The sequence below is a fragment of the Xiphophorus couchianus genome, chromosome 5, assembly GCF_001444195.1.
Source record: "Xiphophorus couchianus chromosome 5, X_couchianus-1.0, whole genome shotgun sequence".
NCBI classification, from domain to species: domain Eukaryota; kingdom Metazoa; phylum Chordata; class Actinopteri; order Cyprinodontiformes; family Poeciliidae; genus Xiphophorus; species Xiphophorus couchianus.
The window spans coordinates 27,192,074-27,480,431 of NC_040232.1; the positions used below are offsets into that span (position 1 = coordinate 27,192,074).

Here is a 288,358-nt window from a genome sequence, read left to right on the forward strand (position 1 = left end):
GCATAATTTAATCCAATTTAGATTAAATCTCAAGTCAAAATATAAAACATTTATTTTAAATATAATATGTGCAAGCAGTGGGAGAAACTGGGTTTTGTGCCAAGTTACGGCAGTCACCAGTTTAAAACCCTGAAATGACTTTTATGAGAGATTACGTACTCAGACACTAAAAGCAGAAGTTCAAACCTCATTTAATTCATATGTCAATGAAGATTAACTGGTTTTACTCAAAATTTGTGTGTGAAAACTGTTAAAACACTGCGGTCTTCAACACGAGTGCAACAATCACTGCTGTTGCATAATTTAAAGTTGAAGAATATCAACTATAGAGAAGTTCAAACAACTTCAAGCTCCTTTTTTCTAAGACTGTCGGTTGTTAAAGATTTACAGCTTTTCAAGCAACCACTAAACCTTAGTCCAGCATTAACCAGACAGTGAGGACGACAAAATGCCAAAGTTGCTTCAGAAGAGGTGAGACCAGCTTTTCCCCCCCATATAACATTCCTCATGTGACTCTATCTTCAGCAGCCATTGGCTTATAGGTGGCGTCCAATCTGGACAGGTCATGAACCCACCACAGGGCAAAGTGGAGACCAGCAACATTACACACAGACACTGAAACATAAGCACGATTTAAAGAGACCAATAAACCTAACATATACAGAGAGAGGAATCCAGAGTACTTGGAGATGATGCAAACATGCAACCCTTATTTAAAAAATGTATTAAACTGATAGTACACTTCTGTTTGTTTCTCTAATAGCAGTCTTGATGTCAGGCCAGAACCAAAGATATTATTGTTATGCAGTTTACCATTTTCCTCTTTTGGACAAAATTTGTTATAATTTGGCTAACAAATCCAGACCCAGATTACCTCAGGGTTGGTAATCTAATCGCTCAGTGAGAATTTTAGATATTCTCAACATCCGTAAGAATTTCGTCATAATTTGCGGCATTTTATTTTTTCAGGAGGGAAACAATCCTGAAATTTTTTTTAAATCATTGAAAACAATTTCAATGATTTACAAATAGAAAATAATTAGTTGAATTATATCTTGGTTTATTGTGGATTTTCATCTACATAGAGGTATAACTATGAATTCTTACACAGCTGACGATAAAAAAAATAAATAAAAAAAAAAGATAATAGCAAGTTCATCACCTGTGTCTTTTCTGGACCAAATAACCAACAGCTCTGTCCGGGTGTCTTTCCATCGTTTTTTTGAAATTTCCTTTTATTTCCCAGTGATCTGGTGACTGCTAACAGTAGGACGCCGGGCTTCCTCTCCAGGCTTTGTTCTCGGTGACTCTCCTATGGTAGCTTTCATTTGACTCCCAGTGTGAGTCCCGTGTTAATTAGGTAAATGAATACATGTGTACAAACGGGGCCACCCTGCTCTAATAGCGACAGCGGCAGCCACAAAAAGGGCCCCACCAGCTCAGGGTAAGTTTGCGATTAAAGGGAAGGCCTGTATGGTGAGGTGTAGCAAACAGGCGTTCAGCATGCTTTGAAGCTTATTTATGGTGCTTTATCTAATCCCTGCCACCCGTTGCTATAAAGGAGGCATGGATGTATTATTCATGATAATGTATGGTGGTGGCTCTTTTATGCAGACTCATAACAAAGGCAAACTTTCTTTTTATGCCTCCAAAAGGCCAATTAATTAATTTCTTTTTAGATTGATGTGAAGCGGATAATGGCAACAAAAATAAAAGGGGGGGGGAGGGGGGTTGTAATGTTTTTGACATCAGGTTTTAGTGAGGCATCTCTGTCTCTATCTTTTGGGTTTCTAAACCCTCTGGCTCTGAGTTTCCTTGGCAAAACATCTGACTAAAATAGCAGTGTTATTCTCACGTTATAGCACTTGGAATTATATATATATATATACACACATATACATACACACATATATATATATATATAACTAGGAATCTTACATCTTTGCCATGTTTTAATTTAGGCAACAGGATTTAATTTTTCAGACATTACCAAAAATTACATACCTAGTAATTTGAACGTGAATTGAATAAAAAAAAAAAAAAAAAAAGAGAACAGCAATATGGTATGAAATCTCCTTTCAACTCCGCCTAATGACAGGATAGAGTGGAAGTGCTACAGGATGGATAACTCAAAGTCGAACAATCACGTTTGCAAAATAAAAGCCTGTCATTAATTCAAAAGCAGTTAATAATGGATGAGGGAAGAAACCTCTGAAAGCTATTTACAGTTTGAGGAGGCAGACATATGAATAGATGACCCTTCCCTCTCTCGCAGTGACAGTCGAGGTTTACTTTACAAAACTGTTGGCAGCAGAAGATCTTCCTGTAGCAGACAGACAGAGCTGCTGTCACTCAGCAAGGAGCTGTCACCCTGCGAGTGTGTATGTGTGTGTGTCAATATGACAGGTTTGAATTAATGAGAGGTATGTGTCAAGGGGAGAAAGAGACATTGAGGAATAAAGAGGGCAAAGATGGCGGCTGAGTGGTAGCAACTGCAGCGTGTGTGGGTGCGTGTGTATGTAGGAGCGGCACTTAAAATGATAATTTCACTGTTTCCTGCATGCTGATTTCAGGTGAAGTCCTAATCAGATGAATCTTTAAAGTTACCATCCCTGACAGTTTCATGTTAAAGCCAAACCTGAAAGTCTATACTGCTGATTGGAGCATGGCAGGAACTGGTATGTAGTCTATATCTCAGATTTGCTGTTGAAGTAGTCACTGTCTCGCACTTTCTGTCGGGAGCAAAACTTGAGTCATACGTAGTGTCACATATTCTTCAGCTTGGACTAAAGAGGAAACCACCTTGAACAATGTACTGAGGACCAAAGAGAGTCGAGTTGACAGCGAAGCAAGAAGCAATGGGAGACTGATGCCAAGTTCAACTTCAGCACCTCAACATGATCACAATGTCAAAGATTTCTTCTTGATGGAAGACATGGCTACAGAAAATAGATATGTCCATATTCTAATATAAAACAGAACTCTGCCATGTCCAAGTAACATGGGAAGACGGCCTGCTTGACTCTACTTCCGAGGAAGTCACCATCTGGTAGTGCTGCGCAAGGTAAGGTTGTACAACTTGATCAAATCGTACAATTGGACTTTGGATGATTTCTCTGGATTTTAACCAATTGTAGCTCAAAGTAGCAGGAAGCATGACAAAGGAATCCTAATGGGGAACGTTGGGATGCCGTACACAACTTTCATTTGATGATGATGAAGTCACTAGCTGCATTTCCAGTACAAATGTAAGCAAAGACTTCTTTGATCACATATGAAAAAGCTTGTTCACGCAATAAGTCGTTAAAAATCACGGAGCCGACATGTAAACATGCGAGTCTGCCGTCTTTTTCAGGCACTGAAAAGACAAACCTCTCATACTTGTTAGTGACTAGATATGCGGCATGTTGGGGAAATTGTAGTCACTGATTTTACAGAAGAGCTATGGATTTAACACTTAACTTTTGATGATGTAGTGAGACCTCTGGTTGAGCCAGTCCCTAAAAATAAGGACTTTCTTGCTGTATACAAACTGCCGTGACTTGTGCGATGTGGAAAAAATAAATAAGAAGTTTCCATCACAGTTTTGCGAAATACACCAATTTCAATAACCCTCCGCACCCGAGATTTTAACATTTGTGTGCTTCCATCAAGTGGATTCATTTTCGTAATTCCAAGCCACGCAATTTTATGATCAATGCAAACGTAGCCCACTGTTTTGGAAATTGTGAGGCACAGAGAAAATGGTGTCAATTACATCTGGCGCCAGACATTTACATACACTGAAGAAGAAGACATGCCTGTTTTTTCTCACCATCTGAAGTTAAATCTGATCAAACTTCTCCTGTTTTCATTCAGTTACAATTACTCAAATTATTTCTAATGGTACATGCTAGTTAAAAAAAAGAAAGAGGATCAATCAGTTTAGTGCAGAATCATCCTAAAATCATGATAAATGCGGAGCTTTAGATACGTCACCAAAAGGCTCTTTCCTTTGCTTTGCTGTCTCCATCACTAGCATTGTATTTTCAGCCAATCTTTCTGTTGGTATGTTACTGCAGACAAGCATTAAGTTAAAAATACCCGCCATCACCATTGTGGTGCTGTATGTTAATGCCTGGTGCTTTCTTTTCTAAAGCGTGTCAAATATCATACCTTGCTGCTGGATGGATGAGAAGCTCCACAGAAAAAAAAAAAAAAAAAAAGATGCATGCTGGCGATTCAGATGAGTAAACCTCAGGTTTGTGTATGTGCACGTGCATTTCTGTGTGCCAGTTTCCCCTCCTGACTGAAGGAGAAAAACAGCCAGGGAGAGTCTATCAGCGTGGCACCCTGCTCCAGAACATTCTTGATGAAGCAAAGGTTGTCTTCATTACGTGCATTAATATTCATGACGAATGGTAATTTTGACACAGAAAAGGTCTCAGTAACCTTTTCTCGTGCATTTTTTCCCTTCTCAAGGAAATTACAGTCCGGCAATGACTTAATTAATGCTTGGTTTCCTCGCCAAGTCGTTTGAGGGCCTGTCACTTTGAGGTTGGGGTATCTGTCTCACTCCGACAGCGATTGAGAGAGAGAGAGAGGGAAAGAGAGAGGCAGAAGTAGATGGAAAGGCGTGCAGGATTTCAAAGAGATAAAGGGACATCAGTTGCTTTTCCCCACATCTTTTTTATTTCCAACAGCAAACCTTAGTCACCAGTTTTCTTCATTTGCCCCATCTTTATCCTCTTTCTTTCTCTCTGTATCCACTTGTTCTACTCAGTGCGTTACGCTGTGTTGGTATATAGAGGATGTCACCCTCAAGGCTCCGCAGCTCTCACATTTCAGCCAGGAGATCATGAGATGTGACAAGGATGTGACTTTTCACTTTCCTCTCTTTATCATCCCGGGGACCGTCGTTGTACAGCAAGGCTTTAATGGCACAGTCTGGTGCCTTTGATGCCTCCGCGGAGCGGGAGTCGTCACGGGAACAAAAACCAATCGGAGTCAAAAATTTAGGCCACTGAAGAGTGCCTCTACAGGTGCAAAAAATACCGGGGTATTCTTTTAAGTTTTGCTACGCTACAGCCACAAACTGAAGCGTGTATAATTGGGATTTTATGTGGTGGCCAAACACAAAGTTAGGTGGGAGCAAAATGTCACTTGGTTTCTAAACGTAAAAGAAAAGGAAATCACAAAAGTGTGCAAGTGTACCATGCATTTGAATCTAGCTCCTATCATCTAAAACTATATATTTTTAAATGGCACAACTGCAAACTTACCAAGTCATGGCCATCCTCCTAATCTGACAGGCTGGGCAAGGAGGGCATTAATCGGATGAACTGCAGAGATGACCCAGCCCAGGTGAAAGAGCCTGTGAACATAACTGCTAATAGTCACGCTCTGCACAAAGGTTTGTTTTAGTAAACACTGGCCAGAAGAAAACCATTGCTGAAGATGGAGGTAGTTAAATGTAAAGTTTACCAGGAACCATAGAAGGGACACAACAAACTTCTCAGAAGGTGTTCAGGTTGGATCACTATCTGAAAACCTCATGTTTTTAGAAGACTAAAAATAGACATTAACCTGAACACACCAGCTCCACAGTGAAACAACGTGGAGGTAAAATCATGACGTGCGGGTGGTTTACTTCAAACAGACACGAGTTTGTTTTGGTTGCATTTACCTAGAATGACCTGCACTATAATCCCGTTTCCTGGTTTTAGAGTGGTCTCCAGTCCGCTTGCATCCCTATATTCATTTGAACCGCATTGCAGTTCACTTTAATCAAACCAAGACCTAGGTTTTTAGGTGGACCAGAGTTTTGTTTTTTTGCATAGCACCCAACCCAGTAAGTACATGCTAGCCCTCTGTTAAGGTGATACTTGTACTCTGGGCGGGGCCCTTTAACGGTAAAGTCTCACTAATAAACAATTAGTGGTAAAAAGTGGAAACCTATACTAACCAGTTTTCACCTTTTAATGCTTATTTATGATTTTTATTTATGGTGGTGCCTCCAATAAAGAAAAATAAGAGGCACTTTATTTTAAACTCACTAAAAATAATGTATTTCAACTTTTAAACCTTATTAACATCTATAGTAATAAAATTAAGAAACAACTCAAAGTTTAACATCAAAAGCAGAATTTAGAAAGTAAAATATATTAGGGCATAAAATTAAAAAATATTAGGGTGTGTTCCAACACAAGTGGAATATCAATGTGTATTAAACCAAATGCATAAAAATTAAAGAAAGCACACAATGTCAGTCTGTCTGACAAAATGGTTCCCCTTTAAACTCAGTTCAGAATTGGACTGAAGACTTCAGTCTTTTACTGAAATAAAAAAAAAAACATTTTAGGCCTGAGATGTAGTTTGTGTTCATTGTGACCCAAAAACACAAATTGCCTCTTCACTTGAAACCAAGCAGAAAACAAGTGCACGTGCTTTAGTTTACTCACCTTTACTACCGCCTGAGGCATAGATGGGGCTTCGTCCAGGACCAGGACCTGGACAACTGAGTTGGACGGTGCTTTACATCACCGGCAAGAAGGCAAAACTCAACATTCAATCCACAGCAGAAGAGGCTAGAACACAGGTGTCAAACTCCAGTCCTCAAGGGCCGCTGTCCTCCAGTTTTTAGATGTGCCACAGGTACAAAACACTGGAATGAAATGGCTTAATCACCTCCTCCTTGTGTAGATCAGTTCTCCAGAGCCTTAATGACCTAATTATTTTTATTCAGGTGGTGCAGCAGAGGCACATCTAAAAGTTGCAGGACATCGGCCCTTGAGGACTGGAGTTTGACACTCCTGGTCTAGAAGATTCCTTTCACTGTGAGATAAAAGTTTCCGTTTATCTTCATATATATGGATAAGGCTAACATACTCTACAGACAGTTATCAATAGCTTGCAGAAAATGCTAAATACTAACTCGCGATTAGCATTATGCACTTCCAGCATTTCATTTATGCATTTACATCAAGTACTCACTCATCCGAAGGTTAAACAATCCAAAAAACAGAAGAAAATACGTCGACTCTGCATCCTTAGGGTTTTTTTTTTTTTGTTGCTATTTCCCGTTAGCTTAGCTCTTTAAGCTCAGCATGGCAGGCTAATGTAACCTTTCACCTGTCTCACTTGGTGAACCATTGTCCAATCACACGAATGATTGGACAATGGTTTACATCAACAAATGAAAAAAAAGGAAATGCAAGATGGACAGCACAACATATTTTGTTGTGTAAAGAACAAATTTTTTTCGACAGATGTTTCAAACAAACTTGCAGTAAATAAACAGTATTTTTAACCTTTGGTGACTTAAAGTATTTTTCAAAACTACTTATGAACAACTATTAACTATTAATTTTATTTTGCTTAGTTACAGCACTTTTATTTGTTTCTGGTATGTGTATATATTTTTAAACACATTTACACTTACTAATTCTAGTAAAAGTATTTAAGTATATTTTAGCCTCATTAGTCTAAAATGAATATTTTAGACAGGGCTACATCTTGTGTGTATTAGAGTTCGATTGTGTATTCAAACCTCCCCAAACAAACTAGAGATTGATTACAGATTACAGGGCTGGTGTGAATGAGCCCTTAGAAAGGACAGTGAAATTGGACACGTTGCAAAGAAAAATAGGAACTTTTTCTGGCAGCTGGTAAAGACATATCCTAAAACACTTGCAGCTGTAATTCCATTGAAAGATGGTTCTATAAAGAATTCACTCAGTGGAGTAGGACACATATACGTACAAGAAAAAAAAAAAAGAAAACAATTATTGCTCATTTTCCTTCCACTTCACAATTATTTCCTACTTTGCGCTGGATTGTCACAAAAGAAAATCAGTAATAAAGTTAAGTTTCGCTGCTGTCACATGAAAAAGTTTAGCGGGTGTAAATGCAAGACACTGCACATACAAGATTACAAGAGCACATTTTAACTATATTTTTTTTTTTTTAAGTTTGATCTTTTGTTTCTATAGAATTAAAATAAAACTCTGAAGACAATAGAATAACATTTCTAAATATGATATTCGACCCCTCAAGTTTGTCCGAAACAAAGAAGTCATAAAAAATGATTATTTTTTACAACTTTTTTACGTTGCATATGACTACCATTAGCTTAGTGTTGTTGTTTTTTTTTTTTTTTCGTAAGCAACTACTACCCCGTGTCCCCATATTATGTGGGAGTGTATTGCATTTTAAATGCTTTATTGTGTTTTAACCATATAGGAGCCCATTTTTATGAGATTGTGGCCAATTGCTGTGCTATCCATCAGAGGTAACGCTATTGGTTCCCACACAGACATGAACACAAAGATCAAAACACATAGCAACCTCAAACACTCAATCCTTCCCATTTTCCCCCCGCGACGGTAACGTAAGGCCGCTTTTCCTTTATCATGTCCCATAAAAATAGTAATTTGCCGGAGCCCCTTGTAGCACAATATGGTAGGCAGCGTGTTTTCCTGATAATGTAGAGATGACAGATAGGTCCATACCGTGGGGTTTCACTTCACTCTACCACTGTAATAAATTGCAGAGAGACGGGAGGAGAGAGAAAGATGGAGCACGAAGAGAGAAAGATAGGGCAACAGATAAAGACTCCTCCGACATCTCTGTTCTCCAGCCAGTGGATGGCTGCACTGTGGGCAGTGATTATACGCTATGAAAATGTAGGATTAATTAGGCCGGCAAGGGAAGGCAACCCTGTCTCATTACTGGCACACTACCCCCCCCCAACTCCTCCAAGATATCACCGCTAACACGGCCGTCGCACCAATGCCAGCAGACAAAGTCCTCTCTTTTCTGCCCATCGTCCTTATTATCTTATTTAAGGCCACTTAAGAAGGGCCCCAAAGGTGGGCGATGTCGTGGATTCTCTTTCACCGTACGCCACCTTAATCAGGGTCTCTCCTTTGCACTAGCTTAAGATTATGTAAAAAGAAAAAAGTCTGTTTCAGAGAAGAACAAGTTATTTCTTTACAGTTTAATGCTACATGTGTGATTGGGTGGAGCGAGGACCACAAAGGCAACGTTTTCACTTTGTCACAGGAATAATTAGTCCATGGAGACTTTGCCCCTCATAGAGTCCGTCCTCGGATCTTCGTGCGCCATCCGTTTTCGTAGACGTGTCACGCTTCCGGATCCTCCTCCTCTCTGCAACAGCGGGGATTATCTGTCATGCAGGCATAATTTTTACTGTCTGTTGTTTACTCTTCTCAAAAAGAATCATCTGGATGGCAGTTGGCATCAAACTCATTCAGGTAAAGCAACATTTTACATTGAATGGCTTTTTTTGTAGCACAGGACCAACAGATTATAATACCTTGTTATAACTCGTCAAAGTGAAGTCTCTCCTGCACAGCTTAAATTGAGGTTGTCCTAAAGTTAATGCTAAAATCTTATTTGGTATCAATTTCATGAACCTAATATCGTGAGTTGTTGTTTGTACGTTCTTCCCACAAAAATGCGAGTTTTCCTCTGATTCTGCCATAATCCTGAAGCATGCACTTTTGGCTACGCAATCATTCTAAACTAGATTTACGCTATCATTGCTAAAACTCATCGATTATTAATTATCTATACCTTACCAATTCTACAATGGCAGCTCACACTTTCCCAACAGGTGACAGGAAGCAAGACTTCTATTGTTTTTTTGCTGGCAAAAAAGAAGGACTTCTGTGATTTGAAGACTTCACCTGTGATGAAGACGCAGGAGGGGTTGTTGAGGAGATATAGCTGCATGGGTCACTGCTGAGCTGGCCTAGCGAGAACGCGTGGAATGCAGTGCGCTGGAAGGCTGGTAGAGTTGTCAGGCTAGCATCCCTCAAAGCTGACCTGCAGGAAGCGACAACACAAGTTGGACATGTTGGAGACCGCTTTGGCTGAAATCAGGTGACATAGCACAAGTTTTCAGATAAATATCTTAAATATGTGGTGAGTATCTGATTTAAAACTCAACACATCAGTAAAAGTTGAGTCTACCACCATCTACTGGTAAGTAGAAAGGTTGGTTAGCTCGGAGACTGAACTGGTTAGCTGGGTCAGCAAGGTGCAGCTCAGAGGGCAGATTGCTCACCAAGGAGTTTCAAAGATTTCTCAAACAATCCCGCCTGCTCTGCTGTCTTGAAGAGATGTGACATGTTCTGAGATTTCCAAAATGGCCATAAAATACAGAAAATGTTAATTTCTTCAGGTTTTTACCCATAGAATACAAACAGGTGAACCTTGTTTAACCTTAACCTTAAATTTAAAAATGAAAGCAAATTTTACCATTTTTTGCCCATTTGTTTTCTTTGTCAACCTGTAAGCAATAGTTGGCCGATATTTCTTCTCCTTATCTTGAATTGGAATTCTATTAAAAACAAAAAAAAGGCCGCATTACAGAACAATGAAACCCTTTTAACGCGTGTCTCTTTGTTTCACAAGGCAATCGCAGGGCTTCAGAGCTAAAGAACAAAACACAACGAGGCTGGGGGCGGCCCGCTATACCGTAAGAGCCTCACTGCCGATTGTAACATGTTGCCACGCCGTACATAACGAAACCTAATTAGATTGTTGAGTCAATCAGCATCCCACAGGTGCATAACATGGCTGCAGAGAACAACAAACCTGTCTAATTGCCCTGAACATGATTACACCTCTCACCAGGACTGTGCTTGTTTTTGCCTTTGACAGCAAGGTGTTACATGTGCCAGCGGTGACACGCAAACCGTCTGGACCTGCAGCCGTTCACTGGAAGACTGTCTGTTCCCCTTCCGACAAAGAGAGCTGAGAAGCTGGGAAATAAAACAGCTTCTATGGCTGCACATTCATCTAAACGCTGTTGTTTGTGGCGGGTTCACCTTCTTCGAACGTAATTACACAGGGCGCGCCACGATAACGCCTACTGTCGCTCCTCATTTACAGAGCCTGCTGGAACTGCACTCAATTAAGTAATAAAACATCGCCTCGACTAATATGTTTTATCGCACACAATTTTCAGGAGGGCACATCCATCATTTACTTCAGCTGCTCTTTTAAATTGGCAAGAGAGTTGTTTGAGAATCATTATTTTTGCTGAAATCCAGATGTGTTGGTGTGGGATTATTCAGCGGAGCGCATGTTTTACTCCATTTTGGTGAGAAAGTTCCTTTATTGCCATAATGACTGACTTTCAAACAATAATCTTCTACATATTTTAACTGACTGTGGATGCTTCAAATGAGAGATCAGCAGGTTTTCAGTCAATTATTTTTTCTCAAGTAATAAAGAAACTACTATGACCAACAGACATACATGATAGTCAATGAAAGAAAAGGTATATGGTAGATATAGAGAGTAATGATGTGGACAAACAGTAGACTACCTTTGAAAAGTATTCACAACCTCCACCCAAGTCTTGAATGTTCTTCCAAGTATTGCCTTGTACTTAGATTCAACAATTTTCCTTTCAACTCTGAAAAATATCCTAGCTTCTGCTTCGAAAAACATCCCCACCAGGGCGTGTTGATGGTAATGTACACTGCTTCTGCCACAGATACCATGTAGGCCAAGATGTTTACTGTTTTCTCCTCTCGGATTACAACTCCAGGCTGCACGGTGGCTCAGCTGATGCCATTGATGCCTTGGAACAGGAAGGTCCTGGATTCTCAACCGGGGGTCTTCCTGCGTGGAGTTTGAAAGTTCTCTCCTTGAATACGTGAGTTCTCCCTGCGTACTTCACTTTCTTTCCAAAGTCCAACACATTGTGTCGCTAAATTGCCCCTTGGAGTGAGTGTGTTGCTGTTCATTCTATTGTCTGATTGTTGTCCTGTAGTAGATTACTGTCCTTTTTAGGGTGTTCCATGTTTCTTGCTACTTAGGAGATAAAGTTAGGGCATCGATTTTTTTTTTCACCTGTGTTTTGAATCTCTGCATTGCCTCCAAAACATGTCTTGTCCCTTCTTGTAAGTTTAGGTCTCGGACGTTTTGCAGTTGTTTCGTACTCATTCCACTTTCTGACGGTGGATTGAACAGCGCTCCATTAGTCGTTCAAATTTCTCCACCGTTTTATCCTTGACCTGTTTGCTGTGAGGAATAATAATAATACTTTTTGAGTAATATTAACAAATTATGTATTATTTATACTTAAATTGAGTTACACTCAGGTGGACTTTGTACAAAGCAGGTGATTTCAGAGGGTATTTGCTCAAAGTAAAGGAAGCATATCAGAGTAGGGGAACCTAAATACAGGTGCGCCCCTCACTTTTCAGATTTGTTTAAAACATATATTTTCCAACCACAGCAAAGTTATGCTCTACTTTCGTTTGGTGTATCACATAAAGTCTCACTAAATACACATAGTATTTGTAATATATGTTAAAAAGGGGTATTACTTTTTTTACACAATACTTTTGCAAAGCACTGTGTAACTCTTCACAATGTAGAGGAAGTTTCTACATCTTTGTTGTCTGACTGTCAGCAAACCGCCACATGTACTTGTTTTTTGTTTTTTTCAGAAATAAATATTGTGATCGATTGAAGGATTTATAGTCTGATGCAAATATTGCCTGATCTCCACATGCCAGCAGGAATGCTCAGTCCATTGTGTTTTCCCTACCAGAGTTAAAAAAGTAATGGCACCGTGATGGACGGTTGGAGCTGACCGGCAGTCAGAATATTGAAGTTGACCCTGAGGCGGTTAGCGAACTCCCTGACAGCCACCTCCAATGCAGAGGATGCTCTGTAGTTTCTCTGTAGCTCTGCTGTAAGTGCTCTGCTCACTGTTTTTCCACCAGGAGCTCTCCAGGGCCCTCACTCCCACCGTCCTCTTTTGCCTGAAGTGATGACTGAGGCCACCGTCGCAGATCGTTGCCACACCTAGCTGAGGCAAGAGGCTCTTCTACTGACTTGGGTAACATTTCAGGCGTATTGCCGTTAAGCAGCTGAGGGACCGAGTGCGAGCACAGCTTTTGAAGGCACAAAGCAGGCATGGGTCCTATAAAGAAGCGGTTTCAGTGTCAGCGTGCACAACCTGGGTTCTTGTATTCCTAATAGCATTAAACTATTGACCTGTAGAAGAAAAATGGTTTTCAAATGTTTTACAAATTAAACTGCAGAATTTTGTCTTTGGTAAAAGACGACAACCAATTTCTCTCGCTAGCGTTACACTCGTGTGTTTGTTTTGGTTGTGTTTACCCAGAATGCGCTGCAGCATAGTCCGGTTCTCTGATCCACTTGCATTCACATAAGTATTGGAAGTGGGCCAGAGTTCACTTCAACTGAACCAAGACCTAGGTTTTTAGGTGGACCATAGTGAACTTTATTTTGGTCTGAGTTCAATTATGCATTCACACCTCCCCAAACGAACTGGGCCTTTAAGCTGTAGTTTAATCAATCTGGACTAAACTGGGCTGATGTGAATGCAACCTGTATCTAAAAACTAATTTAATCTAACTGAGATAATAGCAGTGGCCTGATATACATTTGGGGTGAGTTTATCTGACTTGAATTGGAGTAAATTCAACAAACGGTGTATAACTAATTTTAATCTCAAAACTTGTTTATTGAGACTGGATTGGATTAATTAGGCCAGGTATACTTTTACTACTATTGGGCCATTTTCTTTTTGTTAAAAAAAAATCAACTTAATTTAACCAAACCACTGGATCACTGCCAACTGTGTGAGTTGAATGGCGTTAAAAGATCGTAAACTTTCTGCCTCCCGCTAAGTGGTGCTTTGTAAGCTGTTAGGACATGCAGGCAGCCACAGCACCATCAGGGAGACGTGTGATTGGAGCTAAATCGATCCGGGTGCATGACAGCAGGCTGCGACAGTCATACAGAGCTATCTTCAGCATCAAGAAGAACACAGAGTCCTGCAGCAGATGGCCTGGCCCCCACACATCTCAACTTCATCAGGACCATCTATATTTACATACGCAGGCAGGAGCAGCTGAAACCGCCTGAAGCCACTGAAGAAGCTTGGACCAACCCGTGTGATTGGTATTTTCAGAAACAAACGTTACCCATAAAGGATCATTACATGATATTTAGTCTGATTCTGACTTCTGTTGCCTCCATGACTTTAAAATAGATGACGCTTTCGTGCTGCAAAAGTGTGTTTTCTAATGTGTGCTGTCGAGACACGAGCATTCAAGAGCGATGTTTCTTCTGAATAAGTCCAACGCCTGCGACACAGAATTCAGTGAAATGCGTGATATGTGGAGGTGTTCGTTGGCTTGCTTTCAACCTGTGGGGCAAAAGAAGGAATGTATGTCAGAGATCACCCACAGCCTCCTGCTTTCATTCAATTAAAGGCCCAGTGTTGAGTCCTGAGAACACAACGACCACTTTTGTGCACCCAGAGTTTGTGTTTTTATTCCATTCAGCCGTCCATGAGAAATGTGACACATTTTAGACGTGACCATGCTGGTGTCAGCAGTGCATCGGCGTTGCACTTGTCAGTACGCAATCACTCCCGATAAAGAGAGCACATCACAAGAGTTTAGAGAAGTCTGAGAACAGAGGAGTCATGTTGAGGTTTTTTTTTTATATATAGGAAAGTATGTACAAAGTGACTCGGTTTTCTAGTAATGAGAAATTGATTTTAAATATTTTATTCTAAAATACTGGGTGAATAAAAAGACAACAGAAAACATGTCCTATTTTTGGCTTGCAGTTCTAAATTTTGCACACATCAATGTAAATGTTGAGCATCGCTTTTGTCACTCCAACACAAATTCACAAGTAGTACCTCCACAGAACTGGAACTGAATCTAAATTAGCGTTTATAAATCTTAATTTGACTTTGTCTTGTAGGTCCTTGCAAAATTGTTCATACGCATTGAAAGTTTTCAGTTTGTAACATCCTGTCCACTGCTCAGTTGTATTTCCTGCGACTACATTATATTATCAAACGTGAAGCAGGGTGGAACTGTAAATATGGAAGAAAAAGACAAAGGTTGTCAATGTTTTATACATACATTAATTTTCAAAATGTATTCATCTCTTTTGATGCACTTCTCTTTTAATGTATGCATTTGACATCACACATTTTTTTACCCAATCTTTTCTGCAAATTAGCTCAAGCTCAGTCAGATTGATTGGAAAAGCAATCTGACTGCGAACATTACTTTTTCAAGCCTTGCCACAGATTCTCAGCTAGATTCAAGTCCGTACTTTGACTACGCCATTCTACCACATAAACATGCTTTGATCTGAACCATTTCCCTGCCGCTCCGACTGGCAAGCCTCCACTCCAGTCTCAGGTCTCCTGCTGCCTCTAACAGGTTTTCTTCCAGGATTAAAAATCCGAAACGAGGGGACGGCGAGGTTCAAACGCCGTGAAAACTTTTCCAAGTAACCGAGTTCTGTCTCTCGACTCCTACATGTCCTTTTGTGCTTTTAGCCGCCGCGTTTCAACTAAATACATGGGTGCCAGTTCATTCCTCCGCGCGTCTGCGTGTTCCGGCAGCGACGGGATCTGTTCGCTGATTGCCGAGTGTGCGACCCCTGCCTTGGGGAGTGCACTCAAAGGGCCGGCTGAGCTATCATTGATGTCAGCGGCATTTGGTGTAGCGTTCAGGGCCTCTGTGTTGCTCCGTGCTGAGCTGCACCCTGGCGGCTGTGTGTTTGTGTTGGACGTCGCTCTGTGACGTCTGATGCCGAGCAGATCACAGACTAAGGCGAACACGGAGTAACGGCAGCGGCGGAAGACCCCGAGGTGAGCTCGGTAACAACATCCAGGGACCAGGAACTGGATCGCTCCCCCCGTGCTTCTCTGCATACTGTATTTATGTTCATTGATGTTACGCAGCAGTCCAATCGACATCAGAACGAACACGTGACACACACGCATATGACTGAACGTGTAAATATTATTACAAAAGAGCAATCAGGGATGTTTTGAAACAGTCAGTAAAATAACACTGGCTGGAATTTAGATTGAAATGTTTTTTATATTTATTCATTTATTTATTTTTTGGTCTCGGTCTTTTTCCATGCATCGTCTGTTTTATGTACAACCTGATATGACTCCATATTTTCAACAAACCCTCTATTATTGTTCTCATTTCATTGTTTGTTTTGCAAAGCTAGGACAAAGTAGAAATCCACCAGATCAGCTTTCATCATGGCAAAAATTGTCATATTTGCCGTTGCAGACTCTCTTTTACCCAGTCTGTACTACAGATTGTAGCCCAGCTTGTAAAAGAGATTCAACGACTATTTTTACTTTTGTTTGAGACCATAAAGAATCAGGAGAGTATTGTGCCACTGCCGTAAAACCACCATATTGCAACCTAAGAACTCCTTCAAGATGTGTCACAAAAACCCATTTCAAATCTGTGTATCTCTACAGTGACAGAAGTGATTGTATGTCTTTTGCTTTACGAGAATGCAGCAACTGCGATTAATCCTTAACTGACCTGATTGAACAAACTTATCATCTTAATCTTGAGTTTACAAGAAGCAAAGCTTTGAAGCTGCACAAATGACTGGGTTTGGATGTCTGATTGTATTCTGACCGCAGAAGCAACTCTTTGATCAGGAGATAATTGGATGAAATGACAGGAGTTGGGTATGAAATGAGGGAATGAACGGGTGCACTGACTGGGAACTTATTGTGATGGTCTAGAAATCTGTCCAAGGTGTGACCCACCCACTTCCTGTTTCAATGCAGGAAAAGATGCTAGCTCTTCATTGTTCTGAAAACGACTAGCAGAAACAGAAAACGTATGAGAGAATGAAGAACGTCCTTTTAAAAAAAATGAAATTCGGTTTATCTTGTAGTTTAGATCGAGTCTCCTCAATCTCCTCAGAACTGCAGACAACAAAATCCCAAAGTGTTTCCTGCTGTGTCTCATGAAGTTCTATCCACACGCCCTCTTATGGTGGAATAAGTCTAGACGTTTGAAACTTATTTTGAAACCAGAAAGGAAGCAGTTCTTCTATTGTCCTTTTGTGTTGACAGACTCATGAAGACAGCTCGGTGCACCGTCTTGACAAGTTAGAAAAAAGTCTATCAATGAAACTCATTGTGTCTTAATGTGATGAAGATTCTTGTGTTATTATGCTCAGTTGTCGTCGGAGGAAGTCGCTCCAGGCGTAGGAGAGCAGAAAGTTAAAAAAATAGAAAATAACAATGACAGAGTGACAGACAAGGCATGCCAGCGATTTGTTAGCATTGTAAGAACGTCACAACTGGTTAATGATTTGCTTTGTAGACTCTTATCAGACATAAACTAAAAAATGTTCTTTCCTACTTTTTCAGGGAATCTAGACTTAATGTTTCCATCTCTAGAGGTTTTTTTTTTACAGATCTGTTTGTGATAAGAATCCTGTAATACTGGAGAGAACAAACAGCACCTAATAAAAACCCAATCAAATAAAAAAACATAAAATCATTATCCTTGGTCGTGAAATGATCTACTGAAGTTTTATCAGGAAAGAAGAATGTCATCAGCATAACCAAATACTTTAGCCCAACTCTTTGCCTCCCTGTAGGTGCTACGCAGCAATTCAGATGCAACTCCATACAAACTTTAGCAGTCTGTCACAAAATGGAGCCTTCATGCAATCTGGTAATCAGTATACCATTTTTATTCATTACCACAACAGATCTGTAAAGATAATGAAGTTGCTTGTGGCTGCCATGATAACGAGCCCCTAATGACAGGAAGTATTAACAGATCCCATAGCTTCTTGACATGTTAAAGCTAGGTTAGGGGAACGACATACTGCTGGAAAAAACAAAAACTACACAGTTAGACACTATATACGGACAGATGTGGGAAGATGCTAAGGTGGAAGCAAGAAGAATAAGTCAGGAGGAGAAAAAAAAAGAAGATCTGAAGCCTTGGATGGAATAGTCATGGCGTGATAAGGCTCCCATTAAGTCTCATGTCAGCTCATAAACTAATTGAAGCATTAACATAGCTTATAGTATGACTGTGAGTCTTTGGAGATAATATATAATTTAGAAAATCTCAGGCCTTAAAAACGGTAATTCCAGTTTACACCGCTCTTGTTGATGAGAGCCCTCAGCAGATGTAGAATATCCTGGTATGCGTGTGTGCGTACACGTGCGTGTGGGCGTGTGTGTGTGTGTGAGTATTAACACAGCCTCTGTCACACAAACGCGTACACACACTTGCATCGGGAGGCTAATTACTGTAGCTCATGCGTTACTGATACCATCTCTTATTTTTCTCTGCTTCCATGTCTAATGGTTGTGACAGTAAATGAAGAATGCCTAAGGGGGGGCATTCTCATTGTGACACATTTAAGAGCTCCGGAGCAATGTGCGACTAGAGAGTTTGCATGTGTGTGTGCAGCTTTGCGTGCCCCTTTACAATTCTTCAAAGCTCTGTCACCGCGCGGGCTCACACACACACACACACACACACACACACACACACACACACACACACACACATACACACCATCCAGAATGATACGATCCGCTCAAAAACTCCATCAAAGAATCCCGTTTAATTGTCATCTGTCACAGCGGAGGTGGTGTGAGGACAGAGTCGGCTGCATTTCCATCAAGCCAGTTCTAGAAGAGTGGCTGATAGGCTCTGACGGCTCTGGGGCGCTGCCGGCGTCTCGGGGGCATCTCTCTGCCCGGAATCAAGCTTTCATTGTGGGGGCAAGTAGCTCTCAGGGCCTCCTTCTAATCTGACACCCATTCTCCTCCTTGTCTCACCTGCAGGAGGGAGCTCACACAGCTAAAGGCCTGTGCACAATCAGTGCACTGTTTCATCCGTTCCCCCTTTCACCCCCACCCTTTTAAGTCCAGTATCCATCCATCTACCCTGCCTCTCTCTCTCCTTGCAGGTGCTGTTCTCCATAGTCGTTCACAATTAGCAGGTTTCCCTTCTTTTTTTTTCTGGGGAAAAATGTAGCTCTATTGATGATTTGGCACAACGTGTTTTGTTTCGCATCATTCCTCTCTTCTATCGTCCGCACTCGCTCTTTTCCTTGCCCTCCTTACGCTCCCTACTCTCTCTATCTTACTGCTATACCTATCTATCTATAGTCCAGCAGATGCTGTCCCATTTGTACTCTCCCCCATGACATTCCTACGGGGGATTGCTTAAGGATTCAGGAGCCTCTGTGCTCATGGATCACACTGACACTTGGTCAGCATCAGCAGATTATGAACTATAGGCGCCTGACACCCCGCCATTGTTCCTCCATCTAAATATGAACAATAAGGCCCATCTGACGCCCACGCTGACAGCTTATTTGCTCTTATCACTCCCGTGGAGTCGCCCGGCATGATATGAGCGCATTCCCCGTCCTCCTCCACCCTCGCCTACCCTTGACCCTCCCCGGGTTCGCTGTGCTCAAGCCCCGTCTTGGCCTGGTCCAGGGACGGCACTGGCAGGAGGAGGGGAGTGGAGAAAAGGAGAAGTTGCGGTGCAAATTCTTGCAGAGATACCAAACACAAAGGTTTACGGAGTTTTAAAAAAAGCCTTCTCATGAACAATTTGAGTGATTCTTGTTGATGGAATCAAAAGTTTCGGGATGAGTGTCCTTTCCTTTAGGAAATAAAAGCAACTTCAGCCTCCTGATTGCCGGTTGACTAAGACACAGAACATAGGATAAATTAGTCACTTCTAACTAGTTTACCCACAGCTATTACCATTGTGTCCATCTGTGGCCACAAGCCAGCCATTTCCAGGATCAATGCTGACTATGTAGAAGTATTATATGTAGATGAGGCATTTGGAGGTTGGGATGTAGACTACAATATAGCTAATTAGCTTTGAGTCAATTAGCTCATTATCTAGACTACTTTCATTGTGTAAAACAAGCTTCAAGTCTTGGAGAGGCAAGTCCAAGTCAAGTCTAAAGTCTTTTGACCCAAATCAGAGTCAAGTCTGAATTCGCTAATGGCTGAAACGGTGTCTTTAAGTGAGCCAGCACTTTTAAATTTTATGTGTCAATGTGCCAGGACTTGCAGTGTGTGCCGGGACATTTGTGGTGTAACGTGAGTTTTCGTTTCCCCATCGATTTTTGTTCCCCCTACAACTTCCCACCGCATGTGACAAGAAAAGGTAAGTGCAGGAATTGCCTCAACTAATATGTGATGGAGGCACACATGAAGTGAGCACGTGGAAATCACTTCAGTAACCCAGTGCTTCCTCTGTTTCTCAAATTGAATCCTGTGTGGGTTAAAGAAACTTCCCTTCTTGTTTTGAAACTCATTAGCTTTATATTCATAATGATATGTCATAGTCATATGTTTGGATGCACAATATGAGCATACCCAAACATATTCCTGCAGAAAGCCAGAGGTGCTGGACGCCCTTCCACTTCCAGCCTACACCCTTCAGGATTTCACCTTGGCCTCGTACTGTGCCGAGCTAATATGGCGGAAATTCCCCAAGACTCCGAGCTAATTCCAGATGATATTTCAACCGAATATCAGGAGTTTGGTTAATGGACTGTTTCTCCAACCATGACACCGCCCTGCCACTGATCCCCACGTCTCTGTCACCATCACAGCCTCCACCAGCTCTTTAATGAGACTAACCAGGTTCCCTGTTGACAGCACACCTTCTACATATGGAAAAAGAGAGAGAGAGAGTGAGAGAGACAGGAGGATGAAGAAGAGAAAAAGAGTTACAGTATAAAAAAGGAAGAGGAAAAGAGAGCAGCAGAGGGTGGCGAGGCTCTCTGAGCAGAGCAGAAATTAACAGGGCCCCTGGGACGGCCAGATCAGAGCCTGCGTCCCCTGAGTGCACTTACCACAGGGGCCCCCCATGCTTGTTACTGCAAAAACAGGGGCCACCAGGGGACTCCCAGGGCTAGACTCCACAAATGTGGGGCTGAATTCACCATGCAAGATGGTCAGAAGCTGACGGTCAGGGAGCCTGGAAAGAAAGTTCACTGCAATTACGTCCTGTTTTGAAAGACACCGCTACAGGAGAGTTGGAGGAAAACTACGAGTTTGGGATGAACTTAGGGAAAGATCTGAGTCATTTCTGTTTTTGAGGAACAATATGTTCTCAAAAAAAAAGAGAGATGGTATTTAGTTTAAAAGGCTAAAATTCAAACTTAATCTCATTTTTTGTTAGTATTATGAGTGATGTGGAATAACAGACAAAAAAACTCATTGGAATAAAAAAAACGTTTTGTCAGAACTACTTTATTTGTACAATAAATATAATTATAATGAGGGGTTTTCCCACCCAAAGTCCATACCTATAGAAACTGGGTTATGGTCTCCAATTAAAATAGTGTAATATTTCACTGATTTGGCAAGAAATAGTACTGATAGCTTGAGAAATAGTACTTGTTGCTTTCACAAGTCCACAAAACATATACATCAAAATCAGTATTCTTACCTTTTGGGATTGTGAGTCCTCCAGACATCAATCATGTCAAATCTGCAGAAAGCAACTTTTAGAAACAAAAATGTTCTTTGTTTTTTTACATAAAATCAACATTATCTTGTGACAAGATTCAGTGGGCCTATTGTCATCTGCAGAAATGATTCGCTCCCGGCCAGAAACAACCAGCCAGACCGCAGGAGGAAGGTCTTAGCGCTGCCTATCATCCTGGTGTACATGCTGCTCATATCATATCAATACCAATGACAATAAACTGGAAGGTTATTCTATGCTATCAGGAGCTGACAACCTTATTTTTATGACCTGTAGTACTTTCTTACACAACTGCTACAAAGTGCAACAAAGATGAGAAGTTAACGGAAACTTATATCAACGACCTCTGACCTCTCCGAGATCATTAGGTGCATTATTCACTGGTATTTAGAGTGCAGCTACAGGCTCAATCTGTTTTCTGATTCTTTGAAATATTCACAGCTGAACTGAAAACGCTTCTTTTTTTGTTGTTGTTGTTGTTGCCAAGTTCGATTTTTGCTTTATCCTGACATATTTCTGGAATCAAGAAAAATCACATCATGGGTCTCCTCTCCTCGTCAGTCACGGTGTTTGTTTTGCTAAAGCGACTAAACCAACAGAATTAACCCCTTTGCGGCTGTGTTGATACGAAGCAGATGGCTGCATCAGCTCTGTGGAAAGGTGTTATCACAGACTGACAGTGAAGATCTGCTATCTAAACAGAGTAATGTGTTGGCGCCGCTCAGGATGTGGAATTCGCACGTGAATCAAACCATGTGCAGATCTCAAATGAACCTGATCGAGTTGACATGTTTCCGCTTTTGCCATTGTTTTTTTTTCTTAAACTAAAGCGAGTGACATGAAAAAAAGCATTTACCCACTTACATACATGTATTTCTTGGTTTTGAATTTTTGTTGCATTCAAATGTTTCATATCATGACACAGATTTTAATAGAAGCCAAAAATAACCAGAGTAAATACAAGTTAGAGGAAAACTAGAAGAATTAAATATTGGTTTATTTATGAGGTAACATCTATGCAACCATTAATCATAGAATAACCGATCAAACACATTTTTGATTCACTGTTCCTGGCCAAATTCAGGCCTGACAGCTGCTTGACCTTTATAAACAGAGCCTGTCTGACGACATGAATCGGTATAAAAGAGCTCAAAAAGTGTTAGATTACACCCCGATCTCAAGAAATCCCCAGACCCCATCTTTTATTTCTCAAAAATCCTCCTGATGATCCCAAGACCTTTAGGAATCTTGATCTTTCTGGAAGGTGTGTACTTTTGGCATTAAACTAGGGCAGCGTGCTAAATGAAGAACATCGCATCTACAAGCAGAGTGGTGGTTTTGTGATGGTTTGGAGTTGCTTTGCTGCTTCAGGACCTGGATGACTTGCCAGTCATGAAATGAATGCTTTTCTTTTTCAAGTCCAATTTCACCAGGACTTAATCACATTTTAAACTCCGATCCAATCCAGATGCTGTCGAGATGCTTGACCTTGCAACATCCGCTCACGCTTGAAAAACCTCCAATATGGCTGAATTAAAATAGTTTTGCAAAGAAGAGTTGGCCAAAAATCCCCCTTTCCCATCGTTACCACAAGCATCAAATGGTGGCTGCTGCTGCCAGGGGTGGATCAACCAGTTATTAGGTTCAGGAGGTGAATACTTTCTTGCAGCGTTGAATTGGGAAGTGAAATTGGAGCCTGCATGTCTTATGTGGCACCCCTGGTCCTGCAGCAGTGATGCTTTTGGAAAGGCGTAGCGGGGATTCGGCCTCCCACCGATCCGCTCTCTGGAGAGTAATTTTTTTTCTTTCTCTGTCCTTCACATTTTTTAAATTTGTATTTTTTTACGATTTGAAGTGTTATTTCTCAGTGTTGTGTGGCTAATTAAAGAGCACTTGCTGTAGTTTGCGGTTCAAGGCTGAAACATTGCTGTTTCCCCATAAGCGGCTAATCAGATCCCTTTTCAATCACTGCGCCTCTTTAATGAAGTGCTGCAGACTGTCAATGGGAACGCCTGCCTCCCAAGTGCTTTCTTTATTTTACTCCTTTATTGAGGCGGCTCACCGCGGGAACAAGGAACGCTCGCCGTTCCGGAGGCGGAGTCTCGGATGGAGTGGGTTGTCAATTTTCTGTCAAGCATGGAGGTGTGTGTGTGTGTGTGCGTTGGTGCGGGCGGGGGTGCGTGTGTGTGTGTGTGAGGCAGGGTGACTAGGCAGGGATTAACATGATCAAAGACACAAATGCAGAGGCGCACAGCGCACAAAAAGTAAGAGAAGGGGAGAAGATTCAAGCAGGGCCCACCCCTCAAATATCCCCCATATTTGTTTTACCATAACAACTCCCATGGAGGAGGCGAACCATCACTGAACCGTGGCTTCCCCGGCGCTCCACCGCAGCCTCTCTTTAACAGCTATCGGTTTATAGCCACAAAATCAAAAAAAGACACAAAAAACAAACGCTGGGGTTCTGAAACGCCACGACGCAGCGGCAGGCCCACTGTTAACACGCAGCGAGCGAGAGCCGAGCAGCGCAGGAAGAGCTGGAGACGGACAGGAAATAAACAAACAAGTCGGGTTTAATAGAATTGTACCTGAAACCCCGAGGACTCCGTCTGTCTCTCGCAGAGACACACACACACACACACACACACACACACACACACACACACACACACACACACACACACACACACACACACACACGCCCCCACACAAACAGAGCATGTTAATACTGCCACGGGGTAGCCAGAACTAATAGTGGGGACATTAGGAAAATGATCCTCGGGCAGATATGTTTTCCAGAGATGGCGACTAAACAGAATTGCCATATTTATCACGCTCATGAAAACGGAGAGAGAGAGAGAAAGAGAGAGAGAGAGAGACCTTTACGGGCACTTCTGTCGCCGTCTGATGTTCTCATAAGAAGGACGATAGTTCCCCTCAGGACGGAGTGCAAGTTGGGTTTTTCTTTTGTTAGGTTCCCTGCAAATAATAGTCTTACCCCCCTGTTGACAGCAACAAACTTCTATGTATTTTAGAAATCTTGTGTGATCAACGGTGAAGCGGAGGCAACAGGATAAGAATATCTTACAAGTAAAGTGAGGCATAAATATGTATCCGGTCTCATTGACTTAATTAGCACGTGGTCCAAACAGAACAGATTTTTTTCTCATTTAGATTATGACCTTAAAACCACAAATGTAAATATGAAACTAGAAAGTAGTGCAGAAATGTGAAGTGGATATGTGGAGTCTACTAAGCGTGTTTTTTTTTTTTACATATATGTTAAAACTGCCACCATGTCGTGACAGTATGATGAGGCAGCTAATCTGTAAAAAGAAAAAAAAAAAAAAAAAAAAGATCTCTGCATTTGTGTAGAAATGCATCGCTGCAAAGCAGAAGCAACCAATCGGAGCCAGCAGCAGGAGGGTATTAGCGCTGCCAAACATGCTTGTGTACACGCTGCTCAAAGGAGAGAAACTATTTACCGCTTCAGGAAACTTGTTTATTCGTCGTCGTCATCGTCGGTTAAGCTAACTAGCCTTAGCATTTATGGCACTTTCTGCTGTTGGGAATGAGCTGAAGCGTTGCAGAAAACAAGGGGAAGAGTGCGAGCAGGTGTACATAAGTGTAATTGACAGCACTAAGACCCTCCCCCTGGCTCTGATTGTTTTTTTTTTGGGTTTTTTTCCATTTTGTTCTCCGAAGAGTTTTTGCGGCGCTAGTGGCTCGTATTTTTTTGACAGTAGGCAGACAGGAAGGAGGGTGAGGAGAGGGGGGAAGACATGCGGCAAAGGTCGTCGGGACCGGGAGTTGAACTCCCGCGACGTCCGCGTCGAGGACTAAGGCCTCCAAACGTGGGGCGTGCTAACGCCCTGCGCCACCACAGCACGCCCCATGGTTGTTTTTGATGGCGTGGTGTTCTTCTGCCGATGGCAGTAGGAGCAGAGAGAGAAGGCAGAGGAGCTCCGTTTTGTTCACAGATTATCCGTCTCATACTATGCTGTCATGAAATAGTGACAGTTTTAATAAATATATTAAAAAAAATATGTTTTCTCCAAAAGTTGAATACTGCAGCTTTAAGGAAGAGTGGCAAGGGAAACAACATTTAAAAAAAAAAAGTTATTTTGTCTGTAGTAGACAGCAAACATGTGCAAGAAGACAACAAATTGTAACTTTTTGCCTTGAAGTAAAAACCATACTTTAATAAGCAGCTGGTGGTGGGAGCATCATGATGTGGGGACGCTTCCTTTCAGCAGGCACAGGGAAACTGCTCAGAGTTGTTGGGAGATGCAGGGACCTGTAAGGCAAATGTTTTGGCAATGGCTTAAGAAAACATTTTTAGACATTCCTGTTTAAAATCTAAAAATGTAAAAGTTTTTTCTTTCCACTAAACAAATATTCCACAACCAGTGTTGGTTTATCTCAGAGGCCGGCCACAAGTGGCTCTTCGGACGTTCCACAGCAGCTTAACAACTTAATAAGCTAAGAATGAGAAAGACTCGACTAATGTTTGTCTTTTTCTAAGGCGCCACTGAACTTAGCGAGGCAGCTGAAAGCTCTCCAGATATTCCTCAACCTCCTTTACAGTAAATATAAATCGAAAAGAGAAATACTGAAGAATATCAACATTCTGCTTCCCTTTTGACAGGATATGCACCCTAAACATTACATTTCACGCTTTGCTTTCTTCCTCACCTCACTTCTTTTTTTTTTCTCAACTCTGCATCCTACACCCTCCACCCCAACACACACACACACACACACACTGCCTCCTCCCCTACCTTCCTCCTGGCCTTTTCCGGCTCTCCAATTAAGCTCCGGCGGCAGGTTTCCATCAGCTGTCTGGTCGTCTGCAGCAGGATTCTTCAGAGCAGAGGCCTGTCAGGAAATGAACTCATCACTGGATGACAGCTGCTAATTTCTCCCTCTTCCATGTCACACGAGTGGCCTGCCGCAGTTAATAATGAGCCCATCCAGCCCTGATTACAGAGAAACACTGGGTGTGTGTGTGGGGGGGGCAGGCAGGGGAAGTGAACACGGTACAGTACATAATCCCTCTGACAAGATATGCAGAATTATGTACAAGCACAGGCCCAGACACACATTCCTATTGTGGGTCCAGTAGGAGAAACATTAATGCTTGTTATGGGAAAAACAACTCATATACTTTATAATCAATATAAGACCATGTACCTTCTATGCTTTGCCAACATATCCTCACATTTGTTCTCATTGCAATGAAAACATGCAGCACCAGAACCAGAACCAGAACCAAACATGAAGAAGCAGCATTGAGCTTCTGTGCACCAGAAATCTGGGACAAACTTCCAGAAAACTGCAAAACAGCCGAAACACTGAGTTCCTTTAAATCAAGGCTAAAACCCCACCTGTTAAGAGTTGCTTTCGAACTATAATAAATAATGGCTCTTGACAAAATGTAATGTTTACTGGTTTACTGTGTGGTGTCTATTATGTCTTTGTATTTTTGTGCTTTATGTGTTGGCTACAAACTCTCTCGCTGCTTTGGGGTCAGTTTTGAATTTCTGACGCTGTGAAATACTTTTCTTTTCTGGCTCGTCCAGAGTCGAGCCCGGACTAACCAGTGCAAGCTTGACTGTGCGTCATCATACAACATAGTTGTGCGCTGAATAGTGGCTGTTGCTCTTCTTGATGCTCACATGTCGAATGTGTCAATTTTAGCTGGACGGAAGAGAAGAAAAACTGGGTCCAACCTGAGGCTGTGCAGGTGTCACCTGAAATGACAGGTTCCTCTCTCCGCGAGATTCTGGATTTTGCTTCTCTTTCCCACCTCTCTGGCCTTTCCGCTGCAAGACCCGTTTCTCCTGCCCACTTCCCTCTGCCACTTTCCTGTGTGTATATGGGTGTTAAATGGATGACCTTTTGATGCCCTTTTTGTGTATCCGTGCTCACTCTCGCCTCCCTCCTCCCCTCAACCTGTAGCAACTGGCCGTTGTCTTTCTCTCCCACTCTAACCATTAGAAAGTTGGAGCCTAAATGAGTATCGACTCTCCCTCCAGTGCTAAATGCTGTGGGTGGGAAAAAAAAGGAAAAAGAAAGAGAGAAAGACGAGAAGAGTGAGTTGAACACCTAGAAGAGAATGGTGGTGGGGTGAGAGCACGACGATGTGGATGATGGTGTTCATGAGGGCGATAATGATAATGGTGAAGGTAATGACTGCTGGTGATCGGAAGACATGTTGGGAACCATCAGTCGAGGTGTGTGTGTGTGTGTGTGCATATGTTGCTGGTACAGTACTGTGTTTTATGTTATAGACCAACACAAAGTAGAGCATAATAGTGAAAGGGAAAGAAAAAAATTGTATGGATTTTATTTAGGGGTGTCAGAGTCAAGAAGATCATGGTTTTTATATTTGATTTCTCTTTTAAAAAAGAAAACAATCGGAAAGCCATGCTTTGTTTTTTTTTTCACATTACAAGCACAATTTTGTTATCCTACCTTTGAGTTTGTGGTCAATAACGGGAGAGATTTTTGAAAAATATACAAGCGTTGACTATAGAATCAATGTTGATGTCTGAAGTGTAATAGATCAAAAAAACAAAAACCATTGATTAAAAAATTAGACAGTCTTTATTGTCAAAAATTACAGCGAAGCAAAGCTTTTCTAAAAGCAAAGAGACTGAGATGGAGAACATGGAAAAAAAATGCAAAATCATCACCGCTGTTTTGTTTACGGTGATAAGGAACGAACTCGAGACAAAGAAAAATCAAATATTTGCCTCCATCCTTTAGACCCAAAACAAAACTCATGCTAACAATGAACCAAAATCTTAGGACAATGTAGTTACTCTAGTACGCAAAATTCATGTTAGGCGCTTTGAAAACATATTTCATAAGGAAGAATACTAAAACGTTTGCTTAAGTGGTATGGACGAAAATGAGTCGTTGGCGGCTGTCACCATTGTAAATTGACAGGAGTAGCACCAAAAAAAACTCCTTTGTTGCATAGCTCCAATCATCTGAGAAAATAGATATAATGTACACACTGAGTTATAAGAGGGAGACAATATTGAAGACACTCTTGAACAGAACTTGATACAGGGACTGTCATTGCTGTGCGCCTCAGCCTTCCAGGACGATGTTATGAGAAGCTCCGTCCAGGTAGACCACCATCTCCTCTCCTGCTTGCTGCTCCGCCTGCTGTGCCTCGCCGTCCCCGGCGGCTGCACCGCTGTACACCGCCTCCTCTACCTGCAGGGTGCAGTCCTCCAGCTCGGTCACAATGTAATGGGTTCCCTCGTCGTTGACGATGACCTGGGTAAGGCCTTCCTTCATCATCTGGGAGGCGGCGAGCTTCAGCACCTCCTGCATGTTTTCGTGGCCAGCCTCCTGGATGACCTGCACCTCCTCTTGCTCTTCTTGCTTCACGTCCACGGCGGCGTGGGCCTCCGTCGAGGCTTCGGGGGCCAACACTTCGTGAACGACGGTTGCCTCTCCTTGCATTTTCTCCTGATGGCCCATTTCGCTGACGGCGGTGAGCAGAGCGTCCAGAGCGGTGGACGACTCGGAAACGATGTGACTCTGACCCGCAGCCGCATGCAAGTCCTTCCTGGCGTCCCCGGACTCCACCACCACGTACTGGGTGCTGCCTCCAGCCAGGTGGGCGCCTGCAGAGGCCACCTCCCTGCCCGAGGCTATCACTTGTCCGTCTTCTGTGATGTGGAGCACCTCGGCCACTTGACCGGCCATGGCCAGCGTCTGCAGGGTGGCGGCGGCCGACTCCTCCAGGGCCTGGTCGATGGCCACGTCCTCCTCACCGTATCCCTGGATGATGATGACCTGCTGGACGGCCTCTTCGTGGCCGGATGCCTCCGACGAGCCTTTCCTGTCCTCGGGCGATTCCACAGACTCGGCCTCCACAAATGTTGCTCCTTGGCCTTTCAGACGGCACTCGAAGGACTTGGACACAATACCTAGTGAAAGACAAACGCATTCATGTTACATTTTTGAAGAGTCGTTCAGAGAAAACCAGAACAGAAATGAAGCAAGAGCTGGAAAGGCGTTGAGTGTGGTTTGAGTCAGAAACTCAAAAAATCGGATCCTTTTTCCAGTCCCTATTTTCTATGGAAGTTGTTACTACAGAAAAGCATTCATCATTAGCTATTTTCAGTGTCAGTGTTTCGCTTAAAGGTAAAGTCAGAGGAAGGACAGAAATGTAAGAAACTATTTAAAGGGGAAGCCTGTCTAGACCTGTCTGAGGGGCAGTGAAGCAGCAAGAGAGCGAGAGAGAGCAAGACTTCCTCTGGAAACAAGAAGGCAGACTGCTAGAAATGGATCAAGGGGAAAAAAAAACTATTGACTAGTGACCAGAGTTGGACTATTTTGATTTGTGATTGGCTCGTTGGATAGTGAAAAATCTCATCTTTTGTGCACCAGAGAACGAACCATATCCAAGAGCTAATATGTAACCCTGACAACAACACTTTTTAGTATGGAAGTTATTACTTTGACTCAAAAGTTATTTTCAGGATCTGTAAGATGTTCTTCGAAGACGTGAAAGAAGCTGTGTGAATGTCGGGAAGCCCCTTAGTTTGAGAACTAAGGGGCCAAACTTCTTAGTTCATCAGGAGATGAAAGGAAGGATAAATGGAGCAAAACAAGGTTGCTATGGTTAAACTTCCAAGTCCTTCGATTATGTTTTTCCGGACTTGGAAGTCTCAGAGCAAAAGTACAAATGTCTGTTCTCTGGAATAAGCACAGAGCCTGGTGTTTAGAGTTAGTCATGCTAACCGTGCTAATTCCTACATTAAGGTGCAAAATACAACTTAAAAAGATGATGTACGTTTGTCCTTTTTCGCAGAGGCACCCTATTTTACAACTCTGCTGCCTCACACACACACAGTGCAATGTGTGTGTGTTAAGATAAAAGAACAGGAATCAGATCACCTGATTTCACATATCAAGCACGCAACAAAATAGCTCATCCATGGAGCATTACCCATTGATTTTTTTTTTTTTTGCAGTTAGCCTGGAAAATGCATGAGGACTGCAATAGTTTCCTTTGGTATCTTTGTGCGCATAACATAAATAGTTTGAGCAATTCATTCTTTGCTAATGTCAAAGAGAAATCTGAATAAGCTAAAAGTGAAACTAGCAGGTAAAAATTGGACAAAAACTGGAGGTTGTTGAATTGTTGGTTCTGGTTAGTGAATATCTATTCGACTTGCTTCGTGTTTGCATGCATGCATCAACGTGAGAAGAAATACGATGGGAGGAAAGAGAAGAAAATAATCATGGGAGCCTAAAGTGACATTAAAGGCATAAGATGTAACACTTCACATATTTGTGTCACTTAGAGGCTTGAAAGCAGAGAGAATATGGAGATACTCTGCTGCTGCCGGAGGGCGGTGAGATACAGCTGCTGCTAATTGAGCCACACTGTGCCCTCTCACATCACAGGTTACCATGGCGTTTCCAAGGTGATAGGAACAGTGTTAGAAATGCCATTGTTTAAACAGCGCCTGGCTCAGACACTTGTAGGCTAATCTATGCAGGAAAAAAGGGGATTTGATTTGAGACATTTAAAAAAAAAGAAAAAAAAAAGGTGGGAGCCTCTGTTCACGACTAAGCTGCTGAAAGCTTTACTTATTTTACAACAGGTGAGAATAGGCACAAATTCCTGTCCGGGAGAGGAGCTTTCTAGGTTTATGATACCTTGTAAAGTCCCCCAAAAACTCTCACATCTTTGTAATACACCAAAACTTGTTTTTTTTGTGTGTTTTTTTTGCTTGGGAGGAGTTGACATTTAGAGATACAAGGTTTGCACCTGAGGGCAGCTATGGGATCACACAAACAGAACGGTACATACAGAACCAAACTCATCAATCACTGATGCTCCCGTCGTCCCCTGACATTTAATGTCCTCAACTCACAAGGTTGACGATGTGATTAGAAAGTCAGACTCGTGCTACAAAGTGGATCTGAGCCATCGCCCTCTTCTCCCTTGAGAATTTAGACTCAGACGTGGGAGCTCTAACTCCCAACTCCAAACACATGCAGTCGCCACTAATTCTTCGTCAGCAGTCTGACAGTTTGTTTGCCCTGCAGTTTCAAGAAATGAAATTTTCACAAAATCCTGAGTCTTCTGGACTTCTCTGAAATACTATCCACCAAAACCTCTTGTTGCGTTAGCCCATCACATAAAACTACAGATTTTTATTTCATAGGTCAGCTAAAGATGAGACATTCTGACTGCTCATCTTTCTCTCTGGTATAAAAACTCCTATTTCTTCTCTTGCGCATACACCGTGACACACACTGGGGATATTTTTGACTCTAAAGTACAGTTGCGTAAAGTGCTTCTGACGAGGCAGAAGCCCGGCTGTTTTAAGTAGACAGCGATGAAGTTGTACTCGTTTTGGAGAGGTGAGGATGAATTCTGACCTAAAGCTAATCGAACCGCTTTTAAGAAGAGACACAAAGGAGTGACGTTCCAAAAACATAAATATACAGTGCCTTTCAAAAAGTTTTCAAAGCCCAGGAACTCTTTTCACCTCACTGTACATTAAATGGACTTTATGTGCTATCCATCCACCCATCGTCTGTCCTGGCTTGTCCTTGTAGGGTCACTGGGGTGCTGGTGCCCATCTCCAGTGGTCATTGGACGAGAGGCAGGGTTCATCAATTTGCTAGTCCCTTGAGGACAACCACACACACCTCATGACCACTTTCGGCTAGCACCTAGCAGTGTGATTCAACTCATTTCGAGTTAACTCTCTACAGTTCAGGTGGTTTTCCATTACAATTGAGTAACAACTCCAGAGGATGGCGTCGTCACCAGAGTCCGACGTGATCTGACACAAACACAACCCAACAATGGAGGCCATGGGAGCTATGCCGTAGCTACGTCTGCTGTTTGTGGCTTTTTTTTTTTTTTTTTGTCAGACTCAAAACAAAAGAGAGATCCAGAAAAGGCGGAAGCCACCGAGACGAAACACTCTAGAGAAGAACAGCAGAGTGTGGCTCCACCGTTTAGTCAATCAGGGACTGCCAGTCTTCTGACATCTTGTCCAACTCCACACGCTTGGAACCCCGGTGAAGTATGCTTCGATAAAGGTGGTGGTGGCACACAGCCTTTACTCATGGAGAACCGAGGAGAGCTGAGACGAGCAGACGCTAGACGCTTGAACATACAGTCATTTTATTTACTGTATATTCAAGTGTCAAAAAACCCCTAATTTTTAACAACCCATGACTTCCTAAACATTAAATCACCACATTTCTAATGTTTCTCGACCACTTCTCTAAGGCCATGTTCAAAACCGGAGGAAAAGAAAACATTGCATTTCAAGTAAGACGTATATGTGTTGATCCCTATTATTCAGAATTAGTCAAAAGGTTTCAAACAACCAGGAATGCGACAAACAAGACTGGATGGGTAGCCAAGTTTATTTTGCTACACACAGTTGAGAAGGTAAAAATGTAGGAATATGCTACTGCAATAAAAACTGTATTTATTTTAAGGGTTTTATGACACTTTAAAAAAAAAAATTATTTGTTGTTGTGCATCTCCATCTCCTTCAACATAGTGAAAAGGTATTCTTAATTTCCTCATGACCAAATTCACCCCCCCCCCCCCCCAAAAAAAGACCTTGCAGTGAGGTTGCTGCACGCTGCCAGCATTGTGTGGTAAATATCAATTCAGACCCCTCCATTTGCACCTCTAGTGACAAGCCCTGTAGTTAGAGAGTGGAGGGAGTCAGCACTGTCACAGAGAGCCAGAACAGGTTGGCATTTTGAGAAGCGGAGGTTACCTATTTACACAGGAGCTACGGGGCCGATGCTAACTGCCTACGCCGAAATGCTGCGAGCTGAGAGGTCGGCTTGCAGGAGACAATAACTGTATAACTGTGCAGCTTCTTCCCGCATTACCATAAAAGCTGTTTGAAAGCGAGCAAATCTGAGAGAGCGGTGCCATTTCAGGTTGTTAAACGTCTAGATTCTCAGCTTTGAGGCCTGAATTTAGAGGTGTGTGTGTGTGTGTGTGTGTGTGTGTGTGTGTGTGTGTGTGTGTGTGTGTGCTGGAATGTGGGTGGTGTAAGAGTTCAGCCTTTATTGTTGCGTTGTCTGAACAGTGTGTGCTCCCGCACTGCATTCATCTCGGTACGTGCCTGCCTATGCGAGGGTTTCGGAGTGTGTGAGCCGCTCTGCGGCGGGGATGGCGGGGCTAGCGCGTGTCACATTAGCCACGGGGCGCTGTCGGCGGGCCACCGGCGGCGGGCCCCACTGAGGTTTATGGAGTGTCACTCAGTCGCCGCGGCCGTGAATCAAGTTAATGTTGCAGATCCCATCTCTTCAGTTGTCCTGCGCTCCCGGTGGAAGAACAACATTTGAACAGCGTGATTTGGCCCCGGCGAGAGGCTGATGCCTGTTTAATATGTGTTTTGAGTGCTCTGACTGACTGATTCCTTTAACAGGAAGTCGGAGGGGGAATGAGATCGACACAGAGAGGCAGGCTGCTTTATTGCCTGTGATCTGAAACAAGATGGAGGCTCCCTGAGAGGAATGAAACAACAGGAGGAAGACGGGGAAGCGGAGGCTGGAAGTGACTGATGCTGTTTGGATTGTAAAATGATGGAGGAGATATTTAGAGGATATCTCTGCTGCACAATCACCAATCCGTCTATCCACCCATTCATCCATTCACTTAATGATGTAATACCAGCTGTCCTGAAAACAGCCACACACGACGATGGTGCCACCACCATGCCAATGTGTCGTCATTGTGGCCTGGAGAAGACGTTTTCTGTATGAAGTGTGTTTTGCGTTATGTAGAGCAGCTTTGGGGGAAGGATGTTCTTTGGACAATCTTTGTTCAGCTGTATAAAAAGGTAAAACCTGGACTGGAGAAGAAATCTTTGCCTTTTTTTGTGAGTTTAGGGAGGAGAACATTCCGCAACTGAGCTCCAGAGTTTCCCTGAGCTGTTAATAGTGTGCATTTCTCCCGATTGCAAGTGGTAATAAATTGCATAGAATTTCTTGTTGTTTACTAAATCTCATAAGAAATCCCACAAAAATGTTGGTGTCACAAACGGGATTCAAACTGGCTGCTTTCTAAACACGGTATTCAGCTCCAGCGCTATTCTGATAAATGATCGTCCTGTCAAATAAATCTATTCTACAACAACCCAATATCATTTGCAGCAAAAGCCAAAGAAATATGGACGCAACACAACTATCCTCTCTGTAGAGAGTGAAGTAATCCCTCAGATGCGCTAAATGAATGCAGCAGAAGTAACCCTCGTTTTGCTTGGGACCCCGCTGGATCCCCTTCAAGGACCCTTAAATGATCGCTGGGCCTCAGTTTGACAGCCGTTTCCAAGGTGTGACTCTTAGTGTGGCACCAGGAGGTCAGTGCAGGAGCTTGCTTGTGGCGCGGATGCAATTATTGATCAGCGGATCAATAGACTGGCCTGTGTTGGGAGAGGTGCAGGGGGTCTCTAAGTGGCAATACTTCAGCTTGGAGAGGCCGCCGGGGGAGCGGTCAGACAGCACTTACCAGCAGTTAGAGAAATTAACCTTAACACGGAGACACCGGCGCACACACAATCAATTACACCCGCTGTAATACAGGTCAGCCTCGACGCAAATGTAAGCCCGCGAACACGCGTTGGCGTAATCAGGGGAGCCGCACGCCCGGCTACATCCTGAGGACAGAGCGGCTGTAATCCCTAAATTTAAAATCAGCCTCAACTGTAACCTCACTGTAAATGCTAATTGGTTCTCAGACGTACAGAGAGACACACACACACACACACACACACACACACACACCCACACACACACACACACACACACACCCCTGCATGCACGAAAATAAAAGACAAAGAAATCAACCTGAACAGACGCTACGGCAAGCAAAGTCAATTAAACTGTGTCAAAACTAGAGGCAGAATGAGATGCTCTCCAAATCAATTAGCGGGTCAATGGCAGCACCATGAAAAAGTCAGAGCTTATGATCAAGACGCCACAAAAAGACCTCTTTACAATCCCTTTACCAGACCATTCCCTTCAATTACAGATACAAAGCCACAACCTTTAAACGCAGACGCCTGATCGGGACACAAACATGGGGAGATGCTTTACAAACCAGGAGGATCCTCTGTGTGTGTGTGTGTGTGTGTGTGTGTGTGTTTGAAGGTGACACTGCTAAATAGATAAAGTGTCAGTTCTGGGTGTATCCAGGTCACCAGCAAAGGGGTGAATGACGGCGTGCTCAGGGAAAGTGTGTAAGCATGTATACAGGTGGGTGTTTTATTCTACGTCAGCAAATAAGATGTTATTTCATTAGTTTTATTGTCGGTAAATATTGTTTTATTTGTGTAGCAGCTTTACAAGAAGCAAATGAAGGTTTTGAGACGTGAAGAGTAATGACCAACTGTGGTCGTTTTCTGAATGTTTGATCATCTTTTCTGGTTGAGCCGCTCGACGACCTTCCCTTGCGTCCCTCTCATCCCCTGGACTCCCTCAAGCAAAGCCAAAAGTGCTACCTGTGCATGTGTGTGAAGGCGTGTGTGTGTGTGCAGGTCAGCTGAGGTCCAGTCAGTGACGGCTCTACTTTGTCTGCTTGGGACAGTCGCTACTGTCACCTTTACAAACGCCATGAATCAACGCCACCTAGGACAGGTCGGCCAACCAGAAAGCAACCAATTACACAGCGGCCAGATTGACATCCGGCGGACAGGGTGGAGAGACGGATGGAGAAACGCTGAAAACACACCAAGGACGAAGAACCAGGAGAGAACGAGGACACAGACAGATGGAAGGCCCTCAGGACCGGAGCACCAATGACTCTGAAGGCCAGAGCTAATCTGAGTGACTTTGGCTGATAGTCGAAGAAAATGCTGTAGATTAACATTTTACATAATCTGCTTTATTACAAATTAAAGTCTTAAACAGTTTCTCCTTTACCTGATATGGAAGGTTTTCTCCTGCCGGCATTTTTCGCAATTTACACATTTTACACAGCTTCACCTTCAAGCAAGACGACCCTAAACTTGCAGCTAGAAGCTCAACGTAATAGTTTAGATCAAAGTATAGTTTCACTAACTCAAATTTAAGGCTTTTAAAACCTTTGTTGAAGACTATCCTGAAAGAAATTTCACAACAAGAAGAAAATCGTATGTCTTGCGACGCTCTCCACAGCTTTAATTCCTGGAGTGCCAAGCTTTTTTTTTTAACAGAACGGGTTGCCTCGTACGGGTGGGCGACAGAATCGAGTCAACGGCGAAGACAAATGTTCATCCAACTGGCAATAGACTTACACGTAAACAAGGACAGATGCAAAAAAAAAAAAAAAAAACACCTGGCTACCTAAAGAGGGAATGTTAGCAGCTCATTAGTGGTAGCTTAAACCGTCTCAAGTCACAGAACGCAATGAAGATGTTTCAAACTTTTGAGAAAAAAAAGAAAGAAAAATGAGGTAGAATATACAAGATTAAATAGTCCTGCCACAGCAAAATTTAAGACCTGCGATTAACATATTTAAGGCCAACGTACATGATTTTTAAAAAAGAATTCATGACATTTTAAGGCCTTAGTTTTACACTCATAAATGTAGGTCTTTTTAAGGACGTGCAGGCACCCTGGTACGTGTGTTAGACCTAAATGAATTTACAATCTGTGGCAAGACAAAAAGAAGGTTCACATTAAATCTGATTAACATTAAACCATTTAGCAAAGGAAGCATATGCAAGGATTCCTCTGCAAAAGGGGGTACGACTGCGAATACCACGGGTCTGAATACTAACTTTCAATCTCATTTGTTAAAAGATCCATCTGTTTCCTTCCACTACTTTGCGTTCCAACAATCCAAGTCAAATACATTGCAGTTTGTGGTTGTAACCTGATAGAATGTGGGAAAAGTATTAAGTTAACATGGCAAGGCAGCGTAAAAACCCTCCACAGTTCAGCATCGTCTCAGATCGATGGAGGAGTTTGAGTTGGCTAGGAAAACACAACTCTGTCCCAAACACCTTTTTTTTATGTACAACAGAAGCGAGGAGGATGAATCATTGTTGCTTACAAACCTCCTATTGTGGGATCATTTTCAGCTTTAAACTCAAACCTTTACAAGTAGACTCTTAAATATTTCTCACCGCGCTGCCTGGAGAAACAAAACAAACAACAACAGCAAGAAAAAAATAAAATAAAATAAAAAACCCTCCAGAATACAAAACAATATTTGTTTGTTTTCTGGTATATTAAGGCTTCCTCCCACACACAGCTGAGCAAACTTTAGTCATATTTTCAGAAAACACACCAAATGTCAGCTGCTCGTAATCAAGAAGCTGCCGACTCTGTAATCCGGTAGCGCGAGGAGAGCGCCGTGTGTTTTAACTGACAGTAACCTGAGCAGCAGAAGGCAGGAAAGTTAGGCGAAATTTATTCTAACCAAAAGACTTTTGTGCAAAAAAAAAAAAAGGACGAGAAACAAATATTTACCTAGAGAAATGTGCCACGTGTTAATAAATTGAAACAAAATTCAGTATATGGCAGGATGAGACACAGCTGCAGTCAGAAGTGAACAAACACTTAACATGAAGCTTTTAATGATCTATCTATCTATCTATTACAATTATGTAATTTCCACCGCAATATGTTTAGAAGAAGGCCGCTCAGTAGCATTAGGGTTAGCAGAGCTGCTTTAGCATTGTTTCCGTGGTTTCAGGTTCAATTCCCAGCCTGTTTTCTTTTGGTATGAAGTTTGTACGCTCTCCCAGTGCATGTGTGGTTTCTCTTTGAGGTTAATTAGTCTCTCTAGTAGTAATGTTTGCAACTTCAATTACAGCAATGAAACCAAAAAAAGAGAATAAAAAAGCACTAACAGACTGATGAAAAGTTGTTTTTATATACATGCATGAATAAGTTCCTCACCAGAATATTTGCATCAAGCTGATCCAGACACCACCATGCTTGACAGTTGATACCGTTTTCTTTAGTTTAAACGCCTGAGATTGATATTTAAACATATCTTTAATCAACAGCTCAAACTTTTAGATTTTTATTTAGTTCCTTCAAGTCATTCTGTGCACTGGTCAGTCTGTGGACTGACCACAAACTGGTCGGTCCCAGTAGAAGATGCATTCTTTCCGGGTCTGAAAATCTACCGTTTCTGAAATTCAAGAGTTCGTAATCCAAAAAACCCCAAAACTTTCTGTCTGTCCGTGGTCGGTTCGCCGTGTGCAGCTCTGAGGACAGTCCTAATAAGTACTGTTCTTTATTTTCATGCCAACAAAGAGAAACTACCAGCAATAAGTCCTGATCACCAATCAATTCTTTATGTTGAAAATGATTGCAGTTGTAATTTTGGGCAAACCATTCCACCCTGGGAGAGTGGTTAAAAATAAATTAAGTAAAAGTAAAAAAAAAACAAAAAAAAACATCCATGTCCCTGACCATAACTGTGAAAACATTTTCTCATAAAGGGATCATTCAGACAGAATACTACAACAACAAATCCTCCCCTAAAACAATGAAATACTGTAGAGAGGGCTCAAGAGGTGAGTTAACACACACACACACACACACACACACACACACACACACACACACAGAGTGGAGTGGAACTGGTCGGAGGAAACGCAGGTCAGTGTCCTGCTCTCAGCTCTTTTTCTGCTGACAGAGGATGACCCGGAGTGAGAGTAATCTGGTCCACACTAACTCTATCTACCTCCAGTCCCCCAGGTCGGTGCCCCCGGAGAGACGGAGGGAAACACAAAGAGAATGAGACAGAGGGGAGGTGAAGAGGGAAAAAGGAGGTGAAGAGGAGACCGGAGGGAGGCGAAGAAGAAAAATATATATAATGAAGAAAACTGTCCTGGCGTTGATCTCTCAAGACGGCTTTCTCCTGCCATTGTTAGGAAAACTGTGGTGCGGTAAAAACAAAAACAAAACAAACAAAAAACATTTTAAAAAACCAAAACAGAAAACTCTATTTTCAGCTACTATATTACTGGAGATTGGAGTGTCATTTTTTACACACAAGTTTAGTTTGAAATTAGCATCATTTGCAAAAACTAGTACCCTGTATCACAGCTGCATTGCAGTGCAATATTAATTTAAAAAGTGAAACTGCTACATTTGTTATACGCAGAGTGATATATTTGAACTGCTTATTTCTATTTATTTGGATGATTATGGCGTGGAGCTAATAAAAACTTAAAATTGTGCTTCTCAGAAAAATGGAATATTATATAAAGGAAAAAAGAAGGATTTTTAAAAACAGAAATATAGTGTTGAGGCTTTCATGGAGCAGAATGCTGACTTGACAATTGTCCGGCAGACTGCACCTAAAAAACAAGCCACAAAGCAAGCACTGTATCCAGCTGCAATAATGGAAAGTTAAGTGGAAGGAATACCTACGGTAGAAAAAGATGAACAAGAAACAGATTGTTTGAGAATCAAGAGCTTGAAAAGATTCCCAGCAGCTGGCGTAAAGCTGGAGGTTGTTGCCAAAGCAACGGCGGCGTTCGTCACACCTTAGCAGAACCACATTGTGATCCCGTCCATGCCGTGCTGCACTGATGCAGTAATTCACACCGAATGAGAATCCACCGAGTTCTGAATGTGAAAACTTTACACACTTCTCAGTCGGCCTGCATTTACGCATTAAAACCCGTTTCGGTTTTGAGTTGCATTTAATGAGTTTTTAATGACATTAGCATTTACAGAGATGCGCCTTTATTTGATCTACATCTCCAGGAGCTTAAGTTTTTTTTTATTTGTTTAGAACATTTAAACAATTAAAACCAAATCATTTCTTGACTTATTTCTGCAGTCCAACTTCATGAGCCCAAAACACGAGCGCTAATCGTTTCCTGGAGGAGCACGAAGGCTTTACTAGACAGTTAGAGGTTTCTCCATGCATTCAGCAGCTTTTGCAGGAAAAAAAAAAAAAAAAGAAGATCTTGGTCTCGGAGCTCAACCCTTGCGGCCTTGAATCGCGAGGGCAAAGTTAGAAGAGACTCACCTCGCGCGATACGCGCAGGCTGCTGGAATTTTCCCTGGCTGACTCCCTGGCTGACTGTGGATCAAAAAGAGCAAACGTGTGGGAGGCTGATGCTGCCGCTAACAGAAAAAGGCCCATCTCCTCCCCGATCAAGCTCGGCGCGCCGGCCGCTGCCAGGCAGAGGGCGTCCGATGGCGAAAGGCCCGACACACCCGACGACTGCGGGGTCACGTCGCTGATTGGACGTCGTGGAAAAAAGCATCACCAGACGCATCGTTTCAGGTTTGAAAATGACTAACCAGACATGACTAATGTATTACTTTGGCTTGGAGAGCAGTTATTTCCCCTCATGCTGCAAATCAACAGCTATTTGCGACTCTCCAGATGAAGGTCAGGGATGATCCCGGCGTGATGGCCAGGATGCAGCAGGAAGAAATAAAGAAATAAACGTGTGCGTGAGCCTCAGCCTGGCGTCCAGGGAGGTTGACATATGGAAACAATAACAAAGATTATAACACCCTCCTTTTCTTCTCCAACTCTTCCCAGAAGACGTCCGTCCTCTTGTTTTCTGTCCCGTTCCCTTCTTCCTCCCTCCCGCTCGTCTTCCTCTCAAAAAGCTCTGGAGGTGGACCTTTGATTGCTTCTTTAATTAGCAACGTCAGGCAGCTCTGTGGATTTACTGGCGATGTCAAACTTCTGCAGATAATTGCATGCCTCTTCCCTTTCTCCCTCCCTCCATCATCCCTCCATCCTCCTTTCACATCCCTCCCTCACACACCCCCACCGCCTCCACTTCTTCTCCCGGCTCCCCATCTATCCCTCTCAATAACTCTCCCATGATTTAATGATTAATTATGGATGTGAGTTGGAGAATAAAAGCTTTTCGGCTAATCAAAATGAAATCCCCGCTCCCCCCACCACCTTTTTTTTTTGGGGGGGGGGGGCTAATTACAGTGTGAAGATAATGTTGCTGATGTCTTTTTGTTGCCGGGGCCCCGGACGGCGCGCTGATCCGAGGTCCGTCATGGTGGATGAAATGAAATGTCGAGACGCGACAAACAAAGAAGGCAAAGACGGGGTTCTTTGAAACGACGCAGCAGAAAAAGTCCCAACTGGGAAACAAACGGAGGAAACGACCAACCTGACGACGCTAAAAGGATGTTTGTCTTTGGAATGTTTCGGTTTAGATGTTTAAAGGTGAAACTTGCATTTTTTTTGTATTAGTTAATCAAAGCAACAATTTACCCGACATCATGCAAGGAAAACAATGGTTAAACCCGACTGTCACACTCAACTTTCATTTGATTTAAAAAGTAAATGTTTCTAATGAGTGCCTAACTGTAGGATAAGCACCTTGAAGCGCTTACCGTTCCTAAATGTTGCCTTTTTACGGCATTTTTACTGCATTTCAGGCAACTGCAAACAAATTATGGCAGAGAATTCATCATTGGTGAATCCGTTCCAGGTATAAAAGCATAGCTGTGTTAGAGGTAGAATCTTTTTCTTTTTAATCTGTGAGATTTTTCACTACAAACATTTCCATATGGGAGGTAATAACAAGTCTATATTCTTTGGCAAAAAAACAAAACCTCCAAAAAACATTTTTAAAACAATTTCTCAATTTTCAGTCACAAACTTCAACTTATTGGGATTCCATAATCCTTTGAGGCATTAGAGTGCAAAGATCGGACATAAAAGAACAAAAAGGAAACGGTTTTCAAAACGTTTCATTAACAGGATTCTGAAAAGTTTACCTGAATAAGACTTTATACAACCATTTGTTGCTGAAATTAAAGTTGCAGGGATTTTGGGGAACATTATAGACTGAAGCTGTTGCCTATTCTTCAACAAACACAGCATCTATGATCTGCTCTTTTCAAGTCTCGTCACAAAATCTCAGTTGATTTCAGGTCTGGACTTTGACTGGGCCATTCAAACACACAAATAGGCTTTTGATGTAAACTGTGGGGGTCGTGACTCGTCTTTGTGGGCCTGTTGCAAAGTGCAAAGAGGGTTTCTTTGAAAAACAAAAGCTTTCTTCTCGTCACTTGACTTGGATAACAGTTTCGCTGCCAACAGATTCTCACACCTGAACAATGGATCTCTCCGCATCGTCTTGACCGCTTTTCTGATTAACATTCTCCTTTCCTCCAGGCACTCGCGGTTCAGGTGGACAGCGCGTCTTAGTTGTTTCAGGTTGCGGATTGGAAATCTCTGCGAGATGTCGAAACATTTTCACTAAACCCCGAGTTTAAACTTCCCACCAACTTTCTTCCTGACCGGTCTGCTGTGTCTGATCTTCATGATGCTGTTTGTTCACTAATGTTCGCTGAGAAACCTCCGCAGGTTCTTATGTGTCTCATTTTCTTTTTATTTCGCTACTGTACACGACTTTGCACTTTCTACCACATCTCTGCATTTTATTGGTTTAATATTTTGTCATTTCTGCCGTTTTTATAGCCATGTGATGCTTTGTTTGTCTCTTTAGCAAATACTCTGGAGAAACACAAATCTCACCAAATACTGTCTGTCTCATTTCTATTGCAAATTGATTTATTCTTTTTCTTCCCATATCTGAAGTTATAATAAGGGACATAATAAGGAAAATAATCTTAAATCAAGCTCTCATATCTTGGTAAAAAGTTACTTATAAGTTAGTCTTGCCTTATTTCAAGTGTACTAACATATTTGCACTAGAAACCAGACCGAAAATACATGGTAAGATTTTGTGTTTTTGCAGTGTAAGGTGTTTTTTTTACCCCTTCTATCCTTTGTTTATTTTTCTTTTTTTTTGCCTGTGTAGACTTTGAAAAACTACATGTATGAATGGTGCTATGAAAACAAACATGCCTTGCCTTAATCTGTGTTGCTCCGTCTCACAAAAATCCCCACAAACTACATCAAAACTTGTGGACAAAATGAGGGGGAATTTTTTTTTTTTTTAAATCCTAGAATTCTGAAAACTTTTGAAATTTCTGTTCCAGTTCAAACACACAGCAGGAGAAAACATTCTTAATGTCGCAGAAACATGGCCGACTGAGCAGCATTAACCTTAAACGGGGAATATGAAGTAAAATCATATGTGAAGTAAAATCAACATTTCCTATTACAACACGACCAATCCCCGCTGCGTTGAAGCTGGCCTATAGCTCTATATAGAAAACGTACGACAAACACGTCCCTATTGTGTTTCGTTCCCTCCCCCCGCCGTGTGACTACACAAAACACACACCTGCGAACGCACCGGCGTGTTTAGCCGAGCCTCTCCCGATTCCTCTCTGCCGTATTTGCTGGGTGTTTACCTAAAAGAGGCATGCTGGAGATATTTATCGTCCTGATGGCTCTATATATAGGGCTGGAGGAGCTCGGTGAGAGGAGACGCAGGCACAGTGGGAGGCTGCTTCTCTAATCTCCATCTCCAAGGCTGACAGGCCTGAGAAGGCCCTAATGAATGGCTCTTTTCATCTGCACGCCTGTGTGTATGTGACAGTATAAATATTTAGCAATATTGGAGTCAGCTCGTGATTTTACACAGATGGAGTGATTGATGGCTCAACCTTGCCACCCAATCCTGACGCATGCCAAAGACCGCGGTGGAGATGTTATATAAACCAACACAGCCTCTCTCTCCGTCATCGTCTCCGTATCTTTTCACACTGCCTCCTCTGCTCTACGCCTCCTTCCCAGCTTGTCTTCTCGCTGTCGATCCGCCCTCTGTGGCTCTGCCAATTTGCCTCACTGTTGAGTTTCTATCATACGGTGCGCCGTCTCTGCGGATGTACGACAGGGCTAAATCAGACGAAAACAAGCTGACAGGGAGGAAGCTCCGAGAGGGGCGGCGATGGAATGATCTGCGAGGAACCGCTCTGGTATTACAAACTTATTAGGGAGAGTTTTTTTTTTCCTCATTAAGCTCTCAGAAACACCTTAAAAGTTGGTTTTTGTCGAGTTTCACGGCGTCGCGTGTCGCAGATGCATTCCAAAAAAAAAAAGTGAATATTAGCTACTTGTTATTCACCGCGTCAAAGAGAACTCATGAGTGAGAGCTGTTCTACATGTATGAAGCGGGGAAGTATACACACACACACAGAAATCCATGCACATAATGCTGTCATCTGTGTCAGAGAAAAGCCAGACCGAAGTCGTTTTGAGATACAACCACACACACACACACACACACACACACACACACACACACACACACACACACACACACACACACATACTTTCTGCTGCCAATATGTCACTGAAACTCTAAGCAGAAATGGTGGGAGGGGGTGTGTGCGTGTGTGTGAGCAGCGAGACTTTCGATGGTTCTCGACAGCCAACGTGGGGACATTTTGTGAGAAAAATCCAGAAAATTTCATCAGATTCCAAAGATTGATAAGAGCTACTGCATAAAAAAGTTTAGAGAAAAGGTCAGGATAACATGTGGGAGTTGATCTGATATATATGACATAGTAGTGAAGTTTTGTTTAGTGTGCATGTGTGTGTGTGTGCACCACATAGACTTTCTATCCAGCATCTCCTCAGCCAATTAAACTAAAACACAAGAAGAAAATCCCTGAACAAATATATGAGGGCTTCAAGTAGGGGTGTCGAAGATGTATTAACCTTGTAATTGCCTGTGTAAATTATGCTCCCCTTGGTAATGAAATTTCCTGCTTTAATTTGAAAAAATTGGGGAAATATCTCTGCTTTTTCTTCTTCTTCTTCCCCCCCCCCCACTCCCACCCCCTTGATGTGTTTTCCCATTTAATTGCTTTTAAAACTTCAATCTCGAACGCCCCCTCAGCTTGTACGCGGGGAAAGGCCCAGCGCCGGACCGCCACATCTATTAATCTAACTGTCCTACGTCGGAATTAGCATTCAAATGTGATCGGTTCCACTGCGCCTCACCCGCCGCTCGCAATTCCGACAGAATCCACTCCTGTGCAATAACTACAGCGCCCTCCAAGCCGCGCAGCGCCTTCGCTCTCCCCTCCCCTGCCTCCCTCCGCCCCCCTTTTTGCTTTGAGAGCTATTGATTTTTATTTGTTCTGTAATGAGAACAATTAGTCTTGTTCCTGCCCTCTTTCATCCATCGCCTCCGAGTTCCCGTGGCAGTGCCACCCATCCGGCCTCCGCCTTTAAACCCAGCTGGAGATTTGTTCACCGGGCAGAGGACAGGCGCCGTGCGCAGTCTGAGTCACAATCACGGCGAAGAGAGATAACAGAGGACCTTTCTTGCTCTTTTTCATCCGACTGTGGCCTAAATCTTTAATGCGCAGCTCCAGCCGGAGCCGTTTGAGGAACAACGCTCTCGGGTTCTGAGTGGGTAGAGGAAGACTAAACTAAATTTTGATGGACTGCGGCGCCTTGAAAAGTTACTCAAACTCAATTTATCCGTATATAGATGAGGCAGCCCAGCCTAGAAGGTATTTGTAAAGTGGAAAGAGCAGCAAGGTGCATTAGTACTATCTCACTTTTACTTTGACACTCCAAAATAAAATGATTTGGAACTTTCTGGTCAACACGCAGAACGGAAAAGTAACACCGAACACATAGTCTCCTTGGTGAAACACGGTGGTGACAGCATCATTCTGTGGTGATGCTTAATTTTCCCCAGTGGGAACAGGGAAAATGCATGGAGTTAAATACAGAATGACCCTTTAAGGGGCACGTGTTACCTGAGAGCGGTGGCAGAGGTTTAATTTTTAAAAATGAGCCTAAATAAGCAGATACACTGTCAAATTCAATTCAATTTAATTCAATTAAGTTTATCTAACTTAATTTAATAAGCTGGTTTAATTTGACAAATTTAAGTCACTCTTACTCAAATCATTTAGTTACTTCAGATAAAGAAGGGAACTAATAAAGAACCTGTTCCTTTAAAGATTATAGTGGTCTTTGTAAGAGAGCAGTCAGACAGGAAAGTAGGTCATGACAGAGAGGGAAGACATGCAGCTAAGGTCATCAGGCCGGGAATCGAACCTGTGATGGCTGCGTCGAGGACTAAGGTTGTGCTCTACCTCTGCACCACCACAGCACCCTGGTCGGGACAGGATCTGTCCCCGGTGAAGCTTGTGTCATGACGTGAGACGTCGGATACGAATGCGGCACTGAACTTGATTTTTTCCAAGTAAAGTCAGAGTAAAAAGTTCCTTTAAGTTAAAATGTCATCACTAAACCAAAGGAATTAAGTGAGATTAAGGTAAAAAAAACAAGTCAATAACATGAGCTACAGCCCAAATACACGTTTTAGAGTGTAGAACTACATCTGAGTATTATTAGAGGAAAGTAAATTAATATATTAGAATGGCCCAGTCAAAGTTCAGGCTTAAATCCAAGTCAGAATTTGTTCAGACTTAATCTTGCTGCTTCAGTCTGAATGAACTTAAGATATGGGCTAAAACTTCAGACTGATTCTCCTCCAATTTATATTTGTAGCATACCTTTATCACCGTGTATCCTATTTTCTTCCCCTTTTAAACTGTGCACTAAATTGTGTTGGAACACCACAGAAACCCTGATTTAAACACATTAAAGTTGGTGGCTGTAACAAGAGGAAATATGAAAAAGATCCAGTTTTATAAATACTTCAGGGGGAGGGGGGGCACTAGATCTCTTTAATATTTAAAGAAAGTTTTCAAGTGTTTTTTCCTCCTTCACCAAATTGATTTCCATTACAAAGTCTGGATTAAAACTCCCAAGCAGGACGTAATATAATAATGACAAAAAATATCTTATCTGAATAAACTCCTTATTAATCACGGCTGGAGTAAAACAGGAACGAATTGCCTCCTATCTATCATGCTGGATGTCTAATCTCTCATTTTATTAAAAGGCTGATGTCTCCTCCGTCTACCCGGCCGACTCTAATTGATGTGGTTAAAAGAAATTACTACACTCCAAGTCCGTCGTGGCTGGTGTTAACATGTATCATAAAATGTGAAAACATAATAAAACACTCAGATCTATCCATTAGGAATGCTTTAATTTCCGCAGAGGCAGGCGAGTGGCAGGCAGGGCTGACCGACTAGCAGCCATCAGCGAGGCTTTAGCCTCCATAAACTACCTGATTGACAGGGTGATTTGTGACTGACTGGATAAGCGACAGGCTGCTTTCAACCTGTACACAAGCAAGGCGCGCCGCCGCCGCCGCCGTGCTCGTGCGCCGAGTCGGGTCCAATTGCAGCCGAGGCTGGAGAGAAATGAAGCATCTGAGAGGGCCCATTTCTCTTGCCAAGCTGCCTGAGCCTTACTTACCCTAATGATGTATAATAGCCTGCAACTACACTTAACCTGAGTATTACTGTGGCAAAGACTGAGTGGAAGAGGCACAAACACACACCCTTAAACACACACGCTCACAAAGAAAGTGTGGTTTTTCTCAGGACTCTGGCAGACAACGACTCGGCACCAGGCCTGGTTACCGATACCAAAACCCGCAAATTAAAGATCTCTACGTTAGAAGCCGGAGAAAGTGGAATTCTGCTCTGACCGAAGCACAGAGTATTAGCACTGACCGTCTCCTCGCATGTTGCTTTGCACTGCCACTCAGCTGGCTGAAAGATAGCTCCGACACTTTTACTCGATTACCATAAGAATATCACAGCACGTTCTCAAAAGCTCTCTGCAAAACCAGTTCGACCTCAGTCAAACTGGGAGTATGGCGTCCATTTGTGTTTGCAGAACTACCTTTTTGTTGCATTTACAGCTCCAGGATTATGAGCTACGTTTCTACTGGCTTTGCGTATCAAGAACCTGAAATGTTTGTCTGATTGTTTTGTAATGATGTCTCGGCTTTAGTGGTCCTTATTGAACAAGAAATAGGGAAGAAAGAAAAAGGGATAAGCAAATGGCCTGAGAATGTGAATCCTACTCACAACAACCGTGTTGAGGACTATAGCCTCAACATGGTGAACGCGCTCTACCAACTGACCCACCCAGCACCCTGACATTGAAATATTTGACATTTCCTTTTGGCAAAGTTGCTCACGCTTGACTCAATTGAACGGAGAGAGTCTCTGAAGAACGGTTTTCAAGTCACTCTACTATAGTTGCTACCAGCCTATGGTAAATAGTATATTTGTGTAGCATCTCATCAACTCCAGAGAACCCCAAGGAGCTTCACACTGCCTTCAGCCATTCATCTATTCATGCACACATGCACACATTCACATTGGTATGTGAATGTGCTACTGGATAGCAGTCACAGCTGCCCTAGGCGTGGCCCTCTGACCAGCAGTAAGCAAGGCGGGTGAAGTGTTTTGCCCCAGGATACAACCACAGAGGCGTGGACTGGACATACTCCTTTCACCATTGCCTCAACACAAGTTGGGGAAAATAAAGACTGTTTTATGTCTGTCTAATAATGACATTTCAAATAAGAGAAATTAGAATGTCAATAGCAGGAGGCAAAGGGGCGATGGTGGCGACTATGGTAGGAGTTCTTCCCATAATCGGTCAACGCTCCTTCCATCTTCGTCGATGTGTTTTTGGGCAATACACTTCACCTGTATTGCCAGCTGGTGGTCAGAAGGCCCAATGGCACCGGTGCATGGCAGCCTCGCCTCTGTCAGGCTGCCCAGGGCAGCTCTGGCTAAAACCAAATATCTTCCAACCATCAGCGTGTGAATGCGTGAACGCCTGAATGTAGTGTGAAGCACTTTGGGTTTCTGTGGACTTCATAAAGTGCTACACAAGTCCAATCCAATTACCATTTACCAAGGTGCAGAAAAACTGATGCTTTTATTCAAGACTATCATGCTGTGACGATCTCACAGCAACCCATGAATTCCTGACACATTTGGGAATGAAAGACCCTCAAATCTCACTCCATCAAATCCCATCTAGATGAAGGACGACAGCTGTATCCCGGTTTTCTCTCTGATCCCTCACTCACACGTCACTCTGCTGCTGACTCACTCTGTGGCTGTAATCTAAGCGATACAGGCAGTTAGCATGCTGCATCTGTTGTCTCCTAATTAAACTAATTCTACAGGATGCCCAACTGTATTCATACACGTGATAGGGGGAGAGTCGGGTCCTTTAACCCCTTTTTGCGTTAATTAGTGTTGATGAAAATGTGCTCATCGCTTACACATGTACCTCTTAAGTGACTGAATGAGTCGGTGTGTGTGCGTGCGGGGGGGTGAGCGCGTGTGTGCAAGACAGTTTGGAGACAGTGGAGAGACAGTAAATGACAGAGTCACGTGAGGCGGCTACTGTATGAAACCTCAGATCTAATCAATAGGAGCGAGGAGGACGCCAGGCGCCAGCCAGAGGGTCACCACTCATCACTCAGGTCAGCTGTGAGCACACACACACACACGCAGGCAAACGGAGGGCACCGCACGGGGCGCATTACTAGACGGGACTATGAGGCAGCAGAAGATGGGTCAGAGAGAGGTTGGAGCGCATAGCAACGGAGAGGGAGCCGGATCGATGGCAGAGATTGAAGGAGGTCCGTAATACCGGAGGAGTCACGGATGTCCAGAGCGAAGTTAAGCAGGGCTGGGAGACGGGTCAAGGGGGTTAAAAAGGCCTCGCAATGGCAGGATGAGGCACTGACGGGCCGTAAAAAGAGGTGAGGGGATGGCGAGATTGACCGATTTTGACGCTCGGAGAGGAACTGTGGACGACAAAGAGTCCAGATGAGATGATTCCATGTTAGATCACGGTGCTGGTTCCCTCATATGACAAACACCGCAGGCCTTTGAAGGAGCGATTGCAACAGGAGGCAGACGAAAATGGGGCAGCAACAAAATCAGCACCCACATGTATGTGTATGTATGCGAGTGTATACGTGTGTGTGCCCTGTCGCTGCAGTAAAGAGACACCGGCGGAGAGATGGACAGGGCTCGGTGGCATTTAGCCCTGCTCTATAATGACACTGAAAGCTGGGGAAGGAGACACAGGCGCTGTTATTGAATTATTGAAGGTGCACAGAGAGGTATAAATCTGCCACGGCGACTCCATCCCCCGTTGTAACACACACAGAGGCCACATGCGGTGTGGGTGGCGTGACGATTGCAGACTTTGACTTGCTGACCTTGAGGTTGTTAAAACAAGCTCTCCGTCAGCTTTTCTGCAAAATATGTTTACCTCGTGAGAACGGAGAGAGAGAGAGAGAGAGAGAAGGGAAGAGAAAGGGAGACAGACAGAGGAAGAGAGCGGGGAAGGCGGAGAGTGAAGGAGTGAGAGCGCAGTGCTGACATCGCCGGAATAAACACAGCGACTCCATCAATTCTTTAGGATTGTGAGGAGAAATAAAAAAGCAAAGACAGTAGAAAAGGGGGTGAGGTGGGGGTGTAACAGAGAAGCTATTAACCAGAGTTAGGTAGGCTTTTTATATCACAACTATTGGGCTTAAATAGATCTGGATTGAACCCTCCACTGCCAGGAAACCGCAGCACAAACACACTGATGAAATTTATTTATATGAACTTGTAGGGAAGATGGCCTGAACATAAACTAACAATTATAAAAAACAAAACAAAAAAAAAAGACTACAAACATTGTACTGAAAAAGTACTCAGATCCTTTGAGCTTGGGATGTTATGGACCAACACCAAGTAGGAGGCAATTATGAAGCGTAAAAACAATACATGGTTTATTAGGATTTGTTTTTAACTGAAAGGTGTAAAGAGTATTAAGAAACACTTGAGAGGTCCATGGTGACTCTGGAGGAGAAGCAGAGATCCCCAGCTCAAGTGTAACAAACTGAGCAAATATTCATCAATCCTGATCAAAAGGTTCTTGTCCTGGAGTCCCCAAATCTTGGCTTTTTCAGAGGAGTGGCAAAAGTTAAAGATATTGTTGAAAAAGTGCTGCTTGCAGATTGCCATAAGCCACATGTGTCAACGTTAAATCCCGGGGGCCAAATCTGTCTCGCCATAACTTTTTACAATGCCCTCTAAACTTTAGACACACATAAATCGGACCTTCAAGATAACAGGTGCTTGCTGCAAATACACATTTATCAATTATATCAAATCAGTTTTTATCTGTCTTCTGCCAAATTACAGCAATAACAAAATGTTAAATACTGAATCCACCCAGAGCTCAGTAGAATAGATTAGAGGTGTCAAAACTTTTAGCCATGGGGGCCGAAATTGTCAAGTAGCTGTGGCCCACAAAAGTTACTCATTTCATTGTAATGTCATTTTTTTGTTGTTGTTTTTTACTTGTTCAACAATAAAATAAATGAAACAAAGAAAGTGGTCTGTGCGCAAAAAAGGACCAGTAAATCATTGCAGATTGGAAATTCCTAAAAATGGTCTCGCATGTTTATTCTCAGGAACAGTGTGTAAGGGTTGCTCTTTAAAATCTCTATTTTATTATTAGTCAGGTTTAATAGAAGAGTTAACCCCACTCTGCTTCTGAGTGGAAACCCGGTTATTTGTGGTTTTATTTAACATAAAACTCAACTAAAAGCAAAAAATGCGGTAAATAAAAGATGAGTAGTTTCTATTTTCCATTTTAGATACTGAATTTGTCAGTATCTTTTTTTAAAGGCCTGTCCTTGGTGAAAACTTCCCCCTTATTAGAAAAGAATGTAAATGTCTGTATCGACCACCTGGGCCGGCAAACTGAACCAGTTGGCTCCAACACTTGGCATCCCTGGTTTTAATCAAAAGATGTTCACGTGTAAGAATGGCCTAGTCAAAGTCAAATATCTAAACCTAATCAAAAGGCTGTGAAAACTTTTTAATACTAGTTCTAAATGCTAAATGTGCAAAGGAGGTGGAGACTGACTCCAACAGGGTTGGAGCTGGAAAACAATGTGGCTCGACATGGACTGGCTCAGGGAGGCTTATAAGGACAGCAATTCACTTTATTTTTTTAAAAGAATTGATTTTGGTGGCATCTTTTCTCAGCTGCTCTCCACATTGAATTAAGCCAAACCTCTTATTAAAGGAATACTACTTTACTCTCTGTGTGCGTAGACAAAGCCGGTGATTAGATAGTCTTGCAAAAGGTTTATATATAAGTGACTGCGTGTGCATCTTCTTGGAGGGGTGCGTGTGTGTGTGTGTGTGTGTGTGTGTGTGTGTGTGGGGGGGGGGGGGGGGGGGGGGGGTGATCACATGCATCCGACCTGAGCCGTGTAGCCGAAGGGGGGCACCTCTTCTTATTAGCATCATCAGTCTGCATCATTACCAGGCTGCCTGGGCTGGGCAGCAGGTGCTACGGGAGTGCCAGGGTTACAAACGACCACAGGATTCCTCTACGAACACGCAGACACACACACACACACACACACACACACACACACACACACACCGCACAGGTCTTTGAAACCCTCCTTTTTCAAATTCCCAAAAGGGATGCAGGGCGTCTGTGTCTATCCGTTATCCGGCGGGTTAGCGCACGTGTCGGACCAGGTTTTCACCGGAGGGGACGGACTCCATCCATTCTCGTGACAACGGGCCAGTGATGTGCAGCCGAGGCTGGGAGAAAACCCCGCTCAGAGCAGGGGAGGGCACGCGAAAACCAAACAAAAACACCACACATGCTTTGTGTAAGTCAGAGAGTACCTATGTAGAGCGTGTACACGACATATTCTGTAGGAAACTTGCAAGAAAAAAGAAGAAGAAGGAAAAAAAACAACTCGGGTGCAGGTGGGAGTAGATTAAGGGTAAAATGGATGTTGGGTTAATCTCAGAACTGCTGTGCTCGTAGCACAAAATCTGAACATTTAACATCGTAGTCGTAATATCAAAAATATATGACGTCTTGTGTTTACCCAGGGCCAATGGTTGCTTTGAACCAATTCTTTCAGTTAGATGAACCTAAAGCCCCATCCATAGCATATATAAACTTGAGTACAATGTATAAAACCCATAGCTTAATTTTTATTCTGCCTAAAAGACAAAAAGAGCAATAAAAGCACCAAGAGTCACCACTTATAAGAAGTAGAAGCATCGCAACTGTTATGATAAGGTTCATCTTCCTGCTGTTTGTTTCACACATCGTCACCCGTCTCAGTCAGGTCAATGCACCAGAGACAGCTGCTTTCAAAGTTGCCATTTATTGCTGACTCTATAAATGCTGTTTTAAAACTATTTATAAAGATTGTTAGGTCTGTTAAAATCACTGACTGCTTGAGACAGTGTGTATGAGTCAACTTCAACATAAACACTGATGAGAGTTTAGGAAGCCTCTATTGGCATCCATCCATCCATCCATCTTCTTCCGCTTATCCGAGGTCGGGTCGCGGGGGTAGCAGCTTCAGAAGGGAGGCCCAGACTTCCCTCTCCCCAGCCACTTCTTCCAGCTCTTCCAGGGGAATCCCGAGGCGTTCCCAGGCCAGCCGAGAGACATAGTCCGTCCAGCGTGTCCTGGGTCTTCCCCGGGGCCTCCTACCGGTGGGACGTGCCCGGAACACCTCACCAGGGAGGCGTCCAGGAGGCATCCTGACCAGATGCCCGAGCCACTCTATTGGCATTGTAGAGAAATTTATTAGAAATGTTCTACATGACGTAATGATGCGGCTGACGGTTTTCTCTTGCTCCAGATTAGGAGGAAGAGACCTAAAGATTTTTAATTGCCCTGGTGAATTACACAAGAACAGAGATCTTTTGGGGGGAAAAAATAAATAATTGCCATGATATGGTCTACTAACTTTTACCATATTTAGTTTGAAAAGTGTTGTGAACATTTGTATTCAACTGTCCTAACTGAAGACATTTTCTTGCCAGTCTTTTGGCATCAGACTTACCCCAGATTATCCACTGGATATAGTTCTGGATGTTGAACTATACATCCTGAACCATTTTTTTCTTGTTCTCCTCCCCTTCAGGAGGTCTTTTGTGGGCTCTAGTGTCCCTTATATGAAAGTAGGCTGACAGGAAAGGGGGAAGGTGAGAGGGGGAAGACATCAAACCCTCGACGACCGCGTCGAGGACTCAAGGCCTACAAATGTGGGTCACGCTATCCCCTACGCCACCACAGCACGCCCCTTCCTGAACCATTTTAACAAATATTCGTCTTCTACTACTGCTCTGTATTGAGCTCCTCCCACATTACCATGAACTCTGACCAATTTTCCTGTCCCTGCTGAATGAAAGCGTTCCCACCACCAAGATCCAGGGGCGGTATATGCAAGGTGACATCTACCACCAGGTTTCTTGTTTACTCAACAGGACTAATATTGGGTCCTAATTTAGGACACTGATCCACTGGAGGACATGAACCTCTGTGGATACAATTCTTCTGGGGCATCTAATGAAAACTCTAAATAGGGGTGCACCGATTTATCGGTGCCGATTTCCATGATTTTGGGAGATCGCTGATGGGCTGAAACTTACATGTGAAGGCGATCTTGTCCGCCGATTTTAGCTACCTCAACAAAGCTCTAAAAAACAAAAAAATCAACCTCTGTCCTCTTCTTCTCTCTCGTGAGTGAGGTTTCACTGACAGACTACCCCATTGGATCATGTCTGCACATTTACAGTTAACAACAGTCACCGCATTGTTACCAACTCAGTGACTTTTTTGTTATTGTAGGTAACAAAAATGGTATCGACCAAAATCGGAATCGGCAGCTCAAGCTTTTTAAAGAAAACTGCAATGGGTGCGCCCCTCGTTCTAAAGCCAGGTTCAGGTGAATAACAAACAACAACATCGGCCTAAATGTCAAGGCCTAACAATTTCCACCATCAAATTTCATTGCATCAACATGATTGACGTCATTCCCTTCAGCTGTCAGTGGTTTATATGTTGTGACTGATTGGCGTACCTGCTGGTATTTTAATCTATATTGTCTTACCAAAGATCCTCCACAGCGTTGGTCTCTGTATCGGGTTTTGGATCTTAATAGACTAACCGGCTGCTGGCCGTGCAAACAGCTGAGCGCACACAAGCAGTCCAGGCAAACAAACACACCACCATCGAATAAATATGAGCGCAGTCAGTAGTTTGAGTTTGCATATTGACAGATGGATATCTACACCGCTGAAGTTAATGCTGATAAAATGCTCTGCGTTATTATGGCATGTAACAAGAGAAAGGTAATAAAAGCTATATGAATGGGGGCCGGCCTGCTTCTCAGGCGCCTCTGTGGCACCACCCATGACACCAAAGATGTGTCAAAGACAACAGACACTCAATACAATACAAAGCCGTGCTGCTTCCGCCGCTCTCTGCCTACTGTTATGGATTCCGGAGCCAGCCCAAGATGAGCACATTGATCAAACCATTTCATATTTTGCTTGGGGTTTGCTCTTCAAGGCATTAAGGGCAATCAAACCCACTTAAGAGAGTACGAAAAAGCTGAACATTAAGTATAAGAAAAGAAGAAGAAAAAGAAGAAAAAAAGGGATTTTTAATAATTTACAAGAATTAAATATGGATTAAACTACCCAAGTGGGTAAAAAATTACATTTTTTTTGATTGCACAATTTAGTGAGAGAATCACTTAACTACTTATTCCTGATTCAGAGCACAGATAGGTGAGCCTCTTGAACAAATCTGCAATAGAGCAATATTGATTTGACTGCAATTGAATAAAAAAATGAAAACAATTGGAGCAAAACAGAATGACGAATAAATAGGAGATTCACAATGAGGCAAAAAAACAAAAAACAAAACAAGAACAATCTATTCCATTTTTTAATACAGAAGCTCCGGCAGAAATTAATGTCCCTGGTTAGTTAGCGCTGTTAATTGGGCGTGCAAAATTAAAATGTTAACGTCATCGCAAAGCTGGGACTGTGGACAAGGCTCCTGCAGCTGTATTGACCTAGCAGAGCGTGTTTCTTGTTTCTTCCCCTCTCTGCTTCAAGTGTCTCCAAAACTAATAACAATAATACAAAAAAAAAGGGAAAAAAAATACTCCTCCTCACAAATTCCCCCACGAAGCCCCCCAACGTGAACTGTCACATTAATAACACCGCGCTCGTATTCAAATTTTCTGTCGCAAAGCTAAAGAAAGATTGAATGCCCCGCCGTGGCGCGGCCAAAGATTGAAGACGTGTCTCATTGACATTGTTAAAAGTTTATGAAAATATATGAATTCTCAAACGTGTCAGGCCGCCGCGCAGCTCCACTCCCAACACTTCTGTTAGAGACCGAGGCTTTTAATCAAAATGATTGAATACCGCAAGTTTGGATTCAGGGATTCTAATAGAGGACGGATAAAGTGTCACGGTCCAGAACTTAAAAAAAAAATGGCAGAAAAAACCCCCACATGGGATCACACATGCATGCATAAAAACCTTTCCACATTTCTTCCCCCCAGCCCCATTTTTAAACCTTCATATCCCTTGTTGGTAAGTATCTTGTTTTCCTCTGCTTCCCATTGCTTTTGAGTCGCCTCTGCAGAGTTCACTGGGTGACCGCTCTATCTGGACCTGACGCGGAAGCTCAGATCTGGTAGAACCGACATATGGTACCATCGCATGCATATTTACACACTCATATGAAAGGACATATGCGCGAGGAGCACGAAGAATGCCGAGTGTATTGCAACGGCTGGCGCTAGCAGACTGACAGCAGTCTTTGTGCGTCGGCTCGTGAGTGTTGCAATGTGGCTTCGGCAACAAAATGAGTGAGCAATGACAGAAGCATGGCGGACGATAGCCATATTAATTTGATGAATAAATTTTCATTTTTACTCGCTTTATATTCTTACTGAAAAATACAAATAACTTTTTGTTTTGAGGGAATTTCTTTTTGTTTTTTGTTTTTTTACAATGGGGATCAGTATAGTGACTTCCCTAAAACTCAAAATGAAACAAAATCAACAAAATGTAACATACAATTACAAATTGGTAGGAAAATGACACATGGCTGTCTTTAGAGGAATGTCGGTAACAGCTTTGCAAGTTAAGAGATATAATTTTATGCCTGTTTTTGTTTATTTTTTTGCAAAACAGCTGATCATACGAGTCCCTTCTCCCACTTCTTGAGGACTGCACTGCTAATCCATCTGGTTTGCTTTTGCTGCTCCTCCTTTAAGCCGGGCAGAGAGTTGTTGGAGTGGGGGATACGATCCTTGCCCACTGGTGTAGATGGAAGAGTTACCTTTTATTCTCTGCTCTTTTAATCTCTTCTGAGGTCCGGGGTCATAGTTCAGGTATAACTCGAGCATTGGGGATGTCAGTAAACTGCTCCCCGTTGTAAAAAACAAAACAAAGCATAAAAACTGTAAAAAATTAAGTTACTGAGAGCAAAAACTCCAAAAGAATATGAAGAAAAAGTTCCCAAAACAACAAATCTGAAATCATTTGTTCTATTCAATGCTGCTAGCATGCCAGTTGTACATAATATGCATTTCTTTGTCTTTAACTTGAAATTCCTCTTACATACATTACATTTTGTTCAAGCAAATATATTAAAAATAAAACATTAATGTTATATAGATCCTTAAATCTAAAAAAAAAACATTCCTTATAAAAGAAGCACAAAGTAACTATTATTAATGTGTCGAATACCATTACAACTGATAATGCCCTCAGGTTCTGGGGCACTTCCATGAGGTTTTCTTATTTCTGCCCTTTTCCTTTTTCTACGCCGGTGCATTCACTTACTCACTCTGCCTACGTCGGTGTAAAGATAGCCAGAGACAGGTGGGAGTTGCTCTGTTTAGCAGGTGGCCACTGAGCACCTGCATAATCTGTCGCATTGCTTGAAGCACGGGGAAATTGAGTAACACGAGCATGCAGAGTAACAACCGGTAACGTATTACTTACTGTCACCAGCACATTTGCTTATCCTTATCAGCAGAGCTGCTGCTCTCTGCCTTTGTAGCTGCCCTATCATCTGTATACATGATCTACCATCAGAGATAGGCAGCAGAGGTAAAAAAAAAAGAAAAAAAAAGAAAAGGCTTTGGATTAGCTTGTTTGTTAAGCTCGGGATAATTAATGTTAATGAGCGCTGATTACACATCTTCTGTTGTATCCTGCTGAACGGTTTCTAATCACCATGTTTATTCGCAATTAAAGGTGGCAACTGTCATAAAAAAAACAACTAAATGACAAATAGGAATCATTTGTCAGACTGGATTCATATCATAGCCTCTTATTCATGATGATTTAGCAAAAAAAAGAGAAGAAGGATACACTACTAATACACACCTAATAGTAAGCTTTTACAGTGATCTGCTGTTAGGTTTCATATGACTGAGTACAATGCATGACCTGCTTTTTGAACTGGATTTGCATCTGATCAGAACCGTCAATTGTGTGTGTGTATGTGGGCGTGCGTGCGTGGGGGTGTGTGTTCTCAGTTCCACGTAGCAAGCAGGTGGTGTTTTTGTCTCACTCCAGGAGGCAGCTCAAACAAAGAGCTCTTAGTGGCAACTTATCAATCTCTGCTGTGACACGACTAACAGCTGGGTGAAGGCTGCGGCGTGCGCACGTTCACCTGCATGCATACGCGAGCCACGCACGTGTAATAAGGGGTTAAAGAATGGAAACAGCTGAAGTGAAAAGGGAGAGACGCACAGCTGAGCACATGCGTCCTTCCTTAGCTCTGACCTAAGAAGGGTTTACTTACCTTTTAGCTCGTTTTGCTACATCCTCTAGTGGTAGAGGAGTATATACGTAGAAGAAGGTGTTTCTACCCAGAACGTGTGTGGCTGTAAACTAAGAACGTCTATGAAGACACAGTCAACATGTAGGAGAATGGTCCAGTTAAAGTCCAAAGCTAAATCCAGGAGAGAACCTGTAGCAAGGCTTTAAAAATGATGTTCTGATTTAGTTTGTGCGTAACATTGGTGGTAGTGTAGTAAAAGAAAAAAAACTGCATTTATTGCAACTAGAGAATGTTCAAGACAGTATTGACTCTGGCTGGACGAATAGAACGTGAGCATGGATTTCTATGGGCTACCACAAACAGTAATCACAACAGCATCACTTATTGCTCAAAAACATGTAATATCTCTGTTGACTCACTGTCGATACACACAACACGGTCACTCCAAAGGGCTGCGAAAACAACCAGAGGAGTGGAGATCTGAAATAAACTTTATAAGCACATGTTCACCAACAAAAACACACTGCATGTAATGTCAGAAATTTGCTCAGGCTCACAGACCAAAAAAATAAAAAAAGAAAGAAAAAAAGCTTTGAGTCATAGCAGTTAAAGTCATCGCTATTGACTCAAACTGTCAGGCTTATTTTAGTCTCAAACATAATATACCACTTTTCCAGAGAAAGTTGTGCCCATCAGGAAGTGTAGTTCACAGCAACCTGTAGGATGCTGGGATGCACAGGTGTCCCTGGGAGCAATTATGGCGTTATGTGTGTGGTATAGTGGAGCACAGAGGGGAACTGTGTTGGCTCTGCACAGGGAGCAGGAGGAGGAAATGAGGTGGAAACCTGCTCTCTGACAGTGTGGATGTTTAAAAATATTTACAGTGCCTTGCTAAGATATTTGTAGCCGCTTGGCCTTTGCAGCCACATAGACTAATGTGTTTTAATTGGGGTTATTTACGATGTACCAATCAAACAAAGTACTGCGTAGAGTTGAAGCAAAAGGAAATCGATTGATTTCAATATTTTCTAAAAATACAAATCTAAAATTTGTCTTGGGCACCCCCTCCCCGACTCGATGCTTCTGCAGCAATCGTCTTGACACGTGCCTCTACAAGCTCTGCACATTTAGGGTGCATTCACACCAGCCATGTTTAGTCCGCTTTGATCAAACACTAGTCAGTTTGTCTAGAACGTCCGGTTTGCTTAGGAAGGTGTGAACGCGCAACTGAACTACTGATACGGACCAAAAGAAAAATCTAACTCTGCCCCACCTAAAAACCTACGCCTTGGTGTGGTTGAAGTGTACTCCGGCACAGTTCGAATGCATATGTGGACGCAAGCGGACCGGAGGCCGCTCCAAAAGCAGGAAACAAACTATAGGGCAGGACATTCTGGGTAAATACAACCAAAATAAACACGTAGGAGTCTAGCGCAAGAGGGAGAAATGGCTTGAGGTCTTCTAACAAAGTCAAAAAAGAAAATCCTACAACCGCTAAAATCTGACGCTGTTCTATTTTTGTTTACATTTCATGAAGGAAGGAAGTTGCGCTGAGTGTCTTCTCCAGAGGTTTCTGTGTCGCTTCCTTCAATAGTTCTCGGTGCAGCGCCGCCACAGGTGAGGAGGTGAACCGGTTGCTCAATGTGTTTGGTTTGTTTGACAGTGCAGTATGAAAGTGAACCGCAGCAGCTGAAACATGGAACAAATGTTGGATTGTTTGATAGTTCCTTTCTTGTTTTTAATGATGGCATTTGACAAAACGTAATCCCTATTGCTTGTTTCATGATCGGTGACTGTAGGATATGTCGGCGATGTAAAGAACTTTGAACTTTCTGGTTGCTGAGGTGTGCTACATGAATAAACCAGACTTGAAAAACATTTGTAAATATCCTTGCTTGACTTGCAAGGATATTTACTCAAATCTTTCCCAAGATCTTCACTTTGATTTACCTCCGGACTTTATCTGTAAAAAATAAAAATAAAAATAATGTTGAAAACAATCTTCTTTTCCCGCTTTACAAGAAGCAGTCCTAGATGACTCTTTAAAGGAATTCTTTAAGCGCAAAAACTGATTGCGGCCATCTGCTTCCATGCAGCATGGGTATTGTACCAACCCAAGACAATCATTAAGAGAAGGTTAAAGCTGATTAATGATTAGTGAGGTGAAGCTGTAAATCTAGCCAGTGACAAGCGGGGCAGAGATTGAAGCCCACCCAGTGAACGATGGCGAGAGGTCCGAGTCAAATCCATCTGCATGGAAGCTCCGGGCCTCGTCCTCTTTCCCCGGCTCGGGTCTCTAAAGAGGCTCTGGAGCCACAGCTATCACTCTCTACTTTAACCTCCAGCTCCCCCGCCTCCACCGGGTTCACCCCGCCTCTCCCCCAGCCAGTTTTCATTATCTCTATGGCAAGAAGGAAGAGAGAAAGGAAGGAAGGAAGGAAGGAAAGAAGGAAGGAAGGAGAGGGGAAGAAAAAGAAGAAAAAAAACAAGTGGAGAGGTCTGAAGAGCTTTTCAAATCCAGTGAAGCCTGTCACATTACAAAAACATGTCGCTTTAAACTAAATGTGAAATATCAGTAATTGAAGCCATAAATCCACTGTTGTGTTTCCCCCCTCACCTCCTCCCTGTCCTCTCCTCCCATCCCTCCCGTGCCCTCTCTTTCTCTTTCTTTCTTTTGTGAGTGCTTTTGATGAGCGGTAAATTGGAAATTATTTTGTGTTGTAATGCGCCCCTGAAACGTCTTCCCATTACCATGCGTCAGTCAGCGCTGACAGCGAAATTACTCAACTGTCAATCTGGCTATCAAAAGAGGTGGGCGGCGGTGGTGATGGGGGCAGCGGGGAGTTGTTCTCCGAGGTGGGCGGAGGAGGAAAAGAAGGAATGTGGAGGTGGTGGTGAGAGTTAAAGATTGATCAATAAAGAGAAGATGTGGGAGGAAAGCGGGGGGTCAGAATCGAGATGAAGGCGAGAGCGGGGAGGGGATTTGGTCCATCATCATACTTCTGTTGTGATTGAATAAATCAGAGCAGTGGTGGAATTAAGCCGTCACCATTACCCCATCCCCGCCTGAGCGTTCCTACCAACGCGTTCGTGCCAGCTGCGGGCGCCGCGCCGTCCTCCCAGGGCAACAGCCAATTAAGCGTGATTGCAACATAAGAAAACAATAAGAGGTGGAAACCTATAGAACGGGGTAAATTGTCTAATTCCCTTTTTTGCGTGGGTTTAATTTACGGTTGGACCGAGGCTCCTCACCCCGAGCTCGGATCCTCTCCTGCTGCGTCCCGAGATTGGATCAGCTTGGGCGGCGTCCCAGAGGGCGCAGCTGTGTTTGGGTTTTGTGTACGTCCTTACTGATATAGCAGGGGAAATAACAAGCTACATAAAGCATGGCTTCCACCCGGTGATCATTATGAAGCAATAGGGGCGTTTCTGTGCATCAACTTTGTGAGACAACACAACCTTGGGGGGTACTTAGGACGAGAGCTAAACAATATTTTTGGTAAAGTTTAAGAATCAAGATTTTTTTTTATTTTATATTTTTACATATTTTTACTCAAACTGTGTTAAAGAATTTTTAATTAGGGTGGAATAAATAAACCACAGGTTGACTAATCCATTTATTACATTTTTTATGTTAAAACTAAGCATCTAATGTTTCTAATACCAAAATGTTTGTGCTAAATAGAATTAAGAATTCTTAAATCTTAATCTTAAAATTAGGGAAAACATTCTCCTCCATTGGAATTACATGACTGGTAGAGGGGATGCAGTTTGTTTACGCAAACGTAAAAATGTCAAAGTCCAAAAATAGACAAGAACATTTGAAAAAGGCTTCTGTCATTTGGAAAGTTGGACATTTCTTACCAACGTGACTTTTGTGATAGTCTTTCACACTTACCATCACAAACTCCTCTATTAAATATGCTGCTATAGTGTTTAGAGGCAAAAAATGCAAAGAAATACAATTTTAACTTTCAGTATTAATAGCACAAAACTAGTCAATGAACGTATCATTTAGCAAATCCGACTAGTTTTCCAGATTTCCGCAAAAACACTCTTAAGCTGGATTTAACGTCATTCCCAGAAGAGAATAACCTCATAGGTAACTGGAAGACAATGTAAATACCCACCACCACTTGTTTTCAAAACACCACATATATTTTCTGAGTGGGTTCTGTGTCATAAACCACTAACTTAATGCTGTATTAGCTGTACTGTGACTTAGTCTGGTGATGTTTAGTGTGAGCAGAATGACAACAATAAGTTATAAAAGTACTTTTAAAGCTCCTCCATATTGTATTTTCTGTCAGTCACCATTTTGTTCTTCTACCCTGTAAATCAATTAAAGATGGTGGGATCTTCTTTAATGCTGTGCTGTGTCTCCAGACTCCGTCAGCGTAATTTAAGAATAATTTAAGAACTACTTCCTTTCTTCCATCAAAATAAAAGTCCCAAAAACAAAGACGCAACAGGGTGTCACGCTTGAAGGAGCCACCTTTATATCTGGGGTCCATAACAGCTCAAGACCTCCTTCATCAGATGAAGAAATGCTGACAAAGCAACTAAAAAGAGCTGAGTGGGACAGGCTTTGACAAGAAACACCATCGTGTTTTAATATTGCACGACCTGGTGGAACCGGATCTTGTTCCGACCCAATGAAATAAGTAACGTGTTTCTAATTCTGTCTTCTCACCTTTTTGTTGTAACCCATTTGCACTAAAGTGATCTAGTGATGGGTAATGCACAACGCACGAATCTGCAAATACTTTTGAAAGAAGGAAAATAGCAGTAGGAGGCACCGATCTCACCTGCATCTCTCAATTTAGTCCAGTAGCTCCTGAAATCTCCTACTATAACCTTTCTGCAGAGTGTGTGAGTGCATGCGTGTGCTGTTGTGATGTGTGTCCGTAATGACTGGTGTGTTGAGAGGTTCTGCGGTATATAGGGAAAGAGGCAGAGCGGAGAGTGAGAACTCCTTTATTACTCAATGCTAAATTAATTGCACCAATTATTCACGGAGAGAGTTGTCTAGTGGCGGCCTTTGGGGGGCGAGGCCCTGACCGCTCTCCCTCATTTTTAATTGGCTGTCCTGTTGAATAATTGATTGGAGCAAATGTGAAATGGATGGGAAGGTCCAAGTGTCTTTCATCACAACAGGCTGGCTGCTCTGACAGCTGGCCACAAACAAACTCTGCTGCTGTATGCAATAAACAAACCTTGTGCGGTTTTCAGCGTGGCCACTGCGGATGCGGGGGTTAGAACAGCAGACATGACTCCTGGGCAAACGGGTTCGCCCTCTGAAACACTGACAAGGTCCACGATGACAGAAAAACCGATACCGGCTGCACGGAGATCCCCACAGCGAAAGTATGGTGAAGAAATGCTCCGTGCAAAAATAGTGGCAGAGTGTAACACTGTAAGCAAATGGTTCTGAGACGACATCTTTTTCAAGGCAGCAGGGGGAAAAAAACTACACTGGAAGTGTTGTTTGAAGCTGGATTTGTTGCTGTGAAAATGTTTATGGAAAAAAAAGAAAATGTCCTTCCAAGATGAAGTTTTGACAGTATGTTCACCTTGTCAGGTCGTAGTTTTCTAAAACAAGATGACTGCTTTTGGGCATAATTTAGTTGGCACCATCCACGGTTCGTGTCGAAGTGGATCATAAACAACTGAGAAAAATAAAGGAAGCGCCTGCTGGTTTGGCAAGGTTTTGGTAGAACTTCACTTTTAAAAACATTTTTTCTTTTATTTGCATGTATGGACATTTTTTTATTCTTTTTAAAAAAATTATTTTTCAAATACTCTGCGCGTAGTCAAGAAGCCTTTACAGCTAAATTTGTTGTGCTCATTGGGAATAATCAGCAGAACGGGAAAAATCAGTACCTACTATAGCCTTTAGGCAGTGTAGCCTCGAGCCTGAACAGCAAGGCTGAGAAACAGCTTCTTCCCTGAAGCTATCAGGCTCATGTGTTGCTACCATCTGATTTTAGATTTAGATTTTTATACGCTCGATTTTTATTTTAAAGGAAGAGCAACCCCTTTTTGCTGACCCAGATTTTTTTGACATGATCAATTCAGTTTAATGAGCATAAACGATTAAAGGTGTAATGAGCTCTTGCTATATCAAAACACCAAATATATTTTCTGAGTGGGATTCTGTCTCATGAACCACTATCCTAATGCTGTGTTAGCTTACCCTGGTGAAGCCAAGTGTAAGCAGAATAACGACAATGAGATACAAAAGCATTAAAGAAGCCTCCACTATGCTTTAGTTAATCTGAGATTTTAGGGAGGAAGGAATGCTGGCAGCGCGACGGAGCCGATACAATTTGTAAGCACTGTGAGAATGTCAAAGCTAGCTAACCATTAGCCGCTAATAACGCTAAAGTAAACATGTGGCTTGCAGCTTCTTAGCAGAGCTAAACTAAAGGATTATTTTATAGTTTCATAATGAGTCTGGATTGCATTTGATCATTTTGAGGTCAAATGCTGAAATGCGTAAATCTGTGGTGTACAATGTCTGTCCTTAAGGGGAAGGTGCCCTGCATTTTTTTAGGTATTTCAATGGTTTAGCTAACCTGAACACAATGAATGTTTCATTAGCAGGTAATTTAGTACACAGTAAACTAAGATTCTTCATAAGGCAGTTAGTGATTTCTAAACCTTTACTTTAATTAGATCCATATTTGTATAGCTTGACTGTTAAGACAATGCTGACTAAAATGCTGCGTGACATCAAAACAATGCGTACTGTCGACTTACGCTCCCTACCGACATTCAACAGCAAGTCCACTAAAACCATCGAATCAAAATCAGATTTCTGCCTTAAGATTTATTTTTCACCTTTAACGTCTTGGTCTGATTTTCTACGCCCTCGATATCCTGTCAAACAAATGAACACCAACAGACATTTTCACATGTGCCTCATCCTCAGTCAGACTCCTGCACAAATACACACACACACACACACACACACACACCCACAAAGCCCTCAGTAATCAAAGGCTATTAACTGCCGGTGCTTTCGCAACAAAACAGATGTAAGATTCATGAGTCTCTGCCGGTGACTGTTGTCTTTGCCACAGGCTAGTAAAGAAACAATTAGTGCAGAGCTGGCCTCACTGTCCGCCACAATCAATAGTCCCTGATGGGCTTCTAAGCCTATTGACCGAAGCCTGTTCCTCTCCCTGACCCCCAATCTGTAGCAGCCAGCGGCAGCATCAGTCCACCAATCCGAACCTGGGGAACGGGTTACTGGGTTAAACAAGGTGTGCTTCTTGCAAACAAGCATGTCTTAATGCTGTCTGCATTGATATGCGGGAGGCGTAGTGGAGGGTTAGCCGCTTAAACTGGTGGCTACGACACGCTTAGCTTCACATACGACTCAAACTGTGAAAGCCACACACAGAAGCCTTCTGAAATGACAAAGTAGTATTTTTAAAGGGAGTGTATCATATTTTCTTTCTTAAAAACTGTCCTGTTCACTTGTGTACAGTCTTTTGGCTCATGGTGTTTATATTTATTTCCATGATCGTTATATGTAAAAATAAACCTTCAAGAAAAAGGGAACAAGAGGCAACTCAAATTCAAGTTCAAAATGTTAACTGATATGACAATTTATCCAGCCAGGATGAGAAGGTAAAGAAAAATGCCATTTGAGAGGAGCAGTGTGGAGACCTAATAAACCGACACCATAAGGTGGGATTTAAACATGCTCTGTTGTGAGTTCAATCCAATAATCTACCACAGAGTGTGATTACTGTTTGTGACATAACCTGTAATTCAAAACATTACAATTATGACTGCATTCAGATGGATTAATGATTTAACCCTTAAATACCAAAGTTTAAAATGTCCTCCTGGATAATTTTGCTTGTTTTAATTTTACACAGTTCTTTAAATGTCCTGTGAGTAAATATATTTGCCCATTTATCCATAACAACTGGAACTTTCGATATCTAGCAAGTTATTTTCGCAATTTACCGACTATTAAAGGTGCGCCCCTCAGATTAATTTCACTTCCTGCTAAAAATTTACCGAATAACCCGATAGTGGCTGGAAAGCGCAACGACTCCCCTTTCAGAAACCGTTGGAATTTTTCAGATAGCTCAGATAGTGTTGCCGAATTACGGTACAGCAAATTTGGCAGGATCGGTGCCGATCCGTTCGGCCTGGAACTGTTAATAAGTTCTCACCAGTATTATTACTCTGACAGGTTGACGGATGCCTGTCTTGCTTTTCTCCACATAGTCAGTCCAGGTTTTTGTTTTGGGAGTTCTCAAACACCACACCACCCATAGTTGTTCAAAAAAACCTACAGCAGCATGTTTTGTAGCCCTAAAGTGTGACTTCAAGCACTTTTGGTGAACCTAGGGGAAGTTACTAACAGTACTATACCATCAGACAGCAGTCATGTACAAAGTCTCTAATTTCCTGGCTCATACACAGAAGAAACAAAGTTCAAGCTGAAGTTAATTATTGCAGCTAAACGTGCAAAGGGCAGGTTCTTGATCACAAACAAAAGCTTTGGTCTGGCTGTCGACTTCCTGCTTGATCTAACTACATGTTGTTTCCTTCTCCCTCAGCTTTAAATAGCTCCTTGCAGTAAATCCAAGATTCTAAATGTTGCAGGAGAAATCCTGTGTATAGCAAAGAAACAGTTTGTCTTGGATGAAGAGAAGTCCATCCTCTTCACCTATTTATGTCCACTGATGATATCAATGTTTCTCGCATAGATGGTTGTTGTTGCAGAACTGCAAATCTGTCCTATTAGTAAGCAATCACACATCCACTCCACATATTTCTGATAAAAGGCTATTTAAAAAAAAAGTCAGTTTTCCAGACACTGCTGCATTGTCATCCATATATAAAGAAGTATTCACCTGTTGTAGAGGACTCAAAAAGTATTCTTGAACATACTTTACTGCTTTGTAAAATAGAAAATGCTGATTGTTATGTCTTTAAGTTTTGTGGTTTTACGATTTTCAGGCTCTAAAATACAATTTGGTGAATGGCTAAATATTGTATTTATTCCAACTGTAATCTGGATAAAGGTCTAAAAGACATCCATGTTATTGTTTCAATTTCTTGACTGGCTTCTGAAATGCAAAGTTTTACAAATAAAACACTAACTACTTTAAATACAGTTCGAATGTGATATTTTAAATTTAGTCAGTTGAAAAAAAACCCCTGAGTGCTACTCTCTAGGTCCATGTTCATGTGTAATTTTGAAGACTGTGTGTCGGAGCATGGCATATGGCAGCTGACTTACGAACCGCCGTCTTGTAAAAACCGTCTCCTTTAACAGCAGGCTCTGTGGCACAGAGGCAGCGTGTGGATGTTACCGTAACTCTCCGAGTTTGGGTTTGTATCCTGTCAGAAACCCTCCTCCTTCCTCGCCCGCAACAACATCTGGACCGGTCCCACTCAGCGCTCCCTGGCCTGCTGTGACGGGCCTCTTCCTGGCTCCGTCTGCTGGAGGGGAAGAGCGCGAGTTCGGCAGAGGCAAGAAGGGAGGGAAAAGGTTGAGGGAAAGGAAGTGAAACAGCTGTACGAATAAAAACGGCGGGCGAGCAGGTGTCACTCCCACTGTCAGGCTGCCACCCCAGGCCCCCTTTCCCTTATCCCGATTGCCTGTCCCACCTGCACGCCTGCGCAGGTAGACGAGGTGTAATGGCAGTTCGGAGAGCACCCGTCCCCTCAACCCCACGCCCACGCTCCTCCTCCTGCTCAGATGGCAGCGTGGCTTCGGCTAAACGTGTCCTCTGGGCCCGGAGAATGACAACACACGAGCGTGTGCTTGTTGGCAATCAGAAGGCCCGTACATATTCATGAGAGTGCCAACTCGAGGATGCACGGGCACAAGGAATCAAACAGCTAAAATATGTCCTTTTGAAGACGTCAGCAATCACACATCCAAACTTATTCAGCAATATATTCCAGGTTATTGATTAATATACGACAAGTTATCGTCTTCATGGGCGGATAACAGGGGCTGTCCCTCTTTAAATCAATCACTCAGCAAATCAACATACAAATCTCATTATGTATCCCCATGTTTGTCCGTTCATCCGTCCATGTCCAGCTTTCATCACCCTTTATGCTGATGGTGTGACAGGGCATTGTGGAAGGAGGGTTGAAGGGAGGTGCAGGTGTGTGTATAAAGCACCCCCCCACCACCACTTCTTCCGTTGCCGTGGCGAGGAGGGCAGTAATTACTCTGGTGTCAGCGTTGCCGGGTGCGACTCCTCCCCCGGCAAGGGGCGGCGGGCATCTATAACCCATCGTCCTGCCACGGGGTAAACGCCGGGCCATCCATCACGCACCCACTTGACAAATACCTTCCATAATAGAAGTTTATTTTTATGGGAGGCTGAATCAAGGACTTTCCCATGCATACAAAAACGTGTCAGAATTATTTATGGCTTGTCCTGAGACGCACAATATGTCATATCAAAGTCCCATCCCGCTTGCCGGCTCCGCTGGAAGCTGCCGGCGCTCGGCCTGTCGATATCTCCGCTCGCCATCAATAATGTGGAACACCGCCACGATAAGCCTCTGGATTCGGAGGTCACTTTTGACAAACACGGGCGTGAGCATCACTGCAGCCGACACACACACACACACACACACACCCCAACACGTGGGCATCACAAAAAAGAAAAACAGCGACAGACTCAAAGTGTGTTTTTATTTAAAACGAAGGGAAAAGAGCAAGATTCAGAATCTTGAGAAAGGATTCACATCTCTAACTTTTTCACATTTTCTCCCAGTAAACTTGAAATGCTTCTTATGGGATCAATGTGTAATTTCAGATTAGAATTTTTTGATTTAAACCATCTTTTAAATATCAGCACTGGCTGCATGTTTAAACCGAACCTAGACTGAATTGAGCTAAAGACACAGTGTTTAAACATTCCAGCAAGAAAACAAACTTAGAGGTGTAGCACACTCTTTCCATTTTCAGATGATGGATTATGGGTTGGCAACAGAAGCGAGATGAACTTTGTTCAGTCAACTGGCGGTAAGTTTACTCTTGATAGACGCAAAAAACCTATATTAGGTAAGGTACATTAACAGCTAGTTAGCGATAGCTACAACTGCCTCGAATCAATGACTGTTTGCCGGTGACTCAAACGTTCGCCTGACAGAAAAGTCCGACAAGAAAACAAGCATTGGTATTACGAGATTAAGTAGTCCTGCCATGACAACATTTAAGACCAGTGATTGATGTATTTAAGACCAACTTATTTTTTTCTTATGAATTTAACACATTTTAGGGCCTTCATTTTAAATATATGACTTTGAGACTTTTTAAGACTTTTCAAGGTTGCGTAGACAAATACAAATACAAACCCAGCACGTGCTGCACCTTTCAGATTTGTGAGAGTCATGCATAATTGTCCGGTCACTTCAAAATTATGCATTAGTTTGCGTTGGTGCGTCACACACAATCCTAATAAAATAAGCTAAGTTTGCGATTGCTTGTGATACTTTCATAAAGTCAAAAAAGCTCACATACACACGCATACACAGATGGGGAGGAAAATGTTAATGCACGCAGATCAGACGAGAACATAAGTACATACATATGCCTGTATTCCCAGATGTAATGTTCTTAAAGTCAAATATGCTTTTGCACGGCTGCATAAAAACACATCAGAGAAATACCTGCTTCTGCACAAATCAAAGGAGGCCTTTTTTTTTAACCCCAGTTTTTCCTCTCTGAAACAAAACAATTTAATCATGTCCACAAGGCTGAATCTTACCTGATGTGGATTGCCATCTGTCTGTCAAAATGACTGCCAAGGTCAGATGGACACAAAGCAGCGCAAAAAAAAAAAAGAAAAAGAAGAGGAGTGGGAACATGGGCTAGTCTGTCTGGTAAGTCTTTGTGTGTTCAGAGTGAAAGCACCTCCATGTATGATAAAATAATCCAATGACAGTGTGGAACCCAACAACTTAAAGGAAATCCCTCCACCGCCTGGAAATCTGAGAGCTGTCAGTCAGAGTGAGTGGCATCCCCCTCGCGCCCGCACAAATTGGGTTTCCTGATAAGGCCCCGGCATCACCGACGCTACATCGGACGGAGAGAAAATACATAAAAAAATAAGAGGAAAAGCAAAAGCAAAAAAAAAAAAAAGACGAGCTGCTTTTCCGTAGGCCACTTGAGTGCTGTCAGTCAGCGTGACTGGCAGGCTCACATCTCGCCAGTGGAAAGAGAAGTGGAGGGGAGGAAAAAAAATAGATTAACGTACAGAGGAGGCAGCGGCGAGGAATCGGGGGGTGGGAAGGCTGAGCGACGGCATTAAGTCTGGCTGGGGGAAAATGAATAAATATGATAAATATGATAATTGAAATTATGAGATTTTGGTACTTTCCTTGGTGGATTCCTCAATGTGCCCAAAGGGATTAGGCCTTCATTTGCTGTCATTTTCAGCCTCCCTGTCCTTTACAGACAGACACAAACGGTGCCCACGCAGATTGACGCAAAAAAAAAGAAAAAAGAAGGAGATTGAACAAAAACAGATCTAATTTGATCAGGTGGAATGTTGTGTGTGGGGAAAACTCGGAGGCAGTCTGCATAAACACACACGCACACAAGAACTGAGGGAAAAAACAGCAGCAGTAGCAGCAGGAGAACTTTGTCCTGCGAAGACAGAAGATGTATGGCTCAGGGGAGATAGTAGCAACAGTAAATGATTACCTTTTTACAAACTAGGCCTTTGTAATAAAATGTGTGGTGGGGGTTCAGCAGGGGTTTCTGGGGAGGGGGTATTATCAATTCAGCCACACCGGTAAAGATAGCATTTCTGAAGCCACATCAGGGCCGATCACTATCTTGAGAGGAGCCCGAATCTGTATTACTTGCCACGAGCTCTGGAAGGGAGAGAGGGGTCTGGGACCCGCTCGCGCACGTCATCCCACATGGGCTCGAGGGGGGTGAGGGCTCGGGTGAAGGGGAACGGAAGTGTGCGTTTTGCTGAGAGAGACATCCGTTAAGGCCTCTTATGCCCGCAGGCCCCAGCCGTGACAGAGCGGAGATCTATTTTTCTCATACCGGGTGTGTTTGCGCGCGCCCAAACGCGCACGCTGACTCTCACATACATGCAATCATACGCGCCCAAGTCCCCAGAGGAGGAGGGGGTTGGGGGCACAAGGAATATAAGATCGAGATGAAGTTGTGGGGTGAAATGGTGCGTGTCTGTGCGCGTGCCAGGCCGAGATTTACTCCTCGACGGCGGATTTTAGGAGGAAGACGCTGACAGATGACACGGCGTACGCTTGCTCTGCCAAACAGCACACTTGTCTGATAGCAGTCAAACGGAGCAGAGACAACACGGGGGAGACAACAAAACAGGCAAGATGGGCAAACAGACAGAGAGACGGATCGCTCGGCAGAGCTGAGCTGCCGGCCCCACGGTCACATCACTCACTCTCCGCTCGCGCGCACGAAACCAGGACAAGTTGAAATGGTAAAAAACAACAACATCACAGCGTGCAAGAAAAGCACAAAACACGAGGCAGAAAGGGGGTGGAAGATTGAGGGGGTCAAAAATGAGCAGATAGTAGTAAAGAGATACCGGCGTAGCCTGAGGTGGTTATTGCACACTGCTGAAATGTGGGATGTTTATATGAAACGGGGTGACTGATGATGTGACATCCATGTGTCGGCGTGTGCGTGTGTGTGTGGAGCTTGACTGTAAAGAAAAAAAAAACGACAACAATGCACTCCTGCTAATTTCAGGGTATTGAAAGTCACCAGAATTTAAAGAGCGAAATAAACACCTTCCCTCTTGTATTCTAGTTAAAGTAGGAGGATGTGCTACTGCAGAGATCTATAAATGATATTGCATTTGACTTCCTGATACAACATCAGATCATAACTAAAGAGAATAGCAGAATAACTACAGCTAGAGAAGAAGAATTAGCGGGAAACTACAAAATAAAGTTGTTCTGGACCTCACATTTTCCTGTGATTGACAGGAAATTCTGCCCAAACTGCTTATATTAACAAGTTTAGGGTGATTTTAAGTTCATTTTAGTGTAGCTCTACAGTTTAGAGATAAAACTGTAGAAATGTATGGATGGAATGCCTGCTGTACTTGAAACACACTTTGGGGTTTTCATGATTGAAAAATTTGCTTAAATTCAGCATAAGCGTGGAAAAATGTAAACCTTACTTCCCAAAAGATCTTTCCTAGGACCTTCGACCTTAAAAGCAGGACTTCACGGGACTTTACCACTTGGGAACTTGCAGAGAAGAAACCCGTAAATTCAAACTAATATCCTAAAGAGCTGCCTTCGTTTCTTCCCCATGTAGCGCTCGCCAGAACTTCTTTGCTCCAAGTAGAGTAAAAATGTGTACAGAGCCTTCAAAAAGCTCACTCCAATAAATTGAGAAAATTGCAGGCAAGATGCAGGCTGTAAATAAAACCCGATAAATTGTAGATATTGTTGTCATCTACAATTCCCCTGGCAAAAACGTTTACATATAACCAAACCAAACAAACTGTAGAGAATATTCATTGATTCAGTTCCCCAAACATGAGTTTTGGAAATGTTTTGACCTGAATCTAGATATGGGCAAATTTAAGTAATTTGGTATATACAGTATATATATTTTTTTTACAGCAGTTTCCTGACTTCTGACGATTGGCTCACATTTGCCTTAATTTACTTCCATGTTCTCTTGTCATTCCCATTTTAAGGAGTGGCTATGAGAAAGAGGACCTGTGTCACAAGTGTAGTGTATTAGGATTCATGAGTTGCTCTTTAAAAGTTCCTCGACACTTTGATTAAAAACTGAAGTATACGATAAATTGCTGGAGGTGAATTCAAGTCATTGGAATCGCTGTGGGAGCCACTGATTGTGACTCTGGTCATGGGAAAACAATTGCTTTTGAAATCTTGTTTTTGTACTTTACGTAAAGGCTTCATTTTTCTCAATTTATTGGAGTGAGCTTTTTGAAGGCTCTGTACACATTTTTACTCTACTTGGAGCAAAGAAGTTCTGGCGAGCGCTACATGGGGAAGAAACGAAGGCAGCTCTTTAGGATATTAGTTTGAATTTACGGGTTTCTTCTCTGCAAGTTCCCAAGTGGTAAAGTCCCGTGAAGTCCTGCTTTTAAGGTCGAAGGTCCTAGGAAAGATCTTTTGGGAAGTAAGGTTTACATTTTTCCACGCTTATGCTGAATTTAAGCAAATTTTTCAATCATGAAAACCCCAAAGTGTGTTTCAAGTACAGCAGATGCTGTCATCTACAATTCATAAGCTGTACACACCGCAATAAAACACCGACTGGAAAGTGAGTGTGCACATAAAGTACATGCCTAAAATTATAAGTCATCAGTTTAATTGTCTAGTATCCCACAGGAGAAGTGTTAACTCCACCCTCTGGCTTTGATGAGTAAATGTGAAGAAGAAAACACATTCATATGTAGGAGCACATATCTGTTTATGTTAATATTGAATAGATATGGTTTTATCTCAGTATTTGTTATTGATTTTGCTTAAATGCAGATATATCAGTTTTATTTTTGAAACTGTGGCACTTTTGGACCCCTTTTGGATTCTTAAAACCTCTTCATTAACATAAACAGTTTGAAATAAATGTAAAAAGCACCTCAAGAGAGCTGAAAGTTTTTATTTTTTTTTTAAATTTTGCATTTTTCCCCTCAAACATTGAAATTGCATAAACTGGAAAAGTAGTCTATAAAATATGAATGGAAAAAATAGCAGTAAAGCGCGAGTTATAACCTCCTTTGATAAAAACAAAAGAAAAATTATAATAAATGTTAAAAGAAAAACAATAGAAAGGTGCGAAAACAGAGCATAGAGAGACCAAGCTTATATTAGATTTAAGCAGATCTGAGTCAAATAAAATGGACTGTCAAGTGTAAACAGGCTAAAAGGGCCTTGAGTAAATAATATCGCCTCAAGCTCAGAGCTCCAGTGCCACGCTGCGCAGCAGCCCTTCTGTCTTAGAGCGCTGATTAAAAACAAGAGGGGTTAATACAAGCGAGGTCGGGACATTTCCGCTAGAAAGGAAAAACAAACTGAATAATTGAATATTCTTTTTTTTCTTTTTAGTTGTCTCTGTGTTAAATTTCCAATTTTAGTGTTCAATTTTAACATAATACGTCTTGTGATTATGTTTTTACAAAAGTAAATTTACAGTTTAGCCTTAACAGCCGAAGATCAAATTCAGTTCAACATCATAAGCACGCAGTTTTCATTACACAGGACTTTAAGGTTCGACACTGCTCATAGAAAAAAGAGCAAATAGTTTGGATTTGCTGTTCAGTCAACAAAAACACACCATCAAAACCCTCAAAATCTCATTACTTCTGTTTTTGTCACAAAGCGCAGCTCATTGGAACAAATTCGTAAGACCCAGTTGTACTGAATCACCAAAAAGGCATTTCTTATTACCATCCCCCTCATTCTGTTATTCTGTTCCCCTCTCTTACAGGTGTCAGAAGAGATTTCATGGCCTGTGCATATGTGTGCGTATGCCACACCCGTTTTGAGCACTAATTTACCCTTTTAGGTTTAATCTCCCTGTGAGTGGCTTTTCTCGCCTTTTTAATTAGGCTATGGGGAGTCGACACCAACACTAAACTCACAAAGAAACTGAGACGCGCTCGCAGCAGAACTCTTGCTACCTTAAACGCACCCATACACACACACACACTGGCACTGGGGGTACTGAGATGTCCCAGACATTGGTGAGACAGTCCTCATCAGGCCTCTGCGGGCCTCTTTCACACTCGGGCTCCTCTCGGCTGCACCAGTCACCAAGACAGGACAGGCAACCGGGAGAGCAAAGAAGAAGAAAGAGAGAAAAAAGAAGTTAAAGATTTTTCTCACACTTGTGAGAGGACAGAAAGGCGTGCCCTTGGTGAAGGCATTCATCTACAAACTTTTATAATTTGATGACAGGTTTTTTGGGGTTTTTTTAACTTTGAGGTGTGGTAGTTCTTTCCCGGCTAGTTTTAGCCATCGAGGAGCTTTAGGACGTTTATGCAGTGCCTTGTTTTGTTACAAAAACATGGAAAATGAAAACGTAATGATCTGAAATTACTGCCAATTTTTCAAACTCCCAAGTTTTTATAAAACTACCCCTGACAATTTGAGCCAATAATGATTTCTTTTTAAACTATAAGGGCATGAAAGACCAAAGTTCAGGAGGTTTTTAGCACCTGATGTTAGCATGACTAGCATCGCTAACAGAGCAGATTCTGAGTTATTTCCTAGATAACATAGATTCTTACCTCCTCTCTGAGGCACCCAACATGTCCAAATCAATCATTTTAAAAAACAAACTTTGTTGAATTTGGTTGAACCTTCTTATTATATGCTGGAAGTTATGAGCGCTCTTGCCGCCTGGATCAATCATGTCTACGTAAACAGAACCTTTCGAAAAGCTTCGTACTTCCACTTCTAACAATTTCATTTCAAGGAGACTAATAAAAGGTTAACACTGTTCACTTAACCACAGGATCCACACCGAAAGGTGTTATAATTCAGAGCTTAGGCTTTTCCATGCCATGACCCTTCAAACAGCATTAGCTTCTGGATACAGACCCCCTTTGCAAGCCCACAGAAGACGTTACAAAATGTGTAAAGAAACATAAACTTTTAGAATATTTCTTCTCACCTTTATTCTTCATTCAGCAATTATTTTATTCGTTTGGCATAAATGGTTCCTCATTCCTTTTGAGTTTAGTTGGCAATGCTATGCTAGCTTGAGGAGCATAGCAGCTACATAGATTTGGCAACCAATCAGAAAGATGATCATGTTATTACTCTACCATACACTTTATAATAATGATTGAAAAGTAGAATAAATTTAACAAAAAAAGATTACAATGTTCAGATTAAAATGATGTCTCTCCAGTTTTACGAGGCCATGCTAGTGCCCCCACTCACAACGGTGCGTTCACTGCTCTTTCAAAAAATAATCGATGCAATTTTTTTCTGCTTCCGGTGTCGGCATTGACCCATACTCACTCAGAAACATCTATACACCAATACACAGATTGTAGGCAGCTTTGGAGGTGAAGTGCCTTCCCCAGGGACACATCAACATGTGAAAGGAGGAAGCTGGAATCAAACCTACAACCTTCCAATTGCAAGATGACTACTGTGTCATTGAGCAACAGTCACAGGTAGAGCCCAGTCAAGCTGGAAATAGGTCAACAATAGTCACCAAATAATTTCTTGGAGCATCTCTATCAACCTGCACAACTACCGATTAGCTACATCGTAGAGTTAAATTATTACCTAAGACAAATTTAAATCTATGACCAACATTAAACTTTGTGAAAAGTCTTAAAGACTCTCAGGACTTTCTAAAGATGAGACCTCTTTCTCTCTGGCTTACTTTTTTTACACATCTTTTTTTTTCCTTTGTAAGTGTATCTGGTGAAACGCTTCTTGCATCGGCGAGAACTTGACATTAAAACTTCTTTATTCCACATTTTCCTTTCCTTCTCCAAACAAACCGCAGATTCTCCCCAAACAAACCTAAGAACTACAAGAGGCTATACAATAACAGCGGCAGTGATAGTGTCTTGTTATGGTGGAAATAAGAGGGCACTTAATTGGGGTCTGATAGCCTAATGGGCAACCCGTCTGATTACCAACTCTGCACATTGGCTTAAATTAGCCCACTGATGAGAAGCCAGGGGATTCAATTATGCTGGGGAAGAAATAAGGGGCCCTAATAGGCCACTGTATCAGGAAACATGGGACTGGGCAGGGCTAAAGTGTCGGTAATTGGTTGTTTAGTTGGGGAAAGTTGAGCCTGTAGCTAATTAGGGACGCTGACACATTTGGAGAGCCACCAAACAGGCGACACACGGAAGGGGTAGACAGGAAGGGGGACCGCAAGGGTCCCTGGCACGGCAGAGGGGGGGGCAAAGGTCGCGATGGAGCTCTCAGAAGTGCACTTCAGCCAATGAGAGTGGCGATCAGGGACAACATGTTGGTACTACGGAGTACTGTTGGCTCAGTAAAAGGTCAGGACGGGGCAGAGTGGGCTGCACTAATCGCTCAATAACAGTTTTATATTTTCTGCTTCCCCCCTTCTTTTTTTTAAGTCTTTTAACTCTATCAACACATTTTTTTAAATCAATACCGACTTGCATCTGTCTGTCTCTAGCATGTTAGCTGTTTGCTGCAACTGGATGGTTAGAAGAGAGGCAGAGGGATTGAGACTTTATAGCGACCGGCAGCTACGCCAACCTCCACAGAACAAGAAAAAAAACAAAAAACAAACAGGAAAAAGGAACTCAGATAAGCACTGGTAAATCCCTGGGGACTCTAAAAACCAGTAGTTTATATAAGTGATTATCCAATTCATGAGAGAGCCGGCGTAGTGCATCAAAACAAAACTGGTAGTACAGCTTTCAAGGAAAAGAAAGTATAAAAAGTTTCTCATTATCTACTGCTCCCAGTTCAGGGAATAAGGAAATATCATATTAAAGCTTTATTTTTTATTTTATTTTCATTTTCCTTAGCAAAAGCAGTAGAGCCACGGCTACTGCGTCACGCTACCTCGCCCAGTTTCCTACCCTCCAAATGTCATAATCGGGAATGTAGCGCCTGTTAAAAACAGATTCCTACAGTTTTCATTTCTCGTCCCGTTCGGCTGTGTCCTACATAAGCCATCTGCAACGCTTCAGAACACTGCAACATAAGCACAAAGCTAACCTAAGTGTGTCACCGGCAACACCGGGGAGCATATATCATGTGTCATCAATCTGCCTCGGATGTTCCGAATGTGACAGAACGTGTCCAGAGGCACCGGGTTTGACCCAGTCCGACAATGACAGCCGCTCCTCCGGTCATCATTTATCCCACGGAACTAATTTTGCTCAAGATAGCCAAAAGGTGACAAATATATATATCTATATATATATATATCTATATATATATATAAGATATACAAAATGTAGACATCGGTTTCGTAAGACCTGAACTGTCTGACTGAACACCACATGTCAGTCAGGACTCCTGATGGCGGCTAAGCAGCCGAGCAGAGGCTGTCGGATTGACGCCGGCAGGAAGAAGAGAAGAAGAAGAAAAAAAAGGTAGGGAGGGAAAAAGAATGAAACAAAAGAGAGTTTGTTGTGGCTGATGTGTGATGAATGCAGCCAGTTGGGAGAGCTTTCACGCTCATTGGAGCAGGTCATTACGCAGGAATTGCTGCCTGCTCGTCCCAGACCGGGCCCGGATTGGTTTTCTGAGATGCGTGCAACTGATGTGCTTTTATTCCCCCCCCACCTCCATAAAATGCTTAGCTAACCCCAAAAAGACTCACACATCCGTTGGCGTTCGTCTCCTTGGGGACCGGAGACAGAGCAGATGCTTCTCTGCTCTCATAACTCAAACAAGACAACACAGGAGGTGGTGGTGGCGGCGGATGTGGGAGAAGCAGGTATTGAATATTGATTAACAATCAAAAAGAGGGGCTTTTTTTTTCTTTTTTAAAGGTTGGGATAAACGGGTCAAAGTGAGTGGATCAGAAGAAGCTGTAAGGTTTATCCTTTATAGCTTCATTCTCTCTGCAGAGCTTCAATCGCTGCTTTAAGGCTTCTGTGTCCGTGGACGCTGAGGTCACTAACTGATGGTGGGAGAAATATTTTATAGTTGGTTCAAAACAATAAAAGTGAGTCATTTTCAGGTTGTAATATCTTGAAGTGAAGCAAACAGATGGTTTGAAAAAAATATATATATAATGTGTGCTTTGCTTTCTTTTTTTAATTCTTAGTAATTTGTGTGAATGCAAAAAGATGAAGTGAATTTCCATCCATCCATCCATCCATTGTCCGTTCACCCTTTGTCCCTAATGGGGTCGGGAGGGTTGCTGGTGCCTATCTCCAGCTACGTTCCGGGCGAGAGGCGGGGTACACCCTGGACAGGTCGCCAGTCTGTCGCAGATGAAGTGAATTTATGGCGCATATTTCTACAGATGGATGGAAGAATGCACTAGAAAGAATGGGGGAAAAAGGATGGATAGATGGATGGATGGATGAAAAAGGAAAGATTGGTAAAAAAGAATGGATGGAAAATGATAGATTGATGACAAAAGGATGGATGGATAAAACATCACAAAAACAACACAATATGCAATTTTGAGACTCTTTGCTTTTTTCCGTCTTCAACCAGAGCAGAAAAAGATCCAAACACAAACATTTCTAAACTTTTAAAGTCGGCAGTGGAACCGAACAGGATGAGAAAAGGTTTGAATCCCAGCGTTAGCTTCACCTCAGCATCACCAAGTTTCTTCTGCTGTTGCCGTGGCGTCAGCACAATTTCCCAACTCCGCTCCTCAGATTTTACATAATTCCAAACAGAACACCGTTTTTCATTAATGTCCATCAAGCCGACGCAAACATAAGGAAGGTGACACGGAGACACGGGTTTATCACCGAAGCTGACGACTTGAAGTCCTATCACCGTTTTCTTTTTTTCTCAAAACCTGTGTTGTGTTTTTGTCCCTGCCCGTACAAAAACTTGTCACATATAACACGGTGTTATTAGAAACAGATGTTGATTTTATCGCCGGTGTCTGCGGCTTCTTTCACAACGTCAACACGGTGTCGTATGCTCGGGAATACCTGGGGCATATTTGCATGACACACACACCTGTCCTCCAACAATCCAACGCGCCGCTGTAACACAATATGCAAGTAAAACTCATGAGAGTAATGTTTCATTACATGATGAACAGAAGGTGAAAGCGAGGAGGGGTAGCTGCGCGCCCACAGAGGTGCATTATTTAAGTAAAAGCCATCGAAACCCATATTTGTTTACAGATTTGCTTAATAAGGAATATAAAAAAAAAAAAGAGCAAACAAATGAATTTGCCCGTGGTTATAACTGTGTATTAAGATCATCACTTACAAGGCCAGCGCCTCCTCTGGCCCTCTGCCGTGGCAATCCATCATGGATTATTATGGAAAACATAATCTGCATAAAGCAGCAACAATGCCTCCAAGAAGTTTACTTATTTATTTGTTTCACCTTTTTTTTTTTTGTCAGGTGCCGAGCGTCGTGTCCTCAGACGCTCTCAGCTAATTACAAAGCATTTGATCTCTGAGCCCCGGAGGTGGGCGGTTATAACCTTGGCTGAAAATGTGGGAAAGTTTTTCAAAATGCAAAAAAATAAAAATAAAAAAAACAACCGGGGGCAACGGAGATGGTCTGACAAAGCTGACGGTGGTGTTTCGCCTGCGTTTTGGTGTGGGCTGTGAGTGGCGCGTCGGGCCGATTTAACACAAACCAACGTACCCGACCTCTCTGGAAGGACGGAGAGGGAATGGGTGGCGCGGCTGCACCACGTCTACCGGATGTTGAGGCGGAGTTTAGAGAGGTTAGTCAGTGTCTTGTTAAAGGATTCAAACCATTTTCCACATTTTTTTTAATAGTACAACTGAAAACTTCACTGTGTTTCACAGGATAGACTGATGTGAGAAACAGCAGGAAAAATCTGAAAGGTGTGGCGAACTTTTAAATTTGGCTTCTCTCAGCAAATGCTTTTTTTTTAATAATCAAAGTCACCACAATTAAACCTGCAAATAGGTTTTTAAACTTTCTACCAACTTAGCACATATTGGTCAAACTATTGTAGCATCTGAATATACTTTGATTCTTTCCATAGTAGCACTGAGTTTAAGTGCAGGGTTATTATTCCACTCTCATGTCCAACAGGTTTTCCTCCAGGATTTCACTTTATTTAGCTCCATCTATCTTCCCAGCATCTCTGATTAGCTTGCAGAAGGAAAGATGTCGCAGTTTGACCGTAGCACCTTCTTCCACATGTTTATTGTGTTTGTTGTTCATGGCTTGTGATAAACTGGAAGTGGGACATACTATGGCTTTCCTCTACAAAGGAAATATTTGCAAATCAACAGATTCAGTCACATGAGCTGTGGACCTCTACAACTCCACCAGATTCACTTAAGGTTTTTGTTGGTATCACAAACACAAATGTAAGATTTTTAAGGCCGTTTTAAGGCCATTATGAAGTTAACAAGACCTGCATCACGACAGAAGTGTACAATAGAAAATTGCACATTTTAAATAGTAGCACTGTCCAGCTTCTTAGGACAAAATAAATGCAGCGACATACAGAGTTGTCAACAGAAGCGAGCCAATGTCCAGCCAACAGGAGATAAATTTACACTTTCATGATGACAAAAGCGAAGAAGCCCTAGCAAAGAATATACCCTAGCTAACTAGCTAGGGTATATTAGAAGCTAGTTATAGTTAGCCACAAGTGCCTAGAGTCAAAAAACACAATGATTATGTTTGTGGGTGACTTAGAAAAAAACTACACAAATAATCCTGCTATGACAAAATGTAAGACATGTGATCGACATATTTAAGGCAAATATACATTTTCTAATGAGCTTAAGACATTTTAAGGCCTTGATTTTAGGTACATGAATTTAAGCCTTTTTAAGGATGCACGGGCACCATGTCACTAATGTTCGCCAACAACCTCTGAGGCCTCAGTAGAACAGCTGCATTTATGCCGAGTTAAATTCGACTCCGTTTTCTAAATGTGAGCTTTGTCAAAGCAGTGGATGTTATTTAGTAGTATTAGAGTAAGTGGGATTGAATATGCACACGACACTTTCAAAAGCTTTATAACATGCATCATAATTCTACACTACTGCGTGTTGGGCCTGCACCCATTCGGCTCTTTGGCTCCTCCACAATGATGCTTACAAAACCAAAAAAGAGATACTTTTGATCATGGATGCAGTAGGAAATGCACGTTTTAGAAGTTTCTCTCATAAGTTAGAATGGAAAATGTGATTTCAATATCCACAACAGGCTTTTAAAAGTAACTAGCTACCTATATTTCTTCTGTATTTATAGAAAAGGCTCATCTCATTCCACAAAGTTGCGTTTTTCTATAGTAATAGAGGATTCATCTTGATGTAAAATCTGAAAATAGAAATAAATGTTAGCTTAATCTTGCTGGCTTCCGTAATAAAACATTGTACAATGTACACATTTAGTAAATCGTGTTTTGCAGCTCTAGGCGAGTTTTGTTAGTGACTCTTTCAATGGAAAAAAGTTGCTGACCCCCGGTCTAACGCCTCAAATCCCAATAAAAAAAATCTGTATTATTTGAAGTTTCAACCTGACAAATTATGTAAATAAAAGGGGTATAAATGCTTTTTGCAGACTCTGTAGGTGTAGCGGAAGCTCTGCCGTGTTTCTGCTGTCGCCTCGTGATTCTGCCGCGGCGTCTCTCCTCACATGAAAGACAATTGTCATTACCGCTCTATCAAAATGACTCCTGTCAGCAACATTGTCCCCTCACGTATCTAACCTCCTTTTGTTTCTCCCTCTTCCTTCCCTCTGATGCCCTAATCACCATTCCCCTCCATCAGTTGCTGGATCTAATTCCCCTCTCTTCCTTCGTTTGCAAAGGACCTCTGCTTTCATCCTTGAGAGAGGCTTTAATTCGAAGTGCGACGATGAATAAAGAAGGAAAGAAAGGGAGAGAGAGAGGGAGGGGAGACGAGAAGAAGAGATATGGAAAGGCGAAGCGCGAGCCGAGACGTTCGGGTGTCAATCAATCCGGCACGAGGGGCTACAAGGGCCCGTGACTGGGGCTGCGTTTGATCTGTGTCTTTCAAAGGGGGAACAGCAGGAAGGGCCATCACAGCTGATTTGCCTCTCGCTGCTGGCCCCGGTGCCACTCTGACAGAGAGCAATCACAAGCAGGTTAATTCAACATCTACCTTCTTAATCTTTTTTCCCCCTGTCTCTTTCTTTTGGACTCGTTCTGTCTACTTAGATGAAGAACTCCTCTTCCCGCTGCCACCTCCACCTCCCCTTTCTGCTCCTTTTCAAAGAGGAGCGCTTCGCAAGTGGATATTCAATCTTTCACATCACCTGTTTCTTCTTTTTTGCTTTTGGGTTTTAACGACAAAATTTGTCCTTATTTACATGCCGATACTCCTGGAGGATAAAATATTAAAGGCAATTATTTTTCAGAGAAAAAGTTTACTTCTTTGGGTTGAAAGGGCCAGCTGCTGCATTTTGGGTTATTTCAACTGCTGTCATTCTTTGCTTCCTGCATGTGGTGAGCTGTGAGCTGAATATCTATTAGAGGCAAGATGACATCTTGAAAATACGCTGCTTAATTTGACTGAAGGAGGAGGATGTGCTTCCTTTGGATGGTGTGTTTTTCAGATGAGATCTGACCTTCACACAAAACACTGAGAAAAAAAAAAGTCTGTGATAACGTATGTAACCCATTGCAGTACTGGACAGAAAAAAAGTAGAGAACATTCGTTATAAATGATAATTCAACAGTGGCACAAATGTTGGTACAACAAGTCCTTTAAAATAATTAGCTATTTATTTATGCTATTTACTTATACTTAAAAAATTATAATAGTTTCCATGATTCTATGTTTCCCTAAGATATAGAAATAATATCCACGGGTCTCCACATTATTATAGACACGGACCTGGGTTTATCTTGCCAGATTCTGAGGTTTTGGGTTTTGGATGACACAATTGATCAAACGTGGCAAAGTATCTTATGCCAACTATAAAGTGTGGTATTGTGTCAGCCTTGGTAACCATGTTAGAGTGCATTGTATCATGAACAACTAAGATCAAAAGAGAAACGATTAGTCAGACACAAAAGCAACCTTCTCCCATACCCGTCTCAGTCCACAGAACTAAGTCTTGTGGAAAGCCCATAGGATGAGCTGAAGGGAAGAATCCCTCAAGGCTTCCACATACTGGGGTGTATTGTGCATATTTTGTCAGCCATGTGGAATCCCTGCACACTGTTCATGGACGGTTGAGACTTCATAGTCAAGAATACCAACTGGCTACATTTCTTGTGACAAATCCCTTCATTTCCCACAACCCGTATAGATCCTTTCAAGTTTGATGAGATAGTTGGGCACCTAGTCAAGTTCACACACCTGCCACTTTCAGCATGCACAGAAAGTGTCAGTCACATGTCATGTGTGTCCTTGTGACTGATTGTGTTGAGTCTCAGCCTCATTAGTTCAGACGCTGAGTATGCATACACGGCTGTAGAAACTGACCCTTGCACAGAAGTCTTCTTTGGGCCTACATTGGCACGCATGAGTCTCAGTAGAGTGAAGTACGCCCGGGTGTGTGGGATGCTTAAGCGAGGATTAAATGCTCTGACGGATCTAGTGAGATTGTGGAAGGATGGATTCTCAAAGCCTCTCTGTATGATCCAACCTTGTTGAAGCAGTAGACGAGGAAACTGAAAGGCAACACGCATGAATGGTGTCAGGCTTAATAATTGCCGCAAATACTTCACACCCCCTAACCCCACGGGCTAGGTATGGTCCTGTTCCAACCTGCTCTCTTCAAGTTCTGGTAAATCTATCCAAGGCTGGAGTCCAGTACCATGTAGTATATCGGCAGCCGTCAACCCAATGCAAATAATGTGTTGATGAGATGCACTTGGGTGCTCCCAATCAACATTTTCCTTAAGTCCTTTGCTTTCAGGTTAAAGAAAGTATTTACAGTAGGAGGTACAAATAATTGTCCGACCAGGAATTCTGTGAAAACAGTTATTCTTTTAACACGTTCAAATGCCGGTCTGGGGACTTTCTGCATGGAGTTTGCGTGTTCTTCTTGTGCATGCATGGATGTCGGGTACACCAGATTCCTTCCGAAGTCCCAAACCATGTTAGGTTAATTGGTTGCTCCAAATTGTTCCGAGGTACATGTATGTGTCAAAGATTGTTTATCCTGTCCGTCTCTGAGTTGCCCGGTGTTTGAGTGGCAATCTGTCCAGAGTATACCCAACCTCTTGATCAGTGACCAATGGAGATAGACACCAACTCCAGCGGATATAGACAATGGATGGATTGAAGGATTTACCACAATAAAGGTTGCAATTTTCAACATTAAATTACCATACTAAAATAAAAGGTAAATGTATTTTTAGCCTTGCACGTCTTCATCAGGGAAGCCAAAGAATAGGTTTCCGTCTGTATACCTAGTTCTTTTTTTTCGGTTCACAGGTGAAACTTGGGAGGCATAAAGTACAATCGCTTCAGAATCTGTTTTAACCAAAGGTCAGGACAAACAAAAACATAGGAAGCTGGACAAAACAAAGGTGAGAGCAATACTGAGGTGAGAAATAAAATCTAAACCTAAATGTGTGCTTTGGTTAAAGGTGAAAGCATACAGAGAATATGGAAGTACTACGGTAAAAAGGTTGAACGGGAAGGTTAGGAGGTGGAAGTAAAGAAGGTTAAGAAAGATCTCTAAATTTGACAAAAACATATAAAGAAAAAGAACGAGTCACTAATCTAGAACAACAAGCTTCAGGGTCCGAACAAGGACGCAACCCATATCAATTCGAGGAATATACGTATCAACAGAAAGCAGTGGTTTTCCAGTAATGTCCCTGCCTGGCCTCTTTTCCATGGTGCCCCCCTCTGGTTCCAATGCCTTTGTGTAAGGTCAGAGGGATAACAGGATAAACAGATAACAGAGGTGCAGTGATCTTCAGAGGTGCAGATCACTGCACCTCTGAAGGACAGCCACTCTACCGATTGGATTTGGAGGTCCTCAAGGACAAAGAGGAACACTGGAACACAAAGGAACCCAATCGAGGAAGGACGAGATTTCATCTGTCTCTGTGGCCTGAGTGATTGGCAGGGATGGCTACACCAGCAATCTCTGAGCTCCGCTTCTTTGTGGCTGGGCGCACCTCCATCAGAGCTTAATGACAAGACTTGGTCCACTGACAAAAATGCACTCTAAGAATGTCGACTAGCACACTTCAGAGAAGTAATGCAAGATCAAGGTTGAAAACCTCGAAAGAACAAAAGAAATAAGGTTTTGGAAGTAGAATAAATGTTCCCCACTAACATGAGATGTGGGGTAGAAGACATAAAAAGAAGAAAAAACAACAAAGTCAGTCTAATATTTGTATAGCACCATTATAAAGGAAGAGTGGGAGTGACATTAAAATGGAGAAAAAAGAAGTAGGCATGATCTCCATTACTATTATTATATTATAACAAACTGTCTCCTTCAACTTAAAATGTATCCTATGCATTTTTGGTAAGGGCTCATTTGCCGCCAACAGCGTGCCAAGTGACATTGTACCTGAATATTTCAGCTTCGCAAGCTGTATTTTATTTTAAATATTTTACATCAGCTCTATGAAAAAATCTGCAAATATTCTGGAGACACGTTCCTCAGAAAAATCTGCAAACTGAACCGTAGTTCAAGATTCCTTAGTAATTAAAATGAACTGATAACGAATGGACGGATGCTGTTAAACAATCTGATTCATTGAAGACATGAATTTAAAAAGCATAAGGGGGAGAAGGAACGATCCCTGTAGTATGCCACAAACTTCATAAAACCTTAAAGCAAAACTATTCAGTGTCATTGAAGAGGTTACATTTGAGAGGCAACCCACCACTATAAATGATCCCCCAAAATGAGTTATATATAGATATTTTGTGACTGCACTCTGCTTCCACAACAAAGTTGGCAAAACGAGGAAATAACTTGATGATTATCAGTAACACCGTCATATTTCTTTAGATATTCTCAGATTTGTAAGTTGATGCAGTGTATGCCTTGATTTTATTTTGTTTTTTAGCAAATATTTGAAGACTCTAACAGGCCGATAGCATCAGTGTGACACAACCTTTGTTGATATCTAAGAATACAGAGGTCCCCTTGGAGATAGCAAAGAAATGTGTTCAGAGGCAGAGCGGTGGCTCCTCTGACTACAGAACAGATCTTCAGCAGTAAGATTGGTGAAATGCCCCTTTAGCCTTTGGCCAATCCAGAGGAGTTGCTCAGTAACCAAGACAAACAAAGTCATCGAAGTAGTGAGGAACTTACAGAAAGAGTGACACTCATCTGACTTTTAGAAGAAATTAAAGAATTTATCTGTTGCATTGATAGAAATCTGAATAATTCAGGTATGCTCTGTTATGTCTGACCTAAGGCAAAGGTTTCATTGGACTATTACAGATAATGTCAGACAGTTAGTAAAGATCAAATGCCATATTCTATCGTGTATTGTTGAATCTGTTTCCAGAACTTAGTAGAATATGGAATTAGGTTGGTATTTGTGCAACCTTACCTGCATGAAGGTAGGCAAGGTCTGGGTTCTCGATGTCGAAGTGATTGTCCTTCAGGTGGTTACGGAACTCCATGGGGGAGTTGGTGGCGTAGGTACACTGGGGGCAGTTGTACATCTTCACTCCTTCATGTTTCCCCGTATGGAGAATGTGCTTCCGGATGTTCTCGGCACAGTTGGACCTGGGGAGGCAAACCGAGAAAAACAAACAATGAAACTCTTATCTTCCCGAGTAAAGAAAAATTATATTTAAAAAAACAAACAGCGAGCGCTCAAAAGATGTTTCAAGAGGGAGAATATAAGTGAAATATTTGCTATCGAGTCCAACATTTTATTGTTATGTGGACATGTACGAGACAAGAACCCCAGACACAGACTGGACGAGGGCTCCGAGCATAAAATTTATCCAGTTTTGACACAATAAAGTTATTTTGTGTTCCTTTTATCACACCTTTTTCTTTCATCTGAGCATGCTGGGAGCAGTATGTTAGGGCCGCTGGAGGATCCAGGCCCACTGAATGCATTGAACAGAGATGTCTGAGGACATCCTTTATGCAGTTATGTATCTTCAGCAGCTGTAAGAAAGGTAAAGGATGATGTTGTTGTGGTGTGTGTGTTGCGTGTGGGGGTGTGTATGTGTGTGCTGGTCAAACAGTCCAGGCCAAGAAGTGAGCTACTGCAGGGGGATAGGATGTAACAATGTCAGCTCGGAGAGTCAGACGCAACCCGCTGCTGATTAATGATGTTGCCTGATCTGCTCCCAGACTGTATCTAAACCTGCCCCCATACACACATAAACAAACAGGCTCATGTTAAAGGTACAGCCAGACTGGCGCGTACATATTTAGACTGAATACCAGCAAAATAAAAAGCGTGAGCTAAAGAAAAAATAAGAATAAAGACTCAAATGACAGCAGTGGTCTTCATATACAGACATGAATCAATGAACTCGCACGCAGACATGTGCTCACCCACAATACATCATACAAATACGCATGTGCGGGGCGGAATACTCCTTCACACACCGTCGTGCGTTGATGGATGAGGCACTTGTGCTCAGTTTGGACCTGACATTCTCGGACAGTATAATACGCAATTATTCTCCCTTATCACCTTGGCCGGGACAATAAAGCCCCACTGTGCCATAGCTCACGCCAGCCAAAGAGGGAATTTGTTTTCACTTTTGCAGAGACGCCTCTCTCCATCACAGGTCTGTGGTCCGGCCTGGCTTCACTGCAATCCAAAAATAAAAAATAAAAAAATAAAAAAACGGAGCCAGCTCTCACTGGGTGGTGCACAAGTAGAGAATAGATGTTCTATTGTTGAGGCATTCTCAACCCGAAGAAATAATACCTTTATGAGTCTTGAAAATTACCAACACACACGTATATATATAGATATCTATATCTATATACACAGATATAGATATCTATATATATCTATATATATAGATATCTATATCTATATACACAGATATAGATATCTATATATATCTATATATATAGACAGACAAACAGATAGATAGATAGATCTATCTACTGTATATAGATCTAGATATATATAACTTAACTTAGCATCCCTTTACTATATTTAGCATCCCATAGATAGATTTAGCTTAGCCAACTTTAATTTAGCTTTGCATAACTGACGTCGAGTATCCAGACCTTCCCTTATTGCATGCATGTAATGTTGCACAATGTTCACTAGGTCAAGGATTCTGCAGAGTTAAAAAAAATAAACAGTTCAACAAATGTAGGTATGCAGTGCAAGTGTATTTTAGCCTCCTTTACTGGTTTTAGTCAACAAATCTGGCATTTAGGGGTGAGTGGCTAAAAGAAAGTTGTTATTGGAACAAAGCTACAAGATGACCTGATAGGAATTTACCACGAGTCATGGGGCACAACAAACGTGGAAGAAAGTGACGTGGTCAAGCACCCTCCTGGAGAAGCTAAATGTTTTCAGATGTATTTTCATCAAAAGTTGGCCCACAGGTGGCTAAATACATATAAAAATGTAAAAAAAACATGTTATATTCTTCCTCCTACTTCATATCTATATAATAATCAGAATTAACTGTAATAATGACTGATAGAAGTTTGTCATTATAAGGTGACAAACTGAAAAAAAACACACACTTTTGTAAAGGACTTGTACACAGTGCGATTCATTTACTTTATAGAACTCAGTATTAAATAATATGAGTTTATCCATACAAATAACTATATTTTCTCTGTGATTACTGTTTTATCTACTGTGACTAACAAAGCAAAGCAGCTTCACAGGCAACTTGCAGCCATCTGTTGAATCCACTTCAGCCTGATGGAGAACAAAAAAAACAACAGAAAAACACACAAAAAAAAGAATTTTAAACTGTCACACTCAAATGAACACAAACGAAGCTGCTAAAAAGAAAGCATTTAATGCTGAAAAGCGAGCTGATCTGGTATTCTAGGACTGCGGCATAAATAGATAAAATTTGAAGCAGAGCTAAAAGGCTCTAAAGAGAGCGCGGGTGGATTCCTATGGGGGGCATGCTATCTCTCAGATATGGTAATGGCGTAATTGTCATATTAAAACAACACAATGTGCGTTTAGGAGTCAGCAGGTGTCACAGTTAGTGAAAGCCCACACTAACCCTCCTACTATACGCCGGATTAATTAGTCCAACGCCGTTTCGACAACCTCCCCCAACCTATGCGCCCGCCACGGGAGTCAGCCATACTGATAGCCGACGCACACGTCACCTCATCGCCGCCACTTTGCGGCTCCCTGCTTCATCTGAGCCACTTCCACATTCCTCCTCCCCAAGACTGTATACTAATGGGAGAGGTGTAATTGAAGAGGTGCTTTGTTAGGAAAGATTTAAATGTGTTCCTTGTGTGTGTTTGGAGTATTTTTTTTTTTTTTTTTTTTTGGAGGGGGTTGTAATGCGAATCATTTGTGCAATATTGTGCCGAATGGTTAATGGCTCCCTCTCCTCCGTTGATCGTTTCCGTCAGTTTACAAGGTTGCAGGTTTTGACCGCCGCCGACGGCACGCGTTTCATCGTCAAACGCGCCATCAGCCGGATTAAAACAAAAACGGTTAAGCATCCAATAAGTAATAGTCGGCACAGGCCCGCGAGAAGTCAGAGGCTATGGATTAATTAGACCATTTAAGAAACCACTATGACTTTAACGAGAGGCGGTTGGGGGGGGAACTTCTCATTGTGAACAATAGCAATCATTTCTAAACAGTGGAAGTAAAGCAGTTTAGCAGCTTGCATAAATAGCTGCGGAAAAGTGAGACAGACATCATTAATTGACAACCCCGGACTCCCAGCGCAATATCATTAGAATATTTTCACCACTATTTCCCAACTATAATTATCCCCCCTCCATTATCTGTGTCTGTCTGAATGGTGGATGAGTGGCATTTGATAGATCATTTACTCCCCGCTCATTTACATGCGTCTCAGAAGCAGCTTTGATGGGGATAGCATCGTATCAAGTGAGAACCGTGAACGACACCCGGAACATTTAACATGCAATACTGTAGCTGTGCGAATCACATCCCTGGAGCGGATTTTGTTTCCAACGAGCAGCGGCTGTCAGTCACAGAAGGCTGAACTATTTCCCTACGAAAGCGGCGTTTTTATTTCAGAAGCCCGAAATTCACTCAAAGGTCGAACCTATCCAGCAGCTCCTTATTACAACCAGGTGAGGGTGTAAAAGCAAGGCGCAGGTACGGCCCCTCACATTCACGTCCTGCCTTCATCTTCGTAAGCCAGCAGGGTGTTTCCACCGTCTACCTCCTCCCCCTCTGGATCCCCAGAACCCTTGGGGCTACCAAAATGTTAATTTGGCTTCTAATTTAGTGTTTCATTTGCTGCTATCAGTAACGATCATTATGTATCAGCCAGGGAACAATAGGGCCGAGAACATTTGGCTCGTTCTGCGGGAAAGTATCTTTCTTATAGTCGAGTTCAGCCTGGTGGTTTGAGACGAGGCCCAAATTTCACACAAAGGAGCATGTGGATCACTGATCCTCATAAAGTAGCACAAGTTTTTACAAACGATCTAGCTTTGAATGATTTTCAGTATGTTCAGCTTGAACAAAATTTACAAAATACTGACCATCATTCAACGTAAGATATATTTTTTTATATGACGGATGGTCTACAGAGCAAATACTCAACTTTTTTTTGGAAACTATTTCCAAAATAAATTTAAAACATGCCTATTAACAGTTACTAGGAGTTGAACCTAAATGTTCAGGAAATTTACATAAACTACTGCTACAACAATAAAGTCTTTATGTGACTAGCTGTGACAGGTTTTATTGAGAAAGAGCAGCCATTTCAAGATGCAGCTAATGATGCTATGCTAGCACCACATGAGGTTTTAATACATGAGGATCTGCTGCAAAGCTAACGACTGAATGAAATCGACTGCACACAGTCGATTTCGCCACATGCTCGTCCAGGTGGAGGGACTGCTGCAAAGTGAGTGAGACGCTTCAATCGGCTGGGTTTGAAAAAGACAACGAGATAAGAGATGATTTCTTTTTTTATGTAACAAGAAATTTTCGTTTTTTAAGCACATAAACTGAATGCTACGCGACAATCTACAGCTTTCTGTTCAGCATCGTCCTGTGTCCTGACTATTTTTGTTCCTTGTTTTCTACAGGTAAAAGTGGCTAAGTGAGTAAAACATTTGCATCACAGAGGACGAAATGCTTCAGTTTCTGTATATTTTTATAATGCTGGTATTTGAAGACAGGAAGACTTCAAATGCCAGCAAATATCTGTTAGAAATACTAGAGCTTATTATCGGTCATTAACAACACACTCTGAGTTTATCTGCAAGAAGCAACTGTGTGCGCCCAGGTTCATAAGAACAGTCCTCGTCGTCTCACAGAGTTAAAAACTGAATAAACTAATGAATATAAAGGAAGCAGAGACATCTGGATGTAAAGAAAAACCCTCCAAACATTCAAACATTGGTTCAATAGACGTAAAAGGGATATTTAAGAGTATCGACCAAGTTGAGTATAAACTATAGGGTGACCCAGAGGTTTCGTTTTTTTAAAACACAAAGCAATAATTTGAGAACAATTATAGCTTGTCAGCATTTATTTTTCCCCCTTCTATCTGTCATATGTATGTAGTCGCCTCGAAAACACAGATAAAGTTTGAGTCCGGTGCTTCATTTCAGCAAAGCAGGTGTAGCGAGCCGCTGAAATGATTTTGTCACAGAAGGTGGGGGAAAAAAAACAAATGAGTACATCTAAAACCGATGATGGGTTTGAGATCATTCCCTTTCACACTTTCCTGCCACGATCCGGGCTGAGAGAAAGGGGGAACGAGTGAAGGCGAGAGAGGAGCAGACAGGTAGAGAGAGAGACAGAGAGAGAGAGGGAGAGATGTGCAACGCCGGCCAAAACTTTTTCAATTTCACCGACAATTTCCTGTGTAATTACTGATGTGGTGTGATGGTGTTTTAATGACAGGGACCCGCCGGTGACAGTGACACGGTGTGTGAGGATGCGAGCAGGAACGTGGCTGTGGGTGTGCGTGTTGTGGAGATCTGGCTGGGCTTGTTGATGATGGCAGAGTGATGAGATGGAGCCATGCTGCGGAGATTAGACCTGTCGGCTCTCCACCGCTTTCAAGCACCGTACACACACACACACCATAAAACTCCATAAACACACACACACAAAGCTTTTACCGTTATCCCCAAACGCTCCCCCTTAAAATACCCGGCAAAGCCACCTGCTTTCTCGCCGTCAAATACACACACTTTTGCATTATCAGCCTCCTGATCATCGATGCCACCGGCGCCAACAGCCAAGTGTGGGTCAATGAGCCGGTACCTGTAGTCGCACCAGGGGCAGCGGTACGGTTTCTCTCCGGTGTGAACACGTTTGTGGCGCGACAAGTGGGACTGTGTGGTGGAGGCGAAGTTGCAGAGCTTACACTTGAAGGGTCTCTCTCCTGTTGGGGTTGAAAAAGACAGGAGGTAGACATTAGAGATGAGAAACAGATGACATGGGAAGACAAGCACAGAAACAAACACAATCACACGCCGGTAAAACACTGCAGCTGACATGAAGTAGGTAAATAACCCCCCCCAAAAAGGGAAAAAAAAACCTCTCAGAATTACAAACTTTGATGCATTTTATTGGAATAGTATGCAGAACACAAAATAACTCAAATAGTTTCATTTTAAAGATGGTGCATTCATTTGTATCCAGCTCTCATCCGCATTTCACAAGTCACCTAATTAGCAAAACACAGAAAGTGAGTGGACCAACAGCATCATGTAGACCAAGAAACACAATGCACAGATCAGGGATAAAGTAGTGGAGACGTTTGAAGAAGAGTCAAGGTTATGAAGCAAGAGTACGCCACTGGAAACCAACCAAAACATGGCCGCCCACCTACTGGATGGACAAGAAGACAGGTCTCACTTTCTCTATAGTAATACATGGTGATGGCAACATCACCCTGTTTTCTTCAGGGATGAAGATGTGAGTTAGATTCAATGGGAAGACGAACTGAGCTAAATTCAGAGCAATCCTGGAAGAAAGACTGTTGGAGAGAGAGACAAACTTTTGTTTTTGACTGTGGAGGAAGTTAACCTTCCAACATGAGAGCGAAGCTAAACATGCATCCGGAGATACAAATAAATGGCTTGGATCAAAAAAAATGCTCGCATGTTAGAATTGCCTAGTCAAAGTCTATAAATAAAATTCAACTGAGAATCCGTGAAAAGACTTGGATATTGAAGTACTGAAGTTCACGTCCTCTCGATCCAATTTGAGTAGGCTTGAGGTATTTTGCAAAGGATGAAAAAAAAAATCTGTCTTCTGTTTTGTGTGCGTGGAAGACGTGGAGGTTGAATACAAATAAAAACGGCATTTTTCAAATTTTACTTAATAATATAATGATATTGAAAAGCACCAATTCTCTTTCTTCCTTGTACTATTTTGTCTTGATTGCTGGCGCAAATAAATCCCAATAAAATTTATTAAATATTATTGCTGCAATGTTGCAAAAATGCCAAAAAGTGAAACGGATACTTCCACTATTTAATAGTTAACAATTAATTCTTAGTGCAGAGCCCTGTACATGACTTGACAAAGATAAAAGGAGCTTACATAACTTAAGTAAAACAAAAAATCCACTGGGGTCTGATCTGCTTCAACAGATCAGATAATGTGTAAAATTAGCAAAATCAAAGCAGTCTTCAGTCTTCTTTGAGCATTAAATACATTTGCATAAAAATAAAAGGTCAGTAGAAGTCTGTTTTTATTATTATTTTACTGAAGACTGGGGAAAACACTTCTTTTGCTAGAAATAAGCTGGCACCAGGAAGTGATATGTGAACTATCCTTTCAAAATAAGTGGCAACTGTTGTAACAGTGGGGTGCTGATATTGTTGTCTAACAACTCATTAGAGTAAATTCTGCCTTCATGTGTATTTGTCTTTGTGTTTTTCATAAAATCTCTCCGTTAGTTAGTTAATTGTATTGCTTTGCATCCTGCAACAACTGAGCCATTCATCGGGGGTTTCCAGAAAACGTCTTTTTTTCTTGCCCCCCTGTTTTTTGTTGGGGTTTTTTTTTTTTAGCAGGAAGGTATTTTATTCAAAATCTTCAAGAAAGTCTGCTTCTTTTCTCTTTACTCTTAACATGACCTTCACTGGACACAGTTTGCTACTGCCTCGGTGACATTTCCACATTGAGAGGAATGGCGATGGCCGCTTGCCTGTTCTGCGCTGTTGCTGCGTAAGAGCTACGAATTCATCAAAAATAATGGCACAATATGACCCTCGGGAGTTTGCGCAATAAAATGTTGGGCTTCCCAGTTGCCTCGGTTGTTACATTGTCAAATCTGTTGTCGTTCACCATGCGGGTAAATCAACCGACAAGCATCGGCACAGTATGGCTGGACAGAATTGGACGCTTTAGGTACAAAATCTAAGAATGAATATTTAGCAATGAATATTTATAAGAGCATTAATAATTGTTGGTAGTCTGCCAGTTGAGGGTTAGAAACGGTATTTGTTTCACTATCTCAATTTCTCCCCTTCTTGGGGAGAAAAAAAAAAAAAAACACTTGTTACTGGCAGCCCATCTGAAAAATGCAATTTCCCTAAGCGACAGAATGACATGGTGAAATGATAACTGAAATTAAAAATCTCAGATTCAGTCAGCCATACTCGTACACATGCCCATCAACGATGGCAGCGCGTCAAACCGAAGCGCCCGTGTGAGAGCGAGACGCAGCAAACGGGTCGCCTGGACTGCACCACAGTTCGCGTTTGAAGGCGTCAATCGACGACTGAGATTAAGAAAGTCCGCGAACACAAGAGTTAGTTTGTGCTCGGATCAGTTTACATCGCGAGATCGGAGTGTGTGTCTGGTGGTTTACCTGTGTGTTGGCGTCTGTGTTTGGTGAGGGCGTGTCTTGTGCCTCCTGCGAAGCCACACAGGTCACAGAGGTAGGACTTCTCTCCTGTAAATGCAGAGTAGAAGAAGGAACGTAGAGAAACACACTGAGGACACAAGGAAAGTTGTGAGGAAATTCTAATACCTTAATTTAGTGCTTGTTGATCAAAGGTGTAAAAGAACAGCCTGTTTAATTTCAACTACCTGAGAGAAGCCATCTAAAATAAATATGAAAACAAATACTAAACAGCAGAAGAGGCTACAGGTTTCGTCTTTCTAACACCTGCAGGACAGCCTTGACGTGTCTCAACAAGGGGTTATGATGGATTGTTAAGTGAACCAAACATCAAACAAGAAAGGGGCTTGTCTATTATTGACCTTAACGACCCTTTTAAGGTGTGTTCCCACCAGCTCTGTTTAGTCCACTTTAATCACAGTCTAGTCAGTTTGCCTAGAAAGTCCGGTTTGTTTGGGGAGGTGTGAATGCATAAGTTTCAAAAATGAAACTGATCCACCTTGGGCGAACTTTGATTAAAGAGAACTCTGGCGCAGTTCAAATTCATATGTGGATGCTTTTGTAGACTACTCCGAAAGCAGGAAGTGGACTTAGCGCAGGGCATTCTGGGTAAATACAACTAAAACTATCGCGACAATGGGAGAAATGCCCTGTTGTCTTTTACCAATGACAAAGAGAAATCCTACAACCACTAAAATATGGCGCTTCTACATCTTTGTTTGCATATTGTGAAGAAGGAAGTTGTGCATGTCTTCTTCTGAGGTTTTTGTAGTCCTTCTTGGTGCAGCACCACCAACGGCGAAGGGGGGACAGAGGGTAAAGGTGGTTTGGATTGTTTGGTACACTGCAGTGTGAAAGTGAACCGCACCAGTTGAAAATGTAGCAAATGTTGCAATTTTGATCCCCAATCGAATCGAGTCTAGCGGGCTAAGAGTGTGTGTAAACACTCTTAGTGTGACTTCTCTGCCTACGACTTATAAACATGATACTTTCAATGGATGGATGCAAAAGATCCCTTCCTGGAACGGAGCAAAGTTTATTGGTAAAGCTGGTTTCTCTCACACTGATCCCGTTTCAAGCTGTCGTGTATTTCACTCCGAGGCTGCGTCAACAACCGCAAAATAAAAATCAAATGGCACAAGTGCAATCGCACTTGCCATATGGCCCTGGATTAGACTGATGAGTCTTGATGCCTCAATGTGACATTCCTGTCACTGAGAGCAGCAGCTAAAGTGCCACTGAGAAAAGCTCGGCGTTCAACAAGACAAAGAGGACGGGCATGGTGAGAAAGGGGGAAACGTGTAAAGTCGGAGCGAAGCAAAAAGCGAGAAAAGAAAAGACAGATTGAGCAGATGAGCAGAGGGCCTAGTTGGCTAACAGATGAGCCAAGCAGAAGTCACAGATCACTAGTGTATATCCATCAGAGCTCTCATAGCTAACTAATTCCTCCAATCAGATGGATCCGTGTAAATATGTCAAATGGGGGACGGGAAATTGCCAGTGTGGTTTATTGACTGTGATAAAATCTGAAAAGCACCGCTGAACATAATTACATACTTGTCAGAGCCATAAAAATTAGCTTTATTATCAATGGGATGGTTTTGTACAACTTCATTTGGGGGCGATGCCTTCCAGATGGGGAGCGTGGAGAGCTTTTTTACACTCCTCCTCTCTTCCCTGCATCTGGCTCCGTCATTAACGGCATGATGGTCTCTCTTCCTACTTCTCTCTGTCTGCCACAACACACACATGCACCCCTCCGCCCCCTCCTCCACACACACACAAAGACTGCAACATTTGTGATTAGCCTCACTCAGGGAAACGAGTGCACACATTTACAGATTGGACGCAGATGTGTATGCAAATGTACGCAAACACACACAAGCTGCATGTGGTGAGCTACTGTACACGCACATATTGTTTCGTGCGTGCTTGTGTGCGTGTGTGTGTGGATACGCTGTAGGTGCCACACTTATGTTTAACATGCAGGTCGTATATGCATGTACTCTATGTGTGTGTTTTCTACGTGCAGCTGAGCTCCTCACACTTAAGTATTCATCCCAGTTGCCGACGGTGCAGCACGGCTCTCGCCACACACTGATAACACATGTGGGGTGACTCTTCCAGCTGGGCCTTGGCGCTGCTCGCTCCTCTTTGGCACAGATAGCAGCTTTCACCGGGTCCACAGAGACCCGGCAGCCTCAAGTTTCCTCTGTTCCGCCCATTTAAAGCCACTCGATTGTGAGAGGAGTTTTAATGCGGTGCCACTTAAAAAACAACCCTAAAAAGGGACATTTGTTAGCCGGACAATCCAAACCAGAATGTCGTTACAAAGAACAATCCTATAAGTTCCATTAAAAGCTTCTTTTATTATTATTATTATAATTGCATGCATCTGAAAAATAATCCTGGAAAATATGTTAGAAAGTTTTTTGTGTTTTCTCCCCCCCGCCCCCACATCAATTAAAGAATCCCTCTTCTCTGTGCTTATACAATAAAATCAGTCTTTGATGTGTTCAGAGAAAAAAAACTAAAATAAGAATAAAAAAAAAAACGTTCTACGTTCAAAAATAAAAATAAAATATTTTTTGTTTTTTAAATCTGTTGTGTGATGTGGATATTAAAAGTGACACAACTGTAAGTACAGTGGACTCTTGGTATTCACAAGGGTTAGAGATCACCACCACCCACAAATAGATCAAGTCTGTAATTACTTGACATTTCTTATAAAAATGCTTGAAACTACTTTATTTTAATAGTTTAGTTACCATACACAGCTTAATATGCATAAACACACACAATGGAAACTGTCTAATATCAACACTTTTCCATATTTCCATTCTTGGGTGTACAGCCAATCAGCAACAAGGAAAATGAATGGCATTTCCTGGTTTGGCTTTGCTGCAAATGCTAGCCAATAGTGTGTTAAATAGCATTGTGCTAAGATATTTCAACTTCCCAAGCTGAATTTTAATTAAACTATTTTAGATATTTTGAATCGGTGAATTTTTCCTAAGAAATTTGGAATTAAGTTCCACAGAAAAATACACAAATAGGTGAATCTGTGAATAATGAACCACAAGTAGGGGAGGCCAAATATATCATTGGAAAGCAGAATTTTGATGCACATGCCTTTGCAAATAAGAGACAGCACAAATTGATACTGCAGTGATGACTGCGATTAGGTAAATTGTGCAGCTGTAAAGTAGAGAAATGATAAAACATTAGGCACACCTCACATTAACAATGAGCAGTTATTCACAAAGAAATGCTCATCTGTGGGTGTTTATGAGGATTTTGGTTAAAGTTGTTTCTTAACATAAATGCTTTGCATCAATAGAACTGGAGGAATTTCAGATTTTTAACTGGATCTCTCAGACGTACACAGATGAAATCCTGAAAGCGAAAATGACAAGAACTACTGGTTGATTCTTCTGGCATAAAACAAAGAATTAACAGAAATTGTCTAACTTTGCTTCGTAAAATTACATTAAATGTAGTTGGCTGGTCCTCTGATGTAAACATGAGGGACTAGATTTATGTTTTAGTTGCCTTCCCGATAGACATATCGAGGAATCAACAGAAGGAAGGAAGACAGAATAACTTTGAAAATTGCTAAAACTACAACTAAGTTGGATTTTGGGAAACAAATCAAGAAAAAAACCAAAACATTTTTCCCTTGTTTCGTTGTTCTTGCCATAGCTAAATATTAATGGAAGAACTGATTTTTAAGGCATTTATTGAAATAAATGTAGAAATAATTGAAGAAAAAAAAAAAAAGAAAAACCAAAGTGAACAACACCTTTATGTGCAGGTCTGTAAACCCAATGAGTTACCAATCATCTGTTCAGGTTGTTTATGCCTCTTTGAAAAAAAAAAAAGTCACCCCTCCCTCTCCATCTCTCATTACGACCAATGCTACAAGACCCCACCACAAAAAAAAAAAGAAGAAATCTATAGCCATCGATCCCTTTGCCCCGCCATCGTCGGCACAATTATTCCTGAGGAGGAAACGTTGGCGATAAATTACATGTGTGCTTTTCATCTGCTGCTGTGCGGGGCCGAGCGCCATGGCGACAGGGGAGTTGGGGGGGGGGCGTGGGAACGCCGTGATCAAACTGGAGGATCAGCACAGCACTTCCAGGATCTCCACAACGTTCTCAGACCTCAGTGATCTTTGTCATGTTGTCACATGACAACAGTAAACGTCAATGTTTTCTTTAATGAGATTTTACATGACACAAATCCCTTTTTTATTTTCTTAAAAGTAAGGGAACAAACAAACAGAAAGTTTCTGAAACGTGTATGTCTATCACACGTCTAGACTGCTTTGAATGGAGAGCCTCTTCTAACATCAGATTTTAAGTTGACTTGCTAATTTTATTTGAACCTAAACTATTCCACTGGACCTCTGGCTGTATGTCTATCCAACATCAGAGCATTAAGCTGCCACCGCTGTGTACTACAGTCAGGATGGCACATATATGGTGTTTTCCTCTACTCTTTCCATGTAAGGGCAAACAATCAAATTTTGCTTTCATCTGCCAAGAGCTCGTCTTATGTGGCTCGAGGCAAACTGGACATTTGAAGCTATTTTCATCAGCAATTCAAGAATCTTCTATAACTCCTTTAATTGCATCAACTACTACAATGGTGTTTTCATAAGTCAAAAAAAAAAAAAAAAACTAAATCAGACAGATGTAGCTGATCCACAAGACCGCTGCTGGCTTTCTGACTAAAACCAGGAAGATAGATCACATCACCCAGTTCTAAAATCTTTCCATCGGCTCCCTGTAGCCCAGAGAACAGACTTTAAAATACTGTTGTTAGTTTATAAATCACTGAACAGCTTAGCACCAAAATACATTATAGATCTGCTGTTGTTCTATCAATCTTCCAGACCTCTCAGGTCTGCTGGTTCTGCTCTGCATCCTCAGAATCAGAACCAAACATGGAGAAACAGCGTTCAGCTTCTATAAGCCACAAATCTGGAACAAACTTCCTGAAAACTGCAAAACGGCAGAAAAACTGAGTTTCTTTATATCTATGGCCAGGGGCGCCACCAGGTATCTTGGGCCCCATGACAAAAATTAAATCGGGCCCCCCCACGCAGCTGCTGTTATAATTTTTTGAGTCTATCTGGCCCATCAAAAGTGTCACAATTTTAAAGGCTTGCAACTGCCTTGCTTTCTTTGGTCCAATACTGATAACTAGCACAATATTTACTGCTCATGAATTTTACATGCAACAGTCCACATACGGTATGCAAGTAGGTTGCTTAATTTTTTCTATTAGTTTTAGATTACTGAAATGTCTCTCCCCACGAGCTACAGTCATAGGCAAGATGCAAAATATACATGAAGCAATCCAGACTTATCAAAAAATGCTATGTAGTTGCATTTTATTCCAGCTGCAGTATATAACTTTAATAAAAAAAATGTTTACTCCATATTTGTTAAAGCTGTCACCATGTCAGATATGTGAAAACAATCAATCTCCTCCACCTGCTCCCTGAATTACTATTGCTAGCTAAAGTAATGCAACGTTCCGACCAAAACAACCAATCAGAACCAGGAGGAGGGTCTTAGCGCTGTCAATCAATCTCATTCACTCACTGCTAAATGTGCTAATGGTGGAAAAACAACTTATTATTACAGGAAAAATGTTTATTTGCTGTCATTGGTAGCTATACTAACTAGACTGAGCATTAACAACATCCTGCGCTAGCTGCAGCATAGGGGTGAGCAGCCACATGAGATTGTGAATGACAGCACTAAAACTCTCCTGTCTCTAACTAGTTGTTTCTAGAGAGCACTGGAAGAAGGCAGAGGAAATAGATTTTTCACAGATTATCTCTCATGCCTTACTGGTGATGTAAAGCACTTTGAGCTGTTGCTGCTGAAATGTGCTCTACAAATAAACTTGATTGATTGATTGATTGATTTGTTTACACATATTATGAGACCCGTTAGCCTAACAGTCATGTCTTTGGACGGTGGGAGGAAGCTGGGATACCTGGTGAAAACTCATGCATGCGCTGGGAGAACTCAGTCGAAGTTTGATTTCATGTCTGAAGTTCACAATCATTCAGACGAAGATTCAACAGCGTTTGTTTGGCAGATCGAGGTTCCAAAGAACATAAATCAGGTCAAAGGTCAAAAACCACTGGAAACACGCCAGCTAATGCATCTGCGCAGAGAGGAGAAACCTTTACGTTCGCTGTATCTTGATAAGAATTCTCCGCCTTTGTTCCCATGATGCACTCCAACCCTACCGCTCCTCCTTTGAATTAAACAGCAAGACAATAAAAGCACTTTAAAGTCAAACTGTACAACCTGTTCTTTGCATGTGTGTCTGTCTGTGTGTGTGTCTTTTAAATAACCCCGGAGGAGTCAGCATGCAGCTATAATTGCCTCCCTCATTAGTTATGTTTTAGCAGAAGCGGATGGGAGGGCAATTAATTTTACCGCTTAATTTTCGACACGGAATCCGCCGCTGTATTGATGTGCCCGCCATTTTGGGTCTCATTTTTCAGCAAAATTAATTGACAAAGTGCGAAGATTTATCAGCGGATCGCCAGATTAAGCGACAAACCGAAGCAATGAGGAAATCAATTGCCTCCCCTGCATTCCCGGCCCTCCCCGCCGCTCGTAACACCCAAGTGCCTGGGAAAAGCTGGGCGGGTCAGATACAGTGCTCTTCTTTATTTATTTGAGTCGCTCGTTCATCAGTTGTAACAAATGACCCTGGCAGCTGACGAACACTGAAGACCCCCCTCCCACCCGCCGGCCCCCCTTCGTCACTGGCCTTCTCCCTCTTCCTCAGACATGACTGCTGTGTGAGCGGGGAGCGATTAACATAAAAAACACACAAATCAAGAGAGGGACAATGAATCCTGTAGCAGGAAAGAAAACCGACGATAGAGGTGTAATTCCCCAGTACACTCCCTCCTACGACCACCACCCCTGTCGGTTAAAAAAATGGGGTTTTTTAAACTGAAAGATCTGAATATCCCAGAAGCTTTATTTACTCAATGACAGACAATATTTGAACAATGGCGCACGAAAAATTTGGTTTTAGTAGAGCAAAATGCATACCTATCTAGCTTGAATTGCTAACATTTCTAACAAACACTTTGACTTTAATGATGTTTTTTTCAAAAAGAGAATCACTGAAAGTCTGTGCTGACATAGGCATAAAGTGAAGGAGGTATGTAATTAATCATCATGAATGATGATGTATGTGAGAATGTGGCTATTCTTATTTATTAGTTCTTTTTTTTTTTTTTTTTTTTTTTCCCAGTTATTTGTTATTTCTTACATTGTGTGTGAATTGTGAGACAGTTATTTTTTGTTTTTAAGCAAATGCACTGACTGGTGGCACTTTTTAAATTTTGTTGTTCTTGTGACAATGACAATAAAGATTTATCTTAATTTCAGTTTTTAACCTTTAAGCTAATATGTTAACATTGCCAGCCAACAGTGTTGTAATTTCCATTTTCAACCTTCAGGCTAATAAGTTAGAGTTGCTAGCCAACAGCATAATTTCCATTCTCTACTTTTAGGCTAATAAGTAAGTGTGCTAGCCAAGAGCGTTATGAAGCTAACAGGTTAATTAAAAACACTTTTTATTCACATTTGAATCATTGTTTGGTGTATACAAATAAATGTCTACAACTTTTTATTCCACATTTAGATTCTTTTTTTTCTCATGTGCCCTTTGTTGCCCTATCACAGACTAGTCACCTGTCCAGGATGTACTCTTCCTCTCACCCAACGGCCGCTAGAGACCGGCACCAGCTCCCTCTGGCTACAGTGGGCCTTCAACTATTTGCGGTTCAAAAGTTGTGAATGCACCTAATTGCAGATTTTAAAGAAAATCACTCACAGAAAATGTGTGTATTTGCAGATTACTTTGTAGAACATATGCTACCTGACATGCTATTGGCTCTCATTTGCAAGGCATCCGATTGAGGGACTGCATTATTTTCCTTGCCGCTGATTGGCTGAAGAGTGGAGTTTTCCAGTCTTCTATTAAAATTGTAGAGTTTCTGGTCCAGCGGCTCCATAACTGGCCTCGTTTGAAGGAGTTTTATAACAGACGGAAACATCCTGTGCATTTTTACATAGTAGGAAACATGAGAGCCTTAAGAATCTTGCACTACTAACTTTTGGTTACATCACCTTTCTCATAAGGAACCATCTAGGTCATAACAAAATCTGGGCAGACATGATCAAGTTGGAAAACCGTTACCATTGTGCTGACTGAGCAGAGGGTTGAACCTGGATACAGAATGTATCGTGCTGTGTGGTCAGCATCCCCAGATTAACTACCACCGCCCTCAGTAATGCCAGTGTGTTTCTCTTGCAACATTCCCTGGATTGGTCTGGTCCCTTTCATGACTACAATCAGCTCAGAATGTGATAATATGATAAGTCAGAACAGGGACTCATTGCTTGCACGCCCATTGTAGATTATTCCTTCGGAGGGCCTCACTTTGTTTTACTGAGTGAATTCTAGTCTTCTATTTACGCACTGTAAACAACACGAAGCCTAGCTTTCCATTTCATCTCAGCGATGTGAGGAGAAGAAGTGTAAAATGTTGAGACAATTTATATTTCAGCTATATGATAATTTATCTCAGAGTTCCTCCATATTTTCAAGTCAAAATTACACACTTTTTCAGACTCCAATTTCCAGTTTATATTGTAATTTAAATTTAGTTTTGAATTCATGGCTGATCCTCTCAGAGTAGTCAAAATTCAGGATAGATGGATGGAAAAATTACAAAGTCTTACAGTCTTCTCAAAAACTTCAGTAGTCAGGCGGTTTCAGGATTACCTACCAAATAAGGTTTCTGGTGTTGCAATTCTCATCAAATTTCTAGTTAAAATTTACTGTTTACCACTACAGATGCAAAGAAAAAATTGGCTGGTGATCAATGATACATTGGGCTACAACACAAAGGGCTAATGGCTTGCATTGACTGAAGCAACACTCCTTAGTGTCGATGCTGTTATGGAGTTAAGAAGGATTAGGATTCAGTTAGTTATTTTTCCGGTATCAGGGATGTCGTTAAAAATTTTGAGCTTAAAGAACCATGGAAAGAAAAGAAGCTATCTAAAGAAGAAAGCTGTTTGGCAAAACATGTTAACAACATGTCCGTATTTTGTTCTAACTGCAAGAAAGTGAGAGAGAGCAGGGCTGTCAGAAGATAACAAAAAGTCGATCGGAGTGGCACCGATCATTTTGAACTTGAAGTCTGTTTTCTGTAAAATACACACATGTTGTTTCATGTACGCTAGTTGCGCAAACTGGGCTGATCAGTAAGATGATGTCAGAACTTGTGTTAAAATAATAGTAAAACTCATTTACAGCATCATATTAATTAGCTAGCGAATGACTCCTCTCGACAGGACAAAAAAAAGGGTTTGATGTTGTTCTTTTATCACCCATAGTACCGGAAAAGGAGTAAAAAATGGCTAAAATCAGAATTAGCAGGTCGAACCTTTAGAAACAAAACAAAAATATCTACTTACACTTACCACGCAGCAAGTTTTGCTTGTGTTCAACACAAGAACAATACAGACTCTACTCCTCTACGTTGCTCCCGCCTCTGGCATTAGGACCATAGCTCACATCCCCTCCGTTCCTGACAGCTCTGATCTCTGGACAGATCAGTTCAACTTCTCAATCTCTTTATTTTATTAGTATTGCATTGTTGCTCGGCAAAGGAGTCGATTTATAACCCCTAAACAGATCACAAACATGCAGATAATATTTCAGCGTGTCAGGTGGGCCCCCGGAATGTGATTGTGGCGACGGGAAGACTGCAGCTAACCGTCCAGCCCGGCACCAATTACCGACAAAGGAGTGTTGGAGGTCACGGCGGTGCAAATTGCGTTAGCGTTCCGAGTGTCGCTAATCAAGTCAGGCCTTGTCGCTCACTAGAAATGAGGTTGTTTCAGGTCTGTTCTTAATTCCCTCCGCTTTCATATTTGCTCACCCCCTGATCTTTCAAGTTCTCTTATTCAATAACTTTTTACCATCTCAATCACCCTCTTTCTCCCTCTCTTTCTCTCGAGCGCATTTCCCTCCTGCCGAACTCGCACAAAGACCCGAGCACGCACATACACACACACACACACACACACCCCTGCGGCACCTCGCACCTCCGCAGCTGACAGCTACGGTGACAGTGTGACGCCAGCCGCCTGATGAGGAGTGATGAGAGCTGGAAACTAATGAAAATAAAACGTCTAATTATGTCAGAGACGCCTTGACGCTACATCACTGCTAAAACACATTTGGAATAACATCCAGCAAACCTTGGACGCACGCGCGCGCGCACACACACACACACACACACGCGCGGGCCTGAGAGTCCGCGCGCACAGCGGGCGCCTGTGACGGATGGAGGGTTCTGCTGCAAGCGCTCAGTCAGCCTGTCAGGCCGGTGGCTGCTGCTGCTTCTGTCATTGACTTAAAAGGGCATCAAGGAGCCATGTGTGGGACATTACCGAGGCCGAGGGGAAACCGCTGGGCTGCAGCATAAAGACACTTTCAAAGAGGCTGACTTGGGCTCCTATCGAGGGGCTATTATTCAAGACAGTATCCTCCCACCGCCCACTGAACCATCTGTCGATCCAAAGTTTTTAGCAAGTACAAAAAAAAAAAAAAACACCATTCAGTACAGCACCACAGTGTGTTTTATCGGATCTGCAGAGACGAAAAGGAGCAGAGGAATTGGAAAGACAAGCCGCTGCACGGAATTAAGGTGGCATAATGAAAATGTGCACTAATCTGAAAACCCAAGATCCCCCCCCGTTTGATCTCGGCTCTGCTTAGAGATCCATCGCCTTTCTGGAGATTTCATTTCGGCTGCGATGAACAAGAAAGTTGGGTCTTTCCGCCGCATCAATTTGTTGATTTAAATTAAAGGAAACTACCTATACCAACTTTAATCCCGATGTTGCCCTATTAGCAGGAAGTTGCAGTGATATTACAGCATGTACAACATGTTTACATAAAAAAAAAAGATTTCTGCATTTTCTTTCAAAGTCTGACTCTTTTTTTTTTTTGCTTTTGCTTTTATACAAACATTCTTCTTCTGAGGATTATTTTTTCACTCGGATTTGCATCATTTTTAAAACATTTTTATTCCCCCTCTCAAAAGGCAACACAAACCGGTCCAGTGTGGAAAAAAATACTCTCAGGCATCAGATGGATTTGACCAAAACATGCTTAGTGACCAGCTGGATTCGAAGAAAACACACTCTGTGTCCAGATGGAGCCTTTTGGGTGGTTGTGGGGGGGCAGGGGGAGAACCACACAGCTTCCACCGTCCGATTTGGAAACGCACGCCACCTTACTAGCCCCTGCAATGTGACTCTTTCCAAGTGTTGAGGACGGCAGAAAACAAAAACAGAAGAATCCGAAGATTCCCCCGCACTGCTCATCTTCTCCCCTTTAAACTATTAATTGGCCGACGAGGCATCTCATAACAGTCACAGTTCTATCAGGATCAGGAGGTTGTGTTTAACCGTCCGACTGGCTGCCAAGTGTTGGCTCCACTTCGCCTGGATGTTCATAACGACTACAGATGGACGAGCGGCGGCTATTATTGGCCCAAACTTGTGAATGTTCCTTCCAGCCAAGGCTGAGAAGATTCATGGTAAATGTGAGATTTTCACAGTTCACATAAACTTCGATTTCGCTCAAGTCTGCAGCCATAAAGTGGATTTTAGCGGATCCAAGTACGGACAAACAGCTCTTTGTCCCAAACTTGTTGACTGCCCATAAATGTCAAATCTTATGGAATCCGCCCTTTAGAGTGCCACTCGTAATGCCTTGCAAACGCATTCCTGACCCGTGAACTTTTTTTTTTTTTTTGCATACATTTTGCCACGTTGCAACTAGAAAAGTTCACTGTGTTTTATTGGGATTTTGCACGAGGCCGAAACAAAGTAGCGCACAAATGTAAAGTAGAGGCGAAAAAGGCACGCGCTTTGCTAAACTTTCTTTACAAAGGCGAAGACGTTGCCCGTCCATCTTTGGAAATAAATTCACGCACAGTCAGACGGAGAAGGAGAACCTCTGTGAACGTCAATTTTCAAGTCTTGTCACAGATTCTCAATAAGATTTTGACGTGAGTATGCTTTAATCCAAATCGTTCGCTTGTAGCTTTAGCTGGATAATAATGACCGTCCAGCTGGAGGGTTAAACCTCTTCTCAGGTCTTTTTTAGTCTCTGCTGGCTGTTCCTCCAAGACTAATTAGTTTTCCTGTATCTGTCAAAGGAAACCATGCCCACAGCATGACACTCTCACTACTGTGTTACACAGCAAAGCTCCTCCCCACACAGAACGGGGCCCAGTCAGAGCAACTTCTTCCACACCTTTCCAGTAATTTCTTCTACAAATAGTAGATTTTCAGAATGTACGACTAATAGCTATTGTGTCATTATATTTTCCCACCTGAGCTGAGGATCTCTCAGTTTGATTACACATAACAAATGAACAAATTTTTTGTTTTTTTAATTGGCGCTCCATTCTCTCTTTTTCAGCAGAGAATTAAGTGACTGAAGACGATCAGCTGCGCTTGATCTTATTACAACGGGGGCGCATGAACAAAACTATTTACGTTGAAGTTCAAGGTCGCAATGTCAAGAAGTTCAAGGTGTAAACACGTGTTTTTGCACCTATTTTTTTTTTTTTTTTTGGGTGGAGGCGCGGCCGCTGAGAATCACCGTCTGTGTGTCTCACCGGTGTGCGTCCTGTAGTGGTCCTTCATGGCCGACAGGTTGAGGAAGGCGTAGTGGCAGGACGGCCAGATGCACTTGTACGGCTTCTCCCCGTTGTGCAGTTTCATGTGATTGTTCAAGGCCCACTTTTCGCTGAAGGAGCGGTCGCACAGGTCGCACTCGAACTTCCTGCGGGAGGGTAAGAGAGGCAAGAGGAGAGGGACCAGGAGGAGGGAGGAGGGGATAAAACAAGGAGTTATTTACTGATCCCAAAGCTGATGTTAAAAAAAAAAAAAAAACGGTAGAAAATCTACTGAGAAAAAGAGAAAGAGAGAGATGGGAAATGGGGGTTTGCTGGGCACTAGTACTTACACCCACAGAGCACGGGGGCTGTGTGATTGTGTTCTGTACATCCAAACACACACCCACACAACCCCACACACACAGAATGCAGTTGGTTGCTGGTGTGTCATGTCTGTATAAGCAGGCATTGATTTTTCTGTCCAGGCCTGCCACCTCCACCATTTATTCTCTGCTTTGCACCAGGGCCCAGAGGACTAGAGAAATTCTGTTACAGTCCACACACACACACACCCTGCAGGGCCAGTAGGGAGAATAGAGTTCACCTGTCCAGTGTCCCTGACCACTTAGCCAGGGCTAAATGAACAGTTAGCAACATTTTATCTCCTGCTATCCTCTTAAGGCTCTTGAACCGGAGCATCTCTGCCTATCAGAACCCGCTCTACAGCGCAACTGTTTGTTCTAAGATCACCAGCCATCATCAGCTTCAGATAGTCAGAATCAAGTCAATGAATGTAAGACATAATTCATTGTTTGGTGCATTTTTTAAATTTATTTATTTATTTCGTTTTTTGTTTTTGTTGGTTGATGCCTAAGGCGCTCAAAATATGGCGTGTGAATATGCACGCCATTCTGTCTTTGCTCTGGACATCTGTCTATTCTTCACGCCTACGATTGATAAAAAAGAAAGAAGAAGAAAAAGAATAAGATGATGAGAATAAAAAAAACACAGCTCTGGCTTTTTAATCAGTGTGTAGGAGGTTTGCACCTATATTCATCCGCCGCCTTGTTCGGCTTTGAGAAAAAGAAAAAACAAAAACGCAGAAGACAATAGCGAAAGCCGTCTGTGCTTGAATTAATCTTTACCCCCGTGCGACAATTTAGGCGCGGAATGACTAATGCGCGAGTCATAAACAAATGAAGTCAGCTTTTGGGGAGCATTCGTCTTGCAGCGAGGGGCCGTGTTATTTTAGGGAGGGCGGCTGTCTTTAAGTCCTGATTGTGTCGCTTAATCCCCGCGGTATCTGTTTCATAGCGAGCAGCGTGACACTCACCTGAACAAATAATGACTCCGAGCAGCATGTAGCATGTGTCTGAATCAATAATTCAAACTCATACATCTTTCTTACTGGAAAGGAAGAGGGAGAGGGTGGAGGTGTGGGGAAGGTTGGAGGGATGGAGGCTGGCTTTCGTATCAATCTATATGCTCCAAGGAGATGGATCTAAATGTGATGAAGATGTCGCCAAGCGACGGTTTACAGGGCGTTTTTTAGGCTCAATTGCGAGGAAGGATGAGGCGGCTTTAAAGTGATGGCAGATATTTAATGGCTTAGCACCAAAGCGCGTTCAAGGTCTGTTGTCGCGGGTCTTCTGGTTCTGGTTTGCTCTGCATCCTCAGAACCAGAGCCAAACATGGAAGAAAGCAGCGCTCACTTTCTATGCTCCCATAATCTGGAACAAACTTCCAGAAAACCTCCAAACAGCCGAAACGCCGAGTCCATTCAAATCAGGCGTGTCAAACTCATTTTAAGATGACGAATGTCGTAGAACGTATTAAGATAGAAACACGCATTAACAAATGGTTAAAATATGAATAAATAGCTGTCTCTGCATTTGCTGAGTACTTCTTAAAGTTAGGTAACTTTTTATCAGAATTGAAACAACTCTGGAAAAAATTAAGAGACCATTTAAAATGATCAGTTTCTCTGATTTTACTCTTTGTTGGTATATGTTTGAGTAAAATGAACATTGTTTTGTTTGTTTTTGGCTACTTTGCTTTATTAAAATATCTATTTAGTATATTATTGTAGAGATGAAAATTCTTCAGTTTTAATTTTGATTAAAAAAAAGTGGCCCTCGATTCCTCTGAGCTTGACATTTTTGGTCCCTGTGGCAAAATGTCAAAAAAGTACAATTCTATGAGAGAACAAATCAGAGCTGAGCTAACAGAGCTGCTCCAACAACAACTGTTTTATTGAACCAGTTTTAACATTTTTTCCCCAGCAATATTTTTATTGCATTTTTTTACAAACATTATTCTTTTATTCTAACTACGGGCAATATGTCTCCGAAATTCCAAACAAATTTTTTTTAATTTATTTACAGAAAACAGTCAAAATAACAAAAAATATGCAGTGCTGTCAGACCTCACACAATGCAAAGGCAACAAGTTTATATTCATTTAGAGACAACATTGCTACTGTTTTAACTCAGGAAAAGATCAGAGTCAATATTCGGTGGAAAAACCGTGACGTTTTCAATGAGGTTCAGTGAAGGGGTCTCTTCATTTTATTCCAGAGCTGTATAATGTGGCAGGACGCAGATAAAAACTGCTTTGATTCGATTGATAAAACAATAAAATAATATTACACAACCGTCATCTTGAAAGTTTTATTTATGTGCTCCTCTAGACTCCAGAGGGCCACATGAAAAGTTGTGGCGGGCCAGATTTGTCCCCGGGGCCTCGAGTTTGACACACGCGCTTTAAATCAAGGCTTAAAACTCCACCTGTGTAGAGTTGCCTTTGATTAGCAATAAGTCAAACATTGATCAACGAGTCTGATGTGTGTTTTCTTGATGATGACACTTCAACAAACTAATGTTTATTGCTCGACTCTGTGATGCTTTTATGATGTAAAGCACTTTGATCTGCCTTGTTGCTCTTATTTATACAGCATAATTTGCTGTATAAATAAACTTGACTTGCCACAAACGAAACTTGACTTAAAAATGCGAATCCTGGTTTCTAACTTTCATCTCCAGACTTTATTTGACCAGCAGCATCTGCGGCTCCTTCCACCTTCCTCGCTCTCCCTGTGGTATTTATAGAAACAGCTCGTCTGCCAGGCAGAAGTAAATAAGATGAGTGAAGAGATGCTATCTTTTATTGTAAGCATTATGCACAACACTCCTTTTGCTTTATGAGCTAAATGGGGGGCCATTGTTTATCACCGGGGCGTAATCGCCAAGTCGGCGCGGGCCTTGAAGGAAGCGAGTGCGCGCGCGGGAAGCGTGGTGGGACGGGTGGCGCGTGAACAGAAAGCCGGGAGGAAGAGGGAAGATGGAGGAGTCGAGGAGCTGGCAGAGTCGGTGGGGGTTTTGTAAGGATGAGAGGAAGGTTTGCTTCTGTTTTTACGGGATGAGATGGAGCGCTTTGATCTTGTCCCTGCATGTCAAATCCCGTCACGATCCACCGTCTCGCCCATACATATGCATAGTGCCTCTAAACCGCCAGGCACCGTGCTAAAAAATAAATAAATAAAAAAGATCGCACCCAAAGGTGGGAGGCAGAGGGGCAGACGGATGGAGAGCGGGAGAGAGCAGATGTGTGTGCTTGGAGGGGAGCGGGAGGAAGAAGAGAAAATTAGATTTTTGTCCATTTGAAATGTCTGAAAACTTATCGTGCTTCTGAGAATTAAACTCAAAGGTGTGGAAATATATTCGCAAAGTCCTCCCTATGAGGGGCCGCATGAAAATATAACACCCAGATAAAAAAAAATTGTAATAATAATAATCTAAATTACACAAGAAGGCATTCATATAGCATATACTTTAAAATGTCCTCCTTTAAAAGAGCTCCAATGATGTCTTCAGAAATAAATGTGGTGTGCTTTCATGTAGGGTGAAGTATTGCTTTGTTTTAGTAAAAGGAAGACCTGCATGTCTCTCTGCCTGATAATTGGCCTTTTTGATAAGAGTGAATTCAACCATATGCTAAATTCACTTCCAATTTTCTCAAGAGATAATCTTCAATTTTAAGTTTTAAAAAAAGGGGATAAAAAAAATCCAATATAACATAAAACATCTCAGTTGTATGGGTTTATGTTTTTTATAATTGTTATTGAAGTAGGGAAACACAGTGACAATCAAAAACCTTTAAATGATGAAACGGTTGTAGATTTAGTTATCGTAAGTAAGTTCAAATATTAGAACTGATGTGACCAAATGACAACATTGACATTTATGAAGTATAAAAGTGGACAAATTTGCAACTGTAGCTTGAATAAAAATGTTTTGTTTCCCCCTAGTGGATACATATATCAAGTATTCTTTAAAGTCTGACCTTCCAAAACGTTTCCCCCTTCTCAAGTTAACAACACGTAAAAGTTGATCAGCTGATTCTTTAGTAGAGGTCGTAGTTTTGAATAAAAATGAAGATTTCCCCATCAATGAATCAAAGCATGTCCCTAACCTTCCTCCGATGTTTTCCATAGATCAAAAATTGTGTGATATCTTTACTGATTGGGAGAAAATCTGAAATTTTAGTAACTGACTGACCAAACGCCGATCTGAACTGTCAGAATCAGATTTCTGGCCTATCAGTGCATCTCAAATAAAATCCCTCTAAATTTACCGACAGGAGGTGGGTTATCTTTCAATACCAACTGTGCAATGATTACAAAATCACAGTTGGATGATGATGATGGTATGGCATTTGCTAAAGCAATTGCAGAAAAAGTTTTTGTTTTTTTTAAATAACTGTTTACTCCAGATTATGTGCATTTGCGTTGATGACATCACACCAGGCAGGACGTTGACATGAAACAACTCCACATTTCCTCTCCCACTGACTGACGCTACAAATGATCTCTTCATGTCTTCAAGGATGAAATGTGCTCCTTCTGAGGAACTCCTTTTGCTTCTTTCTCGTCAACAAATCATCCAGAAATCCACGCAGTGTTTCACCTACGGCTCAGAAGTTTTGCTGCAGCCATTATGTACACAAGTCAACACGATTAAATAGGGCCGTATTGATACCGAAGTAATGAAAATATCCGATAAAGCCATTTTGTCAAAGGTACTGAGCAAAAAGAGCGTCGTTTTATAAATGAGCACATGCAGAATGTTTAGATGCGGAACTAAGTGTGCAGCGCACTGTTCTGCAGGGCAACTTTAAAATGTGACACCAAAACAGAAAAGAGAGGACTCCCAAGCTATTGCTCTGGAGTTTGGGATCATTAAGGTTTTTCATGCAGCTACAGCGGAGGAAAAAATGTGCACTGAAGGAAACAACGATGTCGAGCTGAATGGAGACAAACCTGAGAAAAATCTGAAGTCCAAATCCAGCTGCCTGCAGCATTCAACAATCCCAAAATGGCTGCACAGCACGAGAGACGGACAACACACTGGTGCTGTAATGAGGAATCAGTTCCAAAGTAAAAAAAAACTCTTCTACATTTTAAAATTTCTGTACAGCACTAATTTAAAAACATCCTAAACATTTATTATCAAGCGCTTTCATTGTTGTATCCTCCATTCATCCATCCAGATTCCATTGTTCTTGAGCAAACCAAAAACATTCCCAACGTTGACGTTAAACCGAAGTACCAAACTTTACTTTTTGTGTATCGTTACATCCCTACCATTAAATAATTCAAATCACTGAGAACAAGACAAACAAACGAAGTCAGAATTGCTCCAGATACCTCAGCCAGCCTGCTGTGACATCAGAAGACGAAGTCGAAGTGTTTTACTCCGACTAAATGGTTTACAGCAAAACAAAGACTAATGAAACCACTGACCATTGCATTTTTTATATATATAGGTGACAAACAATCTCTGTAATTAGTTTGGGTATGTTGTAGAGCTAAGTCTGGCAAGGTGCTTTAAAAATACTGGCAAAAGTGCAGAAATGCACTAGAATCTCAGACTCAGTAAATTACAACTATATGACACCTTATATATATATAAATATATACTTCCACACCATATGCTTACATCGCCGTGTTAGCACACAAATAAATGAGACGAAAATAAATCAGATATACATAAGAAAGCGAGGTGATAACTTTACGAAACGCTCATCTGTAATCACAGACAAGCTCCACTTTGATTCATATTTATCCTTTTCCCTCCTCCTGTGTCTCCTCTTGTGTCTCCTTCTCCTTCCCCCTCTGATGGCGAAGCAGAGTCACCTGATTGACGTCCTGTGCCGATTTATTCACAGACACAGGTGAGCGTCTCGAGTCGACATCCAGAGAGCGGCATGCTGCCGTATCCATACTGTCACTCGTTACCATATCTATACTGTGGTGTGATCCTGATTCAGTTCCGGCACGTGGGGCAACTGTCAGAACATCGCTGGCTTTAATTGTGACAGAGATCCCTCAGGAGGAGTTACTGCACCTCTAATAGGGGCTGGAGAGAGAAAAAAGGAAAAACGAAAAGGGGGTGGGGGGGAAATCTGGTTCATTACCACACACTCACTACCACCCCCAAGTGGCGAGGCTGTGTCTGTTTAGGAAAAACCTGCAAATAGTGTGTTTACTGGAAACTATGCTGTTTAATTTAATTAATTAAAAAAAAAAAATTTTTTTAAAAAGGGCAACTTTAACCCAGTCCATGAAAATTTCTGTCTTATAAAATGTATCTTAAAGCTCAGTCCACGTTGGCAACACGCCTCTACTTGTTTTCAAACCTTTCCCCCTAATTAATTTGATCAGTTCCGGTGATGTGGACCCGTTCGGACGCCCAAACCGCTTCCCGTCCCGCCTCTCTCCGCATTGTTCTGGCCGGCCATCGCAAAGAGGAAGCGATCCGCTACGCTCCCTCGCGCTGCAGCACAAAGACAGAAGAGGGAGAGGCCGACGCTCGCCCGAAGCCAAACTGACACAAACAGACAACTTCAAAGTGAAGACTGTTGTTTATTTTGCGAGGGGAGAGGAGCGGAGATGGGGGAAGAAGAAAAAAAAAAAAAAAAGAGGAAAATTTATCTGATATGCAACTGTCAGGAGAGCATTTTCACATGTAAAATAGCAAGAGAGTGAGAGAGATTACCTAGAGGGGGGAACATGACAGCATTCACTAGGGTCAGGATGGATCATCATCTTCAGCAGCCCCCCCCCCTCCTCTCCTCTACCCACTCCTCCTCCCTCGTCTCCTTTTTTTTCCTCCTTCCATCGCTCTAACTTCATCTCTCCCTGTTTTTCCCTTTCTCCTTCCTTCCGTTTTTCTCCCTCTCATCCTGTTTTCAGACTCCATCACTCTGCACTTCGACAACCCCGGCAGCTTAAATCCAGACTAAATTAGCTGAATGAAGATTAAATCATTTGGCCCTGAGCTCTCCGAGATATTGGGAGGAAGACTGAGTAAGCTCTAAATGGCGTCTGACTCGGTTCGGACCTATATAAGCGTCTTGAGGAGAGGCTCTTCCTTCAGTGGCAGTCAATTGAAACCTGATTAGAGGGTGGGGCGGGCGGTTCGTTGGGGAGAGGGGGAAAAAAATGGGTAAAAGATTACATTTCTGGGACAACTGTTTCCTAAGTAAAGTCACAGGCTTCGTTAGTTTTCGTCTGCGGGCTCAACGTTGACCGACGACAGGCTGGGTTTTCCCCCGGGAGGTAAGAGATTGAGGAGGGCAACATCATCACTCACAGTGCTAAGGAGAAGTGCTTTAGGAAGAGCTGTAGTCTTTGTGGTCTGTGGGTGCAAATCAGTTTTCGGCATAATGCTTAGTTCCACATTCAAACGAAGCTAATTCAATTAAGGTTGAGCCTGTATACGTTACGTTTTTACTGTCTGTTCAGACAGGTTGTTACGGCAAACAGCAGTACTTTGGTTTGTTGAGAGGCGAAGATTTGGACATGTGTATTACTATTGTTATTCCCTTTTTTTTCCAGAAAATGTTCTTTAGCTTATTTTTGTGGTCAAAGGTGCACTAAAGATTTCACAAACTTAGAAACATTACTTCAAAGAATCCAATCAGTCAAGCATATTTCAGTCCAGATTTTACAATGCTGTATTGTATTTGTATTTGCCTGATTTTAAAGTGTTTTTAATGTTGAAAAAGTGTTAAAATGGTTTCTTATGTGATTGACAAATAGAACTCTTTACAGCCGTCTCTACGTGTAGAAACAGCATCTGAACCAAATGCTAGCGTATTTGCTAGCGGCTAACGCTTAGCCAGTCTATGTATTCTCAAACAACTAGCTGACCTGCTTTTTCATTTCAAAATAGACATCTCAAACATAAATACAGGAAGTCAAACTTAAAGCACTCACATCTAAGGCTTAATGAAATATGTTTTCATGAGATTTGCTAGACCCGCTGGTTACCACAACGCCAGAGGAATATTTAGCCGTTTTACTGTTGTTGTTGTTTTTAACTGAAACCACATAATGACGCAGAGTGACCTAAGGAATAGATATGTAAAATGTCACCATCTTTTTTAAATCATATAAATCTTCCTTAGTTAGACAGGGTTTAGCTCTTACAGTATCTTTTTCAATTACCTCTTCCCAAGAAGCCCATAGAAGAAAGCAAGTTATCTTGCTAAGCAGCGGCCAGCTACCACCCTGCCATAGGGTTTTCCAGAATTACAGTTTAAACTTTGCTAAAAAAACTGAATTAGACAGATGCAACAGTTTAAAGCCGTTTTATTAAGAGGCCTGAAAAGAGTGTAGGAGGACTTAGTGTACTGGTTTATGGAGCAGGGCTGTGCTTCCCCGACCTGTTGCTAAGCATTGCTGATGGCTCCAACCGTTTTCTTTACTCACGGGAAATACAAATCTTGAATACTTAGAATACAATGTTATTTTAAAATTTTATGCTAATACTTTGAAACTACAATATATTTGAACAGTTAAAAAAAAAAGTCCACCACATGAATGCTGCAGATCTCACAATGATAGTTATAATATAATTACATAATCTCAAACTATCTGAAAAATATCCAGGCATTTCACTCATCTTGGAATGCTGAACATGAAACCTATGCCTTCACTTACTGTGTGAAGGTGTGTGTGTGTGTGTGTGTGGGGGGGGTGTGTGCGTGTGTGTGTGTGTGTGTGTGTGAAAGGGCGAATTACTGTGTGAAATGCTTTGTAGGCCTCTGGACTTTATAATGCACTTTACAAGTATAGGCCATTTATCATTTACCATCCACTTATGGTCATATTATTTGGTTGTTAATTATCAAGTATTTGATACAAAGAGCATTAAAATGCCATTCCAAGGTAGTCGGTATTACGTAAAACCTACAAACAACTAGACATGACATCATAGAAAAAAAACAACATACCCTGTCATGACACAGCAGAGCACTGTGAATTCAACCCCACAGATCTCCATAAACTATTAAGTACAGGAGCCTATCAAAGGTGACTAGCATACGTCAAAGACATGACGGAAATCCAAATGATTTCTTCACATTTCGACCAAAATAAATTGTGTTTTTCAAAGTCACAGCACAGATCAATAAACAGTATCTGTACGTCTGTAAGCTGTTCTGTCTTAAACAGGGGTTATATTTCATTAAGAGTGGACTTGCCCAAACTAAGATTAACAGCACCTGGTCGTAGGGTGTAATTAAAAGTCTTCAGGTACATTTTCTTTATTGTGCTGAAAAAGTGAGTTAATGCGGGGGGAGCCGTACAGAGCAGGCGCAACATAATGTTCCCGGTTTGATTCCAAGAGCCAGGCCACATCTTCCCCCTCTGTTCTCTGTCCTTTTTACTGTCCGGCTACTAATAAATAAAAGCCACAAAAAAGTTTTCTAAACAGAGTAAGTTAACATGTTACAACGAGTCTTGGTTTGTAGTAGTGCTTTCATTTTCACTTTATTACCATACTTCCTGAAAATACTTAAACTAAAACCGATGCTCCACGGCTTGAGTGGGAGTGATGTGTTTATGGGCAGGAAATGACAGGAAATGGGTTCAAACAAAAATCCATGGGTACCAAAAAAAAAAAAAGAAGCCTGAACTGACCCACAGCACAAAAACACTGAAGCAAACAAACAAAAAAAAGGAGACAAAATTACTAGAAGACAAGAAAAGAATACTGAAGTGAAAAATTCACAGAGTTACATCTTACTGAGGACTCCTAAAACTTCCAGGAGGAGGCCACATGCGTCTGCAGAGTGCAGTAGATGAACCTCCTGCGAGACGAGCGCTGCTGCATACGGCTGCAATATAAACAACGGCACTCAACAGAGATGCTGTTGCTGATTTGTGTTTACCTTCAATCCCGGGAGAAAGAATGAAAGAAAGAAAGAGAGAAATAAGAAAAAGAAGAAGAGGGGGGCGGAGGATTGACGAAGAAGAAGAAGAAGAAAAAAAAAGATAATGAAATAAATAATAAAAAGACCAAGCCCATCAGATAAGCTCCTGTTTATCCTGCTGTAGGGCAAATACAAATTGTCAATTTAATGAACACGGTGGACGTGATGAAAGCGGGGTGAAGGAGCCTACTGCCTGACAAACAATCAGGAAATGTTATCTTAATATTGTTGCGCGGTTATTCAGCTCATAACTTAGGGGGTGCAGAGGAGCGGAGCGGGGTGTGTGTGAGGGAGGGAACGAGGAAGGAGGGGAGGAGGCACAAAGGCCAGGTCCCTCTGTGGTGGCCCTGTTATTGCCTGTTTTTATTGGGAGCCATAGCTCAATGGTCCCAAACAGACAAACCTGGATATGACCCTCAGAAGTCCACGCAAACACGAATAAAGACACACACACACCCACCCTGCGGATACACCACAACACACACCAACCTCAATTAGAAAGAAGTCCTTTTGAGAAGTAAATGAACCCCTCAAAGGATTTCTTTTTGTGTTTATGATGTCTTGTTGCCTCTCTAGGTTCACCTTAAAAGTTTAAGAGGCCTTACAGATATTAGACAATTATTCAAAATGCTTCAACAAAATGGCCGCAAATCAAGAGCTTTGAAAAAAAGAAAGAGAAAAAAAAGGCCTCCTGCTAAAATTAGAGGAAATGTGATTTATGCGATGTGGCGGGGATCAAAGGCCAAGCCGAGATCAACACACGCGCACGCACACGGCTACATCGCTTAAACACTTTAAAAAGCGTCCACATGCTTCACATCTTGAAAGTTTGTTTTTTATATATATTGTAAAGTCTTGAATTTAAAGCATCGCAATCTGAGCAACAGCCACCGAAATTAACTATTATCTCCGTTTTTATATATTGCCGGTGCTAAATTGCGTCGGGAAGAATTACTATCAATATGAATATCTGCAACAATAACTCAGGCGCAGTGCTGAGGACAGGATGCTCTTTATCAGGCTTCTGATAGGCCTTAAATACAGCACAAGGTAGCCATATCAGAGCTTTTTCTCTCTAATATCAGGCCGCATTAGCACCTCGTAAATCAAATTACACTGCTAGAATTTCATTAGGCTCACCTGCCAGCGCGGCTGTGCTGCAGAAATATTTATGTTTTCATGCTGCAATTGTGTGCTCTCAGGTACACAAAAGAGAAGTAATGGGAGGTGGGGTGGGGGGAAAGAAAAAAAACTGGCGATAAACCTAATTATCTTTTAAGAATACAGAGAAAATGTGCCATAAATTGTGGCGATCCTGAGGAGAACCGGCGGGCTCCGGAGCCTTTGAGTTTGAACGGGGTAGAGGAGGAGTAGAGGAGAGCCGGCGCTGCCATTTACCATCTTTAACCGGGGCTAAACTGCCACAATCCAATTAGTGGCCTCCTCAAATTCGCTCTAAACAGAAATCAAACAGGGTGATGTATGACAGCGATCAGCGGGCCCTCGACGACGGGCTAATCCGATAAAGCGCCGAGCAAGAGCGCTAATAGTGAAAATACTCGCTCAAACAAACAAACAAAAAAACGCAGCCGAAATCTTATGACGGGAGTCTGTCTTTGTTATTTAATTACCTCAAGAGAATTTCGCATTTTCATTTGTTTGTCTGTTGTTGCTCGCTGCAAGTTGTAGCGACTTGCAACACGTAAGCCTCTGCTGGAGGTGGGAGGGAGCAGACGAGCAGGAAGGCCAACATTCCCACAGAGTTTGCTTTCCCTGCGCGGAGCAGCTGGGCTCTTGATGGCCGGAGCTGGTGCGGATATGGATTTTGATTAGACACAAAGGGAAATGACTGAGCCAGTGACCATAACGACAGGCACTTAATAAAAGGTGCAGTCTATACATCAAAGAGCATGTGGTTGTAAATCATTGGGCCCTGTAACGACCTGCATCCCTATCCCATTACGGAGTCCTCCCCCCGCCCCACCCCAAACAGGCCACTCATATTTACTCTCCGGGCGCCAATATCATTTTAGAATAATGAGCTTTGCTCTTGATCTAATTAACAGGACCCGGGTTCATTTGTTTGTTTTCTTTTTTTTCTTTTCTGTCACTAAAATTAGGGCCATGGCACGCTGCCTTAAACTCAGGAATATTAAGCAAAGCGGCTTCGTAGTCTTGAGAGGTAAAAGTTAAACTGTCGATGTCTTTCATCAGAAAGTTTAAGCACACAAGAAAGTAGAAATATTGGCAGGTTTCAAATACAAACCACTAAAGGTATTTACATTCAACCAAGCGTCATAATTTTCTATGCATTCTTAAAAACAAATAATGCCTAATAATGCCTTTACATGTTGGTTCAGTCTAATGTTATTCATTATCGTCACATCCAGCTAGTAAATAATAGTGAGGCTTATATAACTATATGGCTTATGTTATGAATTAATATATTCTTTTTGTAAAAGTTAAGAACTTTAATAAACTTTAAGCTTGAGAAAGTTTTTGTGTTGGTGTAAGATTTTAAGTGTACATTTAACTTGAACTGGTTTAGCAACAGTGCTAATGCTACAATCAAACTTGCTAGCTAGCTGAGCTGCTTAAGCCGGAGACAGACATCAAGAACATCAGCTGCACTATAACAATGGATGTTGGACGGCGTTACATATTTGTAATTAAATTGATTACAATTTTAATAAAGCATACGAGTTGAATAATGCTAACTTTTTCATTTTCTTCTGGTCTGAACATTTTAAAACTAGCTTATTGTGGCATGGCATAACAAAGAGTACAGTAAAACCATATATAGTGTATATATAGTGTATATACACTATATATATAGTATATATATATGAGTTGCATCAGAAAAAGATATATTAACCTGTAGGTAAGACTTGTAGTTGAGAAAGTTTCTGTGTTGGAACAAAAACTCTAGCAAGTTGCTAATGCTAATGTCAAAGTTGCCGGCCAACTTTGCTTCTTAACTCAGAGCCATTGCTCAAGAATTGCAAAAGTCTCTAAATTGAAAACTTTTTTGAGCAGATTTAAACGTTTTTACTACTGAAGTTATTTTTTTTTTCTTCAATGACAAACTAGTTTTGTTTATTTTTAACAGAGGAATTTAGGTGATTGTTAGTCATTTGTCTTTCCAAAGAGGAGCTAACAGAGGTGTCTGTTGGGACCGGAAGGATCCGCTGCATTGACAAAAATGTGCCGCAGCTGTTAAACTACGTCTTTAGTTTAAGATTTTCTAATTTAAAAGAAGTCTAGTTGATTATTAATCAATTTCAGTAAATAGGTTTGAAAAATTAATTTAGAAAGATGGCTCTGAATAAAGATGCTTGGAATAAAGGCTAATATTCTGTTCTGAATAAACTGTTTGTTGTACAACTATCTCGGGTTCCCATTTTATTAACAAAATATAACCCAAGAAACACTGGCTGTTGTCAAAACATTAAGTCAGTGTAAAAACGACAATGAGAACCTACTCTATTAAAGAAATTAAACTATTTGAATGGAATCACCACAGAAATGTGATTAAATCTAATTCATTTTGTCAAGTAAACGGAAAAATAAGTCAAAATCACCTCAACTGTTTAAGTTTCTGTTAAACGTATATATTTTTCTACTCAGAAATACTTACACAAATCTACATAAATTGTTAAACTGGTTTTATCCGTTAAATCTTATAGCTTCTTCTATCTGTGTACATGTGTGTATGGGGGGCGAAAGAGGGGAGGAGTTGTGCTCCACTGGGCAGAAGTAAACCAGGTCCATTCTCTCTCTTATTACTAGAATTGTAATTCAATGATCACCTTAGATCACACGCGTGCCATAAATCAGATAGGCTTGACAGAGGATGAAAAATTGTATTAATAATGTGAAACTTATTATACAGTCCCAAATGCTCCCTTGATAAATGACATTGTTTGGGCCTGACAATGATTGCATTTAAAACATTATTTCTTTCTGCGGGTGTGTATGCGTGTGTGGGCGTGCGTGTGTGTGTGTGTGTGTGTATGCGTGCGAATTTGCCGGACGAAGTGGCCGCGGTTTTCGCGGGGTGGGCAAGACGAGAGAGGTGGGGTTCCCAAGCCTCATAAAATATTCAAGATGTTTCCCACCGTTCCCTCTCGAGTCCAGTGGGCAGGCGATGGTTGTGTCGGCAGGGGTATAAAATAAAAATCAGTGTGTGTGTGTAGCCATCAAGAATCAAGCGGCTGGTGGCTCACCGCAGCATAAACACCCGAGCTCAGGAAAACCACAAAAAGGAGCTGCACACATATTCGAGTCATAAAGCGGCAGCGCTCGCACTATTATCATGACAGACTTCAGCCAGTTTGGAGAACTGCAGAAGTCAAATCGCTTGGTTTATTATTATATAAAAAAAAAGTTTTGTTGTTTTTTTTTACTCTTCAAACCCCAGATTTAAGAGAGTTTTTTTTTTCATATCTCAATTTAAATAAGAGCTCTAAAGTAAGTCTCGACTTACCTCGAGACTTACTGTTCTTAAAAGAAAAGCAAGAGAAGTGCAAAAGGCCACACACCGTTGCTGAAATGTTTGTTTTCTTCTTTGCTCCATCACATCGGAAGAAGCTAAAAAGGGAATCATTTCCTAGTAAGTCCATTCTGTATTTATCAACTTGAAGAAACTCATTGAGAGACAAACCAAAGAGCAAAATCAGCGGGGACATGTTTTTTTTGTTGTTGTTTTTTTCTTCATTTACACCTTGTTTACCATGCCTTTGGGACATATTGAGGCAACCAGCCTGTCTGGCTAATGCCTGTGAAGCAGGAAATACCAAATGAAGTATGATTTAAAACGTGGACATTGCGCAGGACATAAAGCATGTAGGGAACACATTGCCTCTAAAGATGGTGTCACAGATTCTTGCCTCACCACCGAAGTTGAACTATTTAGAGAATCTTTTGAACGGGCTTGAAAGCAAAGAAATGAAGCACGTTAAAAGACAATTTTTTGTCCTGTCACAGCTATGATGCACTACTGCGACTTTCTACATGTGTCTGTTATAGTTTAACGTATGAATAGTTGGATGAACGGTAAAAATCTCTCTGTTTTACTGCGTCACTTTGCTGTCAGTCGGAGCCACTCCAAGCATTTGGTGTGAAGGTGATCAATTCTTCATCAGAGCAGACAGAGTGAGTGGCACTTGTGTAAATGTGCCATATTTATGTGCTACCAGAGTTTTGGGGCTCATTGGAAAGTAGGCAGATGATAATGGAGTATTATTTACCAAGAGGTTGTGTACCTTGCCATCTAATTAACATAGGCTCTAGTGTGATGGGGTCTACTGAACATCTCTGCTTTGTAAGCTTTTCACTTTTAAAATCATAACTTATGCAAGTGTTTGCAGTATCTGACAGTATCAAGGCAGTCGCCTCAACCAGAGGCTGTCGAATCTGAACCACTTGGTGCTTAAATTGCCTCAGGAGGGAATTGAACCTACCAGGTTTGGATTTGGAGAAACTACTCTGAAGTTCTGAGTTTTGTGACCGCAGTCCAGCGACACGGAGAGACTCGACTTTATCTGTAACCAGCCATGTTCACATCCTCTACTGTACTGTGTGAGGCGCCGACCCCCTTCTTCCCTGCACTGATCTTATTACCCCTCCCCACTGCACCCTCCCTCTTCTCTTCTCCTCCTCATCTCCACAAATGACCATGATGGGAGGCCATTCATCTCACTCCTTCGGCCGCCACAATGAAATAAATCAAGAATTTTTCACCCCCCCCCACCAAAAAATATAACAATATTTGTATTTGGGGTGGGGCAGACGTAATTGATGACTGCGGCCATGCTAATTAAAAACGGCGGGGGTTTCATTAATCTTGGTCATTGAGGACAGGGAGGGGTTAGCGGAGTAGCCGCCACAGAGCTGGCTGGACAAGGGGACACGGGGGCCGCCGCCGTCGTCCTCATCGCTCAGGTGATTTGGGCCATTGTCGGAGTATATTACCAGAGCGAAGTTAATGTGAAGCGGCCATTAATAATCACGAGAAAATCACGCGGAGCTGGAGTTGGCCTCTCAAGTGTCTGACGGAGTACAGAGAAGAAACCCGACGAGACAATGAGGTGAACAATCACATGTGTTTACTGCCATGCTGTGGCTGGAGAAATTAATTGCTTTTCTGATTTGGTTTCACTTTTTCTTTAAAAAAACAAAAAAAACCCCGAAAAAAAGAAGTAAAACACACATCCGCACACGCACACAAAGGATGCTGGATACCGCTCTGGAGAATTAATTACTCAAACGGTTTTCTGTGCTTTCCATGTATTTACACAGCTATTAGGACTGGCTCGATCATAGTAGGCCGTGAAGGTTTGGAGGCCTGCAGGTTGACGCGCAACTTTGGCTTTTTCCCGTAACCGCTGAGCGAGAAGGAGAGCCGAAGAAAAAGAGAATTAAGCAGAGAGAGAGTGAAGGAGATGGGTGGGTTGGGTGGAAGCGGCAGCATATGGTGCCACAGTGCCATAAACAAGCTTTATGAAAAGAGCGGGGACATTTATTTAATCACAGAATACCTGAGGAATCGCAACGAGACACACCGTTTGTCCCATTATTGTTAAGCCATAAATTTAACTGCTTTACCTGAACGCAGAGGAAGGGGCCGACGCAGAAGCTGGAGACGACGCGGGGAAGCAGGTGATTTTATGTACGAGTGTGTTTGCGAAGTGAACTCGGCGTGTTATGGGTGTGTGTGTGTGTGTGGTGCTTCAGATGAATAGCCATAACAGTTATCCTCTGGTATCTGTGTATCTGCAAACATGGAGAGTAATAGACTCTGGGAAGCATCTGGGAGGGAACACGGAGATAAAAATGTTATTATTTTATTCTTTTAGAAGTCTCCCCGGTTATATTAACGTTTGAGTTTTGCACTTGTAAGTCAGACAAAGGGTTTTCATAAAACCGTTGGGTTAAAGGCCCTCCAGTTTTCATGCAATTTCATATTTGTTTCAACTTGAAAAACCTCCTCTGCACTGCAGAGGCATGACTTAATAGATATCTACTAACTACATAAACACGAGCATCACCGTTTGAAAGTACACCCTGCTTCGGTAGAAGAGTTTTACCGATTGGGACAGAAAAAAGAATGATTTGGTTTTAGGCAGATTGTAAATGTAGTCAAATCTCACCTGATGCAAAAACAAAAACACACCACATATTCCACACTTGCATTATTTATAACAAAGATGTGGAAAATAGAAAAAAATATAGATGAAAAATATGAGTAGGGCCGAAATGATCAATCGGATTAATCATAATGAATCCATAATTGAAATAATCAAATTATTGTTAACTGGAATATATAGAGTGAAAAAGGGTGTATTGCTGAAAGTAGGACACACTCAAATCAGCAATTAAGACAAAAATGTAAAAAAATATATATATACATTTTGCATTTATGATAAAGTAAAAATAAAATAAAATAAATTTAAATTCCAACCAAAACTTCTCAAGTGGCATAGTTTTATTCTAGAAAAATTCTAAAGAAAAAAAAAAAGCGTCTTTTGCTGTCCAATCATTATTTGGTGCATCCTTTGCTACAAATGTTAAAGTTATATTATTGCAATTTAGGCAATAAAATGCTCATTTTCTAATTAAAAAGAATGTTTATTTACATTTTTCAATGTATTTCCAATATTGTTCAAAATAAGGCGTAAGTGGTTAAATGAAAAATCTTGCCGTTGTTGCTAGTTTTATCCAATTAATAGATTAAACGTCAGAATAATCGATGGATTAATTGATATATTAAAATAATTAGTAGTTGCATCACTAAATATGAGGGATTTGGAACGATGACCTTTAGCCATCACATACAGTGCTGAAGGCAACATATCAGCATGGACAACTCAAACTAACTGTGAAGCGTGGAAGTGGAGGGCTTATGATTTGGCTTTGTTTTGCATCCACAAACTCTCTCATACCACAAGGCACTCCGGCTTTAAAAATGAGACCATCTGCCCAGTAGGTAGAACTTGACATAAATCAAGGTAATCAAAAGAACAACAATCCTGCAAAACACAGCAGATCTACAAGAGAATGCTTGAAAAAAGAAAATAAGCTGTTGGGATGGCCCAATCAAAGTCCGTAGCTCAACCTTATGATACTTCTTCGGAAATAAGTTCCTGCAAACCTGAATAAGCAATGAAGTTGAGAAGAGTCGGAGTGACTAATAGTCATTCGGAAAACAACTACTCGAAGTGTTAGCTACTGAAGATGGAAGGTATTGAGTCATGAAGATGTTCTCTCCATTTTGGCTCACAACCTTGAAAGAACCGGATAATTTTTACGGTGTATTGAAAGAGGATTCACTTTCCTTTTAGCTTAAGCTACAAGGACACAAGGAACGACTAAAAAAACATGAGCTAAGCTCCACTTCAAAGCCAACAGAGAACAAAAACCTTAGATACAATTAAACTGCAAGTGCAATTTTGTGTCTGCGAGCATATTTCCACACGCACAGAAACGCACGCCCACACACACACACACACACACGCTGTGCCAGGTCAGAGGGACAGCGGTAGCTCAGAGCCAGCTGTGACCTGCCGGTCCAGGTGCTCAGGAAAACCGCTGTTAACGGCCACGATTGATGATCTAATCAAACTGTCACCACGGCGACCTGCTGCAAGGGGAGGAGCAGCGGCTGTGGTGCGGTTTGTGAGTGTGTGTGTGTGTGCACAGAGAGAGAGGACGAGAGCAGGTGGGGTAGAGGGGAGGCGTTCAGGAGACCATGTGCATGCTTACCGTTAGTCCAAATTGAGAGTGACAGTCTCAATAGTGAAAAGGCCTCTTTTTTCTTTTTTTGCCCCCCTCCCCTTCTAAGTAATGGAGGACACAAGTCCAGCGTTCTTCCGGAGGATGTCACATAATCAAGGGAGACGCCCCTCTGAAACATGCCGCCTCGGCGACGTCTCCCCAAACAAAATGGCATGCCCGGCTCTGCCTTCTGTAATATTGCAGATCAGATTGAGAACGGCAGGCCTGGAGACGGCAGACAACGGCGGCGCAGGCGGACGTTTGAACTGCCAGCTTCATACATCTCCCATGAAGGACGTTCAGAATCACTGGGTTAAGGCAACCTCTGTCTTATTGGATTAGCGACATTAAAAGCCTTCCATGCTTTCTAAATCCCACACGAAATCTAAGAAACGTTCCCATATTTGTTGATTCCCTATAACCAAAAACTCACTATAAAAACAATGTTCTAAACCACAGAGGGCCACCTGCTGTGATTTACATGAACTAAGCTCACAGATGGATGAAGCAAACCCCTCAGATATCCAATGAGGAACAAGAATTCAAGTCAACTCAGGGGGAAATATGCAAAAGTAAAAGTCTTTGATCCCAAATGTTTTCACAGTGTATCGCTTTTCTATGTCATATTTTGCAATTCTTGTACAATAAATTTTATTTATTTTGCATTTTTAGTTACTTGTTTAGTAGCATCGACAACCAGAGATTCAGGAAATTAACCTGGTTATTATATATATTACAAACTTATTGGCACTTCTGTTAATTATGTGCAAAGGCACTTAAAATAAACTCATCTCTCTTACAGTAGCCTAACATCCAAACAAATGAACGCTAAAAAATCATTACATATTACTTTTCATTTTAGAAATGTTTTTCTTGTCGCATCAAAATTATTGTAAAATAAATGCAAGTGAACCACTTTTTAATTTGTATGTCACTTTTTTATTTGTTTTAGCTCAAAGTTTCTCTAAAAAAAATCAATAAAAAAAATCATTGTCCTGGTGTATAAATTATATGATTTGACAGCGAGGTCTATTTCTCTTAGGCTCCTGAAAATAGACAACAGAGGAGATCATTCCACTCATTTAAGTTTGTCTTCATAAGTAACAAAATGACGACAATAATTATAAATTAACTTGCTCATTTCTACAGTCGGTGCGATAAAGTTCAAAACAACTGAAACTGTGACGAAGGAGGCTGGACAAAGGCCCAAGTTCATCTTGCCACATTCAGCAGCATTCAGCTTCTATGCACAAAATCAAAATATCAAACAAACTTCCAGAAAACTGCAAAACAGCCAAAACACTGAGCTCATTTAAAATCTAGGCTAAAAACCCACCTGTTCATCAAGTGGAACATTGCTGAACATAGTTAATGTACATTTGCTAGATAATCGTAATGATGGCATTTGACAAAATGTAATGTTTATTTCTTCTTTCATAATTGGTGACTGTTTTTATGATGTAAAGCTCTTTGAACTGCCTTGTTGCTCTTTATTTATACAGCATAATTTGATGTATAAATAAACTTGACTTGCCACCGGTCACAGTGAGGTGGATGGCTAAACACTCACCAAAACCTTCTGACTGAGAGTTCCTGTAAAGAGTGGCATCAACGCCAAGTAGCCATAGCAACCATTAAATACTTTATACATGCTATGTGTTTGTCTGGGAAGAATGCCAGTAAAAAAGCAGTTTGCTTAACTATACCAGCACCTTCAGTAGAACTGTCAGCTGAGACTAAGAGTGAGATTTTAGGCAGCTAGCACTATCGGTGAGTCTGATGTAAATCAAAAGATATTTACTTTGAACAGTAAGTGATGCCCACTGTTAGGTATGGTGGATAACATATGATTCTGTACATCTGTTTCTCTCGGACGGCCTTGGGAATGTTGAGCGCGAGGCTTTCTGAACTCTCATTCCTGTCATTATTTCTGTCATCTGTCACTGCTGAAGACACTTCCGCAACATAACAGCATCAGCGTGTCCCAGCACGCTGCAGTTCCCCCTATAAATCACACCAATGAAGCCGTTCCTTATTTAGCCGTGAAGAGAAAAGTTCAGGAAGTTGTCCAACTTAATAGCAGCCTTGTTGATCGCTGCCTGTTCCGCGCGCGCTGTTAATCACCTTCCCCAGGATACATCCAGGACTGCCGCTCGCCCGTCCAGCTCGCATTAATTTAATCGCTGCTCGGCTAATTCATTGATTAATTGGTTCATTAGTGATGCCTGGCAACATCCATTTCTGCTATGACAGTCTGATGTTTCAATTGGGAAGAAAAGAAGAACGAAAGAAAAAAAATACGCAGGCTGGCGGCAGCCCAGTTGCTCCACCGTCCCTCCGCGCACGATGTCCAACTTCTGTCGACGGTTAAGCCGCACAGTGGCGTCACAGAACTACCCGTCTGGTTCTGTGCCGCGGGATGCCAAACAGACACGAAGCTGAGGTGTGGACATTCGCTGTTGTTCTTTGCTTGAGTAATGTCAGTCGGGCTTCAGCCGGCGGGGGTGAGATCATACAAAAAAAATAAAATAAATAAAAAATACAAAAGCTGGAGGGACTGTTGGAACTGCGCTGCCCAGATGAGGTGGAAGATGAACAACTGCTGCCGGTGTATTCCACGAGTCAAGGTCACATTGCTCCGGCGTGAAAAGTGGCTTCTGACTGTGGGATGAGCTGTCAGCTGCTGACCAGCATCACTGTTAGTAATAGGAGCTGATAGCACCCTGGCTCACCCTAGAACGAGGAGGAATAGCACACAGCCCTGAAACGAGAGCCGACATGATATCACAGGCCGATTGAGATGCCGAGGAACATGACCTCTGACCCGGACTCTGAGACACAAGCTTAGATTTATAATTGGCATTTTTCTCGCAAAGGCATTCTGGCTAATAAAAGGAAATGAAGATTTTTAGCTCTAAAACGTGTCCCGTTTCCTGGCCACAAACACACAAACCCACACACACTCCCAATTCGACGCCATATGCCCGTGACAAGTGCATAAAAATGGTTCCCAGGCGTTCGCACGGGGCCAACCTATAAAAACTTAATGCACCTAATTTTCCAGTAATCAAACTTTTATAGACTGCGGTGGCTTTTAAACTAACAAATTTTAATTAGCGCTTAATTTTAACAGCAATATTAGCGCGATCCCTCATTTTGCAAGTGTTCACTCGCCATGAAATATTGAGCGGGGTAAACAGGGAGGCGCGGCGTTCGCTGGCTCCCGTTCAAACGAAGCAGCCAGCGAAACACAAAGGTGAGCTAGAGGTCTGAGGGCCTGCCAGGACCGAGCGGGGACGGCACGCGCCGCGTCTGCCCTCTGCGAGACGGAGCTTTGTTGATACTGCGGGGAGAATAATGACGGAGGATTCTATTTCAGTAATCCAATTCAAAAACAAATACTCATTATCATTACACACAAGCTGATAGATTTTCAGAGTTTCTGTTCATTTAGAGGATATTAAAAATGCAAAGTCCTGACTGCTGATGACTGTTCTCGCAGTGCTGTCTCCAAACATGCTCACAGAAAGTTGAGTGAAAGGAAAAAACCTGGGGCAGGACAGTTCTAGTGTGCCGAGCAAACTTTCTGAGAAGCTGGATTTGGGGTTTTCAATGACTGTAAACTATGATCAACTAAACTGATAAAATTAAGAAGAATAATCTATCACTCCGATATCAATATCGGATTGGGAACACAACAACAACAAAAAAAAGAAGTATCGGATTATCTTTGTCTGAATCTAAAATCTCTGATGTAAGACCTCTGCTCCAGGATTTAATCAGCCCCTTCATCTCTATCCAGCAGCTCTTGTATCCCACACACAGACCCATTGGTAACTAATAAATGGTCCAGTTGTTCTCGTACCTATTATTGTTGACTGATGTTCTTTGTTTGAGTTATATCACTTGAGGAAGCCTTTTCTAACATTCCACTCCAGAAAATAAGTAATAAAAGTATGAATGATTCGTGCTGATATCGGATCAGGACAATATTGGTATCGTCCAATACTCAAAGCTGGGATATCAGTATTGTATCGGAAGTGAAAAAGTTGTATCGGTACACCCCCAGTAATAATACTACACAGCATAATAATAATTCACTTTTTGAATTAAAGAGTTGAAATAAACTTTCTATGATATTCCACATCAGTTGGATTCTAGGTGCGCTAGGGCTGGACGATAAAACTTAAAAACGTATCACGATACAAGGGACTCATATTAGTCGGCACTGATAAGTACTGATTATTTTTTAAGTTTTACATATTTGTAAGGCTGCCAAGCTGGTGAAGCGACCTTTTGCTGTTTTATCCACAGTTTCCTCTCCAGCTACTGAACTCATTTCCTCTTTCACTCCACATCGTTCTTTACATTTTCAAACACAGGGCATGGTGGCCAAACATGGAACTGTTGCTAGGTAACCAAAGAGCGAATGAGTTGATGCCACCAACCTTGCTTAGCTGGCAAGGATTGAGTAGCTAAAGCCTTTAGTCTGCCTACATCTCCCAGAATGCTGTGCAGCTCTGAATCAGAGTTCATTGAAAATTCTATCGTATCTGTTGATTCTGATCATGTGTCTATCGCAATACATGTTATTATTGATCTATTGCCCAACCGTGAGATGCACCTATCAGTGTTTTTATAATTTTATATTTAGTTTTATTTATATTACAATATTTTATGCTGCAAAGTGTAAGAAAAAATAAAATCACTTAAAAGGGCTAAAGAAATCCAGATACCCTCCCTGCCTTATCATGCAGTTAAATTCCCTCTTCTTGCAGCAGCCACACAGGATGCTACTGACTGCTGCCCCTGGGTGGCTGAAAACGAGGCCTTTACCACCCAACACCAAGCCAGAGAGGCAAAGTGCTGACACGAGCAGATAAGAGAAGGAAGAAAGACGAAGATTAAAGCGCAGTTTCATTATCAATAATTAAGGGAAAGGATTTATTATAATGAATTAGGAGTTGTCTTTATCTACTCTTTATCTCCCCATCACACTACTAACATTTTTACTTCCCTCACACACATGCACCCCCACACACACACACCCACATGCATGTACCCGCCGCTCGCCCACACTGCTAGTGGTGTTTGTGTGTGACATGACCCCCGCCTGCTCCGTGTGCTCCATATTGCCACCATGCTGGCTCCACGCATGGCTCTTCCGCCCCTGCTCCCCCCGTCCAGCACGGACGGTCTCGGCCCTGCGTGCCGGGGCAATATGGCCACGCTACACTGCATGCTGGGACGCGGCTGCAAGCCCTGCGCCGCGGAGCCAGATGCCCTCTCCGGCGAGATTGAGGTCGGCCCCTAGCTCGGCAACACGACCGACCGCGGGTTCGTGTCGGTTCGGTCTTGTGGACACATGCAATAAAAATGCTGCGCAGTCACAATCAGAGCGACTCTCACCACCGGCTACAGGAGTTTTACAGAGGTTACATTTTCTATGCATCTACTCTAAACTTTGATCTTCTGAGTGGATCTACGTGTCTAGAAACTTTAAACCAGCAATCCAAGATATTTAAAGGTATAAATGTGCAGAGTGGGATGATGAGGGAGGAAAAACTAACCTTAAAATTTCATTGTTAAAGAAGCTTAATGTGACTGTGAGCTGAGCCGATGACAGACTCTGCAAGGCATTACGTATTTATTAGTTTATTTATTGTTTACCTTTTTAGCCTTAAAACGCACTTAAGTGTTTTTGATCAACAGGTTTTGTGATTTTAACCTCCATTGGTTGAAGGAGTGAAATTTTGCCCCACACTCTCTAGCTAAACATTAATTGTTGGTGTGTTGCTTTTAAAAAAAAATTTTTTTATTGTGACTTGCTATAAAAGTGATTGCCCTTTGGAACATGAATAAAGATCTGAATCTGAAAGGTCAAAGATCCCCTTCTCTGAATGATTCTACCTTGAAAAATGTTATCGGAGGCATTCTGTTCTATTGGCATAAGTGGTTAGACAAATCAGTCACTGTACTAGAGACGATTCAGTAAAGCACAAATATTTTTTAATAACAGAGGATTTTTCTTGAATGATTAAACATACTCAAATTAAAGGTTATCTACATCTTAATGTGTAATATTATAAAGCCATACTCGATTTTTGCACTTGTGAACCAGACCCCCTTGGTTGAAGACAAACTACAAGAAGCCAGTTATCAATTGCATAACCTTCACCTACAGCTTCAGTGTAGCGAGTTTAAATGGAAAACCAGTCCTTGTTTGCACAACTCTCGCTGCAGTCTCGTCTCCATTTGGTGAGTCACCGCACCTGCGCTGCTTTCGTGCATCCTGGAAGTTATTTCTGGATGTGGGTTCATGCTTTTTTCCCCTTGAATTCCTGTTTTTTCTCCATGAGTTTCTAGCACCAGCTTACGTAGCTCAGACACACGCTAATGTTGTAGCTTTAAAAAAAAAAAGAAAAAAAAAGGAAACATGCCCCTCATGGCAGTAAAAACTTTCTCCCCAGCTGTGCATACCGTACCCTGTGCTCCATCTTCTACTTTAAACAAATACGTCTTTCCCCCAGGCCTGTCGGCACTCCGCTTCCGAGAGTGACGAGTGTATTAGTCGGGGATGCTTATTATTACAAGCGTGAAAATGGCAGGCGTTTTTAACAATTACCTATAAAAACAGGTATGCGGGACGGGTCAGTTGTGTTTCGGGGCCCTGTTTTTAAAGGACTAATTACAAACAGTTGAGTCAAGGTTGCTGCTGTCAGTCAGGCTCTCAACCTCTGGCCTTTATGGTGGAGTGTTTGTTTAGGTGTCTGCAGAGACCCCATGCAAATATGACAGAGGATACCGGGTTCATAAAGATGGGAAGATGGGCTAAAAAGGTAAATAAATAGTTGTGCTAAGAGCAAAAAATACTGGCCCATGTGTGTAAATCAGAACATCCTCAAACAGTAATATTTATTTCAGGGGTGAAATTGAAAAACAGACCAAATAAAAGATAGCTGCTGTCATTTTTAATGTAATATTCTAATTCCCAAAAAATAAGCAAACTATAATCTTGATCTTCAACAACTGTAAGCTGTAGTTATTAAAATTAACAGTAGTAAACATGAAATACATCACTCCGTATTAAGAATCTATATATGCTTTAAAGATTTGAATGACTGAAATCAAACACAATTCAAAGATGTGCACCTCTAATGTAAAATAAAGGGGCCGTATTATATGTTTTCCAGCCACATAGTATCAATCAAGTAACTCTGTCACCTTCAGTTGTTATAAAAATGATAAATATTTCAAATATGACTCAACGGAAATTTGACTTTGTCGAAATTGGGCCTCTGTCTCTTTAAAAAAAACTCTTGCTCTTTCTGAAACTCCACCTTCAGGACATCATCACAACATGGCTCCTCTATCAAACCTTTAACAATGTTTTTATGAGAAGTAGCTCATATAATGAGCTCAGCAGATGTGCAGCTCCACCAGCTGTTTGCCAATTATAGCTGGCTAGTCTGAAGGAGCCAAATAGGGAAATTGTGTGGGAGGGATGCTCTCTGAAGCAGAAGCTTGGAAGCTGCAAATTAGAGGAGGAGCTTTGACCTTGTAGGCGGAGCTAGGTCCAACCAGGCGTTTTGCACGGCTGACTGGTTGCCAAGGGAGATTAAAGGATTTCTCAAACATGCATGAAAGAATAAAGGTAACACTCCAGGTATGTTTTTGATGACAGAATAATATTATAACACAGAGTGATGCTCAAAAAAGTTGATTTTACATAAAACGGGCCCTTAAAACAAACATACATGACGGAGAAAAAAAATGATGTAGTCAAGCAAAATGTCACCAGATCTAAGCTGAGAATCCCAGTTACGACTCCTTAATTTAAACCCGACTTCCTCCTGAGGGGGCCTTCATTCTTCGCTGCGATTGTTAACGCAACATATTTCAGACTGATTGCAGTAACCTCTCCGCATCCCACCCCTCCTGTTATAATCAGGACAACCCTATTGTTCTCGTGTGAATGAAGACGACTCTGCGTGTTTGACGCGCAGCGCTCAGTCAAAACGAGAAGCGTCAAGAGCCGCACTGCGGCCTCCGACGCTTCGCGCGCGCGAACTGGAAACGCCAGATCGGATCCGCGGAAGAAGTCAGCGTGGCTCGAACTGCTCGTTCCAGCGACGTCAAATGGGGCTGGTTCTCGTAAACCTGCGCGGACGTGTGTTCCTCGTGACTCTGTGACAGCACACACACACACACACACACACACACACACACACACACGGAGATAAAAGGACAAAAAAAGCCCTCATCTGCGCTCAGTGCCTGCAGTTAGGAGTGCTGGTGTGACTGAGACAAAGACCCAGTTGTGTCACTTCCCAACAGTTCAGCCCTACCTCTCTCTCCCCCTCTCTCTTTCCCAGAACCTGTCAGGTAGTGGGAGTTTGGCGTCTCACCCTTCCTCCTTTTCGATTCGTCTTCCTCCCTCTCCTCTCCCTACCCCTCCTCCTCTGGGGGGTAGAACAATGTAAGGGACTAATATTAGCTTTTTATTTAAACAGATCTGACCAGCGCCACCCAGCAGTGTCCGCTCTTCATTAGTGCAAAGTGATTGTATGGAGACACCGTGTCCTAATTTCCTACAGGTAGTTTTTCCCGCTGATGGATGGACTCTGAGAGGGAGGGGAAGTTGCTTGAGAGAATACGGGTTAAGGCTTACTGGAACACTGCGGGTTTTTGTCTGATGATGCCTTTTTTTTCCCCCCCGTTTTCATCATCAAACACTAAAACTTATTCAATTCTCGTTAATCCCAAAAGATCTACTGTGACAAGTAGGAAGTGGCAAAGCAGAGCAGGATTCAGCTCCGTCTCTCTCTTACCAGCCACGCAGCCAGGAAATAGATTTAAAGCAAAAGCAAAGGAGGTGGGTTAGCGGCGCTCGTCAATGACGGACGGGGTCGTCCAGGACATTTTGCTTTGAAATCTCATCTCCACTGCCAAGATATTGAGCATACAGTATCACCATCTGCAACAGCTCTTTGAAGATTTTCCTTTGGGAGAAATAAAGTATTTTTGAACTGATTTGATTCTGTTTTACAATTTTTCCTCACGTTTTTCTGCCTCAATCTTAAAGAGTCGCCTGTGTTCAGCACCAGTCGGCTTCCTTCCCTGGCCGTACCGAGGAAAAAAAATCATAATGCTGCCTCCACCGTGCATCACTGTGGGATGGTTTGTCCGGGGCCTTGTGCAGGAAATGGTTGCATATATTTCAAAATGTTCAATTTTGGTCTCACCTGAAAAGAAATTGTTTCCCACCTGAGCTGTGGTTCGCTGCCGCTCCACCAGAGCTAAAAGAAAATGTTAAAAGGTTTTTAAATATTAGAAAATAAATAAATAAATATCACTGGTGTTTATGTTCAAGACATAGAATAGGACTGGAGTTTGAATTCAGGTTAACTTTGTTATATTAGGGCCAGGCTAAGACTTATTTTATCATAGTATCACGAGAATAAAGTAGTAAACAAAAAATACAATAAGGAATGTCGAGTCTTGTGAAGTTATACTTTGGTATAAGTGTTACAGATAATACTTAGTTGAAATAATCTTAATCTCTTAACACAACAGCATCAGATTATTATCAGTACCAGAACTTTGAAACGATCATGTCTATTTCGAAGACAAACTGAGCTGCTCATGTCAGATCTTGATAAATAAACTTTTTTTTCCAGTAAAAACGTTATGTTTTTTCTGGTAAAATTGCATCGTTTTTTTGTTGTTTGTTTTTGTTGCTAATATTATGTCTACTCTCGTAATGACACAAAAACTATCATAGCCTGGGCCCGATACTCCATTGTACAACTCACAAAAGGGATGATTGCAATAAAAAACACGTTCTGAAAAAATATTTTCAATCGTTTGTCATTTCATTTTATTTCTTTATTTATTTATTTTTTTTAGAAAAGAACGTGAGCAAAAAAAAATGAAAAAAAGAATTTACTCAAATCTGATCTGGCATGAAAAACGTCAGATTTTAATTCTGATCCACATCATGCAACTCTATCATATAGTAAGCTAATAATACAAATCATGAGGAGTTGACTTTTTTTTTTTTTAAATCAACATTCGTCAGACATTTTAGATATCTGTCTAAAATCTCTCCGTGTTTGTGGTCCCAGGAAGATTTGGCTAAGTGGAGTCTAGCATGGCCAACAGCTAGTCAGGCCTTCCTCTCCTCCTCTTCCTCCTCCTCTCTACTTTTGACTAACAGATCTCCCAAGTGTTCTAAAAATACCTGGTGAACAGGGCTGCAGCGATGGTGATGAAACTGCCTCTCTGACACTGTCCCACTGCAATCCATCTCTCCACCGCCTGCCAGCCAGCATATGTTTGCAATTGGCTCCCCCCAACAATCCCCATTGCCTCTCAACTCCCCACCCCTCCGCAAACTGGTCCCCAGTTGCCTGTTCGGATACCCCCCCCCCCCCCCCCCCACACACACACACACACCCTCTCCACCCGTTCCATTACACACTAACACACACGCCTACACACAGGCGCATGCACAATTCCCCATCCGCTCCCTCTCGCTGTCTCTCTTTCTCCCTCAGCAAGCGTCCTAGTCTCCAGGTCTGGGCTTTCAAAGCCGGTGCGGTTATCAATCACTGAGCCAGCTCTGTCTCGTACACCCACACACACACCCCCACCCGCACACACACTTCCTCTCTTTCTCAGTTTCCTTCTCTTCTTCCTTTCGTCTCCAGTCTCTCTTGTCTTTCCATCCCTCTATCTCCATCTCTCTTCCCGTTTCACTCTTCCAATCCTGTCGTCCTCTGCCTCCTCTTGCACATTTGCCCAAATTTGTTCCACTTAATAAGCCCTCCCCAATGACCTTGCACTAATTAAGCTGCACTGCGTTGGAAATATGATGGTTAATTAATGATGAGATAAATTCTGTCTGCAGGACTGTCAGAAAAATGATGACACCGTGTTTTACAGGTTTAAATAGAACAAACCTTGTGGCTGTCCTCTCTCAAAGAGAGACGCAGGAGTGTGTGGGTGTGCGCGCGCGTGCCGGGGTGTGTGTGTGTCCGTGTGTGCAATGAAAGAAAAGAGGAGGTTGTGGTCATTTGCAAAAAGAATTTGCAGGCCATGGTGGCTAATGTTTTCGCATGTAGGTATGTCGTTGTTTTTTTAATTTCTATTCCTTTTTTCAAAAACACTGATTAAATCAAACCACTGGGGGTCTCCACGCTGCTCTGTGCACTTTGACCTTCTATATTAAATCTGCTGTTTGGGCAAATTTTCCCCAAAATTTGAAAGAGTTGAAACAAACTAAAGCAACAGCTGAGTCTCTAGTGGAATACAGTTAGACATCAGTGTAACTTCATCTGAGTAAAATCTGACATTTCCTTGGTTGGTAAACATTGGTGAAGATGTCGCTACTTGAATTTAAATAGTTATTTTTTACTTTGATTTTGTCATTTCCTTGTACAGGCGGGGCGGATCAATCAGGGTGGATCAATAAGGGTGGATCAATCAGGGCAGACTGAGCTTAGTTTCCCAAACTTCTTTGAAACTTTACATCATCTTCAAAGTTTGACCTGATAGTCTTTTGTCCGGGAACTTTGATTTGCAGCTGAAGTTTGTTCTTTTTGTTATTTATATTGATAATCACTTACTTATGGAAATGTCTGCATGAAGCTTTTCTCTACTTAATTTACTTCCTCTCACACTTATTCAAGTAGGAAATGATGAAAGCTAATTTCAGTCCCATGCAGATAATGTAGGAAAACTACACAACCCATATCAATATCGAATTGAAATCAGTTTGGTGGAGATGACAAAGTATTAGCAGACTCTAAATTATCTGCAGAAACTCTGCCTACTTGTGTATTTTTTTATAGAACATGTCTATAAAATATTCAAAAGAAAATGTGAAGTTACTTGATATACTATTGACTGGTGTGTGAAAACCAGCCAATTGAGGAGCGGCAGGGTTTCTGCAGGTTTCACCAACTCAAATTTAAGACTCGTTGAGACCTCTTTAAGACCACTATCAAAGGAACAAACATGTATCTCCACAGAAATGTATGAACTTGTCCACCTAAGTGGCGATAAATTTGCACTTACCCAGGATAAACGCAAAAAAGCTTGCTAGCTAGCCAGCTGTGACTAGGAAGCTAGCAATGAAGTTCTCTGCATGCAACTAACTCTTTTGAGAAAAACCAACAATACATAGTTTTTAAAGGTGTAGTTAGGATCACGTTGTCCTCTGTAAAAGTTAATGTTCCCACAGGTTTCATTCTGAGAAAGGTCGCTTGTTTAGATGTTACAAGGTTGGTCCAGACGTCTCTGTGTGTAGAATTGCAACCACAACAACTAGTCTTTTTTGCTAAATTACAAAATCTTCAATATTACCAGAGTTGGTAGCAGGTGGTAATATTCATAGAAGCCTGCGTTTTCATATTAGATGGGTTTTAACTGTTCTGTCATAAGGAAAGAGGGATTTAAAAAGGAAAACGTCGCTGCATTTGGGAAGTCACAAAGGGTAAATATATGTTTTGGGATTGGAAAAACGGAAAATTTTCCTGCAACCTGTAGAGAAACGGAGGTTGCAGCATCCAGACCGCGGATGAAACAGACCTGCAGCAGCTGAGGAGACCCTGGATGAGTTGCCACGTAATCCAGAGCAGCAGCTGACAGTAGGAATTTAGCTGATAAAGTCTGAAAGATTGAAAGGCATCTGGTCGGACCGCTCGCTGCTATATCTGAAGCCACTTGTCATGTCTAATACAGCATGTTGTCAAAAGTATCAATTTTGGTTGCGGAGAAATGAAAAAAATTAAAAAAAACACGTCTGTTTCTATTTCAGCAGCTCGCTTGACAGATTGAGAGGTGTTTAAAGTCTCATTTGGGCTTGTCAGTGTTTCGGGGGGGTGGAGGGAAGGGCGCTTCACAACTTCATCTGCTCATCGCATACATACACACACACACACACACACGCGCAAACACACCCCTTCTGACAGCAGGACTCTGTCTCTGATAGACAGGGCCAAGCGAGCGAGGCATTCCACATGCGCAGCAAACCCCACACTCACATCCCATAGACAGAAATGGGGAAAAAGCAACATCATTCATCCTTAATTCAAGAGAGAAAGATGAGGGAGAGAGCGAGATAAAGTTTGACAGAAGGGGGGCGCGCGGGAAATGATGTAAGCAAGAGACGGAGACAGACAGCAGACAGCCATTTAACTCATTAGGGAATGAGAGGATTTCATGTTATATTTAGCTGGAAATTTAACTAGCGGGGAATTTGGGTTTGAGAGCTTGCAGAGGCTCCGGCAGAGTTTGCTGCAGTCATCCTCCAAAATCTTGAGGTCACTTCTTCAGGAGAGTCAGCGCGTAAAGAAACAACAGAAAAGCTGAACAGTTCTACTAGATCCATCCGAGAAACACATCGAGGCTCTTTGCGTTTCTTTCAAACACGTTCGTTCTGAGCAAAGCGTGATTCTGAATGCAGACAGTGACTTATAAAAAATGCAGCCGCATGCGTTTGATTTACCTTTCTTTACGCTGCCCGACTCCGTGTTTTCCCAGCAGGTGGGTATTGAGGTGTTTCTTCATCACAAAGGCCCATCTACAAAAAAAAAAACACAAAGCAAAAGCACAAATTCAGCACCAGAGTTAACAGAGGAATACAATCGAACTTTACTGCAGGATCAAAGCCAGAGCTTTGTGATAAAAGAGTAAAACAAAAGCGCTCTATTTGCCAAGGTCAAATATGCACACTGCAATTTAGACGAAAGAGATCATTTTCAAAAAGCGTGAATTAAAACACATTCATGGCTTAGATTCTTTAATTTTTTTCATAAGAAGAAACATTTTAGCAAATATTTACTGTAGCCTGGGATTACCAAGAGCGGTTATAGCAGTCAGTATCAAACGTGAAATAGGTAGGACCTCATTCACCTCATTTTGAAAAAAAAAAAAAACAGAATTACAGATGCCCTAACTAATCAATTGGTGACTAAATTTGAGTAACAATCAGCTTGATTGGTGAGGAACTAAATATAATCTTTTTCCAACCACTGAACGCACCATATCAAAGTGCTACCAGGCCAGACTAACACTCTTCAATTTGGATGTTGTTACTGTGGTTAGAAGGTTCAACATTAACTATTTTGAATATCAGGAGTGGTGCTTAGAAAGAAACCAAAGTATGAAGAGAAATGTGACAGTTTTTTTTGTTTGTTTTTTTTTTAAAGGAAATTATCTGAATATTTTTATTGGATTTTCAGCTAAATAAATCCCCAACCAATACAAAAAAAAGGAAATAATGTTCCTACAATCAGCAATATATAGCAACGACATAACTAAAAGTTAAATGCTTTACAAACAGCTTGGAAGGCCTCACGATGGCTACTAACTAGCTATTAGCTCAAATCTTTGGGGAATATTTCAGAGTTTTGTAGGTAGGACATTTACTGTCCATGATATCTCTGATTAGCCATGCTTTAATAAAAGAGAAAACAATATTAATGAACTCTTTAAGGTAAAGTATGCAACTCAAACCAACCGGCTGTTAATGAATTTTAGCACAACCAGGAGCACAAAGTGTGAGTCTCCTGACTTAGTCGGCACCTTTTTGGTGGTGTTTTTGTGTGGGTCTCGCCCCGTAACACGAGTGTTCCACCAATACACTCGCTCTCACACACGTGCAAGAATTTAAATGCACATGTATCAACAGAACACGCAATCGCACGCACATAATCAAAACCCAGCAGAGTACCATTGCTCGACAGCCACCACAACGTCCCGACTTTGTCGAGGGCCCCGAGTTTAGCGTGTCTCTGAAACAGCTTATGAAAACATAATGAACGGATGACAGGAATAACTACTCTGACATCCAAGCTGCTTCGCCAGTGTTTTCATCCCCTGGCCCTTTTCATTTAGCACCCATCACTTCCCATTATTGTGCCACGGAGAGACAATGACCACATCTGAGAGCCGGGGACGGCGCAACGACGAAACATGAAAGCGGAGTCGAACCGGCAGCTGCGCGGCTGGCACCGTCGCTGCACAAACTCAGTCCCTCCCTTTCCTTCTTTTCTGGATGTTTTCATTATTTTTTTTCTCCCCCTCTCCTTCTTCCAAGTCGACTGGCGTTCTATTTTTTAGCTTTTGAAGCTTTCCTTCTCGCTCGGTAGTCGTATTTTGTGAAGCAAAAGCATAATTATTTCACCATTTATGTTGGTGTGTCAGTTTTCGCTTCCCTTTTTTTCCCCCCTTCCAACACACACTGCAGTGTCCTCCACGGCCCTGGAGTCCCGTCCGTCACGGAGGCCCCCGAGGCCGACTCTAACTAACACCATCATATAAATATTCAAACATGTTCCACTGTTTTTCCTCATTATCGTCACTCTAGATCTTCGCAATCCTCTCCAACTCCGTCCGTCCACCACATCCAGAGTGATGCCTCGGAGTTAAACCCGGGAGCTAGCGCACGGCTACATCTTGTGCGTTCCAGTAAGGGAGACCGGCAAGATCAAAATGCCGGGCTTCGCTTTTGACCGACGCCGTCGTCTATAAATAAATATGCAAGCAAAATTAAGATATTTCTGAGGGAGGTGGAGGGGCGAAAAATAGTTAATCAATATCATGTTTGAGGGAAAAAATGTGAGCCTCTGGAACACTTCACTCGTGCCTGTTTAAGTCGTCGTGTTTAGACATGAAGGGAAAAAAAAGAGCTTGCAAACATTCCTGTTAATTATGTATTACAGCTGTCCTTCATAAACCTAATTACAGAGTGCTGAAAGGCAACGAGGGCAATTTGCATATGCGCATGAAAGACAAGACATATGCAAAATATGATTTTAATTAGCATTCTTTGATAGCGAGGGGTACAAATCAAACCGCCGTGTTGTGAGATTTTCATCACAGCTTCTTTATTTTTTTTTTTAAAAAACAGGATTATTCTCTGAATGGCACCAGCACAACACGGTTAATGCCCTGCGGAGGCACCTGGCACGTACAGAAACGGCGACGTGCGTTCATATTCAGGGACGTGCACGCCGCCAGGCAACCGTGCGTAACTGGAAGTGGAGAACGTGCACAAAGGGCGATTACACGTTCACAATTAGTTCTTCACCATGTGATTATCTTAACACACACACACACCCCAGATGTGGGCTGCAGACACACAAGGGCAGAAAAATGGTTATCCTTCCTCACGAAAAGACATCTACAAGTACCCAATCTCTCATGCACGCACTAACACAGAGAAGGATCCCATATCTAAATGTTAAGGGGCCAAATCCATTTGTTTAAGGCAGTGTGTAATCAGCCCCCTGCCCACGGTGTGTGTGCATCCTCCGCCATCCAGGTCAAGGCCTCAGCTTGTCGTCCCGCTGCCTTGGGCTGCATCATCAGCCCCAACCATCAGCCTTGATGGTTATTGTAACAAAGGGATACTTTAACATGCCATTCATCCATATCAATTCTCTTCCCCCTCATGAATTGAACTAATAAGGCTGTGCCTCTGCCCTCCAGGGATGCTCATAATATCCATTGCGGATATGAAAAGAAAAAAAAAAGAAAAAATAAAAAATGAAAAGGCAGAAGGAAAGACGGAGGCTCTGGCGTTCCACGTTCGACTTTCCCCTCAGACTAATCGGCGTGCCACAGCTCGTTAGGTCCGTGACGTGCCGGAGCTTTACCGATAAGCAGGGGAGACACGGCTCAATTACCCACAGTTACCATCTTTCTCTTTCTCTTCCCACCCTCTGCCTGACGATGAAGAGATAACTTGTCAATATTTGATACAAACAACTTTGTTTGCCTAATGGGGTTCCTGGATAGGCTCGTCCACAGGTCTGCTGCAAGGGATGAAAGATCTAAGAAGAAAGGCCTCAAGCCAGACTGGGCTTAGGGGAACCTGAACACCACACCAACAAAACGGGCGTATGCCCATTAGGCGCTCAACGTGGCGTGCCGGGTTGGAGCAAGGACGTTCAGAGTGTATCTCGCAAAGTTTTGCTACAATTTGTTATGCTGGTGTCTTGAAGTTTCACTGTAAAACCAGCCCCTTGTTCTGCGCCATTTAATTCGTATAGAGGGTCTGGCACCTCTGTTATTGAGACACGATTTCTTCCTGGAGGCAAGAACTCAAGTTTCAAATTTTACCTAATCGCTAATGTGCCAGTTGGATGCTATGAAGCTTACTGGAAATTGCCTGTGCTGTAAACAACCATCCTCCACTGTGAAAAGAGAAGAGCTGAGCGAGATGGCTGTTAATGCCAACTCAATATTTGGATGGATTCGTTCAATTCCTTCGCTGTCATTGCTAACCCTACAGGCAGACTACTCCAAAACAGCGCCCAAAATCAACGTCAACGTCCACAACTTCTCCTGTTCACTGATTGGCACGATTGATATTTTACTGGAGAAATTCACTTCAATGGGAGAAAGCCGAGACTTGTCAGTGAGGCGAGATTAGAATCGAGCAGAATTGCATGGCCAGGTTAATATAATTGTAATCTTTGGCTTTGGGGGACGGGCAGAGCTGCATTACTCTATGCTCCATACTTAATGAGGAAAACCAATCTGAAACTTTGTCTGGCATTATATTTAAAGTAATTTCAATAATATAAATAGAATGACAAGATATCTTAACACTCTAAGGGTTTTATGAAACCATGGTAACGGCAAGCAGACCATGCCGAGACTCAAATCTCCAGCATTTTCTACACTCTTCCAGCCTAGCCCTTGCCTTCCTACGCAGTTCTGCTCGATCCACAGTCTGAGGCTTTCTCCCACTGACTTCCTTTGGTACAATTTCTACCGGGCCAATCAACGAACAGAAGGGGAAGCTGTGAACAATGACGTCCATTTTCATAATTGTAGTTTGCCTGGAGTTTTAGCAATGGCAGCGGAGGAAGCGAACGAAGCCGGTCAGTCCGTGTTGGCCACGCTTCCAAATAACAAATCAACATCAATATTCATCTGGTTCAGCTCGACTCTTCTCCCACAGCAGCGTGGGAAGAGCCAACTTGAACACATTGAACTAATGCATTTCACATGTCACGGACAAACGTTAACGAATGCGTAACATTTAAAGTCAACGATTGCTTCCGCACCTCTAGGAAGCAATTGTTTCTCAATAGCAGAGAGTCAAGACCCTGTGTATGAAGCAAAGTGTCGTAAAAATGCTGGTTTTCACTAGATTAACGTTCTTCTAGTAGTTGCCATTGTTTTCTTTATGAAAATTAAAAGAAACTGAGTTGTGATGCTTTCATTGTTTACAATCTAAACACCCCCAAAGTTAAAAGTTAAAACACATATCCAACAAGGTCTTGGGGCCAAAAAGAGATCCAAAAAGTCATCAGATGCAGTTTGGCTCTACCGTCAGCGGGTCGAGTTGCCGACAAATCTCAGTAAGGAGGAGCAATTCGGCTGGGGGAAGATGAAAGTGCAGGTGGGTATGAGCTCTGAAGTTATGGGACTACGTTTCAGCTCTTTTCGATGAGCGCACACACGCACACACACGCACACACACACACACACCTACTCCCACAGTGGTCCGCTGGGCCCCAAAGAAATGAGTGTGTGCGGGCTCATCTAGCCTACTGTGCCAGTCCTAATGACGGCCCCCACCTGCTGCTTTAATGTCACAGCTGGATCGCCCTCCATCCTTCACTGACTCTGACTGCCATCAGCAGCAGGTAGCGCCCCTCCACATCCTCCCACCTCCATCTCGTCTGCCATCTCACATTCCTTCATCTCCCCTCACCTCCATCTTCTGCCTCTGCTAGCTCTCGTCTCGGCTGAGCCTCCTTCTCCATCCATCTCCCTTCACTCCACATCGCCTCTACGTTTCTACATCCTTTGGGCCATACCTCCTTTCACTTCCTCATCCCATTTCTGTCCATCTTTCCAATACGTCTATCCCCCCTGTCCCCCCGCTCAATTTGGAGTAACTCCATATTTAGAACAAACCGGGGAAATTTGGGAACTCAGAACAATTTGAAGTTGCAAAAGCACCGAGCCCCTTTACAATTAACTTGACAATTCTCTGTTGCTGTAGGAGACATGCTAGATTTATAAAAGCATGCAGTCGCATACTATATTTAACACCGACGAGAGAAGGAGGGATGAAGGAAGAGGGGGGGGATCCGTGAAATGAAACAGCACATCCCGCAACGTCACCGCTAATTCACTCTTCAGAGCAAACGAAAGTTGCTGCCTTCTTGTTTATTTATTTATTTATTTTTTTATAAAGTCATCTCGGAGGAGGCGGAAAAGCTGGAGGTAAGTTGACACGTCTAATCTGAGAGACGGTGACAGGCAGGTGAATTGACAGAAGAACAGAAACCAACACTTGGCTGACAGCAACCCCGGAGCGCCGAGACAGCTGCTGACGTGTCAGACAGACACACAAACAGACAGGAACATGTAGTCGACAGATAAGACTTTTATTGACAGAAGAGAGCGGCGGCTGCTGCTGCTGCTTCTCTGACGGAGAGGGAAGACGGGCACACGTCAAGACGGAGGAGCTCGCGAAAGACGGGGGAGGCGGGACGGGAATCGAGACGAAGTTTAGGGCTCCCTTTGATAGCTGTTCAGCGGGCGGGATGGATGGGTAGGAACCGCTGCAGACGTGAAGTGGAATTTGCTGATACGTAGCAGACATAGAGGCTGATGGAAAGACAGAGGACAGGAAATGAATGCCGTTTTGACATGCGGAACTTCTTTTGGCCGTTGAAGTTTTGTGAATTTTGTCTCTTTGCATTGACAATCTTTGATGTGCTTCACTTTGATTTTATTTGATGGACCAACCCAAAGTACAGGATAACTGTCAAGTGGAATAAGAAGGGACTAATTGGCTATTTTAAAATAAAGTTTTTTTCTAATAAGAATCAAAAAAGTGAGGAATGTCTTCATGTTCAGCCCTTTGAGTTATGTGGTTGTCCTATCGGTATTTTGCGGTTAGTTTAGGGGGGAAAAAATGCACGTTAATAAATTAAAAAGAGGAACAAACAAAGAAAATATATTTGTATATGTCCACGTATACGCAAATATTTACAATAAATATACATACAGCAAGTAAAAGACATTTTCTGAGTCAATCAGTTCATTTTGCATATACAGTAATTACACTGTATTCAGACACAAACAAGAACACATTTAGTCTTAAACGAAGTGGAGAAAAGTGTGTTTCCTCCCACTTTGAACATTGAGACAAACATTTTTCTTTGCTAAATAGATCTAGCTCAGTAACATTGAATACAGAGCAGCTCTCAACATCACACTCTTTAAGAATTGGATCTAGGTCTTGGCTGGGCCATTTTACTGTAGGTTTAGGGTCACAATCCTACTGGAAGTCTCAAGTCATCTATAGGCTTTCTTCCAGGATCACCTAGTTATATATCTCCATCCATCTGTCCATCAACTCCCAAGCTACTTCCTACTTTGAGTTTCATTTGTAAAATATTAAAACCATGTTTGCTTTCTTTATACAGATGTGTCACATGCAATCCCAATAAAATACATCAATGGGGCAGTATCATTTGAAATTGACTTTTTTGATCTCATGATATAATATTACTTCTTCATCAAAAACGTGGCAACCACTCATCTGTACAAAATGCCTGGGTGGACATAGCTCCGCCTTAGAGGTGTGTGGTATCAGCTTCTTATCAGAGCTGCAGCTTAAAAGCTTATAAACTTCCTCCTCACAGACCACCCCTCCCCTGCAACTTCCCCGCTCAGCTCCTTCAGACTAGCCAGTGGCAATTAGCAAACCTCTGGTGGAGCTGCACATCTACTGAGCTCATTGTAGCAGCTACTTCTCAGTGCAACGCTGATGAAAATGTTATTTTAAGGGTCAATAGAGGAGCCATGTTGTGATGACTTTCTGAAGGCGAAGTTTCAGAAAGAGCAGGAGATTTTAAAGAGACAGGCCCTGTTTCAAGGTGTTAAATCACAAAGTCAAATTTCTTTTATATACCACACACACGCATATACATACTGTATATATATATATATATATATATATATATATATATATATATATATATATATATATATACACACACACAGACAACTAGAGGTAATGCTTATTTTATTGCGCTATAAAATGAAACTATGTGCCAGGAATATACATAATGCTGCCCCTTTAGAGTGTTTGTCTTCTAAGGGGAAAAACTCTAAGCTGGGGGAGTCTGAGTTGTTGTCACTTTGTTTGACCGAAGCAGGAAACGACGGCGCGTCAATACGGCTCGGACTCTAGAGGGATCCACTTATGCAAACATCCCGTAACCTTAATGGACATTTTGGAGGAAAATAAATGAATAAAGCATCCGAATTGATTGTGTTTTCGAGCGCCAGCCGGAGGAAAGCGAAGCACTCGATCTATTCTGAGATGATCTTGATAAAAATAAAAGGGGAGGCAAAGTGGCTCTCTGACGACTGATCAACGTCAAGGCTCTCAGTGAAACAGACACCTCTCACTTGTGACGCCGTCGCTTGTGTGTGTGTCTCTCTCTCTCTGTGTGTGTGTGTGTGTGTCCTCTAGTCTTAGAGGAGGTACATAAAAAGCTCACTTTGCCTCTCCAAAGGGGTTTTTGGATCATCTGGTGAGGCAGGTGATGGGGCTTGACGGATTGATTGAGGCGAAGTTCTCATCGACGGTGGCAGCGCCCCATAGAGTTTCCCGGCTCCAGTGCACACTGTTCCATTAAAGGATCATTTAGGGGAGGGAGGGGCGGCTGAGTTCCACCTGCACTTATGCAGAGCACACCCTAATGCGAGATGAAACACACATTTTCAAGCTACAGGAAGGGAGACGGCGAGAAGAAAAGGAATCTGTCCCCTTCCCGACAGCGCATTCCCATCTTCAAGAGGGAACAGCGATTGATGAAGTAATCCATTATTGATATCATCATCGTTATGAGCCGATGGCGGTTTCAGCATCACGGACCCCCCGCCCCCCTCCACACACGCCCCCAGCTCCGAGCGTCAGAGCCCTGTTTGCATATTATGCTCCTCAGCTTCATTATATTTTCTAATTAACTGCTTTAATTTGGGGTCTGAATCCTAAGTGAGAGGAGAAACTTGAAAATGCTGAACAAGAAAGAATAATACTGTATTTTGTGTCAAGATGAAAAGAGGTGTTGGGGGTGGGGGGGTGGGAATAAAGGAGGGGGGGTTACAAAAGCAGCTAAAGCACTTTTCAAAATAGATTTCCAAAAGCTGGCATATTGTGTGGTATCAGCACAAACATGATCTACTTTTATAGATTAAACAAAAAAAAAAAAGGACGGGGGGTGAAGAGAAGCTGGAGAGAAGGAAGTGCTGTGAAGACGGAGCACGTCCCGAGAAACATTTCCAGTGAAATACATAACAAGGGAAAATGATGCGGCGTTCCGAAGGAGGTGAAAAAGTCGTTTTTACGCAACAAAACAAAAATGAATCAAAAATGCCCCGTGTTAAGGGCTGTTAGCTTCTGCCGCTAATGCATCTTTCTTTCTCTCTTTCATTCCTCTCCTCCGTTCCCCCCCTCTCTCTGCAGTGCAGTTAAAGATATGAAAAATATATGTGCCTTTCCTTTTCTCCTACCCCCCCCCCCCCAACCACCCTCACCACCTCCCTTCCTTCTCCTCCACCGCGCCGTGTTAAATCATTAAAGAGAAGTCCTGCTCATTATCTCTCTAAACAAAACTTCTCTTAAACCAAATAAATCACCGTTGCGCCGCGCAGCTAACAGCCGTGAAGGGATAAATTACAAAGCGCCTCACTGGCAGCGCTGGTATTTTAAAAAGCTTGCTGCACAATTTCTATGATGTGCAGTAATTTGTAATGCAGGTTCGCCTTATGCTCGGTTCGCTCGGCCTCTTCAGGTGTGTGCGGCGCACGCCCGGGGAGAGGAGAGGTGAAAAATGTGCCGTTCCGCGCGCTTTCAGTGTTATCGGGCAGAATTAGTTTAACAATGTTTTCATAAAGTGGATGAAAATTCGCCAGAACCCGCACAAATAGAGAGAAAAAAGCGCACGCTGTCACTGGAGGGACCGGGAGCCGTCTTTGAAAAGGAGCTGTTTACATTTTTTAGTTATTTTTGTTGTTGATTTTTTTGGGATTGAAGGACAGAGCTTCGCTCCCAGGAGTGAGCAGTTTGCGGGGATGTAAAACAGAAAAACATTTAATCATTCATGATTTATGAAAGAGTTCTTTGGTGTCGCGGGATGCAAATAAAGACATCTCGACGCGCTTCGTTTGAGAAGCCTCTCTAAACTGAAGTACTGACGCTGTTGAAGGAGCCTTCGTGAAAATCTTCCAGCATGAGAAGGACTGACCTAACATAAACAAAAACAACAAAAATCCAAACAACACTGTCAATTAGAATACCAGGACATTAATTTCTGTGGTCCAAGATCACCGGCTAACTATTCTGGAGCCAAACTGCCACAAATAAAAAAAAACAAAACACTTTTTTCCAATTTCACTCAATTGTCTCGAAAGCTAGTAGCAGCATATAATTTATAAATGGATCGACATATCATTTTATGTTATGTTCTTGATAAAGATAACAGATGTGATGGAAATCTAAATGGTAAAAGCTTCATCCTGTTCACTCCTTCCAATTATTCAGAACATGTTTCCAAGTTTTAAGCAGTGGGCGTTCTAACGACTGGCCTATTTCTTTGAACACTAAATGATAGCAAAACAAACCAGACTCTCGTTCTGTTCACATTTAATAAGCCCACAACAGTAATTAGTAATCGACAATATGAGCTTGAGGTTAAGGCTCCGAGGGGCCACAATAGGCCTCGAATAATGGATGTGATCTACAGAAAGCAAACATTTATAAGGTTTTTCATAATAATTTATGTTCTCCTCATCCTTCTGAAATACCGCTCTACCGCCCTTTACCTGGTTATATGAGATTATTCTTAAAGATTTATGTATTTTTCCAGACACATAACGCCAGACATAGCTGAGAAGAAATTCAACTTTGCAATTTGTTGCCATGAAATTGGCCTCTGTCGCTTTAAGAAGCTCCGACTCTTTCCAACAAAAATCAAAGTTTCATCAGAAAACTGTTCTGCCAGTTTATAGTCTAAATCGTCTTAGACAGAGAAGCAGTTAGTATGACGAGATCAGCAGACACCACCAGGTGTTTGGCAATTTCTGCTGAAGTCCTAATAATACTCGCAATTTATAACAATAACCAACATTCCATATGTGTGCAGTCATATTAGCTGTTAAATTTGGGGTCTGTCGGAAAGCTCCATATTTTAAAGTTGATATTTCTGACTTTAAGGCGTTCTGATCATGTTTCCGATTTTGAAAATGGAAAATCCAACCTCCACGGCAAACAGAATGCATCAATTAATCCAAATGAAGCATTATCAATCATTGTCAGTCGTCTTTTTACTCACGGCCAAATGTTACCGACTGGGTAAAATCAGAGCTAATCATTTAAAACTTCAACAAGCAGTGGTTTCTCAATAGTTGAGGGTCCAGACCTTCTGTACGAAGCAAAGCGTAGAACAAGGAGCTGGTTTTTACCACGCTGGCAGGCAACCAAACAGGTCACCAATCCCTATAACAGACAAAAGCAAAACATATGCTCAAATTTCTCTTTCTTCACTCGTAAACATGTTTAGGGAACATAATTTTTCACTATAATAAAGTTTTTTTTTCCCCTAATAAAACTGTTAAGGTTTCAGTTAAACAACAGTGATATGGATACTGACTTATTGAGACTGGAGATGATGCCTAGTTGGCACCTAATTTACAGTTACCAACTCAAAGAACAGCAACTTTGACCACTTTTTCCGCATGACCACTGCCCTGCTTCATTAGAACAGGAAAGCACCCCAGAAGGGCCTTCTGCCCTGTTAGGGAGCCTAATTGAGGGGAAAGACACCAGGCACCCCTTGCAACCTCTGCCCCCTTCTGAGCCCCGTCATGAGTCGTGACGAGCCTGCCGCCACGCCCTCTGACTTCTCCCGCCTTGCTCCCCCTCCCCCAGAGGGACAGATTAAACTGCATGTAACCTGGGCGCACTTGGGTCCATTTACAGCAGAAACACCTGACAGTGGATCCGGCCTCGCGCCCTACCCCTCCTGGGGAATAACAGCTACGCAGTATCCCCCTGCCCACCTCCATAATCCAATAAAATAAAAAAGGAACATGATTTATTCAGACTGTTTACTACATAATCCTCTGAGAACAAATTAAATGTATGAAATAGACTATAAAGAAAAAAAATCTGCTAAATAAGAGAAGATTAGAATTAATAATGTACACTAAAATAGATTTAAAAAATCCCAAAGCAGAAGGACCGTAAGTGCCTAATTCACAGCAGACACGTTAGAGAGTGCTGGCAAGCCATACATACACACAAAACTGTGAAGCAAAACTGCTCTTTCCCCAATGAAGGCAGAAGAAATGTTATCCACAAAAACCAAAGACAACCAGGTCAGCGCGATCAGACTTGAGTGATCTGAGGATGCCAAGAATCAGAGAGGAGGAGAGAGAAGTGTGGGGGGGGAGCTGGAAAAACAAAGACGGAAGACAGCCTCTAATTTCAACCGGTGTTGTTTCGGAGAGTGGTCTCGCACATTAAAAAGAACTGAAGCAACATGACAAGCGAGAGTTGGATTTCTCCCACCATAGTTTTGCAAAAGCAGATAATCCATAAAACATAAGGCCTCCGTATTGACGTTTTTCCTCAGCCGGCTGAGTGAAGGGCGCAGCTGGGATGTCAGGCCCGTCTGTCGGCCCGGGCTACCACTCTCATTATCTCCCCGCCTTTGTGAAGGGCGGCTAAGGTCACACTCTAAAGGAGCAAAATAAACTGCAAAGGCACTAATCTAATATTCCGCTGCGCTATTAAAGGATGACTTATTAGGCTCAAAGAAAATAAGACGTGTTGAAGGGAGACGAAATTTTGGTGCAGGAAGTGGAAGTTCACATTTTCTTGGAGTGAAACATTCCTCCACAAACGTGACATCTGTCACATTCTCCGGTTGAGGCAGGCTCATTTTGGAGCCTCCGATGGACACTTTGGAGAGCGAGTGAGAGCAAAAAATTTGGAATTAACACAAGTCACTGTCCATGTGTTATTGTAGCTGCTGATGCCTCCTACTCAAAGCCATCGCACTTCTACATTTCGAAAAAATATGTGCACACACACACACACACACGCACACACAAAAGATGTCTTTGTTTGCCTATTGTTGCCGTTGTCTTGACACCCACCATCTGCTGCCCTGACAGCGCAGAAGAGTGAAGAGAAGAGTTTCTCTCCTGTAAACTCACCGGGCACCTTCCAAGCCCCCCGCCGCCCCCAAATCCTTCAATGCGAGGCTTCGTTCCAGTGCTCGGCCCTCTTCCCCGCTATTTGACACTCTTTGGCTAACGCTACAGGTTAAATCAACGCTCAACGACTAGCAAGACATGTCGGGTATGTCTTTCTGGCGTTGTGCACGGTGTCAAGCAAACACAAAGACTTCACCATAAAGGCCTTTCTCAACGTTCTTTGAAACCCAGAGCTAGCTCTCATTCAGTCACGTCTTATTAATGCGTCACGGAATCGGAAGGTGGTTAAAATCGGAAAGGTCTTCAGTCAACATCCGCAGACACGGAATGCGTAACGGAGAGCGAGCACTCAAAAAGTAAATTATGAAATAAATAAATAAGTAAATAAAGTGCGTTATGCAGATGAGGGTGACGAAGCCTTCATCTCGGCCTATTCCTCAACGTGCTGCCCATTCATCACCTGCACATGCAAACCGCCAGCTCTGGTCCTTAGCATATTCGCATATTCTAATGAAGGCTTGCATGCAAATGACAACAACCTTTTCGGGTCTTTTTTTTTCTTTTTCTCCCCAAGTTCCCCCCACCCGTTCCTTTTTTTTTTTTTTAACAACTTTACATTAACAGGAGGGGAGTGTTGAGCAGTGGCTGTAATGGCTATTAGAGCGACAGGCTGAGTACGTGACGTTGTGATCTAGACTCAGGGACGCTGTAATTAGGCTAATCTATTACCAGACGGTGCCTGTCAGAGAGCTTTATGGCAAAGGACAGACTTGTCAGACACTTTATTTATTAAAAATGGCCGCAGAGTTTAATTTTTTTCTTTTCTTAAAGAGATGGTCAGCTAATGGTACAGAAAAAAGTACTCATAAACTGACTTGAGCTCTGGAAAGTACTAGAACCCATAGGAACTATTGCTGCCCCTTGACCTCTGAGGTGTTACAAGTGACAGTTCCAAAAATATTAATATAGAGTATTACTATGCATTGAACATTTCCACATCTTGTAACATTCTAATACCTATACTAATGGTATTCTAATCCCTCAACATGCTTTAGTCTAAACTATTCCATTGTAATTTTGGTGCGTGTTTAGCGACTCTGTCTTGCTGAAAGGTAACCCCTCATCTAAGGTCTTTTACAGCCTTTAAAGTATCTTCTTCCAGGACTGCCCTTCATTTAGCTCCATCCATCTCTCCATTATAAGTGACTATCTTTTGTGTCCTTGCTGAAGAAAAGTGTTCACATAGCATGCTGCAACCACCACCATGGTTCCAAGGGCCGGATAGTGTATCTAGGGTGATGGGCACCCTTTCCTCGTTCTAACAAACTAGAGCAAGGACTGCTTATGGCTTTTGGTGGACCATGACTTTCTTTTTACCACTGCTATAAAGGCTTGATTTGTACAATGGTAAAGTTAGATGCACTGTTGACTGGGTTTGAAACCCGGTCCAGGGTCTTTCTGCACGGAGTTTGCATGTACTCCCTGTGCATGGGTGGGTTCTCTCCGTATACGCCGGCTCTACCCACAGTCCAAAACAATGACTGTCAGGTTGATTGGTCTTTCTAAATTGTCTTTAGGTCTGACTGGGTGTGTGTATAAATGATTGTTTGTCTTGTCTGTCTCCGTGTTGCCCTGCGATAGACTGGCGACCTGTCCAGGGCGTACCCCGCCTCTCGTCTGCTGGAGATAGGTACCAGTACCCATTGCGACCCCACTAGGGATAAGCGTGTAAGGTAATGACGGATGGACGGATAATTAATACTTGTCCTATCAACAAGTATTAAGAACATAGGTTTGAAAAGCTGCCAAACTGTTTCAGACAATCGTTATAAAGTTGATTACCATTCATGTTTCTGGATTTTCATTCAAAACCAAACATTCTCCCTCTGCTTGACATTAAATCAGGCTAAACGTTTCCTTTTTTATACGTGTTAAGACTGCAAAAGTGACCGAATAGTAATAGTTTATTAGCATACATTTTGAAGTTTGCATACATTTCATGAAAATGTGATGGTATTGCAAATTATTTGAGTCAGGTTTACAGGTTGACTTATCACACGTTTTCAGCTCTACTCATAACTTTTCCACTTCTTTGTGACGCTCCTTCCAAACTTTGAGCTTCATTATTAATTTGTAAGACCTATTTGTGGCCAAGCTTCATATCCTGGCTGATGTCTTCAGATATTTCAATATTTGCAAATAATGATTCCTACTCATGGGACCTATTGAAGTGCAGCTGTCCCTTCTGCAACATAGCACCAACACATGATGCTGCCACCGCCGTACCATGCAGTTTGTGTTCTCGGGTTTGTGAGCATTTCCCGTTTCCCTCCAAATGAAACATTGTACATTACACTTCAGTTCTAGTTTCACTAGACCACAGGACATTTCTCACACATGCGTTTAGCCCCAAGTGAATTATTAAAGTACAGTTTGCCTTTTATTTTGCTTTGTCCAGCAATGGCTTCTACCTCCCTGAGTGATGTTTCAGCTCATGTCAGGACCACTTTCTCTGTAGATAATTGCACTCTAGTGTCAGACAATTCACAAGGTCCTTTGCTTTTGTTCTAGGTTTGGTAAGCAGATTTCACATTACAGACAGGATATGACAATTTAAATAGATAAATTCAACTCCTTCTGGCACTTGCGATTTGCACGCAAGTATGCACCAGACGTATGGAGGACCTGAATTGTCTTCCAGATATCTTACCTGATTTCTTTTTATTTTTCAAGGTTATCACGCAAGGAGGCTGTGTGCTTGAGGTCTCGCCTTAGAATATATCAAAAAGTGTGCCTTCATTTAACTCGAATGTCAATTTAGAAGCTTACAAAGTAATGCCATCATCATCTGGACTTTCCTAGGTCACTTAAAGCAATATTTCTGTGAAAAGAAAAGGTGATTTTGAAGAAAGTAATAAAAGATTGTCTCTCATTATTTTTGACAGTTGGCAAATAAAAAAAAATCAGTCTGACTTGCATATAACTTTGAGGGGAATAAAAACGATTATCTGTCTATTTATACAGTAAATGTAAATATCTGGTTTCAACTGTACATCAGATTCCCAAAGCGCAGACTTTAGTCCAGTTTCTGTCACAAGAAGGGAGGAGAAACAAGCCGTCGCGGCATCCCCTCTCCCGTCCACAGGGCAGGGTACTGAGCTGTCGGCGGGGAGGCGAGAGAAAGTTATGCCTCCTTACTGTGACTTTGAACTTTTCAGATGAGGCATAAATATTGAAATATTGAAATGAAAGATGCAGAGGGGGCAGGAGGGGAATGGAGAGGGGGAGGATAAAGGGAGAGCGGGGCTGGAGTTGTGGGGTGGGCTGGTTGGAGACGAGACAGGAAGCCCACTGAGAGAAAAGACAAGGCCCTCACCCCTCTGCCAGGCTGTGTTCTCGCAGGCCGACAGTTATGGATAGGAAACATTACTGCTGCTGGTAATTAAAGCAAAAACTAATACTGTCTCTTGGATGAGAGAGTTTCATAGTGAGCATCCATTTGTCACTGCTGCATGTTCGCCAAGGCCAGATTAAATCACACACATATTTAGCTCTGCTGTGCACATAACATCTATCTATCCATCTCTCCATCTATCTTTCTATCCGTCCATCTAACATGTTATTCCTGTTGATTGTGTTGGTTCCCTTTTTCATCTTCTAGTCCAGGGGTTTGTAAAACTTTAGAACAGAGGCCTGAGAACATTGAAATGCATTTTCAGCTTGTTATAATTTCTTCTAGGAATCTCTTAAAACTCATGAAGAGTATGTGTTGAGGCAGGTGGCGACAGATTTTTTGATCTGAAGTCAGTTCTTCCAATCTAACCCCAAATGCCAGCTCAGGATCCACAGATACCTCTTCGTGTTTGGGAGAAGGGGCTGCACAGAGAGCAGCTGAAACACTGGCCATTAACTGTTACGACGTTCAAAGCAAAGCGCTGAGTTTAGGAAACAAGGGAACAGCTTTTTTTCCTGTAACTTGTATCTGTACATAAATAATTGAGTCCACGACGAAATATGTCACAAGCAAAATGATCAACAATTCATAACATTAGCCAGGCACTTTCCCAAACTTCGTAAAAATATTGTCAGCAGAAATGAGATACGAGTTTATTGGAGACTGAAACTATGTCTGTAAAGTCAGGTGTGTCTTCAAAATTATGATCGTTGCAGATGATGACTCATCAGGACAATACGGTAGCTTTTCTGTGCTGGGTTAGCATATTAAAGGGATAGTTCTGAGGTTTCTTGATTGTTGTTTTGTTAACACAAAGTTTGTGTCAATTTTTTTTAAATTAGAATTGTAAGCTTGACATATAAATAAATGTGCATGCGGTTTTTGTTTCTTGCATTAATGGTTCCCTGGGCAAGAGCCACATTCTGCCACACTCCGACCAATTAAAAACCAGACAATTATCTGATTTATTTTATTTTTTGCAGCAAAAAGCAGGTAATGCGGTCTCCTAGTATTCACCAGCAAATAAGGGAACCTACTCCACTGTAAGTAGTAGTAGTAAACTACTTATGATTGTGGTCCCTAACCTCTCAAATAACGGGGTTAACTAGCTTTTTTGTTCTTTTTTTTTTTTTAAAACAAACTTACTTCAATGTGACATCTTTCTACTACAGGTAAAAAAAATAGTTGTTAATTAATTGTAATAATGGTCATATTTGGTGTTATTTTATCGTAGTTTGAAGCTAGGTCTTCCAAACATACACATGGTGTTTATTTTCCTACCTATAATCATCTGGGACTCTATCAGCACTCGGCAGACACCTTTTCCACAAAAACAATCTAAAAGAAAAAATAATACTGAACAGCAACATCAGTCCAAAACTACAGGGGAAATTCAGCATTCAGAAATCCATGTAGGTCAAATTCTACTAAAGAGTCCTCAGTGAGGCAGTTAGTGACTGACTGGAGTGACTGACTGCAGAGTGGCAGTGAAAAGGCCACCAGCTTGGGGGGGAGGCTGGGGCAAGTAAAAAAGAAGAAGAAGAACGAGGGGGGAAGAGGGGGATGCCATGTCACCAGACGTAGGGGATCGGTGACACTGAGCGTGTCACAGGGTGATGGTTGCACTCTGCTAGGACCAGCAGCCCCTCCAGCGCTGTCAGAGGAACCAGCAGCTCCAGATACTGACACTAGCAGCCACACTGACAGGCCAAACATGACTCGTCTCCGCTCCCGCCACAGACGAGGCCTGACGGCGCGCAGAGACACCATGAAAAGGAGGGATGGAGGGATTAAACGTGGGAGGAAAGAGCACGGAGATGCAGGCTGCGACTCTGTCAGACCGACGAGAAAATGGCTAAGTGAGAAAATGGCCAAGTTTCTGCAGAGGGTTTCATATTTTATAGAATTCATTCCTTCATTTACAAAAAGAAAAAAGAAAAAAAAAGTGAAGTGCTGACATCATAAAGCTGGAGTTTTATTGCTAACACGCTACACCGATCCACTCCTGCAGCCTCTTAAACAAAGAAAATGTATATTTCTCCTGCTTAAAATCAATGCCATCACATGAAAGACGGCTATAGATTTGCTTTCTTCAGATTATCTCGGAACATTTATTGACTCAAGCTCTCGGTTGGCCTCCTGATGTTTTCCACCCAAAATAAGAGACCGGCATTTTGAGCTGGTTGGATCCGGAAAACAAACAACACAGAGGAAGGTAGGAGAGAGAGACTGAGGGGAACGGGGGGGTAAAGGAGGGAGGATGACAATGATGAGATAGAGATGGAAATATGGAGATTTGAGGAGGAAAAAAAACATGAAGAGGGGGGTGATGGGAGGGAGGTAATGCCAAAAGGGGAAGAGGGCAGAAAAAAAAATGTAGAGAGGAGATGCAGAGGAGTTGGACAGAAAGAGAGAGAGATAGGGCGAGAGTGAGGCAGCAGCGAGACTGATCGCTGTTGATCTTCACGATAAGCGCTCCCGACAACTTGTGACCAAAGTGGCGCTTCGACACTAATCGGCCGTGAAGGCTGACCTGCAGCGAGGCAGCGCAGTTCAGATCGCATAGGGCCCGCGCTGCGCCTCAGACGAGATGGGCCCAGACAGGAGACATCCAGGCTTCAAAACTCCCTGAGAAATTGCAACATGGCTTCAGTGCACTGTGAGAAGAACATAAGAGGAGGAGGGGAAAAAAAAGAAAAAGAAAAGAAAAAAAGAAGGCAGTGATACTCGTTGCGCTTGGCAGTCGGAGCAGCAGACTTATCTGGCTTGAGATGAAAAGAGAAGGACACTGGCAAGGGAGTAGAGTGAGGGAGTGAAGGGAAGGGAAGTGTCTAGAGGAAGGGGAGAAGGATAACAAAATGGGAGTAGAGTAAAAAATAAATAAATAAAAAATACAGAGATCAATTTTATTGACAATTATCTGAGCTGGAGGATAACCTTGAACCATGCATGTCTAACCTCTGCAAGACACGAAGAAAGTGCATATAGACTGGTCCAACATGCCGGCACGCTCTCCTGAGCAAAAAGTAAACAGGTTAAAGATGTTAGGAATGAAGTGATGGGGAAGTAAACACGTGTAGCGCACTGTGAGCGCCTCCCTGGAGTATTCCACAGAGCGGCTTTCATTCAGAATGTCCCACCTCAGAGGAACAGTCGCAGAGGAGAGATATTGCCATGTAGCAAGTGTTTTGAGAATAATTAGTCACTTAGTACATGGAATCAGAACAGTATTTCTTTGGAAAAAGTATGCTGCGGTTTTTTTTAAACAAAAAAGTACAATTACATCATCTACTGCTAAAGTGATGAGTTGATTAACTTGATTTGAACACATAGACTTACATTTTCCAGTTATAATTTTGGAGTTTTTCAGGAAACATTCTTACTGCACACAGTAATATTTTTCCCAAAAATTAGCAAAAAAGCTCCAAAAAACCAGCAGATCTCTGGAGACCAGCCTGCAGTTATCAGCTTATGCTACTGTAAAATAGCACTATAAGAGTAACAGGTAGCACTGCATTATTTCCACATGGTGAACGTCTGTGTTTTTCACGACCGGGAATATTTCTGAATAGCTAAATGTACGTTTTCTGGAAGCCAGGGAAGACATTAGCACTCTACTTAAAGCCAGCTGACTGTCAGTGTGCAACAACAAGCAGTCGGAGGGGCAGCGTTACCGTCTTATAGAAAAATTGACAAAGTTGAACTTGAAACCTCAGAATATCGTTTAGATAAACGTACATGCAAGGATTTTAACAACATTTTTTTTTTTTTTTTTCTGAGTCAGTCAGTTAATTTTATATCTTCATTGCTAACCCTCATTAAGAGCATTTTCACACTTTAAAAAAAACTTGTCAGCATACAAAAACAAAACACTGTTGGAGCTGCTGTTTTGATAACTCCACATTTTGCTGCTATTATAATGCTACTGCTACAGATTTAACACCACGTATGTTGCAGCTTGCATTTAGCTACAACAATCTTTTCTTCTGCTAGTTCTAAAATGTTACAGCTGCAGCTGTCACTGGTAATAAAAGCACAGTGATAAAAATGCCTGTAACTACTTTTTCAATCGAATGAATCCACTTATAGATTTTCCTCTGCGAACGCACAGCCAGTAGTTTGCACATCGTGCTGTGCAGGACGACCAGAGCAGCTACGGTTCAGGACGAGCCCAGTCGAGCTGTCACTCAGCAGTTTAAATTACCAGCGATTGCCGGAGTCCATTCCACACTTTTGCGACACCCCCGGCCCTCATTCTCAGATAAATACTTTCACATTCCCTCCGAGTGGGATGTACCTCAGTTGCCAGGGTGTTTGCCACCGCCACCTTCCTGAGGAGGAAACGTGAAAGCTGCGATTTAATAAGTCAGGAACAAGCTGTTTTCTTTTTTATATATATATATAATCTTTTTTCCAGTCCTTAATGACGACTGACTTCCAACTGAAGCAGCTCTGGTAAAAAGTATGTAAAACAATGAGATCTAATCACATCCAACACCATAAATCATCAGTGACTGCCTCCCTTTAGGACAATTTGCTGCAAGTAAACACGGGCTACGTGAAAAGTGGAGGTGGTGGAGAGCCTGAGTGCGAGACAGAGTCTATCCAGATATGACTGTATAGAGTCTGGAGAGGACGGTGCACTTCTACCCACATTTTATTTCATATATGCTATAGTATGGGGCTGCTGAGGTGTTTGTTTGGGCAGCCATATTAAGAAGAAGGACATATTATAGAACAGCAGCGAAACAAAACCCAGCTCCACCAGCCTCTCCCTGGCTGATAATATGCCAATAGATTTGATAATGGTAGCAAAGTTGAATCGTACCACCAGTGTACAAGCAAGGTTGTCAGTCTGAGTTTTCTTCATTTTTTCAAAAGCACACACACGCACACACCCCCATATACACAGCTAGTTAAATCAGAGACAGAAGCAGGGAATCTAGAAATATTCCCTTATTGATCTGTTGTGGAAAGATGCTATCTCTTTACATGAGGAGCAGACCACTGGAGCCAGAACACACACACACACACACCCCTACGCACACACACACCATTACTATGAACACATGGCATGAAGAGTGTAGACCATCATCCATGGAAAAACACAAATATGCAGTCTCAAACCATACCAACACCCTAGTCCACACAAATACACAATTTAAGACTCATGTCTTCAAAAATAATGCTAACAAAGTAAAAAATAAATAAATAAATAAAAATAAAAAGGAGCTTCATTATACAAATACTATTCTGAGCAACTATAAACATCCTCCAAATTTTTTTTTTCCCTTGTCCATTGATAAAGTTAATTGCTCGTTAAAGTTTGCAGAAGCAGCAGGGACCTTTCATGTTCTGTCTCCAGCAAAAAAGTTTGTGAAGACGTAAAAAGAAAAGAGAGAGAAAGAAAATAGCTTTTAAAAGCGAACGGCTGCGCTCTCTTCACATAACACTTGTACGCATCTTAAATTCCTCACCACAACAAATTGCTTACATTTATTTTGTGCTGCTGAAGAATTTGTTCCCTCAGAAAGGAGAGAAATAGAGAAGTGAGCCTCTTTTTTATATTATTTATTATTTATTTGCTTCTTCCAACAACACAGCAACACGCAGTTCATGGGAGACACGCGAGCAGTGTGTGTGTGTGTGTGTGTGTGGGTGGGTGTGTGTGTGCGTGCGCGTGGGCACTATTAGCTCTGACTGTTTCAGCCTCCGATTCCTTCGCTTTACAGTACGCCGCAAATAGGGACCATCACTTTTCATTACTTAGCGCTTCCTGTGGAGCTTCGCTCTATCATTGCCACGGCATGCTAATGTACAGCAGGCTACTGTCATGTAAATTAAACCGTTTGTTTTGTTTGCCTCCCCTCCTTCGGCTGATTGTCAGAGCGACTTGCCAGGAGCAGCAGGTGTGTTTGTTTGTTTGTGTAGGAGGGAATCAGTGCGCAGGGTTCTGCTGTTTGTGCTGCCTTTTTTTTTTTTTTTTTTTTTTTTTTAAACCACACGCGGGGATCCGGCTGGACGGCAACAAGTGAGCTCAGTGAGGTCCCGCGCGCGTGCCAGGCTGGGGTAAGTGACACACATACACCCACCGCACGCGCAGAGCTCCCAGTAAACCAGATGTGCTCCTGACCCCCGAGCTCAGCCACTGAAATGCAAAGTCGGATGCCTGTTTGGTGCCTCTCCCCCGCCACCGCCACTCCTCCAGTACAGATACAACCAACTGTCACAAACAATGGGAGAATATGCATAACGTGGGATAGGGTTCGCTACAACATGCTCACAATGTAAATCACATTTCAGAGGTTTCCGAGAGACAAGCCAGTCAGCCACCAAGTCAGCCGCCCAGCGAGTCAGCCGGTCTGCGCTCCACTCTACTGTCTCTGTGCTTCCACTCGGTAATTGACAGTGCAGAGACGAAGAAGAAGAAGAAAAAAAGAAAAAAAAAAACAGCAAGTGACCCTGTTTACAGCAGAACCTTAAAATATGGAAACAACTCAAGCTGCTCATTTGTAGACACAGTAAAATATCAAATGGCATTAAAAAGAAATAAAAAGCGATCGTGATTCCTCGTTATGAGACAGATGACAGTGATTCCCGTCTCTAATTAGTGTTTTTAGAGTGTGCGTGTGTTTTTTTTTTCTTCCTAGTGTGCATGTGTTAAGTAGACAAACAACTCCTTAGCTTCTGTAAGAAGTCTCAAGAATATGCAAGAAGTAATTTGAACATTAGAGGAGTTTTTCTTGTTTTTATTCGGTTGTATAGGAGAATAACAGTTGTCATGTCATGGGTGGATGGTCTGACAGCTGGGTTGAAATATTCAGATCTTGCACTGTGTACACATAAAAAAAAGTTGCTTTTTTATCACATTTAAGTCTTACCTTAAAGAAAACTTATGCATTTAGAGGAAAAGGAGAACGTTTTCAAGCACAAAAACTGTGAAATAATACTAACTGGGGTATTTTTATTTATTCTTATATTTATATTTGAAAGAGTTTAGATGAGCTTATTGGTTGGGCATCTTAAATCCTAGATTTTAAATGTAGACTTATTTAATTTTTTTAGAGCAGCTGTCTGGCTTTCTCGTTTGCTGCTTTCGTAAAGCAGCTGCAATGCTGGCCGGTGTTCGAAAGCCGAGGCCACAGGTCATACAAAAGATGAGTAAAGAAGATAAAACGTTACATAAAGCAGCATTTTTGAAACGGGGCACCGTGGAACACACTGCTTCAATTAAAGTGACAAAAAAACAAAACAATCAAAAGACAGAAACTCTGTCTTCCATTCCTTCTTTGTGTAACTCTCGCATACCGACACACATGAACACACGGCAGCCTCGGCCTCTGCCAGCTACGTCCACCAACAACAGACCCCGTCTGTCAGACAGCATTATTCGTCATGCGTTATACGTCTCTCTGCACAACAAAACAAAATAACGCCATAGCAACGTCTGAGCTGTGCCGTGGCAGATCTGAAGTATCGCAAATGTGGCCAAAGTTAAAGTAAATTAGCCCTGCGTGATGAGTCCGCCATGTCCATCACTGCGAATCACACAGCTCTCCTTTTAAAGCGAACCAGATGCCATCGGAGCAGGCTCTGTTAAAAAAAAAAAGGGGGATGCAGGGTACGGCGATAATGAGAGAAGAAGAAATAAGGAGCTGTTTATATGAACTGATTTTTCAAGGTGATGTAATGAGAACTCTAAACTCTGAAGCTAATTTGAGATGAGGAACCAAAGAGCATGTAATGCTAAATCGTTAGCAGAAAAATGCCTTTTACACCTTCCTGTCAGATATTTATTCATACAAAAAGATGCAGCTGTTACACTGAAGGTAATTTAAGTTCCTCCTAAGGTAACTCACTCCAGAGAGAAAGTAAAAGAGTGAGAACGTTTCATCCAAAACACACCTGCAATTGGATTCATCGGGCAGTGGACTCAACGGACGCCATGTTGTTTTGAACCTGCAGAACATTGATAGACAAGATCAGCTAAGATAAACTAAACCGATCTAAGCTAAACTAAGCTAAGCTAGGCTAACAGTAAGCCTAGCAATATTGTTATTCTCACAACGGATAAACAACAAAATTTAAAGTGCGGTTTGGTTCAGTTTCAGAATAGATACAAATAATGTAAAATTAAGTACAAATAGTTAAAATTAGGACAAAAACACAAAAAACAGAGTGAAGAACAACAAATAAAATAAAAAATAACTGAGCACTTGGTACCATGACATAGCTGCAGAAGTCCATAACTTAACTAAAAGCTTTGTGCTTCTGCCTTCACGACTGATGCTTAAATCCCCACAGGAACAGTTCAGGTGCAGATCATGATCTAAAAGTGGATTTTAAGGACTGCACGTTTACTTTGTACGTTTAATTTTTAACATACGGTTTTTGGACAGATAGGGGATTTTTCCACCTTATGTGACCACAGTGAACACACTGTGATCTTTGGGTACAGTTACACCCCATAGCGCAGAGTCGAGCCCCATCATGAAAATTTCCTGACTTGTTATATTTATGTAGTTGCATAATTGCAATTACATAAATATAAGAGTTCAAGTTGCTGACAAAACAAGGAATAGAGTAGCCAATAACCAATTCTTCCTCAAGCTAAAAATGGCTCAAACCTGGGGTAATGTGAAGAATTTGATCTAGAAGTTTCCACTGAACACAAGCACCTTTTGTCTCTGTGTGTGTTAATGTCTCCCTCACCGTGGCCATAACTCCAAAACTGCTTGTTTGGTTTTACGTTCAATTGAAGACCACCAAGGGAAGAGCTTCAGCAACGTCTGAACCACTAAGAAGCTGCATCACGTTGGGTCAAGAAAACCAGCTGGACAAACAACTGAAGCAGCTCAGCTCGCGGTGCGCTACCCGATACATAAAGTCAAATGAATATGCAAAAACGACGGACTTAGCGTGACGAAACAGAAAAAAAAGTTTATTACTTTGCATGATGGCTAGCAGCCTGTAACGACTATATTTTTTGTCGTGTGTGTGTGGTTGTTCACCTTTGGGTAAATCGTCAAGGGAGCGATTGAGTTTAAAAGTTCACTCTGAAATTGCCGTGAGCGGGTCGGTCAAGGATCCCCACACTCTTCTGGTGTGGAAGTGGGGGAGAAAACAAAGCAGTGTTGGAGTGTGTCCAATCATCACTCTCCCACACACACGCACAAACACACCCCGGGAAAACCTGCAAAATTCCTCACACAATCACAATCACACACACTCAAGCAGCACACCACAGGGCTCTTTGGCCTCCTCCATCTTTCTTATTCTAATCTCAGTCTAATCTTTTCTTATTCTTACCTCCCCAAACCGACTCATATTTCACCTCCCATATCTTTACATTTTCTATTATCCACCACTGAAAAATATGACCGAAGCAGGAGGTGTTTTGAAATAAAATATGAATCATCTCAGATAAAGATACAGTGTTTATTTATTTATTTATTATACAGGCCTTTTTTTTTCTTCCAATCCCCAGTTAACCATCTTTGGTCCATGTTTGCTGCCTATGTCCTCTTTCTTCGTGAGATATAGAAGTTGTCCTTCCAACAATCTGGTGATTTTTCCCTCAGTACTGCATTGAATTTTTTTCAATTTACACACAAAAAAAGAAGAAAAAAAAAACAGCCAACAAAAAACATAAAAAGTTTCCTTGTGAAATAAGAAATAATAAGAAAAAAAAAGACCAGCTGACCAGCTAGTGGTGTCTGATCAGATTGGGACACCCAGAATGCAATGCAGTTCACACAAACCTATACGACCGACACAAACACCAGTCTCCTTATATCTGCACCTCTGCCAGATATATATAATAGAGAGAGAAATAGGAAATATGAAGCCTTCAGCCACGGCGCAGCCCCCGTTACATATGAGGGGAGATCCCATCGGCCCGGCTCTGTATTTAGTATTTCTCGTGAGTAATCTTTTGTCATTTTATCACAAGAAATGAAATAATGGGGCAATCCTCTAATGAAAAATGAGGCGGTCACAGCGGCACAGGAGAGGCCGAGAGACAAAAGGAAGCAAAGAGAAAAGAAAAAAAGAAAAAGGAGGAAGAAGTTGGGAATTTCAGGCTTTCGAAGAAAAGCGACTGACAAAAAAAGATGTGTACATTAAATACAAAGAGCATCTCAAGAGTGACAATAGAAAATGTCAAAAATGTATCCGTTTTATGTTTTCAGTCACTGTGCCTTGAATTTACGACAGAGTATTAGGGCCATACAAAGAAAAATACAAAAAGTGTAAAAAAAAAAATTGTACGAAAGTAAAGTCTAAATAATGTTACAAGAATGAAGTCATAATATTAGAGGAATAAAGTTGTAATATTAAGACTCGTAATATTAGGTATTGTGTTCTCGCAATACTACAACTTTATTCTTGTAATATTACATCTTTATTCTCATAATTTCCTTTATTTTCTTAGCGTGGCCCTAATACTCTGTTGAATTGAAATTCTCTTAAACTAAAATCTTTGTCAAAAGAGCTGTAGGTAATGGTAAGGCAGTAGAATCCAGCTCCCATAACACTTGAATCATTATGTACTTGTTAATAAGAAAGAACTCCTGCTTGAAGCATCTGGACTCTGGTAGTGTTCTGGTTGCTTCAGATCTCGATGTGGTACATTGTACATCAAAGACTTGTCAACCATCATCACTGGCTTCCCTCCCTTTCCATAAACAGAGCCAGTCAATCAGCTGTCATGTCTCGGAAGATCAAATACAATCAGCTAAAAAGAAACTGTGAAATCCTTCTCCACTTTGTTTAATGCGCAGTGGTTCTTTATGGCAACTGATTGTCCTTTCGACACCTCCCACCATGAAGTCGCCACAGGACAGCAGTCTCAGTTGCGTGCGCACAGACTTGGAAGATGTCGCCCTTCCTGATGAAACACTCCCTGGATTATTCCCCGGGAAGGAAAGGAGCGAGGTTTGAGCCAGGATCCTCCGGGTCAGCGGCCAACTTGCTCTACCACCGGAGCCGCTGCCAACCCCTCCTATAGCGGCTGCTATATTCATTAAAAAAATTATAAGCTGTCTTTTTTTCAGAAGCTTTTGTAAACATTTAAGTTTTAATCAGCTGGAATCAGAAATTACTTTTTGGGTTGCAAGAGTTGCTGATCCCGGATCTAAACCAGTCAGAAGAATCCACTGGGGAACTCCTCAGGTGGGGAAAAAAAGACCTGTCAATGGGACAACTACTGTACAGTATTTCCTTTTCATTTTACAAATGTAATTTTTTTGGCCAACATGCCAAAGCTGCTGAACCCTGAAACGTGGTGGTGGCAGCGTTATGGTTTGGAGAAGTTTCTCTGAAATCAAATGTTCCTTTCGTTAGCCCAGTTTTCAATCCCAGGCAAACTACAAACCATATGCTTGTCCAACTCGTACCAAACCACACCCTGTGGTAGAGAACCTTTGGTTTAGAGCAAAAGCTTATTTTTTATGGCAACTGAATATGTATACTTCCTATTTAGTCGGACAGATTTTTAACGTATTATACAAACGGAAATGGGAGAAAAGTGATCAGTCTCTAGATGTGTAAAGCTGGTAGAGGCATTCCACAAGCATATGTCAAGGAAACGGCGGCCATAGAAAAACACTGATATGTACATGCCACACTTTTCAGATCTGTGTGCTACCACCTCACAGTTATGCACTACTATGCGTTGGTCTACCTCAATGCGTGAAATCTCAATAAAGCTGCATTTGGATTTGTGGCTTTAACGTGACAAAACGCGGGAAGCATTTTTATGACGCTGTTAAAGCTCCTGCAAAGCAACAACAGAAATAGAAAACAATTAAAACTCTGACATTTCTCCTTTGAAAGCCAGCAGATTTCAAGCCTAATTTAGATGAAGATATTTATCCTCTCGCAGAGCGGCGACTTAGAAGAACTCGCTTCCTCTTACACAATCAGGAGTCTTTCATCTCCTGTAGCTGCATGCACGTCTGCATGCATGCAGCTGTTGTTAAAGGTCTGTGTGACAGACAGTCTCTCCCTGCATGCATATGTGTTTAATTAAAGGCAGAGTTTTGGCATCCCAGGCTACCACTGCAACCCTCACACACACACACACACACACACGAAGGGATTGAATAAGCAACAGAGGGAGAGAGACTGGCCCTAATGTGCATAATTAACTTAACCCTCATCACTTGACTTTAAAAGGGCTGTTTTGAGGACAGAGAGAGGCAAATGGAAGCTGGGAGAGCGGTCCTTTATGTTGGAAATAGTCATCACGGCATTTTGGAGCGTTTTCAAGCTTCATCCGATTTTTGTTTTCTGGTTTCGGAGGACGGTTTTCGCAAAGTATTGTGGGGCGAGACTAGCTAGAAATTTTAAACCGCTAAGTGAAACAACAACAACAACAAAAAAGACAAAGAAAGTCATCCAATAGGGATGCGTGTAGAAATATCTTTTTTCTAGGCACAGGTCAGATAAGGTAACGGGAGATAAACTGTGAAGTGACTTAGGGCAAGCCTTCTGTAAAAAACGTTTCAACATTATTTAAAACTACTCAGGGTTGTGATTGCACCTTTTTTCATTCTTACATATTCTTAATACTTTTGTAAATGTTTTCTTCTTCATAATAGTATTTCATAAACTTACGATCAACTGTATTATTGAAATCTAATTTATGTTTTTCCATCCTATTTGGATGGAGGCTTTATATAAGCCTGTTGGGATTTTGCCTCTTCCTGCAGTTATTTTTTTTTTCTTAACATCTAAACTAAACTATTAAGAAGCTACGGTTTCTGTACTGCTGCTGCTCACTGCTCGTCAGCTGGCTGAAAGAAGGCTGCCACACTTTTCGTTTGCTTACAAATGCTAAAACGTTTCTTGCCAAACTAAACTGGCATCACCCATTTTTTGTTATTAAAATAATATTGCTTTGAAATGACAGTTACTAAGGAGCATCCCTGTATTTTTTTTAAAGTCTGTATAAAATTAAAAACATCAACAAATGAATATCGATAAACAGTATTATCTATGACATGAAATGTTATACAAACAAATTGGGAGTCACTGTTGCAATATTCAAGTATGCAACATTGCAATTGTAAAGGAACGCTTGGATTCAGTGAGTAAAGCAGAAAGATCAGCTTTATAAGAACGCATTCGGCCAATGAGACGAGGTTCTGCTGTCCTTTAGGCCCAATGCTGATACGGATCTCGGCGCTTTAGGCAATAAAGCTCGGGGAGAACAGCGAGCTTTCTCGCTGTTCTCCCCGAGCTCTGTCGTCTCCTCACTGACGATAGCGCAGTGAGGAGAATGCAGGTTAATTGTTACACTCACCGCAATATGAAACAATGATATTGCAGTGTCAGGCTTTACTTACGTTGTGCAGCTCAAATCCTAATGAAGTGTGGAAATCAGTGCAGAAACAGGGTCGACTGCACATTAGTGCACGAAAACGTGAAATACACTTCTAGAGGTTTGGCTCTGCAAAAGTTTACATTGTACAAAATTGGTTAAATGGCACGTCCTAAGGATATTAATAATCAAAAATACATAAAGTATGCTGTCATAATTTAACAGACTGAACTGTATTTGACTGACTGATTTTCATTTTTAAGTAAAATCAATTTGATTAGGGCTGCAGCTCACGATTATTTTAGTTATCGATAATTTTAGTAATTGATTTATGAGGCAACAAAATTGGGAGATTTTTCCCACTTAACCCTTTTTTTATACAGTAGGTACTGGAAATACTTTAAAAAATGCAAACTAACAATTCAATTCCCGTTTTTAGATAAGAAAGTAATCATTTTACTACCTAATATAAAACAGCAGCATTCATTTATTGAACACTTGATAATTTGTAGCAAAGAATGCAGGTAAAAAATAAAAAAACCTTTAACATCAGCATGTGAAAAGCTGAGTCTTTCTGCTTGACCCAACATCAATACAATCGATGATCTGATTATTGACTGTTGACTGCTGTTTTTTTTTTTGTTTAACCGATTATTCACTGTATATTAAGATTTTATTTTACAGAATTTGAACCAGGTGAAGCTAAAACTAACACTAAAGGAGTTCTGGATAGAACATATTTACAGATAAAGGTGTTTTTTTTGTCTTAAAATTTAAAATGTACATATATGTTCATACAGTTTTGACTTGCTGCTCTGAGTGTGTTGGTCTTTCAGCAAATGGCCTTTTTTGAGTTTGTGTCCTCCTATTAATTAACCCTTGACTGAATTAATTAACAAATCATCACAATTAATCCGTTTAATAGCTTCAGCCCTACATTTGATCATATGTGACACACATTGTTAGTTTTATGACATTGTGAGAATCTCACCCCAGCCCATGCCTCGTCTCTTATGTTCGACTTTTTAAAACAAGAGTCAAGAGTTTGTCCCTGTATGTAAAACTCAAAGCAAATTGGCCAAATGAACCTGTCATGAATCCAGCCGAACGGGACTTGAGAGCCAGGAGGAGGACGGGAAAAGCTGGCCAAGAAAACCTCTCAGCCTGCGGCGTGGTTCTCTTCCCCCCTCTTCCTCCTCCTCCACCTCAACCTGCTGTGCCAGTACTGACTGCTACCAGCCACACACTTCACCTCCCATCAGGGTCAAGGTGGCAGCGAAAAGGTCAGCGCGGCGACATCTGATTGGCCGGGACGAGCACAGTCAGCGAGCAGTGGCCAATGGGCATCCTGACGCGCCTGATGTGACGAGCGGCGCTCCGAGCGTCCTCCGTGCAACAACGGGTGAAAATTGTAAAAAAAAAAAAAAACCTAAATGGAAAGCAGACTGTCCAGAACTGCAGGATTGGAACTCTATCAAGTGGGTTTTAATATTCAAAACTTTAAAAAAAACAACCAAAAAAACATTTGAAGTCAGCTGGCAGAGCTCCGGTGAGAACTGAATTAGGCCTTGCATCTGCTGGACCGACTCCTGAGGTCGCCTGCAGCCCGGCGGCATCGATTCCGACTAATGAAGTATCAAGCAGACCACGCACAGAAAACTAAAGATATAAATACTGAAGTGGCCGCCAATGTCCATACCTCCCACATGGAGGAGAGTCCACGCGTACTCCGACAAGCCGACCCGTTTTCAGCTTGCGATTCCTGGGTTCAGCTGCAGAAAGGCGCAACGGCGTCATGAAAGGTGTGACAAATCAATTGAGGAAATTAGAATGGATATATTCATAATTCTGTGCAGTAAGCAGTGGGAAATGCATATTCATAATTGTCCGGTTTCTAATTACCAACTAACCAGAGAGAGTGTGTGTGTGCTTATTTAATGGGTAATTAGCTGAGATAAGAAACTAATAAGTGCTGCAGCTCAAACAGCAGCTCTTATTACACTACACAAATGTAGCTGAAAAAAATATATAAAAAAAAACATTCCACATACATAAAGAAGCATACTCTGAGCAGGGCTGCAAAAAGTGCAAAGGGCCAAACTGCAGGGCTTTGCGTGCTGGGGTGTGCGTGTGTGTGCGTGTGCCTGGAGGCGGAGCTGTTCATGTTCCTTGCACTGGAACAGATCAAAGGAGATGCATCATTTTCGGGCATGTGTGCGCCCACCACTCTCCACATCCACATCCCTCCCTCAACTCCCCCCTCCACCCTACCGTAACAAAAAACAATAAGAACCAGCAGATCCGTCGTCAGCGCCTGATGTGGACAGACAAGAGCAGGAAATGGATTTGGAAACCTCCTCCAGCGCTCTGTCACATTTCCTCGCAGCCTGCCGCTGACAAACAGGACGCGTCACTGTTCGGTTTGACCCCCACCACCACCACCACCACCCGTTCGCAGCTCTCTCTCCCGTTCCCTCCTCTGTTAAGAGTGTCCGATTTATGCAGAAATGGTGGGTGGAGTTAATTGGCCTCTGCTGCTGTTGTGCCCTTAAGGACACATGCCAACCTGAACCAGCTCATGTCTGGCTCAGTCGATGCCAGCGCTTGTTTGGGGGCCACTGCAGTTGGAAGTAGGTCTGTCTTGAGGAAAACACCTGCTTGAGACAAAACCTTTAAGATTATAGTTTTCTGGGTTGTTGCAGGCTTCACCAAACCCAAATTTAAGACAATTATGAATTAAATTTAGGACCTGCATCACGAAAGAAATTTACAGATGAAAAATTGCCCATTCTCTAAACAGCAATAACTCCCACTGTACCAAACTTATTTGAACAGAAAGCATCAAGCCTTCTATGGATTGGCGACAGAAATGAGCCAATGGCCAAGATGATCAACGTCCAGCTGCTAAATTTGTATTTACCCATAAAAAAAACCCAGCGAGCTAGGCCTCATGTCACAGAAAACAATAAAGATGTCTTTGTGAGACTCAACCTTTGCCTGATAGCAAAAATAGTCCTGCCATGACTAAATTTAAGACCTTTGATTAACGTATTTAAGGCCAACATACTCTTTTTTAAAATGAATTTAAGACATTTTAAAGCCTTCACTTTATATACCTGAATTTAAGACTTTAAAATACTTTTTTTAAAGACGAGCGGACACCCTGCTGTAAATGTTGAATAGGCTTAAGGTCAGAGTCATTTTAGACGCTTAACGCTCGCCTCTTTTAGTCCTTACACAATCAGTTCTGATGTGTGTTTATGATCTTTCTCCTTTTAGGACACCCACCTCCATAAAGGGTTTTTATATGTCTCACCAAAAATGTTCCTTCCAACCTGAAAAGAAATTGGTTCGGGCTTTCGAGAACCACCTCTGAACCACAGAGGTCTACGCCCTTCGTAAACACGACGCTTCTAGAACACTGGGGAAGCAAGCCGACAGTACACATGGGCTCCAATTGTCCCAAACAAAAAAAATAAAGAAAAAGGAAAAGAAACTCCTGCTCCAAAATCCACCTCTTCCAGCTGAACTGAACCATGCAGCTTCCCACAGAAATAAACCCCCCAAATGGAGAACGGTTTTATCACCAGGTCCGACAGAGATTGAGTTTTTTTGGCCACAGCAACAAGAATTATGTTTGGGAGTGTTTAAATCTGAGTCCTAATGCCAAGTGTTAAGCAAATGCATCGTGATAAGGGGCTGTAAAGCTGGCAGAGGTACTGATGCATTGCTCAGGATTAAAAGGATGAAAGGATTAAAATGAAAGGATTAAAATTAAGAACTAACTTAGCCTAAAATACCATTTAAGGAACTCTATCATTTCAACTTATCTTTACAATTTCCAAAGATTTGTCCAGGACTGCCATTTATTTTCCTTGCTGTTGACTGGCTGTACCCCCAAGAGTGGAAGAAAGAAAGATTGTAATTGTTAGCTTAAGTGGTACTTGTAAGAGGGCTTCTATTGTACGTATTTATGCAGTTTACAGTGAATTTGCTGTTTGAACGATCGAAATAGGACGTATTTAGAGAGGGGTCTCAAGAATCCATGGATTCTAGCCATTATGGAGTGGTTGTGGTCCTAAATACTGTGGATCTACAGAAACCCCGGACCTTTGTGGAGAGCTACGAAAAACCAACATGGTTTATCTGCAACTTTGTAATGAAAGGTTACCTAAAGAGTAGACAGGGTGTATGCATATATTTAAGGCAATATTTTTTTTGACTCTGTCAGAATTACAAAAAATGTATACTAAATTCAGACCTATCCATCCAATTCTATAAGGTGTTTAGTAGCATTGGAAAAAAGCCTCAGATAAACATGACATTAATGCTGACAATCATACAATATAACCTACGTAGAGGTTCATTTGTAGGACAGGCTGTAACAAAATGTGACTATTTTACAAGATTTCTGTGAAGTTAAATTCTAGAATTTGTGGCAATTGTCTTCATTTTTACAAACAGTTTTCAGGGCTTACTTTGGTTTAAGAGGAGAAGAATGCTCACTTAAGCCATGAAATGAGTCATCTCTGTAAGGCTGTGTTATGGTAAGCTAATAAAAGTAGCAACACTGTGACGAAGCAGCACAGTGAGCCCCTCTGATCCCACACACACCCCAACATCCGCACGCCACCGCTCTGCCACTGTAAGGCAGTCCTAATATTTGCCCGTTCACTTCTAATATACATCAGCATCACGAGTGTGTTTTCACTGCGCTGTCGCAAGCCAGAGAAAATATTTGCCTCCCTCGGTGCCCCCCACCCCACCGTGTCCTCCGAAAAAACAAAAAAGGGAAGAAAAAAAAATTTTGCCCACCGCCTCCTCAGCCCCCCTCCAATCAGCTCCTAACTTTCTCCAGCCACACACCAACCGCCTCCTTTTGATAGATCAACGGCAAGTGGATTTGCTAAGCAAATTGCCAAGCTGCCTAAAACGGCGAGACTTGTGCGGTAAAGATACATGTAAATAGTCGACGGGCCGAAAACGATTTTCAGTGATGTCGGACCATTAGGCTGGGTCTCTCTCTCTCTCTCTCTCTCTGGCATGGAAAGCTGTTATTGGAAAGGGGAAACCCTACACGGCCCGCTCCCTCCACAACCAGGCGATCCACCAAGGCTTCACCCATGCACACAAACACACAGACGCGTGTACGGACGCCCTGCAACCGGCGTGTGTTTCGCTTCTCGTTTTCCCCTCCGGCTTGCGAAACACGGTGACACGGCTGGAGCCGGCCTCATTAAGGTAGATCCTAAAGCAAACATTGCACTGTCATCACATCACTCGAGACCTCCCCCCTCCCCGTTCACCGAGTATCAAAGCCAGAAGAGCTGTCAAGAGCCTACATTAATCAATTTCAAACTGAACAGAAAATTGTTTCCTACTCTCCCACCCTAAAAGGGGGCTCTGATTTAGAGCAATCTCGAACCCCTCTGGAAAACAATATTCACCTCAGAAACGCCCGAGTCGGAAAGGGGAGAAAAAAAAAAAAGGCACGATGAGAGGAGGGAAAGAAAGAAGAAGAAGAAGAAAAAAAGTCAGGCTCTAATTAGGAGTAATTACAGCCTTTTCATTTCCAACATGATGAAATAATTTGATTCTTTTTAAAGAAAAGGGGTCTGGTTTGCCTCAAACGCAGACAAAGCGCCCCTACGTCGAGGGCTGAGAGCTGGAGCAGGACAATGGCGGTCCTTCTGAGAGCCGAGCGTCACACGGGCCCATAAATCATGCCGAAGGTAGGCTTCAGACACGGCTGTTTGACAGCGGCTAGCTGACGGCCGCCATGCAGGGGTGACCCACATTAGCACGATAAAATAAATATGGGCAATGGCAGCGTTGAGATGGAGGGAAAGTGACATGTCAGAAGGAGAAAGAGGACGTACGTCACCACGAAACACTTTGGCTTGAACTGACCTCGGCGGCATATTGATAAAGACGCAAGATGTTCCAAATGAATGTCTTATGAATCCAGAAACAAAGGTGACTTTTTCTTTTTTCTTCTTCTTCTTCCTTACTTTCGTCTAGCAGGAAGTTGGATGGAAGTAATCAAATACAGTTTTGGTGAAGTTCTAATAGATACGGATCGGGTTTAAGTAAAAAAAACAAAAAAAAACGAAGAAGATGGAGCTGGCGAGGAAAAATGTTTCATCTGCCAGAGGAGGCAAGCAGGGAGGGTGCGGTTAGAAAAGAAAGGAGAGGAAATAGAACGAAAGAGAAAGAGGGATACTGGGGCATAATTACAAGTAAAATGCAGATGAATTAGCATAGAGAATAAAGGCTTGGAGTTTGCCTCTCTCTCAGGCATCCTCCCAGAGGTTCTCCCATTGGAGGAGCTAAGGTAAGAAGCGGCTCGGGCTAACTTCAGCTCCTTTTCATCTTCCTAAGGACAAAGCACATTTAGGGCTTTCACGGCTTAAAAGGCCTCCTTAATCAAAACCAACTCTTTCATGTGTTCAGCAGTAAGGAAAAGAAGAGATTCCTGTTTCCAAGGGGCTAACAAGACGGGGTGCGGAGGATGTCTCGACTCAAGTTCCAAACAGAAAACTGGTGTTGAACAAACAGAATAGATTTACACGAGCTTATCAGTCCAGTCGGAGGAAGAGACGAGAAGCATTCCGACTTCGCGGGGCTTCCAGAACACTTTCGCTCTTGTTAGTCTGCGCCTTCAATAATGAGACAAAAAGAAAAATGTGAAAGGGAGAAAAGCTTCTGTTAGATTATTAACTTTAAAAAAAAAAGTTAAATAAAACACTTTACTTATCCTGTTTCTACCACTTTGAACTGGTTACCTAGTGAACCATAAACTATTTTATTAAGACAGGAGGTTTCAACATCTTATATCAGTTTGCCTCAAGTCTCTTTAAGGTGACATTTCTTCTGATTTGGGGCAACATAAAGGAAATAAATACAACACAATGATCTTTAATTTCCTTTTCCTGGTTTGGCCTGTACAGACTTTGTAAAAACACAAATTACAGCAACCTGTTGTTTAAGTAGTCAAGCTATCTGCATTTGGCTGCTTAATGAACACTTTTAGCTTGATACTTGTAGGTTTAAAACGGTATTACCTTAACAAAAGAGATCTGTGACATTCTTTGAACTTTTTCACCATACCACCACTTTCTGGTTTTTAATCACACCTACATGTCTTTCCAAGTGCCAGAATCTATCTTGTAAGAAAGCTAATAGGATAAGCAGTCTTGGTTAAACGTTGAGTTAATAAGCTGATCTTGGAAATTGTTTTAAGACCTAAAACAATAAAGTACGGTCCAGCTAATGTCATTAATTTGTTTGACAGTCACTTCAATATATACAGAAAGCAGGTGCCAGTGGTTTGTACATGTAGATAATGAAATATTATCAGGTTCTCAATACTATTTTAATTCGAGATAGGTAGGAGGGTGCATGAAAAAAGAGGGGACAAGACAGAAAACAATGGAGAACCTTGGTGCCAAAACCAACCCATGCTTTGACAGGTACTACCCTCAAGAACATCAGTGCTGCAGGTGTTTTTATGCCATCTTTTTGTCGTCCGCCAGTTAAACTTAAACTAAAAAGTGGCAGGCGGATCGTCAAGAGCAAGTGGCATCCAGCCAAAGAAGCCGAGTGCAGACACTGAACCCTCGCAACCCTGCTTAGCATCAGTCGCCTGCCTGCAGTCCGCCAGCCTGGTGCGACCTCCTCCAACTCTCCCGATCAATAAGCCAGAGCCGCTCCCTCAGGTCCAATCTGAAGCCAAAGTGTGGCCCCCGTCGGGTCCCTCCAGAGACACACCATGCCACCAGGGTAAATACGCTGTACAATAAAACCACAAACCTTGTAATGGTTGTCTGTGTCTCAAAGCAAACAAAAGCATGGCATTTTCAGGGTACTAATATATGACATATTTTCCCCTCTCCTGAGCAATCTGGGTGACACTGTTGGTTTTCCAAAGCAGAAATCCACTACACATTATGGGTTTTCTTCTTTCATTTTTTTCCTCCCCCCTTTGACTTTCCTCCTGCAGGTTGCTTGTGTTCATCTTATCCTGTCAGAATGTTCCAGTCTGTTCCTCTTGCTACATTGAATAATTTGCAGTTTGCACAAAAGACGTGCAGATGTGAATTTCTGTCACATCCTGTTAGACTACCTGGGCTTTGGCTGCGTCATTCTCTGCAGGTTCTAGTCAAAACCGGGAATCACTGGATGGAAATCTGTTAAATGGAAAGTGATTTTTTTGCCTACAAGATGATGTTTGACCTGTCAGGGCAGTACACCGCTTGTCTGCTTAGCTTCGCATTTATCCGTGTGAGTGAGTGCGGGGGGTATGTCCGCGTGCATCTGCGTCTGATTCCAAGAGAACCGGAAAATAAAAGCAACGGAGATGATGGAGGTCAGAGCCCCCTTTCACGCTAACAATCATAGCGGAGGCCCCATTGGGCATGTAAAGCCAAGCTGAGCATCTGTCTGTCTCTTCCCTCCATTCCATAACATACACACACACACAATTTTAGATATAGATGTAACTGCCCGAGCAGGCTTTCCCCTTTCCTTTCCTCCCCGTCCACCTGGCCGTTTGATGATGCCTCACTCGCTCATGACAACGCATCGATTTTACTTCTAACCGCTGTGCAAGCCGTCCGCCTGGAGAAATCCATTAGGGCCAAACAGTTCTCATCCTCCCATTGAGTGACAGCCATGACAGCCCCCCACCCCCAATTGCCTCATTGCAGACTGACAGCCCTGCACTCAAACAGGCCTTTTACACAGCAGCTCTAATAGTTTAAAACGCTTACCATTACCAAGCACAGACACATGATAGTGGTCAGAAGAGGCAAACGGCTGTGGGAGGTAAGGTGTTTTTGGCAGGCTGGCTTTTGATAGCAGCCACATCTCAGCCCACCTTCCTGCATGCCTGCGTTCCAAAGTGTCCGTTCCCTATCATTTTCTAACAGCACATATCTGGAAAGGCTCTCACGGCAGGGGAAATCCTTGATCTCCAGATCAACCTGCCATGCTTTTTTTTTTCTTTTAGTGGAAAAAACCAACCGGCATAAAAACTACCATTCAGACCCTCCGCCGCTGAGAGGTAAACCACTGACAGCTGTAACAGTGAGACATTTATTCATCGTTTCTGACCGTGACCCCGAGGATCAACTTACACCTTTGGCAAATTGGGCTTCCCAAGGCCACCGCACAAGATATGAATATGTTCTGTGTGTGCAACAAACTGGCAGTTGTGCTTCTCGTAGGGTTTGAAGTGTAGAGAGCAATTTGGGAATGCTTGTGTGATCGGCGAGTGTTACGATTCTAGCCGAGTGTGAGTGTTTGTAGTTGGCGGTAAGGCAGCCATTTCGCCAAAGCTCTCAGGGTTGAGTCTGTAGAGTTTGATAAACAGGATGTAGACTTGGACAAGAGGTAGGCAACTATAAATGTAGGGATAGATTCTTGATTTTCAGCTTTGAGATAGTTTAGCAAAGTCTGAAGGAATCCCAAATTGTAGAGAGAAGCAGATGGAAGGCAATAATTCTTTAGTCCATCTGTAATTTGTGTTTCTCACATAGGCTCAGGTCTTAAAGGGATAGTTTGGATATTTTGAGATGTTCAGTAAAGTTATCAGCAACAACTCCTTTATCCATACCACAAACTCAAGCTGAAAATGTTCACATCCATGTTGTGCAGCACCATATTACATACCGAGCACACTTTTACAGGAGACTGAACTGTGTTGCTGTTTTTTTTTTAATCTTGTTATGTTGGTATGTTTCGGTGCTTGGCTTGTCCAGGTCTCATTAGAGTGGGTTAACCTAACCCAAACCCTCGTTTTAAAAGCTGCTCCGACAGGTCACTGATCAGCTGTTTGGGTAGATCAAAACTGCTGGCAGCCACAGACAACATAACTCCATGCAGTGACAATGAAACTCTTCGACTTTCAAAAAAAACACCACCTTATGAAGCCTTAGACGAAAACTGTACTATAGTATAGCATACACCAGAAGTGTATACATTTACAGTCTAGATTGCTTTAAATTGCTATTACAAGGTGTTGTGTCCATGTTGACTGCAAACAGCCTCATACTGTGGTTGTGAACAGTCTCAGTTCATTTCAGATGTTTTGAACAGCTAAAATGAGCTACAACAGGTGATGTCTGCAAACTATCCGTTTGCCTTCCACCAGTACAAGGGTTTCTCTCCTTTTCTACACCTCAGCGTCTGACATTTGTTTACAAGGGGTAAGGAGTCCATCGCTGATGAGAACTTTACCCCAAACCACTAATCTTAAGCGAGATTTTATTGCTAAAAAGTGAGAAAATTCTCTTCTGTGTTCTGCATGAAGACTGTGTCTGGATAACCGCGCTCTCTATGACGCATGTTCTTTATCTTAACAGCCACTCAGGAAGAAAAACCATGACCTCACATAAAAATGACCCCAGGAGGAAATTCAAGTGTCAGGCACACACAGAAATATGCCCGAAAAATAGCAGGGAAAAGGAGGGGAGCTCCGAACAAGTACTCGGTGATTAATTAGCTAATAATTAAGTCACGGGGTAATATGCGTTTTTCAATTAATTAAATCTCGCCTTGGACCATAAATCAAGCGAAACTGTCATTGGTTCACAAATTAAATATATACATTTGGAAGCGAAAATACTGTTGATTGCGGCACTGCGGGGCTCATCCGGGAGGGAGGGCATGACGTGTGTGTGGCAGGCATCGATTCAGTCCAGTGCCCCAAAAAAAACCCTTTGACAGGCCCACAAGTCGAAGCCATTCAACGTGCCAGAGGCCTTCTCCAGTTTTACTCCACATCGGGAACCTCCCGCTTCCCGCCAAGGTGCCTGAGCAGAAGTATATTCTATGGAAATATTTATGTGCTTCATGCTTCTTACCGCAGAAGGAACATTTTAAGAGAAACGGTTCATCACTGAACGAGTGAACATCACGCATCCAACAGGCCTGTTGAAGGAAAGTGGCATAATATCTGCGCTCCCATTGCTCACAAAGGAAATTCATTGCCTCACATTTACAAATGCAGAAGCCAATAGACGCAATCATTATCCAAAATATATTGTTTGTCACCCATAGCAGATGATGGGATATTTTTCTTCCTGATGGTTCAGGCGTTCATTTGCTAAAACACGATGTTGTAAAATGACGAAAAGCAGAAACGCACGCACACACACGTTCGCGCACACACACAGATAAATTCCAAGTGCCGTGTGACACCCAGACATATAATGAACAGTACGAACCACTGCCGTCATTATCCTACACAATGGATTTGTTATCACTGCTCCCGTAATGAAGTGTCTGTGTGATGGTTAGTACAAAGTCCCATTGCTCAGTTGCTTTTAATAAAATGGTATAAATATTTCCACGTGGACAGAAACACACGCGCACGCATTTGAAACGTACACTTCAGACGCAATTAATCAGAAATAAAAATGCTTACATGTGCAAAGAGCAGAATGACATATTACATTTAGATGAGCTGTAAATCTCTGCTACCTTGGTCCTTTTTCTCTGTCTGATATGAGAATACAATGAAATAAATGATGAGCATCAGTGCTAAAGTAAATTCAGCTTAGCTCTATTAAGCTGAATAGGGAAGTAGTAGGCTGCAACTTTATGTCGCATGCTAGTTTCACTCTTTTGTCGCCAACTAGTTTGGAGTCCAAATTCAATTGTTGGCTGCAAGTTGGAGCCTGAGCTCCTCTATGTGTCTGAGGGGATCTTGGTTTAGTCATAACCACGTTGCCCTCGGCTAGCATACTAATATGGCCTTGGGTTGGAATAAATTACAGCTCAGATTAGCAGGAAGGATGAAGAGGAGGTTTTATTTTTGGAAATTAGAATATTTGTTACATTATTAAAGGGGGGAACATCCTTTGATTCCTCCAGTCTTCTTCTTCTTTTTTTTTCTCACCACTCATTTTCTTACAGATATAGTCCCCAAACTGCCTACCTGTGTAAAAACAGAAGTCTTCAGCGGACGTGGCTTGGGGGATATAAAAGCAGCATGTCTCTCTCTCTCTCTCTCTCTCTCTCTCTCTCTCTCTCTCTCTCTCTCTCTCGTAGCCTGGCACTGCGCTCGGCACGCCATGCAAACTCTGAATTTCCTGCCACAGCAAGTTTCTGTTAGCCCCCATGACTTTTTCATTATTCAATCAAACCTTTTGTTGAGAGAACTAGTGTACGCAGCATTAAGAGCCGAATGACAGATTATTGCAAGTACAAAAACAGTAGCCGGCCATATTATTTCTTTCGTGCAGATATACGGAGCACCAATGAGATTGTTTTTCGAAAAATTAACAATAAAATCAAAACATAGAAAAATATATAAGGATAAATACATAAAGTGTGGAACAGATGGTTGTCTACTTTCCATATTGGAACTTTGTCACAATTACTGAATGAATGAAATAAATGTTTTCTAACGAACCTCATTGATACTGATAATAAATAACACACAGATGGATTCCACTGAGTCCCTTTGATTGAGGTGACGTCTCAATACGTCTGAAGGATTTTATTTAGAGGCATCAGAGTAAAGGAGTATGAGTATTAAATGTCATACGTTTGAGCAGAAATATCACAAGTTCACTCAATTGAAAATGCCCTAAAATTAAAAACATTAAAAAAAATAAAAATAAATAAAAGTTAACATATAATTTAACTGTTTTAAAATAGCAATGCAACTACCATTACTACTGACGCTGAAGTATTACAGATATCTTTATAGTTATAATCTTGATAAGCTTTGCATTTTACTTTAAAGGAACATTTAGAGGAACATTTCTTATCCTAAACATAAGAAATAAAAACACACAGCTCAGTGTGTTGGCGCTCATTTGTTCTGTAGAGTCTCTGTTAAGCTGATTTATTTGCTTACAAAACCGATATAAAATCTGTTTTGTGAGCATATTTTGAAACAGAGAGCCACTAACACAAATAGTGACGCCGAAATATTAAATAAACACCAGCAACGTTTACAAATTCCAAACTCATGATTGAGCAGAATCAATTACGTTTTTCCAACGCAGTAAATCTCCAAATGTTAATTTCTGAAACGTCTTGCCCTAAGAAAGGTGGTGTTTCTATGTAGTTAAACATCACCTGTGGTCTTTTGAGCAGCAAAGAAAAAAAAAAAACTGCTGTTTTATTTTAATGAGGTCTTTAAGAATTGAAGAAGGAAAGTAGAGGAAATAATATTGTTAGCCATCTTAAACAGCTGACTGATAACTGTCAGCAGCAGGCAGGTAATGCAGAGCATTTGCTTACCAATACATATTAAGAGACAATATGGTTTTTAGTGTCTCACTGGCTTGGGGTCTCACCCTCGAGAGAAACCAAGATCACAAGTTTTACTCGACAATTCGAAGAGTTGTGGTACTTTATGGTCGATAATTTTATTTTTCTTAGAGTGTGAAAACACATCGACTGATTTTATTATCACATACATTTAATATCTAGGTATTCGAGACCTGAAGTTTGACTCATTTGTTCCTAAGAAGGGCCAAGATTCCGATTACTCTTATAATTATGCTCTACACTGGGTCAAATTTCCAACTCTGTCCCAGCAAGACGTTACAGTAAAACTTCCTGAAACTTAGTGAAGCCAGAAATCAGCCCGTACCAATCGAAACCAAAGTGCCGTTCCATCACACATTTTAACTTCCCTTTCAATTGAAGTAAACCACTCGAAGCGATTAAGGTGAAATTATTCCCTCTGAAGGTTGTGATAATAACCCAGAACTTCTCCCACCGGTCTCTGCGGCGCTGACCTATAAAGAAAGACAGAATAAAAGGCTTCCCTTTGCTAATCTCATTTCGTCAAATGATTTTATGACAAGGGAGCAACAAGGCTGAAACAGGATTAGTCCACTGTGTCTAGATGCGCTTAGCTTAAAAAAAAGAAAAAATTGACTATGCACTGATTTTATTTTAATCAAAAAAGACCTTTTTAATTATTGCAGTAATTAGTAAAATATATGTGGCTTCACCTCATATTGATCTATATCGTCTGAACAGCCGGTGACTCAGAGGTTCAAGTATTGACCACCACCCCATCCGCCATCATCCAACCTCGGCCACACAAACACAAACACACACACACACACACCCATCATAGCCCTATCCTAACTCCTCCAGGGCTTTGATATCTCTCCCTCCAACACACTGATTCCCTCCTCTGCCTGAGGGTACTAGTGGGGGTTGGAAGTGGGGTGTAAGGGGTGGGAGGTGTGGGGGGTCACACAGCGTGCGTGCCTGTTTTTTGTTTTTTTTTGTAAATATGTGTGTGTGTATTGGTTGGGCTGTTTAGGCTGGATGGGCCCGAAAGAGGACAGATGACCAGCAGAGCAGAAGAAAGTGCAGAACTGAACAACTCCTCCATCCCTCCGTCATGTCAGGAGGAATCCAGCACTGCGCCAGACGCCCGGCTTAAGTGTTGTGACGCCTAATTACCACCAGCAGCAGCAGCAGCAGCAGTCGGCGACACCCACGGCAGAGTAGCTCCTACGGATGGAAGGCCCTTTGTAGATTTTTTTTTTTCCTTATGAAGGGGTGTTTTAAAAAGAAGGGAGAGAAAAACAGCAAAGCGAGATTTGTTTGAACTATGGGCGGTTTTACTTTTTTCTGACTCATCAAATCGCCTCTCTTTCTTCCCTCCCTTTGTCTTTACTGTGTTTTTCTCTCCTCTCCACTGAAGGTGTCAGTTTGTCCTACTTTCTCCAGACGCCGCCACCTTTAGCGGCCCCTCTAAAGACTCGGAGGTGCTCTCTTCCCCGAGTGTTCGGCACGCACCTTATGCGTTCTGGTGAAAACACACACACACACAAAAGCCCCGCATATTTTAAATGAGAATTTCTTCTATAATTTCCTAGAAGTTACGACAGAGTATGAGGGACACTGCTAAGAAAATAAAAAATAAATAAAATTCAGAGAATAAAGTCATAATATTATGAGAGTAAAGTAGTAGTAAAACAAGAATAAAGTCATAATATTACAACTTTAATCTGACATTATGATTTTATTTTTAAAATATACTATTCTAGTTTTATTAAAATTTTATTCTCATATTATGACATTATTCTCGCGTTATTTCAACTTTATTCTCGTACGACTTTTTTCTTGTAACATTCTGACTTTATTCTCCCATACTATGACTTTAATTCTGAAAAATTCTGACTTTAACCTCATATTATTGCAATTTTTTTTCTTGTATGACATTTGTCTTGTAATACTGTGACTTTATTCTTGTAATGTTTCATTTTTATTTTGTCTTAGTGCGGCACTAATGCCCCATCATCGGAAATAATGAAGAGGTTTTTTCTGCAAGTTGGCATGGATTTGGGTGCACCGTACATGCAGCACGAGGTCCGCGCATGGCAAAGTGTGGATGGTCAGAGCGCATCACAGCAGAATGACGTGTTTTCTCGCTCTGAGGAACATTCCAGCAGAACCAGTCCCATGCCATTAGCTGTACCGCAAATACGATTTCACGGCATCCATTGAGTCTTTCACCAAGAATCTGTGTCCAGGCTTGAACCAGCGGAGCAGCGGGGCTATAGCACTTTGGTCCATCTCATTTAGAGCCGGCATTGCTTAACACACACACATACACACACATGCATGCAGAAACGCACATATGTGTGAGTAGGGGGTGCGTGAGCAGCGCGGGTGTTCTCCGGCACACTAATCAGCATGACAGAAATAACATAAAGAGAGTTGGACTCCGTCAAAACATGTATGGCCCCTTAAACACGGAGCTAATAAAAGAGCTAAAGCTGCTTGTCCTTTCGGTTGAGCCTGCCTGATCACACACCAGACAGTCACATTATCTTAATTCAGGGGGATTCTTTTAAAAGTGTCTCCTAACAACGGAGGCAACGCTCGCTCCGGAGAGACAAATGAGTTTACCGGTTTTAGCAGGGGTAAGTGCCTAAATCCAGTGGCATCGATCCCTATCTGAGTTTTTATGAGGCTTGCTAGATGCCATCAGAGTTCCGCTGGGCTTAAAATATTACGGGGCCGAGATGTGTTTGAAGGAAGTCACCTCGTCCTCGGCTCTGGTCAATACCTGCAGGCGCCACAGGAAGGACGTCCGCGTGTCCTGAAGCTCACGAGTGACAGTCCCTGGGCCGCCCCCACACTCTTCACACACACACCCACAGAAATATTGGTAAAGGTATGCTTTCGCAACTAGCAGACCACCCCTCTGACTCCAAAGGGGAAATTGATTTTTTTTTTTTTTTTGCAGGCGGGTGCAGGGCAGGTTTCTAACCTATCAGTCTAACCTAAGTGTTAATGCACAAGGAGACAGCATGTCCATTGATCCGGCGGAGCCACCAGAGAATCTTTAAATGTCTGATGGGGGGGGGGGGGAGATGAACAATAAATGAAAAAAAAAAAAAAAAAACAGAGGGAGAGTTTATGCAGAGCTCCTAGGATTTTTGCTTATATGAGAAACTTGACCATATTGCATTTTTATAATACATATTTATAATTGCATGATTTCAAATAAAAACCTAGAATGCTTTAACAAACCGCAGAGCCTGCACCGAACAGCGGTACTTATACTTTATACTGAGGTTATATTACACACAGACCAACAGTAGTAACTCCTTCAAATACTTCTGGAGATTTCTGATGAATTTTAATTACTTGGTATCAAAGTAAAAGGGCTAAATACATATTTTACATAACTTTATTTGTAAAAAAAATAAATAAATAAAAACATTGCAAAGTTAGATATACTTTTCAATGGAATATGGCAAAACCATATTTTTTCAGGTTTTACTCCAGGAATGCTCTGCAGAATCGGCCCCAGGTGAAGACAAGCATCCCCACAGCAAAATGCTGCCGCTACTGTATTTGATAGTAAGGACCGGAACGCTCAGACTGATGTGTAGTTGTAATTTAATGCAACACTTAGCATTTTGCATGCACATGTTTACTTTATGTGATCAGAACCCTCCAACCCCACATGTCTGCTCTCATCACCCAACTTTAAATTAGATGTTCTGTCAATAAAGCCTTTCTTTTTTCCACTATGCTACTAAGACAGACTGTTTTTGTTTTTTTTTTTATAAAAAAGGGCAACTCTTTAAGACTTCTGACGGATTTTATTAAGGATTATCAGATTGAAATGCAGTGCATAAAATTGTTCTTAATAAAAAAAAAAACCACACACACAAAAACAAAGACGCAGCATTTTCCTTCCAAAAAACAAAAGACGCAACGGGGTATGAAAACTTTTGAAAGGCTTTGCAGTTTCAGCAGAAAGTTTTGCAAAACATAAACTACCTGCAACGGTGATTAGGACAAAGAAACTCTCCTCCAACCCTCAAGTGCTGCATATCCTGTCTCCTAATTACGCTTTCAAAAAAATAAGATAATAATAAGGATTAATAATACATTAAACACAACCAGAAGTAAAAAAAAAAGGAATCCCAGCCATAAAACATATATATTTTTAATATGAATATCGCTGAATCAATACCCTCAATTAGCAACAGCAAGCAAATTGCCAAGCGAGGCGTAATTACTCGAAGGTCAGTAGGTATTATTCACAGTCACTTTAGTTTACCACATTAGGACGAGACGGAGCGTCAGGCTAAAATTATAATTCCACTCCCATATCTGTCCTTTTCTGATTTAGATGGATGAAGAATAATTAACTCCTAATTATTCAGATCACTTAAGGCACTTTCTGGATCCACAAAAAGCAATGCAGTCATGTCTGTCAGCCCACTTCAGCTGCTATCATCGAGAGCGATCCAACAACTTGACCAATGACAATGGGAATAAAACACACAATATATATATATAAATATAAAATCTACCACACTGGCCTGTCTGTCTGTGTCCTCCACAACCCCTCCCTGAAGCCCCTCCAGCTCCACTAGTTTCTACCTCAGAGGGTCTTAAGGAAGCACACTTCCTTTAAATTCACCCATATGCAAATTTTAGATGTGATTTGCATTTTAAAGTATTTAACTCCCCATATTTATTGGGCTCTGAGGCCTTGCTGATCATTGATTTATGTGCTTCCGGCAATCATATTTCCATATTTTGTGTGGTTTTTAACGACAGTAATAATTCAAATATGCAAAAAGTTGTTCTTTGAACGATATCTTTAATTATATCCTCAAAGCATCATTCCTTTTCGCTTCTTTTTTTTTTTTTTTGTCTAAAGCAAAGCCCAGATTGTCTTTGAATCTAAAAAACAAAAAAGGGAGAAAGGGGGGCAGGGGGGAATCATAAATTAGACTTTACGATAAGACATTGACGGAGGGGATGAGGCCGTGGGTGGGGTGGGGAGGTGTCCCGGTCGGTTACCTTACGCACACGGAGACGTCTTAGCATGTTCTGCCCGTCTCCAAAGAAACAAACAGACTCGAGGTGTTCTGCTGCACAAGCACCCGCGTGACCTTGTCCCCAAAGCCCTTTATTAATGCTGACATTCTTTCACCACAAATCCAGTCTCAGATAAGTGAAATTCGACTGTTATGCTCAACCTGAACTAGGAAAAAATAAATAAAATAAAAAAATGACCCCCCCCCCGTCCATCCCCACGCCTACCCTCCTTACCCCATGTCTCTGTTTTGCCACTAACGCACAAAGTTTTTTTCTCTGTCACCTCTCCTTATTAGAGCAGTCAGAGTCGCCGCGTGCTCTTATGAAAGCTGTCGTCCTCCCGCGTGATTAAAAGTGGCAGCTTCCCACCGCCGTTTGGCCTATCAGCGTCGCCATGCAGCCGTCAAACGTGTCCGCGGTCCCTCTCCCTTCGTCGCCTCGCCGCGGCGTGGAAACTTTTTTGTAGAATAATTGCTCACGCATAAAGGAGCACGGGCGACTAATATATTAGATTACTGATGTTTGGTTGCAAATGGGGGAGCGGGTGCAGGGGGTTGGGTGTTTCATTATCTTGTTCTCTTGGTGGGCTACTTAGAAGAAATACGGAGGTTGCACATTAGACCCCTGACAGTAATGAGCTGCCCAATAGCCCTCCATATATATTATTAGTCTTATTGTACTTGATGTCAGTATTCTGCTAAATCTAAAACCCATTAATACAGCCAGCCTCTCCTAGTGTGTGTTGAGGTATTGCCTTTTTTTTTATGCATAAAATATACATTTGAAAAGAGATTTTCACAAAATAACCACAAAGAAAAAAAAGAAGAAAAATTTTTAAAGACTTACTTTCTGGTTTTTTGCTTGTAGCAAAAAGAAACAAAGTTGTAAATTTACAACAAATTTGTTAAAGATAGATCATTTATTAAAGTGATAAATCTAAAACTTTTTTTTTCATTAGTTGCGTGATCAGAAACACTATTGCAGCAGTGTTATTTTTATTTATTTTTTACCCCCCACCCCCAAGCAGTGCGATTTTAAAGACCAGGTCCGCACGTCTAAGCCAAACACATTATGGCCGAGGCCTTCGAAGCTTGCATCCCAGCCAAACATCTAACCATCACTGCTGAGTCGTGTGTTAGGCTCAAGCAACATATGTTCCTCCGCCCACCCCCCTCCTCTACCCCATCACCCCTCGAGAACGCCTGGCACACCACCACCGAGCGCCGCAATTAAGCTTAAAGCCTCGCCTCAGACTTCTGCACAGCCGCTCTAAAACTGATCACTGCGGATCAGAGTTATTAAACTTAATTGATTTCATGTAATGTGTGTGTGCATGTCCGTGTTTGTGTCATAAACACTGATATTTTTTTTTTTTTAACTTCTCCAGGCCCACCCCGATGCTGCGTACGCTTCTGCTTTTTATCAGAGACTGAGTTTGGAGGGAGGTGGGGGATGCTAAAAAAATAATAAATGGGTGGTGTTAAATTTAAATGTGTGTTTAATAGAAACAGGGAGTTACATATTTACACACACACCCACACACACCCCCACTTGCGCTACAACTTCCAAGCAGTAAATGCAGAGGTTGAGAGCTGATTAATGCACAAAGCAGCTAAAGATCAGGAGGGTAAAACAGCCTAACATATTAGAAAACTGTTTAAACTTTAACAAAAAAAAAAAGCCTTTTGTTGTTTTTTTTTAGCATTGAACTCTACATAAAGCTAATCAATTAGACTGAGCTGAAAATCCCTCATCCTATGCAGCTGTGAAACGGGGTGTAAAGCTGTTCCCTCTGCCTCTCCAGAAAGGTTATCGCCTTGTATCTTATTGCCTCTACCTGCTCCCCATTCACTGTGAACATGCACTGATTTGAATAAGTGCCGCTCCACGGGGCTCCCTTATCAGATCCCAGACTGGTGTGCCAACACAGCAGTATCAGGTACACACCATCTTTCCTCTCCGCAAGCCCCACAACCCCCCCAAAAAACAAAACAAAAAAAAACAAAAAACGAGAAAGTCAATGAAAACAAGAAAAGCAGATGAAACAGTGGTGAAGTATTGGGGGCCTGGTTATAATCGCACCAGTTACTGAAAAATGTAAAGTTCCCACCTTTTTCTGCTCACCTTTTGTGTGAGTGTGTGTGTTTTTTTTTCAATCAAATCAAGCTCATTTATTTCCGTTTATGAAAAAAAAAAAAATCAGGAAATGATGCGAGGAATTTCTTAAGTTTTTGTGTTGCCATAAAAATTTTTATAATTACACTTTATAATAAAAACACATTTTCAGATCCACTAAGGCGAAACAATTATCTGGCGGAGGCGTGCTTATTTTAAACGTTTTGTTTCATTAATAGCTTGCACCGGGACTTCCCCTCATAGCTCCTCGCAGAGCCACAGGAACAGAATTCCCTACAGATGGGACTGGTTTCCAGTCTCGTGTTGTTGTTTGCGTTTGCTCCACGAGGAGGAAAGAAAAAAAAAAGAGAGAGAGAGAGAGATAAAAAAAAACGGCGTCTCGGGAAGAGGCGTCAGTTAGTGAGGTTAGCGAGGGACGGTGAGCAAGCTGACCTCTGGAAGCGTATCCTCCTCGGGTAGGTTAAACGCGCGCAAAACGTATTCAGTAGCAAACAAACGCGCACGCGCCGAGGCCGCGCTCGCTTCCCCAACCCCCCTTTTCCCGCTCCTCTTAACAGGCTAACCTGCTCTCTTCATTAGGGCTGCTGTGGGGACTTATCACTGTGTAGTCTTTGTCCTTGCTATAATTGCCCTCTCGGCATGTCACCCCGCACCCACCCACTACCAGCACCATCATCATCATCATCGCAGAAGCTCCACATCCAGCCAGCCAGCCCCAGCGTCAGCTCCCCCGTGACAGGCCCTGGTGAGACGGCGGTGTAGGGAGCCTCTCCTGAGACCTGCTGATCGGCCCCTGAGCTCCGCTGCTATAGAGAGCCTTGTCCTAGTTAAAGCAGCACCGGCAGAAACACCACCACCCTCCTCTGTCCCCCACTCCCCTGATCATGCCGTCTGACCTGCCACTGACTAGCCCAACCTCCAACTTGGCTCATTTTCCTCTGATCTAACATTTATCAGCAGTCCGCCATGTCAAATGAAATATCCTACTTAGAATTTGTGACCAAAGGTAAGAATTTCTTTGATCAGATCAAAGCAAAACACAAGTATTATAAATAATAATCAATAGGTTCATTTTTATCAAACAGGTCCGGTTGTTGCACATTTATACCAAAAACCTGCTCTAGCGCGATCTTATTTAACTTTAACCTTCACATACAAATAAAGTTGACAATCCAAACTCAACTCTCAACAGAACAAACTGAATCTTAACTATATTTCATCTGTGCTAGACATCTACATGCACCACACAGCAGGCAGCCACATTTTGCAAAAGAGCCCGGTGCTCGGGCTTTCAACCAAGTTGAATGGCGCCATCTAATGTTCAGCAGAGAGAGTGCAACCCACAAGTGAGTGTTTCTTTGAGCTCCAGAGAAGACTTGGAGAAAACACGGCCGGCTATCTCATTGGGATGGGGGGGGAGGACAGCGTGCATGCCTTGAAATGACCATAAAAGTGGGCAGAGTGAACCGGTTAATTTGAAATTTAACTCTAACAGACAACAGGCTGTCGGTGTTGCAGCATAATCCTGACCTCGTGTTTGTTTTGCTGAATAAACAGAATAAGTGAATAAATGCATCTTCTTCATGTTCGAGCTGTGCGTTCCAACTCATCAAGCGCTGCTTTTTTTTTCTTCTTCTTCTTTTTTTTTCTCTTGTGGGGTAATCGATGTGTCGGCGTTTTCACGGCTGGCTGCGGGGGTTCAGACCTATACGCCTCCGCCTGCAGGGCCTCATCGGAACAGAGGTTAACGTGGGGCTGCGTCGGACAGAGCCGAGGCGCCGCGAATGACAGAAGGGTCTCAGACTTGTTACAATCGCGTGTTCTCCTGTCTTGACAGTCGGGGAAGCCTGAGTAGAAACTTACCCCCTTTTTCATATTGGTTGCACAATGAAATTTAACCCCCCTCTGCCTCTATTGGATGGTTCAGAATAGTCGTGTGCCTTTAAGCGCCAGCAGCAATACACCGACCCCTAGCCTTGTCGGATGTAAACACGGCATTATTTACTGGGGCCACAAACCAGGCTGGAAAGACGGAAAGAACCTGCGATGTGTGGCGCCGCGCTTTAATGACTTTGTTGCGCCACTTCTGAAACGTAAACACATTAAAGAGGACAGAGTGTCCCCGTCATCAAACTCAAAGCAGAGCAAGGATTATGCGAGCCCACACCCTTCGCTTGCTCTGGGTGGGCTCGCATCCTTCCAACAGATGCCTCAGTCAGGCTTCGGGATTTTTTGCTATCAGGGTGTTTTATGCGTCCCGCAAGGCTCCGAGACATTGAGGAGTGGCTACGGCACACCAAGGATCCCAGTCAAGGACGCGGGCGGCATCACTCACGCTGCCATTATTTGCTCATATTTAAAGCTGGAGATGTTCAGGGGTTACCTGAGGGACTCTGGATAGTGCGCACAGACGAGGTCGGGTGATTTCGGAGTCCGACGGGTGCGCTGAGCACTAAAGGAGGCGAGGCACAGGCCAGGCGGGAGGGAGGGAAAGAAAAACAGAGAGGGGCTTTATATATGTCAGCCCGGTTTATACCAGCCTTTTTATGGTCAAATATTTTTCCTCTTGTCACGGCTGGATAAGGAATCACCATAAGGTTGGGGAGCATGAATATTGCCCTTGAGGGCCCGCTGTGGCCGCTCCTTGTTTACGGTTGACTAGCAATCAGCCCCACCGATCCAGTACCAACCGGCCCCTCATCCATCCCCGTCAGCAATTAATCAATTAAACGGGCGGTGGGGAGGAGTGGAATCGGCAAGGTGTGTTAATACAATAGCCTGTTAAGGTTGATGTAATTTCATCACTAATGTCAGCCATTCATCACGGCTTATTATCTGTTTCGCATAAGACGATGGTCAATATCACTTCATAAATGGGAGAATCATGGGGATCCAGTGACATTAAGCCACCGAATAATGGCCAACACTGAACGAGGGCCAAAATTAGGAAGCGAGGTAACTCAAACAACTATATAAAAAAAAAAAGCTACTGCGAGAGATTAAGCACCGATGTGTGCAGTTGACCTGTGGTGGGAAATGACCCAGGGAAACAAGCAGCTGATTACAGTGCTCTTGTCTATCTGATGGCATATTTTCACCAAAAATGGGAATCACAAATTCAAACAGAGATAAAAGCATGGTTTAAATGCCATTGTAGCATCAGCTGGCTTTTATACCAACTCTGAAACCAAGTTAGTGTTCATCCGACAAACGTGTAAATAGTCGACGGTGTGTAGGCGGGGGACCTGTGCGCTACTGTGCCTGCTGTGTGTGGGCCAGGCAACATGTGATACATAAAGTGAGAGTGGAGTTTGGCGCGTCGATTGCCTTGAGCTGCCTGAATCCAAAACATAGAGGTTTTTGGATTGGAGCCTTTGACAGACGACAGTTTGTGCTCATATTTCATAACTTCAAAATACCACAATTGCAATAGACCCCCCCAAAAAAAAATTTTGAAACTTCAAACAGCACATTCATAAGACCTGCTAGAAAGTTTTGCCATTTTGAAAAAAAAACAAAGATATAAAAGAGATCAAGTTCATCCATAAAATGATTCTTGTGTGCTTCAAAAACAAAAAACTCATTTTAATTATCATAATCATATAATATAATCAGATAATTATTTGAGATCCAGTGAAACTGCTTTAACAGATTTAATGTCTTTCTTCACCTGATAACAATTTGTCACATTAAAGCCACACATTTCAGTAGATTTTACAGGGATTTATGTGACAAACGCTTACAGAGTCGTGTAAAAATTTTTATGTGGAAAGAAAATGATCCATGGAGCTAAGTTTGCTTGACAGAAATAAAATCGTAAAAGTGTAAGGTCCATTTGCGTTCAGTCCATTATGTTCTGATAACGTTGATTAAAATATAACACAGCCAGCTGCCTTAAGAAAAACCCTCAACATAAAGATAGAGCTACAATGGATTTGTTTAGAGCAAAGAAGATTCACATGCTAGAATAGCCCAGTCAAAGTTCACAGTTAAATCCAATTGAGAATCAGCAGTGAGACTTGAACATAGATGTTCAAAAATGCTCTCCATCTGATCCGAATGAGCTTTGGCCTTTTTCATAGAAAAAAGGGCAAACTTTCAGTTTGCAGATGCATAAAACTGGTAGATACGTCCACCTAAAGCCTGAATGGTAAGGTGGTTCTACAAATGAAACTTTTTTTTCTATTGGTCTGATCTGTGGTCCAATTCTGATTAGCTTCCTGTCTTCAGTTTCGAATGCAGCTTTTCTTACTTATTAACTAGTTTTGTTTGGTACTTTACACTAAGCATTTTGTAATGATTGTGTTGTAAAGTCTACTCCCACTTCTCAATTATGCACTACTTAGTGTTGGACTACGACATAAAATCACAATAAAATCCAACGACATTTGCGGCTGCAACGTAACAAGACGTGGAACATCTCAAGGGGCTGACGCGACACAATCGCACAAATAAATGCAGCACATAATCAAGGCAACTACAACAAATCCATCACGTTGATCGGACAGCGCAAGCTGGCTGCCATCCAGCTCCGAGCAGAAGGCCAGAACTTGCACCGTGTGCCGGGGCCCTCGTGCTACTAACAGCCTGGGTCAGATGCGAGCAGCATTCCCTATGCCCAAGCCAGAATTTCCCCATCACTCCCAGCAGGAACATCAGCTCAATTATGATGATGGCAATGAGTGATAGTGTTTTACCTCTCCCCTGTCGCCCAAATAAGTCTGGCAATCACAATGAGAGAGATGGTGGAGGAGAAAGAGGGGCCGAGACAGAGACGGAGATAGCGGCGTCACCCTCGGTGAGCTACAAGCAACCCGGATGCCAGTCTCTGGGACGGTATCAAACAACCCGGCGGTAGACTCGGCATGAATATAATCTATACCTACAGGAAGTCAATTAAAAAGTGCCAGGGGAGATTAAGAGTGGCTTGACAGCTTTTCGTCAGGCCACGGGTTTGTCTGAGAGAAACCGGCATGTTGCGTGTCTGGCGTGTGAGTGGAAGGTAATGCGTGTGTGCGTGTGTATGTGTTGGTAGCAAAGACAAGTTGGAAAGCAGGCGGTGGTGGCAGCAGAGGGAGGACACCATCGGCGAACACTTTTAAAAGCCCTCTCATGAATATTAAAAAGGCCCTTGGCAGTCGGCTGCTCGGCTAGAAGTTTGCAAACCAGCGTAATGTGTCTGTTTGCGTTGAGGAAGAGCTCAGTCCGGATATCAATTAAATCAAGCACCGTCACTCTGATGGTCCTCTCAATGGAGGCCCATTCCCGTCTACACATCAGCCCAGCTTTGTGTCAACCATCCATCTCCCCTTCCACCCCCCTCAGACTCCCTCCCCCATGTCTCCGTTTGCTCTCTCCCCTCTTCGTCTCTCAAGCAGCCGGTAACCGAAGGCACAAATTACTCTCCCCTCCACCTTTAACTCCCACTAAATCTTTCGCCTTTTCCACTTTGCTGAGCCGGGATATTTTATTCCTCCATCAAATATGCACCCCATTAATTAAGTTAAATTACTCCTGACTGCCAAATATCCCCTTGCCCCGATGGGTGTCAACACGGAAATGCACGACTGTGAACCCGCCGTGACACGGCCCCAACACTTAAATGTGAGTTACGGCCCTTCGCGGGAGCCCCATCCACGGGCAGATTACCAGACACTTTGGTGCTGCTGGAATTAAGCACCGCGCGTTCCTTCCCCCCACCTCCGCCCGGCTTTTTTAATAAGAGCACAATGGATGACACACGCACTTCTGACGATGAGCGGACTCATATTTTAATTACAGGCCTTTTTTTCATCTGCCTCTCACTTCATCTTTTAATTGCTGCTGTTAATCACTCATTAACTTCCCCTCTCTCTCGCTCTTTATTTTCTTTGTGCGTTCGTAAAGCATTCTTTTACCTTTTACTTTCACACATCTTGTCGCGGTACAAACCCAAACTCTATCTACAAATAAGACAACGTCTGAAGGCAGCTGGGTGCACTGCATTTTATTGTAGGTATCAGATTGAAGGGGGCTCAATATGAATGAATGTTTTGTTTGTAAAAACATTGTTTGAGTTTCTCTACCACAGTGGTCCCCAAAGTTGAGGTAAAGACCCCGTTGGAAAGATCATCACCAGAAGTGAAAAGTAAATAAGATGCAAGTAGTAAAAGGATATGATTGCTATAATTGATGCACTGATGAGCAATTTTACTTATTTTATACATTTTGGTGTCTGAGCTACAGACTACAATCTTGCACTTTTTCATTTTTGTTTATTCCATAAGTATATCACATAAAGGAGCTACAGGTTCTCTGGCAGAAGTTATCATTTTAAATTCAACTGAAAGTGAAGGAGTTATAAACATATCTCTACATTAAAGCATGCATTGCCAACCTTTACCAATTTTTTATTAAAACTGCAACACAACTATGTAGTTTTAGAGAACAGCTATCTAAATCCACAAATTCTTGAGACGCCCTCTAAAGACATGTATAAATGCCTATTTCAACAGTTCAAACAGAAAATATATCTGAATATGCATTCATACACATACAGTGGAAACCGTCTTAAGACAACAGCAGAACCTAATATCTGCAGGCTTTCTTATTCCAACACTTGGGGGTTCAACCAATCGGCGCCATTTTTCCTTGGCACTGTACACAGACCAGCCAATAGCATGTCAAGTAGCATCGCACCAAGGTGTTTCCGCTTCGTAGGATGCATTTCCTTTCAAAGATTTTAGATGCGCTCTAAAAAATCCTCGAATAGGCAAATATTTCACAAATGATGTGGAATCACGTTCTACAGGAAAATACACAAATGGCTGAATCCGCAAGGGTTCAATGTATGCTGCTTGTTACGACCAAAAATGGTGACAGTTTGTAGCTTTGACACATTAATGAAAAAGGATGGGGGTGAGGCTTGTCCAGACATTTTGATACCAGACCTGCCAATCAGAAATTAGAGTCAATTAAGACAAAATTGGCCAATTTTGAGGTTGGGTTAATCAAATTTTCTATTTCTATGTACAACAAAACACTCTCACTGCTTTCAAATGTGTATCTTCTCATTATGCCGCTTGTAAAACATGTATGCATAAGTAGGATAACATCGTCATTCTGTGGGTAGGAAGCTGAAAACTTTCAAAATGGCAATCTATCACATGAAATCCTATAAGAACACATTATAGTTTGCAGTTTTAAGGCGACGAAATAGGAACGGCCAATAAGAGCAAAGACTTATTCATAACCAACCTGGTTTAAGAAAGTGTGCCTTTCTTCCCTTCATCGGTAGAGGATGTAGAGTAATTTCACTCACGTTTGCTAAAAAATATGCTGGGAACAAAAGAAGTTTACTTTAAGTAGAGTGATTACTTTGATCATGCACAGCTCACACAATGGCCTCTTAACTTCAACAGTCCTCAAGAGCTGTAAAACACACCATTACGAGCTAACGCGCAGCATCGCCTCCTTACTTTTACTACTGATTTGGCCGCTTAGCGTCTGGACCGAGAGTTTGTTTTGCTTTGTCTTTGATTAAAGGAAAAATGGTTTGATTATGAAGCCCCCAGGCCCCCGTTGTGGGCCCGCGACAGAATATGAGACTGTTATTAAAACCTAATGGGACTGAAATGCTGACGGAGAGTTCTCTTTTTGTCTCTCGAGCTCAGAGATGCTGAGTGGGGTCCTATTCTGATTCTTCAAAAAGAGTCTTTTGCCCAACCAGAGACGGACGGAGCAAGCAAGACCATCTCCCTCAAGTACTCGTGCGGCGTAATTTGAAACACAAATTTAATAACGCTCATTGCCTCTTCTGTTCGCTTTTACAACACAAACTTAACTAATGAAGCCATGTATTTTTCGTCTCTTCTGCTGAGAGTTACCTGTACGGGCGCACAGCTTATGAATATGTAAAAAGTCTCGGGATTGTGCTTCAAGGTAAAAAAATAAATAAATAAATAAAAGGTGAACACGGGGCCCGTGGAAATGCACTGATGCATCAGCGCTGTCTGAATTTCTTTCCCTTCTCTTTTGCCTTTCTCCGTGTGAGCAAGTGTGCCCGGGTTAGAGTGTGTTTCTATTGCAAAGAGCATTAATTTTACAAACATCAGCCTAAGGCTACTAAACACATCCAATCCATTATGCCGCGCTTTATCGTGTTATGGTGGTGGTGGTGGTGGTTGGAGGGTGGAGGGGTTGTGGTGGTGGTGGTGGTTGCGGAGGGGGGAACGGGCTGTAAAGCTGTCTCGGTCATAAAGAGCGATCGCGGCGCCGAGTCAAACCAGAACGCACAGCTCTCCGAGCCGTACGCGCAGCCCTCCTTATCATCAGAGCTGCTCCGTCACATACTTAACCTTTCCAGACCAGCCTCTCTGCATTATTTTCCAAATGACCTTTTGCCGTTACTTCTTTCATTTCCCATAATGGCGCACTAAATTTAGTTAAACACATTAGAGCAAAATGTGTTTATTTTGGCGAAGGGTGGTCCGCGCTGACTGACAAGGACCGCGTGTCCAGCGCTGAGACTCTTAAAGTCTCGGAGGCTGCGAGCGTTAATTTGTCTTCCTGACAGGAAGTGCCAGGTGCTGCGTCTGAGGAAGAGAAATTACGGGAGATAGATCAAGCAAATAGATGGGAAATTCTTGTAAAAGTTGCGTTTGCGTATTTTTTATTTTATTTTATCTACCCCTGTTTAAACTTTTGACAGATTGCGAGTTACTGCGTGCTCCGGCACCCTCCACAATTATCACTAGGAGACCTAAATGAGCATGGAAAGTACATCTCAATTTTGCAATTGTTCTAGCAGCAAAAGTTGTTTTTACACAGAATACGGCACTGGTTCTTCTGAAAGCAGCTGCTTATTAGACTCATGCACATGCTAATTTTTACAGCTTGCTTCAAGCGTATGTTTCAAAACAATAATAGCTTTAAAAAAGTGCTTGCTGGAACTCTTCTGTTAGCTGAGCAATGCTTCTTTGCTTCATGGCAAAAGTCTTAAAGCAGAGACTTGAGGGAAAAGTTCAGAATTTGTGTTTTTGCCACTATGCACAGCGGCAAAAACGTAACAACAGGTGGGGGAGGGCAAAGGACGTTTTTGCACAATATGCAACTAAAGAAACACTAAAGAAGCACCAGCACAAAAAACGTGACCAGTAGGTTCCTTGGACCAATTTCCTTTTTACCACCACAGTTTTACTTTAACAAGGAGCTAAAAAAATTAAAGTTTTTAATTTTTAACTCCTTGAATGTTTTCAAGGAGCTTCAGCCATCTTGAGATAGGATCACAGTTTTTGTCTTCAAACAAGTGCGTCTTTGGCTCATTTAATATATCAAATGATAAAATATTGCCTTGTTTTTTTTTTTGACCCCACATTGGTAAATTTGGTTTAAAACCCCCATTGTTTTCATCACTAATTTAAAGTCTATCAGTTATGATCAAAAGAAAAAGTAAAGCATAAACGACTAAAGATCCTTCAGTTACTTTTACCTTGTAGAATAAGTTGTGTGTGCCGAAAAGTGTGATTTTGATTTTTTCTCTCTCTCTCTCTTTTTAAGCATTTTCTTAAAGGCATACGTTTCCTCAAGTGAATAAATGTTCTCCAGTCAAAGCTTGATGTTCTTTTAAACTTAGCGTAAGATGATTTATTTATTTTAAGAACTTTCATGCATATTTACCACAGGATGCTGACTAAATTTTCACACTTCTCTGGACTCTATTTCTTTTACAGACAATTGTGTAATGAGTAAAAAGTAAAAAGGTTTGTTTAATTATCTGTACACAACACACAACAAGGTAGGTTCAAAAGCTACAGCACGGTTAAGAAGTATTGCACTAGATGTTTGGTATCTAGATCAACTAAGATTCCTCATTTTTGTATAATAAAGTATGATGTTTTAGTATTTACTGAACAGGTTATTGTTAAAAAGAAAATTTGTTCTCAATCAACTTACATGGTTATACAAAAGTAAAATGATTAATTATATATATATATATATGAGTTACTTTGGATTTACACTGAGCATAAATTCTTTAATACAGTTTGTGATCAGTGATAACCTTTTTATTTAACAATAATAACACTTTATTTGGAATCTAAACAATCTGCAGTCTAAGGTAAACAAAATAAATAAATCAATCAACTTCACGTCAGTTCAAAAGGCCAATAGAGAAATCCGCAAACACAAAAACAAATGAAATTATAATCATTTCAGTATGTTTTAGCCTCATAAAACACCCAATATGGTTCCAGTTAGTTATTGTTTTTGCCCATTAATTAACATTTGTGTTTTATTACACTTCACAAAAACGTTTCCTCAGTTTCAGCTTTTTGGTATTTCGTTTAGTTTTAGTTAATTATAATAACCTTGAAACTCACATAGTTATCTGGGCTTAAAGCTGAAAAAACATTCAAATCAAACTCCACACGTTTCCAGAAGTCTTGTAAAAGTTGCGTTTGCGTATTTTTAATTTTTTTATTTTATCGACCCCCATTTAAACTTTTGACAGATTGCGAGTTACTGCGTGCTCCGCCACCCTCCACAATTTCAGAGTTCCAGCTTATAAACAGCTGGAACGCTGCTTATAAGCGTATGGAAGGTGTTATAGAACCAACTTTGGGCGACTCTTTAAAAAGCTCTACCAGCAACATAAACGCACAGCCGGGGTATCACTCCACCATCCCTCAGCAGCCTGCAAGCAGCAGCTCCTTTCACAGTCCTGCTGCATGAGCGGAGGGAGGAGCGGTGGTGGCGAGGGGGCTGAAGGGATCTTAGCGAAATCACTAATGTACGTGATGATTAAGTGTAACTCAAATACCGAGTGTGTTGTTCGTAGGCCTGACAGCCCGTAATTTGCTGTATTATATTCTGCGGTTTTAATTGCACGCCACCAACGTGTCCCTCTGACACGTTATGAAGCGATGATGTACAATTATTTCGGGGCGGCAGGAGATCAGCGGAGTGACATTATAATCATCCTCATAGGGATCCCTCTCTTCATCTGCAACAGCCATTAATGTTTTAATAGGAGGAAAGAAGGAAGGAAGAAAAAAAAAAAACACATAAAAATAGTTCTCAGGGACTTCTAACCAGAATCTGTTTGAGGATTATAGAGAATCACGTCGGGTGGGGGCGGCGGAGGAGACGGAGAGGGTGTGTGGACAGACAATAGAGGGGCTGAGTTAAGTGACGGCTTTCTCTGGATAAGCAGCGAGCTAAGATGCTCCTCCGCTGTCACCGCCGGGGCCTCACGCTCCTCATACGGGCCCGGGCATTAAGGCACATTACAAGCAGATGAGCCACGCAGGGCGGAACTGATGGGCTATTCTGGGAACAAACCAGACAATCTCACACGACATAAAAACCCCTGACACGAGTCGGCCCCGGCCCGTTAACAGTCAAATCACACACACATGAAATCACCACTACATATACACACACACATATATATATATATATATATATATATATATATATATATATACACACACGCCCACCCCCACACACACTCTGCAACACCAAGTTAAGGAGAGGGAGAGGAACAAAACTTTTTTTGTAGCTTGGGGGAAACTTTTTTTGTGTGTGTTGGCAGAAAGATGTTGGTTTTAAACAGTTGTTCAAATTTCTCAAGTGACACTCGGGGGAACGGGAGAGTAGAAAGGGGGGTGGGGGATTCGTGACCCATAATCATAAAACGCCGATCCACATGAGGACAATCGGCGTCCGCGGCGGATGCTGCTCCCGCTACCGGGGCCCGAGCCGAGATATTAAACCAATGCTTCAAAGCATTTAGACTGTTTATCCATAATTTAACACTTACAACAGCACTGGACGTCCGCTGCATCTTTAGGGAGGACAAGAGAGCGGGAGCTGGAAGTGCTGAATCCACGGCCTTTCTGCCAGATGATGGAGGAGAGGAAGAGGAGGCTCATTAAGTAGCCAAGCCCCACTGTGGACAAAAAAAAAAAAAAAAAAAACACCAGGAGGAAACGCAAGATTCTGCCATCCTTTTTCTTTTTCTCTTAACCAATTAAATTTGAAGAATCTGATCTTGCATGCTAACAGCCAATTTGTGTTTTTCTGCTGGTTTTTTAGATCTAAAGAATTCTTTATAGGCAAATTAAGACAAATAAGGCTTTTCAAAAAGAAAAACAAAAGTAAGCAGATAGATATGTAGGACAGCGAGAGCATTCAAGGCCTTGGGAAAGTATTCACACCCCTTCGATTTCCCAGAGTTAACACAGGTGCAAGCCTCATGGGGTTTCTCTCTATAAGCTCAGTCAGGTTAGACGGAGCATTTGTAAGCAACAGTATTCACATTTTACCTCAGATTCTCAGCTAGAGTTAAGCTTGAGACTTTGACTGGGCCATTTTAACACATGAATAGGTGTCGATCAAAACCATTCTGTTGTAGCTCTTCCCGGGAGTACGAGAAGCCTCAGACTTTCTCCTGGACAGGTTTAATATTCAGGTGTGATGATATCCGTGCGTCTCCCAGTTTTAAGCTAGCCTCTGCAGAGACAAGGTGGTTCTTTCCTGCCGCTCTGCTTTTTGATGCTTTTCCACTCGTTCGCTCCACTTCTAAAGAGACTCGCATCATCACACAGTATGTGGTTATCCTTACAACATATGATAGGTCAGCGTACCACCTCTACATTTATGATCTCGCTGTAGAGATGCAAGCTGGTTAGGTAAACATTTATTTTTACAGTGATAACTATGACTTTCTGGCGTTTCAAAAATGTTAATATGTACCCTGATCCTGTTGTCTGAACTATTTCTTACAAGTAGATTTGCTTTATTTTTCACATCACAAAAAAAAACTAAATCTCACCAAGTATTTTTTTGTTTAGTTTCTAGAGCAAATGTTTTACTAAACTTGAATCAAGACAAAACTGCTTTACAAGTGACTTTTCAGCAAGATACAGCAGCTTGTTTTAAGTCAATGATTCCCTAATATTGATGAGAGAAGTACTAATTCAACTGGCAGATTATTTCACATCTAACATGGGAAAAATGTATTATCAAAGAAATATGACTGTGAGTGAAAACGTAGAACTTTTTCATCGGTAACAAGGAATTATTGATTCAAAACAAACTCCTGAATCTTGCTAGGTTTTGTCTTATTTTGAGATATTTGCACCATAAAACTAGATCAACAATACTTGTTATTCTTTGGTTTTTTTGTAGCGCACTTTTAATCAGTGCTGCAGGGTTAGGGTTCTGTCTAGCTGCATAAAAAATGCCAACTAAAGAGACGATACATGGAGCAATAAGCTGAGTTTTGTGATTCATTTTCGGCATGCTCAGATCTGAATTTACAAATTGGCCATTAAGATTAGAAAAGTTCATTTTGACAGCCATCATTGTCATGCAAAATCAAGGCAAACGCTTTCTGCTTAACATTACTTGTCCACCTTCCTCCTAACATTTAGTCCTACGTTTTCTCCACAAAAAGATCAAACCTTTCCATCCGTTTGTTTCGGGCTATGTGTTTCCTTCTTTCTTTCTTTGTTTCCACAACTGTGAAACTCTGTAGCTCCTCCAGAGTGACAGTGAGCCTCTTGGCTAAACTTTATAGGTTTGTTTTTATTATTATTATTATTATTTGTGCAGTATTTTAAAAATGTATCCATTTCCTTCCAGAAACTGAATTAGAATTATATTTCCAGATGTGGAAAAGTTTAATGGATGTGAATACTTTTGCAGGCTACAACAGAGAGAAGCAAATGAAACAACGAGACGGCAGCCAAATGCCCGTGAAGTGAATGGCGAGCAGGACGCTGACTGCCGTAATCAGCTTTGATTGGCAGCGTGGTCAGGGGTTCTAATCTGTCTTGGCCCTGCATTTGCATTTCTTAATTAAATGCCAAAACAATATGATCTTTAACTATCAACAACTCCCCCCAGGTTCCCGGGAAGAGAAAAGCAGCGGCAGGCAGCTGCTAAAGCGAGGCGGACAGCCGAGGTGCCGCGCGTCCGTTCATTCAAAGAGTCAGAGGCGAGGTAATCCTCCAGTCTGGAAGTTTAACAAGGAAGACGTGGCGATCAATGGAAGAGCAGAAATCTTTTTTTTTGTTGTTGTTGTTATTGTTCTCCCTCCTTTTCTTTGGGAAAAAGGGATAGGAAATGATCTGAGCTGAAACAAAATGACGATAAATGCTATGGAGGCAAAGGAAAGTTTATCAATGATTAATGAAAACCATAAACCAACACTGCATGGGGAAAAAAAAGGAGTCCAAAAACAAAGTGGTGAGTTAATTGACATGATGAAGTGTGATTGCGCCTAAAAATTCCCCCAAAAACATCCGTTTCCTGAAGTAAAACGCCTTCATTCCCTTCACTATGATCTCACTTTTTCTGGGTCACCCCCCCCCAAAAAAAACTAAAACAAAACGGCTAATAACATCCCACATTACACCTGATCCATTGCCACGCATTAGTACCATGCTTTACATTCAGATTAGGGACGTATCAAAGTGTGAAAAGTTTTGGGGGGATGAAAAAAATTTAACAACAGCAAAAAAAAAAGGCAAGGCCGGGTTATGTGTATGTATGGCTCTGGCCTTAATGAGGTTGTTGCTGGGAGTTTCTTTGTGTTTGCTGCTCTTTAGTCAAGCCGAGGGATGGCCTGGTGATCAGTCAGTCCTGAAAGCACACACAGGGCCGATTTGTCACCGGTGGCTGGCACTGGCAGCACGCGGCTCCTACAGCCGCATGATTTGTGAAACCTGGGGTTGTATTTAGTAGTCCCATTTAAAAGCATATTGGAGAACCGCTCCAGTCGTACGCGCATGTGTGTGTGCGCGCGCACGCGCTGTAAAGCGAGACGCTTGGTCAAAGCCCAACATGTTTGCTGCACTTGGGAGAAGCGGGTTTTCAGATGTGTGTTGGTGGTTGGGGTGTGTGTGCGTGTGTGTGTTGGGGGGAGGGGGGGAATGTTCAGGGCTTGTGAAACATGAGCCTCTCCTCTCATTAAAGGAGATGGTGTGTTTAAAGCAAAGCTTGTTGGCTCCTGCTGTAATATGTTTGCGAACATCAGCGGGAGCAAATAAACACATTTGCTCTGCTCAACTTTGGAGGAACAAAAATAAAAAAGAAATAAGTAAATAAAAAAGAAATCTGCCTGCAACCAGACCGAATGACACCAGTTTACACACACACACACGCCCACCCCCCCACACACCCAAAAAAATGAAATAAATTTAAAAATCGCACAGAGAGAAACTAACGGCTCTCTTCCGACGTGTATGCTTTAGCAGAGTACGTCCCGGAGAACGAGCACCTGCAGAAACTTCAGGAAAAAAAAAAAAAGGTTGAAAATCCCACAATTTACTCTATTCCCCGGCTGTGTGTTAAACAGCTTAACACGTTTATTTGAACATGGCAAAGCTGTGAGGAGGTCTATCACGGGAATGGAGGGAGCTGAGCACAACATATGGTCAACATGCAGGGGGTACGGCGTACCGCCGGAACAGCCGTACTCCTCAACTACTGGGTATTTATAGCCTTGTGGTAACCTACATAAACTTCCAATTAGGATTATTTGTACAGCTGGCTAAATAATCTCTCTCACCTTATGCTGAGAGGAAAGTTGATGCAGATGATTGTTTTTTCCCCCCCCTTTCTTTTATAATAAAGAATCCCACAATATTAACGCATTTTCATGTTATTTTTGGACTGCCGATATTCAGACACGAAGCAATAAGTGCACACAGACATACAGTACATAATGTCAAGTGTTTCACTTCGTAGCTTAATCAGTTCAATTCTGTTGTTGGCGGTTTTAAACAGATTAAAATAATGACGACGAGGAGGATTATTTTTGCACCGTTCAGAGTTCTTTGAGAACAGGAATTTGCTGATAAGGACTCCCAGCTCAAAACTTCATTTAAATCAGTGCCGTGTAAAAGCACAACGACACAGTCGGCGAATATCATGAGCTTAAAGTAAAAGCTAGCCGCTTCACAAGATTCCTGACATATTTTGAGGAAACCTCGGAATTCCTGTTTTCTTGTTTTCACAATTGAAGCAGATTTCACAGATCTCAAACTGTGTATTTAATATAATTTAATCAGTTCACATGTGACTAGCCTGTGGGTTGAATGCTTAACCTACGGATTAGTCATTAGCACATTTAGAACCATATACACAAGTTTGATTGACAGCAATAAGACCCTCCTCCTGGCTCTGATTGTTGTTTTTGATCGGGACGGGTTTCTTCAGACATTAATAATGGCACTGGAAGGAGGTAGAGGAGCTCAAACTTTCCTCAGATTGTCCTTGTTACAGTCATTGACATGGTGACGGTTTTAACAAATATGTACGAAACATATTTCGCAGACATTATCATTTCTTGAGTTTCTTCAGAGACTCTGTTTCAGTTCATTTAACAAAGCTCGCATCAGGACCCAAATCGATACCTGTGATCAAATCGGGACATCTCTAGATTAAAGGAACACTATTTTCTGACGTTCATAAACCCGATGGTTCCATTTCTCTCTCACGCTGGGTTGGCTTTTAAATTCACCTGAGACAAATACAATCTAGGCAGGCTATAATACAGATAATTTTGTAGTTCACACTTCATAGAGCGGCGCTCGCGGAACAAATCCTGGCTTTTGATGATTTGTTTCCATCTCAAATTGACAAAACGGCCTACACTTTGGCAGCTGCTGCGGATACAGTTCCTCCTGAGACATTTCTGCAAGTTCTGCTTATGCATGTAAAAGCTTGTTTATTCGCCACCGCCGTCATCTGAGTGAAGGGCTTCTGAAGGAAGGAAGCTAACCAAGAAGTGTTTTAGCCACACGAAAACCGACTCTTGTCACTCACCCACAAATGTCACATTTGTACTCTCGCATCCCGAGATGCCTCTTCACGTGGTTCCGGGCGTCTCCCAGCTGAGCAGTGGCAAAGTTGCAGATCTTACACATGAAGGGCTTAGATCCTGCAAAGCAAATCAGACGCAACAATAAGAAAAAAAAAAAAAAAAAAAAGAACGAAAGATTTTTTTTTTTTTTTAAAAGACATATGTCTCTAATTCAGCACCAATAAAAACTAGAGTCCCACTTCAAGTGCCAAGCAGCTTTTCTTTCACTCTCTATCTATCCTTGTCACTCTCCTTCATCTCCTACCGACTCTTTCTTTGCCTGTGGATGTGTAAATTGGATTCCAAAGGTCAGGGCGAATACGTAAATCAATTCTGGGTGCACTCGCTACCTCCCATTCCATCATTAAAGCACTAATCACTCTGGCGGGCTTCTCAGGGAGGTTTCCTCCTAATTATTGTCATTAATAAGTCCGGAGGGCGGGGTAGCGTTTGAGAGAGTGGCAAAGCTTCTCTTCGCCATCCATCATTTAACCGCAGAGCAGTGAGGGCAGATGCCTGCACTATCTGTGTGATGCATGAGCAGCCACCAGCTCAACTTAAAGGGAGCATTCTACACAAAAAAAAAAAAAAGTCACCTTCTGTGAATTCGAGGGGATACATTTGGATGTCTGATGTCAAGAAATTAGTCCGGTACGTTCCAAAAACATCTCCTTCAGTTAGAGTCTGCAGGGAAGTGTTTATCATTTTTATGCAGTTGTGCTTGTAAGTTTGCGTAGCCTGGAAGAGTTTAAACTTTTCTGCTTTTCTACCAACATGACTCTGATCAAAAGCGTATCGTGACAGAGAAGGCCCCTCCAGAACCTTCAGTTTCTCCTGCTGTAACCAATCGAAGGTCGAGAGCAAATCATTTTCCAGTAACCATCTTTGTTGTTAATTTTGACTCACTTCCCTGTAGTTTCTTGGGTCTCAAATGCTCCACCTCCATGTTTCACAGTAGGAATGTAGCATTGTTAATCATAGACCTTGTTGATTCATCTCAAACTGAAGCAATCATGGCCGTAAAGTTCAGTCTTATTCCTCAACAAATTCTGAGGCTTGTCTTGTCACGTTGGTGTGTAGAAATAGCTGTTTCCTGGTTACTCGACCTTCCAGCGCAGTCTTTCTTCATGTGCATCGTAAAGTGGCTTGGAGTGGAGAGCCCTGTGTGACATTTGAAGTTAATTTGTGGGGGGATTTCTTTTCATCCTAAACAATTGATATTGCAGTTGTGGCTGAAACTTTAGTTTCTACCTGGCTGATGTTTAGTTTCAGAAGAATCCCCCATTTTCCTCTTCTTAATAAGAGGTTGAGCACCTCTGATTGACATTTTCAATCTCTTGGAAATAATTTTATATCTTTTTCAATCATTAAATGGTCATGCTACCGTCTATGAATTTTTCATATTTCTTAAACGGAGACCAAATCATTGGAAACTGGACATAACCTTTAGATTTAGGCATTTTTATGATTGTCACTACAATCTTACATACACTGAACTACAAAAATAAATAAACCGACATGAAACTACTGAAGAACAAGTGTATGAAATTGAAGTGGGGAGGGGCAAAATGGTGACGTGTGTGAACGAATTGGTGACAGGACGAATTGGCCCAGAGGGGACAAAAACTTCAGCCTGATTTAAACTTCTTAGTCCTCTTTACCGCATATAATGTGTGAAGCTTTCCATATTTTCATATAAAAACAATTCAACAATTTGTGAAATGAACTAGTCCCTCCTGCAACAAAGCTCTGGGTGACGCCCAGCACTGTGTGAAGACCTTGGTTGTGCAGGCCGGCAGGGACAATAAAGCTCTGTGTCGGAGGCTGGCACCACGCGCACAGCAGATGAACAAAACAAATCTTACATTATGAGGAGAAATTTTAAAAAAAACACCAAAGGTTGTTGTAAAGAAATTTAGCGACGAGATATCTCTGCTGTTTTCATATTTCGGAGGATTTTTCTAATAACAAGGATGCGAGAACTATGTTGATATTCCGCTGAAGAACACTTTCTGTTCGGTTTTCTTCTTCACCTGAGCACACAATGCAGAAACCAGCTCAGTATCGCCCTCTAGCAGTCTATAGTGGATAAATGTAGAACTTTTAAGTGACATACTGAACTAAAAATAATCTGTAAATGGGTGGATGCCTGTCTATAGGTATCTTCCAACACCGTAGGGTATTCTTATTGTATTATATGCATCAAAATGAAAACCTATACATCAGAGCTACTGTATGCCATTTGTATAGCTACAAATAGCCCTAATTACCATTTATTTAAGGTTAATTACACATACACAGTGAATAATTGAATGAATAAAACCCCGGTAAACAAGTCATGGTTTCTTCCACTTAATTTCTGTGTAAATCTTTGTTCATCATTTTATTCTTTTTGTGATTTATGTATTACTGTATGTTTTAATAAAGTCGTGTCAATGGAGAATGTCTGTCTCAGCACCATTTATTTACACTATAATAAGTTAAAACATGGTATGTTCTCACTGGATGTCCGTTATGCAAATTCACTAATGACCATTGTATGCAATGGAGTGAAATGTAAATATTTGAAAACTGAGGAAATACACCATATCTCAAGATTGGTATATTTAGAAAAAATAAAACGCCTAAATCCAATATTATTATAATTTATTTTGTACCTACTCTTCATAGAGCCTCCCCAAAAAACATAAATTAAGCATATGCGTACGACGAAGTCAAATGTAGAATTTGTTAGCAGGCTGAGCCGAATTTAGGCTGGCATGACACAGTGCGACACTTCACTCTAAGTGGCAGCCGGGTATGATATCCACGCATGCATCTTTGAGCAAACCCTCACCCTCTGCCAGCGAATATCCCAAGACGTTCTACAATATTTATTCCAGGGGCAGCTGCTGATTTGATTAAGCACTTTGTGTAGATTACTAATTCGTTCATACACGGTTCACTTGCTGTGAGCTGGAAGTACGACACATCGAATTTTACGCCAGTAACGAAGATTGAAAGGCAAGCTTGTGCTAACAAGGTCCATAAACACAAGGGACAAGAGAAAGAGGGTGTGTGGAGGGGGGAAAGCGGTGGAGGGGGGGCGGTGCACATGGCCAGCCTCTTCATTTCACATATCTCTGCAGTACACTACACATATTTACATAGGCATAAACACAGGAGCTAATAAAGACAGGGAAAAACTTATTACAGCCCCAATTGTAGCTGCAGACTTCACACCCAAACGCCGAGAAATCACACACAACAATACTGCCGTCGACACCTAATAAAAAACAAAACGACAGTCGCACAGGGTCACACCACACCCACCATCACACCTACATGCAGTTTCAGAGCCCCGCCTCACAGCCGAGCTTTATGTTCCCAAAACACATTGGCCACTGAGAAAACATAAAGAGACAATCGTCCTTTCTTCCCTTCTCACTCACACACTTTCAGACACATCCAACCTAAAGTTGAGAAGAGAGAGAGAGAGGCGTGTGGGGAGATGATTTGTCCAGATGGCTGGCTGAGCATGAAACATGGCAGAGTAGAAAGAGAGAGAGAGGGATGTACTGTCGCCTCCACCCCACACAACCCTCTTCAAAAATCTTATCACATTAATACTCCACCACTCTACTTAAACAGCCTCCCTGAAACTGAAATTGACCATCAATGCGGTGTCATGTTAAATTAATATTGCCATCCACACAGGGGCAATGTGGCTGCTTCACATCCCAGATGAGACAGAGAATGACTAATTCATTTCCTGAGAGGAGAGAGAAACCTCATGCAATGTTTCACCTCACATATCGTGATGTCTTAAGCTTTTTTTTTTTTCTTTTTTTTTTTTTACATGCCACACACTTTCTGCCGTAGCCTTCAGCTTTCAGGTTTGGAGGAAAATAAGAATAAAAACATGTCAATTTCACATGAATAAATGACTTTGTGCTCATGTTTGTTCCATTTCTCTTTGACACATGAGATTGCAAGATACCCACATAAAGTTTATTTCAATCTCTTTTCCTTCCTTTCCATTATTTCAGCTTACAAATATCTTTTTTTTTCTTCCCCCACATAGAAATGAGTGGATCTGAATTTTGGCTCCAAGTCAGAGATATATTAAACTTGATCCTTTATTGAAACGTTTCACCTGTCAGCACCAGAGTGTGAAAAGTGCACCCAGAGAAGCACTTCTGCCTGCGTGTCGCCACATAGTTCCGTGGCATCTGTGAAAGGTTTCTGTACACAACGCCAAGAAATTGTACTTCTTGTTTTTTTTTAAAACGTGGCAGCATTTTTGTAAAAAAAAAAAAAAAAAAAAAAAAACACAACAAAAAAACGCATGAAGTATGTTAATACTGCACTTCCACAACTGACAAACATGACAATGGAAATTAAACAATGATGCAATGGAGCCTGAAATATTTTGACATGTGGAGGACTGCACGAGTAAACTGCAAAGCCGTCCTCCACTTCCCTTTATGCAACCTGGAAGCATGTTTTAACACATTCCCCCGGCTGCTGAATGTTCCCTTTATATATATATATATATATATATATATAAAATATATATATATATATTTTTTTTTTTTTTTAATATAAAAATATATATCTTTTTTTTTTCATCCAGCTTTCAGGCTTTGGTTTTACAAAAATTCTAAATAAACTGTGGCACATGACAGTAACTTTGACTAATAAACTACTATAACATGTATTATTTATACATGTAATATATTTAGATATATTTAGATGGTAATAATATAGGCTTCGTAAGGTTTTGATTACAACAACTGAGTGTAAAAGAGGCACACCGGTTTTTTTGTGTTGCGTCACAGAAATATTGCAATAAATTTCTCAAAACAAAAGGAAGAGACTAATGGACCTCAACGACTCTAGTTCATTGTTGGGTACAATTTGCCTGTGGCTGCAGGTCCCAAGCTCTTCCACAGAGTTCAAATATTATATGCAAATATAAAACGCGACAAAAATCCTTCTGTTCACAAAAAGGAACAGGTTTTGTGTCAACATGGATGAACATGTGTTGGTTCAAACAAAAGCATCTTTCAATGCATAAGCTGAAGCTGATTGTTATGCTGCTATAGTATAGTAGTAAAGGAAATGTAAGTGAGCTCTCTTTGAACTAACTGCTTTCTTACACAAACTTGAGGACAGAAGGCCAACATAGAAGAAGCTTGGCAGAGGGTATAGACCTGACATAGGGGGGGGAAGAAAAGCTTTTAAGGTTGTTGTCTCCTGGAATGATCTAAAGACTGCAAAATGGTTGTAATTTTTCTTTTTTTAGACCTTTTGCCCCGTTTCAGTTTCTTGCCCGAGACAGTTCTCTAAAGAGCCAAGCTGACTCGTGGTTCCTTCTCGAGTTCCTGTGTGAGATTTGATCTGAAGTTTCTGAGTGACTCTTCGTCTACAGATTGCCATTTTGTCCCTTTTACTTTTATGAGGCCCTTTTCATTTCCTTCCTATGAATAACCCATTTGTTCGTGTCCATGTGCCTGTGAGTACTAGTATACCTTTCTTTGCTGACAAGGATTTTCATGTATTATAACAGTCATAAAACGCTCAGATTTGGTGTATTATTTAATTGAATTGTATGTTAATATTAAAAGATATATTTCTTCCATTCATTTTGGCTCCAGTCCTGATCTGATAAAACTCTTTACAAAAATAACAGATCAGGACGCCTGATTTACCAAAAAACAAATTAAAGTTTTGGTTTTAGAGTGGCTCAGCCAAAGTCTAGAACTAAATTTAACATAACATCTGGGTTACTTGACAAGAAATGTCCCCACAGTCTGATACATTAGGAGAACTTTTGCAAGGATGCTGGTAGGCTCCTACTAAAAATGCAGGAAACAAACAATTAGCTTAAGTTTGTGACTGAGTTATTATGACTATGTATTTTTTTCAATTTTTTAATTTTTTGGTTGGGTTTTTTTTCAGTTAAGTTGCACAGCAGATGTGTAAAATTCTAAACTTTGCAGAAAAGTTGAGAAAATGTTGTTTGGATGACTTCGTCTTTGTTGTAACAATGCTTCATGGCAGTAAGTATACTGTTGGAAAGCCTGCTTATTTTCCTCTTAAATGGTGCCACATTTACTAGGCCATTTTTAATTTCGGTTTGATTGGATCGTTGACGTTTCAAGAAACATGGCATGTTTTCAATCTAACAGTTAATTTATGGAGCAAACAGAGGCACCTACTCCTCATGCTGGTCACCAGCTTGGTCACACACTGCTGTGGGGCACCGTCCTAATCTTCGAATAGCATTTGTTGCTTTTCAGCCAAAATAGTCATGTTGGTCACTTTGGCAAAAACATCTAGGGAGTGTTAGCGGTAGGTGTTCTTGCAACAAAGGGGAAAAAAAATAAAAGCCAAACAAAAGTTCCCTTACTTTATGGGCAAAGTACATGTGATTTTTTTTTAAACACAAAAAGCTGACATATTAATAGGAGTGTATATCCTTTCAAGAGCCACTTTAAAAAAAATATCCATACAAAGAAATTGCCATTGTATTGGGTGGTTGTTTTTTTTATTAGCAATTCTAAATAGCAACCCAAATCCCACCCTGTGTGTTAACTCCCATGCCTTGCATGTGTGCACATTGCTTGAAGCTTCGGTCTGAGGTCAGACAGCTCGCTTTGGTGAAAAAGTGACCAATTTAGCTCGAAATGCTAATTCCAGCTCATTGGCAATACGCAAGCCATGTGTACGGGTTTCCTTAAAGGGACAAATTGACAAATCTGTGTGCAGCCTCCCACCACCGTTCCCTGATTTCACTGATTAATCAAGTGAATAAAAACTAGGTCTTAATTAAAAGGATCTGGACGTGCTCCCTGCTCAGAAACTGGCAGAACCCCACCGCGGCCCCCGCGAACACACTCTCAGAATGAATGGCCACACGTGGAAAGGTAAATAATTCACTGTAATGAGAGAATTTAGCAATAATAGCAACTGACATATGCTGTCAAAACGAGGAGAAATAAGGCTCGTCTTCGAAACGGAAAGCGCACATAAAAGTGGGGATTTAATCACCTAAGCAAGTCCACAGCTCTGTTGGATAAAAACAAAACAAACTGTTTATTTGAAACTTTAATGTGCCCTTGACTGGATGCCATCTTTTGGGACCTCAGTGTCACTACTTTCATTTTCTTAAGTAACACTAAGTAAGTGACGTCAAAACTCAAGAATTATGACACCGGGTAAAATTATGAATATGTGTAGGGTAACCATTAATATGAAAAGTGTAGAAGCTAAGCATTAATCATTGGAATTTAACCTCCAGTTTTCACAGCTTTAAGCCATTTGAGTTCAGCAGGAAGAAATCGGACTTTGGCACACGAGGAACCGTGATGTAGGATCTGTAAAATTAGATAAATTGAATTAATCTAGGACTACGGCATCATTTCCTCCAACACCACCTTAAATTTAAGAACATTGCACTGGAATAAAATGTGCAGATGCCCCTTGAATTCCTGGGATGAATCAACACAAAATCAGTCTATAATTGTGAGACATAAGGCAAATATAATTTGATTTCCAAGTCTTGCCACAGATTCTCAATTGAATTTGGGTCTGGACCCACAAATTCTTAAATACATTTTGTTTGACGATCCTCTCAAGGCTGAAGTTATCCAAGTTGGTGGTGCACCTTTTCCTACCTAAAATACTTTTCTTCCGCTCAGCTTCCTATTAATATATTTGGATCCAGCATGCTGAACAACCAGCAATAATCTTTTATGGCGTACCCTCTTTGTGGAGGGTGTGCATGACAGTCTTCTGCACGTCTGTCCAGTCTATTGACTGAAAGACCACTGAGAGGGTCAAAAAACCTTTGACGGTGTTTTGAGTTAATTAGCTGACTAGGGGGTGACAACATGAGTTTCCAATATATTAATTATACACAATATTCTAATTTTCAAGGGGAGTTTTCATTATCTGTATGCCATAAGCATCAAAACTACAAAACATAACAGGGTGATTTTTCGCCCTCGATGTTTATATAATTCATGAGTTTCACCCTCTGAAAGAAGCAACAAAAAATATTGACCTTTTTCATGATAATCCCGTGTTTTTTACTTTAGCTAGGCAGTTATACATAAGGTAAAATCAACAGTCAAGACAAACTTGGATAAATAGTCATCAGGTTAGCTGGTCAGCTAAAATACCCACTCAGGCCATCCACTGTCTCCAAGTGGAAACCTTCCTTACTTTATCTGACTCTAAAAGGAGGCTTCACACGCCCACAAAGACACATGTACACACACAGTAAACACAGAGCACGGACTTCAATTAAAGTCCCATTAAAGTTTAGCCTGAAAGGGGGGATGGACTATGGGAGGAAGAGAGGGGCGTTTATTGATGGCGCCCTCACATCTCGTTCCTGCATTAAGTTGATTTTAAAAGCAATTAATACACACGGTCAGGGAAAAGTAATGGAGCGCCCCGTGTTCTTAACCTGCCGGACGTCTCCCAGCCGAAACCCTGACCAATGCAGCCCTGCTTTGCATTATAAATGACAAGATAAATCCTAATGGATTGAGGATAATCAGGTAGCCATGAAGGCTGACATACACACACGCACGCACGCTCGCCAGGCATACAACCCCTCTCTCTCTCACAAACACACACACATATATATGCGCAAACATGGACATACAGACACCAGGGAAATTAAAGGCTTTGAATATGTCTGCATTGATTATTTTAAATTATTAGCCCACCTCTCTTTGGACCTCCAATGCTTTTAGCCTAAGCTTTAACACATTTACAGAGACTTATTGACTATAATTACAACTGAGTCTTGGTAATGGACACATCAATTATGAGTCGCACATGTCTCTGACCAAGCGTTGCTCAGGAAATCCCAATCTGGGGTCCATTAGCGTCTCTCCTGTTGGTTTGAAGCTCAATCAGTCTCTACCTTCACCTCTACAAAAAGAACTACTACCTGGCTGAAGTAGATAGTGGCCTTAACAATAGCCTAAGCGGCCACTGAAGGAGTCTGTTTCGTCCTATTTCATGCTGTTGCATCTAAAAAACAAAGGCCTAATCGCTAGACACTCACTAAAGGAAATTATTGTTTTGACATATTCAGGAAAACGTGTTACATTTAAGTGCTCACCAGACTTCCAAAGAGCAGCGTATGTAATCTGTATCAGTTACAAGAGGTTTTAATAATGTATGCAGCTGCAAAGTAGTGAATTTGTAATAATGCATACGTAATGATGTTTTCAAATCAAGCAGCTAAACTATGTGGTACTACTAATAATAATATGCATGTTTTCACAACATGTTCAAAGTAGGAGAGCGAGTTGAAGATTCAGTGAGTGAGTGTGAAAAGGCGAGCTCACATACCGGTGTGTGTGCGAATGTGTGCCAGGAAGGCCATGGAGTTGCTGCTCTTGCACACCTTGCCACAGTATTTGCATACACTGCCCTGGTTCTCCTCGCGCTCGCGGTTGATCTGCTCCGTGTCCTCCAGCACATACTTGTTGACCTCCCGCAGGAGCTCCTCATGTTTCTCCTTGATGTGGACAAACAGGTCCTGCTCCGTCTCGAAGCGGTCGGTGCATTTCACGCACTTGAAGCTCGCGCCCCCCTCGGGCAGCTCCTCCACGCTGTTCTGCTCGTTGCGGAGATGGGCGGCGCTGGAGAGGTGCTGGTGCAGGTTGCTCTCGGTGTAGAAGGACTTGCCGCACACCAGACAGTGGAAGTGCCTCTCTTTGGACGGGTGCTTCATTGAGATGTGGACGTTGAGGCCACTGAGGCCGTCCGCCATGAAGCCGCAGTCCTCGCAGCGTATGCGAGAGTTGCTGCCTTTGGCTTCATCCCTAACCTTCACCTCCTTTGGTTTGAGCTTTCTCACATATGTGGAGCTGGGGGACATAACGCTAGATATTGGCCCTCCAGTCAAAGATATGACAGGGGCCTCTCCTTCCAGTGCCATACTCTCTGCCAATGTTACCTCCTGCTCTGCAAGGGCCTTGAAGGAAACAATACTGGCATCAAACGGGGGAGCTTTGGACATTTGCATATCAACAACCGCTACATCTTCCTTTGAAGTCTCCTCTCCTGCTTGTGTACACTCTAAATTCTGATTCTCTTCATGTGCAGACTCATCTAGTGGAAGCTGAAGTTCAGCTGAAGCCTGCTGCACAGTCTTCTCAGCTGTCTGGTTGGTTGACTGTGGTTCATTGTCAGTCGATGATGTATTAGTTGTCACTTGCATTTCATCTTCACCTCCAGTTCCACCAACCACAACACGAACAATCTCTGTAGTGACAGATAGCGCAGCTGGATCTTGCATTTCCACACACGGGCTGTCAATGTAACAAGATCCCGACCAATCTGAGGGGTTTGGATGTTCACAGCCAGTGCTGGAGTTCTGCCCAGGAGGCTCATTGATCTCTGTCCCTTTTAAAGGATGTTCTGAAGCTCTTTGTTCTTTGCTCTTTTGATGTTCCAGGTATTTCTGACTCTTTTGCTTATGCTTCTCTGTGCTAGCATGACGATACATTTCCCTACTAGTAACGGCATAGTAGCTGCATGCTAGACAGATGTACTCAAAATCTTTGGTGTGCTTTCTCTTGACATGGAGATGGAGGGATGGGATTGACTGGGCAACAAAATCACAAAGACTGCAAGCATTAACAGAGTCATACTTGCTTTTTTGCTGGCTTGTGTCAGACTCAGTTTGGTCTTCATCTTTGCGTTCTTCGAGAAGTTCCCCATCCTGTTCTTGCTTTGCGTCAGTAGGCTGTGTGGCAGTAGCTGGTGCGCTGGTTGGCTCCAGCAACGGCGCACTGGAGTCGGCCCTCGCCGGGCTCTTACTTGAACTCTCCTGTGCTCTTTTCACATGCTTCTTAGTAAAACAGTGACGATCCATATCTCCCTTGGTAACACAGCTGTAGTTGCACAAAGTGCAGCTGTAGCCATAATCTTTGCTGTGTTTGCGGCGAACATGAACACTAAGATTAGTGGCATTGGACACAACCAAGCCACAGTATCCACAAGTAGTAGAAGACCCTTGTTTTGGTCTTCCTCTTTTCTTTCTTGGAGGTTCAAGCTCTTCATCTTCTTCCTCAGTCAACACAGACTCGGCTGCCTCTGACAGCTCATCAGTTTTCTGTTGTTCTTCGGTCAAAGTAGTCCCCTCATCTCCAGGAACCACTTGATCGAGGTGACCCCCAACTGCATCATCTCCCACACAGTCTCTGCTAACCTTCTCAACGCACTGTTCAAATGAAGAAGCTTCTGAGCTTTTCTTTACTTTCTGTTGCTCCAAATGGCCATCTGACGACAGGTGAGAACTCATCCACTCTGAAGTCGCGGCAAAGAAGTTGCAGACTTTGCAGCGGAACCACTCTAGGGCGGGGTGTTTATCGCGAGCATGCCTTTCCAGCACTGCAGTGCTGCCCACTCTGAAATCACAGATTGGACATTTCAGCTGGAACCTGCTGAGAACACGCTTTGGTGCCACTTTTGACGGTGAAGCCTTTTCAGTGCTGCAGCTCTCCGCGGCTTCCTCCGATTCGCCCACGTTCTCCTCCGCCTCAACTAAAAAGACACAGAGAGATATCCTTCTTTTTAGTCTTTCTCAACAACTACAGAAAAACATCATCGTCATCACTAGCCAACATTAATATTTAATTCACTTAAAAATGTAATTCACCTGTATGGTTGCGGATGTAAATATTTTTCATGGATGAAATGTCAACTGTGAACAGGAGATAAGGGAATACTCACAAGTTAAAGGGACATCTTTGGCATGGTATCTCTGAATGTGGACATCAAGAGGAGCCTTGTCCCTAAATTCATGTCCACAGTAGTTGCAGGAATAAATAATCTTTGGTTTTGGGGTTCGCTTGCTGACCCTCCTCTCCTGAGCCGTGTTAGTCTCTTCTTGGTCTAAATCTGGACTCAGGTTTTGTTCACCATCGTCTTCCTCAGTTTTTATGGTGGCTTGCTCTTGGACTCCACTAGCATTAAGATTATTTACCTTTTCTTCATGAGGTCGAGGATTTTTTCCAATGACTTTCCCATGTTTTCTTGTATAATGAGTTTTCAGTGATCTCGGGTACATGGTTGAGAACCCACAAACTTTGCAAACGTTCTCCCCGCCCTCGCGTCCACCGTCTGGCAATGGCCTCTCGGCACGTTCTTCCTCTGCCTTATCGAGTTCACCAGTGCTACCAGGGGAGACCCCTGTGGTTTTCTCCATCTCCATATCGTCTGCCTGCACCCTCACAAAGTCGTTTTCAGCTGATTTGCTCTCAGCATCCCCCTCTCCTAATTCCAGGTTTTTTTCCATATCATTTCCTGTTATAGTTTCGCACAAATGTGAAATCCAGGGGTATCATCAAAACCGCATCAAAATCCTGAGGGCGAAAAAAAAAAAGAAATACAACATATTTATATGCGGCATGTCCAAGTGTCTAGAATATATTACTGCATAACAGCTAATGCCAACTCCAAGATCGGATGTAGCTCTCAGAATGAATTTGTATGTAGGCCATAATGTCCTATGACAATTGACCCCCTCATTTCAGAAATGACACGTTTTTCTTTTAATAAGATCAATGTGAAACTTTTTTTCCATATTTCAGAATTACCATGAATTACATATTAATATCCTATAAAAAAACATTACTTTCATTTAAATATCCCATTTTTGACTACTGTTTTGCATGTACAATTTTGGGGGAAAAAACTCACATTCCTTTTGGCATTTTTATTTAAAAATCTAATCTTTGTGGCCCATGACTACTGTCATCTTTACAATTTTGGCCTGCATGGCAAAATGTTTGGACACCACGGCCCAAGATTATGTCAAGAGGTAAATCCAGTTCAACTCTGTCTGGTTAAACATGAGTAAATGTCGCCATCTAGTGTTAATAGACACGAGCTGTTACTAAAAGCATGGTAACATAACAGGTAGTTTCTAAGAATTAAAAGGTTTCATTACATCGCTATCATTATTATCTGAGTGACATCTAAGTAACAAATGCACTTGCTTCATCTTTTTTCAACTTTATCTCAGATTGAAACATTTAGGTAAAGTCTGGTTTGTTGGAGTAAATATGATTGGTAAATTTGATTGAAGAATATTCAACATCACATGTTGTTTTAAAATAAAATAAAAAAAAGATTTACAGACCATAATAATTAAAAGCAAACATACAATCTTAATGATTGTTGTTACTTATGAAAATATATTTAAAGGCAGGCTTTTATTTGGCTCTTAATTGAGTTATATTAATGATATAAATATTATAAATTCAATTATATCGTATTTTATAACCAGTTTATTTTAGGGGGGTGTAGGAGACGCTGAGGGAATTTATCCCCTGAAATGTTTGTTTTTAATTCCTATATAGTCAGACTGGATGGGTGGATTAAGAGTATCCGTGAAAATCAGTTTGCAAATCTTGACCCCAGTTTGGATCTATGTCTGTACTTTGACTAAGCCATCCTAGACACATGTGTTTTGATCTAGCTCTGGCTGGATGGTTAGTGTCGTTCTCCTGCTGAGAGGTGAGCCTCTGCCACAGTCTCAGCCAGGTTTTCAAACAGGTTTTTCTTACACAACTAGCTACATTGACCTTCCCATCAGACTTCTTAAGATTCTCCCAACAGAGCTGTGGATTTCTGCAGCTACCTACAGAGTTATCTTCTCAGATTAATGCACACCTTACCTGGCCTGTCAGTTAAATAAATAGTCAGTAGTTATGTCTCAGTAGGTTTGAAGTTATGCCATACTCTTTCCATTTTTGCAAACATGACATGTTTTATAACTTCTCTGCCGTGCTCCTTGGTCTCCATGATGCTGTCTGTTCACCAGTTGTCTCTAACAAAACTCCGAGAATCATACTAAGATTAAATTACACTGAAGTGGACTATGTTTACTTATTAGTTGACTGGTTGTAGAGGCAGTGGCGCAGTGGGTAGCACTGTTGCCTTGCAGCAAGAAGGTCTTATGTTCGATTCCCGGGCCAGGAACAGAGCTATGGGATCTGTAGCGGGATTTGAACAACATGACTCTGTGGCTCAATGAGCAGGCTGTTTCCCTACAGCCTGCCAGCTGGGAACGCAAAGGTGAGGGTGTTTTTTGTAGGCAGGGCCGGTGAGGGTACTCTGGCTTCCTCCCACAGTTCAAAAAATTTGACTGTTAATTGGTCTTTCTAAATTCTCGTGAGTGTGTGTGCATGGTTGTTTGTCCTGTCTGTCTGTCCTGCGACTGGTGATCTGTCCAAGGGTGAACCCTGCCTCTCATCCAAAACGTTCACTGGAGCTAGACACCACCAGAAAATGGATGGTTGCAGTGGGTTTTAATCAGAAGTAAATAGGGCTGAACATAATTCAGCTATGTGCTACTTTGTGTTAGCATTTTCCATCCAATTCTTTCACCTTAAAGTTTTTGGTGGTGAATATTTAGGGAACTGTAACTGCACAGTTCAAATAGCACATCAATGGGCATATGTATGTATCCTACTAAGGTTAATGTGTAATTGTTCACTTTTGTATGTATTTTCAAACCTTGGCAAAGCTTTCACTATTTTGTCCACAATTTAGGTTCTGTATCCATGTCAAAATACATCAGGTATGGACAGACAACATGATTTTCTCTAACTGTTGCATGCTATTTTAACAAGCCAAAGACTGGGGATTTACCATTTATCTACTTATGTTTTAATTTCATTTCCTAATTTAACTTCTATATTTCCACTTTCTAAAGTGACCATCCAGCTGTTTTTTCCCCCTAATTGCTAACATTACACAAATGGCTGACAATGTTTGTGCTGCTGTCTTTACACATTTTCTCAACATGCAGTTGCGCTACTCTACTGACAGCAAAATGGTGGGCTTACAAAAAGACTGGCCACAATTGTACATCTGATCAACTCACAGTGACAATATAAATTGCTACATTTCAAATGAGTCCGCTTGTGTTTATGAATTAAATTAAACTAATGCAACGTTTTTGTATCCACAAATTTAAGAAAAACCTATAAAACATAGCTTAAACATTTCAAGAAAGGTGCAAAGTATAAACCACAGGAGGCATTGTTTTATTTTGACAATGAAACATCAGCTCCATCCACTGTGCGTGTGGAATGAAAGTGGAAGCAACAAATCTTCAACAAAATCTTATAAAACTCCTAGTTAAAGTACATTTTCTGACGCCTGTCTGGCTAATATTTGAGAAGACCAAATGTCCAAACAGACAGTGAAAGGTGTCGTTTTAGAACGATAGCTGCTATGAGAGGAGATGCAGATATAGATTCACGCAACATCTTACGTCCTTCATATTTTACAAAACTACTTAAAAGCACAGCCACGTTGTTCATTTTGGCGGCTGACTACATTAAGTTTGACTTTTTGCTTCCTAACTAGCCCGGCAACATTAACTGAAAGTCGTGTTAAAGTTAGCCACAGATGATTATAAAGCACGCTAAAACGGCTACACCAGAGAAAAACTATTAAAAAAACATTCCGCAAGGTGAGCCACTTTTGGAAAAACCCATATATTTGAGGGTTCAATAGTTTATGTCCCCGTGTCAGAGTAAAATTATGTAGCATTGCTGAAGCTGGAGTCTGCTGCTAACTAGCAACACGTTCCTCTACTGTACTTTCACAGACTCACAGCGCGTCCAATGAAATGCCTTCCTCGGCTACGTCAGCCAATCATAGCGGGGTTAAGGCGGGTCTAACAAGCTCGAACGTTTGGAAAACGACGGCAGCACAGAGGCCCAAAAAGGAGGCTAACGTCGACCTCTGAATTAGTCACCCATATAGTCTGAACAGCACGTTAAAACACCTTCTATACATAAAGGTCGCCAATTTAAACGCAGCTTGAGTAAAAATATGGACTCAATTTCATAAATCAAGCGGACTTACCCCTTGTTAGGTGAGTGTTTCCAGGGTGCGCGCTTTTTTGCTGCTAGACACAAATGGCGTACCGTAGCGTGAGCGGTGCGTCACAGAATTACTGGCGGCCTTGTTGTCCCCGGGTTTTTTCTACATCAGCTGGTAGACCACATGATGCATTTGTGTACCGTGGGAATATTGAATAAAGATGCCCGTTAAAACCTCTTAAAACAATTTAGCGTAAAAAGGACTTTGCATTTTGCCTTTTAAATACATTGATAGTGAATAACTGATGGGTAATAAAAGCTGAAAACGTATTGGAAAAGAAAGGAAAAATATGAATTAAAAACATTACTCATTTTGAATTTGCCAATTTTTCAACGATAAAATGAAGCATAAAACCAGGCGGTCTATATAAAATAAAGATGCATCAACATTTTAAATATCTGTCTAACTTAATCCAGGGATTAAGTTAGACAAATATTACTGTTACTGACATCTCTGTTTTACCTCCAAATAAAAAGGGTGATTGGACATTCCCCGTTTATACCTGTATACCTTTGATTAATTTATTTTTTGTATACAAATTGCTGCCAGGTTCACCTCCAAAGCCATGACATCATCACCTGGGCTTTTCCAAAACTGCTCAAAGGCATAGTAATGCCAGTACATGTAAACTTTGGAATTTGAAGAAAAATAATTAGCTCACTCATGATTTTGAGGTTAAACAAATGATCATTTTGGTAATCCTGAATCATCTAAAAACAGCGAATGTTTAGTCTGAATTACAGTCAACAAATGGAAGACAGGTTTTTATGTCCTCTTATGCAGTGTATGTGATTCCAGTTGTCTATAAAAATAGTTTTACCTTTGCTAAAGAGATGTTTCTAACTGGTTGTAAGATTTTGAAACAAGAGAATAAAAAAATAAATAAAAATAAGACTTTCCATTGCTTAACACTCTAAATTTTAGTTTGTGTGCTATACAGAAACACCGTGTGTGTGTGAGATAGAATCCCACTTACTGCATGCGTAGTTTACTTTTTTTTCTTTTCTCCAAATGGTCAAGCCTTGACGAATCACCACTTCCATGTGACACCCAGCATTAGCTTTATGGAAACACTTAAGATGGATTAATTCGTGAGCATTAATTGATTAAGCAGTCTGACGAGTCAGGAGGTGATAAATGATACCGACCCCAAATGAACACACAATTTGTTTTTTTCTTTGCAGTAATTCGCTTTAATTCATCACAGTCAAATTTATATTATATGGATGGTTTGAAACACAACTGGCCTCCTGCCTCGTTTTTCATTTTTCACCAGGATTTATCATAAATTTTTCTCCATTAGTTAACTTTTAAAAGAGACAGACTTTGGTGGGTGTTCTTCTGTACCGTTGAAATTTGAATATGAATCGCTTGAATTTTGATATATATCTTTGTTTATCTTATTCAACTTAAATCCCACAGAGAAGCAGAAAATAAAAACTAGATATTTATGTTTCTAAATACATTTCAAATTGGTTCCATGTGACTACTTTAACCCTGCAAAAACTTTGTTTTTCAGCCATTCAAAATAGATTAATTTGCATCCACCAGTCAATATTCAGGAGGTCAGATAATAAAAAGAAATTCAACATTTTCACTCTAACAGCTGCAGGCTTAAAACAATCTGACTTGGATAATTTTAGTATCACAATTACATACAGAAGGGAAGATCTTGAGAGATACATTTGAATCTGTAGAGGACTGTTGCCTCCTTAGTGGGTCGCCAGATACACTGCTACATGCCACAGCCCTATTGGTTGATTATAAGTAGTTGGGTTGACCGAGCATAGTAGGTTAGGCTTTTAGAGAAAAAAATATGTGTTGAAATAACTAACATCTAGTGTTTAGGATACCAAAATGGGAACTGTTAACAATAACTCATAACCTGAAATACTAAACAAGTAAAACTCAGCTACAATAACGCTACAATGACCAAACATTTGCTTAAAACTTCACAAACATCTGTCCAAACAACATAAAAACTACCATTTGGGCTAAATAAATAAGGCTGAAACTTTTTGTCTTTTATAGTTAAATCATATCTAAACCTCACCACAGTTCAAGGTAAAACTATTTCCTTTGTTTCAGTATTTTTTTTAACACAACTAATCATGTGTCAAATGAATGAATGTTTGTCCACTTGTTTAAGCTTAATAGGCATTTCCACAGTGCAGGGTAGAACTGCACACACTAGGAAAAGCACAGGTGGTACTAATAATGTTGCAGCTCCATAATAGGGTTTCAGGAAGCCATAATAGTGAGTCAGGGTGCGTAACACCAGGACACTAAAACATGTCTGACTAAAAGGGGTCAAAGGTTGAAATCTTATGCGACATTTAAAAACTCTGGACTGCCGTTTGTCCGATTTTAGTTTGCATGTGTGCCCTGGGGTAGGATGAAATTACACATTAATCATCCATATTACGCTATTAACTTATGACAAGTAACCTGAAACCAGGCAGTTCTAAACAGGCAGACAAACTGAAAGCACATGTGTAGGTCTGAACTATGAATCAAACCACACAAGTTCGTCATGTTTATAACGTCATAATGTCCCTTGGCTACTGCAGCAGCCGAGTGACAACATGGCGTTGCCAAATTCACTGTCATGTCTTTGTGCAACGACAATAAAGAAACTAAGTCTCTTCCTCATATCGATAACATCATAAATGCTGCGAGAGTGCTGCTTGAGAGTTTATATGCTATCATCAGCAGTTTGAGTGAATTTGGGGAAAATGTTTTGCATAATAAAAGTTTTATGATCAGATCGGACAAAGACTGAGCTGTTTGGCGTCAATGACAACAGTTACTTTTGGAGCATTTGAGATGGAATATTGAAGGCTACGTTGAAATGATCTACATTTCGCATTGGCTTAAACATGAACATGGGAATATGATCCAAAACTCAAGTCTTAATTTTTAAATGAATGCAAACGTTAACATTATGCTGGAAGGGCCCTGACTTCAAACTGACCGACTGAGGTTTCGGTCTACGCAAACAAATCAGTCACCTAAAAGAAGCTCAATTATTCCTGATAAGAAGAGAGGCCAAATATCCAGTCTTATCTGTGCAGATGCCTACAAAAAGCATGTGGTTTTTCTCCAACCTGCTAGCAGAAATAGATTTAAACAGTTTTGGTGCTTTATATTTAAAACTGCATAAATAATTTTGACCTTGTTTGGAGTAGAGAAAATTCCCAATGAATTTGTCTTGGTTAATTTAATTAGGAATGTTTTGTGAAAATATTCACCCTAGAAAAAAAATTGTTCAAATTCCCAACATGGCGTTTTAAAGTTAAGTTCAGACCACCAGAGGGCGCAATGGGACCACGTTCTAACACGCTGGCTGTCTTGAGACCACAGCTGTTCACTGTGTGTATCTGTTGCTATGGGAAACTGCCTCTAAATACGTTTTTTGTTTTTTTTTTTCAAAAATGATCTGCTGAGAGGCTAATTGTCGCAGAGCAAATGCTGTTACTGCGATTTGGGGAATAAAACTGCAGTAAGGAGAGCTGTAGCTGCCTATCAGACAAGCAAAGTGAGAAGATGTTTGTCCAAATCTGAGAGTGACAACCAAAGAACCCAAAAGAAGAAACCTGGTTAGCATAGAGAGCCTCTGTGGATTTACTTGTCATTGACCAGGTTTCTTGTCTTCCATCAATTTTCAGCATGAAAACTTCAGCTTATCTCAACAGTCCAAAGGCCGGGTACAACTGGATAGCCACCCTCACCGTCCATCACAAGGCCAACGGCGTCAGTGTCAGAGCATTACCAGGAAAGTTGACGATTGTTTGCAGACAAAAATCTGGAAACTCTGCAATGCATTTTTCATTCAGCCCTACTGACTCAGTACTTCTTTGCAAAGCAGCTCGAGGTCAACCAGATTGAATGCAGGGTGTCTGTCAACAGCCTTTTTCAAGCCTTGCCACAGATTCTCTGCTGGATTCAGCGTTGCGCTCAGTCGGTCCTCAAGGGCCAGAGTCCTGCGTGCTTCAGACATTATCCCGGTTCGACACACCTGAATCAAATGAATGGACCATTAGCAGGCTCCCGGAGAACTGGACGGCATGCCGAGGAGCTTATTCGAATCAGCTGTGTTGGAGTAGGGACTCATATCAGGCATGTAGGTCTCCAGCCCTATGACGAGTGCATGCGGACACACCGCTGGTGTAGTATACCACAGGCCGGCCCAACGCAACTCAACTAGGCCTTTATTTATTTTTTTCAATTTTCAATGTTTAATAAATCCTTCAACAATTAAACATACAGTGAAACCGATGTTGACAATATCAGTACTGTAAAGTATACAACATTAAGTAGTTATACAGAGAAGGATCTGAGTTTTAACATTTTCCCCCGTTCCTCCCATACTCCCCCCACCCCAGCCAACAAAAGGAGCTAAAGCAAAAAATATATATACTAAAATAAAAATAAAATAAAATAATGTAAACAAAAAGTTCAAACACACTGTATCTTTTATTCTGGACCAATAGTGTTTGAGCCTTATCTCTCTGGTTTTAAGAATGGTTCCCACGTACTCTGATACGCCTCAATCTGACCGTTTATCTTGTGGATGAGTCGTTCGTAAGAGGCGGTTTCTAAAGGTACTGCATACCATTCTGTCTAGGTAGGGATATTTTGACCTTTCCAGTGTCTTAATATAACTTACTTAGCTGTGGTGAGGGCAATTTTTAACCATTTTGCCTCCTTTGTTCCTATTCCGACCTTATAGTCTAAGAAGTTCAGAAGTCCCAATGTAGGTATCAAGAGTAAGTTGGAGTTAAGTGTGCTGTTAATTTTTACCATAACCTCCTGCCAATAAGAGATTAGATTCGGACACATGAGGAACATATGAAGCATGTCTCCCGGACTTTGTTTACATCGCCAGCAGATATCAGAGTTACTTATTCTAGCTCTAAATAATTTAACTGGTGTCCAATATAATCAATTCAGAATTTTGAACTGTATCAATTTGGAGCGCGCATCTCTCATGGGTTTTAACATTTGTTTGACTATTGCACCCCACTGTTCCTCTGTAACTAGGCCTTTATTGAAACAAGGAGTGTTTAACTCCAGTTTTAAAGGCAAAGGTATCCGGTAACTTTTACATGTGTTTTCAGTCCAAAGACACTTGGACTCATTGACTCAATTACTTAGTCAGCATATGGTCAAGTTATACAGAATTCTACAAATAAACCAATTATTTGATCCCAGTGCTCTGAAGGTGAGACGCATCTAAAGGTTACGGAACGCTGACTGCGAAGGGCTGGATCTCGACAGTGGGCGAGCCTCCACCCCAGTGCGTTGTTGCCTCTAGCAGATTTTCTTCCACGGTTGCCTTGTATTTAACTCGATCCATCTTCCCATTTGACCATCTGCTTTGCTGAAGGATTGCATCCCCACAGATTTATTGAGAGGTTTAGTCCGCATTGTTTTTTTTTACTTGTAGGGCGACTGTTCAGTCCTGGCATCATCTGACCAGAGCAACTTCTCCTATATGTCTGCCGTACCCTCTATGGAGCTTATGACAAACTTCTTAAAATGTTTCTCTCCTCGGGCTTCTCGTCCATCAGAGGCCAGGTTTGTAGCATAGAGGATTAATAGTTTTCCAAGAAACAGATTCTTAGCAACATCTCCAGAGTTACCAAGGACCTTACAGCTGCTTTTCGGCTCAATGTTTTCCTTGCTCAGCCTGCAAGTGTAGGTAATTGGTCATATCTTACGAGTTACGCATCAACGTTCTCCCTGGTCTGTCCGCAATTTTTCTCGATCTACCTTAGTAGAAAGTGATTATTTAAAGAATCCCACAATTTCAGATTTTTCTTCCCTTTTTAAATGTTGCAAAAATGTTCTTTGCAGTTATACACTAATTTGTGTTAGTCTACCACACAAAAACCCAACAGAGTCGGGTGAAACGAGTATAAAAATTTGGCAATGCACTGAGTGCATGTCCTAGGAGTTGTACCTGTTCTTTGTACTAACGTTGGTTTCTTTCATTTTCTCTAACTGATTTATTGAAGTTTTTTTAATGCATGGGTCCCCTTTTTAGCTCATTTTGCAGATTTCTCCCAACTGTAGTAAACACAGCCACAAATGGATGGCATGTCGGTGACATTCCGTCAGAGTAGCGTCTAAATCCCTGCCAACCAACTTCTGACATTTTCTCTGGCTGATCCGAGCCAAAAACACTGGCTGAAACACGGCTCGGGTTTCTGCTGGGCCTGAATGAAGCCATCTTGCTATCAAAGGATCTTAAATGGAATAAGTGCAGCGGATTAGAGTAAAATTAAACTGAAAGAAAAGAGAGGATTTTTTGAAGTACCCTTTCTCTCTCTATTTAGTGGCTTCACCTGGCTAAGAAACATTTGGGGAGAAACAAAACTCCCGAAGCAGCTATGGAGCAAAAACGCATATCCAGAGTTTTTGATGATTAATTAAAATCCGACTTTCTGTTCTGTGTTTACGGGGCGTGTCTGGGTTGAAACAATCCGATGACACATTCATAGGGGAAACTGCTTGGTGCTCTGGCAACATATACAACAACACGTGCAAGATCCACAGCTGCAAGATACTAAAAGGACCATCTCACCCCTCGTACGCCCCCGTCGCTCCCTCTCAGAGCTGTCCGTCCTTGTTGGAATCATTACCTCATAGTGCATCAGGCCAAGCTGGGGCTATCACCTGGGGATATCATGTGTGTGTGTGTGGGGGGGGGGGGTGTATGTGAAAGTAAAAAGCAGAAGCAACTGTCTCCAAAACATGTCTGTTTAAAAGTAGCATGTAAACAACGCAGGGTGGAACACAGTGGATTCAATTTGTCGCTTTCCTTTTTCTTGGAATTTCCTTTTTCTGATGATTCAGAAAAGCAAAGCTCGTACCAATACAAATCCAGTGTCTTGGGACTTAGTAAGCCCCTTATTTATGTTTTGTCACATCATAGATACAAATACATAGCTTTTAGGCATACATGGTCTAGGACATGTGGCAGTCACTTCCACTCAGTCCGTTTAAATACGACAGCGCTAAACAGAATCCAGACTTCATTTAGACGTCACCAAATTTGTAACTTACGTGAGCAGAGTTTGTTTCTTTTTAATGGAATTTGTAAAAAAGAAAAAAATAGTGAGATCCCAACACAAAGACGCACATGATTGTGGTTAGAGGAAAAAAAACTATACATGCATTCCTACAGTATTAAAGTAATGGAGCAGTTTTTAAAAGGGAGGCGCTTAACTACCAACACTTTACTTCCTGTTTCCTTTGGTGCAAAAGTGATGTCACGTGGGGAACATATTACTCCTAATTACTCATCAAAGTTCAAAATATAAAAACCATCTACTGCTCCGGTAAGGTAAATGCATATTAATCTTCATAAAAAAGGAAACACCAACAGGAAAATAGCTGCTCGGCTAATACTGCTCATATCTACAGTAATAACAAAAACTGAAGGCAGAATGAGGACCCAAGTTTAGATTTGATAACACACTGGAGGATAGTAACTGTTTCACTGTGAGATTTTGCAACTGCAATAAAAAAAATGAGGTTATTTTGTACTTTGGGGCACATCGTGGCTGGGGGTGCCAACAGAAGGCGATGGCACTGTAATACCCTGACGTTTGCTGATCTCTAGATTCATCCATGGCGAAAGATTGAAACTGTTATCCTGAATATGGATGTGATTATTGCGATTCTTTTTCTTTTTTTTTGCAGACAGTACACGACGTGTTTGAAAGAAAGGGAGATGAGGGCCTTTTGCGGCAGATGTTGACATTAACAAAATCCATAAAACAGGGAGCATAACTCAACACATTATGACTGCTGCCGGCCATGTAAACATCCTCTGCGCTGATTCTTTTGAGAGTGACTGTGTACAACACCCGTCAAACAGCCGTGATTTAAATTTCAGTGCTTCCCCAGGCCCACCCAGAGAGACCTGAGAAATCCGACGGAGATCTCGTTCTCCTGAACATCCCTCACGGTACTGTTTATCAGTTCCCTGGTCTTACCTAAACTATTGTCTGCATCCTGCGGATTGGTGACCCAGTTTTTGCACTTCGCGCCAGCTGCACCTCCTGCGACCCCTGCCACCCTCCCATTTTCGTTGACGGGAGCCACGTCGGATTCAGTTCTAATATAAATTTCCAAGTCATTTTTTGGTCCCGTTGCCACGGTAACGGCCTATTACTAAACCGAGCTCTGTGTCTTGAAACTCGATGTCTATCGTCGTAAAAAGACGCGCGCGCAAGGCCACGACTTTGACAAGGTCCATCTGATATGAAGGCATCTAAACAAACTGATAACTGGGAGTGTCTGAATTACACAAACTCATCTTCTGGTGGGTGGGGTCAGGAAGATAACGCACCACAAATTAAAACTGAATACATCTCCAACGTCAATAAAGAGGATTGTACCAGAAACTAACTAGACAGTACTTGTACTCTCCTCTCTTAGGTGGCATTCACTGGAAACAGAAACTTATCTAATATTAAGTTTTGTGTGTTTTAGTTGACTGAAGCATCTGCCTGTATGTAAGAAATGCAAGTTTGTTTGTGTGTACAACTGTGTGTCCATGTTTAAGTACCAGTTGCTGGATACACACAGCCATTATTCATTGACTCATTAGTTGGATTTTTGTGTGTGGGCGGGGGTGGGCGTGTGTAAAGTTGGTCCAGTTAAAAAGAATATTTATCAGATTGAGGTTTATAATTTCATCCCTTTCATCTCATTATTCAACCAGACTAACAATATCTAATAGGGGGTCCACCAAAGATGTGAAATGACATCGACCACTTCCAACGGTTCCCTCTGCATGGCGGTGGGCTGATTCTGTCATTGTAGTGTAAGACTGGAATAAGTGTGGGGAGTGGTTGTTTTAAAAAGCCTCTTTGACCCGCCTTTTTATTGTTATTGTGCAGATCAAAGTAAAAGTCGTTCGTGTTTTTTATTACAGCGGGCCGGCGAACTGTTAAAAGACAAGTTTTTATGATGTTAAAAAAAAACCCTCTTACCCTGATTAATCATTTAAATACTTTTTTTTCACATATAACATGGCATTTATAAGGTTGAGTACAACTAAAAGTCACTAATGCTTTGATTCAGTCCCAGTATGCCGTCTCCTATGATAGGATTTATCAATATTTTCCCACTGTACCTTGCAGAAGATCTTCAAATGTATCTGAATGTGAGGCCATCTCTCGTGCAGAATCCTCTTTACGTGAACAACTAAACTTTACGCCTGGTTCATCTGAGTCGCTATCATGGATACTAGGTGTCCCTCTTATAAGACTGACTTGAAATTAAATCAGAAAGTGTTTGATCTTTGTCTTCGTTTGATAATGTCCAAACTTTTATAATAAAGTGTTTTGTTTTGCTTTTTTTCTGCAGACTTTTCTACTCCCCTTCCCCCCACCCTTTTTGTTCCTACAAAGTATATTTTTCAGTTGAATAATAGACAGGATATATATTAAAAAGTGGAAAATGTTTTCTAAATGATTTATCATGTAGAATTTCTTTGCATTAAAAAAAACTAGTATTTCAGCAGAGAGAAAAATTGGGCTCTATAATCGTTTTGCATTAAACTGAACGGAGGAAACAAAAGGGTTTTTTTTTTTTTTTTTTGCAGATTTGAAGCTTGGATGCTTGAGCTGATTGTCAACTGAATTAAACCCTCTGTGTACCCAGGACGTCCCAGAGTGTTGATTTGTTTTTGTTTTTTCACAGCGAACTATAACAAAATCCGGGCCTGCATTTAAACCAGTCCAGATGATTTCGCAACATGCTAAACAATCTGGCAGGATTTCAAAAACCTTGAGCATATCAGAGCTCCCTTCTTAAAAAAAAATGCAATAAAATAAAAAGAAAAACTCTCTGCCTGCAGCTTTAAATGTCTCAATATTTTATATTTTTCTTTTAAGTCATGGAGATGATGAGTGTGTGCACGTGTGTGGGGGGGGGGGGGGGGGGGGGGGGGTGCGCGAGGGTGTTTATGGTGTTATGACGTCTGCCGATCTTAGGGCCGAACCCAAGAAATCATTTAGAAGCTCTCCACCCAAACATTCACACACATACACACACTCTTGTAATTTCCAGTAAATGGGCCCTTAGAGTTCCCGAGTGTTTAGAAGTCCTCTCGATCCTTAACAGCTCATCTTCGGAGAGCTTCATGTTGTTGAATGCGATCCAAAAACTCAGTGAACCTCATTCAGGTGAGAATGAATTACATTGCATACAGGTGTTAACATTGCATTGCTGATTCAAAGACCTGCACACCCCGATGCACTTACATGTATGACCGTAAGGTCATACATTCTCATACATTTTCTCATGTATGAGAAAAAACGATGCACATTTGACCAAGTCTGGATAAAAGAACACTGCTTCAGTAGAGTCTAGTAAAGCTTTATTGGGATAGACATGCACCAACGCTGGTTCCTGCATAAATCTAGCCCTCCTTCTGTCGCCCCCTATTCTATTAAAATGAGAAAATTAAAATCTGGGAATGGATGAAGTGCTGTGTAATTCCACAACACATAACCTGCTGTTTCTATATACAGCACCAAGCTGAGGATCCCGTGCTCTGCATTTGAAAGCACATGCAATAAAGCAGAAGAAAACTTGTTCAGCACAAAACTAAAAGGTAAATGACGGTTTTTTATTTGTTCAATTTTGGTGCATGTTGGATTGGATTTACTGTCCATTTGGTCAAAGTCTTAAACCACAATTTACTTACAGACAAGTAGAAAAAAAAGCTAGAACCTAAGCTGAAATACTTTGCACAGCAAAACATTATATTGCTTTGACGGACTTAGATTTAGTTTGTATTTCAGCATGGTCCATGTTGGATTTGCTCACATGTCCACTTCAATTACTGAGTAAATAAATTACTCATAAGTTAGGGTACATTGAAATGCTTTTGATTTGGTCTCAACAAATACGTCTGTGCTACTATGACCGTTTTAGGATATGAAGGCGAGTACTTTGAGTTTAAACAATCAATGTTTGAGACTTTGTTTTTCTTTAAATGTGCCCTTCATTTGGCAGTGTACCATTCACAGTTGTTGTCTTAAGTGCTAACGAGAAAACCAATAGATTTACTTTCAAGCGGAGTATTATGGCTTACTATACACAGCCCTGGAAAAAAATAATCAAGAGACCACTGACAACGATCAGTTTCACTAATTTTAGAGAACGTATATACTTGTATGTTTTTTAAGTATATGTTTGAGTGAAATTTACATTGTTCTTTTATTCTATGAACTAGCTGCTGACAACGTGTCTCAGAAATTCCAAGCAAAAATTTTGGATTTACTTGCAGAAAATGAGAAATGGTCAAAAATGACGAAAAACGATGCAGTGCTTTCAGACCTCAAATTATGCAAAGAAAACAAGTTCATAATCATTTAGAAACAACAACACTAATGTTTTAACCCAGGAAGTGTTCAGAAATCAATATTTGGTGGAATAACCAGGAGGTTTTCAATGGGGTTCAGTGCAGTGGGCTCTTCATTTTTTCCAGAGCTGCATATAAACTTTTTTAGAAACTGTTTTGGATTCCTTTCAAATGCAATGGACATCCAGATAGAAAGAAAAAAACCCATCCATGCTTCTATTCAGTGCATGAATGGGCTCAAAGTTACCTGGTGACGTTGTCACGAAGAGCTGCGTATCGTCTGCGTAGCTATGGTAACTAATCATATTTGCTGCTGTAACATGAAGTAGTGGGAGCAAATGAGTCTGCTTCTATGGCTGCAGAAAGAGAAAAAACAGAAACTAAAAGCAGAGCTTTATGCATAATCTATCCAGCAGTCTCACACCTTAGAAAGATGCGTCACTGCCCCAAAGTTTGACTTTATTCCCTCAGAGCTTCACTAAAACCTTTTGCACTGAAAAGTAAAGAAGAGACGATAACATCTTCTGCCGTTTCAGGGATCTAAAAGAGTTAAATGATGAAGCTACGCTTTTGAAAAAAGTTGATATCACATTGCTACATCTCTTTGGAAGGAAAATAGTGAGACAAAATTCAGAAGCCTTTTTCTTATCTTTTCAAGATTTTTCTCTTAAGTCTTTCAACAGTTGTCCACCGTAAAAACTCATGGTTACGGGTTTAAAATGATTTGCCTCCAGGTTGACTCGAAAACAACGCGACTGCCTGTTAACAGGCAGCATCTGTAAGTAATTATTCAAATGTTTTGCCGGCACCAGGAGAAGTTAATTTGTTAATAAGGCTGCGTATAAAAAAAAAAAAAAAAAAGAAAATACATGGCCTCAATTATAGATAAGCTGATGTGACTTAAACCAGTTGGTGGGTAGAATGAAGTAGAGGTGGTGGTTAAGTGCAATGTTCAGACGGCGGTGAGAGCTTTTGCAGTGAATGTCACCAAGTTTTGGGGAAGCTATGCAACTTAGGATCATTACGAATAAAAATAGCTAACAATTGAAAAAAGAAAAAAACATATTGAAATGAAAGTTTCTTATGTTTTGGTAGTGTGCCTACAGAAGATGCGTATGGTTGGTGAGACCATGCCACAGCTAACTAGCATGCTAATCCAGTCAGCTGGCCTCCTCATTGGTGTAATATACCAATTATTTGATTTTCTTAAAAAAATAATTATATTCCGCTCAAATTGTATATATCATATTCCTAATCTGGCACAAGTGGAACATAATTAAATGGAGTGCTTTGTCAGTGTCAAGTCATAATGTGAACAGCTATATTTAGATAAGCATCAGTGAGGTGATGAAAAGGTAATGCGTAACTTTTTTGTGTAAAATCTGATTCATCTATTCCTTAAATTTTCCCTCTTAATCCTTTGATACGACTCTTGCTTCCAATGCAGTTTTTAGAGCGGCACCAAAAAACAAATCTGCTATTTGGTTAGGAGAAGTAGCTTAATTTAAAAGGATGACATGATTCAAAAGGGAATTGGGTAAAGCTATAAAAAGGAAATCTCTCCGGCATGCCTTTTGTTTTATTCCCAGAACCTCAATGCTGTGCTCTTGGATGTTGAAGCCTTTATTGCTCAACTGTGTTTAAGTGATTCAGGAGTTGAAAGGATGTTTTTTTTTTTTTTTTTGTCTTTAGAAGGGAGTCTTTCTGAAATAACCCTGCAAGAACCTGAATGCAGATCATGTGGAAAAATGCCCGAAAATCTTTTAACATCTCACCGGTCCTGCTTTATGCAGAGAGAACATATCAAAACGAAACTTCTTGAAGGGAACGGGATCAAATCTGTTTCTGGGTTTTAGGATTTTATTGAGAACAGATTGTCCTGAAAGGAAAACCCCATCAGTAGTGTCCAAGATCCTTCCACTGGATCCTATAAAGAAACCCGTTCTGATCTGAGTTGTTGTGCAAATGCACATATTTAAGATCAACACTGACTTTTACTTTTGACAAGAAAATTACAGACATTACAAAACATCTGCCGGAGAAAGAAAGCAGAGATATTAGGAGCCGACTACAGACTGGATGAAACAGAGTCCCCCGACTCCAGAGGAAGTCGGATATGTAGACGTAAAAATGAGCCTACTTATTCAGTTTTAATGAATAATCTAGGAAACATTTTGATCTTCACGCCTTGATATTTCTTGCAGTGTAGAAAAGGAAGGTAAATTGTCCTTCCAGACTGTCCAGAGTGGCAGATTAGGTGAAACGAGAATGTTCTCAGAGGAGCCATAGAGATCAGGAACACACTCACTGACAGCATGTGTAGCGATGATGCAACGCCATCAACATTCATGAAATGGACCAAGAAAGAGCATAAAGTGGACTTTTCCTCTGTCATTCAACAGACAGTTCAGTTGACTTTATTTATTCAGAGCCAACTCACAACTGTCATGTCAACGGACTCTACAAACTAATTTGTTTCCCCCCCCCGACACATAGAATTAGACCAATCCATTCATAAAGACAGAGTCGAATTAGTAAAACCTTTTAGAGCTAAAATCACCCAATCGATTGCGTTGAGTCAGCAACTTTTCAGAAATCCTTCGTACAGGACAACATGTGGTGACAGTGGAAAGAAACAACATAAGAAAGCTCTGTCAGAATCCACCTGCCTTACCTTTGAATTTTATGAATGAGCAGAAAAACAAAATAGATACACAGCACTGTTAGTTCAGGTTTACTTTCTATGTTAGACCCAAATGGATGTAACAAAAAAGTTCTTGCACTTGCTCTGGATGGGCAGTCGTTGGCAGTGTATTACCTGATGCACTAGTGTCCACTTTACAAGTCTGTGTGTATTTATGACATAAGAAACACAAGAGCCAAGCCTGTCCACTGTAGTGACGGCTATGCATGAAAGGGCTAGAGTCACATTCACCCTTTCATTTATACACCGATGCTAAGCAATTTCGGGTTAAGTGCCTTGCCCACGGGCACATTGACATGTGGCAGGAGAAAGCTGGAATCGAACCTACAACCTTCCGATCACAAGACGACTACTCTACCCACAGAATCAGAATCCTTACGTGGTAAATTAAAGGGGTCCATTGTTCCTTCTGCATGTGTGTTGAGATCTGTGCAATTCACAGTGATGTGACACATCAAGACAATCTCATTACTTTTGTTGACTGTCAGACCTGCCTCTCATTTTCTTTTCACATTGAAAGAAGCCAATGAGAACTATACTTCTGTGATCCTGTGATAGAGTCCTTCTGCCAGTTTCACTTTCAGTCTCAAGCATTCAACATGCAGAGGTGAGTGAAGCCCCTGGGTAGCGCAGCATTAAGTCGTTGCTGCAATCTCTCAGTTGAAGTTGAATAGATTCTTTATCAAAGCTTATCTGTTGATGAAATTGTGCATATTACTGTTTCGAATGTTTTGATAGGTGTCATGAAGTTTTTTCTTTTGGAATGGGACTAAAATTCAAGCAGGAACTTCGGAGGATCAGAAGGATTTAATGGTCAAACAAAATGTAAAGTCATTTTATTTTGATGGGTGTATTGGAAAAGACAGAAGCTTTCCTTTTGATATGAACGTGCCTGTGTGCACTTGAAAAAGTTTCCTTCCTGTCAGAGATCATTTGTACAGCAGCGTATTTTTAAGTCAAAACTCTGATAGACATTCCTAGACACACACACGTATGCCAAAACAAATATACGCACAATGATCTGAACACACTCGAGTGCACACTGCAGTCCTTTAGGAACGAGGAAGTCCCCCGTTTTGTTCAACATCTGGAGCACATCCCTGGTTCCCAGGTTCCCTTGGTAGCACTAAATCATTAGCCAGCTCACTTGCCTGAACTTCTGGCTGTCTGTAAGATATGTGAAGTAAGAGATTTCACTTTTTTAAAATTTAACTAGATAATTAAAATGAACTGCTAGTGCTACTCTAAAACCTGCCCCCCTTTCTGAAATCTTATTTTTTTGACAACTCTGTAATGGTAAGTACATTGGTAAATGCGGTCATATAAGGAAGTACAGTCGAATTTACTCAAGTCTCCTGTGGGCAGTAGCAGACCAAATGAGACACGTCTGATGAAGAGAACATGGGAGCCCAGAGTCTGAGGAGATTCCTCTGTATGCCGACCCCAGACATCTCCTTATAACCTCCCTGAGAATATTTTTTTTATCATTCTTTGGTTTTGGGACATCCCCCAGGAAAAGAAAGTTTTACTGCTTTTCTTTGTCCTGGGCTATCGTTTCAATGTCATGGCCTTTCGTACATGTTCCCGGATTCGCTGTTTAGACTTTGTACTGTTTTAGTGTTTCCTTACTGTAATTCTGTTGTTTTGTGTGGACCTTTGTTGATTTGATGCATTTCTTTCTTAAAGTTTACTTTTCTACAGCTGGATCAATGCCAAAAACATGCCAAACGTTCTGACGCCTCGCAGCGAGACGGTGCCACGTTTTTAAATGAGGATTTTATTTATTCAGAGAAGAACCCAGAACAACATTTAAGTTAAGTTGCAAATGTTTTGGCTATTTGATGTGAATGACAGGACCTGGCTACTCACTGAGAGCCATTTTTAATCATAAAGTAAGGGCTACAAATGGAGCAGGGCAGCAAGCACACCACATGAAATGCTGAGGGCAAAACTCAAATTAAGGGGAGAGAGAACAATCCCCACTTTATGTTTCATTTTTGCTGCTCACTCTCTAATGGCAGAACTTTGTTTTGATAAGCGCTGCAGCCTTGTAGCCAATCACACGTGAGGATATGGAATCATGCTGCTATAAACAGAGAAGGGGGACAGTCAATAGTTTGGTACATTTGTGTGTAGTGTTTTGCTCATTTGTTTTTGTGTTAAAGAAAATTAAAAGTCTGATGCAAAAATTATACGAAACCAAGAAGCTTGTGACAGAACAAACGCATACGTTTAAGCAAGTATAAGGCTTCTCAGTTAAGGAACACTGAATGCAAAGAGATTTGTCATACAAAGCATTCATATTGTGCCAAGTTAAGCTAAAATATGAAGCTGCAGATGGTAATAAATTGGGAGCCGCTTGGGAGCTGAAAGAGCTACTGTAGTTCTTCTTTGGGAGCCGTGTCACGAGAGCCGGTTCGTCCTCTGAACAGTCGAATTTCCCATCTTTAGTGAACTGATGACACAAAAGTAGACGTTTTTGGAAAATGGACATCGTGCTACAAACTAACAAGTCATTTTTAGGTTGACGGGGCAATTAACTATTCAGATAGGGTTGGTTTGGATAGTTTTACTTTAACAAATTGAATGAACGATAAACAGCATTTTCCACGTCACTTTAGCTTAAAGCCTGTCAGAATAAGCTGTCTTGATTACGAGTGAATCTTTCAGGATCTCCCGTCGCCTCTGAACATACTGGCATCACTCCTGAGTCTACGTTGTTAACACAAAAGAGCGAAAACAAGGCAGTGTTCACTTTGCACCGAGGCACCAAAAGTCTAAATATCTTGACGGCCGGTTATGGCTGAGGGTTGCAGTAGATGAGGCTGTTTGGGTTAGGCCAGTAACTTAGCAACAGTTAGTGTTTGTGACTCAGGTGGGCAAGCTGTTCTTCCCAGTTAAAATTGGCTTGTGTGAATTGTCATTCTGCAGGAGACTACAGGCCACAGCTGTGGCAAATATGTAATAATCACATTTTCCCAAATAAGATCCAGCTGCTATGCTGGGAGAAAATTGGGTTAAGATGTATTATCTGGAAGAAAAAAAAGAAAAAAACAAGCCAGTGAGAATGGCTACTTGTTGTTCCATCTCTGCCCAAGTGGACAACCTTCCTGGGAATGTCAGCAGCCGGAGGAATGCCAAAATAACTACATGGACGTATATGACTTCCACTCCCAGCGTTGATAGCTATATTCGTCGTCTTCCTTCTGAAGTGACTGCGTTCATGTCCTGGCCGATCCTTGTGACCTGCGTTCAGAGCGGCCTGCAGAATTGGCTACAAAGTGGTGCAGAACAGTTGCCAAATTGGATTTTGTGGCATAAAAAAGTCGCCAGATTTTAATAAAATAAACCTGCCGAGGACGTCAAAGAGTTGCAGATGCTTGCATGAGAACTCGGGGTCCAATAAGATGGTATCTTCGCGGGCTCGTGTGTTCTAGTAAAATCTGCGGAGTGTGGGTCAATAAAGAAAGAGCTGCTGTTATTTGTTAAACATCCATGAGAACAATGACCAAAGACCTTTCTCAAGACATATTTTGCAGACTCGTGTCCCAATGATGGTGATGATGATGATGAGTACTATAATCGGAACTGAGAAACTGGCCAGACGCTGGAAAATGGAAACGGTCAAACAGCCAATCGAACAACCAGGAAAGAGGAAGTGCAGTTTGGGAGCTAAGGCTCCTCAAACAGAAGTTCAGCAGGTTCTGAACTTGCGTCTCTCAGCGATCAGTAAATGTCAATGTGTGGACGCGCAGCAAGTATCGGAAGCTCGTTCAACAACTGGACTCTTCACGCTGAGGTCATGACAGGATCAGCGGGTGGTTTTCCTCTGTTGTCGTAGAATTTTCTCTCCTACGACAATTGCGTCTGTGTTTTTTTTATGCTATCCTGATTAATAATTAACATACGTCTTTGTCAGCAAATCATCATATTTAAGAAAGTAGCAACATTTACAGCTTTCACTGCTCTTTTTTATCTACATGTATAATTTTAACACTTCAGTCCAGTTTGCAGGACATTTAGAGTTTTGACTATTGAAGTTTGGAGTTTCTTCTCTCATCCAGAGGAGATGAGAGGAGACGGTTCACAAAAATTACAAGTTATGGTAACATTCCCTCTTTTTTTCTGCAGTCCAGAGATTCCCCTAAAATACCAAAACATACTTTGACAGCTGTCTTTTGTAATCTACTTGCTGGACGTCCTGCACAACTTCAGTTTGTCCTTCGCTGTTTTGTTTTGTTTTATTTATTTATTTTTTTGCTTTAAGTGAAGTAGTGAAGTAGCTTCTTCTGGTCTCAAAGCAATTGTCTAAAAACCTTTGCATTTGTGGCCAGAGGATTCTGCAGCACAGTCGGTATGAGTTTTGGAGATCTTGTGATTTTAGCCGCGCTGTCTCCCAATTTCACCTGCAGGTGGAACCAGATATTTACATACGGTAGAGAAAAATACATTACGCCTTATTTTTGGTGTCTGACCTTAAATCTGACAAAGTTTTTCCTGTCAGACAGTAAGGAGAAAAACAAAATGTTAGGTTTCTTTTTATACAATGCAAGTAAGTAAGTAAGTCAACTGTACGATTTCAATATGACCTGTATCATTATATCTTGTTGCAAAAATAAAGAGAACAGCTTTTTTTCCTTACAAAATAGACATTTAAACTTTGTTTTTTTTTTATTATTATTTTTTTTTTTAAAGAAAGGCTTTTGTATAGAAGTAATTTGTTTCTGAGGGCAAGGTATTTTTGTTTATTTGTGTCTGGGGCAACATAAAAAAACAGGGCTAATCATGACTATAAAAAACCATGTTTCTTTTTCAAACATTCATATTAAAATGACACATTAAAGGAATTCCTGGATTTGAATAATAACTACAGGGTGTACCTTTAAAGGGTGGAAAGCTATTTTGGCCATTATTCACGTGCTGTCCGGTGCCACCTGGTGTTTATTCAGCGTCACTACGTTTGTTTTTTTGGGGGGGGGGTTTTGCAAACGAAAAATGCCAGCAGATGAGCAATAATTTAAAAACTTGCACATCCTGGTTGGTTTAGTTCAGCCCAGAACATCAGCCTAAGAACTTGTGAAGATGTTGGCTAAATCTGGTAAGTCTGTGTCATTATCCCAACTGTGACATATGTGGGTGGCACCATCAATAATAATAATGGTGTTAATTAGTTATTAGTTTGGCTATTTGCCATTGTGTCAGAAAAAAAGAAATTATCACTTCTTTGTAACGTCAGAAATAAATAAAAAAAATGTTTCACACTTTGCCATGCTATTCAAAGGAACTTATTGATCCCATTCTATGTTGGAAACTGAACCAACTTTGAAAACATTTATTCTTGTAGGCAATAAAAACTAGAGGGGGGAAATTACTGAAGTAAAACGTGACTTGCCATGGATCTTTTAACCACATCTCACCAATCTATCAGTAAAACTGGCCCAGTCGTCCAACAAATCAAGTGGAGAGACACGACCAAATGGATTTTTGCATATCTGTCATATCAAACAAGTGACAAAAAGAATGACAAAACTCCAGTGAATTTAGTGAACGTGTGTGATTTGGTTCCCCCCTTGGCCCGACTTTGGTTCTGGATCACGGTCCCATCCAGAGAGTCGATGGGCTTTTTGTGGACTCCATTGATGTCCCTGACACGTTTAAAGCAAAGCAGATTATTTCCCTCTGCCTATCCTACTAACTGCTGTCAAGATTTGCACGCTCCATGCTGCCCTTCCCAGCACTCTAAAGGGTTTGCTGCGTAAAAATTATTTCACTGTTTATCCCAGTGGGGCTCGAGTGATGAAGAACACAAAACCTTCCTTTTTCCAGTAAACATATCCATATTTACTACCATCGTCAGGCTCTGGGAAACACGTCTCTGCTTTTCTCTGTGTGCTAAGTTCCAAGATTATCTGCATTTGTTGAAACAGATCTAAACAATCTGGTTTTAGCTCAGTTAAAAATATTTGTTACTTTATGGTGTACTTTACTGAGAATGGACCATGAAGTTCGTAAGCTGTTATCATCTTTGTTGACATATCAAGAATGCGGAGAGGTCACCAGGTCACTCAGCAGACCCTCCCTTTAAAGACTTAGAGGTTCTTTAATCATCTTCCACTGGGGAAGATCAAATTCACTTTGCTTTTATTAAATTAGAGCACAGGCAGCATGCACTGTATGTGAATAAGGCAGAGAGAAACTAACACAAATATGCTGCAAAACTTTATTTCAACGCAACAACATGAAATGTGGCTGAATTTGCCGTATTTAGCCTAATGTTTTAGTTAATAACCACGGTACATAAGGTAAGTGGAGATGATAAACTTCTCTATGGAGATCATAGGGGTTTAGTCAAAACAGCTTCTGGAATATTACAAATCATGTTCAATTATAAAATGATCGGTTTAAGTTATGATGTTGGAGAACAACTTTTTGGTAAGTTTTTGTCCCCATACAATTAACTATAAGTTGAAATATGTTATGATTATAAGTGAAATTGTCCAAAAATCCCATTAAAGCTGAGAAGAAAGATGTTTTAGGTAGCTGAGTGAATCAGGACAAATCATCAGATGGAAACATCCTCTGAAGGAGCTTCATATATCTCTGTGTCAGGTCAGTCATCTTTAGAAGCAAAAAGGTGAAAGGTCATAAGAACGTTATCTAAGTTAACGCATTGATGAGGAAACTCCAGTTGGAACAAAATACTGCCCGTGTCAAAAAACAAGGAGAAAGTTTCCTGTAAAGTTTCTGTATCCTGACATCAATGGTATCTAGTGCTGATGTAAACCAACCTCGGCCTAATCCATACCTCATAGTCTGCCTAAATTTATTAATCTCTACCCACCCACAAGTTTTCTACGTATTTCCATGTGTGGTCCAGATTTTTGTGGCGATGTTGGCAGTTCACTTCGGCTGGGAAGACAATACTGCCACCCACAGGGTGGTGCCACACACATATATGGTTAAGTGGGGTAAAATGAGCCATGTTTTTCAATTTAGGATCACTACATGAAGGCAATCTTAGTTTTGGTCGCTAACTTATATATCTACAGGATGTCATACATCTCTTCAAACAATCCGAATGTGTTCAAACATTACTATTTTGATACTATAGCATTTCCATAAAAAACGTCTCATGACTCAGCTTTCCACATGTATGGGGGCTGAGTTTCGCTCGAGCCCGCAGCTAAATTTATTATCTGTGGGCACAAATAAATTTTGACTTTATTTGCGCCCGGAGCTAAATCGCTCCATTCTTATCTTTGGTTTATGACATCATATTGTAATTCATCAATAGCACAAATGACATCTAAAGCAAATTTAAAAATATCTATTATGGTCTGAACACACATAGAGATAGTGACAGTGATGGGTCAGCTCACGAGCAGAAGAAGAAAAAGATATATATATATATATATATATATATATATATATATATACAGTATATACTATATATATACTGTGTATATATATATACACTGCTCAAAAAAATAAAGGGAACACTTTAAGTGTTAAACACCTGTTTAAGTGTTCCCTTTATTTTTTTGAGCAGTGTATATATATATATATATACAGTATATACAGTATATACTATATATATACTGTATATATATATATATTTATATAGTTGGTTTAGCTTTGCCAAAGAGCATCAGGATGACTGAACCCAAAGGGTACGCTGATAATCTGAAAACAAAAAAGCATGACATCAACATCCAGACAAACAAACATAAATTGTGTTTTCATGCCACTCACATAAGTGCATTCTCACATAAAAAACAACAACAAAAAAAACAATTTTATATTCACACAGGCATGTGACCTGCTTTGTTTATGTTGGATTTTCGAGGAATAAAAGAAACATACTCATGGCTCCATCTGGCACCGGTTAGCTTCTTCTCATTTCACTTCTGACGCCGTTGATGGAACATGGATGTTTGCCAAGACGATGTTTGGCAAACAGTTTGTTCAAAATACTCAGGTGGACGTTGTGGTTCTGCAACTTAAACCTACCGCATAAGTCCAGAGACTCTTTCCATCGGAAATGGTGAGTTAAAGACACTGGATGTTGCAACAAAAGCACGCCATGTTAAAGTTGTAGGCTTATTCAAGCCTGGGTGGCCTGTGATCTACTTCAAGTAGCAGACGTTGGGATTCTACCAATGTCACTCATTCAAGTTTCTCACAGACGTTCAAATATAAATGGGACTCAATAAAACTGGGAACTTTTAGAATTGGATATAAGCGTTTAAGTTTTTTTTTGTTTGTTTTTCCCATAAAGAGGAGATTTGGGGGGGGGGGAAACCTAACCTTTTGCTGTTTGCATGAGAACAGATGGTTTTTAAAAAAACCCAAAACAATTAACCCTTTTGAAGGCAGGCCATCATGTGGTTAGAGAGTTCAGAAGAGAGAAAGGTAAGATGGAGTGGGCTGGAAAGGGTGGCAGAAAGGAAAGAGGGGGGAGAGGTGTTTGGTGAAAGATGTGGGTGAGAAAACAGGGCCAAAGAGGGGGTCGTGTTGCAGGAAAAGCAGGAGTGTTGGGACTGGGATAGGAAGTAGAGGGTCTACTTAGGTTTTGTAAATTATAGTTCCTTTAACCTCTAAACACGGTGAGAAACCCCATGAGGCAGCCATGTCTGGGACAGATCATACTGGAAGAAACACCCCAACCTAACATGTGGGTTTGCCCAGACCCCTTGACCCCCAGCATCAGTTATCAAACACAGATCTCAAACCCACTGAGAGAATTGTGTTTTAAAGATCCCAAACAGATAAAGACTTTACAATGAAAAATATTAATGAATGTGTACCATTTGTAAATAACAAAAACCGGGAAGTAGTCTTTGCCGATATGCACGCCCCATTCAAAACCAAAGAGCTGACATTTTGTTCATTGTTTCTTCCGTTTGCATTGCAGATATTTATTGCCGAGCATCTCGAGTAATAATAGAGATGAAAAGTGAATAATGTTTAAAAACTATTTGCATATTGTTTTGTAATAACTGTTGTGTTACACCATATTTCCATTTATTTTCGTGTAGGTCTATGTTAGGGCCAATCGAGTCTTGGGAAATATGACAGATCAAAGCAAAATAACCAAAGTCTGTTCCACAAAGCAGTTAGGCCGTAAATTGACAAAGATGAGCCTCTGGTGATCCATAAATCACATCACTAATATCTTGCAGACATAAACTTTTGAAAATGAAGCTGGCATCACAGAAGCGGGGGAGGCGTAAAATGAAACTCAACAGGGTCACTATAGTGTGTTACTCATGAAATAAGTGTCAGAAAACCCCCAAAGGTTTAAGTGCATTTTTGAGCATACTAAAGAAACTATGCTTCAGTATGCTTGAACTATCCAACCATGAAGTCTGTTGAGCTTTCTTGTTGAATTTCTGCAAAACTGAATGTGTTCATGACATAAAATGATGTGAATTAAATACATACCGTACAGAGGTACTCTCTGTCTTTTTGCCTTACATCCCCAGCCAGCTGGGTGCACAGGACATCTATAATTGGTACATAACCCACTCGAGCTGTGCACCATTTACACTGTCAGAAGTCAGCTTATATGAGACAGGAATTGCCTCAATTTGAAGTGTCCTGACAGGGGAGCCCATCGGCGCTGTCATAAAACAGCGAAATGAAAAAAAAAGACATAAAACATCTCACTACTGTTTTATAAAAATTGTTTTTAGCAGCTTCCTCCTAGTAGATAATACCTCGTCTAGGTGTATACCTGATTTACTTACAGTAAACTGTGTAAAATATAAAAGCAACACATTTCAATGGTCATAAAGGTTACAAAGGGGATGTAAAAAGTCCCAAATCTGAGCACTGATGATAAAAATGAGGAAGGCGTGAATAGAGCGGCACCCATTGCAGCTGCAGCAGGATTTCATCACCTTCCTCGCCTGGAGATCTAGCAAAGCCTTGTGAACCTATCAGATCATGCTTTTAATCAACAAGGATTATTTAGCCCTGCTACCATCTGAAGTCTCTAACATGATGGTTTGCCTCTGATCCACCTTTAGAGGTTATAACCTGCAAGGTTAGGAAAGGATTGCAGAACAACTTTGACATCATACTACTAAAGTAAAGACAGCCGCAATTGCAGCACAGTCCAAAGGATTAAACAGACACACTAAGTGCATTTGGACAGTCTGAGTGAGGAAATATGAGGGAAATCTACAGGAAATGCTTTATGCTTATTCTCAAGTGAATGTTGCTGAACGCTGTACAGCATGTCCCCTCCCATGAGCCAGATCTCTATAAAGCAATAATCTGATAAAAGCTATCGAGGTAATTTCATGTGGTCTCGAGCAACATCTGTCGTCATAAACTGCACGATACATACAGGACTTGTTAGTTCAGAATTTAATGGCCTCACAGAAGAGTTCAAGGTAACCCAAAATCAAGTCTTCTCTGGAGATTCCCACTGATCCCAGTGTATTTGCAGTTGATTCAAACTCAGCTCCAACAGGAAGTGGAGTTCTTCTAGGGAGCTGGAGACAGCAGAAGTTGTCACTAAGCCACAAAGCTGTTGTGGGAACAGTGGCAAAAGGAATCTCTGGCAAGCCGTCTGGTGCCTCAAAATAGAAAGTCCCAGGGTAAGAAGAGTTGACGGCTTGTCCAGCATGAGGTGAGGGAAATAGTGGATGAGGAGACGACAAACATAAAGAAACACGGAGCAGGGATGAGGTGAGAGAGTACAAAGGTGGCCCATATGGAGTAACATCTGGTGAGCAAAGCCTCAATGCACTAAGGTCTTTGTCCATGGAGTATGTGGTACCCTAGTAACCTTTTCAACCACACATTTGTGGGGTAAGACTGTCCCACCACCGTGCCCAGTCTGCGTTGGGTGAGGGACTCTCAAACAAGATTTTCAACTCCTGCTCAAAAAAAGGGGAAAGTCAAATAATGATGGTGCCATCATTAGATAATGAAAGTGGTTGCTGGGAGTGTCTTTACAGTCATAACAGCAAGAAAGGCCCACTGGCCCCATAAGAAGCATCCATCTGTCGTCCATACCCAGTTGTCCTTGAAGGGTCTCAGGGTGACTGGGGTCTTTGTCCAGTGGACATTGGTTGAGAGATATGATTGGGTACACCCTGGACTGGTTGCCAGTCCATCAGAGGGCATTGCTGAAGAGAGAGAGGCTAAAAGATCAATGTGGAAATGCCTCAGACCTTCTTAAGGTACACATCTCTTTAAAACATTTGCCGGTCAATACTGTAATTCTAACAAAGACATAAAAAAAGCTTGACCTAACAAAACTGACTACTTAGAGGAGGCATTCAAGACAAAGCTTGCTAAGTATCAAGGTGCTGTTGCCAACCAAAGCAGGGAATCGCACCGGTACCATGTAGGTACTATTGGGTTTCAGTCGCCTCCCCTCTCTATAGAGCCTACACCTTCTTAGGTCTTAGTGGGCCGGTTAGAAGAGGAGCTGTTAAGGCTGCACTAGAAGGAGCCGAAAGAAGAACCCTCTATTTCTCTCGCTATTCTCTTCTTCCACAACAACACTTGTTGTGGACGAAGACGAGTGAACCGGGGCCTGATGCTGCTAGGATACGATGCAGGCCTTGATGAACCTTCTGTGGGTTACTTGGCTGAGATCATATGATGTGAGACCTAAAACACCAGGCATGCATCAAAGATGCAATATTTTGGTGCACATGATGCATCGTTCACCGTTTACAGCTTTTTGTTTACGCATTACTGTAAAAACCGCAGGGCCATAGCTGGATTTTTTTCCACAGATCATCACTAGTTTGGGTCAACTGAGAAGTCTTTCTAACGATTCTGGGTTAAGTCTTTCCACATGTTCATGGCATCATTTATAGCTGTCCCTCTGCTTATATTGGTTGCGCCGTTGAGACAACAAACACAATATAAAACATTCAACCATTCGTCCATGTTTCCAGACACACTTTGTCGAATACAGGGACACTGCAACTCTGGAGCTGATCTTGACAGAGAAGAAGAGCACACTGGGCTGGTCTTCAGTCCATAACAGACAATGCAAACTTGAAACTAAAAATGCTTTTTGTAAATTTTACCAGTTATTTGCACTGTGGGTATACCAAATAATCCTCTCTCCCGCAGCTTATGTTTCACAATTTTCTTTTGGCAAATCTGCGTTGTGCAACTCTGTTTTTGGCAATCGGTCTAAAAACTCAGCCTTCTCAATCAGCATGCCAGCAAACAATTTTATACAGTTGTCCCAGCAGACCGAGAAGAATAATACATTTCTTCGGTACACCTTCAGTCCATCACACGGCGTGTTCGTACTGTCTGTCTTTTGAGCTGAATGTAGGTTTACTCCCCAAAATAAAATCTTTGGCTCGTCAGAAGCTGAAAATAATCAAAGCTTGATTAGTTGTTAAACAGGAGCCTTTCAAAGTAGACCAATTTTTTATATCAAATAACCACATGAAAAGGTATTATGATTCATTATTTAGAATCATAACATTTTTATGCTGTTAGCCAAGAGATGAGAGAGGTTGGCTCTGCCAAAGCGTGTTTAAAGAGTTTCATGTCCCCATTGTACTAAGACATGTTACATTACACAGAACTTTGTCTTTTAATCCTACAAGACAGGACCGCTTTTGCTAAGTGTACTTCTACATAGTCATTTAAAATCATTACATCTCTCAGGGTCTGTTCAGGGCAAGGAAACCTTAAATGGATCATTTGGATTATATTAAAGCAATGGGTTTTTGGAGCTGTTATCGGTAGTCAAATGGTAATTGGTGTTTAAGCAATTAAACATTGCTGCTTAAACACCAAAGTCTGCTTAACTACCAGTTACTGACCACATCAACCCCTTTATGATCACAGTGTACCCGTCTTCTGGTGGTTACGTTTCTCAGGATAACGACTTGCTTTAAATCGAGTCAAGTACAAAACAAAACACTCGATGACTCGCTATAGACCTCCAAACACGCAAAGCTTATTTGATCTCTTTTGGAAAATGTCTTTTACAACATAGACCTGGACGGCATTTAAATGAGAACCTGTGTAAAGACAAGTTGAATTACAAACAAAAGATTGCACCTTTTTTTATTTTTTCCACAGATAAGCGAAGTTCTACGAAATATAATTTCATGAAACCTTACGTCAAAACAGCCAAACTAACTGCGTGAACATATCCAGGTAGAGTTTCTTTCAAATGCAAAAGTAGTTTAAAACGTTCACAATGTAAAACAGTAAAGAATTTCTTTATTTATATATGTAAATATAGCCTCCCATCAAATTTCCCCATGAATATACAAAAAAAAATAAGTATGTCCTTAAACAACATGTCTCTGAAGTTTATAGGCAGATTTTCACCAAACACATTACCCAACCTCATCCATGGAGAAGCCGAAAGAAAACAGACAACTCCAGTATTTGTTGCTATGATTGAAATCAAGTTGTGCTCTTTTTTTATTAGTGTCATATACCACCATTGTGAAAATCTGTTTTGCTTCTCCACTTTGCTTTACGATTGCACCTCTCTAACTAGCAGTTAGCATGACTCACTGTTGAGACTTTCTCTCTGTTTCGCCATAATGAGTTTACTCAGAAAATTGCCAACTGCGATTGCTACTTATTGCTGATTCGTTGCACGAATCAGCAATAAGTGCTGACTGATTCACTTATTACACTTTGCGCAATATTTAGAGATGGGAAACAGACCTTTAGCTGCAGAAAAAATCTAGCACTTTTTGACTTTTTTTATCTGATTCCCACATATTAATGCTTCTGCTGGTATTTTTTTGTACATTTTTGTGTTATTTAAATATTAATCTACTTTTTAATTACCTTATGTCACATATGTGATGATAGAGCTCCAGTAGAACACAAACTATCCCTGCTTTTAATCCGCAAACTTAAAGTGATTACATTTGAGTGAAAATAAAAAATTCCAAGAAAATAAATGTCCAAAATTAACGTTTTATCTTCAGGACTAAAACTTTCCAGTGCTTGAGTTCCATCTCGTGAAAAAAAGATTTGTCCCTGGTGGAGAACTGTGAAGCTAACTGAACTGTATGTCCTCCAACTTGTGCAAAGATCAAGACTGAGTTGCTCTTCGAAATGGTAGTTTTCAGGTTTGAGTTATAGGTGGATGCTTAAGATGCAGCTTCTGTATTTTCTGGGGGAGGAAAAAAAAGAAGAAAAAGTGGCATCCAGCTGAGAAAGCAGCAGCATGGTAAGAGTTACTCAGCTGCTGGAGACAGTTTGCCTGTAGGGAGTCATTAGCTTGCTAGCAGCAAAGCTGAGCAATGCCGTAATGCGTCTGGCAGAGTCGGCCCAGCGATGGGGCCGAATGCTGACGCACCAAGACGAAAGTCTGGTCGTTTCTGTTGCAGCTCAGCGACGATTTGGTACTCTTTGTTGCATGCATGACGAACAGTTATTTCCGAGAAACACTCTCGACCATCGAGGACAAACAATGCAAAACTGCTGGGAACGGTTAACCCTTTAGAGATTATGCAATTTTCCATTTGACTCTTGCCATTTCTCTAATCCTGTAACTGATTCCAGGTTCGGTCCTCTTTCTGCCCCTGCTTTCTACATCACCTCTGCTGTTGGCTGTAATGATCCCTTTCGATCATTACGCCTAACCCAAACATTGAGCGATTTGTTAGTGTAAGAGTATATTAGTAATTGAATTTATTTTAACTCGCAAAAAACCCAGAATTTACAATAGTAAAAGGGAACACTGCAAAAAAGAAATCCTGCTCAAAAAGAAAGTTAATAAAAATTCCTTTTTAGCATATCATGATTAGTTATGGAAGACAGAAACATGTTTTTTTTAATGTAAATCTCTATTATTACACCTTTAAATAATACCAAACCTCATTTGTTTAATATATAATTTCTCCATAAGGCATTTTCAGACAAAGAATAAAGTATTTAGCCGACAAAATGGAGACGAAACTGATTGGTCTGTTTCACCTTTATTAATTATTGAAGGCGCCTTAGATTTTTATTTATCAACGTAGAAAGACCAAGAGTTATTTTGCTGTGTGATAAATGAAACAAAACTGAAAGTATCCATTTTAGTTTTGCAGTGTAGAAATGTAATCTGATGATTTGATATGTACTTGACAATATTTTAGAGATTTTTTTGCAATAAAGCACAGGATCATCTTAAATAAATATGATGCTTGTCTATTAAAATACAAATAATAATAATAATAATAATAAAAAATCAATAACTTATTCCAACAAATTGCATTTTTACCATTGTTATTGCAGAAAAAACTCACTCTCCCAGCTCAAAAATTTCACATTGTTTGGTCAGATATACAAGTACCTGTGGAAACAGTTAAAAGTACAGCAAATACTTTCCTTTTCTTACAAAAATATGAATGAAAATAAAAACTAAATTCTTTGGTATATCAGCAAAAAAAATAGGGCAAAAAATGTCTACATACAAAAAGGCATTGAAATACAAAGTAAAAATACTGTTACAGCAAAGAAATGACACACGGCAACAAAAAAAATAAAAAAAAATCCAGCTCTTCCAGTTCTATAGAGTTCTTTATGTGGAACTCTGTAGAAAAACATCTCATAAACTCCTAGTATCCATCCTATTGCATCAGTTTTTCGGACAGCATCGTGACACCTTGATGCAACGCTGAGAGGTATTATTTTTGTCTTGGTTATGTCAAGCATCACACCGGAGGACAGGAGAGACGCAAAAAAAAGTGCATAAGATTTAAACTCATATCAGCTCCTAATCCACAGCAAACAGTGGACTTGTTTCATCCCGAAACGATGTTCCCTTCCATCAAGTGCCCTTATTTACATTCCTATGACCAGGTAGTACTTTTCCCCACAGTAACAACTTCTTCTTTCACCTACACTCCATTCCTTGCACAGAGTCCAGCGGCGCAAACAGGCGTGGGCGTGTACTGCTTAGTTCTGGAAAGGGACCAAAGGTCGGTGGGAAGCAAAAAAAAAACAAAAAACAAAAAAAAAACATATATATATATATATATATATATAAAATCACAGTCCTCGGATTGGAATCGGTCCCCTCATCATCTTGGTGGTCATCAGTCAACTAGGTTGTAATAAATATACTATCAGTAGGACTGCTACAAACCGTTTTCTTTTTGTAACACACAGTCCTAATTTATACGTTTAAAGAACATTTGCAAACAATAGACATTGTTTTAGCAAAAAAAAAAAAAAAAAGAAAAAAGTCACAGCAGCAGCAATACAAAGTCTTTCGCTTGTGGTCATATGTTCATCTGATCAAGTTAAAAATATATCATCTTGTAAACACTGAGAAGTCCTGCAGTCATGTCATATGGGATCACTTCCAAACATTACTCAATACACCGATTTACATTCAACATCCTTGCTAATTCTAAAGTTGCTAAAAACGAGTCATCAGTCATTGCTAAATTTAGGCCTGCTGACGGAAGAGGGACGTTTGCAGTAACTGTGATGGATGATGTGTCTTACTCCGGAGTACATTCAAACGCAATAACAGCAAGTACTCTGGTCTCTTGGCACTAAAATAAAGGAAAGGTTCCCTTAGTCTGTTGTTGCTTTCAGATGTTTATGGTGTCTGCTAAAATTAAAAAGTGAAGAGTGTTTCATGAGCCGTTGCATGATACATGGAATCCCTCCACTATTCCTGCACCACGGTGCCATGAGCAGCATTGGTTCTTCACAGTACGAGTTGTTGTGAATAGAACCTCACAGGTTGGCCGATACATCTCAGAGATTAATACACTTCAGACAGGCTCTGACCCTTTAAAAGCAGGTGCAGTTCACAGGTTTGGCTCCGGATGCATCCCATACGACATGAGTGCAGCTGAAAAGCAGCTCTCCATTTTAAAGCCCTTTGTGCTTTGTAAACTTCCACTGTAACTGTTAAAAAAACACTGAGAAGGCACACCAGCCCATCACCCCGAAAGCAATAAATACACTGAAACAAAACCGAACCAGTGCAGTGGTTCGGTTTAGGAAAACTAATTCATTTTGTGTGTACAGGTTGGGGAAATAGGTATGCAACACAGAAACGTTTTCTCTGTAAATATGCTAATAGCGTATTAGTGAAAGTCCCACCATTTGTCAGCCACCAACATGAAACACACACATACAAAGAACTCAAAAAAAGAAGTGTGCCTGTAAAGTTGAATTATATTTAGTGAAATGGAGTGACGCCGACGGCAATTATTAAAAATATGACAATAGAAGCTGCAAAAGAAAAAAAAGATGAGAGAAAAGGTAACCAATCAGTTTTCAATTTTCAGATTTCTACGCCCAGACGAGTGAATTAAACACTGGGAGTACTGGGAGTGAGGTTTGGAGGTAGGATCATCACGGTAGGAAGCACCGGATTTCTTGATAAGAATCTAAAGATGATGATGAAAAGATGGATTTCTCAAGAAGGCCAGTGTTCACGCAGCCAAGGAAATTCTCATCTGCTTCCCAAGAAAGACATTAAAAATGCTTTATTGGTCCAGTTAATCTCTGGACTTGAATCCAATTGAAACAGAACCGCCTAATAAATACTGAATGCATTTCAGTAAATGCCTTCATTGCTTCCCTGTGTCATTTCAATAGGCCCCAGTAAAAATATATTTGGTGAGAAAAACATTTTCATGTTAAATGCCTATTACCCCACTGCGTGTTGATGTGGTAAAAAGAAAGAAAGAAAGAAACAAAGAAAGACACAAAGAAAAACAAGAACAACGACTTGGTTGCTTTAGTAACACTAGTTGCTCAGAGGCAGTGCCTCTTGCAATAGTCTTTGTGCAGTTGCTAGATAGTGGAGACAAACTGGCAGTCGCACGGCTCCCTTTCAACGCAGAAACACACGGAACATTCTCAATTTGTGGGGTGCAGATATTTCTTGGTGACAATGACTCTCTGGGAGAAAAGTCCTGGTCAAGTTTAAACCCCAAGAGAATAGCTATGAATCCACAGTTTCTCTGGCTAAGTTACTTACATTAGACAGATGCCCAGTGGATACGACAAAAGTAAGAGGTAGCTAACATTACAAAGCCTAGCACTCTTTTAAGCCAACTTTGATAACAACGGCAAACTTGCCCCTCTTGGTTCTCGAAGATGCCCAGTTAGCCTCCACTTCTCCAAGGTTAGGGATTTAATGGTCACAGATAAACCATTTTTCTTGTCCATTGTGGTAGAACTCAGTTTTGCCACCAGAGTTGTTCTGCATAGACAATCTTTGTAAACAGGGATGTAAAAATACTGAAGATATTTCAGTGGTTAGTGGTGTGTTTTTGTCTTTGGGTCATACGTCCAGCACCATGTCATAATGAGTTTCCTTCTTCCTCTTTCCACATTTGTTTATAAGAACGGCGTATAGTGTGAGCAATATCACCCAGTAACTGGCATAGACTACTGCCCCAACGATGAGCACAATCTCCTCAGATTGAGGAAAGGGTTTTTTGGTCTGTTGGACTATTGTGTAAATAAGCCCAATAAAAAGGATGGTGAACCAGATAGTTATTGGAACCAGACCAATAAAGTTCACCACAATTGTTTTCCTCCCAGAGGTCCCCCAGCCTGACTTGTTAATAGTCGCGATTGCAAACATTTTGGCCGGCAACAGGCTTGACATATACAGTACTGAATAAAAAGACATGAACACCATGACAATGTTGCCTCTGAGGCAGCTCGCGAACGATGACTTGATCAACGCCACTGCCTGCACGATGAGCAGGAACAACAAAATATTCCAGAGTCGTCCTTGGAAGAAGAGCTGGATTGCGGTGGCGATGAGGAAAAACGGGAAGAATCCTGTGATCACCGCCTCGTATGTCATCCACAGATGATGCTTGTGGAACCACATGGAGTTGTAAAGCCATTCCCTAAAGTAAGACTTACTCCATCGAGTCTGTTGATTTAGCCATCGCAAATACGTAATGGGTGTCTCCGTAAGGCACTTCGCCCGTGCAGTGTATTTGGTCGCATACCCAAGGCTGAGTACTCGGTTAGTAAGGTGGCGATCATCCCCAAAGCTGCAGTGGGATCCCATGAAGGTCTGATTGTACCAATCTTCAAGAAACTCATGCAGCAGAGAATTCCTGTACATTCCCAGAGGTCCGCTGATGCACTGAACACAACCGAAGTATGACTGGCAAGCCCGCTCAATGTTGAAGGCCATCCAGTAGCGAACGCTGCTCAGGAAGGAGATCCACGATTCGTATTTATTCAAGATCTACAGAAAAAGTTAGAAGGCAAAGGGACAGATATTAAGTCTAAACATGGCATTTGCTTAGTTTTTTTGGTGTCAAACTGAAGTTCAAGATATCTAAAAGCACGAGAACATAGTTTTGTTACCCTACCTGTACGTCTCCTCCAACACCTCCGACCATTGGGTCCTCCTCTAAAACCTTCACCATCTCCACTGATGATGCTGGGTCCAGCATGGTGTCTGAGTCGCACACCTGAGAAAAAAAAAAAGCGGGTTAGCTGCGTTTATACATCAAAGATAAGACACAATCTTCATTACCTTACTTAAGAGAAATAGTACAGCCAAAGGTTTTACAACAACCACCAGAGATCTGCTTTCAACTATAACTGCCTCTCCTGTTCGGTCTTTTACAGATGCTCACTCCATTTCTTCTATAAAAGGTCGTTTTCCTGATAAAGAAAATCAGTTGATGGGGAAAAAAAAAGAAACCTTCCGCCAAATCCCCATTAACAAAGGAATCTGTTACAGACCGAACTTGATGGTAGTGGGAGTGCAGAGATTTCTTACTAATTCCTAAATGCTGGAGAGTACCGACATGATCCTTCAAGATCTCTGTTTAACGGATGTTGTTTGGAAGGCACAAGTCTATTGCAGGTGTCTGGCTTGTTTACTTCCAAACGCCACATTTTTTTGTATCTAATAATTGATAAAAGCATTGTGTTAGCTTATTATGATATGTATTTTACCTCAATTTCTACTCGCAATATCGACAGATGTGAAAACACTCAGCTAATGACAGTTGGTGTCATTGGTTAGTGCATTTGTTCACTAAGAGACTCACTGCAAGATTTACAAACTTTGTGTTTCTTTTATAATAATTAAGTTTTATTCAAGCTAAACTTGTTAGTAAGTCACAGAATACCCATGCCAATCTCTTGTCTTACACAGGTTCAGGGTTTGATTTAGAACATCGGTGATGTGATGTAACCTTGAACCCCATGAAACCGATCTGGTATTACACTTAAGCATCAGCTGCTGCTGCCCTTTTTTACGCCTCACTTCACAACACGATGCATCCAGTCACCGTCTGGCTAAAGGGAACACAAAAGGCTCTTTGTGGAGCTCGTGTTTGGCTTTGTGCAGCCCCCCTTTTCTCCCTTCTTCTACCACATGTCTTTCTGCTCTCTTTCCTCCTCAGTGTATGCTTCTGTTGACTGCATATCCCCTGGTCTAATTTACACAGCTCCCCTCTTCATTTGCCACCTAATGTTTGGTATAGTGGAGTTAATCTGCTGAACTGATACCTTTTATCCTGCTTAAATGGCTAAGCCTTACCTGTACATAGTCCACGCTCCTTCCCAGTGCTTTGAAGGCTGTGTACATGACCTCTCTTTTGCCTCCCCACTTCTGCATGATGCACACACATTTATTGCTGAGCACGGTCCTGGAGACTTGCTGGAGGCTCTCGGCGTAGCTCTCGTCAGTCTCCTCCGGACCTTTGACGTGGTAATTGCTCCGCCACACATACGACACTGACTTGTCCCATCCCATGACTTCCTTAAAGATCTCCATCATGTACATGTCGTCGTCGGAGTTCCCATCGATCACCATGATAACTTTGATCCCCGGGTATGTCAGCCTCTTCACAGACACCAGGCACTTTCTAAGGTAGTTTGAATCCTCCTGGTAAGCAGCAATGCACAACGCCAAGGACTTGCTCAGTTTGATCGGTGTCTCCAAGGAGCGCCGCATGTTCCTGTGCTCCAGGAGTGCAAAGAGGCTCTGGATGATGAGGTGGATGACCAAAATAGCACCATACAAGCCAAAGGACAGATAATTGTGGGCTGTGGTGAAGAACTGATAGCCCATGATGTAGGCTGTGGAGATTCCCACCAGGAGGGACATGCCGAACATGGTGGTCCCAAATATCCTCAGGTAGCTCAGGACTCTCTGACACTTCATCTATGGAGAAGAAGACAGGAAGGTGTTTATTTAGGTTGATGGGAGGGATGATGAATGAAAAGAGGGCAAAAATCAATTACAACAGCTGCTTTTTCAGTAAAATACATCCTATGTGAGCGAACCTGGAGGGAATAAAAATGTTGGAGCTGTGAATGTGGGTGAAGAATGAAAATGAGTTAGTTCAGTTTACCCTGGGCGACTGGGAGTTAGAACTGGTTCTTGTTAAGGGGGAACAAGCACACCTACACATTGGATAAAACACAAGAATTCAGTAAATACAATTCATTACAGCTAATGTTCACCATAAACGGTTTGTTGCAGGTTAGTTGTGACCACTTGTGTGATCACTTTTTAAGGTTTTGACAAGAACAATAAGGTGATACTTGGTTGCTTTGTTGATTTATGTTCAGTATTCACTCCAAATATGTCAGACTATCTGCAACTCCAAATGCCTTCCACCTTTCTATAAAACATACTAACTCAGGTAAAGGGGGAAGTTGTTTTTCTTTCCCCTGTACTCTTTCCGGCTCGCTGTCTGTCCCCACAATCCTTGTCTAAATGTCACACAGTCAAGAGTAGGCAATTGTTCCATGTCTCTTTTAATGTGGATGGGTGTACATTACAAGTTTTCTTGACCTAATTAACCAGCAAACTGGATGCGGCAGCCAACTATCACAACAGGGAGTAACAGAAAGCACTAGTGATTGATATCAGTGTTCTGTAATGTTTAAAGAGAAAACTGTTGAGTAAGACTTTGAATACAGTAAGGGCTCAAAGCAGTATGCAGGATAACTGTTTGTTTTTATGAATGTTTGTCCTGCTTTTTTTCTGTCTAATCTTTTTGCAAAAAAACCAACCAAACAAACAAAAACAAAGAAAACAATCTTCAGCTCAAACTCCTGAGCTCTGCTTGAAGCCCTCATTACATTGCTACCAACATCTGTTTGGCAGACCAACGGAGACCCACTCTGCGTGGCCTCGGCTCGGCTCAAGGCAGAGCGGACCACCCTCTGATGTCATCTGTTTGTATCTTCGTGGGAAGAAAGAGACAAGATCTCTTAAATTTCCTAATGCTCCGTTAGTGCCTCTTCCCTTCTGTGATTCCTTATAAACATTATTATAGGAAAATTAGTTCCTTCGGTAACCTTTAGGTCCAATGCTACCGAGTCAGTGACTCAGTAGGGTGCCTCTTTAGGTGCACTAGATGAAGGCGCTTTTCCATGTGTGCATACAGTGAGTCTAATAGAAAAAACATGAAGTGAAATCATACTGGCAGCTCCTGTGTAAAAGACATGTACAGTGCTGAGCAAAAGTATTCATGTTCCCAAAGCTTTTTTTTTCACGTGTCAGAAGCCACACAGGCACGAATGTGAGTCGATCCAAACCTTTGGTGTACAACTCCGGTCCTTGTTTAGGAGTGTTGAATCAAGGTGACATCTAAAACATGCAGTGCATAATCCTTTAAAAGCTAACTTTGAACCTCACTGTAGCTCAGGTTGTATGTTTAGGATCATTGTTCTGCTGGAAGGTCAACCTTGACTGCAGCACATGGGTAGATTCTTGTTTATTGTTATCCTGAATGCATAAAAAGGAGGACAGGAGTATCAGGTTCATAAAGTGTAGACAGAATGATCTCATCATTAAATATCTTCAGTATAAATACTCTGGCTAGAGCTGACAAGCCTGACTCTCCGACTATCCCGCGATAGGATCTGATTCAGTCTGAAGTCTTTCTTCTAGGATTGCCCTGCATTTAACTCTATATTCATCTTATCTGCCCCAGCTGAAGAAGAGCATTCTCCTTTTTATCTTAAAATGCAAATAAAGTCAAAGATTGTGTTTTTACATGAGAAAATGTGAGAAAATCCAAGTGGTGCGAATATCTTTTGAGGTTCTGTGCCATGCATAAATTGCCTATATGATTTAATGTAATGTATTTTGCATCAGACTCATTGAATTCACAATTGGAGGAGTAAAAAAAAAAAAAACACCCTATAAAAATGTTCAAGGTATGTGATTACTTTGTGAAGCACCTTAAATCTGGCAAACACGGTCATCAGAACAATGATGCACAAAGTCAAGTGCTGTTTGTGATTTGGCAAGACTTCAACACGCCGCGCCTAAACTCGCAAGACAGATGGCGGGAGGGGACGGAAAACTAAAGCGAAAGACGCAAACGAAAGTAGGTAACAGAAGTAGATAAACGGAGAAGTGTAACAACAGAGAGATAACTTTAGTTCAGACTGACACACACCCGTACGCATAAAGAACAGCGCGGCTGCTCTGGCACGTGGCGAGGCTCTTAATGTCAACCACTCTTTTACGAGGCCCCCCGATACTCACCCATGCAAAACACACAAAACGGTCATTTTAAAGAGGCCGTTACACCAAAAGAAGAAAGAAAGTCAGTCAGTCTGTCTGTGAGAATGTACATTTTCAGCAGTTGTTATGACCGGCTCCCGCTTTTGGATGTGGGCGAGCGCATGTGTGTATACTGGTTTACCAACATTGGGGAAAGTGGAATGAACCCTGTGACCTCGTCTCCTTGAGTCAGTTTTGAAAGAACTCAGGAGAAAATTTGTCCTGATGTGTATAGTTGAAGATACACATTAAAAATTCTTGGTATGCATATATATATTTAACGTATAAGGACAGGAGTTGTGCTGTATCTTTTCAACCAGCAAAATGAACATCAGAAAGCCTTGATCTTCCTCACGTTACATCTGCTGCCCTGGGTGTGTGTTATCTCACAAAGGTCAAACCAACAATTAGCTCAGAGAACAGAAAGATTAGCTGCAGACTGCAGGGAGTCCCTGAGAGATAAAACTTCCGAGGGAGCGCTGTCCGTGACCGCGCAGGTTGTCATCGGCACGGCGATGATGCTGTCTCTTGGGGACACATCTTTGCGTGTCAGAAGACGTGACATTTATCTGTTCAAGCTGTGGGTGTCGTTGTCACGGGATGATATCAACCCAAGCTTTTTGTTTGTTTTTATGTCTCCAGACATGGGAGAATCACTGAAGGTCCCCAACAACCTATCTCCTTTCTCTGTGAAGAGTGGTTCGCGTGACAAATTCAACTGTGAATATACAAAAAATTGAATGTTTTGGGAGTCTATTTGCTATTTCCTATTGGTCTACAGAGTAAAACTGTTTTAATTAAAGGTTTTGGCTCTTTGTATGTATGTTAGTGTTCTTTTTGGTGTAAATCGCTTTGACATTTTTAGAAGATAACACTGGGAAAGAAAATATGATTAAATTGTAATAATAAAGTTGAGTATTTTGAATTTTCTGCTTGTCTAAAAAGTACTTTGAACTCAGCAGCAATATTGTAACATATCTTTTTCCTGCAGAGAGTAGTTCAGCTTGTAGGACACAGAATAGGAATACCATGTTTCACAGGCAATTTTGGTTGGCAAAGCTAGAAACTCCCACTGATCATATAGCAAATGAAAGGCAAAATGTTGGATCAACATGTTTTTTTTTCTTGAATATCACAGTTGCCAAAATCGATTACGTTTTGGAGCACATTCCTAAAAATGTCCTTGCACGAGCATTGATAAATATATTTTATGAGTTCTACCGGAGTCTCTGCATGTTCAGTGTGCTAAGATACAGCCACAAAAACTCAGATTCTTTTGCTGAGCTGTAGGTGACATTAACTCATCATTTCAGATTATATCTGTTTGTCTTCTTGGTTGGAGGTACAAATGTATTCATACCCCCTGGAATGTTTGTCCTGTCAAGTTTGAATGCATTTGCTATAATAAACCAACACAGAACAGCAATGAAGTCAAAGAAGGTTTTTAAGTTTTGTTTCTTTTTTTTTTTTTTTTTTTTTTACAAATAGTCCTCCTAAATAAAATCTAGTGGATCCAATTCTCTTTTAAAGGTACATATTTAGAAAATGGACTCCAGGTATGCAGTGGGCACTGAACAGGTTTAAAGTGGGGCTGGACTACAAAACCTGTTGAGTCACAGGTCACTGCAACCAAAAGCAAAAGTACGATTTTGAAATTTGTGGCCTACATGCAGGTTGCAAACACACAATGTGACATTGCTAAATACATACGCAAGACACACCTTGGAGGATTTTTTTTTTTTTTTAATTCCAGGAATTATGCACCAATGTGTTTGGTCTATCACATAAAATCTCAAAAACATTGTTTTAAGTCTGTGGTTGTGATGTGTCTAAATTGTAAAAAATGGGGCGTAAAAACATTTGGATGGAACTCGTAGTGATTCATCAAAGTTAACACGTTCGCCATATGCTGAAATACCATTATGCTACAGAACAGGAGACCGCTGTGTGTGCACGCTGTTGGGGAGAAACGTGAAAGCCATCACATCGCTGCTGGCCGAGGGTTTCAATAACAACTGCATCGAAGCGTGATCTGTACAATATGAAGAGATGTGCTGTGTCTGCTGCTGCAGAAAGGAGGAGACAGTTCAACTGAACTCACAGGAGAGCAGTGCAATCTCTTTCAGCAGGGTTCCAGGTCAAGGCCTGTAAAATATAACAAGGCTCACCAGAGTTTCTGCACGTTTCTTCACGGGGGTCCTGCTACACACGCATCGGAGTGTATGTGTCATTACTGTACGGTCTGGTCAGGGTGTAAATCTGAGGTACCTTGAGTCAACAGACGTTGCTGGTCTCAGAAAAGCTGAAACAGCTCTAAACTCAGATTTTTTTTGCTTCAGAAAAGTCTCACAAATCAACAGCTCAGAACTTTTTACAAATGTAACTTTTGCCAGGTTACATTTTTAGCCACGGGGATGGGGAAAGTAATTTAATTGTCTGAATGTGATCATACACAGGCACTGACATGTAAGTCAAAAATAGCTCTAAACAAATAAAAGACCTATTCGATTGGTTGTATCAAATGTTTTGATCAACAAACAAAATATTGTACAAGTTCACATTATGCTCTTTATCATGTTAGCAGAGGCAACCAGATGAGCTCATACATGTTTGAAACCTCAAGTGTATCGCTGTTTTTGCCAATACAAAAACCATGTGTGCAAAGACGTCTGGATGTTTTGATGTGAGCACTAAGTTGTCAGAATGAATGTGTCTGGCCTGCACTGCAAAAGACCAGGGTGCAGTTAAAGAGGACTGGATGTGGATGTGGTCCCCATGACTGTTGTGGTGCGTGAAAGGCTGAGACGTCCTTGAGCAAAACACAAGATGGAGCACAATTATCAGTTAAGAGTGCTGTCTGGATTACACGCTGCAGCTTGGTTTGCTTCTCTTTGTTTGCAAGATCAAAAATCAGCAATAGTCACAGTAAAAATCAAGAAAGAAATAATACGTCAAATGAGAACGGCGGAGAACGGCGGACCTGAAACTGGACCACGTGCAATGGTTCTGTTCAGCTGAACAGAAAAAAAATTGAGTAATTATTTTCGGAACAAAAGAGAAATTATCAAGAGTTAACACACAGGTTCTGCTTTTACAGCTACAAATGACTGACTAGGCCCAAAATATGGGTCTTATGATGGACCTGATTCTTCAGAGACACATAAAGACAATTACAAAGTCAGCCTTCTACCACCTGATAAACATTTCCAGGATTAAAGGTCTAATGTCCCAGCAAGATCTTGACAAATTCATCCATGCTTTTTTCTTTAGTTGAACAGATTACTGCAACAGTGTCTCCACAGGTCTACCTAAAACGTTGGTCAGACAATGGCATCAGATCCAGAATGCTGCTCACTAAAACCAGGGAGGCAGAGCACATCACCCCAGTTCTAATGTTTTTACACTGGCTCCCTTTAGCTCAGAGAATAACTTTAAAACACTGTCATCAGTTTTTAAATCGCTGATTGGCTTTGCGCCAAAATACATTAAAGCTGTTGTTGCATTAACCTTTCAGACCTCTGAGGTCTGAAAGGTTCTGGTTCTGCTCTGCATCCGCCGAACAAGAACCAAGCATGGAGAAGCAGCATTCAGCTTCTATATGATCCACTAGCCTGCAACAAACTTCCAGAAAACTGCAAAAAAGCCGAAACATTGAATTACTTTAAATTAAAACTTAAACCCCTTTTGATCAGAGTTGCCTTTGATTTATTATCACTGGAACATTATAAACTATAATCTGTTTCATTTTCCTTTACTTTGCCAGTTTTTATCACTTCATTTCATTTTCCTTCTAATCACTTTGAATCACCCTGTTGCTTAAAATGTGCCAAGCAAATCAATTGCCTGACCTTGTTGGAAGGCCGTTTCTGTCTAAGAAACGGCTACTGTTCTAAAAAGCTGCTATGCAACATGCTTTTGCATTGATACAGACCCTACAACCTGCTTATGAAAAGACCTGCGCTATAAACATCCTTCTTCTTGGAACTTCCCATACATGAGTGGAAGGGAATTGAAATCATCTGCTTTTAGGAAAGGTTGATGGTGTCAAAGCGCCCAAAGACCCAGCTTAAAATTGGTACTTCACCAGTGCCATAGTGAAAGCTCTGCATTACTATGTAGATTGTTCAACTGTGAATGGACAGCTCCGAATGAACTAAAAGGTCAAGTGGGTTTTCAAAGACAGAGCCAGACAGTGGCAGACCCCCCACACTACATCATCTATCCCATTCTTCTTCTGCTGCCCCATTCATAAACCCCCTCTGTGGTCACAGTTTGCCTCTGTTTGTGGAATCTTTGTCATTACAAGAGCCAGAACTAAATGCTACCACCTCCCACTGAGTGACAATGCCGCTACATGATTGAGATGAGCTGCAGAAAGCACATCATAAAAAAATCCCCCTGCTTTATGCTAATCACTTCCCTCCTCATTCCAGAGTTGTTCTCTGAGACTCCGTGCCTGTGGGCAAAAATTTAAGAAGTCCACTTTTAGTTCTTGCTTTTATTTTTCTTGCTCAAAAATACTTTTAAGTCCTTGTTAGCACACCTAACTTTGTCCACAGCCAGCTGTGGCAACGCAGCTCCACCGCTGTGGCAGGTTCTAAGAAGCCAGATGTTCAAATGTGGTGCAGCCAAAAATCTTTTCTAGTATAGCGAGATCTTTGTCCGGACAGCTGTTTGCTATTCATTTCTACTGCGCATCTGATATGGGACTAAGTGTTTTAATTCTTAAAAGTCCTAGTAATATAACTCCAGCGAGTTCTGTTACTCTTGCGTCTGAAGCCAATAAAAAGTTTCCCACAAAAAGTCTCCAAAAAAAAAAAAAAAAAAAGTACAATTTAACCCACATTGTTAAGTGTCTTCAGTGGTCAAACAAAGACACCAGTCTGCTATCAATGGTGCTCTAAAATAGATGAACCCCACCACCAGCACAGACTGGGAGACTCTTGTCATGGCAACTCAAACAACAACAGCTAATTCAGGCAAACAGATAATGGACAAAATTAAAACCTGTGAGTGGACAAGCAGAAAACTGTAAGCGAGCCCACCGCCTTCGACAAGAGCCAATCCGATGCAGGAAGCGTCTCGGGCTGGATGACTCTTGGTAGTGTCAACCTCTCCTCTGTTGAAAGCAATCAGAAGTGGGCTTCTTCTGAGAAAACACATTTACACCCGTCTTCTGCAGTCCGATCCTGGCACTTCCCAAAAAACTCCAGTTGGTCTTGATCTTGTTCTTAAAGAGAAAGGGCTTCTTTGCTGCTCTTCTACTCTCCTACCTGCCTGCTGCCATTATTAACCGAGCTCTGCACTGTTGAAGACAGTGAAATCATCTTCTTGTGATGACCCTGTAGATGCTGTATCTTCCTTCCGTCTGCCTTCTCCTCTCTCCTTGGGCACAATGGCTTGGGATGCAATCGTTCCAGCAGTAACATCACATCACCACCAAATTTAAAGCATTTTCTGTGCAAAGCAACGATGACTGAATGAGTTTTCTTGGAGGTAATGGTTGACAAAAGGAGGGTTATTTTAAGCACCCCTCCCTTTCAAGCTAACGGCTCATTTCTTTAATTCAATCACAGCGGCGGCCTGATCAGCTGTGTTGTCCTCATCAACACTTTCACTGACAAGACCGTTTCAAAGCTGCATGTGGCTTCACCCCAAAAGAAAAAAAAACACACAAGTAAACGAAGCTTTTGTGCTTAAGTCGATTTCATTATCTTTGAAATATATGCCCCGATTTCTAAATCTAAAAGCTGTACTTGTAAAGTTGAAAGGGTAAAGTCGAGAAACGTTTTTGGCCACGGACGCAAAATTGGGTTGTTTTTATATATACAGTATATATTTTAGGAAGTTGTTTCTGAATTGCCTTCATTTTTTAAAAAATATTTAAGAAATACGGCATAAAACCTTGAAAATTACAAGTGCTAAAAGAGACCAACAAATTTTGATGTCCAGCAATGAACTAACATTACCAGCTTTTAATGTGCACTGGCATTAACCCTCCCCGTGATACTCTGCATGGCTCAGTGTGACGTAGTGGGAATTTAAATCCAACTCTCGCTCACGTCCAAATTTTCACTTTTACTGGCTGGGGGCTGTGGTACTTCACTGCATTTTTGCCGATGAGAACCTGGAAACAAAAAAACATGGCAGGAGAATACATGAGGTAGTTGGTGCTGCTGGTAGAAGGGAGGGAGGGGGGGGGGCTATACATATAAGCACTTCTGTCCTCCAACTTCAGTAGTCATACCCTGGCAGTCTGAAGCCCAGAGGCTTATGTGCATTGAAGGACCCTTGCTGAGAGCAGAAATGTCACGTGAGGCTTGTTGTAAGCCCTAATGGAGGGCAGCCATGGAATGCCTTCCTGTGTTAGGCAGTAAAGTGCTGAGTGCCGCGTGTGGATGAAAACTGATGAGTCTGCACTTTTGCATGACTCTATACCAAGCACAAAACTGTTACTTTTCAACGTTTGTCATTTTATGTTACCTTTACCAGACGACCTACTTGTCTAATTTAGGCAAAATGATACCACAGAAAAGCACCGGAGTGGGACAGCGCTCCTGACCGCACTCTGCATGGGAACTCCCCCGGGGGGGGGGCCGAGATTAGGATCTCTGCATATTTCTGTTTGTGTCCATTCACAAATACAGAAAAGTAAAGAAGAGAGTGTTTGTTGTCCCTCTGCTTTTGTCGTGTGCGTCTCAAAAAAAGTGTTAGGAATTGTTATTAAAACTGGGTAAAAAAAAATAGAGAAAAAAAAGTGAATTCCTCGTTACAAATCCAGCATCATGAAGTGCTGACGGTGCATATTCGAGGAATTAAACAGCATCAAGAAACAATATCCCTGGTCAGTAGGAAGCGAATTCCATGTGTGGGATGAATTTTTTTTTAATTTATTTATTTTTTTGTGCAACTTGAATAAATGTCAGGAATGCTCAGGCATCCAACAAACAGATGGGCATTCCTCGTGTGGGTTATACAGTACAGGAGCCAAAAGTGGTAGGCTATCTGGACGCTCAGAGATCCCAGTAGGTGGAGAGAGGAAGCAAATAGGTCAAAGTGTGACAGATGTCCATTTATATGTGCATATGCGGTGCACAGATGTTCATAATAATGCCAGTGTGGTTGTCGTAAGCTGGGAACCCCCCGGGTGTCAAGAACAAATCCAGACCCACAATAACAACAAAATGATGTCTTCTGTATTGATGGCTCAGACTCTTTGACATTAGGTTCTGTTTATCATTTATAAATAGTAAATGCATTCCTTGCAGTAGATGACTTTCTTGTTATCTTCATTTAGTGTAAATGCAGATTAGTTGAACAGTGACAAAGACCCAGAGAAGACAGGGAATTTCTGAGCCCTGGAAGTAGACAGCAGCTGGCAAACTCTTCAGCTCTAGTTCAAAATAAAGAATCCCAAACCTGTCCCTTCTTCATTTAGCAAATATTTTCTAAAACACAGATAGAGATCTCTGAAACACAAATACCGGATTTCCCCTAAAGTATCTGTAAAATCTCATACTCTTGTCATGAAACCGATGTCAGGTCTCGACTATCTGGTGAACTGGACGTATTGCCACACCCCCATTTTTAACCTCACAAAAAGCTTGACGGTTTCCCTTTAAGACCATGCCGCGGTCTCTCGTGTGAGTGTTTATAACCCACGAAGACATCAAATTACGCGCTTCTACGTTTAATTTCTTGATGGAACCTTACCATTGGCTCAGAAAATATACTAAGGAATGACGCAGCACTCCCCATAAATTGTATTTACTCTTAACCGAGCTCCAGACGTTTCTTTCTGAAGACTTAGAAATACCTTTCGAATATATCTATCTATCTATCTATCTATCTATATATATATATATATATATATATATATATATATATATATATATATATATATTATATATATTTATATTATATTAAAAAGAAAAATGAGTATAGTAATTACAATGAATGAATGATATAAGTTCGCAAACTCCACTCAATATATTATAATAGGTAGCGGCGGATAAACGTGAACCAGCTCACCAAGCGTTCAGCGTCCTTGTATTTGAAAAAACCTTCATATCAGACGCGAGCTATTATTCAAACACACCAACTAACCTTTAAATGATTTAAACAGTCAACATATCAGAGCATCTGGTAGGTGCACATAACTAATTAAGCTGATTAAAAACTTTTTCTTTGCTCGTCTTCTGTTGACATTAAAATCGGTCATTCGGCATCAGGGTCTCTCCACCACAGTGACCGCCTACCTTGTCGCAGCTGCTGTCCGCTAGTTGGTCCGCAGAGGGGATGCGGTCACCTCCGTCAGCTCTGGTAGAGGTCCACCCGTGGAGAAAGTGGTAAAAAAGTTCGAGCGGCAGTGATTCTCATGAATCCGCTCAATATTGTCCTCATAAATAATAAGGTTATTATTAATAATAGTAATAAAAAACAATCCAGTCCTCGGGAAAAGGGCACACTGCTTCTCCTCTAACTAATCAGTCGGGAGCCACGTGCATCTTTGGTGTGTACGAATTCAAACATCTCGTCAGTCAGCTTTGGCATTGTTTATATGAAAAAGGTTTAAGTCAAATCAAAGCTGTAACAATAATAATAATAAAAATCTTCATCAACTTTGAATAGTTTTAGTCATATTTCAAGAAAAGTTTATAAAAGTTGCAAACAAACAAAAAAAAGTAAGAAAACTTCATGAAAAATGAATTAGAATTAAAAAAAAAAAAAAAAAAATAGAAGTAACTTTTTGGTAATTAAATCTCCGCAGCCAGCTTCAGCTCTCTGGGGGAGCATCAAGGTAAGTATTTTAGTCTCCTCAAGCATCCAGGTTACACAGAGTGGCCAAAGTCTCTCTCAGCCGCTGTTTCAGCTGTCTAATTCCTTCCAGACGGGATGCGTGTGTATGTGTGTCTGTGTATGGAGCCTCCTTTATGACTGCTGTGGCTCGAAAACTTCTTCTTTTTTCTCTTTTTTTTTTTTTTTTTTACCGGACTGAAACAGATTGGCGTGTTGTTTTAATGTGAGGGGGGAAGGTTTGTTGGAGGGGGGAGGGGGGTGTTAGGAGGAGCATGGGTTGAATAAAAAGGCGGCAGAATAAGAAAGAGACCCATCGAAACTCACTCAGATTCCCAGAGGTGGCGACACAATAGATGCATGCAGCCCATTCAGACCCCCCACCTTTCAACATTTTTAATTATGGCGCTTAAAACAAATAGAGGATGATTGGCATAGAGACAGTGGAGGAGTCTGAAGTAGATAAAACTAGTTTATAAAGTAGGAGGCTCTGGAAGAAGAATCAGATCACAACTGAGTTGTATAGAAATAACGCACGTGGAATGTTGGAATCTCAGTCATCTCATTGATTCTCTGCCTGCAGTTCACGATTTTCACCAGCACGGGGTGCTGTTCTACACTGAACGCAGCTCGGTCGATCCTGTCTGTACTGCAGTGGCGCTGCGGAAGTCTGAGAGGTTATCGCTGAAGAACAATACAGTGAACTCTGTCATTGTACACAGAACATGTAGAACTTTCACATAAATAAGTCTGATTTAGTAAAATCAGACAAAAATGACGCTTTTCCGTTCTCTTTAGTCTCACTCCATCATCCCAGTGATAACGTGGATTTCTAAGGTGCCGGATATGAAGTGGACCAGAGCAAGGGAACCCCCAATCTACATGCACGTGCTGCAAAATCAAAAAGTTTGCTTTTGAATTTCACTTTCTGCACCAGAAAACTCTAGACTTTTCATTTAAGCAATTACTTTGCAGCTCTCCAGTGAAGTAAAACTTATACGCTGGTCTAGATTCCAAGTACTCCGGAGCATGATAATGAAAGTCCACATTTAAGTAAAAGCCAACTGAACTTCCTCTCTTGGTTCTTGAGGATGTTTCACATCCCGTCCACTAGGCTTCTTCAGTTTTGGACGTGGTTAGGAGCAACAGGTTTTTCTATAAGATGTAGTCAGAAAAATCACACCAATAAGGTATAAGTTTCAACCAGAATAAATTCTCAAATGGACTCAGGCCTGGACTTTGACTGGGCCATTCCAACTCACAATCATGCCTTGATCTAAACCTTTCCATTGTAGCTTCTCTGCTCTTTGTTTGAGGTCATTGTTCAGAAGGAAAGTGAATCTTCACCTCCTGCTATAGGGTTGTTGGGGTAAAAGAGACAAAATACAAGTGCAGACTACATTTTTCATATTATTAATTGTAAAAAAAAGAAAGAGAGAGAAAGAAAAAATGCTGAAATCCTTGTGTTCTTTTCCTTCACAGTTATGCGTTACTTTGCCTTAGTCTGTCACATAAAAACTAACAACAACAAAAAAAATGCTATAAGAGGAGTATGAATACTTTTTTTTAATGCAAATTATTCTTCCCAAACCCTTTTGGTTGAATAATTTACGCAGTGTTATTGCAGTTTTTCCAAATATATTTACAACAACATTTAATCCAGAACTTTGTCTTTCTTGATCCTGATGACCATCTCCGTCAGAAAACTGCAGAAGCTCCTGGAAGGCAGCTGCAACATCTGAACATGCTCAACGCTGCAGCATGGTTGTTCTGATGGTCCCTATTTTGATGTACGTGCTCATGTAAGTACATTCCTCACTGCTTCTTAGGTTGAAAGCAAAAGTGCTGTCGGTTTCAACAAAAGTCCAACCGCAGCATTTCCATAGAAAATCAGTACAAGATCCCCTTGGATGCATACAAATGCTATGCTGTCAGCTGCTATGAAGGCAAGAAGAAGCAGAGTGTTGGCGACTATATTGAGCAATCCTCAAGGAGGGTAAAGTTTGCTGGTTGTGCCTTTGTTCACAAATCTTTCATGCTGGCAGATAATGATTTATTTCACTTCTGCCTTGTCCATTTGAGCGGCATTTTTGTGCAGCTCAAGTTCGAAGGGGGTGGTTTGACATTTTTATTTTAGATTTTTGCTGTGGTTTTGTGGCGCAACTATGTGAAGTTGGTACCTTATCTGCAGAAGACGGAGTCAGAGCAAAACACTCAGATCAATTCCTTTATTTTCCTTTAATTCACTGAGCATGCACTTCCATGCAGCAACATGAAGGCTGTTCATTTGAGAAAATAGTGACAATGTAAGCAACTGAGCCGTGAATAAGTAACACTTGTTCAAAATAGCTTTGCTGCTTGCACCCAAACTGCAAGGAAAGTTTGGAGTTCAAGTTCTTTGATGACAGAAATTAATTTGTAAATGTAGCCTTGTCTGAGAATTGCTTTGGTTTGACTACCATCTCTCCATCCATCATCTATTGCAGGTACTTGCTTATCCTCACTGGGTCGTGGTTTGGCTGGTGTCGCTCTCCAGTGGTCATTGGCCGAGAGCCGGGTTACACCCTGAACAGGCTGCCAGTCCAACACTGGGTAATACAGAAAGGCTCCAAGGCAAGAGAAGAAGAAGAACAAGAACAAGAAAAAATCATGCTTGGTTTGAGTTGATTATGTGAACTTCTCTGGAAAAACTCTCCAAGCAAGAGGAATGATCTTTCAATTAGTGTAATGACTGAAGGGACAATTTAACATCTGGATGTTATGGGCAAAACAAAAATCAAGCTGTAACAATGGTTGCCTGGTTTATTGTGTCCAAGTCTCCATAACAAGCATTTGATGTAGGATGCATGCCAACCCTGTTGGAACATTGACCAACATACTTGATGTGTGTTGATGGTTTTGACAATGGCTCTTGACAAAATGTAATGGCTGCATTTGGAGTTTGCAACTGTTGACTATAAGAGGTGTTTGTGACGTTTCTTTGTTTTCACGATGTGAAGCACTTTGTACTGATCTCTTTGAGATACAAGGTTATTTCTAGTGGAATTTGGTTCACCGTTTCGCTCACAATATCCCAGATCTAAAGCACATAGAAAACCTGTGAGGTGATCTGAAGGGAAGAGAGGAGGACAGAAGATTCTAGATGGTCCAGAGGGAATGGGTAGTTAGGAGAAGACAAAGATCGCTGCATCTGAAACTCTGTTAAAGAGGAAGACTTACTTTGGCCTAGCCAAAGTCGGAATGGTCTACATGTGGTCACGCGGCACATTTGCTTTCACACACGCCCTTCAAGGTCCACAAGACACCCTGTGCAGTTTCCTGTGAAACCCCTACCACTGCAGTATATGTCTTGGTGTTTTGGCTTCGAAAGGTGTGGTTTACAACAGTACAGTAAACACAGCAGCAATCATGAGGAACAACCATTACGTGTTCACAAGTTTTGAGGAGTTAATGATTGCCCAGATGAAAAATCTCATTTTATTTTCCGTGTTATTAGAAGCCAAAAAAAAAAGAACAGAAGGCGTCAGCAGGACATTTGCCCATTGCATGGAGGAGTTCAGTGTTTTGGTCCAACAGTTACGGCAGATGGATAGTGAGATGCACTTCATGTACTTTTGACAGCATCGATATCCAAGCACTTTTCCACATAAACAAACACGCCCACGAAATGATGACCAATCGCACAATAGCTTAGCATGTGGCAGGGAGCGAAAAGTTCTTCAGGGGGGGTGGTGACAAGAAGCGGTGGACAATATGAGGACGAGAAGAAAATGACAGAATTTTCAATACACAACTGCGATGAAAGCTGATTTTGGAGCAATTAAGGACCAACTATCGTTGGTCCTTAATTGGGCTCGTGTTAGCAAAATGGGCCACTGGTGATTTTATTGAAAACAAACATTTCTTACCACAGTTTTACCTATTGAATAAAGATACTAGAATCAAAGGTGGATTTTTTTTTTCAGACATTTTATAGCAGACATGCTGTTGTAATAAATGATCCATTTATTTTCTACACATCTTTTTCCAACTGTGCCATTAAACATGGTACCTTACCGTTTTGGCCAAATGCTTATCAGACAAATTGAATGTTGTTTTTACTCCATGTAAACACTTTCACTGCTGTGTGTAATGTATGTATTGCATAAAATATTAGCAGAACGCCAATATATCCCTTGGTTGGTTTTGACTAAGAGTGTTAACGTTTTTATGAGTTGTGGGGTTGGCAGGGAGAAATCAGGGTTAGTTAAGTTATTGTGCAGTTAATTTGGGACGTGAAGTAATGGGCGTTTCGAGGTGTGGTTTCAGGGTGTGCAAATCTCAGTCAGAACGCCACCAAAGCTTGGCCTCTGACTGGATGTCGACATTAGGACTTGTGGATGCAGGGGTTATGTTAGAGGCATCTGATTTTAGACGCAAAAATACACACAAAGGACTAGGCTGGGTGGGATGCGGAGACATCCAACACACACACACACACACGCCTACACACAGTAGATCTGCAGGCTCTTCCCTGGATTTAAAGAATGTTACTCATAGGAGGTCAGGTTGAATTGGTACCATGTGTTCCTTCTCTTAAATTCATCACAACCTTCTATCAGTGATGTCTTTACATGTCTCTGGGGTGTTGTTTGTCAAACTGTCATTTGACCAAATTTAGGGAAATTGGGAAAATCTCTCTTGCTCTCCTCCCTAGAAACGCAATCATTTGTCAGGATGGAATAATATTCAGGGAAGGCAGAGACCTTCAGCTGAGTTTGTCTCATTAAACAGCAATTATGTTATTTTACTCATTGATGGATGCAATCAGATGCAGAACAATAAAGTAGATGAGAGCCTTTCAAATCCAATTATTACTTAAACATGCGTATAAATCCGCAGTTCCAAACCGAACAGAGCCAATTTAAGCTGACGGACTAATGCAGAGAAACTAAATTGTCTGTGCTGACAAATGCAGCCGATTACAAATGTATGTTCTGGTTGAAATTGTATACTTACTCTCACCATGGGAATGAATCATAATAATTTGGGCTTTTTTGAGCAGTTTTTTCAGGGTGGGGCTATTATACCACCAACAAGATTGATGTATTTCTTAAGCAAGAATTGACGCAAATTTGAATTTATTGTCGATTTATTTTTAATTTCATACAGACTCTAACATTTATTACTATTAGGATCTGTGTGTGTTTGATGTGTTAAGAGCGTGCCTTATTGTTCATTCCTCTGTGTGTTTAATTTGTTAGTTTATTCTTATTTTTGTCCATTTGGATCCAGTTTTCTCAGATCAGCGTTTTCCTTTCTGCTAATTTTAGCTTCAGGAATCCCCTTTACTCGATTTCATTTGTCTGCCCTCCTCTGTTCCCTTCAACCCACCGGAAACAGGTGTTACTTTTCACCTGGTTGCCTCAGCATTTGCCCATGTCATTTTCCACCTCGCCCTCTGAGTATGTATAATTCTCCGGTTTCAATGTTCTTCACTGAGCTCCTTCTGTGTTCTGACTCATGTGCCCTGTCGCAAGAACAATTAGTTTCATCAGTTGTTTATAAAAGATAGGTTTTATGTTATCCTGAGGTCATGTCTGCACTTTTGTCCCACCTTAAACTAGTAAGCATAACACATACACGCTCACTAACATTTGATCAAATGTTTTTAGGGAAAGTTGCTCAGGCGTTTATTAGCCACCAAAAAGGCGGCTGCATCATTCTAGCTGGACATGTAAACCCTCCGCCCCCCTTCATATCTGTTGATGCTCATCGTATTTGAGTGGTTTCCTGTGAAGGTCATGCTCAGCCCATAAATTTTCCAACATGGAGAAGGTCAGGCCATTTTAGACGTGTGACGATTGAAAATAAAGTTGACGAATCTCAAGCTAGACTTCCAAAACCTTTACGCTATTGTTATTGTGGCCAAAAAGCTTCATCGTTGAGTATAAAACTTTTATAAAAAAAAACCCATTTCTTTTCATGCGAGGGTGAGAGATTGTTGAAACTTGAACACAATTTGGTTTTCCAACAAGAAAATAATCCCACCTACTCATCAAAGCTTTGGTCGCGTTAAACTTCCTGAATGGCCTCCTGAGTGCCCTGACCTCAACCCAATTGGAGTTTTATGGACTATTCCTAAAAGCTGGGTAGCAGGAAAACAAACCAATTTAAATAATATCCAGTCACTGTGCCAAGATCAGTGTTCCAACATCCTGCCAGAATTTTGCCAGAAGTTTGCTAATGACTCTCAAAACCTTGTGCTTGGGGTGTAACTTTTTAATGGATATTTAACCATATAACAATGCATGCATATTGTTGTGCCTGCATGCATAATTTTGAACCTGTGTAAGTTCAAGAAGAGCCACGATGCTTTCCTGAATTATGCACACAGTGATTGCTCTCCTGGTTTCACTAACCAAATTCAGTGTGACATTCACACCAACAGTGAGTAGATGTAAACGTTGGACCAGAACTGAATTTCCTTGGGCTGTGGGAGAACAGAGAGGGAACCAATTATGGTAAAGTTCATGGAAATCATAATCCAAATCTTATTATTATGCTTCGGTCTTGTGTGGCAATATTTATGTTGCGTCACTTCTTAAAAATCTTGAGAAAGCAATTACTTGGACTTGGACTTGATCCTCAATTCTGACCGTAGCCCATGGTGCCACTGGAGAAGAAAGACTCTTTTATCAGGAAGAGACTCAATAATGGTGTGCAGCTGCCTCATTTAGCTGGTGTGTGTGTGTGAGGGGGGAAGGGGTCACTTTATGTTCAAGAACCTAACAAACCCAGATAGTCATTAAAATGAACTTGTATATATACGGACATCACTGCACATAAGCCGGGAAATTCTTTATGTTGAATGGTCACATTCAGACAAGATCTAAAGCTGTTTAGTAACAGAAAAAGATCAAGGTGTGTAGAAAATTCTGAAAGGCAAGGTTCCCCACTGAAAATGCCTGAGGGCAGTTTAACAGGACATTTCCATATCTAAATAAATGAAAGGGCGTAGCTGTAAAGCCACAATTTTCATGCAAATCAGGACTCTAAAACAACTGGTGCGATCTGACGGTGTGTCTGTGTACAAAAAGACTCAAACGTGGCCGGGGAGACATTCTTAATGGAGATGATTCTGCAGTGAATGTACAAGGTTTCATGACACCAGCCTCATTCAGTGCTTTAGCTCTCAGGCTCTTGTATCACAGTGGGTGGCCTTTGCCAAATCCCAAGTCTCCTATCACCAGTTGAACAGCTGCCTTTTCTCCTCTTTAGCCTTTTTTTGCTCTCTCAGTCTTGTCTCAGTATTGACTAATTCAGAAAGGTTGTTGCATTCGATAAGGTTTTATTGCCATCTATTGCTTCTTTTTTCTTTTTACGTGATACTGAGTTAAACTAAGTCATTTTAAGAGTTAAAAACAAGCCTATTTCACCTCTGTCCAAGATGAGTGTTTCCTCAAGCTGCTGCCGTCCCGATTCCCTTCTTGTTCATGTTTGCCCATGATGAATTCCTAAATGATAATTTAGGAATGATAACTGTGTAAAAATGTATGTTACACAGCTATAAGCATGAAAAAATTAGGCACATTTCCTTTGTCTTCAAAGGCAAGGATGTAATGGCGAATGGTTTAAAATAGGGATCACCAACTTGGTGCCTGCAGGCATCAGGATGCCTTTGAGGGTCCTAAAAGTAGCCCACAGAGCTGTTCCAAAATTAAATAAATCATTAATTGGTTGGAGGATCAACTCAACCTGAGCACCAAAGTTTAAAACTTTATATGTACACAAATCATTATTTGTCAAATTATTCAGAAAAAAGTTTGGGCCGCCATCAGCAGGAGATTCTCCAAGCAGTCGATAGGTGAGTGTTTTCACTGGTGCAGACAAAGCATCTGCATAGTTTGGAATGGGAGTGTTATCAGGTTATTGCCGCGATATTTGAGTAATACTTGCTTAGTTTCTGTTGCAGTATGGCGTATGTGTATCATATGAGACGTCTCAGAAAAGTGATGTCATACAGGAGAATAGTAATATTACTTGTTGTACATTGAAAAAGTTAATAAAGCAACGGACTCGGGTCTTCTAAGCAATAATTTCACACAAGAAGAAGATCTACGTGTACAAGTCCTGGTATGGACTGATGCTTGTATATTTTCTCAGTGCCTGCTGTTGATTCTCTCCAGGTGCTTCAGTTTCCTCTCAGGGTCCAACAACAGGCATGTTGGGTTAATTGGTGATTATACACTGAGCTCAGATGTGAGTATGTGTATATACATTACCTCACCTGAATATGTTAGTATTATAAAGGACTGCGGACCTGTCCAGGGTATATCCCAACCTCTTGCCTATAGCGACAACCAGAATTGACTCCAGACCCCCTCCAGACTCCTTTATTTAAGAGCATGTGGGTTGTGTGTAGTCTTTAATGTGTTCTTTGGATTGTCAGACCCTTCCCCCACCGTTGGTCTCTCCTATGTGGTAAATCCCACCCCTACTTATTGTTTACTTTACCTCATCAGAAGCTTACAGGGGACTGAAGGATGATGCAATAGCTGTCGAGGAGCAAGTGTGTGTGTTTGGTTTTTTTGTTTTGTTTTATTTAATGGAAATGTATTTGTTTCATATGGAACTAGATCACATTCCTTATGTTTACGAGCCCAGAGTCTGTAAGTTGAACAACCGCCCAAAGTTTCATTTGCAGTGAGATTCCAACTGGGTTTCAACACAATAAATAAACCAGCGCTGCTGTCATGTCACAAATGTAGTTTTACCAAACCTGCTAAGCTCGTGTTTCTACCCCTTGAATTCTCCCCACTGTATTTTACAATGTTATGAACACAAACTTCAGGGAGGACTGTATCTATTGGATTACGTCTAAATGCAATTGGTTGCACTGAATTTTATTTGGGGGTGGGGAGAGGGAAAGGGGGGGCAACTGCACATTTTCCAGTTCGGCAGAAACAAACCACAAAGTGTTTTATTGGATTTTATTTGATAGACAAACACAAAGTAGTGCATAATTGTGAAATAGAAGGAAAATGATTTATGGTTTTTAAATGTTTCATTTTAGAAATCGAAACCTGAAAAGTATTATGTGCGTTTGTGTTTAGCCCCCTTGACTCAGACTGCTCTCCATAAAACCCAGTGCAACCAAATGAGATGAAGAGTAACTGGATTAGTCGATACAACCTGTGTGTAATTTAATGTCACTATGAATCCAGCTGTATCTGAGGGTGTCAAATATTTTTAAAGGGGGCTTATTATGTATTTTCCAGGCACAGAGTCAAGCAACTGTTACCTTTGGTAATAGTTACTGATGTTAGCATGTTTATATATGACATCAACATGTTACACACCATATTTATATACAAATATAACTCTCAGAAATAACATAAAATAACTTTGACTTCGCAATTTGAAGCCTTGAAATTGGACTCTGTCTCTTTAAGAAGCTACTGCTCTTTCCGACACTCCCTCTTCAGCCCGTCATCACAACAGCTCTCCTTCATTATCCTGTTTACAACCCTTCTTTAGGAGCGTTGGACTGAGAAGTATGTCATGTGATAATCTCAGCAGACTCTCAGACTCCACCAGGTGTTTGCTAACTGCTGCTGCCGCTAGTCTGAAGGAGCTGAGTGGGGAAGACGAGGAGGAGAGGCGCTCGGCTGGAGACTGCAGCTCCAAAGTAGACGTTTGTGGAAATAGGCGGCACTTTGTGAGAGCAAGCATTTAGGCACCTTCGAGTGGTTGCTGCTGGAGATTCTCAAACATGAATGAAAGAATCAAGACGGGCAGAGCTAAAAGCAGGATACTCCTGGATGAAAATCTGTGAAGTTACTTCTGAACTCAATTGGCTGTTCTAGATTTTATTTAGTTGTTTTGGAGTCAAGAATACAAATGTGCACCGTTGCAAATGTGCAACACAGTTGTGTTGCTCTATCATATAAGATGAAGAAAAATGTGACAGGTATAATAGTTTTACGACTCGCTGTAAGGTGACATTTACAAATGTGCGCAAATCCATGTCTACATTTTGCTCACACTATTTCCCAATTGTAGTATTTTCATTAAGTAAGACAGGAACTTAAAATCACACGTGACTGAGCTTGTTCAAGTGATAAGTCACTACAAATTACTGCGGCAGCGACAGATGTACATGAGACATATCCCCAATCCAGTCATGGTGCTAGCTCTCATCAGCCATCAGAGGAGACGTCAGCCTTATGACTCCAACGCCTTATTCAGGTGTTGGGAGTGTCAAGTTCTTGATAGTTGGGAGCGGCTACATGTGCGGCGTTTTGGGGGAAATTGTAGGAGAAGACTATTGATTCAACAAGACCAAATGACACACAACTTTTTATGAACTGTTCAATGTTGTGAGAACTCTGGTGGAGCCAGCTGCATATTGTTAAGAAAAAGCCCAACAAAAAACAAAAACAAAACTGTAAACTTAACAAAAACAAACTACAAACCACAAAGAAGACTACATCCTGTTGTCTTCTTTGTGGTTTTCACCAGTAGTAACATCTGGTTGTTGATCATGTGACTCGAGTGATGCGGAAAACGTGTTTCCATTGCAGTTTCGCGAAATGCATCTATTTTGATACAGCTGAAAAACCCTCTCATGCTAGAGCAACGACTGTTATAAAAAAAAGCTTGAGTTGTTTGTTTTTCAAAATTGCCGTGATTCCATTAACTGGTTCAGGGGATCAATATTCATTTTCCATTTCTTCTTAGACTCCAGGTCTGCATTCTTGCCCTCCAGGTTCACTATAGCGAGTGGACCCAACATGTCAGCCTCCATTTCCCTGTGCTCCTGTCTTTTGTTCAAAATAACTAGGTCCCCCACCTTACAGTGGTCCTCCTTACCCAGCTGCCTCTTCTGCTGTCTGACCTTGTCCTGGCTTTTTAGGATGTTGGCTGACACTTCTCTGTAAGTTGTTTCCTGCTTAAGCACATTTACTTCTGTGCTTTCAATTCACGCAATTCTATGGCTAATGGAAACGCACATGCAGAAGTCCCTGCATTTTGCCGTCCCAGACTCCATGTGCCGCAGATCGACGTCTCTCCATCTGTGCTGCTTTCCACATTCCTGATTGATCCTTCAGCAGTGAATCCTCTTCACCCCCCCTGAACCCACTAACAGGCACGTTAATCTCTCCCACCACACAGTAAGTTGAGGTGGAGCAGTGGTGGTAATGGATAGAGGTAACCTTTGATCCCAAGAGGAAAGCATCTCCCTAACCTTCCTCCTCCTGATCCTGCACCTCCTCCCTCCGGGCAAAGGCTCAGAGTTTCCACTAACGCCACGATGACCCGCTGAGCTGCTATCATCTGCGGACAAAACCTGCGGTGTGACACACACATGCCCATATGCGCGTGTCACTGTGACCACCTAGGAGAGAAAGGACACAGAGAGCAGGAGATCGAAGCAATCAGGGCCGGTGGCGCTGGTCTTGGTGTGCTCTGTGACGGCATGTTCATTAAAAGGGCCGAGCTAGATGAGTGTGTCAAAGATGTTGTTTTGAGAGGCAGAAAAAAAAAAGGGAGAGAAAGACAGGGGAAATGGGGACTGGATGGGGAATACCCCACCCATTTGGTTGTTTTTACTGAGGTCGCCATGGCGATTTTCAAAACCAGAGCAGATCATTTTGAATTAGAGGAGCAGTTTTCGAGCTTTAGAGGATAACTCTTGCCTCCGTCTGCTCTCTTCCTCCACCCCTCCCTGTTCTGTACATTTCTTTCTGTTCCCTTCTCCTGTATCGGCCTCTGTTCCCGTCAGCGTGATGTCTCAGGGCAGTGCTGCGTGCTATTTGAGGTCACACAGACCTCAGGGCCACAACCTGGGAGAATTACAGTTGACATGCACTCAATCATCCCCCCCCACCTCACAATACAATGAGCTGCATTTACCAACAGCTCCATATGTTTGCAACATGGCAACAAAGAGAGAATATAATATTTCATGTAAGAAAAGCTCTCCATGTACCCCAATTTTTATGTCAAGTTTGGCCTGTGCTTTGAGCCTGAGAGCAGAGTTTCTGCTAAGTGCAAATTTTAACCTTGATTAATACCGATAGACATGAAACGCGGTGGCTTGCGAAAACATCGCTCCTTTTCAACTTGTTTCACATTTCGTTAGGGTTTGATGTAACGGCAACGGATTTCACTGGAAGTTTAGGTCCCGGGCAAACACAATGTAGTGTGAAATTGTTGAAGTCGAAGAGAAATTACTGTTTTGAAAATTTGTGGTACGGCTCTTCTAGTTTTGCCCATCTAGAGACTTAAAGCCTCAACCAGATTGGATGGATATAATAATAACATGGGTGTTAGTTTTCCACCACATAGGGTTTTGCAATTCCTTTGGTCTTCCAACAGGAGGTCCGACAGCTTTCTTTCGACAATGACTTTCTTTTTGTCACTCATCCTCACACACGTGCTTTACTTTGCATTATTTTTGCATTGGGATGTAAGATAAAATCCTGATAAAATACACTTATGTTTGTGGTTATAATGCGATGAAACCCCCCCCACCCCCAAAAAAAGCTCAAGTGGCCTGAATATGTCTGAAAAACACAGTATGCGTCATGGCATGTGTCAGTGCTTTGAAACACAAGACTTGGAAATGAATCTTAAAAAGCAACTTCTCCTCAATTTGCTGGGAGAATTTATTAGTTTAGTTTTGGTTTCATGCGCCCCCAGCTACCTTGTGTAAACACTCTCTTTTACGTTCTCCTTTTGGAAGGCAGAAGGCGCTGCAACTTTCTCATCACACCTGGATGTCTGTGTTGTCATTTGTGTAAAATGTGACACTTCCTTCACCTCAGGGTTGCCTGTGCCCATAACCTACTCTAATAAATCCCCTCTAGTGTGTTTTCATATCCGTTTAGGGATTATTTGCATAATTTCTCATGAACGTTGTTATAAATTAGAAGGCCTGCCGTTGTATTTCACATCACATTCTACACATTGACTATTACAGGGTCATCCATCTATTTATTAGGAACCAAAAGCTATAACACGGGATTAATGGCCTGCTACTGTCTATTACATGTAGTTTCTCAGTTAGAGGCCAAAATTATTTGTAGCAGACAAATATTCCTTGCGCGGGGGTCGTACTGGTGGGGAGATTTGACGCTTTATGACACAACTCAAAGAGCGAGCCAAGTAAATGAAGTTAGTGACAATCCTCTGGGTTTTCAGTACAACCCAGCGTTACGAATTGTGATTGATGGATTACTCCAGCGATACGCTGCATCACTATGTCATTATAGTCTCCCGGTCTGGTCCTCTGTGGGTCATCCATCTGTTTGCTGACCGCGCTACTTCACAATTCTGATGTCAAGACGCCGTAGTTTTCTTCGACTAACATTTTAAAACAGCTTCTCAAGAAGTTTTGAAAGCGAGACCAACTAGAGAAGCTTGAACGGGCGTTTCCAGAAATGACGAGGTTATTCGTTGTTGATTAGACAATGATTAAACATCTTAGTGATCAAATCTTTCTTTCAAAGTCTTTCATAGCACCACAGTGAGAGCAATAACTCTCTTTTTAGCTTTTATAAAATCTGCCATGTTCGTGTTTCCAGATGTATGTCGATGACACAGGTCTTCTGTAAAAGCAGCTGGTTAAACATTGCCCCCTACATCTGTCACAATTGCTGGTATAAGTCATCAAATGTTGCTTTTCCTCAAGTGTCTGACCTTTGATGGCAATTATTCAAATCTAAAGATGACCGGACAACGTGTTGAGCCAGATTCAGATGTAAATTTGCAGGATGAGGTTGGATTCTCGTTTAAAACTGTAGACTGGTGTCAACAAGTTATGCAGAGCTGAGCAAACATTCAGAATAGTTAGACTAGCTACCATTCCATGCCACCAATGTTTCAGACATTTTTTTTTCACAAGTTAAGTTGCCGTGTAGCTACTTGGTTATAAAAAGCACTTGCAACAATCAAACCACTGAGGAAGGGACAAAATGAGGTTTGTACAGGAAACCAAAACAAAAGTCCATCTGGGGGCAGACTTTGTAAAATTAACTCCAGCTGGAAATGCTGGAATTTAAGCCACTTATTAATACTTAACATTTCCACTGTACAAAAATATAGAATCCTCTCAGTCCTCCTATGATGTCCTTAAAGTAGAAAAAAATAAAGATTTTATTGTGCCGATATGTGACACGGTACCAGCAACATTACTCTTAACTGATAAACTTAAACACCGAGTAGAGATTAAATCACATTATTAGTTTAGCGTAGTGGTGTGAAAGTAAACAGATGAAGTCCTGTTGAAGGTAGATAGCCTTATCAACAGCTGCCTGCAGGAGACCTACAGTCACTTTTATCACTGAATTGGAAAAAGAGGCATCATTACCTCTTAAATAATTGGGGGATCTTAAGTAAAAACAGGGGTTCTTATAAAAATTACTGCTACTGGACTCAAAATAAAGAAAACAAACTTCTTACTCAGCTTTTTCCTCCAAGGGTTGCTACGGTGAATCATCTGTCTGTATTTAATCATCTGCCTCCAAACAATGGTATTATTAGTATTTTTGGCTGACTATAATATTAAAATGATTACACTTTTTTAGCTATTTTTGAAATTCTTCAGTCAGTATTTAAGCAGGTTAACCTGCATCAGTGTTTTTCTGCGTCTGCTTTAAGAAAGGAGCATGTGCTGCTCCTGCCTGCCGTGGGGGATGGAGCCCAAAACAGGAGAAAAGAGCAAATGAGGACGACACACAAATGGTGTGCATATGTTAATGAGGTTGTGAGTTGTGAGTCTCTGTGTTGTCCTTTTGATAGACCGGTCTCTCTGGTCGTGTTCCAGGTTGTCTCTGATTTGAAGGGCCCAGATAAGACCTCGGAGTTCTGTGATTTTCTTCTTTTTTTTGTGTGCTTGTATTCAGACAGGAAATGGGGCAGAGAGAGAAAGGGGTGGGAAACATGCAGCAAAGGTCCCAAGGTCGGGGATTAAATCCTGGACGGCTGGGTCAAGGACCAACAGCCTCTGATTGTGAAGAATAATGATGAGCCAGTGTCCTTCCACTGCATTTACATGGTTTTGATTGTAACTGATTATTGAATTTGGACCTCAGTATTCACCAGATGACTCAGATCATTAACAGGGATTTAAAAAAATAAAATAAAATCCAGCTTGGGTTTTTAAAATGAAATGCTATTCAGACAAGCTGCAGTAAATAACGTACTGTTTTTTGACAGTATTTGGCCTTGCCTCTGTCAGGTTATTGTTATGTCATTGTTATCTGTCATGAGGGCAGTGGTGCAAAAAGTGGGTATGCAGTGTATGCAACGCATAGGGGCGCTGCACTAGAGGGGGCGCAAAAATGATGTGGGTGCCCGTCGACAGACGTGGGGGTGGCTTTGACTCTGCAGGTGGGTGGTTTGTGTAAAAGCAGCATTTGTTGGTCATTACAAGAATGCCTTTTGGTTCAACAAACACTGACGTAACTGCACAGGTCTAAATGCATTTGCTGCCCTTTTACTGCAACCGATGTCCGCTCCGGTGCTTCAAAGAGCTACTGTCACTAAAAAGATGGCTATACTGATGGTATTCAGGGGCCTTTATCTGAAATCTTGATGAAGGCTGGAAGTTAATAATAGTCTAATCTACCCGTGTGTTTAGCGTGCCTCGAAAGCGGCGGGTATCAGATGACTGGCTGTGGAGTAGTTAAAAGCGACATCGGTCACCGACCAAATTTTTGGAGGGTTTACATGAATCAAGCACTTGTTCTGAAAATTTGGTACAAAATGAGCCAAACACGAACTTCATAAAAAGATGATTTAAAACAGAAACGGTGTGTACGATCTTAGTTCTCTTTCCATACATTACTCTGGGGGTCAGGTCCTGGTCTTGGGTTCAGTATCAAGTCTTCAGCTGGAAACGACTTCCAGACACCGCTTTGGGAATCAAATCACTGCTTGTCAAATGAACCTGGCAGCAGTTTCCACTAACAGCAGCGCCACTGGAAGCTGATATTAAAAGGAAACAGGCCTCCGTGAGTGTTGCTTCCTCTAATGGACGACACAAAATTAGTCAGACTACGGATGTGAGGACAGGAGGACTTTTTTTTTTTTTAAAGTACTGATTTAATGTTAAAATGATTACTTCCATTAAAGTGAACATCACGCATCATTTGCTACATTTTAGTATTATTTTTTTTTAACCATGTTCAAAAAATTAATTGCTTTTTTTGAGCCTCACTCGGAAAAAATCCTGAGTGAGGTTATTACACTAAATGCATGTACTTTCTGTTGATTTATTTTGCAAACATGAGACTAAATCATACAGGAATCTTCTTTCAATTGAATTTCACTCAATTTTCCAGCAACACATCTGATCCAAAAAAATAAATATCTGAGCTCCCTCCTGGTGCTTCCTGACATTCAAAAGATTCAATGGACATTTTAACACACTTTCTCTAATTGTTTGTTGTGCCTATAAGTAATGAAAGAGATCTCCTGTCTAGAAGAAAAAACAACTTAAAAACTTGCTTGAAACCACAATCGTCTTTGGCAGAGGCATCTGAAACGATTCTAACATCTGGTCACAAAGTGACTTGTTGGCTCAGGCATGAGAAGATTTTTCTAGGGAGAAAGTACAGTTTGGCTCACCAACATCTTCTTCCTTTTAAAAAACAAACATTGATTTGCTTAGTCAAACAATCATTAATTTTATGAATGGATAAAGTGCAGCATTGTGTATTAGAGAACAGACCTTTCTATTGTGCAGACTCAATGTACAATTACAGCAAAGGGCTTTTTATTTTTCTTCAAAGTTGCATTTACATGTTTAAGACTTTATTGCTGTTACTTTCAGGGTTTCTTAAGGCTATTTTGGTTTAACTTTTGCACTCTCATAAACACCAGTTAATATTGTCCCTCACTGCCTATAACCACTTGTCCTTGTAGCTTCAGGCGGAGTTGGTGCCTGTCTCCAGAAGTCTTTTTATTTTTTGAGAGGCAAGATACACCCTGGACAGAAGGTCGGTCTATCAAAGGAGGAGAGACACACAACCATATGCCTTTACACTACCATCTAAAAGAAATTTAGAATAACCAAGCTGGAATACCTGGAGATAACCCACAATTAATACAGTATTATCTCTTCTTAAACAAGAACTATGTCAAGTTATTTTTTTTGTCTTTAATTTAGTTTTATTTTGAAATCCAGATGAACAAGTGACAAAACTGGATCTACCTCAGCCTGAGGTCAAACTTCCATAAAGTTCTGCATGTTAAGCAATCTCCATGTTTATCCAGAGGCATGTACTTCCTAAGGCAGAACACACATGCCTTAAAACAAACACGGGAGCCACCAAAATGCGTCATTTCATCTCGAGTTGACAGTCGATGCTCTTTCCTGGGCAACCGCAGTTATTAGCGTAACACGATTCGCACGTAAACCAAAGTACAGCTCTTCCTTTGATTCCGACATAGTCAGCGGCCAGACATA

The 288,358-nt window shown here is 41.6% G+C and overlaps 2 protein-coding genes across 2 annotated transcripts; both read right to left on the reverse strand.

Annotated features, from left to right (window-relative positions):
• Window positions 1-27,936: 27,936 nt before the first annotated feature.
• On the reverse strand, window positions 27,937-224,636 carry znf407 (zinc finger protein 407). Its single transcript, XM_028018396.1, has 10 exons — window positions 224,500-224,636; window positions 220,348-220,979; window positions 217,957-220,158; window positions 208,563-208,677; window positions 141,737-141,811; window positions 109,171-109,337; window positions 96,375-96,458; window positions 93,812-93,932; window positions 87,959-88,137; window positions 27,937-29,302 (listed from the first exon to the last, which is right to left on the reverse strand). The coding sequence occupies exons 2-10, from the start codon at window positions 220,910-220,912 to the stop codon at window positions 28,452-28,454; spliced, it is 4,359 nt and encodes a 1,452-aa protein (XP_027874197.1). The 5' UTR covers window positions 220,913-220,979; window positions 224,500-224,636; the 3' UTR covers window positions 27,937-28,451.
• A 31,254-nt stretch (window positions 224,637-255,890) lies between these two features.
• Window positions 255,891-271,100, reverse strand: has2 (hyaluronan synthase 2). Its single transcript, XM_028016132.1, has 4 exons — window positions 270,363-271,100; window positions 259,117-259,743; window positions 257,933-258,034; window positions 255,891-257,805 (listed from the first exon to the last, which is right to left on the reverse strand). The coding sequence occupies exons 2-4, from the start codon at window positions 259,741-259,743 to the stop codon at window positions 256,876-256,878; spliced, it is 1,659 nt and encodes a 552-aa protein (XP_027871933.1). The 5' UTR covers window positions 270,363-271,100; the 3' UTR covers window positions 255,891-256,875.
• Between the last annotated feature and the right edge of the window lie 17,258 nt (window positions 271,101-288,358).

Coding starts and splice junctions, on each gene's coding strand:
- has2 (XM_028016132.1), bottom strand. CDS start 259,743: ATGAAGTGTCAGAGAGTCCTGAGCTACCTGAGGATATTTGGGACCACC. Junction 258,035..259,116: donor GGAGCGTGGACTATGTACAG/GTAAGGCTTAGC, acceptor TTTTTTTCTCAG/GTGTGCGACTCAGACACCAT. Junction 257,806..257,932: donor GTGTTGGAGGAGACGTACAG/GTAGGGTAACAA, acceptor CTTTTTCTGTAG/ATCTTGAATAAATACGAATC.
- znf407 (XM_028018396.1), bottom strand. CDS start 220,912: ATGGAAAAAAACCTGGAATTAGGAGAGGGGGATGCTGAGAGCAAATCA. Junction 220,159..220,347: donor CAAAGATGTCCCTTTAACTT/GTGAGTATTCCC, acceptor GTGTCTTTTTAG/TTGAGGCGGAGGAGAACGTG. Junction 208,678..217,956: donor ACACATTCGCACACACACCG/GTATGTGAGCTC, acceptor TTTGCTTTGCAG/GATCTAAGCCCTTCATGTGT.